The sequence below is a fragment of the Molossus molossus genome, unplaced genomic scaffold (assembly GCF_014108415.1).
Source record: "Molossus molossus isolate mMolMol1 unplaced genomic scaffold, mMolMol1.p scaffold_m16_p_20, whole genome shotgun sequence".
In the NCBI taxonomy this organism is placed as follows: Eukaryota; Metazoa; Chordata; class Mammalia; order Chiroptera; family Molossidae; genus Molossus; species Molossus molossus.
This window is the reverse complement of record NW_023425356.1, coordinates 47,312,346-47,600,703: the sequence shown is the minus strand read 5'-3', so window position 1 is coordinate 47,600,703 and position 288,358 is coordinate 47,312,346. Positions and strand designations below refer to the sequence as shown.

Here is a 288,358-nt window from a genome sequence, read left to right as displayed (position 1 = left end):
ACCTTCCAAAGAGCCCGCTCACCCATCCCTCCCCCTCTTCCCACTGTCACCACCTTTCTTTGGACCTTGCTTTTGCTGAAGCTGGGTGCTCACGAGAACCTCAGTTTGCAAACCCCCACCCTCCCACAGTGCCGGTGGGTCTCACTCCAACTGCAACAGGGAGCTTTTGTTAAACAGCAACGATGAGACCAATGACTGAGACCAATTACGCCGGAATAGCTGGACATGGGGCCAGGCTGCTCGGGCGGTTCTGCTATAAAGCCAGACTGCTTGCCGTGTGCACCCGCCCTCCGTTCACCCCTCCTCTGTCTCCACTTGTCCCTCCCGTGGTAGAAATGCTCCCCATCCCTCTGGACCAATGTCACCTCCTCTATGGAAACTTCCAGAACTAGAGCAGTGTCACATCATACATGGTCCACAGCTGCTCTTCCTTGTGCTGTGGTCTATGGTCTTGTCATCACCTCTCTACCTAACTGTCACCTCCTTGGAGCCAGAAGACCGACATGTGCATTCTGACACCTCACGAATGAAACTGTGGCTGTGGCACTTTGGACGGGTCATTTAAATTCTCCGCTTCTTGTCCTGCAGAAAGGGACTGGCGGCTCCTCTCTGCTTCATGGGAGTGCTGAGACTAATGGGTGTTGGTCTAACAATTTTCCTTCACATTGCTTAACAGTGGCTCGGACCAATTAATTATTGAATAAGTGGATGTGGTGTAAAGGAATAAATACATATGGATTTTTATTATAGACTTTTCTACTCCTCCTAAAAATAATTCCAAATTAGAAAATCAATTCGCTAGCACATGGCACTTCGGGTCACCAGCCCAGCGCCTCCCCCAGGGCAGTCAAGCACGGAGACAGCTGCTTTCCTAACCACCCTTGTCACAGGCCCTTGCTGTGGCATTTCAATCATGTCCTTCCTGTTAGGTGTCAAAGCCAAGAGCATGCATGTCCCAATTGCACTGACTTCCTGCAGGCTGGCCTCACGGATGAGTCCATGCGGCACACATGCGCGTGCACACACACACGTGTGCACACACGCACGCACCCACGGCTACCTGCATGAAGCCCGCTTCCCCAGCAGCACTTCTCAGAGCCAGCATTGCAGGGCAAGGCCTGGACCTACAGCTCCGGGTCTGCACCCTTCTGCAATGTCCGGCACAGGGTGCCACCCCTTAGGTACCGAAGGTTCCTACAGTCAGCGGGTAGCAGCCTGTCCCCTTCTGGGGCAACCACCTAGTGAGTTCATAAAACATATTTTGCAAAAGAGGGGCATACATCTGGGGGAACCCTGAAGCAAAAAAAAAAAAAAAAAAGGAGAAGAGGGAAGTTTGAGGAGCCTGAGGTCAAACAAAATACCACGCCGATCAGGAGGTGTCCGCCAGGCAACCCCAGGCTCTCCCCAGCCCCTCGCCGGTCACCCCCTGACCTGGCTGGCCTTCTCTGGCCTGCGTCCCCCAGGCTCTGCGCTCCTTCGAATGCTCATCTACGTTTCCGGATGAATCATCTCTGAAAGCAACTGGGCTTCAAGTGTCCTTTGGCCTGACTCACAGAACTTGCGCCCCGAGGACACTAAGTAATCAGAAAACATGATCCTACTCATCCCACGAAGCCCAGGAGAGGGAGGCGGGCAGCGTGGCCTGTCACTGGGCAGCCCCCACCTTGAAGAGGGAGCTGGAGGTTGGATGGCGATGAGGTGGCCATGGTCACGGTTAGGCAAAGGCAAGGGGCGGAGTAGGCAGAACCCCGGCGGGACGGCCTTTGGAGACCCCGCATTTACAGACGCAACTGGGGTTAAAGGAGGCGGGCAGCCGGGAGCCTGGTCTGACCGGGTTCGTGTCCCTGTAAGGGAGACCGGAGCCCCCTCTGTCCAGCACATGCGGACACAGCCAGTGCGGCCATCTGCACGCCAGGAAGGGAGTCCTCGCCAGGAGGGAGCACCTGGTCTTGGACTTGCAGCCTCCACACTGTGAGCCGTGATTCCGGTTGTGTAAGTGGCCCAGTCTGTGGCCTTTTGTTATGGGAGCTGACGAATGCACCTCCCTCACCCACAATGTATTCCGTCCTTCAGCCTCTGGAAGGGCGCCGGCCCACGCGTGGCCCTGTGCTGGGCTCCCAGGTTAACAAGGAGTTTACAAGTAAATAAAGGAAGTAGGTGTCCGAATAGGTTAGTCAGCTGGTTAACTACTTGAAACGGCACAATGAGATAGGCGGCCAAGTAGAGGTGTTTTTCATGGGAACAGTAATGGATTTCCGTTTCAGCAAAGCACCCGGTGGCAGCGGGGTTCAGGCCTAGGCTCCCTCTCAGGAAGGTTTCTGCCTGGGGGGGACAGCCGGCCCAGGCTCGGGGGAGCTGATATTCCCGTCTGCTCCAGTAGAGGCGAGAGCGCTACACCATCGGCACTGGCTTCCGGAACCCCGGTGCTTCGGGGCCTTTCTTCCAGGCCCAGGCGGAGCCCCACCTTTCCCAGGGACACTTCTGAGACCACAGGGCAGCCTGAGCTGGATCAGCCTTCAGCTGGTCCAGCCCCTTCCTTTCACCGACTGGGGAAACTGAGGCTGGGTGGTTGCGTGACCTGAAGTTTGAGTTGAGTCCTTGGTTTCCCTGCCTCCCTTGCTCAGCCACTGTCTGAACGCGCGTCCCCCGGAGGCTGGGGACCCCGCTCATGTCAGGGCTCCACTCGACGGCACCTGGTCAGGGTCCTTCCCGACGGCTCTGCTCCGGCGGCTCCCTCTGCCTCCCAGCGGCCCAGTCCGTGTCACACGTTACCGGTCACAGCTTCCCTAGTGCTGCCTGGTACGGAAGACGACTCACGGATTCTTTGTCTGCCTGTCCGTTACCTGTCTCCTTGAGTCAGTGTCTGTGTGCCCAGCCTGGCGCAGAGTAAGTGCTCAGTAAATACTGGGCTTGTGCCCTCAGTTGGTAACCAAGCACGCCCCAGCTGGGTGCACCCACCCCGGTCTCCGAACCGGACAGATCCACCCATGTACCGCCTGGCCGCCTCTTCCATGAAGCCCGGCAGCTGGAGTCTCGTTTCTGATACCCTCGGCCTCTCCTTGGCTCCTGATGCCAGCTTGGCCTTCCTCTCGGCTCTCACGCACAGGGGGCCCCTCCCTTCAGCACAACCCAAATCGCTGCTTTTATTTTCATATTTTTTTTTTTTTTAAAGAGTTGAGGATGATATTCAAGTTTTAGTCTTTTTTTTTTTTTTTTTATCCTCACCCGAGGATATTTTTCCATTTTTTGTACAGATAGAGTGGGAGGGAGAGAGAGAGAGAAACATCGACATGAAGGGACACATCGAGTGGCTGCCACCCGCACGACCAACCAGGGCCGGGGACAAACTGCAACCGAGGTATGTGCCCTTAGCGGGAACCGAACCCGGGTCTCTCCGGACCGCAGGCTGACGCTCTAACCGCTGAGCCAAACTGGCCAGGGCGCTGCTTTTATTTTCAGAACAAGTCTCTCTTTCCTCCCGCACTCCATCCCCCTCCCCCCATGCTCACACACAACCAGGGCAGAGCCATGCTGCCTGCCCAGGAGGGTGACACCCCTCCACCCTGCCCACTGCCCCTCCACCTCCAGGCTGCCACCCAGGCCCAGTCGGATGTGCCTCTTCCCTCCTAGGCAGTCACGGGACAGTGTGACCCGCACTGGGGTTTACTTTTCAGTCGCTCACAGTGCAGGGAGGCCACGGGCTGGCTGGCAGAGGGCAGGAAGCCCCTCGCTGGCCAGGTGTTCTCGCTCACCTGTCGGAGGGACAGGTGCTTCTGCTCTGTCACCCCTGGTCTCGGTGGGTGGCTGTGAAGCGGTCCCTGCTGCCACCCTGAGCAGAGAGCTTCATTCTCCTGGCGTGTGCTTCCTGGCTGTCCCCTCCTCCTCTTCCTCCCTCCCCGGTTTGAACTGTGAATAATTCATGTGTTTCCATGATCCTGCCAGTTTTCCTCCTTCATGAATCAAACCCCTGAGACACAGTTTATTTTCTCACCATCTTCTGGTTTGAGCAGCTGACAGGGACGGGGTTTATTGCCACGGGTCGCGAATGGAGGCCAGTACTGATGTCGGCGTGGGAGACCGTTACCGTTTTCCACCTGGTCGTCCACACTGCCCCATTCGTCTAGTGTATTTCAGCAGGTGTGAGCTCCGACATGGCTGGAGAGACCGATAAATTCATGAGTGGTCACATAAATAGACCCACAGACAGAATTATTCCCCGTAGAGCCTACTCAATCACCTTTCTTCTTTATTTCAAGTTTCTAGGAAGAAGTTCTTCATATGCAGTGGATTCCCGAACCCCCTGTGTGCGGCCCCCGCTTCTGAAAAGCTGTCCTCATCAAGACCCTCGTGATAGCTCAGCTCCGACGTACAGTCCACCTGGGTTCCATCCGTTCTCTCTGTCTCCAAGATTGACGGAGGACTCACTGTGCACCAGGCACTGAGAAGACCCTGGGAAGACAGAGTGAGCGGACAGACCCTACTCCTGATCCTTCGGAACCGACCAGCTATGGAAACTGGCTACTAAGTAACCCTCTGCATATATTATTAGTATGTGCACTGATAAGTGTCATCTGTTTATATGACATTCGATGTTTTTACTCTTAATACCTTGATTAAATTTAATAAAATTTATATTAAATCTATAAACTATAACTATATATGTATTCTAAAGAAAAGTAAAGAAATCATGACCATGGCCCTGGCCGGTTTAGCTCAGTGGTTAGAGCGTCGGCCTGCGGTCCGGAGAGACCCGGGTTCGGTTCCCGCTAAGGGCATGTACCTCGGTTGCAGTTTGTCCCCGGCCCTGGTTGGTCGTGCGGGTGGCAGCCACTTGATGTGTCCCTTTCACGTCGATGTTTCTCTCTCTCTCTCTCTCTTCCTCTCCCTCCCTCCCACTCTATCTGTGCAAAAAATGGAAAAATGTCCTCGGGTGAGGATAAAAAAAAAAAAAAAAAGGAATCATGACCATGAAGTCAGAAAAGTAGTTACATCCAGTGGAGGGAGGGGCTTGTGATCAGAAAGAAATCTACAGGGGTGGCCTTGGAGTCCTGTGACGTTTTACTGCTTGACCTTGGTGGTGGTTACGGGGTACTTGGATCATTATTATTGATTAAATTTTGATGTTTAGGTTTTATAGATGCTTCTAAATATATGTTACATTTCACAACTAAAAATACTTCAATGATAAAGAGAGATTCGCAGAGCTCCATGAGAGCGTGTAACAGGCTGCTGGCCTGTTCTGGGGAACCAGGGAGGGCTTCCTGGAGGAAGAAGCAGATGAACTGGGATTTGTAGGTGAAGATGAGTCAAGCGGAGGGAGGAAGTGGGGGGAGGGGAGGGAGGAAGGAGGCGGAGAAGGACGAACACAGAGCAGAGTCCAGGAGGCCTGGGGACTCGGAGCAACGTCCAGGGTGGCTGGAGCCCGGGGGGGACGGGGAACCGCAGGTGGGAGCTGGACCACACAGAGCCTTGCTAAGGATTTTGTTTGTATCCCAAGATCAGTGGGAAATGCTTGAAGGTCTTAAGCAGGGAGTGACATGATCAGATACACATATTGATGGGATCTCTGACTGAAGTGTAGGAATAGATTAGAAGAGGGACACTATTTGGGCTTCTGCCTAAATTAGCATGTCCCCAGTGGGTATTCTTATTGATCTCAAATAAGTGCTTTTTAGCTTCAAAAAAAAAACGTTAAAAGAAGGCAAGAGGGGATGCGGGGAGGCTAGTGGGAGGCTAGTGCGGGTCTCGTTCTGCAGCTGTAGACGGAAAGGCGACGAACATGCCAGGACGCGCTGGCGGTCAGAGACGGGGAGGAGCGGACACGTGTAAGAGGTAACGGAGAGTCGAGTCCACAGAATGGGGCAGTGGCTTTGCTGCAGGTCCCCCTGGGACGCATGCTTCACGAGCTCGGGTCCTCGCCCGGCGGGGCGTTCCACACCGAGGACTCGCCAGCACGCGCCGTGGACACGGAGGGGCACGATGGAAGACAGCGTCGAAGGCGCCAAGTACATCAAAAATAAACGCAGCGAAGACAAAAATCTTGGTGTTCAGGAACCACCCCGAGGATTCCAGTAATTTTTTTCATAAAATGGGCAAGTAAACGAAGCAGAAAATAGATTATTTAAATGATAGTAAATATGCTGAAGGAAGAAGGGGTGAAGTTACTAGGGCCACTGACTTGGCTAACACAACAATCTCAGCCACATCGCAAAGATCACCCAGGGAGGGATAAACGACAAACACCAGCCAACGGGCCGTTCCCCACAGACGGTCTGGGCATCACTCTCCGTAGCATATTGAAGAGCAGCATTATAACTGGCGGAACCTTTGGAGTTGTGGGATGAAGTCCAGGTTGTCGCTACCTAATACTTTTTTAAGTTTAAAATTCCGATTGGAGAAGTTCTCTAGGGTTTGGGCCTGAACCTCAGCATGAGAGTGAAATTCCATCCCAAATATCCCTCCCCTCTCTCCTGGAGTGTGTGTAACCCAATAAGAGTTAGAGGGGGCTGTTCATATAGTTTGTCCAAGAAAGGCCTCCCCACCCCCGCCGTCTGTGGTCAGAGAACGTCCACACCCAACGCAGAGTGTGCCCCGTGGCTCAGCAAGAACCCTCGTGGTGGAAGGCCATCGGCAGGTGCCTAGGCGAGGTCCGCCGGTGAGGGAAGTCTCTGAAGCCCAAAGTCAGGTCAGCGGCATAGAATACAAGAGAAAAGCAGAAAGAAAAATGTGACCACAAATTACAACGAAGGCTGGGTACTTTTAAAATATTCTCATTTTTCTAAAGTAATTTGTATGATAGCATAATATGAAATCCTTCAAAGTGATGGTTGTTTTTCAGTGAACTTGATCTGATGGACAAAGAACCCTGATTACAGGTGAATCGACAGAGAGGTGGAGGGGGGCAAAGCTGGGGAATTCAGGGTGAAAAAGCCCGGGTGCGGCAGGTACGGAGGGACAGCCGGGGACACGAGGAGGCCTCGGTCATGCCAGACCGGGATGAAACCCCCTCCTGGAATACTCATGGATAACTCCAGGGAAGGGGCAAAGCTGTGACAAGGGACCTGCTTACGGATGACAAGGGAACTCTAATGATGTCATCTACTGTCCAGAAATTTCAGACCCATGAGATCTTTGTTCAAAATTCCAAAACTCTCCACAGGAACTTTCAAGGAGAATTTCCACAACAGAAGTTGAAATCGACCAGGTTAACCTGCTTAACATCACAGCCAAGACAGAACCAAATCCCAGATCTGCGTGTCTACCAAAGTGAAGGCTCTGCCACTCCCAAGCTGAGGTGACACAGTAATGACACACTGGGAGGGCGGTGATCCCCTACGCTCCGGCGGAGAGAACGCTGTGTTGGCGACCGAGAGACCTGGTCCTGGCTTCGCCACTGATTTGCTATGAGAGTTCCCTTCTCTGGCCTGTTTCCTTGTCTGAAGATGAGAGAGTTGCTTCAGGTGTTTCCTAAGATTTCTCTAAATTCTAGGGACCAAGACCGAGGTGCTGAGATTGGCATTTTTGACGAACCAATATGGGTGGAACAGAGTGAATAGTAAGTAGAGAGAGATATAAAACAAAGGTCGAAGACATATGTAGTGTTTTGTTGGTCAGTGTGAGACATTTGAATTTTACTTTCAGTGTGAGGGAAATTTTGGAAGGCTTTTAAGAAAGGAAGCAGTATAATCTGACTTAAAAATTTAATAAATCACATTAGTTTTAGGTATAGACTGGCTCCGGGGAAGGATGAGTCAGGAACCATGGTTGAGGGGTTTTGCAGTGGTCCAAGGGAGAGCCAGGGGCCTCGGGAGTCGAAGGATTTGAAATATTCACGAGAGGGACAGCAACAGTACCTGCTCATGGATTGACGTGAAATGGAGGGAGAGGAGAAAGATGACTCCAAGTCGTTTTCCCTTAAGCAACCAGTAGATGTAGTCGTACTTTGATCAAGAAGAGATAGACCAGCCCTGACCGGTTCGGCTCAGCGGTTAGAGTGTCGGCCTGAGGTCCAGAGAGACCCGGGTTCGGTTCTCACTAAGGGCACGTAGTTTATCCCTGGCCCTGGTTGGGGTCATGTGGGTGACAGCCACTCGATGTGTCCCTTTCACATCGATGTTTCTCTCTCTCTCTTTCTCTCTCCCCCTCCCACTCTATCTGAACAACAACAACAATAACAAAATAGAAAAATGTCCTTGGGTGAGGATAAAAAAAAAGAGAGACAGACCAGAGAAGGAAAACTTTAAGACATCAGTGAATCAAGAATTTTCTTTGGACACAATCAAGTTGGAGGACTTCAACATAGCGATAGTGTTGGGCAGAGTGTTGGGTGCTCTAAGCTGAGTTCCAGAAATATGTCAGAGCTAAAGGCATGGATTTGGTAACCACTCGAGGTGCAAGTGGTATGTGGTCACCCGAGGTGACGGGAGACTCGGGAAGAGAAAGAGGCTCATGGCTGAACCCCAGAGCCCTCTGACTCTTAGAGATCGGGCACAGAAAGAGAAACCAGAAAAGGAGGGACCTTTGAGATAGAAGGAAACCAAAGAAGAGGTCACAGTGCCGAGGGAAGATAATGGTTTAACAGAAGAGTAACTGCCCAACCATGCTGAGAGGTCAAGAAGAAAGTAACAGAGAAATGACCATGAGGTCCGGCAACCTGAAGGGCACGGTGCCCTGAGCAGGCTCTGCGGAGTGTGAGGATGGAAGTCTGGTGGGTGAAGAGAAACGCAGTGGGAATTGGGAACGGTGGCTCTTTGGGTAAGTTTTGCTGGAGGGGAGAGCTGAGAAGTCGGGTGCGAGCCGGGAGGACAGGGAGTAAGGAGAGGCTTCCCTGGTTTTGAAGGTAGAAGATACCAGAGCACATTCATTTGCACACAGGAAAATGAAGTCGCGAGGGAGAAACTGAGGCTTGGAGAGGGGAGAGGTGATAACAGGAACAGGGTCTCAGGAGGCCTGCGGTGACGGGATGCGGAACGCGGGGTCCTTTGCAAAGAGCAGGGACGTGGCACTCGGGGAGGCGGAGGGGAGACTGAGAAGACAGGTGCAGGGACAGCGACAGGTGTGGACGCGGGCAGGACGGTGAGGGAGTGCCTGTCTGTAAAACACCAGCGAAGGTCATCAGCTGGAAAAAAAAAATGTAAAAAGCAGGGTAGGCAGACTTTGGAGAAAGGAAACATAAAGTTGTCATTGTGGAGAGTGGAAAAGTAAACGAAGAAGAAAGGGTCACGGAATTGCCAGGCTGCTTCCAGCATCCACGTAAGGCTTAGGGTTGTAACTGCAAAGCCACAACGGTCCCCACAACCACCTGCTTTCCCCAGCGACACGCTGTGGTTGAGACGCAAGCGTGGCCAGTAGTTGGGTTTCACCAGGTTGGGGTTCTGCCAGGTGAGTCAGGGCAAGAAGCCCAGAGAGGTTTGTGCAAAGGACTCATGGAAACGACAGAAGACGGAGTGAGGCCACGGATGGGGGGAAGTAAGAGGGTCAGGGGCTTGAAGACAGCGATTCAACGTGTAACCGCTGGAGCTGGAGGACTGGGGAGGGGGAAGAGGAAGGACCAGAGCGGGAAGCTGAGATCAGGACCATGCAGAAGATGCTACTAATGCTCATCACGGTCAAGAAAGGGGTCATGGAGTGGCTGAGCCCTCTGACGCTGTCATTCCAGTTTGAGAGACCCATCCCCTGCCCTCCTGACCTGAGTAACCCTTTTCTCACAGACAACCGGGGAGGTGGTTTTCGTGTAGGCGTGATTTGAGGGACCCTGCAAAAGCCCCGCCATTTTATTTTATTTTTTTTTATTTATTTATTTATTTTTTTTTTTTTTTTTTTCCCCCTTTTTTATTTTATTTGAGGTGTTACATGCTGTAAGGTTGACAGGATATTTTTTTTTTTTTTTTTTTTTTTTATTGATTAATTTTTGTTACAAATGATTCTCCTTTTTTCCCCCAGTGGTTCCCCCCTCCCCCTTCCCTCCCCGCCCCTTCCCCCGATTGTTGTCCATGTCCACTGTTCATGCCTATATGCATATAAATTCTGTTGTTCATCCCTCTCTCAGCTCCCCACTCCTTAGGGGATTGTCCTCAAACTGTTATGTTCATTATATTCCAGAAATCAGTGAGATCATATGAAATTTGTCTTTCTCTGCTTGGCTTGTTTCACTCAGGATGATACTTTCCAGGTCCCTCCATGTAGTCTCAAAGGACAAGAGATCTTTCTTTCTTACCGCTGCGTAGTACTCCATTGTGTATATGTACCACAGCTTTTTAATCCATTCGTCTACTGATGGGCACTTGGGCTGTTTCCAGATCTTAGCGATTGTAAATAGTGCTGCTACAAAGATGGGGGTACATATATTCTTTCTGATTGGTGTTTCAGGCTTCTTAGGGTATATTCCTAGAAGTGGGATCACTGGGTCAAATGGGAGTTCAATTTTTAATTTTTTGAGGTGACACCATATTGTTTTCCATAGTGGCTGCACCAGTCTGCATTCCCACCAACAGTGTACTAGAGTCCCCTTTTCTCCACACCCTCGCCAACACTTGTTGTTTGATGATTTGTTGATGGCGGCCATTCTGACCGGTGTGAGGTGATACCTCATTGTTGTTTTGATTTGCATCTCTCTGATGATTAGTGATGATGAACATTTCTTCATATGTCTCTTAGCCATTTGTATGTCCTGTTTGGAGAGGTGTCTATTTAGTTCCTCTGCCCATTTTTTAATTGGATTCTTTGTCTTCCTTTTGTGGAGTTGTGTGAGCACTCTATATGTATTGGAAATTAACCCCTTATCTGATATATCATTGGCAATTATGCTCTCCCATACAGTGGGTAGCCTTTCCGTTTTGATGATTGTATCTTTCGCTATGCAGAAGCTTTTGAGTTTGATGTAGTCCCATGTGTTCAAATACCTCTACAGAGCCCTGTGCCTGGGGCAGACCTCCTGCTCTGACAGCTTTCTCCGAGTCCTTCCTCAGCTTCCCCGGTGCCCCCATCTATGAGTCATTGTCAGCCATTTATACGCAGCTGTGACTTGGTGGCTCAGAACCTTTCAGGGAAGACAGCAGCCAGCTGCCGTCGGGTGTTAAGAGGTCGGAACGGAAGATCCCAGCAGAGAGCAGCAAGGACAACGAGACCTTTGTGGAGCACCTACTGTGTGCTGGGCACTGCCCCGAGAGCTTTGCACGCATGACGCCACTGTTTCCTGGGACTTAGCAACAGGAGGGCTCAGAGGGACGCGTCTGCCGTCTGCCCGAGGCCCACAGCTCAGGAGGGGTGAAGTCAGGGGCTCAGGTCGCAGCTGCAGAGCCTGGGAAGGGGGTTCGGGTGGGAGGCAGGGGAGCTAAAAAGGAGAAATTCCGGCCTTGGCTGGCTTGGCTTAGCGGATGGAGCGTTGGCCTGCGGACCAGAGAGTCCCGGGTTCAGTTCCCGCCAGGGGCACATACCAAAAAAAAAAAAGGAGAAATTCCAGGGCCTGGGCACTTTTGGCAAACCTCACCATCCTGGTCTTCCAGCACTTCCTGGGACCCCGAATTGTGTGTGGCTGTCTTCTTCCTTTCCTTCTGAGGTTGCTCCTTGAGGAGTGTTTTTCTTCCTTTCCGATGTTTTTAAATGAAAATTTACATTTTATTAGGTGCTCAGCCGCAGGATAAATACCCGCACTTGAATTGCTGACACACAAATCAATAGGAAAGCGCTCTGCCGACCGGGACCTGGCCGGGAGCCTCCCAGACACCCTGCTTCCAGCGGAAGGAGCCAGCAGAGGCTCCTTCCACAGCCCCGGCGGAGCCCACAGAATGAGCATTCAGGGGCTCCGGCCTGGGGCGCCCTGGCTCCTGTTCTCACTTGACCATCTCACCCTTAACCTCTGGACGGCCATCGAGCGGTGCCACTGTCACGGGAGGAAGTAGAGAAGGCAGCATGGGTGGCTGAGAACAGCCTCACGCTTTAAAATGACAGCAGAGCAGCGTCCCCCGGTGTTTGGCCTGAGATGACAATTGTGGAGGGTCACAGGTCCCACCCACCCACCTCCAGGTCCCGGCCATGGTTCTCGGCTTGCAGACTGTGCAGTAAAAGACGCAGAACAGTCCGACCGCCGTCAGAGGGGAGGGATCAGCCAAAGAACATGTGTGCGTAACCCAGGGATACAACGACAGTGTGGGGATGGCCAGAGGGAAGGGGTGGGGGCTGGATGGAGGGGCAGAGGGAGGAAATGGGGACATCGGTAATAGTGTCAGCAATCAAAATAAAGCTAAAAAGCAAAAATGAAATGAAATGAAAAGTATAAATGTATGTATACAAACACTGCATATTTACACACACACGCACAAGAACATCTCAGTCGCAAACGCAGGTGCTCAGGCTGTGTCTACGCTTCCCCGACAGAAGACACAGCACGTCTGCGTCCACAGCACAGCTTACGATCTCACAGCTAAAGCACCCACGCGGTTGGTGATTCTCCCCGGGGGCGCCCTGGCGAGAGGCCCAAATGCCAATCTCCTACTGCAGTCTCATCTCTCACCATTGTCTCCACCCCCGCCGTGACCCCGTGATCCGGCGCCCACTCCTCAGAGCCCTCCACCACACCGCTCTGACTTTGAGCCTTTGCACATACTGTTCCTCGTCAAACAGGACGAGTCGCCCAAAGTTGCACACCTGAAATTTATGTTATGAACCAATGTCACCCCAGTAAATTTAATTTTTTAAATTACAAAACAATAAAGAAAACAACACAAATCTATTATCTAAAAAATAAATAAATAACTTAAAGAGCAAATATTTCAAGGAGCAGAAGCCAGGTCTCCTCCCAGGTTTTCACTGTGGCAGAGTTGGGGGTTGTCAGGTGGGATCCCCTGGCCCCTCTGTCAAATGGGGTCAACAGAGGCCCCCAGGACCCTCCCTGGAAAACACAGAATCAATGAAAACATGCTTGTGCAGAGAGAGCCCCAAACTGGTCCCTGTCCCTTGGCTCTGGCCAGAGAGAAGAGGGGTTCTGGGGGCTGGGGGTGAAGCCTCGTGAGGTGGGAGGGAGGACCTTGCCAGGGAAGCCACCACAGACCCTGGTGGCTTCATTCACTGTCCCTCCCAGCCTCCAAGAATGGCTGCCTGAGCCTTTGATTCTCACTAAATTAAGCTGATAAAATACAAATGAAAAGGGGATGGGGTAGGGAGGAGGGCGAGGCTCACTCTTACTTTGCATTTTAATAACTCGGTGCTGTGCCTCAGACCATTCATAATAGGAGACTGGCTGATAGCGGCCTCCTCCCCACCCACTCAGTTCATGTCAGGGGCCAGATCAACCGCACCCTCTCCTCTCTCTCCTCTCTCTCCTCCAGAATTTTCCACTCGGCCCCGTCCCGGGTTGGAGGATGCCAAGCTCTTGGCATGACCGGCTGACCTCTTGAGGGTCAGGTCTGGAAGCACAGCCCTAGTGACCCAAGGACATACTGCTGGGGACCTGTGTCTGGTGAGCAGCCCTGCTGCCCTGGCCTTTCCAGAGAGCCAGTTACGGGGACACAGACGGCCCACCGCAGGGGCAGCTCCTGGAAGACAAGAGCCCTCTCATCTGGTCAGTCAACCGCCCCGAGTGCTGCCCCAAGCTCTGCGGCCCCGAGGCCTTTGCAGGACTGAGGGTACCTAGTGTGGACAAGAAAGGAGGGCAGGGGTCAAGGGCACTGAGGGGTCTCCCAAACGCACTTGCTCCTGCCGGGGTCTCAGGTCATATGGGGCCTCGCGCCCTCCGCAGGGAGAACAGGAGTCAAAGCAACCGTGGGATCTCTGACCTCCGCTCTCGAAATGCCCCTGCTGCCGTGGATGTTTCCGTCAAGAAAGAGCTCTGATTGAACACCTTTGTGTGGTAAGGGCTTGAGGAGCCTGCCTGGGAAGATGGCTTCACAGTTCACCCACAGCCATGCTGAGAGGCGGGAACACTCATGCTATTGTACGGGTGAGGAAACCGGCTCAGAGAAGTCAAGTCACTTCCCCAGAGCCACAGAGCCAGCATGTGGCAGAGCCAGGGTTCAGACCCTTTTTAGGCAGGGTCCCTCCCACCCTGCACTCCTGCCGGCCCAGCCGGGGTAGAGGGTACAAGGCGGGCGACCAGGGGGCTGGGGCGGGTCAGGGCCGCTTCGCAGACCCAGGACCGCCTCCCATCTGGAGCCACGAAGAGCGGAAACCTGTCACCTCCCTGAAACCTATCTAATTTTATTAACCATTGTCACCCCAATAAATTTTTTTTTTAAATTCCAGAGTTCTCACTGATTTGATTCGCAATGATGAGGCCTAAAACGGTTGCTTTCTGCATAAACACAGTGCTTTTGGGATTACTTCTGCATTACTGCTGAGTAGCCCCAGTTTGGAGTGGGTGGAAGGCGCCCCTCCGCCAGCGTACGGATTGACAACGATGTGGCCGGACAGCCTGAACCAGAGTGTGTGGGCTCACCGCTGAAGGAAAGGGGACGCCCCGAACCCCTGCAGCTGCAGAAGCTGACTCCAGGGGTGACGGCGGCCTACTGCCGTGGGACTGCAGCCCCAAAACGGTTCGGATGTTGACTTTTATGTCATGATTATTTTGCCACAATAAAACAAATTACCTTTTTACTTGAATGTACACAGCAAACGGACCCTGTGCAAAGCAAAAAAAAAGCCAGCCTCCTTTGAATGGTTTCATTGACAGCCAGACTCCCCCCTGGAGCCACTTGATGCTCTCTCTCTCTCTCCTCTCTCCTCTCTCTCCCCTCTCTCTCTTCTCTCTCCTCTCTCTCTTCTCTCTCCCCTCTCTCTCTCTCTCTCTCCTCTCTCTTCTCTCTCTCTCTCTCTCCCTCTCTCCTCTCTTCTCTCTTCTCTCTCCTCTCTCTTTCTCTCTCCTCTCTGTCCTCTCTCTCTCTCTCTCTCTCTCTCTGTCCTCTCTCTCTCTCTCTCTCTCTCTCTCCCCCCCTCTCTCCTCGCTGCTCTTAAACGGCCCTCAGCGGTCAGGGGCAGCGCTGTGGCCCCCTCCCAGCCCCACCAGCTCTGGCCCGTGGGCGTGTGCTCCGGTGCTCTGGGCTGCAGGAAGCCCTGAAGTATAGATACAGATGAAGCCTTTTGCTTTTAGAGTGAGTTTCGTTGGCATTAAACTTCATTTATGTCTCTATAAATGCATACTGCGCTGAACGAGAGGTTCTGTGGCTGGGTTTATAAGTCCATCTCCCTGTGCCGCCCACTGGGTCACCCACGGAGAGGAGAAGCCCCCTCACGGACTGCACGGCCTCTGCCCTTTTCTGAATCATCATCTGCACCTGGTACCCAGGGCCTCCCCTTTCCCTCCGCTGCGCTGCTGCCCGCGGCCCCCCACCTCTGGCTCACAGCTGGCCAGCTGCCGGCGCGCTGTCGGGAGGAGGTAGGATCACCGGGCTGTCAGCTGATTTCCCCTCCACACCTGTCCCTTGGCCCGGGCCACTGCTGACCTTGGTATTGACAAGCCCACAGGAGATGGCAGGACAGGCTTGCGGAGCCTGGTTATTATGAACCCGTTTCACGGAAACCCGTTTGGACGAGCAGACCCCACGCGGCGCAGGCGCTCTGTGGCCGAGGGCTCACAATCCCTCCGGGCCGGCACCAGATTAATTCAAGGTAATCTATAGAAACTGAAGCCTTTGAAACTGCGCCGTCGAAAAACTCAAACAATTACTCTCACCCAGCCAGGAGGTGGCTGTTGATGTTCTTCTTATGGAAAACATAATTATTAAGGCAGGGAAAATGTTTCATAAATAAGACGCAGAATAGCAGAGACTCTGGGAGGGGAGGCGAGAGAGGACTCCTGAGGTCCGTGGTCCCCAGCTGTGAGGGGAACCGGCTCAGAAACCTGGCGTCTCCTTTGGGCTCAAGTGAATTTCGGTCTAGTGCAATTTCCAGGTAATTAATTGGCGAGCGGCATCTTTCAGATATTTTAAATATCACCCTGCCAGCCTCTTGGTAATAAGGGAGGAGGAGAAGAAATAGCCAACACATGCTCCTAAAATCAAGGTGATGTAAAGCCAGGGCCAGCTCAGCCCATGGGCACTTACAGAGAACACAGTGCCCAGGTCAGCCAGGTCATGGTTGCTTATTCAAAGCACCCTGGCCCCAGGCACCCGAGTCCCCAGCCACAGGAAATAGCCAGTGCTCTCCACCAAGTGCTGACCTAGGCACTCTGTACTCGTACCCCATTTAATCCGCATGAGAACCCCTTCAAGAAATGGGAGGATCTCTGTAGACTTTTTGAGGGTGGGGAGGGTGATGGAGAGGCTTCTGAGGAGGAACCTCAGATTAAAACAGGGTGAGTCATGGCCCAAGGTCACAAGGTCAGGACATGGCAGGGCAGGAATTTGAAGCCAGATCTGTTTGGTAATAACCCCCAGGTGTTGCTTCTGGCCGCACCTGTGGCCCGGGGTGGGGACAGAGTGGCGAAGAGGAGCAGCGGAGAGGAGGGAAAGAGCCTGGGCTCCGTTTCAAACAGCCTGGGTTCAAACCAGCCCCACACCTGCTGGGCGTCCTGGGGCAGGCCAGCAGCCTCTTCACTGGGGGGCTTGTCTCCCAGCCCATGCATTCTGCCCCCTGTGGTCTTCAAAGGAGAAAGTTGTGGCCAGGGTCTCCCTTTCTCATTTGGCCGCGGGAGGTTTTCATTGGCACCCTCCTCCCGAGGCGGCGCGCGGATTGAATGACAGAAGGTTACGGACAACACCTACCCCAGCACCTTCCACACAGCAACCTCAGAAGATGAGCGACCTGTTCCTGGTGTGTGAGAATCCAGGGCAGTACCGTACTGCACCACCTGGTACAGTGCTATCGGTAACAGCTCTGACTAGTAATGTGTTATTAGACACTGCAAACACGTGTGGGAACGCCTGAGCGGAACCAGCTGCATATTAGAAAGCTTTGATTGGGCCCTACAGTGCGCCAGGTCCTGTGCTGGGCCCTCCCAGACCTCACAGAACAGGTGATCTAGGTGGAGAGCCACCTAGATGTAAGATCAGCAGTAATGCAAGATGTGAAATCCCTCTACAGGTGCCTAGGAGGAGTCACAGTGGAGCCATCAGTAATTGCCAGATGAAGATAGAAGCAACAGAAGAAAGTGGTTGGGACACAGGCTGCGAACCTGGGTTGGAAGTCCTGCTCTGTCAGCTGTTAGCTGTGAAAAGTTGAACAAGCCAGGGAAATCACCATGCCTAAGTTTCCTCGTCTTTAAAATGGGTATATGTCACAATGTTCTAGCCACTAAATAATATAAATTATTCAAAGTGCTTATAAATAGTAGTAACAACAAATGTTTATTAAGGGCGTTCTCTGTGCCTCTTGACTGGAGCCATTGCAAGCACTCAGTCAGTGCTGGCTAGTGTTCTCATTGCCCAATAGAAAGAGCAAAGCTGTCAGGGCCCAGAAGTAGGAATTCTTAGGTGGACTAGGATCGAAGGCCAAATTCCAGCCCAGAGATGTTGCTAAGCTGTTGTCAACTGTTAGCCATTCTGGGTTAATACCGTCCTGGGATCAATGTTCTAGGCTTTCCCCTCTCTGTTTACTTCATACCATGTAGCATGATGAGAAGTCATCTAGATTAAAAGAACCATGGATTTCTCCTGGGGCCTGGTCATAACCTTTTATTGAGTCACCTGCAGCCAGAACATAAAATGTTATTACAGGAGCCAACCGGGGGTGAGCTTGGCGGTGTTGTTCTGCGGACAGAAGTCCCCAGGAGATCAGGGCTAGAACCCTTCAGAAAACTGTGATCACTCTTTTGTTGATTAATTAATTTATTTTTATTGTTGAAAGTATTACAGATGTCCCCCTTTGTCCCCCATTGACCCCCCTCCTTCCTGTTCCCTCCCCCTCCTGCCTTCTCCAGCCTAATGTCCATGTTGATTGGTTGTGCATATATGCATATCAGTTCTGTGGTTTATCTCTTTCCACCACCACCCCCCACCCCCGCTCATCCATCTGAGGTGTCAGTTCGTTCCCTACTTCCATGACTCTGGATCTCTTTTGGTCGACAGCTTATTTTAAATGATGAGTCTTTTGTTCAATTGTCACTGACCCAGGACTCCTCCTCTCGTTGTGGAGTCTCACCTTATGAGGCGTGCACCAGGGAGGACCCAGAGATGTGGCTACCAAGGGGAGGGCTGGCCTCTCTCTGCCTCCTGGCTCCTCTCTATGGTAAGATTAGGGCACATCAGCTGGGGAATAGAGGAGAGTTTAGGGACCCAGCCCACCCAAACTTGTCTGTTGTTCACTCAACAAAGAGGGCCAGGAGCCGGACGCAGCTCATTTGGTTGGGGGAGCGCACAACCTCTTATCACCCTTGATTTGCCTCTAGGAGGCCACCTGCTTCGTCTTCCTAGGGAAAAGGAAGAATTCCAACTCCAATGGGAACCGGGACCAGAGGTGTCCTTTCCCACTTGGGTGGAGAGCAAAGCAGAGGCTATTTTTCATAATTAAAGGAGGAAAAAAGAAGCAATTGATGGGCGAATTAGCAAAATGTGATAAACAAATGCAATGGAATATTACTCAACCTTAAAAAGAAATGAGGAGGAGGGTGTCAATGGGGTTAAAAAAAAAAAGAGAGAGAGAAACATCTGTAACAAAAATAAAATTAAAAAATTAAAAATAAAAAAGAAATGAAATTTTAACACATAACACATGCTGTAACATGGAGGGACCTTGCAGACGTTATGCTACGTGACAGAAGTCAGGCAGAAAAAGAAAAATGCAGTATAATTCCACTGATACGAGGTAGCTAGAGGAGTCACATTCATGAGCGTGGCAAGCAGAATGGTGATTGCCAGGGGCCGGAGGAGGGGCAATGAAGAATCACTGTTTAATGAGGACCCGGTTTCAGTTTCGGAAGAAAGAAGAAACCTCCGGAGATGGATGGTGGTGATGGTTGCCCACAAGGTCAGTGTTCTTAATACCGCTGAAAGGAACACTTAAAATGGTTAAAATGGTAAATGTTATGTTACCTATACTTTATCACCAGAAAACAAAGGAGGGAGAGAGAGGAGGGTCCCTTTGCCAATACAATTAGGTTCCCAAATCAATACAATTCTAGTCCGAAGCCATGTTCCAAGGTAAAGATGGAGTGATTCTTACAGACAGTTGGAAACAGCTTTTAAACACCTCAATTTCCCTTCCCATTGAGATTGCTCTTAGGAGAAACTCCAGTTAAACGGAAATCTCATCTGATCTTTGTTAACATAGCCTATAGTCAAGACCAGGCAAAGATGCCTCTACACTTCTCCCAAACCATCTACGGGTTTTGTAAAGATCATTCAAATGTTGTATTTCTGCACAGACTCCTGCCTAGACGTTAGGGAATCCTCACAGTGGCAGTCTTCTAACTTGCCATGACCTGGTGGCTTAGCAACCCACGCTCCACTCAGGAAGGAGCCAGGAAAGCTGACTCAGGAAGGAGCCTTCCGTAAATGAGCTTGCTTATTCTGAATGAACAGTGCATTCCCTGAGGCAGGCAATCCCAGACAGCCTGCAAGAAGATGCTTAGCAAAGGCTCTGAGTGAGGAGAGGCAGAGGACAGGTTTATCCACCAAGCATGTAAACAGCTCTCTGACCTACTTGATCAAATTTTGAGGTCTACTAAAGATTCTGATTTACCAGTTGCTCTGCCAGAAACTCAGCTTGTTAGCTGAGGACCTCATGCTCGAATTGCGCACAAAAGGCCCCATCTCTGACATCCTCTCAACGTAGAGCATCTACAGATACAGGGTGGGACAGGTATCGGGACTGGTTGTGTAGGCATGTGTGTGTGTGTGTGTGTGTACATGCATTTTCACCAAAATCATCAAAGCTTTTTGATATCTCCATTGCTTCCTCATGATAAAATAGAAGAGAGACTCCCCACCCTGTGGATGGAGCTGAATTTTGTGGCATAAGCACTATCACAATGACCTCTCCTCTTCCTTCCCCGAGCACCTCGCATGGGTACGCTGTCCTCTGGGAGCCCAGATGGGATGACTCATGCCCAGCCACCTGAGTGCTGAATTCTAAGTTTTAAATAGAAAATGTAACAGCCTTTCCGTATACTTCACCATCAAATAACTCAGGTCATCCCAGGCTGGTTTGGCTCAGCGGTTAGAGCTCAGCCCGAGGACCAAAAGGTCGTGGTTCAACTCCTGGTCAAGGACATGTACTTGGGTTGCAGGTTTGATCCCCGGCCCTGGTCGGGCTAAGCAGGAGGCAACCAGTCAATGTGTCTTTCTCACATTGATGTTTCTCTCTCTCTCTCTGTCTCTCCCTCCTCCTCCCTTCAACTCTTTCTAAAAATCAGTGGGAAAGAAAGTATCCTCAGGTGAGGACCAACAACAACAAAAACACCTCAGGTCATCTCAGAGGTAAGGGCCCGCAGGGGTTTCTGTGGTTTCTATTTGGACATGACTATTTGTCCAACACCGTCACTATAAACTTGGACAGATAATGCACCCCTCCCCTGGTAACAGTAACGTCAGAACTCTGAAATACTCTCCTAAAAGTCTAGGAGCTACATGACATGCCTATTAAGTGTCACCTTAAGCAATATATTTCTACTGCAACATGTAGCTGTAGAAGCTATGTTGATAGGAGTCAGAAAGGGATGGGGTGGGGGCGGGAAAGATTGATTAGAAAGAAGCACAAGGGAACTTTTGTATACCTGTTTGGGGTAGTGGTTAAATGGGTGCACACAATTGCCAAAACTTACTCATCTGAATACATAAGATCAGTACATTTTATTATATGCAAAGTATACCTGGATTACAAAAAAAAACAAAAGTAATAGCAGTGCTCTCCAAGTGAAAGATGGCAACTCATGGCTGTGGAGAATAGGGCCGGGTGCTGAGCTTCCCCTTACTCCTCCTTTCCCCACATCTCTCAGTCCTCAGGCCTCAGCGGAGCCAGCAGAGTGTCCCCTGCTCTGTGAATGAGAACACAACTGGCCAGATGGGGAGCAAGGGCTGTCAGGGGAGCAGAGGTTCGCATGTGAGGTGGGCTGTGTCCATCTCCCACTTCTCTACTAGGGTTTCTGTGGGTGCTCAGAGCCCAGCTGTCTCCACTCCTTAGTCATCCTCTCCATGTTCTGAGCCACAGAGGACTCCATGGAGGGGGTTCCCAGAAAATGATCAGAGGAAAGAGACAAGTCATTCAACACCTAGATCCAAGGTGCCCCAGAGGGTGTCTTCAACTGGGAGTTCTGGGACAAGGTGAGTGTGGCAATCAGGTGTGTGACATCAGTTCAGCCTAGAGGCCACCAGCCTGTGGTTCCTTTTTCATAGTCAGTCCAGAGTGCTCTCCACCTGGCTCCTGGCCATCTTCTTGGCTGAGAACCTAAGGTTAGAAACACCTCAAGACTCCTGGTTGATTCTCATTCTTCACCAAAGTAAAGTTACTGCTCTACGCTGAGCTCACTAAAAGGCTTCCGTTGCCGATCTGTCCATTGGAGAGCAATTCATCTCTGCTCTCCCGCACACGAGCCTTTCTGCCTCTCACAGGTGATGAGATAGTAGGAGACCAGAAGTTTTATTTCCACTTTTGCTATGCTCTGGCCGACCACTTCTAATGCCTATGTCTCCCCATTTATTAAATAGGCCCAGTAATGACACTGAGCACTTCTTTCATAGAGAACTTAAGGACATTAATGAGATAATGACTGCTAAGCATGGCGACTTCAATGATAAATGGTAGTTTGGAACAGGGTCCACTGAAAGGGCATTTTTTTTTTAAGCCTTCGGGGCTATGTCATACAGAAAGCCATCCACTCTCTTGTTCAAACTGAGAAGTTGCAAGGGTGGGAGGAGTTGGGGGAGCTGTGTTGTTTTCAGATGCTCTGCGTTCTCTATTCCAATCTTCCTTCCCTGCCATGAAGACCTCCGACGGCACTCTTCCTCGCTGCGTCTGTGGTGCTGAGGTTTCTGCATCGCCAGTGGCGAACACAGTCAAAACAAAAAACAGTGGTGCCATTTCACTCAGAACTATGTCTCTCACCCCTGCCAAAACCAGAGCAGAGAGTATTTTGTTCAGCTCGGAAGAGGGGACCCTGGTGCTGAATTAACAAGAGAGTCTCCAGCCTAGAGTTCATTGGGGTTTGGAAGGCGTGAACCTGCCCCCCATCCTTTCCTCTTAGCAAAAGTGACCAGAACCTCAATATCCCCCTGGGATGCTGGCTCCATGGAGACTGGATGGTGAGAGGAAGTCCCCAACACCACTTGTTGAACTGCCCCACCCAATCAGATGTGGGTAAAACTGAAGGGAAGCAGACAGTGTCTCCAAGGCAAACCCAAGGCAGATGCAGGGATTGATTGAACATATTTCAGAGAGGCAGGAAGCAGAGGAGACGGAGTCGTGCCTTGCAAAAAGAAGTAGCAATGAAATCTAAGTAATGACGAAGCTGTTTGTGGAGCCTCTCTGTGCTGAAGGGTAGAACACTACTTTGAGCCTTCCTGAGTCAGAGCCAGTCTAGGTCCACTTTGGCTTCCCCAGACAGGAGGGGACAAACCTATCTTCTGAGCTGTCTTCCGCAGGCAGCAAGCAGGGCAGAACAGATGTTGTCCTCAACCATACATAGCCAAGGATGACAACAACGTGGAGGGCACTTCCTGCCTCCTTGCAAATGAAGTATGATTTACATCAGCCAACCTCTGCAAAGCTCAAGACACTCCTGCCACCATGAGGTCAGAGGGACCTCAGTCCCCCAAACCGCCCCATCCTGATGCTCACCTGTCGCACCTGTCCACTTGCCATGGATCCACACCGGGAGAGAAAGTAAAAGGTCAAATGGGTCCCTTCCCACAGTGAGAACCCAGAGAATCCTGGGGAAATTGACATTTTAAAAACCACCTCTTCCAACCTCTCTCAGAAGACCATAACTTTTAAGTCTACCTCCACTCCCAACCCCCGACTTCCTTTGCAACACTTTCCCATCGTGAATGGCTTGTCGGGAAAGAGTTAAAGGAGATGCATGACTAATTCCCCAAACCCTCTCTCGCATCTATGTAGAAAAAGAACAGCAGACCCAGAGACCGCAGAAACCAACAGTCAATTTAGCTCAGACCTCACCTGTCTTATGCAACAGCATAAGACACTCACGCACATGCACAGCCTAAGGCCAGAGTCCACATCCCCCTGTAATTCGGTAGACATAGTTTTGTGCCCCCTTTCCCCACGCAGAACCCGGCTCCCCTAGCAGCAGAGAGAGAGATGTAACCTTAGTGCCCAGCGCCTTGCAGGAACACAGGGAGACGCGAACGAAAATGCATCTCGTCGCTCTCCGTGGTGCTGAAATCACACTAGCGAGAAAATCGAAGGCGCGAGTGCGCTGCACTTACCCGGGCTGGGGGTGGGCGGCAGGGGAGCCGAGGAGCTTTCTGCGAAGAGGTTTCTTGCCAGCGGATGCGCTCACCTAGAGAACCCACGTCTCTCCCTTCTCTGCCCTCCCTCCTTTTCTGGGAGGAAGAGAGGAGGCTCCAGGAAAGAAATGAAACCCAAGCTGGCAGGGCTGGCGTGGAAGGAGGAAGAGGAGGTAACCAAAATAAGATTAAAAAGTCAGGCGGCTTTACTCCACTCGTGGTAATTCCTTGGGTCAGGAGGGACCCCCGCTCCCACTCTCTGCGTCCGCGCCTTCCCCGTCTCTGCGTGTCCTGGCAGCCTTCGCAAGTCGTTCCTGCCTCTGACGTGAGGGAGACGAGGAAGCCTGGGACTGCTTTGCTGTCTCTCACGCGCTCTCTCTTTTCCCCTCTTGCTGAAATTTCAGCAGCATGTTTTTTTAAGCCTCCGTTTTTTCCATCCCCCTACAAGCAGCCCCCTAGTGGACAGAAAAGGAACACAACCCAGTCCTTGAACAGTCCAGAATTCAGACACAGGAATGCTCCTGGTACCCAGAAATGGTGGGGGGCTGCTTCTGCACAGACAGGGCCCTGTTCAGCCAGCGTCTTCTTGTGCGGTTCCAAGTATGTTTAGGTCCTGGTTCAGCAGAAAGATACGCTGTAAAGCATCAGGGTCTGCAGCCCGGTGAGATAGGTCTATACCCAGTACAACCCAGGCAGGGAGTGTTTAAGGAGTCAGGGAATGTGGGGGACCAAGGAGAGGGTATCCAACCAGCATCTCATCTAATGCTCTAATATAGCTTTTAAAAAAATTGGTAAGAAAAATATCTGGGAAGCCATGGCCTGAGATCATCTCCGAGATGGAGAGAGACGTGACTTTGCTGAGCAGCCATGGAGAACCGTGGCAGAGAAGGGCCATCAGGGGTCACTGCGCACACGCTCCTATGGGATGTCGCACACTCGTTTTTACCTGGAGTCTCCCAGCCTCCTGGAAAGAGTCCTCGTACTTACTTCTACAAAGTTGTGTTCTAGTTTCAGACTGCCACTTGCTTCCTGGACATCGTGCTTCTTTATGGCTCAATTGTGCAGTTTGTAAAATGTGGATAATGCTGCCCCCTCCCTACTGAATGGGATTGCTGAGTGCTGGGGATGACATGGAGACATAGACGCCCAGGCTTGGCAGGGGATTCAAAAGTGACCACATCCAAACATTTTTCTTTTCTTTTCTTTTCTTTTTTTTTAATCCTCACCTGAGGATATTTTTCCATTTATCTTCAGATAGAGTGGGAGGGAGGGGGGAAGGGAGAGAGAGAGAGAGAGAGAGAGAGAGAGACATTAATGTGAGAAAGACACATCGATTTGTTGCCTCCTGCACGACCCCAACCTGGGCCAGGGGCTGAACCGCAGCTGAGGTACATGTGCCCTTGACTGGAATCAAACCTGTGACTCTTTGGTTTGTGGGCTGATGCTCTAACCTCTAACCACTGAGCAAAATCAGCAGGGCTGAACATTTTTCTTGTTCACTTCACCCCCCAGCAAATCATAAGAGCTAGCATTTTTATAGAGTAGTTATCAGGTGTCACACTGAGCCCTTACATGTATTAGCTCATTTGATCCATACAATAACCCTATCATGCAGATGCTAATGTTACTGTTTGATAGACCAGGAAACTGAGGCACAGAGGGCGTGCAAAGATTTGCCCATGATCACACAGCTGGTGAATAGCAGGGGTGGGGTTTGAACACAGGTCCCCTGACCCTGGAGCTGACTTACTAACCACAATTATACAATACATGTCCACTTCAGAGGCAACAGCATCAGAAATAAACAGAAGATAGCACTGCAGCTATTATTTTTGCTCATGATAAAGTGTGTAGATTGTTGTAATAAATTTATATATGGTTGAGTTTTTAAAATAAACTATTTACAACTATGGGTGCTAAACTGTAGAAAAATTGCTATTACTGATGAGAAAACGAATTCTCTTGGTGGTTTGGGGAATTCCGCACACACGAAACTGGCTGTAAATCTCACGAAGTTGGAAATTATTGGGCTTTAACATCGGGTCAGAAGACACATCACTCGATTTCTATACTCAGAGCAGATTGTTGCCTGATACAGTCCAGGATGGAGCCAGCGACCTAATGAGCTGAATTGTCGCAAAAGGCACTCTGTGAGCTGTTGCCATTGTCTTCAGAATTTCAGAATTATGAATTCCTTACCTAATGAGGCTTATTTTATTTAATTTTACTTTCTTTGGATCAAGTGAATCAAGAAGGATAAATATTGCCTGGCCAGTGTGGCTCAGTGGTTGAGCATCAACCCTGCACCAAGAGGTTGCCGGTTTGATTCCCGGTCAGGGCACATGCCCAGGTTGTGGGCCCGATCCCCAGTGGGGGGCGTGCAGGAGGCAGCCAGTCGATGTTCTCTCTCATCAATGTTTCTCTTTCTCTCTCCCTCTCCCTTCTTCTCTCTCTCTCTAAAATCAATAAAGAAAAAAAATTTTTTTTTTTTAAAAAAAGGACAAAGATGGAATGGGATGGTTAACAAATCAAGGTCCCTGTCCTCATGGGGTTTCTAGTTATTCAAAGTGGGTGGAGGGGCAACAAAGACATTCAATTCAGGGGTAAGTGCCAAGACATGAGCAAATGCAGTCTGATAAGTAAACATGTAAACAAGTCTCCAACCTGATCTTTGAGGATGGGTGGGGTTGGGGGGGGGCTTCCTGGGGAGTGCGGTGGCAAAGGGGGGGGGCAGTTCAGCAGATGGCACAGCACGTGTGGAATTGGAGGCGGGAGAGCTTCCCTGTGAAACTTTCAAGGTAAGCATGACCCCTCTGTTTATAAATGGGGAAACCGAGGCTCAGAAAGGTTAAGTGGCTTGATCATGGTCACATCCCTCTAACTGTAGAATCCGCATCAAATGCTCATCTGTTTGACTCCTCTTTGGGACGCACCACGGGTCTCCACTCATCCCTAGGAAGTGCACACGCGGTTGGTTCTATGGGGCATTTCGATAAAACGCGCACAGTGACGGAATGCTGCGTGGTAACTACAAAGACACTGGAAGTGCACCCCATTACTATTAGATACGAAGGGTGCTGGAAGGCACCCAGCAGGACCCCAACAGGGAGAAATTTGGAATGGCAGAACTGTTTCTGGTCAGTGTGACATTACTAAATGTATTGGGAAGTAGTACAAAGACTTCAGAGACTCGTATTGGAAAGGGGGGAGGGGGGCAGAAAAGGCTGGAAGAGGAGCAGATTAAGTGCTATGAAAGCCCAGAGGAAAGAGAGGTCCTTTGCCTGGGAGGAACCAGGGAGGCTTCGCATGGGAAATATTCACGTGGCTTTTCATCTGGACCTCAAAGAATGGGGGATGGGGGTTCAGGAGACAGGGCCTAGCCCAACCATGCCGAGCTCCAGGGCACCCAGACATTTCATGCACAGAGAACAAGAGATCTGAATTGTCTTGAAGAATAGTCAGCGTAGCAAGTGGAGCCGAAAAGATCGTTGTAGGCAGAAGGATGTCAAACTTTGGAAAATGGACAGGTTTGGGAGAGAGGGAGGGGAAGTGAGCTTGCTGGATGAATTCGGTTTTGGCCACGTCGAGTTTGGGGAGGGTGTATGTACGTATCATAACGGAGATGTGTAGGCAGTGGTTGGAGTACGTCTCTGGAGCTCAGATCAGAGACTCCGGGTTATGATTATGTAAATTGGCACAACTGCATGGGCATGAATGTTGCTGCATGGAGACTATCAATGGGAGAGAAATCTAGGGAGACTGAGGACAGAATCCTAGCTCTATTTCCTTCCTGGATCAAGGTTCATACTTCCTTTCTGTCCTTGGAGCACAAGTGCTTGGTGTCCAGTAGATCTCCACAAAAGGCTTGTTTGATGGGCTTGTAACAACAACTCACATCATGTGTTAGTTGAAGGTGATCTTGGGACTGAGGTCAGTTATTGGTTTCTTAGCGTCTGATAGACTCTTAGAGACAAAGCCCATCTGTCACAGCCTATCTCTTGGAAGCTGGCCATCACTGGCCCTGGTTTCTCTAAGGTGTTAATTCCACATTCCTCCTAGGGGTCTGCCTTCAGCTTGAGTGAGGAGCACGTGGAACAGATAAGTGCTCGGGACAGGGAGCAGGAACAGAAGTGGGGTGAGTCAAGGTGCCACCCCCATGCAGGGAAGAAAGATAAGTGTTTCCCTCTCTGTCAGTCTGCTAGGGCGGGTGTGAGCCCAGGTGAGTGCAGAGAGGAGGCCCAGGGAAATGAACAGCAGCCCCTGCCGTGTGGCATAGAAGATGATAGAATCCAGGAGGCATGGGGTGGGCCCGCCCCAGAGCAGGCATTTGTCCTGAAGCCTAGGTGGCTCTCATGCTGGCATCACGGGGTGCTGCTGCCCTGCGTGCGGAGTGCCCACCTGGGGGAGAATGGCAGTCTCAGGGGCCATGTCGATTGCTGACAAATCTGTTCTTGCCACCCCCGCGGGACACACAGCCTGGAACAAGTCCTCCGCATCCCTCCCCCCGCCCTTGGCTCCCGTCTGGGTGCCGCTGGCTGGGAGGGCAGGGAGGGAGTCCTCCTGGTCTGTGGCTGCCGCCTGAGCTTGCTGGGGCAGGACCTCTGCCCTCCTCCTGCCCGCTGCCTCGGCTGGGCACCGAGGGTGACAGAGCAGCTGCAGCCTGCCTGGGGTGCCGGCGGCCGGGTGACGGAATGCCAGCCCGGGAGGCATGCGGCTGGGCCCCTGGCTCCCCAGCCTGCCCGCCAGCTGGCAGGAACCGTTATCCACACCCGAGCGCGGGGCAGGCTTCCCACACTGAATTAGCAAGAGCAAAGCAGATGTCTCCCTTCAGTGCGGCAAAGGATCAGCCGGCATAGAGGCGGCCTCGCCCCTTCTCTACAGACAAGGGCAAGGTGGGCACCCAGTGTAGGTGCGTTTCCCACTCCGGGACCACCCCGTGGGGGGCAGCCTGGGGTCAAAACCACCCCTGGCCCTCGCTCTTCCCCTTCCCCAATCTGCTCGCCACCCCCTGGCCACCCTGGGCATGGATGTCCTTCCTCGCAAACTGCTTACTCTCACGTGTTCTTGGAGCCCTGGTTCATTCCTTTGGTCTCCAAATAGGAAAGTGGAGGCCTTCTTGTCGGGTCCATCTTCCTGCTGTTGGTCATATTACAAATTTCCAAACCTTGCCTCCCCCCCGCCCCGCCCCCTCGCCTGTGGGAGAGGCCAGGCTTCCTCACTCTCCAGCGCCCTGGCCTTCAGCAGCACCCGGAAGGGGGGCATCCTGGCTGCTCAGTTTTGTGATCCTCTGCCCTCTGGTTCTCAGCGGAGTTGGCAGCTGCTGTCCCCACCCTGCCCTCCTCCGGTGGCCCGTCCCACACTGCCCCCTCAGCCCCACTTCGCGGCAGGCTGGGCACGGTAAGGTTGAGGGGGCCACTCATGCCAGGCCGGCCCGGGTTTGAATCCTTGCTCGGCACCTATGCTCCGCCAGCCTGGGAACTGGGGAGATGACCGCACCTTGGTCTCGGGGAGACCTGCGGCGGAGAGTTAGTTCCCGGGAAGCGCTGGACTGGCACCTGCTGCGGTGAGTGCTGAGCACTCTGCCCACCGCGATCCTTCGCAAACCTTCTGGAATACACGCATGTGAAAAACTTCTCTCTCGCCCTTGACCTTGGCTGGTCCTGGCTTTATGAATAGATATCGTCTCTGGGTTCGGCACCTGTCCCTTGGCTCCTGGGTGGCCGCACGCTGATGGGACTGTGACAGACTCGGGGAGATGGGAGCCTGGACCTGTGATCAGACGGACCCGGGTGAACCTTCTCCTAAGCCACAGAACAGGTGTGGCCTCTGTCTGGTCACTTATCTCTCCACATCTCAATTCCCTCATCAAAAAAGGGGGGGAAATGGGAGGAGGGCATCATGATACCCTCTGCACGGTGTTGTGTCGATCAAACAAAACAGCGCGAACATTTCAGGAGCAGTGTCGGAAACACGGCAGAAACTCGGCAGCTGCTGTTGAGTGTGTCTCATCTGTCTGCACACGTGCGATCCTGCCCCTTGCTGCTGGGCCACCCCTCCGAGGGGCCCCTTTCTCACACCAGCTCGAAGGCCTGGTTTTCCATTGGCTTCCTGTCCCGCCCCCCTGCGCCCGCCCCCTCCCCCAGGGCGGGGCCTCTGCCCCAGTGGTCCGCCCCACACCTAGAACCCGGTCCTTGCAAACCTGTTCAACAAATATTGCCGCTTCGAAGAATATTTTATATCCTAGTCATTTCCAGCTCCCTCATAGCATGTTTTATTGCTGGCAGTAAGGTTCTGAATCAGGCAGAACAGAATTTAAACCTTCCCTTTCTACCTTAAGAAATGCACTCTGAGCACCTGATTTTTCATCTGTAAAATAGAGAGAATAATATTTATACTACAGGGTTACAGTGAAGATTAACAGAGATAATGGCGCCTGGAACAGTGATTGACATGCGGGGAAGCTCGTTAAATCCTCGGTGAACGGTGAAGGAACAGTGAGCCCTGGGCCTGCTCGCCTCCCGCCCCCTGCCCTCCGCTCTTCCCGGCTTCCTCCTCCGGGGGGCCCGCCTGCCGAGACCCCCGCTCATCCTTCAGCCACAGGCTGTCTGTCTTCCGAGCCCCACTGGCCACAGCGAAGTGAACCAGCCTCGGAAGTTATTCCCCTTTAAAGCAAGGGGCGGCCACTAGTTTAGCTGGAGTGCCACAAATCACCAATATGGAACACATCTAGCCAGAGGCACCAGAGTGGCCAAAAGAACATTTTTCCAATTTTCAGAAAGGCGTCACCACCTCCCAGGGGCACTTTTGGCTTCCTGTTTGGTTTTTCTATAAGGCCTTGACCGTCCCCTTCCAGCATCCTTCTCGCCGTCTTCCTGTCACTCCCGAGAGTTGCCACTCCTCAGATGCAAGGCCTCTCCGGCTCTCTCCAGCCCTACTTGTTTTAAACTTCTCCCACCTTCTCCCCCACCCTCCTCTCTCCGGGGCCAGAGCGGGAGGAGACTCCGGGGCGTAGCTGTGGAGGAGGGAACAGGCCAACACCGTGAGACCGTGTCATGAGATACAAGCAGCCCCCTTAGCTGCCCCCCCTCCCAGTTTCAGCTCATCCAAGGAAAAGCATCGTCTACTCATGAGCAGCGGGGAACAGGTACAAAGACGATGCACTCTCTGTGGGGCCCTGGAGGAGGCCACCGGGGGCACTGGGTCCAGGCTGGTTGATGTCGTGGTCTTCCTGCCCCGTCTGGGAGTCAGTCTGCAAACCTGAAAGACACGCCGGCAGCTCACAGAGCACAGCTTCGAACCTCGGTCCGACCCAGAGCCTGCCTCTCTCCCCAGGGTCAGTCCCTCTGCTGTCATCATCTGCGTGTAGCCCCTCACGCTGACATTTCTCTTCTGAGAAATGAGAGCAGTTTCTACTCTGGGATCTGCACCTCCTCTGAGGATCAGAGGTGCGGCTGCCGGGGATGGGTCTGGGCGTCTGGGACGAAGGAGCCTCAGAGACCGTCACAAAAACACGCTGCCTCCCTCCCCGTTAGCACGTGTCAGCGGGGCCCAGACCACCTTCTCCGTGCAGATCGAGGGCAGCTCAGATTCAGAGAAGCAACTCGAGCCCCTTCTGAGATGGACCTGTCGTATTTCCTTACGCCTGGGAACTGTTCACTCAACGGCTCCAAGTGAGATTTCGAGTTTGGGGGCCTCACGGGCAAGCCGCCCCCCTCCTGCACCAGCATCCCAACTCCTCACATCCCGTCCGACCCTTGCGTCCCCAGAAAACGTGCCCCGAGCCTCTGTCACGCTGAGGACAGGCCTTGGCTTGTCAGTGTCCGATATGTGCTGAGCCCCCGAAGGGACAGGCCCACATGCTGTGAACCCGAACGTATGAGCCGCTTTCAGAAGAAATCTTTTTATTGCACAGAGCAAGCGAAGTGGCCCTGAGTTGCAACAAATAAAAAGTTTTTTTTTTAAAGTGACACAGATACTTAGGCTAGAGGAAAAAGTCAAAATAAGACTTATATTAGGAGACTATTTAATAACTAATATACACACACATATATATTACACACACACATTATTATGAGCCAGGCATTGTGCTAAGCACTTCACATACTAGATTTCGCTTATTTAAATGCTTAAGAAGAAAAATGGAGGAGAGAGGCCCCTAAGCAGCTGAGAGCGTACCTTTATCCACGTCAGAGGATGAAGATGGACGAGGAGGCTGGTACGAAAGTAGCTAAAAGGACCCTACACTGGGCCTGGCCTTGGTCCGGGCTGCGGGCCAGAGGCAGCTGGAAGGGAGGAAGTAATGAACTTGTGGGGTGTCAGAGCTGCAAAGAGTCTCAGGACAGACCTTTTCCCACCTGTCTGTCCCCTTCACAGAGGAGGGTGCCCAAGTCCAGAGCAGGGGAGTGGCACCCACCCGGTCCCAGCTCGCTGTACCCAGTGTCCCCTCCCTGGCCAGAGACCTTTCAGGGAAACCTAACAGTGAGTCCCCAGCGCTCCCGCCGCCCCCGCCAGCCACAGTCTCAGGAGCGGAAGGGTCATCTCCTCGAGTAGCGCAGGTATCCTGTTGGTTGTCCGTGGACCTGTGCGTAGGTCATTGCTGATGGCCGTCACCGTGGCTCTGCGCGTGGCGAGCACCCTCACTGACCACGGGGCGGACTGGTCGGCCCTCGGAACGGTGCTCTGCCTGGTGTCCGTGCGGCCGCTGGGGCAGCTGCGTCTGGACTTCAGCCTCAGTGTCAGGGCGGAGGGGGAGCCCGGATCTCAAGAGAGCCGGACTTGGCTTCTGCACCTGCCCGGATCCCAGTGGGCAGAGCCCACGTGTCTTCTGGCTCAACACCATCAGAGAGCAGTCAGGTACCTGCCCAGAGTGACCCCACTCCTGGCAAACCATTGACGCCAGTGTGTCTCCCCACGTCCTAGAGGAAAGTGATAGTCACCGGTACTGGAGATTCCCAGCACTGATGGGCCCCCGGGTGTGTGGGCTCGTGGGTGCGGAGGGCAGAGGGCGCGGGGTGAACGGAGGCCTGGTGGTGGCCGGGAGCTGCATCCACGTGGGCAGCCAGGTGTTCGCCCAGCACACGCCTGCCCGGGGCCTGCCCCGGGACGTGCCCAACCTCTGAGCACGGCCCCACCCCGCTCCTGGACCCCACGGAGATGCAGAGCAGCGACTTTCCACCGCGTTTCCCAGTGCGAGTGTGTAGGCTTCACGATCACACCTAATGATCACAATAACAACATGATAAAAACATACGCTTAATAAACACAATAAATGGTGATGATAGAGTACTGAATGAAACCATGTTTGCACAGCAAGTAAGTGACGGATCCCAAGGGCCTGCGTCTCTAGGGCTGTGTTTCTTACACAATCACAGTCAGGGTAACAAAGACACTATTTAGCATTTACCAGGTACCGGCTACTGTTGTTCATATATCTATATATATGTTTTGGGGGGACAAGGAAAGTGTGTGTGTGTGTGTGTGTGTGTGTGTGTGTGTGTATATATATATATATATTCTCCTTCATTCTTCTTAACGGCCTTATTAAGTTACACATTATCATCCCTATTCCATAGATGAGAACACTGAGGGACAGAGAGGTCTAAACAAGACCCTAGATAAAACCACATTCAAATAGTTATACTGTGTCAGGACATTCATGGGATCTGTTCCCAGCTCACTGCCACCGAACCATCCAGGGTTAAGCAGACTGTTCCCTCATGACCTTCCCTCCGCCCACCCACCTCCACCCCCTCCCCACAGGTGCACTTTCTGAATTCCAAAAAGGAGCTGGACCGAAGCCCAGAAGAGGGTCCTTGAACCTTTTGTTATTTTTCTGAGTCACCCAGGATCTCTAAGCTTAACAGCAGCAGGAGGAACGAAACTTCTGCTTGGCTGAGCTGAATGGGGGCGCAACCTGGGTGCCAGGCTGTGCTGGTGGGGTGCAGAGACGTGGTGTAGGAGTCAGGCCGTGCTGGTGGGGTGCAGAGACGTGGTGTAGGAGTCAGGCCGTGCTGGTGGGGTGCAGAGGCGTGGTGTGGGAGCCAGGCCGTGCTGGTGGGGTGCAGAGATGTGGTGTGGGAGCCAGGCCATGCTGGTGGGGTGCAGAGACGTGGTGTAGGAGTCAGGCTGTGCTGGTGGGGTGCAGAGGCGTGGTGTGGGAGCCAGGCCGTGCTGGTGGGGTGCAGAGACGTGGTGTGGGAGCCAGGCCGTGCTGGTGGGGTGCAGAGGCGTGGTGTGGGAGCCAGGCCGTGCTGGTGGGGTGCAGAGACGTGGTATAGGAGTCAGGCCGTGCTGGTGGGGTGCAGAGACGTGGTGTGGGAGCCAGGCCGTGCTGGTGGGGTGCAGGGGCATGGTGTGGGAGCCAGGCCGGTACTCTGGGTGAACCGTCCCTTCAGGAGCAAGGCTGTGGCCAGGCAGCGCCCAGGGTGCCCCGGGAGGGGCCCGAGGCTCCAGCAGGCGGCCGGCGTGCTCCGTGCTCCGTGTGGTGATAGTGGGAAGGTTTGCTTGCAATCTAGAAAGCAATTTGCTGACATTGTTAAATCCATCTAATGCCCTACAATCAAAAACCAAATGATCTGGTATCAAGAGTAACTGAGCAGATAGGAAGTACAGGCAGAGAAAGGGTGGGCGGTGGCACGAAAAGCCCAGGGCTAAAAGAACAACCTCCACAGGTGAGACAGAGAATGAGCAGAATAAATAGAGGATTTGCCAGAGGGCCCAGGAGAGAAAATGAGATATTTGAACAGAGCTGAGCTGCAGGGTGGGGTGGGAACAGCATTTGCTTCCTTAGCACAGCCTGGTGGGGGTGATGGCCAGCCAGCCGCTGGGGACCGGCCCAGCCTCCCCTCGGGAAGGTCCTGGGATCCGGTCCCACGGGGGAAGAACGGCTGCAGGGCCATGGCACCCTGTCCCTGGAGACATGAGTGTCATCCCGAGCGGGAGATGAAACAGAAGTTGTGGTTTCGAAAAATAAGAAACAAATTCTTTTCATTTCGCTCCATTCCCAGGTCACTAAGTCCAATAATGGAACCGCTCAGTCCTCAGTCACGCTCGACCCCAGGGGTCCGCTCCATCCATAGCTCCGCCGAGTGGAGGGAACATGCCCCCTGAGCTTAGACCACACCCGGCAGGCTTTCCCGTGTCGCTTCCCCAAAGAGCTGACACTGCGGATGGTCTCTGGCCATCTCTTGTTTTGCGAACCGCTCCTGTGGTGTGAGGCCCCAGGGCAGCGAAGAGAGCACCACGCATGTGCCTCGGTCGGGGTCCCAGGCCGAGAACACAGGGGCTCTGGGCTTTATTGAGTGTGTGTGTGTGTGTGTGTGTGTGTGTGTGACCCACAGACAACTGAGAAATACGAAGTGGACACGGGGGGCCAGCCCACAGCCACCATCCATCTCGCTCCAGAGAGGCAGGGTCCTGTGACTGCCTTGCTGAAGGGTCCCCCCAAGGTATCCCTCCACCATGAATTTTTAAAAAGCCTGAAGTGAGGAACCACTGGGGCAAAGAGACCCTCGTGGGCCACTCTGGGTGTGAGGAGAGCCACCGAAAGGGCCATAAGCAAGGAGGGACGTTTGCAAAGACGCTGTCCTGAGGACAAGAGAGGGACAGTGGAGTGGAGGTGCGCCAAGGAGGGGGTCCAGGGAAGGATCGCGCTCCTGGGGGATGTTTGTCCCTCGACTGGGTGGAAAATGACCTCAGTGACAGTTTTCAGTTGTGTCCGTTCTAGGAGGCGACTCCATCTGCATTCGTTTTCCAGGACTGTGCCAACGAGCCGGGCAGCTCCCAGCAACAGAAACGGATCGTCTCACCGGTCTGAGAGCCAAAGTTCAAAATCGGGTTGTTGGCAGGGCCGCACTCCCTGGAGGCTGCAGGGAGACCCTCCTCGCCTGTCCCCGGCTTGCGGAGGTGGCTGGGACCCGGGCTGTTCCTTGGCTTGTAGCTGTTTCCATTCCTCCTCTGCGTCTGTTGTCACGGGAGGGGCTCCCCTCTCTGTCTGTCTGTCTGTCTGCGTCCTCACTTCTCTCTTCTTAGAGGACGTCAGTCATTGGACTAGGGACCACCCTCCTCCAGTGTGACCTCATTCCGATTTCTTGATTATATTTGGACCCTATTTCCAAATAAGGTCACATTCCCGGGTAGCAGGGATTAGGCCTTGAATACACCTTTCTGGTTCAACCCATAACTTCGCCGAGTTACCTTGGCCTCTTGGGAAGCTCACAAGCCTCGAGTTACCCCTGAGGAGAAGGGACGGAGCAGAGTGTCAGCTGCCTCGCTCCTGTCCCTCTGCTGTGGGAGACAGGTGTCCTATTTAAGGCTCCGCGAAGATGCTGAGAACAGTAGCAAGCTCCTCATTTACCCCTTCTCTTCCCTCAGTGTAGTTTAGGGGAGGTGACCCCTGAAAGGTGTGCGTGTGCGTGCGTCGCGCACGTGTGTGCGGCTGACACGGTGCGCCTGTCCTTTCCCTCCTGTACCCCCTAAAAACTGTCACCGGCTGGGTTCACAGGGAGCCAGAACAGCGCCTGCTCAAGTGAGTTTCACACACCCCGGCTCAGGGCTGCCTTACTCAGTAAATATTGGTTGAATTGAACCAAGTAAAACTACACTGAGCAGTGGGAACAAGTCACGCCAATACCCCATGGCCTCGGGAAAACACAGGGAAGGAATTTGTCAAGAGCGCAGCACGGCCGTGGGCAGGGAGAACGAGGCCGCCCGGCGGGCCCAGGGGTCAGAACTGCCACATGTTGCCATCCTTGCAAGGGTCCTGCGACTCCTCGTCCCTCACTAAGGAACACGCCCGGCACCTCTGCTGTTTCAGAAACATCTGCCTTTTTGTTTTTTGTTTTTGTTTTTGTTTTTCAGATAGAGCGGGAGGGAGAGAGAGGAAGAGAGAGAGAGAAACATCGATGTGAAAGGGACACATCGAGTGGCTGCCACCCGCACGACCAACCAGGGCCGGGGACAAACTGCAACCGAGGTACATGCCCTTAGCGGGAACTGAACCCGGGTCTCTCCGGACCGCAGGCTGACACTCCAACTGCTGAGCCAAACCGGCCAGGGCACCTCTGCCTTTTTGAAGTGACGTCCCTGAGACCCTGGCAATCGGCCACGGTGGAGACGAGCCTCTGTCGCTCAGGCTGGGTGTTGGTTGCTGAGCTTTAGGGTGACCCGCAGCCCCCCACCCCAGCCTCCGTGGGGAGCACCGTACCACAGGCATGAATCAGGACTCCACACCCATCCATTCCACGGGAACTCGGGCTCCCTTCACACTCCATCCGCGCGTCACCTGGGTTCCGAGACAGCGGCCGTGAGCACTGGGGCCGATTTTCTCTGCTCTGCATCTGCAACCGTGGTGGTGGCCCTACCACCGGGACAGCCACACCCCTAATGCCCACTTCTGTCACCACACGGCCGCTGGTGTCTCCTGACGACCCCCAGGTGATGCTGCGTCAGTGTCGGCACCAGAAACGAAAGGGCTGCCACCAGCTCTGGGCCCGCACCTCTGCCACGTCACCTCTGCCACGTCACCAACCCAGCAGGCAGGGCCGCCCTGGCCAGGCCGATCTCAAGGCCACCCCCGCTGTCCCCGCACTGCCTCCTGCTCCGACAGAGCCAGCACCACTGTCCGGACCGCCAGCCCCGAGGCTACAGTCAGGGGGGCTCTCGGCGCCCCCCGGAGGACCTAGAGTAACTCTGGGTGTTCACAACGCCTGCCTGGCAACCTGCTCGCCCTGAGGTTCGGCAGGGGGCCTTGGGGCTGAACAAGGCCGTCTCAGGGGAAGACCGCAGCTGATGTCCCCTCCACGCTGAGGGAGGCTCGTTCTCGCCGGGTCGAGTGAGGCTCCCGGGTTCTCTCCGCTCCGCTAGCCCCTGCCCACCTGCCGCAGGCCCTCAGCGCTTGGCGTCCCCGGATGTCCCAGCAGGCCGGAGGCTAGAGCACACACCTTACAACGGGGGCAGTGAGCCCTGACATAGCAACTAAAACTTAATTTTTTGCCCAAAATGTATTTTCCAGATATGAAAATAAAGCATAATTACGGGGCCCCATGGCGGATGGGATGGAGTCAGCCAGCAGGTGTAGCCCTGGAGACACCCAGAGGAACAAACCGCAGTGCACCCTCCACCTGCGTGGGGCAGGTGCTTCCGGTCAGAGCGCGGTGGCCAGTCCGAGGCAGGCCGCCCACCTGTCCCAGAGCAAAGGTGGAGGGGACACTGAGTCATGGCTGAGGACCTGACTCAGAGTCAGAATTTAGAAATGGAATCGTTCTCAAACCTTGCGAGCTGAGAAACCCTGTCTTCAGATGAAATTCCACGCGGGAATACCGAAACAGAACAGGCAAGAGTGTGGTCCACTGGCGGGAGTGGGCGCGGACCCTTGGGCCCGGCTGCCTGGCCTGCCCACCCCCTGGGGGGCCAGAGGCCCTCACCCCAGGACTCCAGTCTGAAAGCGACTGGCCTCATCTGTGTCACAGACGACGGGGCTCCGTGAGTCTACCCACGTCGGTGACTGGAACCCACGCCCCCTCACCCCCAGTGCCGTTCTCGGTCCACAGAGATGGCCATTTTCTGACTCAGTTTATTTGTCTTTAAAATGAAGATAGAACCAAAATATCTGCCCCACCTTCCGGGGGCTCCCTGAGGGTGCAGCTGCCAGGTCCGTACTGCGTGCTACCCATCACGGGCCTCGGCACTCCTGGCTCCTTCCTGCTCCTTCCCCTCCTCGTCCCGTGTGCGCTCAAGGACCAAGGCTGCCCCTAGACAGGGCCCCAACTCCGGCGCAGGGGCGGTGCCTCCCCACGGCGGGACGTGTCCGCTCTCTAGAAGGAGCGGGACGTGTCCGCTCTCTAGAAGGAGCGGGACGTGTCCGCTCTCTAGAAGGAGCGGGATGTGTCCGCTCTCTAGAAGGAGCTCCGTTTCTCAGGAAAGTCTCGGAAGCCCCATCTGCTCCGGTTCGGCTCAGGAGCCGCTCAGCGCCTCGGGGCCGGTGCGAAGAGTTCAGAGCCCCCAGAAAGCTTTACCTTCCTGTTGGCTCTGCCTCCTGGGGTGAGGACCAGCCTGGACCCGCAGCTCCCCGGCTCCCTGAGGGTGACGGTGAGGCACCCCTGGCCGAGGACAGGCAGCCGGGCTGGGGGCGGGCGGAGAGGGAAACCCTGGTTCCGCCTCTTCCCCTGGCCTGAGATGAGGGGCCCGAGGGTCCAGGCGCTTTGCTTGGACACCCCACCTTCAGCTCCGGAGCCTTCCCAGAACGAGGGTCAGAGGGCCCTCGGAGGGTGGGACTGAAAGTGCTCAGATGCTGCCCGGCGCCCACCCAGGTGGCTGACCTCCTGGCCTCTTCCTTCCCGGGGGCATCCCAGACGCACCGGATGCCAGCGAGCACCCCGCAGTGGGAACTGTGAGCCCCTGACAGGCGAGGGAACAGATGCCCACCAGGGACGAGGGTTCAGCCCGCATCAGGTGAGGGGACGTCAGGGGCTTCTGCGCCCCCACGTCGGCCGTCGATCATCTGAGCAGGGCTCTCTCTGGACTCTGAAGGGAGCCTGGGTCTGCACAGGGCTGGGCTGAGGGCCCTGGGAGAGGAGTCCGGGCTCCGAGGGGCCCTAAGACAGGGTTCCCTCGCCAACTACACTTAGCGCATTCTACCCGTTACGTGAACCCGAGACGAGCATCAGACCCAAGGGCACGCAGGGGAGGTGGCCCTGACGGTCTCAGCTCCAGACCTCCCCGAACTCTGAGAGGCTGCGCTGAGCGGGGAGAAGTGGCGGGAGGGGCAGGAGGGGCGGGAGGGACGTGCTCACGAGGGACATGCTCACACCACAGCAGCAGGAAGGATTCATCAGAGTACCCCAGTATCAGGTGAGCTGCCTGAAGAGGTTCAAGAAGTTACCCACCTCCTCAAGCCTGATGAGGTCTCTCAGATACTTCCTTCAGCTGCCCTCTCTTCCCCAAGGGCAAGGACGTAGCATCCTTCACCGGAAGAGCAGGGCTCATTCTATCTGCCTCTGGCCTTGCTCTCTCCCACGCCCCCCCCCCCCCCACAGCAGACAGAGGCCCTGGAGCACCCAGTCTGGCCACCACTCCCTTTGCAGACAAAGGACAGGATGCTTGCCACCGGGCTCTCCCTCCTGTCCCCCATCTTGGCTTTGCTTTCTGCCTCATCCATGCTGTTTTCAGCCCCGTGACTTTGCATGTTCTATTCCCGCCACTGTGCCCTCCCCTCCACTTCATCTTCTTCGTCACCCGGAGACTCGTACTCGCCTTCAAGACTCATTGCAGCCGTCTCCACCTCTGGGAGGCCTGTCCTGGCCACCGTGGGTTCAGCGCCCTCCTCCAGGCTCACTTGGCACCCTGGGCACATCTTCGGCGTTGCCCGGACCGTCCCATGCCATCACGGTCTTTCTCTAGCTCCCTAGCTTAGCAGTTTTCCTTGAGGACAGAACTGAACTTTTTATTCGCAGGGAACGGCCGGGGAAGGGTAGTAAATATTGGCGGAATGATTAGGACTGAAATTGGTTTGGGGCAGCCCGGGGCCTCAGAATAAACTGCCCGGCCTCCAGGGGTCTCTGGTCCTTGGGTTCGGTGTGATCAAACAGCACACGTGTGAGGCTCCAATCTACAGCCCTTAGACCCGGGGGGGGGGGGGGTTCAAACATCCTCGAGAAATCCCAGAAGCTGCGGAAAACCCCCACATCTTATTTAGAATTATAACAATGAGCCCTGGCCCGGTGACTCGGTTGGTTAGAGTGACATCCTGTACACCAAAAGGTTGAGGGTTTGATTCCCAGTCATGGCACGTAGCTAGGTTGTAGGTTTGATCCCAGTCAGGACAGGTATGGGAGGCAACTGATCGATGTTTCTCTCTCACTTCGATGTTTCTCTTTCTCTCTCTCTCCCTTCCTCTCTCTCTAAAATCAATAAACATGTCCTCTGGTGAGGATAAAAAGAAAAAGAGAGAGAATTCTAATAATGATGTGATTCAAAGTAATACTAAGTCCTTTGAAAAGCAAAAGTGATGAGGGGAGGGAGGGGATCTGAGGCAGTTCACTGATCAGAGCGTTGACAGAGGGATCAGCATGTTCAGAGTTGCTGGTGGCCCTCTGTCCCCACTCCGTCCCAGGGCACGTGAGCCTGCCTCAGAAGATCAGCAAGACCACACCGGCCTGGGCTCTGCAGTAACACCCCAAGCTCCCTGCAGCTGGGGGCTCTGGGGTGCTGGGGCAGTGCAGGGCTTTGATGTACAGCAGTAAATGAGGTACCTTGTTCACTGTTTTTTGGCCAAGAGGAGGAGAGCCCCTGCCTCGTGTCTGCTGCAGCGTAGGGCGGGACTCCAGTCGGGCCAGCACCTGCTCTCGCCTCCTCGCGCACATGGGGCCTCATGCTCACTGGCTGCCTTGTCCAAGTCACGATCCAGCCCCCCCCCCCCCGGGTAGCAGCCACAAGAAAGGAGTCCCCAAGGTCCTGTTTGAGAGGGACCCTCTGCCTCAGCCATGTGGGGGACTCGCGCTCCTCAAGAACCTGGGTATGATTTTCGGGTAAAATATCACGGTTTGGTTTGCTTTAGTGAAAAGGCAGAGGACTAAATTTAGCAACCTGTCTAAAACACGTTCCCCAGGGAGTCTCTACCCTTTAGAAAGAACTCAAGAGAAATGTCTCATGAGCAGGAGCAATTCACCCCTGGGCGGTGCGGGCCCCAGACTTCATCCCTCCCTTTCCCAGGGAGGAGCAATCTGCCGGCACAGGGCTTCAAAGAGAAAAGCGGCAGCCGCATCCCCGCTGCTCCTGCTCAAGGACCTGCACTGGCTCCCCACTGCCTTTGATATCAACTCAAATGACTTAGAAGGACCCCCAATGGTCTCCACTGTCTGACTTACCGGGTGCATTTATTCAACAAACAGTCACTGAGCGTCTGCCTGGTGGCTTAATGCCCGAGCGGGAACCGTGGCCTAGCGTTCAGGGAGCTCATGGGTTAGTGGCAGTGATGGCCAGGTTTATGTGCTATACTTGGCTAGGTGACAGTCTCCAGTTGGTCGCTCAACCACTAACCTGGTGTTACTGCAAACGTATTTTGTAAATTTGATGGAGTCCATAATCGCTTGACTTTTGTTGTTGCTGTTCATCCTCACCCAAGGAGAGACTGGAAGGGAGAGATGGAGGGGGAGAGTGAGTGAGAGAGAGAAACATCTGTGTGAGAGAGACATTGATTGGCTGCCTCCTGCATTCTCTGACCTGACCTGGAGATCAAACCTGCAACCCAGGAATGTGCCCTTAACTGGGAATCAAACCCATACCCTTTGGCTTGGGCTGAAGCTCTAACCACTGGGCATACCGGTCAGGGCCATCCTCAGGTGCCTTTACGAAAGGGAGGTCATGCTCAGTCACCTGGTGGACCTGATTCAATCAGTCTAAAGGCCTACAGAGGGCAGCGGGGGCTTCCTCGGCCCTGGCAGGTCAAGGCCTGAGGTGGATTTGACATGGAAGCGTGGATTCCATCAGTCCTGCAGCTGGCCATGGACCCGGCCACCCCTGAATGACACCAGGAAGAGAAGCAGCAGAAGGAGGGGCGTGACCTCAAGGGCCCTGACGTGGGATCACTCTCCAACATCGCAAGAGAAACGAAAACCCTCCTGCCTTTCTGGAGCCATGGGCGGGGGTCTCATGGTCTGTGAGAGCCCGCGGCCGAGCCCGGGTGGAACCCATCCCTCGCACGTCACCTCTCTCACCACGGGACGGAGGGGAGCTGCCCACCCGCTCTCTCGCTGTGGGAGGCCTGTGTCAGAGCCACGGAGGCCGCCGTGCGCCTTGTCGCTGGCGGTTAACCCCTGGCCTTTTCCCTTCTGCCTGCTGTTCCTTCTCTGGTGACAGCCGGGTCATTTGCTGATGAGAGTGAGACCCAGAGAAAACCCACCTGTGAGGTGAGGGAGAAACAGCAAAGGTCTCCAGGAGACAGGACCGGTCAGGTGCAGACACAGACACGGGGTCTTTCCTTCCCCATCTCCACGAGGTGCTTTCTCAACAGCGACAGAGAACAGGCGACAGAGCCCTGAGCCACCAGCCCATGCTCGGTTGCATAGACTCCTCTGATTATTGGAAGCCAGACACAGGACCCTGCGTCTCATCACTGTGCTACTGCGGGATGGTGGGGCCCACCAAGCGCCGAGGCAGGAAAAGAAGTGAGGAGGGGGAGGGGAGACTGTGGAGGGAGGATGGATCCGGAAGCATTCCTCCCCCCCCCCCCCCCACCACGCACACTGCCCAGGATGGCCGGGATGGAGACGCGGACGCAGGAGGGCCTCCTGCATTCAGAGGTCACCGGCTCACGACTTCAGGCTGCCAGGAGGGTGTTCCAGCTGTGTGAGGAACAGCTGTTTTTAAGGCCCCTTAGTCACCTCGAAAGTTCCGTTAGCAGAGTACCTGTGCATTAGCAGGCTGACTACAAACTTCGTCATCTCTTCGTTTTAGGCGGTCCCTTAAGAACCAGTGAGCCTTTGGTCACCTACTCCGAGTGACAGGGTCTCCTTAACAAAAGAATCATCATTTCTCTCTGTACCTGGTCCAGTCCACACTCTCGGTGCAGAACGACGAGACACGAAGGACTCGCTCATTTTCTGTCGCTCGCTTTCCTCTTCCGATACGGTAGGCCCGGGTCCGGAGGCCTCTCCCTTCCTGACCTCCTACTCCTCTGGCTTCAGCCGATGCTCTTGGCAGGCCCGTCCTGGCTTTGGTGGGGAGCCCAGTTCTGGAGGAAGAGAAGCATGAGGCCTTGGACCCCCTCTCCAGAATCCATACACTCCGGCTCTTGGCTGGCTCCCACCGCAGTCCCGTTCTCGGATTTCCTTTCTCTGTCGGTCTCTGTCTTTCCCCCACGCCCATGACCGCGTCCTCGATTCCCCAGCTGTGTGCTGACATCCTCCCCGGCCAGTCTGGGCGTTTCTCCCGCCTCCAGGATTCTGGGTATTCCACGCGTTGTCCACAGACAGCAGCATGAGAATCTCCTGGAGCTAGTTAGGGACCCAGAGCCTCAGGCCTCACCCAGACCAGAGTCCTGATCACAAGTGTGATCCGCAGGCAGTCTCTGCACACGGAAGACCGAGCCGGTCCCCGCCAAATCAGGGACGCGCTGACAGCCCACACTGTGACCGCTTTGTCCCACGGTGTCCTCAGCGCGACCTCTGCCTGGCCCACAGAAGCGCGAGAGAGATTAACTGAGCAGCTGGATTTCTGGGCTCCGCTCTCTGACCTCATGGGCTGTGTCCTCTTCTTCTTTGTCCCCTCTGCGCCACCCTTCCCCGTCCTCCCCACCCCTTTTTCCCTCCTCCTTCGCCTCTGCGTCAGGAGCAGGATCAGATGGGTGTGGGACAGGAGTTGGCTGACTGTGGATCAGAGACCCCAGCAGATGCCACAGGCCCTCAGGTTTGCTCGCCGAGCCGCAGGGAGGAGCCACCCCGAGAGCAGAGAGGTATCACCTTCCGCACGTGTGTTCTTCCTGCATCAGCCAGCAAACCTCGGCCATAACGAGGGCCTCGTGAGTCCCTTGAAGGTGCCCTTCAGAGACGGCCCATGGTTCCAAGCAACAGGAAACGTGAGCTCGTTTGCGTCCGCATTCACCCTTTCACGGATTAACGGCACGTGTCTGAAACAGCCGTAACAGAGGAGGCAGGAGGACGGCTCAGAGAATCGAAGGTGTGCCCTCGAGGGGCCCGCCGAGGCCCAGGCGGAGTCCTGAGGGGCCCCGTGTAACCCTGACCCTAGCCCTGTCCACATTCCCCAGACCAGGGGACTGTCAAAGGGTGACCAAGAGGGGGCGGGGAGAGAAGATAGAGACTAGGCTCAGCCCCGGCGAAGGGGATGAGACGGAGAGAGGCAGAGCCCAGAAGGAGGATGGCCTCGCACCCACACGACGCCCGCACTGACCTCCGCACGCGTGTGTGAAGCCCTCCGCCAGCTGTGAGCTGCGGACTCTGTCCCGATGCCGGTACTCGGCAGGTCGGCGGCTCTGCCTCGCCTCCTGCCCGGGGCTCAGTGGGCACCAATCTTCTCGGCCTTGTCCAGCCACAGGGCACAGGCCGCAAGGATGCGCCCGTGGGGCCCGTCTGCAGACCCCTCTGAGGGGCTCCCTTCCACACGCAGGGTGACTGGCTGACCGTGCCTCCCCATGGAGGGAGAGCAGGAGGCAGCCGCCCTCTGCCCAGCCCATGGGCGTGGCAGGCCTTGCCCAAGTCTCTGAAGCCTGCTGTCCGTCAGGCGGAGACACCGTCAGTGACAGTCTCCCGGGCAGGCCAGGCACCGCACGGTGAGCACACCAAGCCACGCAGGGCTTTCTGGGTGATTCACACACGCCGTGGGTGACCTTCCGACACGCACGCACAGCGCCAGCGATCACGTGACTATTGCCAGCTGAGCTTGTGGATGATCAGTGAGAAGAAGCTGGTTGCTTCATCGCAAGGTAGGAGGCAGCAGACAAGGTCTGGAGTGTCTGCGGGGGTGGGTCCCTGGCGTCCCCTCCATGGCCACCTGCCACGCCCACAGCCCTGCTGCTTCTCCACACAGGCGGCCGGCCAGCCGGCTCCTCCTCCAGCCTGGGGCAGGGAGAGAGGGGAGTGGTTGCCCTGAGTCATGGCACAGAGACAGGGCCTCGGAGCCCAGGGCCTTGGTCGGAGCCCTTGAGCGGCTGGAGCCAGGAAGCTTTCCAGCAAGTTGCTCCAGCATCGTGGCCATCGCTGTGACACGGGACCACAGTCCAGACGTGCTGGGCCACCGACTACTCGGAGCAGAGTACACTCTGAGTTGTAACCGGGCCCGTGGTTACCTTTGGGGATTATCTTACAGCTTAAACAGTCACGGCCTCGAATGAAGAACGCGTGTCATTCTCCTGGGAAGAGTCATCAGGATTGAGTGGCAGTTCCTTCCTAGAAAAGTCACCCAGAGTATCTGGACCACCTGGGTCCATCTGACTCGATGCGTCCAGGGGAGGCCTCGCCACGTTGCATGGAAGCGGCCTGTCTGGGGGTCCGTCCTTGAAGGCCTAGGGGAAGCCAAGCGACCTGCTCATCTCGTGCCGCTCTGAGCCCAGCCCCCCGAACAGAGGAGGCTCTTGGGATTGCGGCTTGGATGCTCACAGCGCCCATCGGCCTCAGAGAATAGCAGCTGGGGGAATTCTCAGCTCAAAACCACCGTTCAGACCTTCATTTTACGTCTTATCCAGAGAATGGGTGCTGAGCGCAATAGCATGGCTAAATCCACCCAGAATAGGTAGTGCCTTGGACTGCAGCACCTGGGAGAAGACAGGGGAGCGCAGGCTGGTCCCACACCCCCAGAAGCAGTTTGCAGAGAGAACGGAGTAACCCTCGGGAGGGAACACGGGGTTGAGTCTCCTCAGGCATAAGGAGGGAAGACAGGCCGCGGAGAGTAATATGGAAATGCAGACGTAGCGAGAATTCCTGTCCCTCCTACATCTAGCTCAAGGTCCCAGGCCTCTGTCCCACTCTGCCACTACCTAACTTCGGGACCAGAGGGAACCTCTCCGTTGTCCCCTCTGTGAATAGGAACATTGTCATCCCTACCATGAGCCATAAACGGCTGCTCCGGCCCCTCTCTCCAGCCACCCCCAACACTCTCGACCTCGGCCATGCAAAGCACCGGCCCTTCCAAGCTTCCCTGCTGTGACCACTCTGCCATTGCTCGTTTCCTTGGCCATCAATCCACGGCTCCGGCTTCAGTGCTCCGCTCAAGCCTCAGCCGTGCCCGGAGACTTCCTTGAACGCCTGGTCTCATTCAAGTGCTTCCTCCTGCACCTGTGACAGCTGCTGCAGCCGCTGTCTTGGCTGTCCCCAAGAGATTCCGAGGAAGGACTGCCTTGCTCATCTGTGTTCCCACCTTTCAGCACAATGCCTGGCACAGGTGCTGAGCAGGTGCTCCAATAATTAAGTCATTAGAAGTCAACCTGATGGCGAAGAAGCTCCCAGGTGAGGGGGGGAGGGCAAGAGGGAGGCTGCACCATTGCCCGGGTTGGTGACGCTCATGTTTGACTGCTGGGCAGAGAGGAAGTGACGCAGCAGGTGCACCGATGGATGTTAACGGCGTGAGCACAGGGCAGCCCTGCTCCGTGGCCCTAATGAGAAAGCCAGTTGGGTTGCATCTCCCCTGGAAAGGTTTTAGAATAAAAACAAACTGCCTTTAGGCAGCTACAGGCAAAAGTCAATCCCAAAACAACAGGGTAGGAAATAAAAAGCTGCACCCAGAAACTTCCTGAAGGGGGATTTGGGCCACAGGATGCTGATGGCGGGGGGTTAGCCCCAGATTTCTTCACCTGTGACTGAGAGGACCTGTTTGCCTCCCTTCCCGGGGAAATGCAAGCAGGCTGGCCTCAGAGAGAGAAAGACCTTGGACATGACATCGGGAAATTGCCTTGGATGCTGAACAATATCCTTGTTCCCCTCTAATAGTTCCCTGGATATAAATTGCCCTAAGAAAACTGTAGGCTATTGAGAAAAGAGCCTGTGTCTTTGAATTAATCGTACCCTCCCAGAAACACACACAATCTCAAATGGGGCCAGTCAGCTACACCAGCCAGTGAACACTCGGTCAGAACAGATGTGAGTCCATCACCGCCCGCCCCTGGGTGTAGGCCGTGGACAGACTCCAGAGTGCTCCCTCCCCGCCCCGCTCTGCGCCAACGGCTCTGTGTGCTACGGCCTGCGACCCACACGACTGGCTTCTGAGGCCGGAATGGTGCTATCCCCATTTCACTGATTAGGACACTGAGGCACAACGACTTTAAGACACGTGCCATTTACCCAGAGCGTCAGCGGGAGAGCCGGGAGCCAGACCCAGGCCCTCTGGCCCGGAGCCCCACGCTGAACCACGACTGCACAGGCGAGTGCGTGCTGCCTGCTCGTCTGTCCCTGCCGCCGCCAGGTGCGTGGACTGAGTGCCATGGCCCCAGCACTTGTATGCTGAGCCCTAAACCCTAATGTGGGTGCATCTGAAGACAGGGCCCCTCAGGGGGTGATTAAGGCTGAACGATGGCGTGAGGGTGGGGCGCTGAGCCGGGAGGCCTGGCGTCCTTATAGGGGAGCAGGGTCCCCTGTGTGCACAGGGGAAAGCCCACAGGAGGCAGTGTCTGCAAGCCAGGAAGAGCTGGCTCACTGGACACCAGCCCGCCTGCCCCTGAACCTGAACGTCTGGCCTCCAGACTGAGAAAAAACAGTGTCTGCTGTTCAAGGCCCCCAGCTGGTGGTCCTTTGCTATGGCAACCTGAGCGGACGGCTACAGCAAGCCACGGTCCAGGTGGGCACTGAGCCAGACAAACGGACGGCGTGACTCAGAGCCCATCTGAGCACAGCCCCCCTCACTCCCTGGGTGCCCCGGCACCGCAGGCTCCAGCAGCAGCACCCCTGCAGCGCCTCGTCCACACACCGCTCACGTCCGCCTGTCCTGCGTCCGCCCTAGTGGAACACAGACTGGCGTTGGTGGGTTTGCGCTTGGCCTTGGCATCTTTCACCCTCGCTGCCCAGCGAAGCCAGTGCCACGGCACCTGCCTGGTGGCTGGGAGGGGGTTCACCGCAATGACTGTGGGCTCACGACAGCCGTCATCGCCTGATCGCGAACAGCCCCAGCTGGAAACTGCTAACGCTGGGACTCCAACCTTGATGCTTCTGCCTCCAAAGGCCAAGGCCTCTGCTTTCCAAGGGGACAACCACCTGACATCCACTGCTGGTGACTTCCTCCGTCATCCATGGAGCGCTGGGACTCTCCAGTTCCCTTCCGCTCCGTTAGAAATAAAAGCACGTATCTATGTGTGTTGTGTGCGTGTGTGCGTACATGTTTTTTTCAGCTAAAAGTCATACCTAGGTCCCCACAAAACCCCACTTGGTGAGCGCATCCAGCTGTGACAGGAGCAGCGGATGCTGGCGGGCCTGGCACTCACAGCTTGTCACACCCATGTTTCTCCCGCCCAGCCCTGACCCTACTTTCTTACAACAAAGCAGGTGTGCCCATGATTCGTGCCAGGCGCAGTACACAGTGGGTTCTTCGAGTATTTTTGCTGCATTGACTTGCTCGGGAGGTAAAGGGAGGCAGGTAGGCAGGGACCAGGACAGGCTGGCAGAGGGCACACCGGGTCCACGTCCCGTGTGCAAAGCCAGCCAGCAGACTGCTCCCTGTGCGTGGCCCAGCTCACATCTCGGACCTACTGATTAAGCACTCAGCAGAAATAGCTGTGTAAGTGCTGGGAGGGGACCAAAATTTTAAGGAGCCATTAAAAACAAGCATAGCTCGTCCTGGCCAGTTTGGCTCAGCGGTTAGAGCGTCAGCCTGCGGTCTGGAGAGACCCGGGTTCGGTTCCCGCTAAGGGCACGTACCTCGGTTGCAGTTTGTCCCCGGGCCTGGTTGGTCGTGCAGGTGGCAGCCACTCGATGTGTCCCTTCACATCGATGTTTCTCTCTCTCTCTCCCTTCCTCTCTCTCCCTCCCACTCTATCTGTACAAAAAATGGAAAAATATCCTCGGGTGAGGATAAAAAAAAAAAAAAAACAAGCATAGCTCATGGCATCACTGTTGTGCAGTGAAGCGGGGTAGGGGGGCGGGGGGAGTGGGCTGCAGGTGGCCGACTGGTCAACCGGAAGGTCACGGAGACAACAGGAGCGAATGCAGCCAGGGCACACACTCCCAGGAGCAGCACCAGCCTGGAGAAGCTTACGCCCACGTGACCAGTGACCCAGCCCTTCCCGTGTCTCCAACTCTGCCCCAAGTCTCCGCCATCTCTCCGTTAAACGGCAGCTAGAATTTTCTTGGCCTCACCATTGGTCTTTCTTTGCTTTATTTCAACGTCTTCCCAGGAGGAGAAGTCAGCACAGCAAGTCTGTCTGGGGTGGGCCTGGGGGCAAAGAGGTATCTTCTCTGCGAAAGACATTTAAGGTCCCGGGGAAAGACTCAAAGTTCTTTCTATGCCAACTCGTGGTCCACGAGGGGTCGCTGTGGTTCAGCCCTTCCCGGCCTCTCGCGGGTAAGGCATCTCACCTGGGTGGCTGGTCCTGCGGTTTCCCGTAGCCTCTTCCACCGAGAAAGAGGCCAAATCACTGAGCTAAACACCTGCCAAGCTCCCCCACCTGCAACGTGCCTATTGTCTGTCCACGCGGTCCTAGCTGCCTGCTCCCACCGGTGTTTCTCTCTCCTTTTCAGAACCACCCACTTTGGAATCTCAACAGTTTTCTCCGTCTCTCTCTCCCAAGACCCCCGCATTGTATCTTAGATGAGCGTCTTTCACGAGCTCCGGTCTCTGACCCTCTTCTTCAAGCGACAGCTCTCCCGGGGAAGTCCTATCCACCGTCACCTATAAACGCAGTGACAATTCAGAAACACAAATCCATTCACATCTGGCTCCCACTTAGAGCCCCTCAGGGGCACTTGAAAACCTGTGAACGTGACACTTCTCAGTAAAGCCTGTTAAATGCTCCGAGATGGGCTCCAGCTCCTCTTCCAGCCTCCCCGCAGCCACTGGCCCCTCCCGCGATGTGCGCGTGAGCGGACCCCCTTCCACGCTCCCGGGTGTGCCATGCGCCCCCTCCCCGCCTTTGCTCGGGCCACCCGGCCTCCACACAGAACCCCGGGTCACAGCTCTCTCTCGGCTACACCCCGCGGACTCGGTTTCATGGGCGTCTTCCCATCTGTCCCCGTCTTTCCTTTGTCACCTCTCACCCTGATGACTACAGCTGCCTCCGTGTGGGTCTTTAACTGGAATGTCTCCTTCTCCCCCACCAACCCTTGTCCCCGCCTTTGCTCAGTTTTCTTTCGAAAACACCAGTGGGACCTTTTTCAGCTCTGTCCTTCCTCTCCACGCACACCCAGCGCGGTCCTCTCGTCTCGTCCGCCACGTCCCGCGGAGGCTCAGTCCGCCTGCGCCCCAAGCCTGCTGCTGGAACCCCTCTGTGAGGAAAACTCCCCTAAAACCCGAACTGAAAAGGAACTGCCCTGGGGACCTGACCAAGGCTCAGTGGGCTGGTCAGCACGCCCCTTCCCCCCATTCTGTTGAATGTGAAGATGCGGGAGTCTGCAATGCAAATAACCACTTTACAGCCCCTTCCAAACCGGCCTCAAAGCCGGCCTTGCACGCTCAGATTATGACTCCCGGAACTCGAGTGCCTTTCCGAGCCGGGTGCTGTGGGGCAGAGGGGCCCTGCTGATGACGTGGGGCGAGGTGACAGTCCACGAACGCGCTCACTCCGCAGAGGCGCGCATGCGGGCGAGGCCGCGAAGGGGACTTGCACGTCCAGAGGAAGGTGGTCTGCGCAGGCGCTGAAGTTCCTCCGAGGAAGTCGGCTCTCGGCCTTACGGGCTGGGAGATCCACCTGCTGTCCGGACAAAGTGGGACACATGGGGGCTGGGGGAAGGCGTCTTGTTAGCGGAGAAGGACGGACAGGGAGGGCAGGGCCGCAGCTCAGACACCCCCACTGAGCTCCCCACTCGGGGGAACAGCCTCCAGGGACAGCCTGGTGGGAAGAAAGCTCCAGAACCCGACCCGTGTGAAGGAAGAGTGGTGGCGGCTCACATCTTCCTGCACCCCCCAAATGTGGGGCTCCACTGCTCTGGTCCTAGAGGCTCCCCACCTGGCAAGTACACAGTGAGCCAGCTTACAGCAGGGAGCAGGGACCTGCGCTGGCCCAGGGCCACCCCGGGCCCGGAGAGGGAACACAGCGTGTGCAGCTGAGGCCTGGGGAGGTGAGGGGACAGGGCAGCGGGCAGCCGGCTGTCCCTGCGCCCTCGGGAGGGCTTCTTTCTCCTGGAAATGGAGGAGGAGGCCGTGGGCACCACAGCCATTTGCTGGGGCGCAGCTGGAGCCTTCTCAGGGGAGATGTCCGGGCCCTTGGTGTCTGCGGGCACCCTCCGTGTTGACAGGTCTCCCCAGGAGGAGCCCAGATAGTAACTGGGTGAGTGGACGTGACTCTGAAAGGCAACAAAACCAATGAATGGAAAAGAGTTCATTTTCGTCCCGTCGATTTCTCTTTCTGCTCATGGAGGACGCAGCCACCCGTCGTCATTAAAGCCACTCTTAGCATTAAACCACTTTTCAGTGAAAGGCTTTCGCTCCCTTTAGGACTGAGTCCTGCATAACCAGTTCCTAAGACAAAGGATTCACAATGCGTCTCATTCTCGGAAGACTGGCTTTTCGGGTGGCCTGCGCCACCGCGGGGCCGTGGATGCGATGTGGGGTTTTTGTTGTTCTTTATGCTTTTGTTTCTCTGTGAACGACAGCTCCTCTCCCTGTCCTCTCCAGCGTCAACGCTCCCAGCCACACCCTCCTCCGTGAGACTCCAGCCCAGCCTGGCTTCCCGGGGCCTTTCTGCTGTTCCCCCTCCAACGCCCTGCTCCCCACTGGGGGTGCGGTGAGCATGGAAACTTGCAAAAGGGCCTGGAGTTTCGTGAGGCCTTCTTTTGGCCGCGTCTGTAAATGGCCTGGCACACAGTGTTTCCTCGGGTAGGAATTTCTACTTAGAGCTGGTGGCACGCAGCCTTCCCCACCTGGAAACGTCCCCGAGGACGCTCCACACTCAGCATCGGCCCTTCCCCTGCGCATGTCACCGGCCACTGCCTCGGGACCCTCCCCTCCGATGTTCCACAGTCAGTCAACTCCCGAAGGCCCCGCTGTGGACTTGGTACTTTCCCTCTGAAATCAGGGCCCCGCAGTGACTTCCCTGTTTGTGGCTAAACCATCACCCACCCCATCAATTAGATGCTACATCATTCTGGCTTCACCTTCGTCTCCTTTAATCCGGCTGCCAAGTGGAGCCAGTTCCTAGTCCTCCCTCCCTCCCTCCCTCCTCCCTCCCTCCTCCTCCCTCCCTCCCTCCCTCCCTCCCTCCCTCCCTCCCTTCCTTCCTTCCTTCCTCGTCCCGTCTCTGCCGGCTTCCCTTCTGTCCCAGCGTGATCTTCTACAGTCCTCCAGGCCTTGTCACCTCGCTCCTGGCTGTGTGACAGGGACCCTAACTCGTGACCTCTCCCTCCCGCAATGTCACCTTAAGCTCCGTGGCCAGGTGGCTCAAATAGCTCTTTGGCAGCGTCACCGCTGTCCCCCACAGACTTTCAGGGCGCTCAGTTACCAACCACATGGGTACCAAACCCCTGAGCCTGAAATGCGGGGTCTTCGGCCACCAGGCCCGGCCTGTCTCCTCGCTCATCTCTGGTCCTCACGGCCCCTAAACACACACCGTGGGCTGTGGTCTCCGGGTGCCCTCCTGCCACCCCGTGCACAGGGAGGCCCCCTTTCCTCTGCTGCCTTTCTATGCCAGCCCTGCTGGGGGGCAGGCTGCCCGCGTCTGCTCTGCCACTCCTGCACCCCCGCTTCAGCTGCCACTGGGTCTGAGGTTCACCCCACGCCCGTCTCTGAGTCACACCCGCCGGTCGCGTGGCTCCTGAATACATTACGCGGAATAAAATGTCACACGTTGGTTCTCCGGGGCTTACAAGATCCCGCCGCACACGTTATCTTGTTTTATCCTGAACACTCAGTGTGGTAGGAGTCATTTCCCACATTTAACCATGAGCCATCTTGGAGGAGTGATGTCAAAGCAGAGGCTCCGAAAAGATTCGGTAGCAGAAAAGGAATAGGAAGCTGCCGCTCCCAGGCCGTGCTCCTCATTCCGGGCTAATTATTCTGGAGTCAAGGGGTAACAGGAGCATCTCCCTTCCCACTCGGAACAGCCCCAAAGGGGAGGAACACCTGGCACCCCGTCTCAGGCCCGGCCCAGCGGGGCACCTGCCTGTGACCCCTGAAACCAAGATGCTCACTCTAAGTTTCCTGATCATAAAATAGGGGGAGTCCCCTGAACTATCTGGAGGCCCGGTCTGGTCTCAGAAGCGCTACAGGGCTGAGGACTCTCTCCGGCTGGAAGCAGAAGGGTTGCAGCCACGGGAAAGGCACAGGGAGTCCGGAGCAAGAAGGGTGTAACCGCCTTTGCCAGCTCTAAGGTGTGGGGCCCGTGTGCGGAGACCCTAGGCGACAGTCAGCCCGGAAATGGGACGCCCTGGTTTGTAACTGTGAGGACCGGATTTGGGCAGCAATCTGAATGAGCCTGGACTGAGATTCCTCCCGGGGCCTTCCGATAAGACCCCGATCTGCCAACACTTTGGCCTTCTGGAAATCAGTCACACCGGCCCAGATATCTGACCTACAGAACAGTGACATAATAAAGTAGTGTTGTTTTAATCCACTAAGCCAGTGGTCATTTGTTACCCAACGGTGACAGAAAACCGATACGCCGCCTTTGGCTGGCTGGTCGCTTTCGGGCCTTTTGAGGGAACAGCAAGCGCACACCCGTGTTGGAACACCGCAGCGTGACAGACGCAAAGAGGGACTGTGATCCGCGAGTCCCTTCTACGCGAGGAGCCAAGTCTGCGCAAGAGAAAAGATCCCCTTGCAGAGAACAGAGCCGGGCCCCATGTGAAGGTTTTGGCTAAGTGACCTGCTTGCCCCCGCTCTGTGCTCAGATCTGCGGAAACGTGAGCACAGTCTTCCTCTCAACAGCACCTGTTGCACCTGGAAAAGCCCATCGATCTGGGGCTGCCGTGTTTAAGTCACCATCTGCCCAATCTTAGAAACTTCTCAAGCCGGGACTTCTGTGCTCTTAGGAACACAGTTCAGCACCGCTGTCGATGGGTGAGCCATAAAATACAAGAATTTCCAGATTTTAGGAGCCTTTATTTCAGACTTGAGATAAAAAGACTTGACGAAGAAAGAAAAAAAGAAAGTTCCGAATCCTCCTTAATGACTCAGATTTGGGGTGTCATGTCAAGTCTCATTTTTTTTGAGTCATCTGAAAAACTCTCCTTCCAAGAGGGGAAATGAATGGGCCAAAAGAAATTCTGGGTGATTTCAGAGACTATTTGAAGGCAGGCAGCATTTTTTTTCGAGATAACAAACCCCCATCTGGCTTGTGAGCTGTAGGGGTTTTGGCCGAAAATCCAATCCTAGTGATTGGGAGCCTCCCAGGGATCAGGAAGCAGCCGAAACATCCCTCTGAAGTTGTTGAAGAGCATCATCTGGTTTCGGCGAAGCCCGCTGAGTCACTGCAAGGAAGATGGGGGGCAAGCGGAGAAAACCGAGTGTAAGGCCAACAGTTGGTTCCCTCGTCTAGTTTAGCCAAATCATGCGCAAATGACAGCCGGATATTAGACTCTTACCAAGGAGGGACTAGGGATACCAAGAGCAGGATGAAAAGGGGCCTGTGGAGGGTTAACAAGTATCTGTTTGTAGATTTTTACACTAGCAGAGAGGAAAGAGAAAACAAAGAACAGTAAATGGGATTTAAGGCATGCTCATCTTTGGCTCCGGACATCTGGATTTTGTTTTGTGGGTTTTGCATGAAAATTTGCGGGAATAAATTACTCCGTTGTCCCCTTGACCCGGGCGTGGGGTAGAGGCGGTCTCCTCCTGTCTGAAGACTGTCAGAATTGTTAGCCCAAGGTCTCCAGCTGGGACAGTCTCCAGTGATCTGAGCTGAGGATTGCCTGGGTCTCTTGATTTGAGAGACGCATATCCAAGGGCCAACCTCACGGAGGGTCACTGCTGGGCTAGATAGTTCCAGACAGTACCCAGTAAGGTTCTCTTGACTGGAGTTTGAAGTCTGCCTGTCTCCGTTGTCTCTTCCCGAAAACCACATCTCCAGGGCTTGGGCCGTGCACCTGCTGGCCTCCTGTGCAAGTCCAGGTCTTTCGGGACATCTCAAGTTTATTCCGACCTGCGTTTTCCATCCGAATGTTTGCATCTGAGTTTCTGTGTCAGAGACTCAGACAAGCAGTTAGATGTGTGTTTACAGTTTAACATGGCAGGGCACAAATTATCAGCGCAGGGGGAAGGTACGCGGGTCCAAGCATAGGGGGAACCAGGCATCTGCTTCTCGGTGCCCCTCCCAGTGGAGCCGCTCGGGCGCCCGGTTACCTCTCCCGGCAATTACGTGAAACAGCCCGTCCGAGGGCTTCACGTCCATGTTTTTATCAGAGGCCGGTTCTCTCCACGCTACTCGGGCTCTAGAGAACATCACCACGTTCTCTGAGCTCCATCTGATGCCAGCTCTTACAACGAACCGCAGAGATTTTGCTCGGTCCTAATGGGGTTCGGCATCCAAAGGCCCCTGAGCCTGGCGGTTTCTCCCCTCTTAGCCGGTGGCCTCCCCGCACACCGAGGCCAGAGCCGGAGAATCACCCTGGATTCCTCTTTGTTCGATCCCCATATCCAGTAAGTGACCAGGAGCTGCTGCATGTCCGCTGCCGGCCTTAATCTGTTCACGGAGGAGTCGGAGGCGGTTGTTGGGGGAAGAGGCGTGTGCTTCTGTGTGTGAAGATAACATAATGAGCAGCTGCCTCACAAGAGGAAGGAAGTCGCATCCTGCCTGGCGCGCGTTTAAAGAGGCATTTATTGATTACCCAAGATTTTTATAAAAATGCGTTTTTATAGAAGTGCCAGTTTCATTGGGTGAAGCTGACTGGTTCACATAGGAGATTTAAGGCTTGGGTGCCTTTTATGTCTCTTTACTGAGGCGTCGTGGGTCCCTATTCATTGATCGTAGCAAAGAAGAGAAATGTTGGCACATTTTCTCATTATGCAAATAAATGAACCAGCCTTTCAATAACTTTCTTGAGATAAATCCTTAATTTTCATTAAAAAGAAAAGACAGAACACCTTTACAGAATAACCTTAGTCCCAAGCTGTTTGCAAAAACAAGTCTTTTATGTTGTCAATGTCTAGAACACACATTTCTTCTGGTAAACAATGCAGAAGGCAGCATTCAAAGGCACATGTAGGTAGGTAGGGAGACAGACAGACAGACAGATGAGCAGAGCCATGATAAAACACCTACAGGCTTTCTTCCCGCTATGGGTGCTAAATTCGGGGGGTTATGGAGTTTCTCTCCATGCAGTTCCTCTGAACAGCTGTGATCGCGAGAACAGCTTCGTGTAGAACAAGCTCAGACTGGTGCTACCACAGCCCACCGCGTTTTCTGCCACCACCACCCCCCAGCTGTCCGGAAACTGTGCCTCCTCACGCTGTGCCTCCTCCCGAGTCCCTCGCAAGGAAGGACAGTCGCTGGTACCCTGCTAAACAATCGGAAGAGGGACAGCAGTTGGGTCAGAACTTGTCAAGTTCCAGCAGAGCAGCACAAATCTCACCAAATAAACTGAGCCCACCCGTCATTCATCTGAGAAGCTCAGAAAAGAACTCCCTCCATGTGGCTTCGGGTCGGCGTGGACTCTAACAAATAGCCCCCGATATACCGGCAGCACTGAACCCTTCCCACCTGCAAGGGCAAAGCCTGGCTGAAGGAGGACGAGAACGCCACCCCCGCCCCTCGGTGGCGCGCCAGCTGTGGCGAGGGAAATCCACAGCGAGGACTCAGGGCCCCCGAATCCCCTCCACAGCTTCTCCTCAGTGGCTCCAACCCTTCTGAAGGCAGGCACAGAGAAAAGATGGCACACTGGGCCACCTGGGAGACACGGAGTGCAGGTCGGGGTGGTTCCAGGACACAGACAGGTGGCCCTGGGACCCTAGGTGCCCCGTGGCCTGAAAGAATCCATGGCTCAGACATCTGTTTGGAAGCTCCGCTCAGGGGCCTCCTCCTGACTCTCTTGGGCGGAAGGGCCCAAACCAAAGACCTCGCCACGGTGGGAAGCGTTTTCTCCTGTGAAATGCAAACACGCCTGGGAGGAGCCACGGGCGGCAGAGGGGCCTCGTGGAGGAGGTGGCCTCATCCGCTTCAGGAGTGGTTTCCAACTGTGCTTCTTGGAACCCAGGGGGACCCTGAGTTGCATGGCACGTTTTGGGTTCCACAAACGTTTTGACTCACATTTATAATGCAATTTCTTGAACCAAATGTGCTCTCTGCTAACTCCGATGTTGAAGCAGCCAACGCGTGGGTTCACTCCGTGCAGCTTCAGCGCCTGGTTGTCATGCAGACCTCGGGGAAAGCCATCGACTGCCAGACCCAGAGATGTCATGGAAAGTCTGGCCAAGGAGTCAGATTATGAAGTTTGCAGCAATGCACTGGTTTTGTTTTTAAATTCAAACATGCACAAGTAAAAAATCAAAAAGTAAAAATAAAGCTGTATATATAATCTAATATTAAATGAGCTATCAGGCAAGGTTGGTTTGCCCATTCATTCAACAAACATTTGTTTTTTGCCTACGAGGTGGTAGGCTCTCCACTGGGCGCTTTATACAGCCATGAACAAGGTTCAGGCACGTGTATTCAGCCCATACTGAGCCCTAATTCATATGCAATGACAAGAAAAGTCAGAACACTTTTCACTGTGTTCCTGCCATAAGACTGATAGGTTTAACATATATAAGTGTCTATTGATTGACTTAAAAAAATTTTTTTTTTCTTTATTGATTTTAGAGAGAGAGGAAGGGAGAGGGAGAGAGAGACAGAAACATCGATGAGAAAGAACATCAATTGGCTGCCTCCTGCATGCCCCCCACTGGGAATTTGGCCCACAACCGGGAACCGAACCAGCGACCTCTTGCATGAGTCGATGCTCAACCACTGAGCCACACCGGCCGAGCTATTGATTGACTTTTATATTCATAAGAAAGAAAGCTAGTTGTTAGATATTGCAGGTGCTTCCACTTTGAAACAAAGTTCTACAAACCCTCTTTAACACTTTTGGATCCATTTGATAGAAGAGAATCTTGAGATGACAAGGTAAGCTGATTATCTGTCTGAAGCAGGATTTTCTTGATGTTGTTTGTCCAAAACAGATTACAGAAATAAACTGGATATACGCCCTGGCCAGTTTGGCTCAGCGGTTAGAGCGTCGGCCTGCGGTCCGGAGACACCCCGGTTCGGTTCCCGCTAAGGGCACGTACTTCGGTTGCAGTTTGTCCCCGGCCCTGGTTGGTCGTGCGGGTGGCAGCCACGCGATGTGTCCCTTCACGTCGATGTTTCTCTCTCTCTCTCCCTTCCTCTCTCTCCCTCCCACTCTGTCTGTATGAAAAATGGAAAAATATCCTCGGGTGAGGATTAAAAAAAAAAAAAAAAGAAAGAAACTGGATATGGAGTCTTATGTACAGTGGCGAATGTCAGCCGCAATCATGACTTCCCGCCTCTGTGTTCAAAGTAGACTCAGTATCTGACTCTGTAGTAACTCGGCAAAGGTATTAGTATGAATTTACTAAATAAACGTATACTTACAAAATGCTGCCTTTGTGTGCTTTATGTATTGGGAGACGGAGTCAAATTTTATCTGTAAAAAAAATTGTGCTCGACATTTTTTAATTGCTGGTCAAAGGCCCCAGCGGACGGAGCGAGAGAGGGTTGATGAGCTCCCTCCTCCTACGGTGGGAGACAGAGCAGGGAACTGTGGGGTCCCAGCTACCAACGCAGGGCAGGAGTCAGAACAGCACGGTGTCCTACGAGAATGCCGTAGGTCCAGAACCTGATTCCCACAGGCGCTTTCTAATACCTCCAACCCCTCTCTTAAGTATTGGCAGTAGGTCCCTTAAAGCAAAAACAGTCTGTAGGTCTAAGGAACCACAGACAAGAGCACAGCTAGGAAGACGATGGCGCACCCTATTCTAGAGATACGACCAGTGCCCAGAGCCCTGTCTGCTGTGCCCACGAATCCCCCCCCCTGCCCCCCAGCCTCACCTGTGCCCTCAGTGTGGGTGAATCTTTGTCCTGATCCCCAGTGCACTTCCTCCTTCTCACGACTTATAGCACATGTTCCAAACATGCCGCGTGCCCCCAGGCTCCCCCCTCCGCCCAGCCTTCCTGGGTGCACACAGGACGAGTGGGCACAGTCGGAGAGGTCATCTGGGTGAAGATTAAGAGCATGTACGCGTGAGTCCGACTGCCCGGCACTGAGTCCCAGCTCTGCCACTCAGTAGCTGTGTGCGCTTAGGTTTTCATCAATTTCTCTTGTACCTTGGTCTCCTCATCTGTAAAATAAAATTAAAATGTGATGGTGAATTTTATGTGTCAACTTGACGGGGCCACGTGATGCCCGGATATTTGGCCGGATCTCATTCCGGTGTTTCTGTGAGGGTGTCTGGATGAGATGAGCATTTGAATGAGGACGTGAGTAAAGCGGTTGCCCTCCTGACGTGGGTGGGTCTCAGCTAATCAGCTGATGGCCCGAGCAGCACAGAGAGGCTGGCCTTCCCCTGAGTGCCCAGCCTCACTGCCTCCCAACGGGAGCATCGCTTTTCCTGCCTTTGGACTCAGCCTAAAACATCGGCTCTTCCTGGGGCTCAGCCTGGGCGTCAGCACCGTCACTCTGCTGGGTCTGCAGCTCGCCAGCCATAGATCTCGGACTGTTCCGTCTCCACAGTCACGTGAGCCGATTCTTGATGATAAATGTCTTCTCTGTTGGTTCTGCTTCTCTGGAGAACTCTCAGGCACAGACCTGACTCCTCCCGCACAGGTAGGTTATGGACCTGATGGCTGGAGGCCCCCGGGAAGGGAGCTGGGCCTGCTGACAGCTCTGAGCGGGAACCGACGGAACACGGAAGACTCTCCTCGTCCACAATCACAGAAGTGACCGGAGAAACATAAAACCTAATCCACAGCAGCTCTGCGAAGTCAGGAGAGGAGCCAGTAGTTCACACTGGGAAGATTTTCTGAAAGGTAAGAGGGAGAAAGTGTTGATGAAAACAAAGAAGCCACAAGTCCAACGGGCGAAAAGGGAAATCTCCAAAGAAAGGGCAGGGGGCATTTCTCACTGGTCCTCCGGAGAACCCTCAGGACCAGCAGCAGGGAAGGAGCCATCACCGTGACGGCTCAGCTATTCGAACGTCCTGCTTCCGGAGCGACCATTCCTGTATTTACCGCAGTGACGTCTTACACGCCGCTTTCTGAAATGAGTTCTAACACGAAAGCTGTAGCCTCCGAGTCAGGGTCAGAGCTGGAGGGTCAGGGTACTGTCCCAGATGACTTAAGGCCACAGTGACATTGGATAGACTGGTCCCGGGAAATAAGCTACATGCATCCCCAAACCCGCGGTTCTCCAGCTTGGCCGCAGGTTGGAACCCGCTGTGGAGCAGGGACCAGTGTGGTCGGAACCCAGCCTCCAGCGGGTCTGATGTCCCTGCTCCGCCGTGCGGCCCGAGCACTGCAGTTTATAAAAGCTCCCCAAGGTGACTCCAGCCACAGGCAGGACCAAGGATGTTCTAACTGGGAGCCGTGGTCAGAAATCCCTCCCAGGGGAAACTCATAGAAATAGAGCGTCTGTGCGGTGGAACTCTATGCAACTGTCCAACACTCAGCCATTTTTTTAGCTGTGAACATGACAATCGTGTGTTTGTTGAGTGTCGGAAATCGGAGGAGAGGGGATCTGTTATGTAGTGACATAACTGAGCAACACTGTCACTTTCAGTAACGTGGAAAATAAGAAAATATCCCCAGTGCGCTGGGTGATCTAGCTGGAGCATTTAAAGGCAGGAGGCTTAAAGTGTTTCCAGGAAATGGAGGGGGAAGTACACTAAGGAAGGCCTGTGGGACTCGAAGGAGCTGGGAATTTATAACCGAAAAGTTCCAGCCTCCCCGGACAGCAAAGGATGTAAAATCAAGACACGGCTTCAGAGCCAAGATCAAGTCCAAGGCGCTACCAGGAAAACACCTTCTAAAAATGAGCTGAGGGTATGGCTGGAATAGTCTTTGGTAAAGCCTCAGAAATAGCGAATTTGATCAAATATCAAATATACCTCAGTATATCATTCCATTTTTTTTTAAAAGATCCTTTGTCCGGCTGGTGTGGCTCAGTGGCTGAGCATTGACCCATGCACTAAGAGGTTGCTGGTTCAATTCCCGGTCAGGGCACAGGCCCAGGTTGTGGGCCAAATCCCCAGTGGGGGGCATGCAGGAGGTGGCTGATCAATGTTCTCTCTCATTGATGTTTCTATTTCTCTCTTCCTCTACCCTCCTCTCTCTCTAAAATCAATAAAGAAAAAAAAATTTGAACAAGATCTTTAAGAATGCCCAGGAAATGCCTCAGTGACCCTCCGAAACCAGGACAAGGGCTTCTAACAAGCTTGCGGGGCTCAATGCATCACTACTCGGAGGAAGGTACACGGGAGAAAGTTCCTAGGACCGGGGTCTGTTCCTACTGCCCAGCCTTCGCAGGGAAGAAAACTACAGTAGCCGTTTTCAATGAAATCATTACCTTTTAGTTACACGTTGTGGCCCAACACTCTGACTCAGTGACCCTGGCACCCAAGAAGCTGACATCACCTCCACGCTTACCAGCAGCCCCGGCCACCTGACAGGTAGAGGTCTCATTTGCGGAGGCACAGGTCTGAACCGCACGTGCTGGGAGCAGCTGTGGAGGTTGAGCAGCAGGAGAGGCACACACCTGCGGTGCTGAGGGGGAGGCACACACCTGCGGTGCTGAGGGGGAGGCACACACCTGCGGTGCCCCGAGGGGGAGGCGCACACCTGCGGTGCTGAGGGGGAGGCACACACCTGCGGTGCCCAGAGGGGGAGGCGCACATCTGCGGTGCCAAGGGGGAGGCGCACACCTGCCGTGCTGAGGGGGAGGCGCACACCTGCGGTGCTGAGGGGGAGGCGCACACCTGCAGTGCCCTGAGGGGGAGGCACACACCTGCGGTGCTGAGGGGGAGGCACACACCTGCGGTGCTGAGGGGGAGGCGCACACCTGCGGTGCGCGGAGCCCACACTCAGAAATAAAACTGAGGGCCAAAGCTCAAGCTCTGTACGCACAATCTAAGGCGAAGGGGGCGGGACCCGTGTCATTCTGGGGGCAGAAAGGAGCGAGGAAACAGGCAGCCCTGTCCTTCAGGGTGGACCTCAGGGAAGGGAGAGCCCACGGGCAGGTGGGAGGCTTAGGTCCTGGAGCTCGGACAAGGAGAAGAGAGCAGGACAAGTGACCAGAGCCCGAGATGGAGACCCAGGGCGGGCTGAGCTTGGCAAGGCCCCGAGGCAGCTTCCAACTGGAACCAAGCCAGAGAGAGGCGCTGACGGCTGCTCTTCCCTGTCCGTGTGAAGATCGTGTCCCTTCTGTTATCCTGAGCAGAAATGACTGAGGGCGCAGCTCGTCGGCCAGGCCCCGCTGGCTGGGAGAGGCCTGCCCGTCAGACACAAGCGGGGTGACACGGACCCTCAGGCTCCTTGCCCAGAAGGGTAATCTCTCAAAACAGCGAGTCTTGTTTGGGCAAAGATGTCAGGCTCCTAAGCTCCACGTATGTGACTTGTTTCTGCTCTGTCTTGTACTCGGGGCAGCTGGATGACTCTTCCCGGTGAATAATAAGCCCATCTTATCTCCTCAGGGGATTCTGCACCTGTGGGGGATACATTATCCTGGAAATCAAATTAAATACCCATTCATATGGAGCATGTCTCGCTTGTCGCCAGGGGCCGGGTTCAGCAGCTATGAGAGAAGATGCTCCCGGGGCCGGTGGGCTGGAAGGAAACAGGTTTAAGCATCTCGTTCAGTCTCAGCTCTTGGAAATCATCCACCTTGAGGAGAAGATGAAATCAGCTCACCTGTTACTGTGCTCCTGGGAAAGGAACAGGCCATTCCCCTGCATCGGATGAAGGGCTGGCGACCCCAGAGGACGCTCCTCGCCCTGCTTCACCTCGGGAGCTACCAGCTCTGAGCAATGGGCGTGAGCGTCACGGAAAAAGGCTCCCTGAATGTGCAGAGTCACGGGTGGGTGGGCTGAGCCAACAGCAAGGTCAGGGAGGCAGGGAACCCCAAACGGCAGTTAATTTTCATTTTAATTGGCCTTGGCATACCCTAGACGACTTCTTGCACAATAAATTCATCTTCCTAATTATTAGCTTAATTAATCTAATCATCAGTTGGGCGAATATTTAAGTTGGTTGGTATTCTCAGTCGCTCACAGTACAGAAGGGCCCAGGTCATGCAGAACCAGGAGGAATGGGGCGGAGTCATCACGCATGGGTAACTGGGAGTTGACGAGAAGTCCTGCTCAGGCGTCAGGCACACTGTGGACCTGGTGTAAACCCTGGTTAACTAGGGTTCTGGGTCAGTCAGGCCCCCAAGCTCTCCAGTCAATCTTCAGGGGTCTTTTTGCTCAATGGTGTTGACTTTACTTGAGGTGCTGAGATGGAGAAGTGGCCCCAAGTCACCATTCGGGTGTTCACCTCCACGCACCCCGCCTGCAGGACCCCGATTCTGAAGCTCCACCAGGCTTTCTCCTCCTCGAACCTGAGCTCTGATCGTTCCCCTGGCCCCTCCTCAGCCGGCTTCCCCGTCACCAGTCACGTGTCCATCACACTCAGCACATCGACGTATGGGGAAAGGCATTCAATACATGTTTGATAAAGAAATGAATCGATTACCCTGTGCTTAGCACGTTTTATTCTCTCTAGTCATTGCCTATTTTCTTATTTATCTCTCCAAGCACTGTGAACCTCCTGAGGACAGGAAACTTGCTTACTTATCTGCATGTCCTCGCTCCCAATAATTCATGGCTCAGAAAGGCACCATTTACCAGCAAGGGGGAAAGAGCCACCTAGCCCTGGCCGGTTTGGCTCAGCAGTTAGAGCGTCTGCCCTCGGACAGAAGGGCTGTGGGTTTGATTCCGGTCAAGGGTATGTACTTGGGTTTTGGGTTCAATCCCTGACCCCTGTCAGGGTTGTGTGGGAGTCAACCAATCGATGTGTGTCTCTCATATCAATGTTTCTCTCTCTCTCTCTCTCTGTCCCCCTCCCTTCCCCCACTTCCACTCTAAAAAAAAATATATAAATATATATATATATATATATATATATATATATGGAAAAATATCCTTGGGTGAAGATTAAAACGAAGGAAGGAAGGAAGGAAGGAAGGAAGGAAGGAAGGAAGGAAGGAAGGAAGGAAGGAAGGAAGGCTACTCCAATCTTGGGAAGTTGGCTTTTTCTGTTTAGAGATTATACTTAAATAAGTAAGTTTTGCATAAATATTTCTGACTTATAAAATACTTTTATATGTTTATCCTCATGGGCGTTGGGAGGGAGAACCTGAGAATTAGATACTAGTATTCTTCCCATTATACAGATGAGAAAGCTAAGGCTCGTGCGGTCACATGGCCTGCCCGGGACACACAGGTTACAGCCGGAGCAAGAGCCCAAGCTGAGCTCCCTGACTCTGAACCTATGCTCAGTTCTTTTCTAATCAACAGCAGAAGTTTGTTCTCATCTCTTACCCAGGAGCACCCTCCTCTCGGCTGGTGAACCCACGTCCATCAGGGGCTCGCTTGCTGCAGTTTCAAGGTTAGGAAACACGTACAGGGCCTTTGCCTTTTAAGATGATGCTCCTGAAACTGGTGTCTGGAACAGAATACTCGTCACATGCAAGAAGTTCAGGCGCCAGGCCAGGCGAGGGGAAGGTGGGGACTAACTGGCAAGAAGCTGGCTGACCCAGGTTATGTTCCAAACAAGCAGACTTTGGGTGAGATAGTAAATCAAAGAGCCAAAAACGCAGCTAGCGCCTCTACCTGAGGAAGATGAGTGGTCAAGATCACACAGTGGGGTTCTGGAAGAGCTCGGGAGAGACAGAGCGCACAGAGCCACTGGCGTCGACGTTCACCACGGTCTCCAGTCCGATGTTCGACCTTCTCTCCAGATGAACTTACACCCCAGAGATGCACCATTGGGACTGAGGGAAGAAAATGTGCACCGCTGACCTCACGCTCGAGTTCCTGCCGTACAAGTGTCTCCGGTGCAGGACGGCGGGGCTGGATACTTTTCTAGATGTTGGTGGCCGTTAAAACATATTGCAGTGCATTTTTTTCTGTAAAGAGTTGTAATTTATAAAATGTAAACATTTAAGATATTTCATTTTAATGCCTTCTTTTAATACACAAGGAGCCTCAAGAAAATGAAGTGGCCCAGGTGCCTCAACACCTGAGAGGTTCTGCTCAGGGCTCCTCGGGGTCTTGTTCTCCTCAGAAACAGCACCGGGGTCGAGTAAGGGACCACTCAGGTCCTTCCAGGTCTGGCCACGCCTTCGGGAGCTGGAGCCACAGTGGTCACAGCCTGTGGCCCTGAGCGCTCCTTCAGCGAGGAGGAGGAGGAGGAGGAGGAGGAAGAGGAGGAAGGCAAGGGTCAAGGTCAAGTTCTCACCACCCACGATGCTCTCTCCCTCCTGGAGAAAGTGAGTGAAGTGGGCCATGAGGAAGGTGGGAGAAAAGCATGGCCGTCATTTCTGCAGATTTTCCCCCTTATCCATCGAGTCACCTGGAGACTGGCTGTGGTTTGACATAAAAGGGAGCCCGGAACATCTGCTGGGAGCTCACCTCTCCACCCCAGCCTGTCCCGGGAGCAGGGCCCTCACCCAGGGCTGACCTGCTCCGGAAGGGCCCTGTATAAACGCCCTATGTTGGGAACTGGGCCCCAGAGGGCGGCAGTTTGCTTTTGTTGGCTTCTTATCCCCACTAGAATCTCCAAGGGTAGTGATTGCAGCCGAGGGCCAGGAGGCGGCGCTGCTGCGGTGCGGGAGGCGGGTGATTGGGGGTCCATGGCGGTCAGGCCACCACTGAGGCTGCTGGTGCTAAAACACACCTGCATCTTTGCAACTGGCAAGTAGACTTCCTTGGACTGGGGAGGGGGAGGTGGCCAGGTGAACGATTGAGAGAAGGAACCCCTCCTTACCTCCTGACTTTGAACAAGGCCAGTAGCCTTACCTAGGTTTATTTAGGACCCTCTTCCTCTTCCTCCTCCCATCCAATGAGCCCCCACGGATCAGATGTCCCTGTTCCCTGAACCTTTGTTCTCCTTACTCCTGGCACTCAGCAAAGCCCCCTTCTGGGTACCATATACCCAGGGGTTACAAGCATCTCCCCAAACTTCCCATTGTGCCCGAAGAGACCAGCCCCTGAGAATGAGAAGGGGGCAGAGTGTGAACTCAGCTCTTGCAAAGATCACCCAACGCCACTGCAGCCGGAGAGCCTTTGTCCTGGGTGACTGGCCTCCAACCCCAGCGTGCCCAGGTCTGCCCCCGCTGTCCCTCCAATTTCCCTGAAAAGCGTCTGTGTAGAAAGGGAGAACCCGGACTTCCGGTCAAGGTGGCGGGTAGGTAAACGCGGTATCTGTCCTCCCACAACCACATCAAAGTTACAACTAAACTACAGAACAACCATCATTCAGAACCGCCTGACACCGAGCTGAATGGAAGTCCTACAACTACGGAATTAAAGCAGCACCCACATCCAGACTGGTAGGAGGGCAGAGGGGCTGGTCCCACACCCACGTGGATAAAAATCAGGAGGACACCTCGGCTGGGAAGGTCCTCCCTGAGGACTGAGGGGTCCCAGTCCCACACCAGATGCCCCGCTCAGGGTCCCAGTGCCAGGAAGAGAATCCCCATCACTTCTGGCTGGAAAATCAGCGGGAACTGAGGCTCAGGGAGGCTGAGGCGGCTGGAGCCCCAGGCAGCTCCTTAAAGGGCCCACACATGGACTTATCGGACTCTCTCCCTCTAAGCTTGGAGGGGAGGCAGCTCGAGGGGCACCAGAGACACACAGGGAAGAACTGAGCTGTTTGGCACTGGAGCGAGGGCTGGAGAGGGGGCTTTCTCGGGGACAAATGTGCTGTCAGAGGCCTTTGTTCCTTTGGTGAGCCCTTCCCTGGGGCGGCAGACAGCCGCCACATCTGGGACTCCAGCGACCTGGCTCACACTGGTAGCCCCGCCCTGCTGACTCCCTGAGGCCCCGCCCCACCCAACTTTCAGGCCCACCCAAGCTGTTGCCACTTGCTTAACCATAGGATTGGCGGGTCTTGGATCCTGCTTCAGGTTTTTCCTAAATTCTTTCAAACGAGCAGCATCTGGTCTCAGCAAGCCCCATGCCTCTCATTAAGTAATACACAGAAACAAACACAGGGAGGCAGCCAAAATGAGGAGACCAAGAAACAGGTCCCAAATGAAAGAACAGAACAAAACCCCAATAAAAGAACTAAGTGAAATGTAGATAAGCAACCTAACAGATACTGAGTTCAAAATACTGCTTATAAGAATGCTCAATGAACTCAGTGAGAACCTCAGTGAACTTAGTGAGGGCCTCAAGAGCATAAAAAAGGACCAGTTAGAAATCATGGATACACAGTTAGAATTGAAGGAGGCATTAACTGAAATAAAGAATAATTTACACAGCTTCAATAATAGAGTACGTAAATCCAAGGAGCAAACCATCGATTTGGAATATAAGGAAGCAACAAATGCCCAATCAGAACAGCAAAAAGAAAACAGAATCCAAAAAAATGAGGATAGTGTAAGGAGCCTCTGGGACAACTTCAAGCGTGCCAACATTTGCATCTTGGGGGTGCCAGAAGGAGAAGAGTGAGAACAAGAAATCGAAAACCTGTTTGAAACAATAATGGCAGAAAACTTTCCTAACTTGGTGAAGGAAACAGACACACAAGTCCAGGAAGCACAGAGAGTCCCAAACAAGATGAACCCCAAGAGGCCCACACCAAGACACATCATCATCAAAATGCAAAAGGTTCAAGACAAAGAGAGAATCTTAAAAGCAGCAAGAGAAAGGCAGCTAGTTACCTACAAGGGAGTTCCCATTAGGCTGTCAGCTGATTTCTCAAAAGAAACTTTGCAGGCCAGAAGGGAGTGGCAAGAAATATTCAGAGTGATGAAAAGCAAGAACCTACAACCAAGATTACTCTATCCTGCAAAGCTGTCATTTAGAATCGATGGCCATATAAAAACTTTCCCAGACAAGAAAAAGTTAAAGGAGTTCATCACTACCAAACCATTATTATATGAAATGATGAAGGGTCTTTTTGAAGAAAAAGATAAAATGTATGAACAAACAAAATGGCAATGAATACATATCTATCAACAATGGAATCTACAAACAAAATGAACAGGCAGAACAGAAACATTCTCATAGATACAGAGAACATTTTGTTGGTTGCCAGTTGGGAAGGGGGTTGGGGGAATGGGTGAAAAAGGTGAAGGGATTAAGAAGCACAAATTCATTGCTAGACTGACAAACCTCAAAGGGAAAGGGGTTGGGGGGGTGGGAAGAAATAAACCAAAGAACTTATATGCATAACCAATGGACACAGACAATAGAGTGGGAAAAGGTGGGAGCGGGGCGGGAGTGGGGAAGAGGGGGTCAATGGGGGGAAAATGTGGAACATCTGTAATACATTTTACATCCAACAATAAAGATTTTTTAAAAAAAAAGAAAGAAAGAAAGGGAGAACCCCTGGCTCCCAGGGATGGAGCTGCTTCCTTGTGGAAGATCCACTGACGTGATGCATCAGAAACCAGCCAGAGGGTGGGCTCCGTGAACTCGGTAACGTTGTTATGATTGGGGGAAAATAACAAACCGAACCTGCTGTTGAGGACCCTAAGAAGACATGCACTCATTGTCTACAGTCACAGAAAAGCTTCCACAGAGAGGGATTAGGTCACGCATTAATCTCAAAGGAAGGGCTAGGACCACTGTGGGAGGTTCGGGGGAGGTAGATTCCAGCCTAGTGTAGTCCATTATCCTGCCTCGAGAGGTGGTGAGCTCCCCGTCACTGGGAGCATTCAAGAAACAAGCTGTCAAAATGTCAAATAAATTTCAAAATAAATTTCAGGAGACTCCGAATCCACCTGAGACTTTTTTTTAAAGTGAAGAAACACCTGTAGGAACAAAGGAGACGTGAGCACAGGGGTCTCCTGTTCTCTTCTCAGACGCCCAAGTCTCCGTCCTGTGGTTCTTCAGAAAGCAGGGCCCCCAGGGGAAGACAGCACACCCACCGCAGGGTGAAACCTGGCCCCTCAACTAAGTATCTGTGACTGTCAAGAAGGAAAAAAACCACCCAGGAGATAAGGAAAATACTCCAAGTCATCCCCAGACTGAATATTTAAGAGAATTAGGTTTTGATTTTTCTTTAATAAGGCATCCATGGCTCTTTTGAAGCAACAAAGAGACGGTTTTATGCAAATTTCCCCTCAGGGTCTTTATTAAGATGTTAATGTCTCTCTTGTCACAATATCTACCTTATTACAATGAGTCACAGCCCTTCCCTCTGTGTTGAGACAGCTTTCCACAATGAAGCTCTGGGCTGAGAGCAGCGTCTAACGTGTTTGCTGAGTGAAAACCCTTCTAGAAAGTTCTGAGGAAACAGTGGGGAAACAGACGATTACAAGCACCTCTAGCTGGCGCAGCGGGTGGGCCTGGAAACATTCCTGAGAGAGAAAGTGGGCTCCTGTTCTGAGGGTTACGGCTCCACTCCCCTGGACCGAGTTCATGCCTCCAGTTCGGGGAACATGCTGGGGCATCTGTGCGACCAGGGGACACCAGCCAAGCCCTTTGAAGACAGACAGCCCCGGCCTCCCCATCCAGCCCGAGCGGCACCTCTGGGCCATGGAGAAGTCTGGCCACTGATCCTGGTTTTCCTGTGCAGGGGCTCAGTCCTGGAACGGAACCGGTGGTCACGGGAAACAAGCACCGCATACGATGCCATGGGCATGGGGTGAGGTCCCGTATGGAACAGGAGAGGAGGGGGGCAGGCCGTTAGTTCCCCAAGCAGACCTGACCAAGGAGCCGCGGGAGGGGGTCGGGGAGCAGGGGAGCGGGGTGCCCTCTGAGGAGGACTCCCCAAGACTTTAGCAGAGATCCTCTCCCCACCCTCTCCCCCCTCACCGCACCACCACCACTTCCCACTCCACACCCCACCCCCCCTTCGCACCCCCACCCCTATTCCCCCTTCCCCCCAGCCAGTCTTTCCAGAGGGCCTCCCCCCAACTCATCAAAACCAGGCAGCTGGGGCTGCTCTAACAGAACATTCGGAGAGCATGTGGAATGTGGTCTCAGGAAATAACTGAGGGATTAGGCAGTACATCAGCTCGGACTCTAGAGTTCGGATCCCAGCTTCGCAATTTACTCGCCGCGTGGGCTCGGGCCAGCTGCTTACCGGGCGTGAATCAGTCTTCTGGGGAGCTCATGCCCACTGCACACGATGTCTGATTAAATGAGATGATCTTCGAAAAGGACGTAGCACAAAGCAGGGTGAAAATAAGGGGTCAGTGAAAGCTGGCCTTGGTCTTTGTTAGTATAAGCAAACTCCCATGAGCATCCGTTCACAAATGGAATTTAATCTACAGACAGCATCTCATGGACTCTCTCAGCAGGGGAAACACGGGCAGGAAGTATGGAGTCGTGCAGGGGATCCTTGGCCCCCTGGAGCGTGAACGTTGACCCCGGTGGCCGGAGACAGTGCCTGTCTGTGGAGAACGGCACAGGCACCGGCTTTACCACTTGCGCTGGTTTTTGCCAATAGACGCGCTGCTGGGAGGTGTGAGCCACAGGTCTGGGTTTTCTCTACGCTGCTTCTAGTGGGCCCAGCGAAACATGCCACTATGTTTCCCTGGGGTTCCTGCTACTTCACTGGTCACGTATTTTTAAAAGATTCCTTCTTCAGCACATATTTCTGGAATATCTAGTCTCTCCCAATGACCTACATTCGGTTTTTAAGCAAGTACCATAGCATCTTTTTTTTTTTTTTTTTAACTTTTATATTGAATTTACTGAGGTGGCAATATACAGCATCTTGATAGTTGTCACAGTAAAACAACACACCTGCCTGGTCTCAGCAAACCACCCAGATTTCACTGTCCTGGAGATGTTTTGTTGCTGTTGATCCTCACCCAAGGATATTTTCCACTGATTTTTAGATAGAGTGGAAGGGATGGAGGAAGAGAGGGAGAGAGACAGAAACATCCATGTGTGAGAGACACATTGATTAGCTGCCTTCCTGCACGACCCGACCGGGACTGGGGCCAGGGATCAAACCTGCACCCAAGCAAGCACCCTTGAATCAAACCCCGGACCCCTTGGTCCGCAGGCCAATGCTCCAACCGCTGCGCCAAACGGCCAGGGCTCCCGAAGGCTTTTGTGCGCTCTACCCAAACCCCTCGCTTTGGCTGCTCAGGCTGCAAGATCCCAGCTACTCTATTCTCCTCTTTCTATTCCCTTCATGTTTGTTCTTGGCCTTTAAAGCGTCCCAACGAGCACTTTCTGATGATCTCCTTTTGGTGATTAGTCCTAAAAGGGACTCTGAACAGATTAGATTTTCTATGGAAAAAATAAACAAAAAAGAGCTGGAAAACTTTCTACGGTTCTGTCCTTATCTACTATTTCCATCTTTTTTCAACCTCCGGCTCCTACTGCTCGCAGGGCGGTTTTCCCTGTCGCTGGTCCGCTCTGGTTTCGTGCTTCGCGGCTCTGTTCAGCCCGCCCGCCTCCGTGCGGGTTCGGCTCCCGGCTCCAGCTCCCGGCTCCCGCTCCCGGCTCCAGCTCCCGGCTCCCGGCTCCTTTCACCCCCCACCCCCGCGAGTTCCCGAGGCCAGTCTCCTACTTTGTTTTTCTAACAATATTTGATCTTTTTACATGCTATACATTATGCAACTGGAGAACTGGAGTCTCAAACTATTATTATAATTATTACTACATAATTTTCTTTCTTTTTTCCCCAGGCATATTTTCTCTATTTCCTGAACCCTGGCTTGGGACTATATTTATCTCACTTCCTGTCACTGTTCATGTTTTTCCTGTTTCTTTACCACTTCTTTGTTCCTCTTGCACAATGTGTAGTAATACATTTGGGTTACGCCCTGGCCGGTTCGGCTCAGCGGTTAGAGCGTCGGCCTGCGGTCCAGAGAGACCCAGGTTCGGTTCCCGCTAAGGGCTCGTACCTCGGTTGCAGTTTGTCCCCAGCCCTGGTTGGGTTGTGCGGGTGGCAGCCACTCGATGTGTCCCTTTCACATCGATGTTTTTCTCTCTCTCTCCCTCCCACTCTATCTGAACAAAAAATGGAAAAATGTCCTTGGGTGAGGATAAAAAAAAAATTAAAAAAAAAAAAAAAATGTGGGTTACTTTAGGAAGGAGGGGTCACAGGGCCCTTTGAACAGTGTTGAAATGTGCTGATGCCTGGCTGAGGAGAGGGTCACCTCTGAGGCGAAGGGTTCAGTGACCTGGAGATTCCTGAGGAGAGGAAGCCAGAGGACAGCGCCAGTGAGTTGCTGGGGGAGGGGAGGCCCGCGCACCCGGGTGGGCAAGGCGGGGGGGGCAGACTCACGCTCTGCGTGGCAGCTCAGGCGGTCTCAGGCATCCGATAGATCTGCAAGGCAAACAGGAAGATAATTGGCTTCCCAGGAAGAGGCAGACATGGGAGAAGTTTCTGGAGAACTGATGAGCAAGATTTATGGTGCTATGTAAACATGAAAGCATAATGGGAAGAGCTTAGTAAGAGGTCATGAGGGCACCGGGCCTTCCCGCCAATTAAAAGCGAGGAACCGGCCCTGGCCAGTTTGGCTCAGCGGTTAGAGTGTCGGCCTGCGGTCCGGAGAGACCCGGGTTCGGTTCCCGCTAAGGGCACGTACTTCGGTTGCAGTTTGTCCCCGGCCCTGGTTGGTCGTGCGGGTGGCAGCCACTCGATGTGTCCCTTCACGTCGATGTTTCTCTCTCTCTCTCCCTTCCCCTCTCTTCCTCCCACTCTATCTGTACAAAAAATGGAAAAATATCCTCGGGTGAGGATTAAAAAAAAAAAAAAAAAAAAAAAAAAAAAAAAGCGAGGAACGGGCCTAGCTGCTGCTCGTGTGTGAGCCGATAAACCGGGTAATGAGGCTGCGCGTATAGTGTTAGAGGGCGGACAATGCTCAGAGCGACACTGGCCCCCTCCTCATCCGCACTAGGAGGGAGTGAGCAAGCTGTTCACAGGAGCAAACAAGTCCTGGTGGATCGTTATGTTCCTCGCAGAGCGCAGGAAATGGGAGATGCTGTGCGTGGGATCTAGAAGCCCAGGGCTTGGAGAGGGAGATATCAGCGAGTTTCCTGCGTTCACCAGATGAAAAGCGTCCTCCCCTGAGTGGCTCAGCCAGCGGGCAGGTGGAGGTGACTCACCCACCCTCCCCAGTCTCCCATAGTCCATGCTTGACAGACAGCTGAGCTGGGCTGCCCGTCCGTCTCCCGAGCCGCTTTGCCTCTGGGATGAGCGCTCACTGAGCACCAGGAGCTGCCCAGTCCGCTGTGTGCCGTTTCCACGTTGTTCTTGCGACTTCCCAGAGTAGAACTAAGCGGGTCAGAACCTGCTGGAGACTGGTTCGGGAGCAGTGTGGGGAAATCCTGCCAGGACAGAGTAGGATCCCAGGAGGTGGTGAGTTCCCTGTGTCCAGGTGCGGGACACCTCTTCGGTGGGAAGGCTGCACACGCCATCGTCTGAATGGCTGGACGAGGCCACCTGGAGGACCACCTCCCAGGTCTTCAAATGGCGCGAGAGGCAGCGCTCGTAAGCGGTGAGCAGAATTCCCAGGACAAAGTCAGAGTGAAGCCACATCTCGGTTCTGTCAACCCTCACAGGTAACATGGCCTGAGATAGATCCTTTAAGTTCCTCTAGGCCGTAAGATAACGAGTTGACAGATGTTTATAATGTAACCCCAATCCGTTAGTCCTACTGACCGTACCTCCAAAACCTCTTTTCCCTCCATACCGGTCCCCTCAGCCTCTGGTCATTCTCAGCCAGGTTATCACAGGAGTTTTCCAACGAGGTGCCTGCTGTCCTTGGCATCTCACCCCCAACCCATCTTTCTAAAATGCAAATCGGAGGATGTCACGCCCCTGCTTAAACGGTTCCGAGGCTCCCCAGCACCTTCGTGAGCAAGGTCGGACGTCCTCAGATGCGCCCAGCAGACTCCCAGCCTGCCAGCTGCAGACACAGGAGAGTGGGACCCAGCTCATGCCAGCATCCCCGGACCGAGCGCCATGCCTGGCACACAGAATTCTAAGGATGTTAGCTGTGAAGTGAAGGGATAGACATTGTCCGCCAGCCCCCACTTTACCCCCACGTCAGCCCCACATGATGGACGGTGCCCCGCACAGCATTCTGAAGCGCCCTCCTAACCTCCGCAGCCCGGCCGGTGCCGTCTCCCCAACCCCGTCCTGCCTTTTCGAGGGGTTCAGAACAGAAGTTGTATCCTTTTGAGAACTGAGCATGGCTTTTGAAGTACACCTGACTTGGATGGCGCCTGCAAATAGCCTCAGGATGCCCCAAGGAGACAAAGGCCTCTGCCCTGATATGAAGCAATGAATGGCCTCTCGCTCCCCGGGGCTCCTGGGGTCCAGGCCTCCGGGCAACCGCCAGAGTTTTCTTAGGAGGGGGGACCAGAGCCTTCCAAGCCGCACGCTCCTCCTGCACTCCGATCAAAGAGAAATAAATGGGGATGAAATGGGGCTGAAGGGGCCCAAGGTCAGCTCCGAGGGCCGGCTCTGCTTTCTGGGGAGAGGACACCCCAGCCAGGCAGCGAGCGGCTGGTAATTTATCTAACGTATCGGGAGGCAGGAGAGCTGCTGAATTTGACACTGGTCAGGGGAAGATGTCAATCTGACATCTGCTCCCGACTCCTCAGCAATTCGCGATTCCGTGGGCACTGCGTGGGGGCGGGGTGCACGGGCCCAGGGGCGGCTGCGTCCTGTCAGGACGGCCGAGTCTGACGGGTGACAGCAGTCAGTGAACACGCGGGCGCAGCACCGAGACAAGGACACCAGCCGCCCGCCTGCCGTGGGCTCCGCTGGCCTCGGTGTCCGGCCAGGCAGGTGCAGGGCAGGCGTGGGAAAGGCTGAGCCCCAGGAAGGCGGCCTGTCATTCTCGGGGTCTTTCTCTCTCGGTGGGCCCCTTATTCCATCGCCGCTGCCAGTGTCGTGCTCCCTCAGCCCACGTCTTGTTCTCATAATCTGTGATGACTGGAAGGACCAAGAACATAAAAAAAAGATTTTGTGTTGCTTTTTAGTGAGAGAGGAAGGGAGAGGGGGGGAGAGAGAAACAGAGATGTGAGAGCAAACCCTCCGTCCGCTGCCTCCCCACTGGGGACCCAGCGACCAGAAATCGAACCTGGAACTATTCGGTGACAGGACAACACCCGGCAGACGGAGCCACCCCGTCAGGGCCCAAGGACATTCTTTTTCCCAGGCTTATACTATTGTCTCCTGTTGGATTGAACTGAGGCAAAGAGGTACGTTTCTTTGGGAAGCTCATTCTGCACCCTTTCCCCCTTCGAAGGTCCCCTCCCGCCTCTCTCCACACCCCTTACCACCTTGGGGAACATCTGGCCCGTTTTTCACACACTGTTATCAACTGAATCTTTTTTCATATCTTTTCCCCCAGACTGGCCAAGGGTCTTTTCTATAAACCTGATGCCTAGACAGAGTCCAGGACAAGTTGGAGGGAGAGAGGGAGGGAGCGAGGGAGGGATGATGTTCGCAGGAATAAAAGAATAGCACTACGTCACCCCTCAGGACTCCATGGAAAAGACAATGCTGAATTCAAAAATGCTAACTGGGGCAGGGACGTGAAGATCGTACCTGCATCCTTGGAGCTGTCCGACCCAGAGGGAACAGTCAAAAAGCCCTGGAAAGATGGAAAGGGGGACACAGTGACCCCCAGTCTAAGCAGGAACATGTCAAAATGACCTTCATTGCAATGGTCAGTCTCGAGTGCTCTGGCTGGGGGGGGGGGAGGGCCAGGTGCGGCCACGGTGCAAAGGGCCATGTCTCCAGACTCCAGAGTCAGGCTTTGCTGGGGGCCTGGCCAATGCCATCAACTCTCCGAGACAGTTTCCTTGTCTACAGAGGGGATAGGGGAACCTCCCTCCGAGGTCCCATGTCAATAGGAAAACGGGGCTCCCTCCCTCTGCATTCCAAGACACACATCGGACCAGATCACTCCTGCTGAAACGTCACAACCCCCACGGCCCTCAGCAGAGCCGGGGTCCTCCCCAAGGCTCACAAAGCTGCCCCTGTGGCCTGTGCATCTCCCGGAGACACCACCCTCCTCATCTACCCACACCTCCTCTGACAGAGGCCTCCAACTAGCCACTGCCCACCAAGCCTGCTCATTCACGTGCTGGAATATTCCACCTTCCATCTTCACCAAGTTACCCTGCTCAGCCTGCAGATCCCAGAGCAAATGTTCCTGCCTCAAGAAAGGCTGCCCTGAGCTCCCTGACAGGCCAGACCTTCTAATGACAGAGGACATCCCACAGCCCACACCCTGTCACCTCCGCCACCACCAACCACCTGGTCCAGCCCTCCGGGCTCCTGCTGACCTCGTTCCCACCACTGCTGCGTGCCTACAGTCTGTTTCCACTCACGGCCAAGGTCCTCCCGGCCTCAGGACCTTTGCACATGCTACTCTCTCAGTCTGGAACAATCTCTCCCCAGATCTTCTCTCAGCTCTTCCCATTCCCTGCTCAAGAGTCATCCCCTCCAAGGGGCCTGCCTGTACACTGGCCAGACCGTCACACTCTGACCACTTGCCTGCTTTAATTTTATCCTCGCACTTGTTAATACCTGAAGTTACATTTGCTGTTTATTTTGAAAGTATCTGTTAGCGTTGTGTCTCCTGGGCTAGGTCCTAAGCATCACGAGGGCAGGATTTTGCCCCGTTCACTGCTGTACTCCCAGCTCCTCGGACAGTCCCCGATGGGTAGACTAGATGGCCAGAATACCAGGCGCTCTTGTTGGTAGTCATTTCACAGTGGTTTCTGATTGATCACTACCTGCCTCTCCCCCGACTACAAGCTCCATCAGGGCGAGGACAGTCCTAGTGTGTACTCATCACTGTATCCCAGGCCTTGGTAACCTGCCTGATACCAAGTGGACACTCCATAAACACTTCCTGAATAGATGCATGGATAAGAGAGCGAATGCGTGGCCATGGCGAATGATAAAGGAAACAGACACACAGTTCTGTCGTGAAGGGAGATTAGAGCCCGTCGTATCTCCGATTATACTTGCTAACACAGGGAAGCAGTCGTGTGGATAATTTAAAGTCTGCGCTCTCCGGGCTTCATTCTCTCTCTTGCTTTTCTCAAGGTATTTTGGAGGGAGGAGCAGGCTCGTGGGAACACATTCTTCTGCCTCTCCAATTTCTTCTACACTGTCAGTTCAGGCCCACAAACTCGGTTGTTAGCGAGGAATTCCAACATGTTTGCAGCACAATGAACCGTTCCCTCAATCTGTGCTCAGAGTAACGTCCCATAAATGTTGCCGCTGTCTGCATTAGCGGCACGGTGAGTCCCATCCACCCCAGGCAGCCTGCAAGCTGAACTCCTAGCAAGGATATCCCAGCTCGTGTCCCCAGGTCACGCGGAAGAGGCAGAGGAGGCAGCAGGCGGGGAGCCGTGCCTGCCACAGGTGCAATGCCGTAACCTTCACCGCCAGCACTGCAGGACACAGAGCGAAGTTACTGCCGTCTCTGCCACTGCGAGGACAGCACCCAGCTCTCTCGGAGAAGAGCAACCCACGCTCCGAGGACATTCATCTGACTGCAGCCATAGCTGGGCCCTAGCAGCACTGAGTGTGGCGATTCAAATGGTGGTAAGCCCTCCAGATTAGCCTGAGGCTCAAAGGAGTCCGTGAGCAGACATCCAAACGAACTAACAGACACATCGACGGCCGCGGTTCTGAACCCCTTGCCTTTCCTTTCGATCCGGTCCAGGTCTCTCTAGCAAAGTGTAGGAAAAACTCGTGGAAGTGGTTGCAGGCTAGTCCTTTTAGAAAACAATTGCTGTCCTGGCCGGTTTGGCTCAGCGGTTAGATCGGCCTGCGGACCAGAGAGTCCGGGTTCGGTTCCCGCTAAGGGCACGTACCTCGGTTGCAGTTTGTCCTTGACTCTGGTTGGGGTCGTGTGGGTGGCAACCAGTAGATGTGTCCCTCTCACATCGATGTTTCTCTCTCTTCCTCCCTCTCTCCCTCCCACTCTGAAGATGAATGCGAAAGTGTCCTTGGTTAAGGATTAAAAACAAAAACAATTGCTGTGTGTTTTTCCAACCTTGCATGTTACGGCATTAAAATGGGACCATGATTATTGGACTTCGCGTCCCAACCTCTCCCAGCATTAACTAACTAGCACGGACCCCTGGGAGTGTGGAACAGGAGTGGTGTTCGAAGAACTGTTTATTAATCATGCGACACAGGGCAAGATGTTTGATCGTTCTGGGCCTCAAGTTCCTCCTCTATAAGATGAGGATGATAAACCACGCCTCCTAGAACTGTACGAGAATTGAGAGAGTCATCGAGGGGCTTACATTAGATGATCAGTAAAGACTGGTTTCCTTTTCTGGGACTCCACCTCAGTTCCCTACCGAGCTCGGTATCAGCCTCGGGCTCGTGGGTTGGCGCGGACGCTTCCTTTCGGTTTGAAAATTTCCTTCCATTTTTTTTTTCTTGTGTCTGTTGCAACTTCCGAAGAGATGATAGGCTCTTTGGAAGCGGGAGCTGGCTCTTCTCTCTCTTTTGTAAATCACGACATCACCACCTCTACGATCTGGGGGACCCAGCCTGGTGCGCTCGCTGACACGAGGGAAGGTGCTGTCCTGAGGCCGCGGGAGAGCTGGGGAAGGCCCGTGCCTTTAGTATGTGCGGAGCAAAAAGCGAAGCCACGACTTTCCTATTGAAAAAAAAAAGAAATCATTGACCAAGAACTAGGCAGCAATAAGAATAAGAAAGAGAAACCACTGAAAAGCTTAGAAATGAAAGGAAAACATCACTGATTTTTACAAATTTAGTAGTGAATGAAGACAGGACACTGTTAAAAACATGTTTATAATCCGGAACATGGAGCTAAGAGATTCACCCAGAACTGCCCCCCCGCCCCCCCAGGACACATGTGCAGTAGTTAAGAGAGAGGAGGGAGTGACCGAGAGAGCATGTGACATCCATCTAATCCCAGAGGCAAGGCAAAGACTGGCAGAAAGTCAATATTTGAAGAGATCATTGCTGAAATCTTTCCAAAATTGGATCAAGACATGAGTCGTTAAATGGAAAATACATTCTAGGCACCTGACAAAATAAATAAATAAATAAATCCACTCACAGACACATTAAGGAATGAGAAAGCGCACAGGGAGGATTTAAACGTGCCGACTAAGAAAGCAGTTAGATGAACAGCAGACCCCTCGTCCACCACACGAGTTGCCAAGGACAATAGAACATCACCCTCAGAGGGTGAAAGAAAAATAAATGTCAACCTGGACTTGAACTCTGCTATTAGCATCCAAGACCCAAGAACAAAGACAGAAACACATTAAATGAGGGGCCCCTCCTCTCCCTTCGGGGGGTAAGGACACCGCAGCTCGGGGGTCGGGTGGGGCCTCACAGGGCCAGAGGGTCCCGCTCCCCTTGCTTCTGCTCTACTCCCTTAGCTGTGGCTTCTCCTCGTGGTCTCATGAAGGCTCCTGTGTCCCGGGCAAGAAGGACAAGGGCAAAATTGTGCCCTTCTCTGCCAAGTCGGCCCCTTTTAGGGAGAGTCCTCCCCCTCTGTGTTTTGTGCTGACATCTCATTGGCCACTTGTGGCTACGAGACTCTCGAAAACGTAGTCTTTCTGCTGAGCACACAGCTGCCCTAAATAAAGCCCGTGTTCCAGTTCTGTGTCTGAGGGGGGAGGAGGAGGAGGACGTGGGCTGGGCAGTCCCTGCTGCAGCTATTGTTTAGGGTGCAAGCAAAATAAAGACACGTTTAGCCGTAGAACACACTGGAAGAACTGAACGTGCACAGCTCTCGCTGAAAGCACCGCCGAGGAAGCACTTCGATCAGAAATGGAGTGAGCCCAGAGGGCAGACGCGGCCACAGGGGGTGACAGTCAGCGCAGAGTGACCTAAAGGACGTCAGCGGCGCACTTGTAACTTACTGGGAAAAATAAACATTAGTTTTGTTTTTTCAAAAGAAAACTAAAACCCCAAATAAAAATTAAAAGATGGTGGGAATATTCAAAAGCGGGAAAATGTTAAGGTTTTATCAAGCTAGTGGTGAGTATATAGATGATCTATTATTCTTTATATTTGTCTAAACGTCTGGAACATTTGATCATTTGAAAATTCAGGAGAGGCGATGCTTACATACAAATTTAAAACATATATCCATCAAAAGACATCATAAAGTTTAAAAAAACAACAAAGGAAATGAACATTTCCCTCTGGTCTTCCTTTCTTGTTTTTAATTGCACTAGAAAAAAAAAATCAACATCAACAGAGCGTTACTACACATCAATACAGGAAATCCAAAACCCAGTGGAAGAAGACAGGGAGAATATGAATGAGACTTTGTAGAAGAAATACAAATAGCTAATACATTAAAAAGATACTCACTCAACCTTGTAATCAGAGAAATTCCATGTAAAACAACAAGGTGTTATTTTTCACCCACTAGCGGAATAAAAATTTAGAAAATTGGGGATACCCAACATTGGCAAGAGAGTAGAGACTGTTGCTGAACATGTCATTTGGCAAAATTTGGGTAACAATTTGGTGGGACTTGAAAATGTTAAATCCCGTGTAATTAGACGCGTAGTTATCCACTCCTAGAAATCGTTCCCACAGCAACCTTCAAGCACGTGCAGTAAACTGCGTGAAGGGGTAACCATGGCAGCATTGCTGTAACCTGTCAGGGAGGAAGCAGGTGGCAGCAGACACTGGGCAGGTAGTCCCTGCTGTGAAACCTCAGAAGGCTGCTCAAGAATTCCAGGACATGGTGCGTGTGAACAAGCACTCTGTGAGCTCGACAGGGCTTGGTGTCCGTCCCCATCCCCTCTCAGTGGTCTCAGTGGAGACAGAGAGGCAGGAAGCATCCAAGGTCGGCCGCCACACAGCAGCAGGGCTGGGAGTCCAGCGGGCGCCTCTCCGTGACTTTCCTGGCCCTCCCCATCCAAGGGAGCGAGGCCGAAGGGAAGGCTGCTCTGAGGTCGGCTGTGAGCCTGTGGAGGGAGGCTGGCGGTCAAGGGCACGTGACCGACTTCCCACCTTGCTGGGTCTAGATATTGGGGGTGGGACTCTCCTAGGAACTGAGAGCCCGGGCTGCTGTGCACTGAGTGTGGGACCCGGGAACCCCCGTTACCTTCAGCTCAGTGAGCTCTGACCCTGCTGTCCTGTATGAGATTATAGATGCTTTTAATCTTGCCTTTACCAAGGGCCTTGAGACCAGAGGCCTTCAGGCATGAGCGCCTGTAGCTTGCATCCTATTACGTTAATAATTACCGTGTTGTCTGGAGTCAGCTCACTCAGGGCTTTGGCAAGTGATGCTGAGGAACAGAAATCTTTCTACTCCCTTCCTCCCTGTCCCTCCCCAGCTCAGGGGAGAAGGGGGGATCCGACACGGAAGTGGGCTCTACTCTTTGAAAGAACCTCCAGGGACCCAGAGGCCCTGCCCTGTGGGTGTGGGGAGCCACGTGAAGAATGAGGGCCGAGTTAACCCACAGGAAACAGAATGATAGAAACAGGCACCCCGGGGGTCTGAAACCTAGAAGGTGGGGAGGGGCCAGGAGGAGCTGACCAGGCTGCAGTGTGGAGGCAGCTGACAGGAGAGGTAGTGTGAGGACGGAGGGCCTGCTGTATGGACTTGTGAAGGCTGCTTCCTGTTGAAGAGCACGTGACTCTCACCCACTCATCTTTTCTGACCGGTTGTAAGACAGTGGGAGACGGACAGGGCGACATGCGGGGTTTGTCTGGGGTGCAGGCAGGCAGGACCTGGGTTCCTCCAGAAGCAGACAAGGAGCCCTCTGGGCTGGACAGTAAACCCTGGAGGGCTAAGGAGGGAGAGGGTGGGCCCACTGGGAGTCATCAACCCTGCACAGCTGCCGTTGGCTGGGAGTCTAAGGCCTGTTCCCAAGACTCCCTCCACCTAGTGTCTTCCTGCTTTCCGAGAGGTGCCCGAAGAGCACTTCGCTTCCGCCTCCAGAAGACCAGCGCGAGAGTGAGTGGCAGCCCGGGGAACTGCTCTGCAGAAGGAAGCCCCTCTTTGCTTCTTGAAGTCTTGCCCTGCCCCTGTCCCCTCTCCCATGTCCCTGTCCCCTGTCCTGCCACCCCTCTACTCCCGTGCATGGAACCTCTAACTGGTACAGGGCTCCTCTGGCGTGAGGGCAGCCTGGTTGGTTTCTCTCGGGCTTTTACAATATTCCAGGACAACAGAGGTGGGGCTGCCTGTGGGTGGCACATTTGTAAGGAGCTGTGAGCTTCCTGAGTTGCAGGTGACAGGTGGTGGAAGTGTGCCCTGTCTGTCTCCCACTGTCTTACAACCGGTCAGACAAGATGAGTGAGAGCCACGCGCTCTTCAACAGGAAGCAGACACATGGCTTCCCCCTGCAGCATCTGGAGAGCGGGCAAAGCCCTCCCTGCAGACCTGCTGTAGGTTTAGTCATGTCCAGAGAACCTTCGCACAGTGCTGATGCAGAATAGCTGCTTCCCAGATGTGCACCCTGCATGACTGCTTTTGCATGCTCCCAGGCCCACTCACGTACAGCCATGCAGGGTATGCTCTGCCCAGCTCCCAGAGCCCTTATCCCCATAGATACCATGTGCATGACACTGCTTGATCTGAGCCCCCTCCCCATTCCCATAAACACCAGGTGCCTGACCCTCCTGGATGTGAGTGCCCCCCATTCCCATAGACACCAGGTGCATGGCCCTCCTGGATGTGAGCCCCTCCCCTATTCCCATACACCAGGTGATTGGCCCTCCTGGATGTGAGTGCCCCCCATTCCCATAGACACCAGGTGCATGGCTTTCCTGGATGTGAGCCCCTCCCCCATTCCCATAGACACCAGGTGCATGGCCCTCCTGGATGTGAGTGCCCCCCATTCCCATAGACACCAGTGATTGGCCCTCCTGGATGTGAGTGCCCCCCATTCCCATAGACACCAGGTGATTGGCCCTCCTGGATGTGAGTGCCCCCCATTCCCATAGACACCAGGTGCATGGCCCTCCTGGATGTGAGCCCCTCCCCCATTCCCATACACCAGGTGATTGGCCCTCCTGGATGTGAGTGCCCCCAGTTCCCATAGACACCAGGTGCATGGCCCTGCTGTATCTGAGCCATGCAGCCCCTGCACCACCACACAGTAGGCTGCTGAGGACCACTCCAGGACGTTGACCCTCAGCTGACCTTCCTATTTTTTTACCTGCTCTTCCCTGCCTCAAATCTCCCCATTGCTGGAGAGCACTAAGAGGTAGAGCCAGCCAGGAAGGTAGCATGGGCCAAACTAAGGGCAGTCAGCGTGCTTCCTTCCCTCCCTCTCTCCAGGTTGACCTAAATCTTTAGTCTCTTCCCATGTTTTAGGGCCAGTGGCTGAGTTTTGAGACAAATCATGCTGCCTGCCCGGCCTGGGCTCTCCGGCCTGAGTGCTTGGGGGCCTGGTTGGGCTACAGTGGCCACGGGGTAGAGAAAGGATGCTGGGGGACCGTGGTATTTTATTCTCTGCAAAGCTGGAGCAAGAAATCTTGGAGGCAGCGGCTGTTGCTATTTCTACTTAAGTGTCGTTGAGTCACAATCCCCGAGTCACTGATCGGGTGAGCCTGCGGGGCAGGGACAGAGCTGGCTCTCAAGGCCCACCCAGTTCCCAATGCACTAATGACACCTGACAACACCAAATCCTTGTGATTTCCAAGCAAAACTTTGATGCTCCAATCCCAGAGCTCTCGGGAAACACTCCATCCCTGATCCAGGCTTCGCTCAGCTGTCCTCACTGAGTGCCAACAATCCCCTGCTGGGCATGGTCCCTGCCCTCCAGCCCCTCCCCCCCCTCCCTGCCCGCTGTCCCTGCTTCAGCTGGGAGGCTGAGAGGCTGGCCAGGCAGTGCACAGGGCGTGGTTTATGCGGCTTAAAATAACATCACCTGTTCGCAAGAGCGTCCTCCAGCGGCTGAAGCGATGCCCTGGTGACGGGGACAGGCTGTGCACACCACCATCGCCATGTCACCAAGTCCGGGGCTTCTTCAGACCCTGGGCCGAGTAGCCAAAGAGAGCAGCTTTTCGCTCAAAAGGGCGCGACCCAGACACACGATGCAGCAGACTCACAACCGATTTGAATCCTCGTGGCTCCAGTTCTCGTTCTCAAAACAGAGGGTGTGGGTCCTTTAGGTTGATTATAGCTATGGAATCATTCAGACTTTCCGAGCAGCCACATAGCTATCACCCAAGTTAAGAAAGGAAGCATCCAATGTGCTGAGAAGCCCCAGCATAAGCCCACCTGAGTCCCGTCTCCACCCAGCTGCTACCACCACTCTTAGTTGGGTCTTGACTATCCCCCGTGCCTCTTTCATAAAAGTTTTTATCTTGAGACAGATGCAGGTTCCCACGCAGTGGTAAGAAATAACAGAGCGAGCTTGAATACCCTTCAGCCAGTTTCCTCCACTGGCAACATGTGACCGAATGGTAACGCAGTATCACAAGCAGAAAAGTGGCGCTGATACAACCCACTGGCCTTAAGCATCCAGGTTTGCATGCACTCGTGTGTGTGTGTGTGTGTGTGTGTGTGTGTGTGTGTGTGTAATTCTGTGCAAGTGTACCTCATGTGAAGATTCAGGGAACCACACCCCTGTCAGACACAGGACAGTTAGTTCCATAGAAGGACCCCTCTCCCAGCCCCTGGCAACCACGAATCGGTTCTCCATTTCTATTATTTTGCCATTTCAAGTTATATAAGTGGAATCTTATGGCATGTAACCATTAAAGATAGGCTTTTTTTATTTCTCCCTAAATAGAACGCCCTTGAAATGCATCCAGGCTGTCGCATCTATCAATAGTCTGTTCCTCGTTACTGCTGACTAGTATTCCAGGGTACGGAGGTACCACGGTGTCTAACTGAAGGACACCTGGGATGCTTCCAGTTTGGGGCTGCTACAAATAAAGCCGATCTGAACATGTGTGTAGCAACTTTTGTGTAAACATAAGTTTCTGTTCTGCGGTGAATGGCTAAGACTGCAATCTCCGAGTTGTGTGGTAAGCACACACCATTATGTTTATAACATGGTACTGATCCTTTTAAACACATAATGGTATCGCACTGTGTATATTCTTCTGCATCTCACTCTCTCTCAACATGTTCTCTCAGCCTTACCCACGGTGACATATGGAGCATTAGCTCAGGGATGCTCAGGCCGTGCGCCACAAGAATTTAAAGCATGCAATACCTGACTATTTAGTCAGGGCACTGACTTCTTTGCCCTTAGATTGTCAGATTAAAAAATGACAGCAGTCAACATAACAATAGCCCTGTCTTGAACCATAAATCTACAAGTCATATAGTTGAGTTGCATCTTATTGGCCACATCCTATAATAAGATTGCATCTGATTGATTAATCCTTGGTACCAGAAATCCTCATATACAAGTATAGGTACCTGATTCTTATTTATTTAAAGAACTGTTTTTTTCCTTTATTGATTTTAGAAAGAGAAGTGAGAGGGAGAGAGAGAGAGAAACATGGATGAGAGAGAACATTGATTGGCTGCCTCCTGCATGCCCCTCATTGGGGATCGGGCCCACAACCTGCACGTGTCCTGACCGGGAATCGAACCAGTGACCTCTTGGTGCCTGGGTCAATGCTCAACCACTGAGCCACACCGGCTGGACTAGGTACCTGATTTTTTAAAATATCATTTTGGAGCAAAAATAGTAGGTAACTACTATTACTATTATTATTATTATGTTGTAAATAAATCAAAATTATACCTGTTATTTTGTCAGATTGGCAAGGTGTGCCGCAGGGCTGCAGTAATCAGTTTGTGTGCCATGAGACAGAAAGGGCTGAGAATCGGCTCCAGCTCGTCGATTTGTATGGACATGCAGTATTCTACTGCGTGAATATCCTACAGTGTGTCCATCCATCTGACTGCAGTTCTGCACGGCCTCAATTCTTTACAAGGGCACGGATTTGGTAGGTAAGGGCGTAATTTATCTCCCTGGTTTTAGACCGGGGTAATATGGAACAAGCCTTAACTAGAAGAGGAGCGGGGTGATTTGGTCCTGGTTCTGTCCACTAGGTTACCTTGGTGAAGTCACATAAGCCTTCTGAACTCAGCTCTCCCATCTATCAAATGGAGTCTCAATAATAATAACACTTGCCTTAATACTTACAGAAATTAAATGGAAATATAGTGTGTAAATTAAACTAAAACATGACAATTACATTTATTAGTTAATACTTATAATTAAATACCTATTTTCACCAATGACCAACCCAACGTTGCATTCTGGATGTTTCATGGAAAACCTGATTTCAGAAGATGCCATCAGTGCACAAGGTCAGGTAACCATGGAGGTCCCCATCCTGATCCCCCTGTAAGGTGGTGACAGTTACGCTGCTTTGGAGGTGGGGAAACTGAGCCTCAGATGTTGAGTCACTGGCCCAGGACCACACAAGAATTGGACGGCATGGCCTGTGGTCTGGATCCAGTGACCACCTGCTCCAACTTCCTCGCTGCAGTAAAAGGGCCTCCAGAACCCTGGGCTGCCACAGTCAGTGCCCAGGCTGAGGGAGTGAAGGGCATGGGCTCCGGTCCCACTCAGAGCGGGCGAGGGGCTCTTCCCTGTGCCCCGCTCCCTGTGCACCGACCTCCTACGCGCACCCTTACCCCAGGCTCCTGCAGGGGAGACGGAGAGGAGCTGGGCAGAGGATCACAGGCGGGAGGGAGCGGGAGCGGGGAAGTCTTTAAATACACACGCTGGATTGCTAAGCAACGACCAGAGTGACAACAGTCTCCAAATATTTAGAACATGCGGGTCCTCAGGATGGAGGATGTTTTTAGCCTGGAGAGAGGAGGGAGGCGCTGGTGAGGAGCAAGCCTATAGCATCCAGCAGGAGGAAGAACCTGGCTACTTTCCCTCACTCTGCCTCAGTTTACCCCCCTGTAAAGTGTGTGGGGGGAGGGGGAGTGGACTGAATATTCTCTCTAAGGTCAGCCCAATTCCGACTGTTCTTGGGGAAAAAAAACAAGAAACTTTTACATTAGACAGCAAGGTGCTGTCTGTCCCTCATCTGCAAGCGGACCAGGCACTGGGGTATCACACCCACGCCATGCGACCGCCTGTCCCCCTGGCTCCCCTGCCTCTGTCCGCTGTAGATGGTGTCCCGGGAGGCAGGTGAGGAGGCTCAGCCTGGAGGGGGAGGGGTGGGATGCAGGGGCAGAGGGCTCCCGGGCAGGACCAAGCCCGGTTCTGGAAAGGGCACTGCGGCGCCGTTTCCCAGAGTGGGGTCCCCTGAGCCCTGGTCGCAGCCCCAGACGTCTGAGGGCCTGGGCTATGCTGTCCTCGAGGCCCCACTCGGGGGACGGCCCCCTCACACCCGAGAGGCCAAGAAGAGGCTGCAGCAGCCCTGGGCGCCCCAACCCAAAGCCGTGCACCCTTTCCGCATCCCGGCCCCCAGCAGCCCCGCCTGGACCCCTTCTCTACAACCAGTCTGCGTCCCCAGGGAAGACCGTGCACGCGGCCGGTCCGTAAATCCAGTGTCCAAGGGGAAATGTCTCACTCGAAACTCATCACCATTCCTGGAAAAACAAAAAGGAACTCCCGCCCCCTGCCCAGTCCTTCGGCTGAGCGGCGGTCCACACCTCATGCCCGCCCTCATCCACTCCCCCCAAGCTCCTGTTCCGGCTCTGACCAGACCTCCTCCCAACGCCGGGCCGCGCCCTTCTGCCCCGCGGGGCCCTCACACACACGCTGGCCCGCACGGCGCAGGCCCTTACCCTGAACCCGGGCCGGCGTGCTCCAGAACTCAGAGGGTTTCAGATTTTCGGGAGGCGACATGCCGCCCTTCCCTCTGGTGTGTGACATCCCTGCAAGGTCTGGGCCAGCTCGCTCCACCAGGCACAGTGATACTTCTCCAGGGACAGCATGAATATTCTCGCAAAGTGGGATAAATAAAAGGCTATAAATAGCCTCAGCTGGGGAAGGTTTTGCCTCCAAATGAGCCACCTAGACTCTGCTTTCCGGTTTCCGGGGAGAAGCGTGAGGGCCTGACTCAGACAGTGCTGGCCCCGCGCCCACTGTGGCCAGTCTCCCCGCGGCCTCTGCTCCCAGACCCCACTGCGCTTTGAAGGCCGGACCTGCCCCCCCCCCCCCGTCCCCCCCGGGCCTCCCGGGCCCAGCAGAGGGCCTCTCGGGTCACAGGCTCCGCTGAGCGGGGAGCTGGGGTCGTCTTCCTGTGACAGGAGGGGGTGTACCTTAGTGGACAATAAGGGGCTTTATGGAAAGTAACCTCTCGGTGCTCTGATCATAAGGTCCTCACTGGGTCAGGGCGGGTGGTCATGCCCAGACCTACACCTCGAGTGAAAGGTCACCTTTGCCGTAAACAAGCTCTGCCCGTTGTTTCTGTGCATCTAGGTTAACGCCTCTTTGCAATGCCCCCTTCCAGATCCCTCCTCTAGGGTGACAGCCCCCCAGAGAGCACAGAATCTTAACCACCCTGTAATCCAAACCCCTTGCCTTCTCCACCACCTTCAGGGACTCTTCCCTAGGCTCCCTAAATCCCAAGTGCGCAACAGAAACTTCTAAGTCTGTTGAGATCCTGCTTCCAGGCATAGCCTCTGTTTCACTCAAATTTTTGTGCAAGTTCTTTACGGTTCTGGGCATTCTTAGTCAACACGTTGGAGGGGGGGTCAGGTGTGGGTGGGTGTTGGTTGAGAGGGAGGAATCCTGACAGAGATGGAGGAAGATGCTCCGCACACCAGGGCGGTCGGGTTCACCCGTGCGGCCTGCGCGGTGGACAAGGGTGTGCACCTGTCACTGGAGAACAGGCAGGGCTCCTTTGGGGACTAGGACACCATGTGCAAACTAGAATGGTGATGAGGACAGGGCCAAGCCTATCCTTATAATGCTGTTGTGACACTTATAGAAATCTTCTCTCTCCAGGCGAGCATGATCCAGCCCATCCACTGGTCAGCACCCCTGTGAAATCTCAGCACCTGTGAGCAGTCTCAGTGTTGTATGCAAAACCAGTGTCATGTGCAGAGCCAGTGCTGTGTGCAGCGCCAGAGCCGTGTGCAGAGCCAGGGCCGTGTGCAGCGCCAGAGCCGTGTGCAGCGTCAGGGCCGCGTGCAGCGCCAGAGCCGTGTGCAGACTCGGGGCCGTGTGCAGAGCCAGTGCCGTGTGCAGACTTGGGGCCGTGTGCAGCGTCAGAGTCGTGTGCAGACTTGGGGCCGTGTGCAGCGTCAGAGCCGTGTGCGGACTTGGGGCCGTGTGCAGAGCCGGGGCCGTGTGCAGATGCGGGCCGTGTGCAGAACCAGTGCCGTGTGCAGCACCAGAGCCGTGTGCAGAGCCGGGGCCGTGTGCAGATGCGGGGCCGTGTGCAGAGCCAGTGTCGTGTGCAGAGCCAGTGCCGTGTGCAGACTCGGGGCCGTGTGCAGACTCGGGGCCGTGTGCAGATGCGGGCCGTGTGCAGACTCGGGGCCGTGTGCAGAGCCGGTGTCGTGTGCAGAGCCAGGGTCGTGTGCAGACTCGGGGCCGTGTGCAGGCTCAGGGCCGTGTGCAGGCTACAAGATGCACACTCTTGCCGTGGCCCAAAGAAGGCATCTTCAGGACTTCCATGGGGAACACGGAGGGCTCTGGGAGGTGGGCTGAGCGCATGGCCCCCTGGGGTTTGCAGTTCCAGGGGAACCAGTATCAGGAAGGACAGTAGGGAAGGTCACCCTTAAATGGTTTTGAGGAGCTGAAAACCACTGGGGATCCTGGGGAATGATGGTGAGCTTGCCAGACTCTCCCCTGAAGGACTGGCTTGTGTTTTGCAGGGAGTTGTCATATGATGTTATGCAGATGAGGGGCACCACCCAGACCAGTGAACTGAATGGTCATCCCTGAAGGCCCACAGGCAGACAGGAGGACAGGAGACCTGGGCTCACAGCCCCTTGACGCCAGGCAGGCTAAGCCTAGTTCTCTAGAATGCCCTGCCCTTCTTGCTTTCTCCCCTCCCCCCTCTCCCACTCTGCAATGCCCCTTCCCAGCCCCGGAACCCCAGGCGCGCCAAGGAAGTCCTGTGGGCAGGGAGCAGAGGAAGCCAGACAAAGATCATTAGGCAAATAAATAAATAAAAGGATTGCAAATGAAGAGGCACAAACTTCAGCTCACCTTCCCACCCACCCCAACTTTCCCTAGATCAAATTAGGACTTGAAATCACTGGATACATATTTTATTATGTGGATAATTTAAAGGATTAGAGTGAGACAAAGAATTCATAAGCTGAAGTCACATTACAAGACAAATTGTTTCCATTAATCGCTGAAGGGAGGAAGGAGAGAATGAGAAAATGTACGGGGCAAGAGAAAGGGTACTTGGGAGGGGGCTGGACACAGTGACACTTTCTTTGCTCCCCATCAGACACGCACCCCCCACCCCCAAACCAGCTGAGGCTCAGCTCAAACTCCGGCTGATTTGCATTGCAGATTTATCGCAGCTGCTTTTTTGTTTCAGTCTCCAACCAGAGATGGTTTAAATAACATGTATTGTTCTGCGTGATTCCTTATGCAAATGTTTCTGGCTTGTTTGTTATTCCTGAATAATTTCCAGTGCCTGCTGTCTGGGCAGAAAAGGCAGCTCACTCTGCCAGCTGTGCCAGCAGTCACCTGCTGGAGGCAGGGACACCGGACAGGGTTCTAGTGGCCATTCCGGGTGTCCCAGAGAGCCGGTGGGCAAGCCCACCCCCTAGCCTGGAGAATGTCCTAACTGGAGGCCATAGTGTAAAGGCAGGATTTTATATGGAGAGAAGTGTCCCCTCTGAGCCAGGACCTGCCCCACCCTGTTTCTCCCTGTGGAGGAGGATGAGGGGCAGGAGGAGGAGAGGGAGGAGGCAGGAGAGGGAGAAGTGAAGGAGGAGGTAGCGAGTGTTGGCAGTTAGAACCCTCCACCTACAAAAGCAGACTGAAAATGAATGACCTCAGATTTAATGAGTGAGTTTTGTGAACATCTACTGAACACCCACTTTCTCCAGGAATGGGGTTTAGAAGGCGAGAACACGGAACAGGCCCTGCTTGCAGAAAGCTCACGGACCACCACAGCCCAGGGTCCGGCACTTACCTGAAGCAACACCACCTTCAAGGTGTGCCTCCCTCAGTCCCGCCGGCTCACAGCCCAGATGCTCTGCACACTCACAGCAGAGCAGGCTGCTTCCCATTCCTAGCCAGTGCCCTCCTTCCTAGCAGCCTGCGGACAGGGGAAGTGCCCTCCCCTGTGCCTGGGCTGGGGGTGGGGGCTCACATGGCCCTGGGGGCAGCCCAGCTCAGTCAGCACCCTTTCCTGAGAGCCCCTGCTTCTCCAGCCTAGCGCGGGGTGAAGGGGGAGGGCAAGAGGCGCGGTCTGGGCCTGGGGACCTGACGGTCTCCTGGGGACCTGAGACTGCCACCTGGAACACACCCGGAATGAACAGGCAAGGATCGCAGTGGAAGGACGGAGTGTGGGTTTGGACCTGCTGCAAGTTACTCCTGCAGGGCCTTGGGCCCCATTCACGTGAGGGAGGATGGGAACCCCTGGCCTGAGGGCTGTATGCAGAAGCGGGCAGAGGCCTCCACCACCCCCTGCCCACTCCCACACCCGGTCCGGTTCCTCTCACACCGGCTTCTCCTCCCTGGAAGGCCAGGACGCGTGTCCCCTACCAATGTTGCCAGGACGCGTGTCCCCTACCAATGTTGCCAGACGCGTGTCCCCTACCAATGTTGCCAGGACGCGTGTCCCCTACCAATGTTGCCAGGACGCGTGTCCCCTACCAATGTTGCCAGGACGCGGGTCCCCTACCAATGTAGCCAGGACGCGGGTCCCCTACCAATGTTGCCAGGACGCGGGTCCCCTACCAATGTAGCCAGGACGCGGGTCCCCTACCAATGTTGCCAGGACGCGTGTCCCCTACCAATGTTGCCAGGACGCGGGTCCCCTACCAATGTTGCCAGGACGCGGGTCCCCTACCAATGTAGCCAGGACGTGTGTCCCCTACCAATGTTGCCAGGCTTCGCAAGGCGTTCATTTAGGTGGAGGCCCGAGGGTGGGGGGTAGAGGGAAGGACACACACTCTCAGGCCCCAGCCTCTAACACAGCGGTTCTCAAGCTGTGGGTCGCAACCCCTTTGGGGGTCGAACGACCCTTTCATAGGGCTGGCCTAAGACCATCGGAAAATACATGTTTCCCATGGTGATTCATAACAGTAGCAAAATTAGAGTTATGAAGTAGCAACGAAAATAATGTCCTGGCTGGCGGTCACCACAACACGAGGACCTGTCTTCAAGGGTCGCGGCATCAGGAAGGTTGAGAACCCCTGCTCCGACACCAAGCTTCCAGCCCCGCAGGTTGACTCCATCAGCAAGAAAAGGGCTTTTCAAACTGCGCTTGGATAGTTGGCGCATTCCTAAGGTTGATGAGACCTGGTCGCGCTTTTCATGCACAGGAGCTGGTCTGAGCGGTCTGCTAGGTGCCACTAGACCCTCGGACACAGCTGCGCCCAGGGCACATGCCGAGAGCCTCCAAAGGCAGCCTCAGGCCCGTGTTTCTTGGGTTTTCCTGAGGTTCTCCTGGTCTTGCGTGGGAAAGACGAGGCCTGGAGGGCCCCTGAGAGCTCTCTCCACAGGCCTGGAGGCTGCCACGGGCCACGTCCAGAGGGCAGGTCTCGGACGGCAGTCACCAGAGGCCTCGTCCGTCCGCTGGGACTGAGGGATGTTCGCGTGCTAGGTGCTGAGTCACTCAGTGCTGAGTCATCAGGGCACGGCTGCCTGTCCGAATGGGGGCTGCGGAGGGACAGCGCAGGGGCGGGGGCGGGGCTGCATGATGGCCAGGAGTCTGGACCGTGCTCCGGGGAGCTCACGACTTCGAGTTCCAGGACCCGTAGCGCACACAGCACGCGCCCAGGAGAGGCCTCCGACAGGCCCTTCAGGATGAGCGGAGTTTGGGTTGTCAGAAAGGAGACGGGAACCTTCTCAGAGAGCACTGTTCCCCTTCTTGCGGGCTGGTCCTGCCACCCTGGCCTCCTGCTCGGACTTCCCGGGAGAGGTGCAGGCCTGGGGAGGGGCAGGCCCCGAGCCCACCCAGCACCTGGCCACCCAGCTCCTACAATAGGCTGGAAGGCTCCCCGTGCCCGGGGGAGGGACAGATGGGCTTGGCTGAGCCGGGTCACCTTCGCCATCAAATCGATCACCCACTGCACGGGCCGTGCTGTCAGATCTGGGCCGGTCGATGAGAGTGGCAGAATCAGGCCCGAGCAGGCAGAGTCTCATCACCGCGCCCTCAGGCTCCAGGGCCAGGACGTCAATGCCACGAACCCGGGCGCACGGCCCAGAGGTGGTCAGCTGGGCCTCTCACCATCTGTGGGGCAGCGAGCGAGCTCCTCAGCCTCACACAGGGGGGTAGAGCAGAAGGAACGACGTGTCTCCTAAGGAGACGGAGACGGCGTCCAGCACACAGCAGGCCGCCCACACACACGCACCCATTCTCGCTGTCCCCAGGGTGACGGACAGGCCGTGGGTGGGGGCACGTCAGAGCGTACCTGAAAGGGGCCCCACATTTGGGACCTTCCAGTGGAGGCTCTGTTACCCCCTGGACGCTGTGTCTGACCAGGCTCGGTTTGCAGAAACTGTTCTCATTTCAGGACCGAAGACGAGGGAAGGAGCCAGCACCAAGCACAGCCTCAGTGCCCACTAGCTTTGGGGGCACAAGTGCTTAGAAATCTGCACTGAGACGAGGGCCACCTTCTCCCACCTTCCTCCCCGGTGTCCCCTCAGTTAAGGGCATTTTAGCCAAGTCCTTGAGCCTTAGTTTCTTCATCTGTAAAATGGGCATTCTAACCCCTGCAGAGATGGTGCAAGGAAGGGTTAGAGGCCACCATGCAGATGTCACCGTGCTCATGAGTGACAAGAAGTGTGAGCTGCCTTCCCCTTCTTCCCGGGCTGATGCTAGCCCTCGATGGGCGCAGTCGCCACCTGGCAAGCGGCTCACCTGCTCCCTCAGTTTCCCCGCCGGTGGGCCATCATCCACCGGTGAGCGAGACCAGCGGCAGGACGGAGGGGGTGGGAGGGAGAGGAGGCAGTCGGGCTGAGACAGGTCAGCGCGTGCTAGGAGAAATTCTCGGCGGATTTGGAAGGAATTGGCGCACGCCGTCTCAGACCAGATGCCACACTGCTCTCTCTTCAGAAGCCTCGAGCCGAGGGCAGGTGGCCTGGCGTGTACACGCCTGCTCTCCAGGCCGACTATACATACTGCCCGTGGCCGCAGCAGCTCCCCCTGTCCCGGCCTCTCGGCAGTCCTGGCCGTGCACGGGCTCCAGCCCCCAGCAGCGCCGGACAACGCAGGGCCACCGCCTGTCCGCTTCCCGCCGTGTCCCCCAAGGCCAGGAGCCAGCAGCACCTCAACACTTCCTGTGAGCAGGAAGGAGGGGCAAGAGGCAGAGACAGAAAATAACCAGTGTCCCTGAGCAGGTGCAGGGAAGCGGGGACACGGGGCGGGGAAGGCAGAGGGCACAGCACGGTGCAGGGCTGGGTGGTCACCCTCCCCTTGACTGTTCTCTGACGGAGTGAGACACAGGGCCTGCCTGCAGGAGCTGAGCCTGCTCAGCGGACGGAGACGAGGGCCACGCGGGAGTCTTCCCCTCCAGTGAGGGGCCACAGCTGAGCACCGTGGTCTGGGGTCGGGAGCCTGAGGGAGGGAGCAGGAGCCTCCGGGAAGGGAAAGCAGCCCATGCAGTCCTCGGTCCCTGTCCCCTGTCCCCTGTCCCTGTCCCCCGCACGGCGTCTCTGCATCAGTGTGGGCTGGAGTGTCTACCACTTGAAGGACGCGTCAGAGGCACCAGGGGAGCTGAGGGCTGGAGGTAACGGGGTGAGCCTGACTGTGACAGAGCTAACTGTGCCCCTTACACGCACACGCACACACTTGAACGCTCACCACACTTTAACAGCTTTAACAGCCTGAAAGTTTCTGTGCAAGCTTCCAGAAGCTGATGGCCGGGGCCAGCCCTCGTCGAAGGAGCCCCTGTTCCCACTCATCCGGAGTCTCCTTCCCCTGGGAGCTGCTGTCAGGAGCGCCTGGGTGACCCTCCCCTCCCCACCTCCTCTGCCACCCTGGCGTTGGCCCAGGCAGGGCAGCATCTGATGCAGAGTTGAGGGGGCGGGAGAGGAGGGACAGGGAGGATTAGGGGAAAACCTGAGGACTCGGGGGAGACAGGAGAAGAGGAGGGGAGCAATGGTCCTCACTTCCTTCCCTCTCGGGCCCATTTCCTCAGTCCCTCCCCTCACACCCCACCTCCAGCTCCCATCCCGGACCCTGCTCAGCACCACAGGTATAGGGACCAGCACGTGCGCCGCACCCCGGCGCCTTGCTCTCGGTCTAGCCCCAGGGCCCGTGACAGGGCTACAGAGCCGTGTGGCCTGGCCACGACCCTCGGCCTCCGCACCTGGGACCAGCCACACAGCTTGCGCAGCCTCGGGAATGAAGTTCCTAAATGACGGAGCGACCGTCCCAGAAGGCAGTAGGCCGGTGCACAGGACTATCTTGAAGACTGTGGGTTCAACATGGGCCTGGGAACATGGTCTCCCTGCGAAAGGCTTCCGAGTGCCCGGCGCCCGGCTCGCTGGAGAGCTGAGTGCGATTCCCGCAGGTGCCACGGGACCCTCCCTCGACGCCTCTCTCCCCCTCGGGTAACTTCGGGGTGCGTCCTGTGACATGGCCCCGCTTCCCTGAGGCGGGGTTCGGAGAGCTGGCTGGTTTGCTTTAAAACCCCGCTGCCACATGGAGGAAATCAGAGGCTGGCTCCTGAGTGGCCGCCAGCAGAATTAAACAGTCAGCAAGACTGCAGGGTTAAAAGTCAAGAAAGCAATTTTTAAAAAAATTGACCTCAACTCATTCTGAAGTGTTTCCTATTTACATTGAAGAAATGTCAGTTCTTGACTTTCGGTCTCACAAGAGACCAAGGATTTAAAGACACGGAGGAGACAGTATAAACTCTGGGTGAGACAATCACTGCAGAGAGACCCCGGCTATGTTAAGTGGGGGAGACGCGGGCTCGGCTCTCCCCAGCCCCGGCCGACGGCTCGGTCTAGTGCAGCGGGTGGCCGTGTGCGGCCGACACCGTGTCTGCGCCCGTGGTCCACGGTAGGACAGAGCAGTCAGACCTCGCAGACCGTGGAGCTGGATGGAACGCAGACTTCGCTGGCGAGCGCACTGTAACGCATACAGAGGTCGAATCCTGATGCTGTACACGGGAACCTATACGGTGTTATTCACCAGTGTCACCCCGGTTTTAAAGATTTTTAAAGAAAAGGATGTGATAGTCAAAAAGGAAAGTGCCAACTCTCCACTGATGTGCTTGGGACCCCAAAGCTGAAATGTTCGCATTTGGCCTAACCGCTTGGGGTGCCGGTGGAGCCATGGTCAGGAGAGAAAGAGAGACCTTCTGGGGAGACCTCTGGGAAGGCGGGAAGGGGCTCCAACAATCAGCGCACAGCCTCACCCACCTCGGAGCCCCGCGGGTCTGTGGCCCATCGTGCTCCCTGTCTGTCAATAACCCGCGATCATTGCTCTGGAGCCGAGCGCTCCGAGGCCAGCTCCCATTTGCCCGGAGGAGAATGATGATTGTTGATTAGTTGGAAGGAAATGTCCAGGCACAAATCTGCTTTTGGGTCAAAGCCGGGTCTCATCGAGCCCTGCCTGGCCCGGTCCCTGCCTGCTGGAACTCGGTGCTGGCGTGTCTGGAGGCCGGAGTCTGTCACCAGCAGGTGGCTCAGGCCTGCAGGGACCTCCACCCAGCCAAGTACACACTGGCTACCTTGACATAGTCCATGGCGGTGCAAGGGTGCGGGGGCACCCAGGCTGGTCTGGCCATGCCTTGAGCCCTTCGGGATGAACTTCAGGGGCTCCGGCTGGGAACTGCTGGCGAAGAGCTCACACAGCCGTTCTGAGTCGGCGCTGCTGGGGCCCCGGTGGCCTGGGCTGGGTGACCATGTCCTGCTCTTGCTGCTCCCATTCTCTGCGGACCACTTTCCCTTGGCGGGATCTTCAGCCTCACACTGACCCAGGGTCACGTCTCAGCCCTGCATCTATCAGCCGTGAGATCTCAGCAATTCGCCTCACTTCCCTGAGCCCCAGGTAAGACGCAATAAAGGGGGTCTTCTCCCAGAAGCCCACACTCTGGTAAATCCTTAGACTCATGGGGGGGTGGGGTGGGTGAGCAATCCCTAGCTCCCATCATCCTTGCTGTCCTCTAAATCAAATAACTTGTCTTGCCCGGCCGGTGTGGCTCAGTGGTTGAGCATCGACCGACCCACCAAGAGGTCGCTGGTTCGATTCCCGGTCAGGGTACATGCCTGGGTCGTGGGCCTGATCCCCAGTGGGGGGCGTGCAGGAGGCGGCCAGTCGATGTTCGTTCTCATCAATGTTTCTAGCTCTCTCCCTCTCCTTTCCCCTCTCTCTCAAATCAATAAAGAAAGAAATATTTGTTTTTAAAAAAAGACTTGTCTTTTTCTTTGGATTGTCCTAAACAAGCATGAAGAGTCTGTCCTACTCTGAAAATACTTTCCTGTTAGAAGCAAAAGAAATGTCTTCCGACACCCTCATACGTCCCCTCCCGCATCGATTTCCCTGCTCTTTCCTGATGTGGTTTGCTGATTTCTAAGCCTCTTCCCACGGTGCCCCGTTGTTCCCGGGGTGTCGGCCCCTCGCTGTCCCCAGTGCGCTGTCGGCCCCGCGCTTTTGGACACCCGATTCTGGAAGGTCACCGGGACTTCGGGCAGCTCCATGAGCCATCTGCATCTCAGGGGAACTCCTGGGCACGACCCTCCCCTCCACGGCCCCCAAGTTCACCCCGGGATCAGAATGAGTCCGTCCCCAGGGTGTGTCCTCCTCTCTTCCGGGCAGCACTGCATCCGCACCCTCTGATGCTAAGCCCAGCAGTGGTGACAAGTGGCCCCAATGTTAGCGGCCCAAGCAGCCAAGCTCCTGCCTGCTCACACGCACGTGCATGGTCTGCGGAGATCACTCCCCCCCCCCCCACTCCAGGGCCACCGGCTGAGGAAGACGCAGCCGCGGGACCATGCGCTGGCCCTTCGGCTCCCCTGGGACCGGCACACAGCCCTCCCACTCCCGCTTCCCTGGCCAAGGCTAGTGCCCGCCGAGCCCGCCTCGGGGATGGAGCGTTACCTTCTCTCGGGAGTGGACGGTGGACACCCTGACAAGAACACAATCCGCCCCACAATCCACCTTACAGCCGGGCTCGGCGAGGCCACCGGCTCATTTCACAGGCGTGGGGAAGAAAGCCCAGAGACAGGGGGCAATTTGCCTGAGGTCACACAGCAGTCAGTGGACCAGGGAGGCTCGAGTTCAAGTGTGTTGATGATCTTCCAGTTCAGATGTGGGGGCAGGGCCAAGAAGGGGCAGATCTGAATGGAATCCTAGCTCCGTGATTCTGGGCAAATGATTCGACAGGGAGCCTGGAACTCCCGTGCTGGAATATGGAGTAAGGGTGCCGAGCTCCTGCAGGGAGGCTGGGAGGGATGGAGGAGATTTCATCCAGTACCGGGCTCAGTGCCTGACACCAAGGAACCTCTTCACACACACTTGTCTCGGGGTCTTCATCCCCGTTAACTGCCCCAGACTTCTTCCTCTTGTTCCCATCGGCTTTCTCTTTACCTGACCCCAAGCCGACCTCTTTTTTTTTTTTTTTAAATAAGCAAGTTGGAAAGATGGAAGTTTTAAAGAAGAGAATAGCAGTGATCCGAGGGGAATGTGGCCCAGGTCCAAAAGCGTAAAGAAAAGGATCCTCAAAGCAGAGCCTCGCCAAGGAGCTGACTCCCATCATCCGTCATCTCCGCGGCCTCACCACAGCCCGTCCAGTGGCTGCTATTGCTCCCGTCACACAGGCAAGAAGACTGAGGCCCCAAGTGTGTAGGATGAGCTCACCAGCCCTTCAGCTCCACGCTTCTGTGTTCTCCTGCGACACCGAGGCTGGGCCTGTCCCCAGGGTCACCTTCCCTTCCTTATTCTTCCCACACCATGTGATGAAGAGAAGGCCTCCTAGCTCTGGAAGAGCCAGGGTGTCTCTGGGGAAGAGGGAACGAAGCTGGTGGGAGGGTAAAAGGAGGAGAAAACAGGGAGGGAGGGGGTATAAGGAGGAGAAAGCGGGGGAGGGAGGGGGTATAAGGAGGAGAAAGCAGGGGAGGGAGGGGGTATAATGAGGAGAAAGCAGGGGAGGGAGGGGGTATAATGAGGAGAAAACGGGGGAGGGAGGGGGTCTAAGGAGGAGAAAACGGGGAAGGAGGGGGTATAATGAGGAGAAAACGGGGGAGGGAGGGGGTCTAAGGAGGAGAAAACGGGGAGGGAGGGGGTATAAGGAGGAGAAAACGGGGAAGGAGGGGGTATAAGGAGGAGAAAGCGGGGGAGGGAGGGGGTATAAGGAGGAGAAAACGGGGGAGGGAGGGGGTCTAAGGAGGAGAAAACGGGGGAGGGAGGGGGTCTAAGGAGGAGAAAACGGGGAAGGAGGGGGTCTAAGGAGGAGAAAACGGGGGAGGGAGGGGGTATAAGGAGGAGAAAGCGGGGGAGGGAGGGGGTATAAGGAGGAGAAAGCGGGGGAGGGAGGGGGCATAAGGAGGAGAAAAGCGGGGAGGGAGGGGGCATAAGGAGGAGAAAGCGGGGGGGGGAGGGGGTCTAAGGAGGAGAAAGCGGGGGAGGGAGGGGGTATAAGGAGGAGAAAACGGGGAAGGAGGGGGTCTAAGGAGGAGAAAACGGGGGAGGGAGGGGGATAAGGAGGAGAAAGGGGGGAGGGAGGGGGTATAAGGAGGAGGAAAGCGGGGGAGGGAGGGGGTATAAGGAGGAGGGAAAGGGGGAGGGAGGGGGTCTAAGGAGGAGAAAACGGGGGAGGGAGGGGGGTCTAAGGAGGAGAAAGCGGGGGAGGGAGGGGGTATAAGGAGGAGAAAGCGGGGGAGGGAGGGGGTATAAGGAGGAGAAAGCGGGGGAGGGAGGGGGTATAAGGAGGAGAAAGCGGGGGAGGGAGGGGGTCTAAGGAGGAGAAAACGGGGGAGGGAGGGGGTCTAAGGAGGAGAAAGCGGGGGAGGGAGGGGGTATAAGGAGGAGAAAGCGGGGGGGGGGGGGGGGGCATAAGGAGGAGAAAGGGGGGGTGGGAGGGGGCATAAGGAGGAGAAAGCGGGGGAGGGAGGGGGTATAAGGAGGAGAAAGCGGGGGAGGGAGGGGGCAGAAGGAGGAGAAAGCGGGGGAGGGAGGGGGTATAAGGAGGAGAAAGCGGGGGAGGGAGGGGGTATAAGGAGGAGAAAACGGGGAAGGGAGGGGGTATAAGGAGGAGAAAACGGGGGAGGGAGGGGGTATAAGGAGGAGAAAGCGGGGGGAGGGAGGGGGTCTAAGGAGGAGAAAACGGGGAAGGAGGGGGTATAAGGAGGAGAAAGCGGGGGAGGGAGGGGGCATAAGGAGGAGAAAGCGGGGGAGGGAGGGGGTATAAGGAGGAGAAAGCGGGGGAGGGAGGGGGTATAAGGAGGAGAAAACGGGGGAGGGAGGGGGTATAGGAGGAGAAAGCGGGGGAGGGAGGGGGGCATAAGGAGGAGAAAACGGGGGAGGGAGGGGGTATAAGGAGGAGAAAGCGGGGGAGGGAGGGGGCATAAGGAGGAGAAAACGGGGGAGGGAGGGGGTCTAAGGAGGAGAAAACGGGGGAGGGAGGTGGTCTAAGGAGGAGAAAACGGGGAAGGAGGGGGTCTAAGGAGGAGAAAACGGGGGAGGGAGGGGGTAAGGGAGGAGAAACGGGGGGGGGGGCGGGGCATAAGGAGGAGAAAACGGGGGAGGGAGGGGGTATAAGGAGGAGAAAGCGGGGGGAGGGAGGGGGCATAAGGAGGAGAAAACGGGGGAGGGAGGGGGTATAAGGAGGAGAAAGCGGGGGAGGGAGGGGGTCTAAGGAGGAGAAAACGGGGGAGGGAGGGGGTATAAGGAGGAGAAAACGGGGGAGGGAGGGGGTATAAGGAGGAGAAAACGGGGGAGGGAGGGGGGTATAAGGAGGAGAAAGCGGGGGAGGGAGGGGGTATAAGGAGGAGAAAACAGGGAAGGGAGGGGGCATAAGGAGGAGAAAGCGGGGGAGGGAGGGGGAATAAGGAGGAGAAAACGGGGGAGGGAGGGGGTATAAGGAGGAGAAAGCGGGGGAGGGAGGGGGTCTAAGGAGGAGAAAGCGGGGGAGGGAGGGGGTATAAGGAGGAGAAAGCGGGGGAGGGAGGGGGCATAAGGAGGAGAAAGCGGGGGAGGGAGGGGGTCTAAGGAGGAGAAAGCGGGGGAGGGAGGGGGCATAAGGAGGAGAAAAGCGGGGGAGGGAGGGGCATAAGGAGGAGAAATCGGGGGAGGAGGGGGTACGGAGGAGGAAGCGGGAGGAGGGGGCATAAGGAGGAGAAAGCGGGGGAGGGAGGGGGCATACGGAGGAGAAAGCGGGGGAGGGAGGGGGCATAAGGAGGAGGAAAGCGGGGAGGGAGGGGGCATAAGGAGGAGAAAGCGGGGGAGGGAGGGGGCATAAGGAGGAGAAAGCGGGGGAGGGAGGGGGCATAAGGAGGAGAAAGCGGGGGAGGGAGGGGGCATAAGGAGGAGAAAGCGGGGGAGGGAGGGGGGCAGAAGGAGGAGAAAAGCGGGGGAGGGCGGGGGCATAAGGAGGAGAAAGCGGGGGAGGGAGGGGGCATAAGGAGGAGAAAGCGGGGAGGGAGGGGGAATAAGGAGGAGAAAGCGGGGAGGGAGGGGGAATAAGGAGGAGAAAGCGGGGAGGGAGGGGGATAAGGAGGAGAAAGCGGGGGAGGGAGGGGGCATAAGGAGGAGAAAGCGGGGGGAGGGAGGGGGCATAAGGAGGAGAAAGCGGGGGAGGGAGGGGGCATAAGGAGGAGAAAGCGGGGGAGGGAGGGGGCATAAGGAGGAGAAAGCGGGGGAGGGAGGGGGCCCATAAGGAGGAGAAAGGATGGGAGGGAGGGGCATAAGGAGAGAAGCGGGGGCATGGAGGGGGGAATAAGGAGGAGAAAGCGGGGGAGGGGGGAGGCCTAAGGAGGGGAAAGAAAGCGGGGGAGGTAGGGTGGCATTAAGGAGGAGGAAGCGGGGGCGGGAGGGGGTATAATGAGGAGGAAAGCGGGGGAGTGAGGGGGTATAAGGAGGAGAAAGCGGGGGAGGGAGGGGGCATAAGGAGGAGAAAGCGGGGGAGGGAGGGGGAATAAGGAGGAGAAAGCGGGGGAGGTAGGGGTGGATAAGGAGGAGAAGAAAGCGGGGGAGCGAGGGTGCATAAGGAGGAGAAAGCGGGGAGGGAGGGGTATAAGGAGGAGAAAGCGGGGGAGGGAGGGGTCCTAAGGAGGAGAAAAGGGGGAGGGAGGGGATAAGGAGGAGAAAGCGGGGAGGGATGGGGCTAAGGCGGAGAAAAGGGGAGGGAGGGGGTATAAGGAGGAGAAAGCCGGGGAGGGAGGGGGTCTAAGGAGGAGAAAGCGGGGGAGGGAGGGGTCATAAGGAGGAGAAAGCGGGGGAGGGAGGGGGCATAAGGAGGAGAAAGCGGGGGAGGGAGGGGGTATAAGGAGGAGAAAGCGGGGGAGGGAGGGGGTATAAGGAGGAGAAAGCGGGGGAGGGAGGGGGTCTAAGGAGGAGAAAGCGGGGGAGGGAGGGGGTATAAGGAGGAGAAAGCGGGGGAGGGAGGGGGCATAAGGAGGAGAAAGCGGGGAGGGAGGGGGAATAAGGAGGAGAAAGCGGGGAGGGAGGGGGAATAAGGAGGAGAAAGCGGGGGAGGGAGGGGGTCTAAGGAGGAGAAAGCGGGGGAGGGAGGGGGTATAAGGAGGAGAAAGCGGGGGAGGGAGGGGGTCTAAGGAGGAGAAAACGGGGGAGGGAGGGGGCATAAGGAGGAGAAAGCGGGGGAGGGAGGGGGTCTAAGGAGGAGAAAGCGGGGGAGGGAGGGGGTATAAGGAGGAGGAAAGCGGGGGAGGGAGGGGGTCTAAGGAGGAGAAAGCGGGGGAGGGAGGGGGCATACGGAGGAGAAAGCGGGGGAGGGAGGGGGCATAAGGAGGAGAAAGCGGGGGAGGGAGGGGGTCTAAGGAGGAGAAAGCGGGGGAGGGAGGGGGCATAAGGAGGAGAAAGCGGGGGAGGGAGGGGGTCTAAGGAGGAGAAAGCGGGGGAGGGAGGGGGTATAAGGAGGAGAAAACGGGGGAGGGAGGGGGTCTAAGGAGGAGAAAAACGGGGGAGGGAGGGGGCATAAGGAGGAGAACGGGGGGGTGGGAGGGGGTCTAAGGAGGAGAAAACGGGGGAGGGAGGGGGTATAAGGAGGAGAAAGCGGGGGAGGGAGGGGGTCTAAGGAGGAGAAAACGGGGGAGGGAGGGGGCATAAGGAGGAGAAAGCGGGGGAGGGAGGGGGTATAAGGAGGAGAAAGCGGGGGAGGGAGGGGGTATAAGGAGGAGAAAGCGGGGGGGGGGTCTAAGGAGGAGAAAGCGGGGGAGGGAGGGGGTCTAAGGAGGAGAAAGCGGGGGAGGGAGGGGGAATAAGGAGGAGAAAGCGGGGGAGGGAGGGGGTCTAAGGAGGAGAAAGCGGGGGAGGGAGGGGGCATAAGGAGGAGAAAGCGGGGGAGGGAGGGGGTATAAGGAGGAGAAAACGGGGAAGGAGGGGGTCTAAGGAGGAGAAAGCAGGGGAGGGGGGGCATGAAGAAGAGACAACAGGAGAGGGACATCAAGGACAATTGTCACCAGCTCTGTTTGGCTTTATCTTATAAAAATTCTCAACACTCGTGCGCTGAAGGCCCGCAGGAGTCTGCTCCAGCAGAGCCACTTCCTGAGCGGTGGGTGACAGGAGCGGTTCAGGACGTGATGTGTACTCTGACGCCCCTCCCCCGAGGGCGGCTCTGGACCCGGCTGGAATACACACGTGTTCAGGATTCCATGAGGTGTGCGTGCGGTTGCCGGCTGCTGTTTGTTTTCTTCTCTCTCCTCCCTTTGAAGGGCTGTTCTCTTTGCGCCGGGGATCTGGCTCTACTTAGAATGTCTAACAACGGCACAGATGGTCCCCATTTACTGCCACCTCTCCTGTCTGGGGAGCCATCTCCATGTGCCTGTGTCCCATCTCCCCACCTGTCTCCCAGCCATCCTGGGAGGCCCTCCTGCAGCTGGCCTCCCTCGCCAGTCACCCTGTCTGCAGCCCTCCCCTCGGACCTAGCAGCTCAGGTCTCCCTGCTGGAGGGCAGACACCCTGCGCTCCAACCGAAACAGGAAAATCTCCCTGGTCCCGGAGGGCAGACACCCTGCACTCCAACCGAAACAGGAAAATCTCCCTGGTCCCGGAGGGCAGACACCCTGCACTCCAACCGAAACAGGAAAATCTCCCTGGTCCCATAGGCCTCCAGCCTCCACCAGGGTGCGGACCCTCCAACCTGGAGGGAAAGCCAGCCTCGCCCATGCGCTCAGGCAGCGGCTCTGGCGGACAGCGAGAGAGACACTGTCTTACTGACTGAACCGACGAACTGGGAGGGCAGGGACGCGTCTTCATGGTACAGAAGGCGAGGGAAGGAAGGCCTCAGGGTTTCAGCAGCGGCGAGCTGGGTTCTTTGGGCAGCTGGCCGCCCTCCCTCCCAGGACTGTGGTGCCTTCGCTCACCCCAGCCCGGCTGGGTGCTGAGGGCGGCTCGGGCCTCACTCCCTGTCCATTCATTCATCAAGCCAGACAGGGTTCCAAGAACCAGGGCTGCGGCAGGAATAGGGAAGAAATGAGTTACAGAATAAATGAAAAGTGTTCCGTGTACTGAAGAGAAACAATATGGACCAGATAGGGAGTCCTGGGGTGGGGGATGGTGGAGAAAGGTTAAATAGGATGTGGAGAAGGTGAAAACTCAGGCCATGCGGGTGTCTGGGGCACAGCCATCCAGAAGTGAGCTGACAGGCAAGTGGGAAGGCCTGAGGGGGTGCCCGGTGCCTGAGGAGCAGGGCGAGGCCAGGGTGCCGAGGCTGAGTGAGCCACAGTGCGGGGAGCGGGAGGGGAGGCCGGAGAGGTGATGGGAGGCCAGACCCTGCAGGCTCCCGGGCTGCGTAACTGCTGGCTATTCCTCTGAGCGCAAAGGGGCCACTGGGTGGTTCCAGGAAGTCCAAGATCTGATGCGTGTTTTAAATACACGAGCTGAACGTAGTGTCAATGCGAGGAGGCTACGCCAGAAACCCGGGGAAGGGCAGGTGGCAGGCGGTCCTGGATGTGTTTTGAAGGTAGGAGCCAATAGGGTTTGCTGGCGGCTCAGATATGGGGGTGCATAAGCCGAGAGTCCATGGTACTTCTGTGAATGAGCAACTGCAAGGTGACGCAGGTCTGCAGGGGGAATGACGTACCCAGGCCTACAGCTAGGAAGTGGCAGAGCAAGGCTCAGTCCGGGACTCTCCAGTCCCGGAGTTGGCCACATCCCGTTAAGAAGCCTCAGCGGAGACAGAGCAAATGGTCCCTGCCCACAGGAAATGCAGCGCAGTCACAGACCGTGCAAACGTATGGAAAATTCCGGAGACTGTTTGCATCCAGGGCTGTTTCATTCCCAGCGAATCCGGAGGAAAAGGCCCTGAGGAGTGTCTCGGGCTGTCTGCCTCTCCGAGAAGCTGTTGTCAGAAGGCTTCCTAGCTCTGCTCCCACCTCTGCAGTGAGGACCCCTGGCCACCCCCACCCCCGCGTGGGCCTCAAACTTCTCCTCCTGGTTTGATTGACTGCCGGGGAAATAAACAACAAAAACCCATCTAGATTAGCAAGGCAGCATCTGCTGCTCCTGGGAAGTTAAACAATTGCACTTCTAAATTACAGCTCGACACGGAATAGAAGAGATGTCACGAGGCAGGGTATGATTAATTGCCAAATGAATTATTGAAGCTATAATTGCTGAGGAGTTCAGAGGAGCGCGTGATTGCCTTGGTGGGCATGGTCAGGAGAGGCTGGGGAGGAGGGCGGCTGGGGCTGGGCACAGCCTGGGCTGCGGGTAATTCCTGAAGACCGTGCAGAGGTGGGGTGGTCGGGTTCCGATGCCAGCAGCTCGCGGGAGCTGAACTGCGGACGGATCTGCCCACTGTGGGCACCTCCCCTCTGATGGCCCCATTCTCACTGTGGCCTTCTACCTGCTCTCCGTAAGGTCTGAGTTCCCTCCTCCACCCTTCTCTGGCCCAGTGACTCCCTGTGTCTGGGCCTCAGCTGCTCACTGGGCTGAGACGAAATGTCTTTCCGCCATAGGAGAGAAACAGCGAGTCTCTCGGCCTGGAGCGGAGAAGTACGAAATCATCCGAGTTTGCTGCAGCTCGATTAAAACGAGGCTCATGTTCACAAGGGCGTGACGCGCAGGGAGCCAGGTCAGGCTCCTGACGTGCAGGCCGGCATGCGCCCAGGCTTAGGAGTTCCACAGACCTGAGCCCCGCTCCCTGCTTGGTCTGTCCGGCTGCGTGATCTTGGACAGCGCGCCGAAGCCCTCGGAGCCTCACTGTCCCCTCTGCGATGCGGAGCTGCCTGAGACAACGGACACCGCATGCACCGCCCCGGGCGGGCGTCGAGCCGAGCGCCACACACGGTGGTGGCTATTGGCGAGGGGTGGTCCAACAGGTAACACCTGAAATAGCTGCTCTCGGGGTCCCCATGGCCAGTGCCCCAGAGGGTGTGACATCCTGTCACTGCCCCAAGTGGCAGGGAGGCAGCATGGTGAGGGCAGGCGCCGGAGGGTAAACGAAGAAGGTGTGTGTAAGGGGCTGGCACAGCGGAACACGCCGGCTAATGGCGCGGAGCAGTGGCCTGCCACGGGCACCCACAGCTGGCAGAAGCTGGGGACTGGCACCCAGGCCGCAGGATGCCCAGCTGTGTGCTCCTTACAGTGATAATTAGGAAGCCTATGCAAAGATGTAAAAAAAAAAATGGTGCTTTATGGAAATGGCAGAATATAAAGCAGTACACACACTGATTGCAACCGAATAAACGTGTGAAGGTAATTACAACACAAAGAGCCACTGCAATTGTGGGATTCGGCTCACGTGAGGGTGAGCGAGGACTGCTCTGCGTTTACCGTGTCTTGAGGCTTTTCCCCTACGTAGCCTCTCCCAGGGCAGACCTGTTGGAGGGGAGGCTCGGGTCTGGCTGGGGAGAGTGTGGGGCGTCAACCAGCGCGTCCGGCAAACAGGCACCAGGGCGTCCTCTCTGGGAGTCCCGTGTGGGCGGCGGTGGCCGGCACTGGTCCTGGCAGGGGAGGCAGTACTGGGCAAGGCGGTGCGGCCTGGCCCTGGAGAGGGGACGGGTCAGAAGTGGCCGTGGGAGGCCAGCCGGTGGCTCTGCGTAGGGGACAACATGTGCCGGCACAAGGCTGTGAAGCGGCGAGCTCCCTGGACGGGTTCGCCTGAGGCTGGATGAGCGGCAGTCAGGGGCTGGGGCGGGGAGGGACAGGGAGGAAGCCTGAACTGGTAGAAGGGGGACTTGGATCCGTGGCTCCCAAGCCTATCACTTGTCGGAATCTTCGGGGGTGCTTTCCAAAATACAGGCTCCCGGAGTTCCTCCCAGACCCACTGAGTCAGAACCACCAGCGTGGCAGAGTCCGTGTGTTTGGAAAAGCTCCTTGGGACTCTGAGGCGGCACATAGGCTGGCCTGCCGGGGCCCACAGGCTGACAGCGCCCCTCGTGGCCTGGGAGACGCTGTGCTCCGAGCCCTCGGGGAGGCGCAGCTCTGGGCGCTGGGCTCCTACTTGTCTGCACATAGAAGCTGTGCCCTCTCCCAAGCCCTGGAGCTCTGATGGCGACAAGGGCTAAGTGCAGTGCCCCCTCCTCCAGCCTTGGCCTGGGAGGGTGGAGAACGCCCCTCCCGGCCCCGGCCCCAGCCAGGTCAGGCCAAGGCAAAACGGAGCCCAAAGAATGAGTGTCCATAAGGAATGGGTGTGGGGAGTTTGAATTCCAGCTGACAAACCATTTCTTTTGCTTTTGCTTTAAAATGACTCAAATTCTCCCTGGCCAGTTTGGCTCAGCGGTTGGAGTGTCAGCCTGTGGACCACAGAATCCTGGGTTCGGTTCCTGCTAGGGGCACGTAACAAAAATAAATGAGTAAGTAAGTAAGTATATAAAATAAAATGACTCAAATTCAAGACCAAGGCTCTACCACCTCCGGCCTGAATGAGGGTGCCCTCGGTCGCTGTAAAAGCCTCTTCTCCCCGCAGGATCGCACACAACAGGCTTCAGAGAAAACCCCCTGCAGTTCCTGAGCTCCGCGGTCCGGCCTCTGCGTTCTCGTGGGAAGTGAGGTAGCTCCTCTAAGGGTGCGGGACACTGCCACGCATGGCGCACTCAGTCACTACCGGTTGTTGTTGATCTGTCTGTACTGTTTACTACTGAGATGCCCATGGTTCCTGCAGGCTCTCATCAGCCTTAGTTCCCAGGAACTTTCAGGAAGAAGCCAGAAATCTCCTCCAATCTCCTGCTCTCTTCCCAATTTGCTTTCACCAAATAGTTCTGGCACCTCACTCTTCCCTGGACCATGCTGAGGGAACCCCTCTCTCACCCTTCTCTTGGTCCCCTAATGGCACACGCTCGTCATGTGTTTAGTCTTGTACCAAGGCAGGCAGAACAGTTGCTATGAGTAACTTCCGAGTCTGCCAGGTGACACGGGAGATGGAGAAATATAGGGAGAATAATCATCTATGTCAGTGCGTGGAGCTGGGACTCACATCCAAGAACCTGGAGCCCCCAGCACCCCCACCCAGCCACACCCCTACGCTGCCTGCGTCCAGGGCCACTCCGCAGGGCCACTCCACTTAGAAGGCCCCGGGGACGAAGGCTCGGAGGATTGGTGGTGAATGTGCAGACCTCCAGGGAAACCTGAGCTACAGATGCTGAGGAGAGCCTTCCAAGGCCGTCAGTCACACCCCACAAGCCACAGGCCCACCACAGCTCCATTCAGTCAGTCAGTTGTCATGCCTGCTCTGTGTCAGGTGACGCTGGGCTCCGGGGAGACACAGGGGAGAGTCCCGGCTAAGGCCCGAGGCCACGAGGGCCCGACTTAGAGACTGGAGCTGGGCACTAGGTTTTACATCCTGGCTCCTGTCTGTCCCTCCACCAGGGCCAGCTACAGGCTACCACGACAGATGGCAATGCCCTGAAAAACCCTGCCAGCATGGTGCTTTTTTAGTATAATACACATTTTAGTGTAAATATGCCCCAAATGCTGCATGGGACATACTATACTAAAACATCAGCTGCCACTGACCTGAAGTTAAAATCGAATGTCCTGTACTCTTCAGTTGCTACATCTGTTACCCTTACCCCCAGGGGGTATCCGTCCCCAATCCCTGGCCCCGGACACCACCAGCTGGCATTCCCCACATCCTAGAAAGCGTTTGCACAGGAGCAGAGCTGGGCGCTGGCCCAGATCACAGAGAGAAAAAGTTCGGTGCCTACCAGGTCTTCATGGGCCAGGCCCTAAGGGCTGACCTGCGTCACCCGCATTAACGCACTGGATGCTCACAACAACCCCATAAGGTACATGCTATTCCTACCCCCGCCCTGCAGGTGACAGGCCTGAGCTACAGAGAACTGAGACCGCGCAGCTACAAAGGACAAAGCCAGGCAGACCTGGGACATGAAAACAGTCCCCCAGCCTGTGACATGGACTTAATTCTTGGTAGAAATGGGTCCTGGACCTACACTGAAAAGAAGGTGGCACCGTGCGTCTGCTGGTACTGCAGCTGCCAGATGGCACTGCCACCAGGCTATTCCCCCTCTCCAGCGTCGTATCTAACTGCTGAATGGTATATTTATTCACACAAACACAGATACATCTACATTCCAAGCACTGACGGAGCATTAGCCAGCTGCGGCGCTGGTGTCCCAGGGATGTTCGGTGCGCTGCCACCTGCTGGCGGCCTCGCACAGCCGAGCGGATGTCACTCTGGGAACAGTCACCCTCCCTCACTGGGATTCCTCCTCCGCACTCCAGGCCCGTGTAAAACCCTCACCACTTCTGACACGTTACACGTTGTATTTCTAACACGTGTTTGCAGCTTGTCTCTCCCAATAGAAGGTGAGCCCCTGAAGGCAGACAGCGTGCCTTCCGTTAATTCACTTAACAAATGGTTTTTGAGTGCTTACTATGGGCCAGGCACAGGGCTAGGGACTAAGATTAAGTGCCCCCAGAGAGGAACTGACAAGAGGCAGACAGTGGAGGAACGCAGCTTCAGACACTACGATGAGCCCTAGGAGGAGTCCTGGGTACGGGGGAGGCGGTGGGGTCAGGTCAGGAGGAGCTTCCCCGAGGCTGTGAGGCTGGGGTTGGGGGGCGAGCCTGCGAGGGGCCTTCAGGATGCGGTCATGCTGCCCACTGCTGCCCTTGGCCAGGCGTCCTCCCCAGCAGGCACGGGAGCAGAGGTGGGGGAGGACGCAGAAGCACAGGGTGGGCACACATTTGCAAGACGAGAAAGGGAAACAGAGAAGAGGCTACAGTGGGGCGGATTTGGTTATTGCTGCTGCTTTTCTGGGTGATGGACACTTGAGAATAATTAACTCCAGGGTTAGGATTCTGTACAGATGCAGAGGTTGAGGGTGCAGGAGAATGTGGGTGGTGGTGATGGGAGTGGTGGGGGTGGTAGAGGTGGTGGAGGTAATGAAGGTGGTGGTGGTGATGGGAGTGGTGGGGGTGGTAGAGGTGGGTGTGGGGGTGCTGCTGCTGGAGGAGGTGGTGGTGGTAATGAAGGTGGTGCTGGGAGTGGTGGGGGTGGTAGGGGTGGTGGTGCTGGAGGAGGTGGTGGTGGTAATGAAGGTGGTGGTGGTGATGGGAGTGGTGGGGGTGGTAGAGGTGGGTGTGGGGGTGCTGCTGCTGGAGGAGGTGGTGGTGGTAATGAAGGTGGTGGTGGGGGTGGTGCTGGAGGAGGTGGTGGTGCTGGAGGAGGTGGTGGAGCTGGAGGTGGCTGCCGCGGCGGGGCCAGGGTAGGGACGGTGTGCTGTGAAATGCAGGTTTGCACAGTGAACGGGCATCATCCTGGCAGAGGGCTTAGCTGTGAGTGGGCGGGGCAATGGGAAAGTCAAGGAAGTTCTAGGGTGGGCGTCTGTCTATTTAGCCAACAGGTGCCTGGTTGCCTGTTACATGCCAGGGCTGGGTGCCAGAAGCTCAAATGTCAGGGCGAGGGGCAAAAGTGAAACCAGGCAGAAAGGTAGAGTTTGCCCATTTGATGAGAACTTTGAACACCAAGCTGAGAAAGCAAGTATCTTTGAACAAACGGGGAGAGATGGGACGAAAAGCCGCCAGGGAGGGGGTGACTACAGGTCATGTCCCTTTCCTCCAAAGGTCCTTGTCCGATCCTTGGAAGAAAGTCCTTCAAAGAGGAAAGGAAAGAACACGCATGCAGGCAGAATTTCATTTCCGAAGGAGCCATTCTCCTTCAGCAGAAATCCGATTTGGCAAGAGGTAAAGGGGACCAGGCTGTGGAAGGCGGAGGCATGGGGAGTCTGCCCTCAGTCAACGCTTCGGGCTCCAGAAGCTTCGGGGACCTGAGCCTACCACCTGACAGACAAAGGACCTCACACCTCAGGTTGGCAGGAGCTGGAGGAGTCTCCGTGGTGAATGCGAACGCAATCTGGATACACAAACAGAGAGGTAAGAAAACCACCACCCACAGCACTCTCCTCAAAGCTGGCTGAGGACCCGGCTCTAAAGTTGGCTGTGGGCTGGGCAGGGCTGGGACTGGTGGCCACTGAACCCCGAGACGCTGGTGCATCTCCTCTTTCCGCACCACCGTACGGCTGTTCGGAGTGGGACTCAAACCTTTCCACAGGAACATGTAGGAATATACTGATGCCGCAGGAGGGAAACCGAATTAATATAGTGATATCATGTAATTAAAAACAAGATCCCCCTGTGCCAGAAATCCTCCCCACAAAGGTAGCAGAGAAAGAAAACTTTTGTTCCCGAAGAAGCATCAAACCAGAACGGGGTGTGCACCACGGGCCGTCTGCCAAGAGACTGCAGAGACAGAAAAGAATGTCCCCGCGTCTAGCCCAGCAGAAACAGCCCGGCACACGCACACGCACACGCACACGCACACGCCCAAGGGATCAGTCAGCAGTCCTCAACCAGGGGACAGCATGCCGGCACACACAGCTCGTCCTCACTTGACCTTAGTAACGGGGGGACGACTCGTGTTGCTTTTCTCCAGAGGAGAAGCAAGCTCCTCTTATTTTTGGGACAGAAGGCAGTGTTGCAAACTGGAGCGAGGCGCCCACAGAAGTTAGGCTCCCGCCGTCCTGTGGAAATGGGGAGAGTGGAGCTAGTTCCCTGGATGTTTGTTTCAAAAAAATAAAAGGCTTTAAGGTCCTGAAGGTAACTTACGTTCCTGAGTTGAGAGACTGACAGAGGCTTGTTTGGCCATCATAAAGATTTGTATATACTTGAAAGGAAGAGAAAGCAGCTTGGAAAGAAAGGGAGATGTCTTTTCCCGTATTCTCAACATGGGGCGTAAAGCCTCTTGCGGGAGTGTCCCCTTACCCAGGACCCGTGGTCCCCAGGGGACGCTGAAACCTCGGGGAGTACAAACCCCATATGTACACTGCATTTTTCCTATTCACACGTACCTACGATAAAGTTTAAATTATGAATTAGACACAGTCAGAGATTAACTAATAATAAAATAGAACAATTATAACATCATATTGTGTTAAAGGTTACGTGAATGTGGTCTCTCTCTCTCTCTAAATACATCGTACTGAACTCGCCCTTCTTCTTGTGACGATGCCCGATGGTAAGAGGCTGGGCCTGTTTCAGAGAATGTGTAACCTCCCTCGCCTGCAGTAAATGGCTTGGTGTCACACGTTTCAGGGGACCCCTTGCTAAGTCTTTGTGCAGCTCAATGCTTTCTGGTCAACACAGTGCTGTCGATGGGAACGTGTTTTCGGTCCATGTCTCCCACCCACAAATGTAATGCCTTTCCCGTGTTAACTAGGCGCTTGTCACGTGACTCAGCACGTGACCGTAACTCTTGCAGTTTGGGGTGCCACAGCAAAACTAGCACGAATACTTTTTCTTCTTCACAATTTCACGGATAGAAGATTCATTCTTACCATAGATCTTAGGCCCTCAACATAGGAGTTTTTTCTTTCCTTATTCTATCAAGAATGTTCACCTTGGCACTTAGATCAAGTGCAATTTAAAACTTATGAATTATTGCCCTGGCTGGAGTGGCTCAGTGGTTAGAGTGTTGGCCCCGTGGACTGCAGGGCCTCTGGTTTGATTCCTGGTCAAGGGCATGTACCTGGGTTTGATCCCCGGCCCCAGTCAGAGGACGCGCAGGAGGCAACCCATCTATGTGTTTCTCTCACATCAGTGTTTTTCTCTCTCTCTCTTTCCCCTCCCTCCCTTCCTTCTAGTCTTTCTAAAAAAAAAAAAAATCAATGGAAAAAATATCCTCAGGTGAGGATTAACAAAGAACAAAAAATAAATAAAAAATGGATGAATTGTTTATTTTTGGAATTTTCCATCTAACATTTTCAGGCTGTGGTTGACTGTGTATAACTCGAACTGCAGAAAACAAAACCATGGATAAGGGGGGGACTACTGTATTTTAAATTTGTATTTGTCCTTACGGTTTCTTCCAAGTTACTATAAAATAACATTATAAACCTCTAGTTATTTGCATTGTGGTTTCTACCTTTCTATGGGCAACTTGCAGTTGCCTAAAATCCCAGCAAGTCCATAGTTAAAGGCAAACAAATCAATGACCAGAATTATAATTTAATGTAAGGATGCATTTAAAATCCAGTGCAGTATTTGCCTTGGGGGAATTACCTTTAAATACAGCAGACATTCACCCTTGTTTATCCAGCCATACTGGGACTGGAGAAGACTTAAATCCCAACGTTAACCTGGGGACATTAGACCAGTCTCTTGTAGTTCGTCTATTAATTAGATGTTTTTCTTTTCTATATCGTCCTTCTAATCAAACCAGTTAATATTTTTTTGCATGTCAAATAATGAGGCTGGGTACCTGGGAGCATATTAATTACTTTCACTTTGTTATTATAAAAAATCACTAGTGTAGATGGTGCCACTCATACCCAACTAATGACCGGACCACTGGACTTGCCCAGACCACATTCATACTGAAAGCACAATTTAGAACTGACCAGAAATATGGTTGTGGGGACCATTACTGTAAGTGCAGAAAGAGAGTAGTGTAATGAATGAACGTTGTTTGTTTTCTAACAAATGTGATTTTCAAGGTAAGTAGCATAACCGTCTGAGTAGGCCAGCCAGGCAGCCTATGAGAACAGTAATAGATTTCCTAGAATACTTCTGTTCGGGCGAGGTCAGTGTCCATCACTTACTCTTGGGAAGGTCAAGCTTTAGGTCCTTTGAGGGGGCCCCAGACTGCTGCTCCCGTGCTGTGGGCGTTCGGGGAAGCGCGGATCCCGCTGCACTATCTTCCACTCCGGTAGCCTGACGGGTGATCGGCGGCACCTGGAAGTGTCTCCCAACTCGGAGACGGCCTGTCTTTCCTCTGGGACACAGTGTTGACAGCGGATCGGGGTGGCAGACTTCCCCGGCAGGTCTTTCCAAATCTTCATGGCTTTGCCTCATGGCCCCAGGGGAAGAAAAGGGGTCCCTTTAAGAATTGAATATGATTACAAGAGGATTCAGTTAAGCTGGACCCAGGACATGACCTCAGACTCAAATTCATAGGCTTGACAGACTTCGGGTGGAAAAGGGACCTTCCACACTTGTTCGCAGGGTCATTCTAACTTTTAGTGAGGCTAGCGCTACAGCTCTAGGAACTTCGACCTGGCAGATTGCTGACTCTTACTCGGAGTATTGATTTGACTTCAGAGTCTGACTCGCCTGCTGTCCCCACCCAGAGCACTGGGACGTACAGGGACCTGCAGGCACGTGCACATTCCTGGACAAGAGCAGGAAGCGGGTGACTTCCTCTGATTCAGTGTAGGAAGAGGCCTCTGCCCCTGCCTGCGTGCCCGCTTGTGCGAAAGGAAAGACTTCCATCATCCAGACCACACAGGCTGACCACATCTCCTTCCTTCTTCAGGCACTAATCCCACGGACTACGGCCACCACCGGGCTCCTGGTAGAGCGCTCAGGGAGAACTCCTGCGCTGACCTTGGGGGTGGATGGCTGGGAAAGAACTCTGTTGATGAATACACATCTGTTTTGTAATGTTTTGAATAATTTTACCTCTTGGTAGGTGTGATAGGAGTTTAGTGTTGTTACGAACCCCCTTTTATTCAGGTGATTTGGTTGATGACTAACTACAGGTATCTGAGCAGGCAGCTGTAAAGCCCCTAACTAATGAGCTATCAATTTGACAGATTTTTAAAATATGTTTTTATTGACTTTTAGAGAGAGAGGGAGAGGGAGAGATACCAAAATCGACGAGAGAGAGAGAGAGAGAGAGAGAGAGAGAGAGAGAGAGATATGAATGGCCGCCTCCTGCACGCCCCCTACTGGGGATTAAGGCCGCAACGCTGACATGTGCCCTGACCAGGAATCCATCCTGCAACCTCTTGGTCCATGAGACAATATTCAACCACTGGCTGGGTGACACAAAATTTCTTTATTGTCATTGATAGCCAAAGTTCTGTTCTTTAAAAAATTTATCTTTTGCATGACATATTTATACATATATATGACTATCATTCATCTATCTATCATCTTCACTTGAAGTCCAGCACCAAGCATTGCACCTCCAGTAGCAGCTATTAACTCAGCTGCTTGCACGGATTTCATTCCAGACAGAACGTAAGCCTCCAAACTTTCATGGGAGGTCACCACAGCACAGGAAGCCTTGACTAGACCATTCTTCCGGGTAAATGATCTATCAGCAAACATGATCAAACCTGAGTTTGAAACTGGGATGTGATAAATCACGTCAGGACCTAGTATCTTATTCCATTACACTTCCTGTCCAGCTATAATCATCTATTTGATGAGGATCCCGTAGGAAGGTAGCTGGGTTTGGCTGTACTTCTTCCAAGCACACAATTAGAACTGAATAATGCTTGGTCATAGTTCGGTGGCACACTGACAAATGCTGGGTTTTATGCACTTGTAAGACTGCTATCCTAGCATATGGGACATGCAGATAAGTGACCCAAGGTATCCATTCTCTTCCATCACAAAGATTTGTTACAATGCAATTAAGACAACCAGAGGATGGGTGGATGCTGGAAGAACAGAACACTTCCTGGGGAATGAAACGCTGGGAAAACATCTTTGGCCTCCACGGAGGTGACTGCTCCCGACAACCAATCTTTGCTCTTGCCTGTCGTCACAGTTCCCTCTCCCTGTCCTTTGGCTGCCTGGGAGAGAAACAAGATTAACAAGACTCCTGTGGAGGAGATGCAGCTTTTCAGCCCATGGTCACCTAACTCCTACTAAAAATCTTTTCTAGGGAGAGAACGTACTGGGTATGTGATAGGAAGATGGAGATTTCAGAAACTTCACCTTGAGCATTCCCCAAGCCAGCTTCTCATGGCCATTGTGACGGTGGCTAGCGGCTGGCCACCGCACAGGCAGATGCTATGTTCCCAGAACACAAGCAGTAATGTCATTTATGGACCCAGTGAAACCTCTGGAATAGCTAATCTAACCTATCAACTTCCCATTCTTTTGTTTCAAATTTTTATTTTATACGTTATTATTCATAGTGGAAAGTGACGAAAATTTTAATATGCATATGCTAATGCTGCCCTGTGTTCATGGAGTGCTTTTTAATTTCCAAGAGTGCCAGAGGCCTCTCCGGAGAAGGTATGTCATTGACACCGCACTGCAAAGCCTTGCGATTCAGCAGCACCGGAAGCCCACACCGTGAGGCGTCTCTCCTGGAAGTGGGCGAGCACTGTGGGGGGTGGGAGTGCGGACTCTTTCTTGTGGTATAAACACTGGCCAGAGGTTGGTCTTTAAACATGAAAAATATTGTAAAAATATAAAGTGCTTATTCATTGGGCTAGTTTTAACAGTGGTTAATTTAGAAAAAAAAGTAATTTTGTTGCATCTTTCAAAATTTAACCCCTCAAAATTAGCCAGAGTTCAAACATTAGCCATAGCGGATGTATGCTCACCTGTAAGAGACACAGTCATTCCAAGAAAACATCTTCAGGTAAGTGCTGTGAGCTGCGAAGCTTTTTATATTCAGAAAGGACATTTCAATAGCTCAGGATGAAAGAACCAGAAGGGGGGAAAAAGCCAACCTTGCAAAATACCCTCTGCTTTCCCACACTCAACAGGCTACCTTAAGTACTAACCTTTCAGAGCATTGTAGAGATCTTTAAATTCCACTCAAAAAATGTTCAAAGTGTTCCCTTGTTTACTGAGCTTTAACAGAGTGTCCCCTGCTTCTCTGAAAATGCACATGCCAAGCTACATCAACACTGCTGTGTGCACGCCTGTGGAAACTGCCATGCGACTCAACCAAAAAAGCTCTTAGTTGTGTGCCCTCCAAAATGGCCTGCCAGGTACCTGTGCTAGACACACGCCATTATGGAAAGAGAACACCATTGTTGCAAAAATACTTTCGTCACTAGAATGGAAGTTCAGGAGAGACTGAATTTTTCTTTTTTCCCTGCTACATGGCGAGCATCTAAAACAGAGGTCAGCAAACAATGGCCTGCAAGTCAAGTCCAGTTGGTGAACTTTTTTTAATAGCTCATCAGCAAAGAATGTTTACATTTTTAAATGCTTAAAAAATAATTTAAACACATATTGTGACACATGACAGGCTTCAGTGTCCACTCATAGTCTCAACCCAGCCACACTCATTTGTTTATATTTGGCGTCGGCTGTTTCCACACAATGCAACGGCAGTTACATAGTTGTGACAGGGACTGTATGGACCACTAAGCCTAAAATATTTACATCTGGCCCTTTACAAAGTCTCCTGACCCCTAGCCTGAATAGACCACCTTATAACAGGCACTCCAACTTTGTTGAACACAGAGCCAACATGTGCCAGCAGCTGTAGGACTTTCATTCATTCCTTTTGAGCAATGGCTCATATCTATCAGAGACCACTAGCTGAGATGCCAACCATAGGAGTAACAGTTGTTTGTTTTTTTTTAATCCTCACCCGAGGACATTTTTCCAGTTTTTGTTCAGATAGAGTGGGAGGGGAGATAGAATGGGAGGGGGTGGGGGGGGGGGAGAGAGAGAGAGAGAAACATCGATGTGAAAGGGACACATCGAGTGGCTGCCACCTGCATGACCAACGAGGGCCGGGGACAAACCACAACCAAGGTACATACCCTTAGTGGGAACCGAACCCAGGTCTCCTCTGGACCGCAGGCCTACGCTCCAACCGCTGAGCCAAACCGGCCAGGGCTGAACTGAGTTATTACTAGGCTGCTATTCCACTGAAGCTTACTCACAAAAACATTTCTGGGATAGAATATCCTTTCAGGTGTATAGAATAAAAGACTAATCTTTAAGTTTTGAGTACATAAATACATAATTAGTTATTTTTGCCTTGGTTCTCTCCCTTGAAAATCCTGAAGACTATTTTTTTATGTGGTTCTTCCAAAGGATCCTAAACCGCTGGTCACGGACTAGCACTGACAGTAGGGCAAGAGCAGGGCATATAGGGAAACCCATCAACTCATCCACAGAAACACGGCAAATACTCTACCCAGTAGTTGGTTAACCTGGACTGTTAGCATCTTTGGAAACTTAGAATTCCTGAGTCTTTACCTGCTTCCAACCCAAGATCTCCTTAACTTGGGCACGAGGGAGTTTGGTTCTGAAACTGATGAAGGGCAAATAACTCACAAAGAAGCAAGAACAAATTAAACCATATGCAAATGAACAGATGTCTTGATTTTCATATTAGACAGCTGCAATGACCTCAAATAAAAAGAAACAAACAATTGCGGGCGCTCACATTCTGAGTGACTAAATCACAAGCATGACTATGGACTTTGTATAACCTTATTCGTTAAGACGAGAGCATCATTCTCAGTCAGAATTGAGAGAAATATGGAGTACAGGGGTTTACTATCTTCCGACTCTACACCTCCTCCAAACTCCTTGTCTGCCTCTTTGAAGTGATAGCTGGAACAGATGGTTTATTCTGTGTACTTCTCCAGCTTCGACTTGCACCACTGGCTTGCACTTTGTTTAGTATATGCTGAAGCTACCCTCATGCCTTTCATTTATTTTTCGCAAAATTTTTAGTTTTTAAAAATATTTATAGAAAAACTGCTAAGAAATCAAGAGTTCCCATACCTCCTATACCCTATTTCCCCTATTATTAACATCTTACATTAGTATATGTTTGTTACAATTAATGAATCAATACTAATACATTAATATAAAAAATCTGTACTTTATTCAGATTTTAGTTTTCATGTCATGTCCTTTTCTGTCATCCAGGACATGACATTACATGCAGTCATGTCACCCTAGACTCCTGGTGGCTGATAGTTTTTCACTTTCCTTGTTTTGATGACCTTGACAGTGTTGAAGAGGACTGGTCAGCTGTTTAGAAGGAGGCCCCTCAGTAGGAACTTACCTGATATTTTTCTCATTTAGCCTGGGGGTTATGAATTTTGGGGAGGAAGACCCCAGAGTTCAAGTGCCATTTTCATTACATCCTATCAACAGTACATACTAGCATCAATGTGACTTAAACTTGTCATGTTCACCCTGATCACCTGGTCCTAGTAATGTTTGTCAGGTTTCTATTACGGTATTCGTTTTTTTCTTTTTCCTTCATACTGGACTCTGTGGAAGGAAGTCACTGTGCACAGCCCATATGCAGAAGTGTGGAATTATGTTCCATAAAAAATTTCTCTCCTTTCCATTTATTTATTCAATCATAGCATTCATTCTGTTGCTCACATCGGTCTACCTTTGGTCGGTAGGAGCTACTCATGCCTTCTTCTTTGCTCCCCTGGGTCTTGAATGTTCCCTTGCTTTTCAGGTTTCAGCTAAGATGTTACCTCCAAGAAAAATATTCCTGCAAACCACCCCTACTCCCAGCCCTTTATCTCCTACACCCTAGGTAATATGCTTTCTCCTATGTACATCCAAAATTTACATCGATTGTGGTATTTATACACTGTATACGTATCCATCTTTCCCACTCGACAATAAGCTTTTTGAGGATAGGGATCATATCTTATTTTATATGCCTAATATGTATGTAGCACACAGTCTCTTGCTTGCACAAAGCAGGCGCTCAACAAGTATTTCCAGAGTAATCTTTATGGTTTTCTCTTTAGTTAAAAGTCCAGGAGTGCCTGTTAACCAGAAGCCATACAGAAGCTGGTAACTGAATGCTCTGGGGCGAACTACAAGGCACTACTATTGTGTTAATCAGTCATGTAGCACAATAGGCTCAGGACTTGTTAACACTTCCTCCGTCTCACTTCTAGGTAAACCTGGCTATTAACCCGTTCCATCGGGGTATATTAACCCGTTCCATCGGGGTAATTATGTTAAGGGCAGTGACAAATTACCTTTCTGTTTAGAACCGAGGGCTAGGTTGCTTCCAGCACTTCTTCCCCTAGAGAAGTGATATCCCTAAAATAGCACACATTTTGGTCATGAGGTTCTCAAGTGACTTACTGCTGGTTGAGAATTGCATAGCTACTGAAGAAAGAAATTTGGTTAGTTGTATTGTCTGTTGTCACAACTTATTATGAGAAAATGACTTTAAAAATTAATTGACCTCTTTCAAGATCCAGGAACTGAGACTGTGGTAAACTACGCGGAGGCAGTTTTCAGGAGGGAGCATGCAGCCATCCTCGTCCAGTCACCATGAACTCTGGATTGATCACCTTCCTAACTGTACTCCTGCCCCATCTATGTGCAGTCACTAAAAATGACATCATGTTGCTCCACTTAACCCTTCTTTTGAACTGTTTTTATAACAAAATTCAAATTCTCGACCATGAGCCACATCTAGTGGGCTCCTCTGCCTTTTCAGACTCACCCCATGCTTGGCTCTTCCTTGCCCATTAATATCAGCCATGCTCATGTTTCTGAAGCTGTGACTCAGATCCAAACATTTTTTGATGTCTAGTAATTCCATCTTCTTATAAGAACTTTACAAAAGTTCTTTAATCTTTCTTATCCATGTGTTGTGTGTCTGGGAACAAAGGCAACTTTGTCTAAGAAATCCCCTACAAATCTGCTGAAATAGAAATTAGATTGAAACATGAAAACCCAAATTATTCTTGAGTTAGAGGGTTGTTTTTTTTTAGTGTTAAAATGTATATTATCTTTAACCTTTACTTAACTGTTATTTTATTTTTCTAAGAAATAGTAATATCAGTTTGATGTTGATATCCTACAAAGACTACCACAAATTTAAAAATCATTTGTCACTATGTACAAGGAGTTAAAACACAAATTTAAATAAAGCATCGCCTTCTTAAAATACTAATTTATTAAAAATTTAAGTCCCTTTGATAACTAAAGGTACCTTATTGCATCCTTCTAAACATATAAGTAACATGACCATGCAATGTTGACAACTTATATAAAAAAAATAAGACTAAATAAAATACATAATAATCTGCTTCTACTTAAACACCTTCAAAGAGGCATCAACTCTCTGCTTCCTGTTTGGATTTTCTGGACATATCTGCCTTAAGTGAAGTTCTTCAAGTGAAGAATCTACACTTGAATATTCCTTCTGCAAAAGGTCATTCATTAATCTTGGAAACAAAGGTCAACTAACATTGTTCTGGTTGATGACAGGCATAACTTTTGAATGACAGAGAGTGACCTTTCCCCTCAGAATTGAGTACAAAAATTCATCAGGTTCTTAACTCCCAGAAGTTAGTAAGATATAATTGTGAAGCTGAAACTAAAAAATGTCACCTAAGTTTGAGATAAACTCACTGGATGGTAAAAATTGATCTGGCCCTGGCTGAGTGGTACAGTAGGTTGGAGCGTCATCCTGTGCACAAAAAGGTTGTGAGTTTGATTACCGGACAGGGTGCATACCTAAGTTGTGAGTTTGATTTCGGTCAGGGTGCATAAAGTAGTCAACCAACTGATGTTTCTCATATCAATGTTTCTCTCTCTAAAAAAAAAAAAAAAAAAAAAAAAATCAAAAACATATCTTCGGATGAGAAAAAAATCTGAATTGATGCAAGACTATCTTTAGCCTTTATTAATCCCATATAAGGTGAACATTCATACATTTTGCTGAGGAATATTAATGTGCTTGAGAATAGCATATTTATTTTTCCAGACTCTGTTGGAGGGTGTTACAAAATATGTATCACTCATAGTTATTCACACCAAGCTTCTCCAAGTGTCTATTTTCATAAAATAAGTGGAGTTAACTGTTTATATCTTTTTCTAAAAAGCATTCAGACTTTTAAAGTAGTGCAAACAGAAAGCTTCACATTACTTTTGCTTGACCTGCCACTTAACTAATGTCTTTCTTCTTACAAACTGAAAACTATTTAGAAAATTAACTAGACAGTCTGAGATTAAATAGCTTGGAAATTTGGGTAACAGGACTTCAAATTTTTTTCCTCTGTCAAAGGCAAACGATGGTCCAACCCTCCACCTGTTTCACAGACATGCCCGCTTATTTACATACTGTCGGTGGCCACTTTCCTGCTACAAAGAGTTGCAGAGTTTCGACACAAACCTTACGACCTACAAAGCCTAAAATACCTATTGTATGGCTCTTTACAGAAAGTTTGCTGACCGCTGCTCTAAGTCTACATTCCATCCAGATGGTACTAATAGCTATGACTATGTGATAGCTATGATTTTATAAAATAAATTGGTTTGCCTGCATTCAAGGCTTAAGGTATGTATGTGTGACACTTCAAAGGCAAAGACAGAGATAGATACCTGTCACAGACTAACATTCTCTTTCTATTTGAATGTGATCTTAATGAGTCAAAATTTTAGATCCTTGGTCAGATCCAGAGGGATTGATGACTACAGTACTTGCTGATGATAGAAATCTGGTCAGAGAATGAAGAAAGGAATTCATAAGGTAAAGCTGTTAATCTTCCCACCTACTGTAAACATTAAATTCGCTGAAAGAAATCCGTGTACAGTCGTCCCTCGTTTATCGCGGTGAATCTGTTCCAGACTCTAGCGGTTGCACCTGGCGTTGAAGGATTCCTGGGGTGCTCGAATACACAGGCCTACAGTCCATACGTACAGTAATTTTAATTTTAATTGTAATACAGGGGCGTATAATTGACTCAGACAACTGAGCGCGCGCTGTATCATTTTCACTGTCTCGATAACTTTTTAATGAGTATATTTGAAAAAACCGCAAATGAAGCTGCGAAAGTCGAAGTGCAAAGTGGCGAGGGACGGATATACGTTGACACACAAAATTCCAAAGAGATCGGGAAATATGGACCTTAAAAATCACTCACTGGTATATTATAGCTCATGTGTGCTACTTCTTGAGATTACCACTTCTTGCCACAACTGACAAAAACTTTCCCAGCTCAACTGTGGCTCAATAAACTTTTATTATTTTTTGTTATTTATTTTTATTCAAAAGAATTTGTTTCCCTATCACAAAAATTAGATAACCAGACCACCAACAGCAGCAAAGTTCATAGAGTTACATTGATGGTGGCAAGTTCACTGGGTATTCCCAATGTCCCAACGGGCATAAAGGAGAAAAAAAAGTAAAAGAAAAATACTCAAAACAAATCCAAAACCCATGATGACATTGAGGAGAGACTTGACGTGACAGTTTCTGTCTTCTCTCATTGTCAGTTGCAGATGTATTTCAGTAGAATCAAGTACAATTTAACTTGAGTAAACCATTCATACCAACTCCAGCACCTAATTAGGGGGGGAAAAGGGATAAGTTTAATAAAAAGTTTTAAAATATAGAGTTTAATGAATCTCACTATATTATAAATGTAGAACTAAATCAGGAAAACTTTTCCTAACTGCTAAAATGCCAAAGAATTTGAAGGAATTAGATACACATTAATCCTTTCAGATTAGTCACTTGTACCGTTAACTAGAAAACCTTCAAGATAAACTACATAACATGTGGGCAAAGAAACTGGCCGATGCATTGCACGAATATTACATTTTTGGAATAGATATGTATGTTGATATCTTTTCATATTCTTAAGAAAATGTTAAGTACTGCTGTTTAGGGTTTTAATCTATTTATTTCTCCCTGATAAACAATTTATAGTGATCAAGGTATACAGGACCTACAATCTTGCCTTTGGCTATTGCTTCATATATTTTCTAGTTAATCATCTGTTGTCAAGGTGTTTTGTAAGTTATTAAAGTAGTATCTTGTTATACAAGAAAGGTGTGAAATTGCTGAAATTAAAAATAAGCAATAGAAGCAGTAATAATCAGTTATAAAAATAGAAGAAATGGCTAAAGAACACAGAACATGAGGAAAATTACAAGCCACTGTGAAAAAGAATAATGTAAGATGGAGACTGCAATTCTAGGTGACAGAGAATTAAAGAAGCAACTTTCCCTTTTTGTTAGTACTAAGGCTTAACTTATACTTGTGCTTCCAGAATGGTTTGTGTCTTTATCGTTAGCAATCAAACTACTTAACATAATGCAATTGAACAAAATCTTAGACTTGTCACTAAGATTCTGTAAGTACATCTATAATTCTGAGCTTCTGCAGCTACTTTAGCAACCCCAACTGTCTCAAAGGCCAAAGTCACAGAAGAATGAGGTGCACCTTCTCAACGACTGGCCATGAGAGTAAGATAAAGGGGGACTGAGAGACCAGAGAGCCACTTAAAACAGATTCCAAGACCTTCTACCATTTTGCTTGCGGCTTCCAGAACGTAACACTGATCAGATCAAAAGCCAGGTTTTCACGCAAGCTCTCCAGGGAGGCTCCCCAAACAGAGAAACTAGCTGCATGGAAGGGAGTACACCGTGTCAATTAGTTTGACCAGCTAACAGTACAGTCTGCTTCGAGTTGGCTCCCTTCATCTGTAGGACAGGGTTTAGGCTCAGATCTGCTCTTTTGGTTGCTAGGTCATTCCCCACTCAGGATGAGAAGGCAGCCATGGTAAAACTAAGTGGCAGGGGAAATAGATAAATATTAAAAAAAATAAATAAACAACTTCCTGATATGTCTATATTAGCAGAGAGTATGTGGAAAGAACTGGTATCCACATAATAAGTGCTGGTCAAACCCCTATACTAAAAACCTCTTCCAAAATGGTATTTTGTTTAAAAAGTTCACTGCTTAGCTCAGGATTTATTTGTCCAATATATTGTGCCCAAGTGCTAAATATCTAATGGTATAATTAGATCCAGTTTTCACTTCTGTAAGCTCCTAACTACAAAAAAAAAAAAAAGTCAGGGGAAAACTATACATGAATTAGACACAGACTGTGTGCCCAGACATTTAAATTTCAGATGACACTAATGGCAAGATCACGTGATCAACCAATTTTCAAAAGAACACTAAAATACCCTTTTTTCCCTTGGCAACTGAGAAAAATTCTACTTGTCAGGGAAGAGATACATGAAGAAGAGAGCAAGATATTTTTAAATCTGGTGAATGTCTAAGTGTCTCCAGCTACATCTTGGACCTTGTCCACTGAATGTCCTCAGGCGTCATTGCACTGGCTAACAGAAGCTGAACAGTGCTTGGCCCAAAGCGAATGCTTAACGGTCTTTGCCTGTTTTCCATTCTGACCACTGATCAATCCATTCAGCATTCATGTAACCTCTAACAAGTACTATCATCTTCTCCATAGTTGCTACTTATTCTTTTCCCCTTCAATCAAAACCATGTCCAGGCAGACAGAGACCCATGATTTGGAAATACCTCTATGACTTAGTACAACTCAGTATTTCCATGGTACAGTTATAGTCTAAAAATGGAACTGAGTTTAAAACAGAGATGTATAAAATAAACAGCTTACCTTAATTGTACCCTGACTGTTAGCAGCAATCAGCACATTGGACTCCTAGAAAAGAAAAAGAACTTTTAAAGTATAGAGAAGGATTCTCTGGAGGACAGAGAGATATTTCCTCTTCAGCCTTCTTTCTTCCCTTCACCCTAAAACACCAATAGAATCTGAAGTGGAGCACCAACTCTAAAATATTTACAACTACAAACTTTAAATACAAAATTCCATATTTTGAAGATTAAGTTTTAATAAAAATAATAAAGTTGGAAGCAAAGTAGGAAACTTTCCAATGTAAAGAGAAATAGATCAGTACTAGAAGGAAAGCCAAGAGAAACAAGGACAGGAATAAAACACCAATAAAAATAACTTGAGAGAAACAAAGTGCACAATCCTTTCCATAGAACACTTCCCCTTCATTCATTTTCTTCTCATAAAACACCAGGAACTGATGTAAATGCTGCCAACATCTCTGGCATAAATCTCTATGGACAGCTATTTGGTTATTAGGAAAACAAACAAATGTGAATATTCATCAGAGAGAAGGAAGGCTATATTTCTTTTTGATTATTCTATCACTTAGCATATGCATTTTAAATAACTTTGGTAATTACTTGAAATAGAATGTATGTAGTAACATATTTTTATATTCAAAGATTTAGGGAAAAAAATTTCTCTGGCAAACAGGATGAATAGGAAAGAAAGGGACAGACTTCGTTTAGCAGAGGGAACCAGGAAGCAGGAAGAGCTGGATCAGGTCTTCTGCTGGAAACCAAGAGTCAGGACCTCTGGAGCGTGGAAGTGTATACAAGTCTTTACTTTTCAGAGCAGGCAGCTAAAAGGAGGTAAAGAGACTCAAAACTGTCATGGAGGCCACATGACTGATGGAATGACCAAGTCCAAACAACAGCTATGAGGAACAGATAAAGTGGTCAAACCTCAATGAAGAGTAGGATCTGCCTGAATATCCTACAGGCTTCATGACAAAGTGATTGTCGAAGAAAGAAAACTCTTGATCTGTATATTGGGAAGTTACTTTAGCTAATCTGAGTTAAACTTCAGTTACCTGCCATAAGAAATCCGCACTCTACAAACTTATACATTGCTATTTTTTCACTTCCCTTTGATTCCTAGTCAAGTTCCTTTTGCAAAATGCTCATATTTCTGCTACAGGTGTAAGAGGAAATAATTTTTCCATCATCCCTCACATTTTTGGTAACAGAATATTCCTTGGTTGTAGTTGGTGGTGATAAAATCCATGGTCCTAGTTCTATAAAGAAGGAATAAAGAAATGTTTTTTCTGGGGTGGACATGGGAACTACTCACGATGGGGCTTCAGACACACAACCTTGAAATATGGCACCTCGGCATATTGCATACTTTAAGCTAAAGGAGTCTGAGAAAACAGTAGAAGCAGGAAGGTCACTCTGACCACCCTCCACACACCTGAGACAGGCCATAAAACCCTCGTATGAGCAGTGCCCACCCTATATGCAAAGAAAGGAACGGCCTTATCTCCAAAGACAAAGGGATGCCAAGAAGAATCTGAACGAACAGGCCCTGTGCTTCATAACCTACCACATTTCTACACGACTGCCACTCTTCATCACACAGACCTGTTTCTTTGGGTCTTCCTTATGAAATTTCCTGTGTCACACAAAACTTAAATAAAATAAATCTGTATGCTTTTCTCCTGTGAGGTTAAGGAAAACTTCTCCCTCCTCTGCACCAGCATTTCCCTGGCTGAGGTTTTCCCTTAAATGTATTCTTAAAAATAGTAACACAGGTAATACAGTATTTGTTATTAGAATTAGTTTTAATATCCAGGTTAAACCCAGATATGATTATTCTCTGAACACCTTCCAGAAATGAAGCCACAAGTAGCAATGACTAATCTAGTTTCTGTTTCAGGAAAGACTCCAGTCTCCTAGGAAGCCACAGCCACCCGAAATTGCCCCCTCTGCTATGGGAACACACAATGATGGGATGGTGAGAATTTTATAGCCCCAAGTTCTATCTCTTTTTGCCATTTTAATTCTAGTCACCTTTTAATATCAAGGATGAAGGCAGCAAAACCGGGTCGAGATGAGGGGCACCCTGCCAGTTACACAGATTATAAATTACATAATTCAAACTTCTGTTTCTTAGTGGAAGTGCTTGGAAAAGTATGGTATATTATCATACAGTATCATACAGATTAGGCTCAATTAAATAATACATCACCACATAAGAGGAGTTTGAAGTCTGTACAATTAACATACTAAACCCAAGGAGAAAGAAACTTATAACTATCCAACAGTAAGAGACAATGTCTTGTGACCTCAGGACTATGATGGCATTAACAGAGGGTACTATATTAGATGCTACCAGAGGGTTAACACTGAACATCCATTCCTGTGGAGACAGATACATATTTCATTTACAATAAGTCAACACACGAAGTGAGCGCCTTCTTTTAGGACTAACATATAGGTGACAGGGTGTCCTAAGAATTCGTAGAAACATTCAAAACTATTTATATTAACAAATAATGAAAGAAAAATAATAGTTTCACATTTCAGTATGCCCCCTTCTTGCAAGACCACAAACTTATAAAAATGGGATTAAACTATCTTTAAACAGTCAGGTATTGGCTGAAGAAAAATTAATTTTTGCACGCAACAGATATTATTAACCAACGTCAACCCAATAAATTCAATAAAAAAAGAATGGTTGCTAAAAGGTGCCCATAAAACCAATAAAATAAAACCAGCTATTGCACTTCAGCATACAGGTAGGAAAGTGGTAAGAACAAGGTTATTACTGTAGGTTTTGAGTGATATTTGTTTGTATTTTGAATGACTGGTAATTCTTAGCTGTAGCTGTAGTCTGCCAGAGCCTGAATGTAAATAAGTTCTGGCTCAGTGAGTTGTTTTTACTTGCAAGGGGAAACAGAAGTGCTAGCCAGTAATTCTCATTTTCTCCTTCTTTCTTGGAAACTGACAGTTTTGCTATAAACTCTCCTCAAGGTTAAGCTAACACTGCACCTAATATTTTCTTCTTAATATAAAGAGATTAAGAAAAGATAATGCAAAAATTAGCAGCAAGTGTTTTATAAAAATAGAAGACACATACACAAACACCAACTTGCTTACAGAGCGAGTGATACTATGCTCACACTGAAACAAAACTAGCCTCCACTGGGAGTTTTCTCTTTGCTAGACTGCCTATAAAAGTGCCATCATGGCTAATATATTAAAATCCTAAGCAAGTTGAGAAATAACAATTATTCACCTAGTTTGCAAGTGGAGGACTTATTCCCAGAGATAAACATAATTGATTTTAAAAGTAAATTAATTTTATTATAGATTTAAAAATGTAAAAAACCCAAACAACTTCCATTTCGGTCATGGCAGAGTAAGTGGAACAAATCTGCTCTCTCACCAGCTAGAAAATTAAACAAAATATATATGACAACAATGGACAAGTAGTGCAGGACTGTGATTCTTATGAGAAGGGAAAGAGATGCGGTGAGTCCTATACCTGCCTAGGCTTTCGGATTGGAAGCAATTTCTGGACCACATAGTAAAAAAGGGGAATCTAAATAGAGCCAAGAGGAGTCTAAGAACATAGGAAACAAAGAAGTAAGCTCAGGGTATCTGTAGGGTAGCTGGAATTTGTACAGCGAAGTATCACAGACTATCCTATTTCCTCCCTGCACCCAACTTAATGGCCCGTGGGCCAGACGTTCCCCACTCCCGAGGGCCATCAAAGCAGTTACAGTCTGGCCAGTGTGGCTCAGTGGCTGAGTGTTGACCCACACACCAAGAGGTTGCTGGTTCTATTCCCAGTCAGGACACATGCCCAGATTGTGGGCCCGATCCCCAGTGGGGGGCATGCAGGAGGCGGCCAACTGATGTTCTCTCTCATCGATGTTTCTATCTCTCCCTCTCACTTCCTCTCTCTCTAAAAATCAATAAAGGGGGGGAAAAAGCAGTTACAGTTCCATCCAATTTTTAAATACAACAGTCAAGACATAGCAAATATCCATCTTCAATGGGATTAAAATTTATATAATGAGGATCAAAGTTTGAGCTTTCATAAAACCTCAAAAAGCAAAGAAAGATGTGTAACTGATGGTGTTGGTACAGTATACAAAATACTCACCTGCCTTTACATTCAAATAAGCCTATTTTTAATTAAAATCATCAGCTTTGATTTGCTATAAATGAGGATCACTGGATTCCTATATTCACATATCTGGTTTGAGTAGAAGCCTGCTGTCATCTACTAGATTTACTGGATTCTGTGCTAAGAAAATCTTAAGGGACATATATGATATTGCAGAAAATGGTGAGGGCACACACATAGCTACATGGAAGAATATGGCAGCAAGTAGACTAAAAAAGACAGGGGCACTGCAAAGAACTGAAGAACACGGGGACATTTCCTGGCCTTGGCCGAGACACCCAGAGGATAATGAGGAGTGGTGACAAACACCTTTCAAGTACACTGGACACACACGTTGAGATAGTTGCAGTCATAAGGCTTTCTATTCCCTCGTGTTCAGGAGTTTTAGCTGGAGGGCATTTCAGTGAAGAGTTGAGACTCTAGATTTGAATTTATCAAGCAAAGAAACAGAGCAAAAATAATACAAGTAAAAAAAATCTTAAAATGGTCCATTAAAATGAAGACGAGAGTAGACTAAGGACGTCTCAAGAACCTAGAAAAATAAGGCTAGTTATTCAACAACTGTCTGATGCAATAACTGCTGAGTAAAAAATATGGGGTTTTCAGAACCACAAACAGGATTCTCACACAATCAGTTATAAATAAAGGCACAGCTGTAGCTGGCTCATCAGCACACCTTGGTGTAAATATCACACCTCACTCAGTGCAGTAGAAACGCCACTGCCACCCACCCCACACCGACGGCAGAACACACTCCAGGAAAAACTGAGATTTCAAATTTACTACTAGGAATTTAATACTTAATAGCCAGCTCCCCACCCCTACCCCGCCCCGGAAATAGTCATTTCTGAAATTTGGTTACAGTAAAAGATTATATATATTGTATTTTGGAAAAAGCATCTTCCTAATGGCAAATCAATTCTTAATGAGAAAAACTTCACAAAAGCCACCTATGATTAGCTCCTTCACATCTAAAATACTGATTGACCTTTACTGATGACCCTGGATTAGTGAAGCCAATGTGGTCCCTCAGAAAAATAATATTTCTATATTCATTCCACTTCCTGTCTGTAGCTTCCTGAAACAAACAAACAATACTTATTTTCAAAAAACATAAGATTCCTCAAAAACCAGTTAAGATGGAGAAGTAAGCTCACTTGTTGGTCTATTAATAACCCAGTACACTGTTTGGGAGGAAGAAGAGGGTAAAGGGGGGATAAATGATGACAGAAGATTTGACTTCGAATATACAGATGATATATGATAGAACTGTACACCTGAAAACTACATAATTTTATTAACCAATGTCACCCCCATATTAAAGAAAATCCAATATACTTAATCAGCAGAGGTATTAAGAAAATGGCAAGGGAAGCGATCCCTGGAGTGAGGTTCTGAAGCTTGTGTGGAGGGGAACGATCAGACTTAGCCAGCTGTGCTAAGGCAGACAGAGGCCTCCATGTTTATGTAGGATCACTGCAATTTGTAGACAAAGCATTTTTCATTTGTCCACATGTTTGGTACCTGCAGGTTCCATTTTTGGTGTGCATCATTACTAAGAAATGTTTTGCTATCCAGTCTTTTCTATACCAACTTCCTGACTGCATCAGATTCTCATTTAAACACACCTGAATGCATTCAAACAAGTTATGGAAGATAAACGGGATTCAAGAACCATCAAAAAGACATACTACAACATACAGACCCAAAGTGATCTTTACTCAGGGAGAAAAGAGCATGTACAAGGGAAAAAGGACTGAGATACACAGAAGTATCCCCACATTCACCGCCCTTCCTTCATCCCTAATGCTTTCTTTCCAAAGTCTCCCCCTTCTGACCAAGAGGCCCTGTCGACTTAGCTTCCCTGACCACAGAGCACTCAAATACTACCTGCAGACACCTACCGCTTCCTTCACATGCCAATACCTCCAGGTCTTGGATGCTCTTCTGAATGAAGCTGGAGAGCCATGTGCTGGCAATGGCACGTCCGACAGGGAAAAACCTCCTGTACCGAGCAGGGCCTCTGGGAGTGGAACTGTGACTATCTACTAACGTATTTGCAAAATTCCACCAGAATTGCCCCGTCCCGTGGGGCTCAGTTTGTTAAGCATCATCCCATGTACTGAGAGGTTGCCAGTTCAATTCCTGTTGGGGCACATGCTTGATCCCCAGTAGGGGATGTGCAGGAGGCAATCGATGTTTCTCTCCCTCCCTTTTTAATAGAGACATATTAAAAAGAATCCCTCCGGAATACTCTGGTAACACTGTTTCAAGACTTCTGTACTATTTCAGCTATACCATGTAACAGAGAAAGAAAGAGCAATGGACTTAAGACAGGGAAACCTTGACCTGCATTTTGGTTCTGTCACAGTATTTCTTAACCCTCTTCGAGACTTAATTTCTTCAACTATAAAACAGCTAATCATAGGTACTTCATAGAATTTTTATAACTTACAAGAATGATAAAGCCAAAGGGAAACAAGGATGTTAATCTGTCAGAGGCTGAAAGGAAAAAATCAAAGGAATAGCATTTCAGAATAAATTTCTTTTAGTTGTACAGAAAAAATCCCCAAAGAGCTCACTGCCTGATTCAAATTTCCTTCACTTATTCTGTGGCCAGTTAGGGTCTTTGAAAATTTAATTAAGTAAAATTTATTTGTTAATTCAACAAATTTCTTATAAAGCAAATATAAAAATAGAAAGGGCTCAAAACCTGATTATGTGATAGCACTTTATATTATGTATGAGTCCCATGGACATGTGAAAATGGAAGTTCTGGAACTTCTGAGTTGGTGAACACACTGAAGAGATGGAAATGGAAACATGACTTGCCCAGAGAAGGTACAGAAGCCCCAGGCCACACCACCCCCGCCAATACCTCTTCCTATGTACATTTTCCATTTGGCTGTTCCTGAGCTATAGCCTTTATAATAAATTGGTAAATGTTTGGTCAAATTTGGCTGATTAAACATCTAGACGTGCTGCCTTCTGGGAGACAGATCTTTGACTCCAGCTTTAAGACCCTGATTTAGTATAAGCATTACAATGACTAGCTCTTCTTTTTACCAGTGAGGAGATCACAAAGAACCCCAGCCTATCACTACCCAATGGTGCCCTTAGAGTTAGTCTTTACAAATCTTTCCAAAGTGACCAACTTCCAAGGAAAGTCTCCTTAGGTGGCTCCTGGAAGGGTCTGAGACAGTGCCTGTCACCCCTGTGAAGACCGGGCTGTGGTCGTTACCGCTGGAAACTTTCTTCCCCGTCTCACACGGTAACAGCGTGGATCTCTACAAATGTCCACAATGGGATCAAGACTGGATGTGTCAGGGATGAGAGCTTTGCTTCTTTCTCCCATGTAATTCTATTTAATAAAATAAGAGATTGATGTATCTCAAAAAAAACAACAACAAATTGAAGGTTCCTGGGTTTCACCCTCAGAAACTCTGACTTATGAATAAGTCAAGGGTTCAGAAATCTGCTTTTTAAATACATATTTCAGGTGCTTAATAATTCTTAAGTAGATATTAGAAGACCATACTTTGAAAAAGACTAGCATAGATATTGAAACTGTCTATAAATGTTGGACTCGGAGAAAGAAGAGTTCGGCATTTCTCTGTTTGGGTCAGGGGCTGGCGAGGAGGGAAGTGAGGAGGAAAGATGTACTTATTATCATCACTTTCATTTTGAGTGCTTCTCTACCAGATCCCACGCAAGGACAAGAGAAAACCAAGATCAACAGGACAAGAGTTTTTAACATGAGGAAGCTTTTAAGTGTAGTGAGAATACTTATATGTGTAAAATTTTATTTGTAACTTTCACAAATCTATATAAATTTGTTTGGATAAGAAGGAGATATTCAGTATCTGAATCTGCATTCCATGAACGGCTCACAGAAATCCAGCACAGACGCTACCGTCACAATGGAGATCTGTGGAGACTCACAGTGAGTAAGGTGGACGGGAGCCGAAAGCTGGGCTGTCGCTGCACTAGCACAGCTCGCATGCTGCTGAACGTCCTCCCTTCCGTCCCCTCATTCTCATGCTGCGAACTAGTCGTGACGAAGTGAGATGCATGGAGTCAGCACAACTTCATAAAATGCAGTTCTGAACTTTTTGTTTACTTTACCAAGTGACATGGGACCCTCCAAGGATTCAAGTAAAACTGGGTAGAGTGGCTAGCACAGTGAGAATTAATCCAGAAAACTGGGTAGCGTGGTTAGCACAGTGAGAATTAATCCAGAAAACTGGGTAGCGTGGCTAGCACAATGAGAATTAATCCAGACATCGCTGCCTTTTACTGCAGGTGGAAGCACAAGTTCTTGCACAGTTCATGAGGTGATGGAAGACGAAATGAGAGCTATTTTTATGAGACAGTTTTGTAGACTTAGAGTTATGGAAAACTACAATGGGCTTAGTTGTGAAGCAGGAGATCCCTGTCATCAGAAGTATTCAGAAAGTTTGAAGGATACCTCACTAGAAATAGAAATCATTTCTACAATGGAAAAAAAGGTACGGCTAGATCAATTCAATGGTAGTCATCCACCAATGAACATTCTACTACTTCTGTGGCTACAAAACTCAACACTCTACTTGAAGGGACTCCAGTCCAATGGCGGTGTAGTAGGTATCGAACAGAAGTGCAGGAAAGGAAACCTGGCACACAGCGAGCAGCAAGGGCAAAGGCATAAAGGTAACAAAACCAAACCCCTCACAGGACGCTTGAGGCTCTGTAAGTAGTTCAGTGTTGCTGGGTGTTAAATGTGTCTATGCAAGTGGTGATGACATTGCTGGGGAGGTAGGGAGGGACCTGATGAAAGAGGGTATTAGATGTCACATAAGGAAGCTTAGATTTTACTCTGTAACCAGTAACCGTGGTTTTCCATATATATACTTCAGCATATAAAACCAATTCAGGTAGTATTTATTAAAATATTCAAAATCAAGAAAATGATATTCAATATTCACTCTCTTTCCTTCTACTACTAATATGAAAATTTGTAGGAACTATCAAAACATAAACATTTAGAAACCAAAGTCAAATCCTTTCCCATCTCAAAATATTTTGGACATTTTTAAGCAAGGTGGAGTAATAATAAAATTTCAGGTTAACAGTATAATTCAGAATGCATTCTCTAATATATTTCTCATTTCTTGTAAAAAAAAGTAAAAAACAAAACAAAACAAAAAAATAGATCTGTGTCAATTCTAGGCTTCAAAATTGGCATACTTCAGAAGGACAAACACTAATTAAAAAAAATGAGAAAAAAATTGTAAGAACCATTTTAATAGAGGTCAAATTCCATTACAGTACATATAAAAAATGACAATAGTGAAATATTTAAAATGTCAACTAGCAGACCCATTAAATCATATTTTGTTTTCCTTATAATATTCACCATAAAATATCTAATGCAACAGACGTTTTCACAGAGGCTGTCCATATATTACTGGACATTAAGGTTAAGGAATATTTACACTTAATGTAATTTACTTAACGAAGAAATAAATTCCAGGTTTGCTTCAGTTTTCCACCACCTGCTTGCCGCTTCTCTTTTCTACCCCACCTCACTCTAGCATGGACACCAGGGAAAGTGGGGCACTCAGGAGGAGATGGAAGCCAGTCTTCCTGGAAGTCAGGGCCCACGCGCAGATCTGCTCTCCTGCGCCCAAGGCAGACAGGAATTCATTCAGATTGGCCTTCTTCCAATCAGGAAAATTTCCTACAGTGTTATAAACCATCCACTAGAGGAAAGAAAAATGGAAAGGAAAGATAAAAGGAAAATGGGAAACCAAAATGAAGAAAGGAAAGAAGAAAGAAAAAGATTCTTGCATGTTGTCTTCTCAGTGTTCACTGAAGAATTTAGGATGAGAAACAGCTTATGAGTGTGGAAGTTAATATATACTAAACGTAGCTTTTTTTAAAATTAAAGGATAAAGACCACATCTTATTTTTTTTGTTTATGTTTCTTCTAGAAGGTGTGAGAGAACAGTAAAATCTAACAGATGTTAGGTATTCATAATTACAATTATTCCCTCTTCAGCAGATGCTCAAGAGCCATTTATGCCTCTTGGTTACAATGTATAACAGATCTCTTTCTGGTGGTAATATGAATCATGTTTCCAAACTTGACTGTTCACATAATTTTCCAAGGAGACCTGAGGAACTTTTCAAAATATAAATCTTTACCCACCCTGTTTCCTCCCCCAACATATGGGTTCATAGGTCTACGAGCAGAATTGCTTTGTTATTTTGGAAGGAGGGGAAGAGGAGAAGACCCCAAGGTGATTCTGATAATCACTCAGGTTTGAAAATCATTGATATAAATACATTTTATTATAGATGTATTCTACACTTTAATGGAAGTAGACTGACTTTTCACATGTGCGTTAACTTACCTAGTATTTAGTGAAATCTGATGCTTTATACACAGCATTTACTAAGTCAGAGAGGGATGCCTATCTCTTAGATAAAAACTTATAAAAATTGGAAAAACAATTATGTTAAGTCTCTTTGAGACAAGACTGAACTGTGAAATAGCGCTAACGAAATGAAGAGAAGAAACAGTATATAAAGCTAACTAAAAGATTAAGCCAATAATACATTCCACTAAAGCTGCACACACTTTAAAATTTTCATTGCTTTTGAAAATAGGCAGCAAAAGCCTAGATGTTCTATCCCAAGGGACAAATGCTAATTATGAAAAAAACTATATAGGTACCAATGAATGCTTATATCAGTGTTTTGTTTTATTTTTATTTATCCTCACTCAAGGACATTTTTGCATTTATCTTCAGATAGAACAGGAGGGAGAAAGGGAGGAAGAGAGAAACATCAATGTGAGAGAGACACATCGAGTGGTTGCCACCCACACGACCCCAACCAGGGCCGGGGACAAACTGCAACCAAGGTACATGCCCTTAGCGGGAACCGAAACCGGGACTCTCTGGTCTGTGGGCCAACACTCTAACCGCTGAGCCAAACCGGCCAGGCAACGTCAGTGTTTTCTTAAGCTGCTATAGTCCTGATGAGTTTTAAGTGACTCTATTAGATCTTAGAAGTATCTCCCACCACTACTGCAGCATTTCTTTGGTTTCAAAAATTACTAATTAATAATACAAAAAAAACAAGATAAAGGCCAAGCCTGAAGGATTATATCATTTATTGCAAGAATCATACATTAGCTACACATTATGTATAAACAATTTGTTTGGTGCCAGAAGTAATTAAAAAACGAATGATGTTAATAGCAAATACTTACAAAGCTCTTATTATATGCCAGAAACTATTCTAAACCCTTTATGTACATTACTTAACTAAACTGCATAAAAACCCTAAGAGGCAGGTTACTATTACCATCAGCATTTTATAGACAGGAAACTAAAGCACAGTGCAGTTAGAAAATTCAGCAAGCTAACAGATGCAGTAAGCGGGCAATCTGATTTCAACCTAGGCAGCCTGGCTCTATAGTTTGTGCTCTTTCTTAATACACTATAATGTTTTTTACCAATGAGTTTGCAGGTTAAGAAATCTGTGACATGAACACAAATAATAGTAGAAGGCACTATATTAATTCATGCAGCAAATATTTTTAATGGATAGAAATCCTGAGAGATTTAGGTAAAGAAAAGATCTGTTTAAGAACACAAAGTTTTAGTTAAAAACAGTTTAGAATAAGTGTTTCATTATATACAATTTTGTTAGAAATAAGAACAGAAAGAATATATTTCGGAACAAATATACTTATGATTGAAAAAGATGTTTTCACCTAATATGGTTATAATTTGTTATAGTACGAGTGATAACATAATTGACTTCTAAGTCAACTTCTTTCCCCCCGCCAAAATCCTCCCCCGAAGACATGCTGAGACAGAGAGAAAAAGAGAGAGAGAGAGAGAGAGAGAGAGAGAGAGAGATCAACATCAGTGTGAGAGAAACACTGATCGGTTGCCTTCTCTGTGTGTCTGGACTGGGGATTGAACCTGCAACCTTTTTTCGGTGCACAGGACAATGCTCAACCAACTAAGTCACTCTAGCTGGACTTGATTTCACGGAGGGAAATTATGGAAATCATTATTCTGACATCCTTCACTCTATAGTTACAGAAACATTTAATGTGATTCCTGGTGTTTCAAGTCACACAAAAAATACCTACTGTTAGAAACCAATGTTTTTCCTGAGGATACAGTACACATTTTTTTGATCACTTTTGAAGAGCTAAGGGAGTCTTAAGGGTCCTTTATAAATATTGCCTTTTACCATTAGCTCTCCAGTTAGAATTGGTGGCCCAAAACTAGATAACTATGTATGACGTGATTCAGTGCTCCTAAAACAAAGATGAGGGTACCTGTGGCCTCAGCAGGGGGCACCATGGTCTCAGGATCCTCCTGCAACAAAAATATTGTCCCTTTATGCCCTAGCTGGGTAGCTCAGTTGATTGGAGCATCATTTTATGTACCAAAAGGTTGCAGGTTCAATTCCTGGTCAGGGTACGTATCTAGGTTGCAGATTTGATTCACAGCCATGGCATGTATGGGAGGCAACTGAATGATGTTTCTCTCTCATAGATGTTTTTTTCCTTTCTCTCTCTCTCTCAAATCAATAAAAACAGCCCTGGCCAGTTTGGCTTGGTGGTTAGAGCGGCAGCCTGAGGACCCAAGGGTCGAGGGTTTGATTCCCAGTCAATGACATGTACCTGGGTTGCAGGTTCCATCCTGGCTGTGGGAGGCAACCAATCGATAGGTCTCTCTCACACTGATGTTTCTTTCTCTCTCTCTCTCTCCTTGCCATTCTGTCTATAAAAATCTATGGAGAAATATCCTTGGGTGAGGATTAAAAAGAAAAAAGTGTTCTTTTCTTTATACAGGCACGATCTTGTAAGAACAGAAATAATCACCTGCATTCTTAAATCAATGTATTATATTTCATTCTAATATTTTCAAATAAGAGTTATGTCACAGAAGGATCCAGATACAGAACATATATAATTTCCTTTATCCAACTCCAGTATCTGAATAAAGCAGTGATGATAAAAAAGATATTACAGAAATAAAGAATAAAGAGTATTATCTGAAATTCACCTTAGCTTTGTAGCATTATTTCAAGGTGAATGTGGGGTGTGGGAGGTAGAATATATATAATATGAATTACTAATACCAAGTTGCCAAAAAACTATGGTTATAAAACATCTCAGTTGCATGGCATTTCCTTTTCAAGCAAAATTGTCTTAAAAAAGATAATTATCAGTATGTACGTATAATTTGTGAAAAATCATTACTTTTATTTTATGGTATTTTTGAACTGGCAAAGACACTGGCATTATATTCCATGTTTTCTGAGTATGGTGAATCTGAAACCTCTTTACCTTCTTGTGGAAGAGCAAATAGAAATAAACTTTTCAGGAAGGCAAACTAGCCATTAAAAAAGATTTTGATCCTCACTTGAAGAAAAACAAAAGAGGCAAAGGACAAAGTACTGTCTCAGATTAAAAGAAACAGTAGAAAATTTCTGTCTTTAAAAGGCAGTAAAAAATTATAAGCCTTAAAGCAAACAGACAGATACAGGACACGTGTGAAGGCTGGAGACGCGTGCTGTTCACGTCCACAGCACTGTGAAATGAGGGAGGACAGAGCAACAGATGCCACGAAGACACTGACCACGTCTTAAAGGGCAGTGAATAACATTCTTTCTAGTTTACATGCAGGGTGATAGAAATAAAAAGAATAGAAATTATACATGATGTTGGCTGTTCAAAACAGGGCTTGAGATTACTGGTTCATTTTTAGTCAGAAGTGGGCAGAAAGAAATATATGTATCTAGGATATAGGAAAAAGCAAGTCTAGACAAAAATTCATCTGAAGAAAATATCCTACATTTTTAAAGACCAAGATACTGTCCTAAGAGAATGTATCTATTTGTATTTGTGCCTCCCCCTCTATCACACACTCATGATTTCTCATTCCACCCCTAAGACTAAATCATTACCATAAATGGTAACATAAAGGCATATGCTATTTTATGTTATTAAATAATTTTCTGCTAATTCATACAGTAAACTGTTAAACCACCTGTATTTGTCCAAAAACTAACAAAACTTTCAAAGTTAAGGTATTTCACAAGTGTTTTTGTGATCAAAATTAGGTAGGACAGAAATAAAGCTGAGAAAGACAATGAAATGTTTGGCCTTTCTAGAGACAGCTATTGATTTCATATCTTAAAAAAGTAATCAAGATGAGATTAAACGTGGTATTATTTTATTACTCCCCAAAAAAGTTATCTGTACTTCTCATCTCCAATTTCTCCCTTCCCCTTCTTTCCTTCTAAAAATTTTTTTTTCTTTATTGGTTTTTTTGTTTGTTCAGATATGGTGGGAGGGAGAGCGAGGAAGAGAGAGAGAGAGAGAGAGAGAGAGAGACAGAGAGAAACATTGATGTGAAAGGGACACATTGAGTGGTTGCCACCCGCACTACCCAACCAGGGCCGGGGACAAACTGCAGCCAAGGTACGTGCCCTTAGCAGGAACCAAACCCGGGTCTCTCTGGACCGCAGGCCAACGTTCTAACCGCTGAGCCAAACCAGCCAGGGCCCCTTCTTTCTTAAAACCACTTCAATCATGTTGTTGTCGCCTCGCTCCTTCCTCTTTTTCTCACATCTTATCTGCCTTAGTCGCACAAAACTAATCAATCCCTCATTCTTGGAAAACGTCCTCCACTTGGTTTCCCAGATCCTAGTTTTCCTACTATTGAAAACCATTTCTGGTCAGATTTTTGTTGATTCCCTTCATTGGCTCAATCACTGAACACTGAAGTGCCCTCAAAAAAAGTACTCATACCACATCTAATTTCTAATTACACTCCCTTGAAGAGATCCTATCCAGTATCTTGGTTACATCATATTTATATCTCTGGCCCCACAATCTGCTGTGAACTCCAAACTTTGTATGTCCACTTAGACAGCAAATAATATCTCAAACTTTAATCAGTTCACAAGTCTCCTGTGTATTCCAAACTTGACAGCTCCACTTCGTATTTTTAGTAACTCTCAAACTTAGCCAGTCTAAAAGTCAACTCCTGGTCTTCTCCCCTAAGACAGTTCCTCTAGTAGTCTTCTCCATTATAATTGATGGCAACTCCACTCTTTAAAACTGTTTGGGGAAAAACCTTGGTGTCACCTAGACTTTTCTCTTTCACTCTCCATGAACTTTTCCCTCTTTCAAAATATGAACAGTATCTGACTACTTTTCACTGGTATACCACTATTTTATCCTACTGGGATTATTACAACAGCCTTCCTGCTTCCACTCTTGACACTTTATAGTCTGTTCTCTATAAAACAATCAAACTGGTTTTTTGAAATTTTAAATGAGATTATATCACTACCTTACTCAAAACCTTACAATGGCTCCCAACTCACTCCCAGTAAAAGCCAAAGTCCTGACAGTGGTAAAATATGTTCTACTGAAAAGGCTCTTCACCACTCTGAAATATCTACTACTCTCCACCTAGCTCACTGTAGTGCAACACTGCCTTCTTTCTGTTCTGGAACACTGATCACATTCTTACTTCATGTATGAACTGTTTGCTTCACCTGGAATACTCTTCTCCTACATTTACACATGGATTATGCCTTCAATTCCTTCTAGTCTTTGTTCTGAGTCAGCTGTTCAGTGGGCATTCCGTCACCACCAATTGAAAAATACAGCTCCCTACTCCAGCACCCCCTCTCCCACTCTCCAGCTTTGTTTTTCTCCAGAGTACTTGCTCCTTCTAACATAACAACGTATTTGTTTTGTCTCCTCTGGCACATAACTTTGTAAGTCTCCTATGAGGGCCAGAGCTTTTTTAATAGTTTTATTCACAGTTTATCCCTAGTATCTAGAACTGTCACTGCACATAATAGATATTTGTTGAATAAATGAATAAAAGAGTCCTTCACACCTTCTGCCTCATTTAAAACAAAAGGAAGTTATTTTTGTGGCTAATGAAAGTGACAGTTATATAAAAATCATATTTAAAACAAATCTGGAATAGTAATGAAATGAGTTACAGAACTTTTATTTTAATCATTTATTGTGAAATAAAGCAAGTTCCTGGGTGATACTGATATACACAGCACATGTTAAGAACTCTAACAACCTATTTTAGAGTTTATCCTATAAACTACAATATGCATCCTTTGTTGTCTAACATGAATTAGTTTTTAACCTCCTTCCTTGACAAGAACTTGAGGACATTTTAATTACATTTACTCTTCTGACATTTGTCATAATCAAGCACTTAATTCTATGTATTTATTAAATTCAACAAAGCATCATTGCTTTATATAGTCAATATGCATTAAGACTTACTGCACATTCACCATTTCTATTGCTTTCCATGCCTTTCTGTATCTGACCTTCCATCTTCATTTCTTCCTTCTGCCTTAAAAATATCCTTCACTGTTTTCTTTAGTGTAGGCCTGCTGGTGGCAATTCATATTTAGCTGAAAATGTCTATTTGCTTTTGTCTTGAGAGATCTTCAATGGAAACAGAATTTTAGATTGGCAGGTATTTTCCTCCAAACACTGCCAATCTGATTCCACTCTCTTCTGGTTTCCATTACTTCATTTAGAAGTTGGCCATCAGTCTAAGTGCTGGTCCTTTGAAGACTACGTTTTCTCTGCCTTCTTTTTTTTTTTTTTTTTTTATCCTCACCCTAGGACATTTTTCCATTTTTTGTTCAGGTAGAGTGGGAGGGGGAGAGAGGAACAGAGAGAGAGAGAGAGAGAGAAACATCGATGTGAAAGGAACACATCGAGTGGCTGCCACCCGCACAACCGACCAGGGCCGGGGACAAACTGCAACCGAAGTACGTGCCCTTAGCAGGAACCGAACCCGGGTCTCTCAGTACCGCAGGCCGACGCTCTAACCGCTGAGCCAAACCGGCCAGGGCTCTGCCTTCTTTTAAGAATCCCTATTTGTATTTTATTTTTAGCAGTTTATGCGTCAAGGTATGACTGTTCCACCACCAGGAGGGGCCACAGGGGTCACAACTAGCTTTATTATTATTTTTTTATCCTCACCCGAGGACATTTTTCCATTTTTTGTTCAGGTAGAGTGGGAGGGAGAGAGAGGAACAGAGAGAGAGAGTGAGAAACATCGATGTGAAAGGAACACATCGAGTGGCTGCCACCTGCACAAATGACCAGGGCCGGACACAAACTGCAACCGAGGTACGTGCCCTTAGCGGGAACCAAACCCGGGTCTCTCAGGACCACAGGCCGACGCTCTAACCGCTAAGCCAAACCGGCCAGGGCACAACTAGCTTTAATCTAGCACTAAGTTACTTAGCTTTATAGAGGGATATAGGATAGGAAATTCAGCATGCTCAGCACCTTCAAACCCATCAAGGGGCCAAGCAACTATTTACATTCAGTTTCTTCTCTCCCAAACTCACACAAAGAATACACCAAATTGCCAAGGACAGTTAAGGTGCAAGTGGTTCACCCTCATACAGAGAGGTACCTTGTTTTCCTGCCAGTCTTACACTGTTCACTGTGAACAGATGTAAGGCCATTATGCCAACTCATAGTTCTATCACTCCAGAAGAAATACCACAGATGAGGTTTCACAGAAAATTTAAGATAACTAGCTCCTGGCACATAACATTCCATATTTGTCTAATGTCAGTTTATTTCCATAAAAGAGTGCTATGAGAAGGCAGGCTCAAGGTCAGATTTTCAGGCAGGCCTAGGTCTGCTCAAGGTCCAGGTTAAATATTAAATCTATACTCACATTGTAGATTGCAAGTCATTTATTCTCTGGGATACAAAGGCTTACTGAATCTCTGCCTTGATGTCTTCCATCAATTTTGTCAAGTTCTTAACAACAATCTTTTCTAATATTTACTTTAGCAGCATTATTTCCTCATCTCTCCTTTTAGGTATCCTACTAAATATATTAAACTTTCTTCATTCTCTATTTCCTTTCTGTATTTTTTTTCACCACTTTTTCTCTCCATGTTTACTTCTGTATATTTTCTTCTAACTTACCTATAAGTTCATTAATTCTCTTTTCAACTGTCTTATCTTCCATTCCACCCATCCTGACTTCTTAATTTTTGTCAATTACATATTTTCAGTTCTAAAATTTTCCTTTTAAAAATAGCTTTTAGTTGCTAGTTAAAATTTTCAAGTGTCTTTAACCTCATCAGCATGGATACTTTTAAAGCTATGTCTGATAATTCCGATATCCAGAGATGCTATGATTTTGTTTCTATTGTTCATTGCTTCTCCTGGATTTATTCATGCTGCCTTGCTTTTTCCTATGTCTATTTTTCATTGTGCCCTAGTTATTGCATTAGCAATTTTGCAAATAATAAATGAGATCTTCAGATGATCTTCTTTAGAAGATCTTTCAGAAAGGATTTAATTTTGCATCCTGTGGACTCTAGCAACCCAGGATCACCTCACTTTAATTTCAGGATTGATACAATTTGAAGTTGATTTGCAATCCCTGTGAGGGCTTATCTTCTACCGGTACCTTAGACTACACCCTCTAGGAACTTAAACCAATAGAGTTAACCAGTGGTAAGCACTAAACACCAACACCTGTGCCCCTTTCAAGCTACCATAGTGCTTTCAGCCACTCCACCAAAATTGGCAAATGATCCCAGGCAAAAAGTATACTGAAAAGCCAGGCTCACATTTCTAGGCTGGTAATTCTTTTCTATCTTATTTACTTTCTTATGCCTTCAAACAGGTTTTTGTTTTTAAAATACATATACTTGGTCCAGCTTGCTTAAGTCTGCCATTACCAACTGGAAACTGAGTAAGAGAACTTTAAACAATATAGCAGTGGAATATAACTAATTAAAGTTAAACTGTACTGGGAACTCAGATATCTTAATATACCCATCAATAAGAATTTTTTGTGTCAAAAATAAAATCAACCAAGTTAGCACCTAAAAAGTTATTTTTTGAAAAGATGACATTGAATAATAAGCAATGTTTACAAAAAAAATTCAGATAAATTATTTCTCATATACTTTATTAGAAAGCGTGTACTTTAAAATATAACCAAAGAGCCTACATGCATATATGCATAGCCCATGGACACAGACAATAGTGTGGTGAAGGCCTAAGGTGGGTGGGAGCCCAGTGAAGGGAAGCAATATGGTAAAAATGGGGGACATCTATAATACTCTCAACAATAAAGATAAATTTTAAAAAAAGAATACAGCATTAAATATTCAGATAATGTGATTAAAATTTGAGAGACATGCGATAAAAAAAGTATGAATAAATGACAAGTTGAAGAAAACTTTTTTTCAACCTGGAAGTGCAACTTTCTTATGAAATTAAAGGTGTTTAAATATTCTTGTATAAATGTATTTTGTAGAAAGTAATTCTGCATTGAAATACTTTTTAATTAGTTGTAATATATAGATTACTCCTCTTTATCTACATCAAACTTTTTTCTTTTTAATATAATACCAGCTTCAGCTAAATGTTTCCTGAGTATATACTGCATGTGAAAAATAAGATACAGTATATACTCTGGAGAAATTTCCAGTTTTATAGAAGAGATATAATGAGACAATGTGATAATGGCTGTAACAGAGGCATACACAAAATGCTGTGGGTACACAGGAGAAACATCATGTCAGCATTACACTGTTTCATTAGTGACGTTTCAATTACTACCTAAATGCTAGTTTCCTATAGTGATGCAAGGCTAAGCAAAAAAGAAAATGCGTATCCCATACCAATTTATATTCTAAACATTAAGAAACTCACCTGTGTATGCACAAACATAAAGCATTATATAGGACACCAAGGTGAAAAGAGAATGATATGAAAACTTACCCCATCTGGCAGTGCCCTCCAGCACACAGCACTAACAAATTCATTTGTATCATCTTCTTTTCGATCTTTGTCAAGAACACTTTTAACTGTATCAAACTTAAAAGTTAGCAAAGTCTTAGAAAGTCCTTTATAGTATAGGTAAAGAGAGTTGTTCTCGCTTCCTAAAAAAAATTTAAAAAATAAATGAATTTTTAGAATGGGATAACTCAGAATTAGGACAGTACATTCATAAGATAATTTATCACTAAGTTTAAACTCAAAGACCAATGATCTCTTAAGATTTAAATATGAAAGACCAGAACACAGGATTTCTTGGGAATCATGTCAGAAAAGAATTCATAGAAAAAAGCTGCACTTTACTAATCTAAAGAAATGATCACTGTTAAATGATACAACACTTGAAATTCTAAGGCTGAAATTACCATGTAAAAATAATTTCTAGGACAGGTCTCGAGAAAAATCAGAAATTTGTTATCGGATGAATCTTTAATTATATCTAGAACAATTTAATCTAGAGAGTAAAAGGAAAGTTATTGCACCTATAAAAACAAATTGTAATAACCTACAAATTTTATTTCCCATTCCCCAATAAAGGCATTACTCTATTAGGTGAGTGGTCTAGAAACCTATATTTTTGAGCAGTCCATCAGAAGTTAGATAATTATGCAGAGACTTGCTTTGGCAGGGTTTAAGTTTATATACACGTGGAGAGAGTCCGTTTTACTCAATAAAGGCCAAGTCATTTGAAGGTACTGATCACAGTTCATATATTTAAGCATGAGATATATTAGAGCATTTGACCAATACTAAATTTGATTTTTCTATTTCTGATTTAAATATGTAAAAATTACCTACAATAAAAGCCCAAGAAGAGATCAAGACTATCCAAATAGATCACTTAATGAGGAAAACATTTTACAGGGGAAAATGAGTATCAAGCTCAAAAACACAAATAATGTCTACAAAATTAGGATAGTAGCAGCATTTAATATTTTCTATCTTTTATATAATATAGACATTCTGTTATAATGGAGAACAACTAAAAAACATACTTAAAAATCTTATGCTATTTCCTGTGGTCAGGATTTGTTAGTGTTCACTAGAGAAGGAAAGGACTAATGCAGTACAATATGAGGAAAATTCAATATGCTACCTCTTGAGTATAAAGATTATTCCCTGACTTGGTATGTACTATAATTCCACTGACTGCAATTTTAGTGACAGATACCTGTTAAAAAAAGTCTAGGAAAAGATGATTTCACTTACCACAAGCTATGTAATCTCCATTGGAAGCGAGGCCTACAAAGTTTTTTTCATTGATATGACCCTTGAAGGAACGTAGACAGTATGGTTTCCCTACATTCCACAGCTTTAACTGGCTATCCGTTGAGCTAAAGGAAATACAGAAAGTTAGAACACATTTAAGATTTCATGGCATGAAACGCATCACTACAAATTAGAGGCAATCTAGTTTGGTGGTTAAGAATGTGGAATCTGAAACCAGACTGAGTTAGAATACTCAGTATGCCATTCATTTGTTTTTGACCTTAAGAAAGTTATACAACCTCTCTGGCCTATGTTTTTTTCATCAGTTAAATGTGACATAAGATGTTTCTTACCTTACAGAATTAGATGAATCTTATAAAATATTTTGTTAAATTAATTCATTTAAAATGTGCAATAATCCCTGGGCATTAGTAAACATTAATCATTGGTAATACCATACCACCACTATCAAATGAGAAAGCTCTATTGGGAGTTGTGCCAATTCATGGACACAAATGTCCCACTTGTTTGATTTACTTTTCAACTCTTGAATTGTATGGTATACTGAATATAAACTATATTCACAGCTTAGTTGTAACTGCAAGGGTGGAATACTATAAATGGTTGAATGGTCTATATCAAGTAGTTTATCCTACTGAAATAATATGCAAATGCAGTTCTTTACCAAAAAATAATTGAATATAGAAATCACTGGTAATTCTATCATATAGACAGACAGTTTTGGGACTTAAATAAAACTATGTGTTTTGTTTTTCTCTTTTTGTTAAAATAAATTGAATCATATCACATGTATTGTTAATTGCTTCTCCTTCATTCGTGTTACATTTTTTTTCTGTAAAGTAACTCATTTCTGTATCTTTATTAATGACTACATGATAAATCATCTTTTTTCTTACTCTAACATTCACAGAATAGGGCACAATGACAAGTGTTTTACATACATTATTTTATTTAAAGATTCACAATCGATTAGTACTATTATTAGCTCCCTTTATAGACGAGCACACTGAGATTCATAAAGTTGAGGACATTGTTTCAAGGTACCACATCTAGTAAATATTAGAACCAGGACTGAATCTTCATTTCAGAAGCCAAACCCCAAACTCCTGAAATACTTCTCTATTGCTACTTGTCATTTTTTCAACATAACATCTATTCTTAGGTATTTATGATGTTTTAAATTTGTTCTTTGCTCAACAGTGTTGCACTGAATATCCCTTTATGTGTATATATATTTTTTAATTGGCCAAGAATTCAAAGGTTGCAGCAACGTGTGTATTTTAATCTTACTTTTTAATATTTCCAAGTATACTTATGAATGAATTTGTTCTAAATACTCTTAAACTCCAATATGTCCAAGAGAAAAAATCACCTTGATTTACAAAAACTATGAATAAAAAATTAGTAAAACTACAAATTTTTCATTCACAGTTTTTGTAAATCAAGATGATTTTGTCCAAGAGAAATGTGGATACATTAATAAGGTCAACTAAGATTTCCAGTATATACAATTAAGTATACATATACTTTAACAGGTTGAAACAAACTGATTCAACATTCATAAATCTGAAATTAAAGAAAAACATTTTTGCCCTATTTAAATCTGAATAAAATTTCAATTATTTACTGCCCATATTAGTCCTACTGATAGGATACTTTTTGACTGGTTACTACTTAATTTAGATTTGTGAATCAATGACCTATACTACTTCCCCTTGTCAAGCTCAGTTCTCACTTTCTTTTTTTCCCTTTTTTGTAACTCAATTCAAATTACCAAATTCTTATCTAGGGCAACCAGCATGAAGGTAGATGTGATGGGAAATATCAAGTATAAGTCCCTGGCATTAATAATCTAAGAGACATTAAAAACTAAGTGAAAAGAAAAAAAAGAAAAAAAAAAAAAACACAATATATCATTTAGCTTGAGAAAAAATAATGGATATGAAAAAGAGAGAAATTAAGAATAGGTATTTACTAAAGTAATCCCAAACAAAAACTATGAAATAGATCACAGAAAGAAGAGACTGCCTCTATTAGCAGAAGAGTTTTGTCAACAATATTCTGGCAATTGAAATTTATTTATCTAGTTGGATCTTGTTATCTTCAAACAAAATAAAAGACAACTAAAAGCTGTATTATGACTCCCTACGTCAGAAGCTTCTAAAAGGATGTTTGTCGGGAAAAGCATTCATAGTTGGAAGTTCTCTTCAAAAAAACACGTAAAACTCACCATGAAATCTCAGGGAGATCAAGTGATATAGAATCATAAAAGTCAACCAGCTATTACTTAAAACCAAAAATAATACTATAGTACTGCAATGTAGATACATATAGAATAACATTAGTGGACTTATATAAAACACTTCTCATTCTATTCCCTCAACTACGTTATTTTTCTTAAGGTAAAGCAGTGGCTGAAATGCATTCTTAAATTCAAATATTTAAGAGGGTGACATTAAAAATTAGTATAATCAGGATTTTATTCACAAATAACATATTAAAGTGAATAATACAGATAAGAATATGCATGTATTTTAATTAGACAAGTTATAAAAATCTACTATTTAAGAAAAAGTGCACATACCACAATGTTACTCTTTACATATATTCAAGGTGACATTACAAAATGGTAAAGGGTGACAGAGAGCTGAAAAGAGTAATACTCACGCAGAGACAATTTCCTCACCACTCACAAACTTTGCGTAAGAAACTGCTTTTCGGTGTCCTTTGAATACCATAATTGGCTGTTTAGTGTTACGAAGATCATAGTAGTGGACACAGTGATCTAAAACAAAACAAAACAGAGAATAATTTAGTAAATGAGGAAATGGAAAGCAAAGCTAATTTTAACTGGTTTTGATATTTTTTATCAAATGTTTCACGAACAATGTCAACCTCTGTAAATAGCCAGAAAACTAATGGCTATGACTCATTTCAAAGATAAGGAAAATATAATGGGTTTTCTTTTTTGAATCTAGGAAAATATGGTTGCATTAAAAAAACGTAAACATGCACATATGCCAATGTCAGTCAGAGAGCTGCATTGACAGTTCCTATAGTCCTGGCACTAGGAACAGAGTATTAAGGGTTCAAAGTAACTGGAATTTAAAAATGAATCTCTTTCTTTTAAACTAAAGAACTTATATGCATAACCAATGGACACAGATAACAATATTGGGGTGGGGGGCCGGGATCAGGAGAAGGGTGTCAATGGGGGAAAAAGGAGAAACATCTGCAACAAAAATAAATTGATTTAAAAAAAAAAAAATCTCTAAATTGTGATAGCTTTATTTTAAAAAGGTAATATAAATATTTTGGGCTTCTGGCTAAACATACTGCTACATACTTTTATTTCCTACATTTGCTTTTTAAAAAACACTTTCTTGAGAGACGTTGTACAAATAATAAATTATTTAAATAGAATCATCATAATGCGTGGCTCCCCTGTAGGGTTTCTCATACCTCACATAATGTTTCTGAAGTTCATCCATGTTTTAACACGTGTCAGCAGTTCTATCAATTTTATTGCTGCAGAGTATCCCACTGTATGGATATACCAATTTTGTCTATGCACTATCCACTTACGAGCAGATGAATATTTGTTTCCTTTTTTTTTTTTCCCTTTGGTTATCATTAATAATGCTGCTATGAATAATCACATTCAAGTGTTTTTGTGGACATGTATTCAGGCCTTGGGGAGATACCTATAAAAGTGTAATTACTGGGAAATGCAATAATTCAAACTGTTGACTGCACCATTTTACATTCCCATCAGCAATACATGATGGTTTGGGGTTTATTTCTGGGCTCCCAATTTGTTCCACTGGGCAGACTGTACATGGAGTAGCAAGGCTGTATTTATCATTTTCTTTCTTTTTATAAAAATCCTCACCCAAAGATAATTTTTTTTCCATTTAACTTTAGATAGAGTGAGGGTGGAAGGGAGGAAGGGAGAGAAAGGAGGAGGGAAGGAGAGGGAGAGAGAGAGAGAGAAACATCAATGTGAGAGAGACACATCGATTGGTTACCTCCTGAATGACCCCAACCAGGGCTAGGAACCGAACCACAATTGAGCTGTGCCCTTGACCGGAATCGAACCCAAGACTCTTCAGTCTACGGGCTGACACTAACCACTGAGCCAAACCTGCTAGGGCTATCATTTTCTTATTTACTTGAAAGAGTTCTTCATGTATTCTAAATATCTCACCCCAATTAATAACTTTTTTAAAATTATTTTTTCAGGTATTATTTGATGGACAAAAGTCTTAAATTTTGTAACAGTCCAATTTATCTACTTTTCATTTAAAGTTTACAGTTCTTGCATCTTAAGGCATTCCCTGCTACCATATTATGAAGATATTTTCTCTTATATTATCTTATAGTTTATAGTTTTGCCACTAACATTTAGGTCATTAGATCACCTGGAATTGGTTTTGTGTATTTAGTGAAGTAGAATTACAGCCTCTTTTCCCCATACCAATTGCCCCCAAATCCATATTTTCCAAACTCCTATGCAATATAATTTTTGTCATGTATCTACTCCTGTGCCAAAATAAAACTGTTTTCTTTTCCTTATCCTTCTTATAAAGAGTCTAGTATTAAATTTTGAACATTTTAACTAGTCTGTTAATCCCTGCCTTTTATTTGGACCCAGTTTCATTTACCATAATTATGTATATCTGAATTTCTATCAGTGAGCTTATTTTGTTTTTTAATTATCTCAAGTTTTCTATGCTTCCTCCACCTTCCCTTTCTTGCTTGCTCTTAGATTAGCCAAATATTTTACTCTTCTCCACTTATCCTAATAATAGTTTGGATTTTACTTTGGTTCTATTATTTTAATGGTTTCCCTTGAAATCATATTAGGTATTTCATACTTCCCAAGTGTTTGCAGTGATTACTCAGTATTAGTAACAGATGAATAAAAGATGTCTGCCTTTAAAATATCTCTCCATTTAATATAAAATTTCTTGTGAAGCTCATCTTTTAAAAGATCTAGCTAGAGTGCTAATTACAGGCTGGAAGGCAAGACAGACATAAATAGAAGAAAGATTTACTGGGTTTCTCAAAGTTGTTTTTAGATTCTAGCTCTCTAAAATACAGATTTCATTTATGACAAAGTAATCGAATAATTTCATTAATACTGGCTTTATGGCTACTACTTCCATTTCAGTATACTCAAATTTGTGAAAACTTGAAAATCAAGTGTCCTTGATAGTCACTTCCTGCTATTATCTGTGTAGTATAGATAACTGAAACACATGTTCATGAATGTTGTGACATTAATCACATTAAGATTTACTAAACAATTCTTCAGGCATTCGATTTATTTAAATTTGAAGGAAAAGACATCATCCCCACTGGCAACTGATGTATAAAGACAAGGCAGATTTATAAACTTAGCAAACCTAAAATGTTTCGCATTACTTAGATCAGACAGGAAAATATAGTAAAATGCCGAATCACAACTAGAAAGCACTGAAAATGGGAGAATAGTGTTTATGTTTGTGAACTGATTAGTTTACTGAGAACACTTCACAGTAACCAAAACTGAACGTGTTTATTGATAACACAGTTAAATAGAATATTTCAGAATTCCTGTCTGTTCTAGGAACATTATTTCTTCCTAGTGAATATGTTATTAGCATAAATGCCACTCCTGAACCAGAGTAATACTAATTTTATCTTTGACTTTTAATCATTAATTTCGGGGGAAGGGACTATTATTAATTTTAAGAGAACACCTTAAAAGTACCCATATTTCCTTTCTGTTATACTAATTACAATTTTAAAAACTGCAAGATGCTTCAAGCTAGCATGCAAGCATCTCTAATATTTTGTTAAAACCAGAGATTGCTTGCTTGGAATTCTATTTACTTTAGTCTTACAATGCTCTCCGAAATTAACTTTAGAGAAGATAAACTAGAAAAAACTGGTTTTCTACCTTTTTCTACACAATAAGAATATTACTCTCTCTTTTGGTAAAAGCATGTTTCCAATAATTTCAGGGTTTAGAAAGAGATTTTAAATGGTTTACAGAGCCTTTTTCTCAATATTAATCACAAAAAGGTAGTTTAAAATTCCTAATCTATTATTTTCAAGGGGACCGTGACTTGGGATTTTATATTTTAACAGAAATATTTTTAGTCCATCTTGAGAAACTTCTCATGGTGTAAGCTTCAGTAAAAAAATAAAACACCTCTCCCCACAAAATGACAAACAACAAAGATCAACTAGACTTCATTTTACATAATGATAAAAGATGAAAGAGCAAAATAATGAAGTAAAAGCACAGAGAGAAATGAATTCATAATACAAAATGGAAATATAAGATCTAAATTCGGTAAGGGAAGCTTAGAATTAGCATGATGCATTAGTACTCAAGAAAGATTCACAGTGTCCTTGCAATAGGAAGTCAACTCATATACTAATTATTTACTTCTTATAACTCCATAAGTAATGTTTAACAATGTACAGAGCATTCCTAATGTCAAATTCATCATTACAATTGGCATTTAATAAGCAACCGTACGAATATGTCTCTGTGTACTGTTCTCAGTGGTAAAATAAATGGTACAGGTAGAGAGAGTGATGTTTTATAGTTTAAAAGGAAACAGATAATAGTCTACATTTTAAAAAATGTTTCAATTCTAAATTAAGATGATTCAATAACAGTCATTGTTTTCTGGTGGTAAAGATTTTTCTTATGATTAAAGGCATGTTTCACTTAGTGAAAGGTACAATAATAGGAAGTGAATTAAGTGAGAAAAAGAGAAGACACAAATGAGCAGTCAGAAATACAAGAAGGGACATTATTAACTGACACTATGGAAATTAAAAGGATTATAAGAGAATGTTATAAACAACTTTATGTCAATAAATTAAAAAATTAAATTTACAAATTCCTAGAAAGGCAATCACTATCAAAACCAACTTCAAGAATAAAGAAAAAATCTAAATAGACTTACATAAAATAAATAAATTAAATTAGAAATTTAAAATCTCCCTACAAAGTAAAGTCCAAGTCCAGATGGTTTCACTGATATAGTCTGTAAAGGTGAAATAATACCTATCCTTTACAAACTCATTCAGTAAACACAGAAGAAACACTTCCCAACTCATTCTATGAGGCCATTAGTACTGTGCTATCAAAACCAGAGAACAGCATATGAAAAGAAGGTTACAGTAAATCAAATCCAATAAAATATAAATAGGATCTTAGACCTTAGCCAAAATTTTTTTCCAGAAATTGAAGGGTGGTTTAATGTGGAAAAAAACAAATGAAAAGAAATATCTCATATTATTACAATAAAGAACATAAACCACAAGATCATCTTAATAGAGGCAGAAAAAGCATTTGATAAAATCCAACACTCATTCATAATAAATACTCTTGGCAAAGTAGGAATAAGTTGTAACTTATTCAAGCTGATAAAAGGCATCTACAAAAAAAACCTATAGCTAATATCACACTTAGCTGTGAAGAACAGAATGCTTTCTCCTTAAGATAAGGAAATCCCTTCTGCTACTTCATTCAACATTGCACATAAGTTTTTAGCTCATGCAATAAAGCAAAAAGAATAACATAGTAAAGGAAGAAATAAAAGTGTTTTAATTCACAGATATTACCCTAAAAGTAGACAATTCAAAATAAATAATACATAATACATAATAAAGCTATGAGAAAAAACACACAAGAGTTATCAAGATTGTAGGATGCAATATCAATGTACAAAATTGACTGTATTTCTGTACACTTTAGCAACAAACAATCAAAAAAAAAAAAAATTAAGAAAACAATCCCATTCACTAAAAACTAAAAATACTAAAATACTTAGAAATAAATTTAACAAGAGACATTCAAGACTTGTATACTGAAAACGGTAAAATACTGATATTAAAAATGGTTAAGAGAATTAGAGATCAATTTATTGATACAGATGTAAAAATATCAGCAATAAACTGTATTAATTTACCAAAAGAATTCCACATTAAGCTCAAGGCCAAGATTTAATCTAGAAACAAATAGAATTCAATATAAGAAAATGTATAAGCATAATTCATTATGTCAACAAATTAAACCATATGATTACAAGTACGCTGAAAAGGCACTTGATAAAATACCAAAGTTGCTTCTAAGAAACAGTAAAATAATTTGAATTTAGTAAGACTATTTTCCAAATTAGATACCCAATGCCTGGCCGGTGTGGCTCAGTGATTGAGTGTTGACCCTGCACCAAGAGGTTACCGGTTTGATTCCCAGTCAGGGCACATGTCCAGGTTGTGGGCCAGGTCCCTAGTAGGGGGTATGCAGGAGGCGGCCAACTGATGCACTGTGTCATCTCTCTCTCTCCCTCTCCCTTACTTTCTCTCTAAAAAAAAAAAAAAAAACCCAATAAAGAAAAAAAAAAAGAGTAATTCAAAATTAGATATCCAAAATAGTAAAAGACTGAAGTGCACTCAACTAAATAAAACAGATGGGGGAAGCAATTATTACCAGTACAACATCACTGCCTTATTAGAGGAGAATGCAAGATATTAGAAAGGAAATAAGAAATAGAACCATCACTTTTGGCAGCTATCAAATATAAACAGATAATTGAAAAGACTCTACTAAGAACCTACTAGATTTAATAAGATAAATATATAAATGCCTAGAATTATACAAATATCAAAATACTAACAGTTTTTGTGTATTCTTCGCAAACAGTACCTAAAATAAGGAATGAAAATTATTTTATTTAAAATAATAACAAAAATTATAACATACATAGGGAGAAAGCAGAGAGACCTGGGGCCTAAGTGAAATAAACTATAAAATTTCACTGAAAGACAGGATATAATACAGACAAAAAAAAAAAAATACCTCATATAAACGTGTGGGAAGATATACTACCTTAATAATGTCAATGTTTTCAAAATCAACATATAAATAGAATGTAATTCAGATGAGAATCCAAAAAGAATTTATGTAGAGTTGAAAAAAATATAAATTATAAAGCTTACATGGAGCAGTAAATGCAAAAATTAACTGAAATATATAAAAAAATTTAAAACAGAGAGGATAAAACTGCGTGCTAGATAGATAGGGAAGCATTTTAAAAGTAGGTTTCCCTTTTTTAGGAAGAAGAAATTTTGAAGATGCTCACATCTGATATTTGTACATATTTAATACTGATAATTACTTTTATTCTTAAATGATGGTCAATGGTTAGTATGTTTATAAAGGAGAACATTAAAACTCAATAAACTATTTTAATTAAATATTAATAATAAAAATAACTAAACAATTATCGAGTACCATATTATTAGAGCTTTACACGTAACTTCTTTCTTTCATAATCCTCATAACAGCCCCAAAAGGCTATCTCTATTTTAAAGATAAGGAACTTGGGGAGAGAAGTTAATCAACTTGCCCAAGGTCACACTTCTAGTCAGTAACAAAACAGAAATTTAAAAAAGGGAAAAGTTCAAATGAAAAGAATAGCATTTAATCATGAAAAAATATCCTATATGCTAAAAAAAGAGAATTCTACCCACATATACATGTTAGTCCATACCCTCTTTGAATTTAACTATGAAATTATGTCAGTATTCAAGAGAAATAAATAACAAGAAGTCTAACAACAAATTAAGATTTAAATTGTGCTTTTCTCTTTGTAACTCCTCACCTGAGGATATTTTTCCATTTATCTTTAGATAAAGTGGGAGGGAGGGTGGGAGGGAAAAAGAAAGAGAGAGAGAAACCTTGACGTGAGAGTGACACAATGATTGGCTGCCTCCCACAAGACCCCAACCAGGGCCAGGGACTGAACCGCAACTGAGGTTCATGCCCTTGACCAGAATCAAACCTGCGACTCTGTGGTCCACAGGCCTATTCTCTAACTGCTGAGCCAAACCAGCCAGGGCAGTGCTAGCTCATCGTTAAAAAAAACCAGTAAGTGAGATTATCAATAAAAAAAACAAAAACAAGGAGCCCTGGCTCAGTGGTTAGAGCAGCAACCCATTCACCGAAGCATCGCTGGTTTGATTCCTCGTCCCAGTTGGGGTCATGTGTAGAAGGCAACCAATTGATATGTCTCTCTCACATTGATGTTTATTTCTTTCTCCCTCTCCCTTTACCCCGCCTCACCTCTCCCACCCTCCCTTCCACTCTCTCAAAAAATAAATAATAAATAAAATAAAATCAATGGAAAAATATCCTGGGATGAAGCTTAACAAAAAAATAACCAAGACCCTGGCCAGTTTGGCTCAGCAGTTAAAGCATCGGCCTGCGGTCCTGAGAGACCCGGGTTCAGTTCCCGATAAGGGCATGTACCTTGGCTGCAGTTTGTCCCCGGCCCTGGTTGGGTCGTGTGGGTGGCAGCCACTCAATGTGTCCCTTTCACGTCGATATTTCTCTCTCTCTCTCCCTCCCGCTCTGTCTGAACAAAAATGGAAACATGTCCTCGGGTGAGGATTAAAAAAAAAAATAACCAAGCATATTTCACAATGCAGAAGTTAAACTTCAGGTGTCTACTCTTTTAGTAAACAGTCAAGGGGAGAAAACAGATATAGAAGACAAAGTAATTAAGAGTAGAGTGACCCCTATGATTGATCTGCCAACCCCGTAATACTTCTGACAATGAAAGAAGGTACTAATAGCAATAGTAATTATATTGGTACAAGTATGAACTTACACTCCCCGAGCAAACCCGGACATTTGGTCACCCTAGCTTAAAAAAACTTTAGCAAATAATCCTTTGCTATTATTATAATAGCAAATATTTTTATTAGTACTTACTATGTTGGCAAGCACTCCATGATACAAGACTAAGTGTTTTATTCACTGTCCCTAGATAGGTAATTTGTGCATAGTAGGCACTCAATAAATAACTGTTGAAGTAATTAATTGGTTTCCTTTAATAAAAAAAAATTCCTGTGTCTATATTTAAATGGTTTAATCATCATTATGACCTAAGTTTGTGAATAAGTAATCATTAGTTCACATATAGAAAGATTTAGTGGAACCATGACAAAAATAATCAACAAATCCATCTCTATATATTAAACATTAGTTTGCCCAGCTGGTGTGGCTCAGTAGTTGAGCATCAACCCATGAACCAAGAGGTCACAGGTTCGACTCTCGGTAGGGGCATATGCCCAGGTTGTGAGCCAAATCCCCAGTGGGGGGCATGCAGGAGGCAGCCAATCGATGTTCTCTCTCATCGATGTTTCTATCTATATCTCCCTCTCACTTCCTCTCTCTCTAAAATCAATAAAGAAGAAAAATTTTTAAACATTAGTAACAATATACGGAAATAAAGGCACAGCAACAAATGAGTAATGATGGCACACTGCATACTTCTAATTTAGAGTCTAATAATAAAAACACAATTTAAATCTTCAAAGACAATTATTCTTTTTTAAAATGCCCTTTTATCTTTGACACAGCACTCAACCAACATCAAAAGAAGACAAATCTGATTGTATTATTTACCTGCACAGCCGAAAGCCAAATGATATCTAGAAGAGGGGCTGAATTTAACACAGCATACATTAGCCTTCGCCTCAATGCTTGCCACCGAGTTGTCTAGGTTGGTAGACCACAGCTTCACTAAGAATAAAATAAAATAAAATAAAATAAAATAAAAATAAATAAATAATAGATTAGCAAATGCTCTATAACCTAGAAAGTCTACTTATTGCTAAAGCTGTGTTTTTGAGCTAATCTATAACATTCTGGTTTACTAGAACCAAAATTTTAAAACTGAACAACTGACTAACAGAACAGCTTAGTTTTTTGTTTTTTTTTAACTTTTTTTTTCTTTATTGATTTTTACAGAGAGAGGAAATGAGAGGGAGAGAGATAGAGACATTGATGAGAGAGAACATTGATTGGTCCCCTCCTGCATGCCCCCCACTGGGGATCGGGTCCACAACCTGGGCATGTGTCCTGACCAGGAATCGAACCGGTGACCTCTTGGTGCATGGGTCAATGCTCAACCACTGAGCCATACCAGCCGGACCAGAACAGCTTAGTTTTAAAGTCAGAAAACAAATAGATATTCAGTGTAAAGTAAGACGTAGCATGATCCCATGACTAAGTCCATCCCAGTGACACATACTAAGATTGGTAATGATCAGCAAGAAGAAAACTGACTGAGCAGTTCAGATCTGAAAGCACAAGTAGAAAGGTGGCTGTTGTCCTGTGAGGTGCCAGAGCAACCAGCATGTCATTTTTAAACAAAAATGTCTCAGTAGAACTAGAATACACATAAAATTTATTTTCAGAATATAGGTCAGAATCCTGGTTGCATAATAAAATAACAAACATTAACAACAACAAAAACCTTCCCGTCCATCTTTTGATTGATCCCAATGTCCCATCCAGGACAATACCCAGATGATGCAGGTCCAAGTATTAGTGTTTTTCTTTAAAGCTCTCTAGGTGATTCTAATGTGCACTTGGGGTTGACAACTATTATTAAGGATGGAGGCATAGTGAAATTTTAGAATCTTTTAAGGAATACTGATACAGTAATTTGTAGAGAGAAGTGGGAAAAAAAGTAAAAATGCTCCCAACAACTACCACTTCTGAAGTTACATGCAGAAAAGAAGGAAAACACACAAACAAAGAAATTAAGGCTACTAACTCTAAGATAAAATAACTATTAATAAGACTTTATAAATGTAATGGAGAGAAGAACTAGAACAAACAAGACAGTAAGGATAACAAAAAAGAATAAACAATAAAGATAAATATACAAGAAGAAATAGAAGAGAGAGGTCAATTAAATTGGTAGAAAGAGATACAGAATTTTTGCCTTTAAACATGATTAACTTTATTCAAAAATTTTAATATACACTGGAAATTAAATATAGTTCAGAATGCAAAAATGTCTAAATTTTTTTGGGGGGAAAAGTTCATTCAATGGTATATATTAAGAAATTGGTTACAAAAATTTTACCATGTGGCATGAATCCAGAAAATATTATAATGTATATGCAGTATATTCATTTATCTTTCATTCCAAAAGAGATATAGATTTTTAGGCTTAGGTTACTTTTGGAAAAACCAGTAATCACAAAGGATTGCTATAAGTTTCAATAAATATCTGTATCTCTGACAGTAAAAGGAATACTGGGGGAAAAGGAGAAGAGATCCAAATGGTACCTTTTGCATCATCAGAACCTGAAGCCAAAAGTTTAGGATCCATCAAATTAAAGTCAACACTCCAACACCTCTTCTCATGCTCCTGGATGTAGAAGGAAGACAAAGTAGTCTCAGACAGAATACAGATCGTAAAATAAACAAAGCAAAAACAACAACAATAATAAACCAACTTGATACCAATTTATTGCTATGGTGGGAGGGAGAGAGAACAAGAGAGGCTATGAAAACAAGAGAGATACAAAGTAGTTCCCAAACTCTTTATATATATTTACATTTACTAAAGTGTGATACATTCGACAAGTGCAAAAGTCTGAGAGGATGCTTCAGAAAGTAATATTTAGTATTACAAAGGTAAAAAAAAAAAAAAGAAAGCTAATAGTGACTTTCACATTTTAATTATGAAGCATATAAAACTTTATTAAGAAAGTAAAAATCTGATTCTCAAAACAAATAACTAGTATCATTATTTACCTGATAGACCTTTGACCTCTGTCCTGTGAATCCATCCCATAGGATGACGGTGCCTTCATAATCACTGCTTGCTAATAGGTTCTTATGGTAACTACTCCAACTGATACAGCTGAAAGAAATACATGTAAGCCTTACTTTCCGTAAAAATAATGATAGATAAAAAGGGTTTTGATGTGTCCAGAAAGATTAGAAACCCTTTGAAATGTACTATATAAGTTCACAATCATTTTTCTGCTCATAACACATCTGGAAAGAAACATATCAAACAATTCCCAGATTTTTCTACTGTAACTACCAATTAATGACCCATACCACTTTTCACTCTGATCACTAGCTGAAAAATGAATATGAGCCTAAGGCTGCCAATGGCCATCTTTGATACATGAGGAAAGTATGTCCAGGGGTGAAGATAATAGAAGCCAACGGCAAAATGACAAGAAACCTAATCAAATTGTTTAGGCCCTAGAATCCAGTTGTGCCAAATCATAAAGGCCAACAAACTAGTTTAAACTGAGTTTCAGTTTACATTTAAAAAAAAATCTTAACAAACAGTATCTTATAACTGTAATTCCAATTAAAAGCATTTAACAGTGAGAATTAAACTTTTAACATTTACGGTTTTTTTATTCTCAAAAGCTCCAAAATTGAAAAGGCAACATCTAAAAATATATGTTTTTGGTGAGACACAGATGTGACTATAGTAAAGCACAAAGTATATTAAGGAAAAAGCCACTTTGAAAGCAATTAACCTAGATGACTTTCAAGCATATACAATCTTTTATTCTCTACTATGGCTGCATTCGTGCTTAACTTCAGAGACTTGAAGAATTAATTTGCATGTTAAAATATACTTACTTGAATTTCTGGGTGAAATTACATGGAATAGTTAAGAGCTAAATGGATTCAGATGGACCGGAGTTCAAATTCCAGATCTGCACTGACGATCTGTGGCTTTGAGTTATTTACCTTACTTTCACTACTGCTGTGCTCAATAATGGTTTTAAGGCATACTTACATATTGCCTCTTTCAGTCCCAGGCCCATAGGGTCCTTTCTTGAAAAGCATCCTCTACATACTCCAGAAAGGGAAAACTCTCTAACCCACATTTTCAATTTACTAATATTTACTATGAATTTTGATATGGGCCAAGTATTGTGCTGAGTGCATTATGTGGATTTATTTAAAGTACAATCTTATAAAACAGGTAGGTGGATGAAAAGCGACATACTAACCTGACAAGCTCAGGTAAGGCCTGCATGGCAGCCTTGCAAACTTAAAGACCTAAAGTAACCACAAAGGATGATCTGAAATTAAAACTTTTTTAAAAAATTAATTTTTGTTACAGATGTTTCTCCTTTTTCCCCCATTGACACCCTCATCCCAATCCCCAAGCCTAACGTTGTTGTCCATGTCCATTGGTTACACATACATGCATATTAATGCTGTGGTTTATCTCTTCCCTCCCCAAACCACAACCCACTCTTCTGAGGTTTGTCAATCTGTAACCTACTTCTATGTCTCTGGATCTATTTTGTTCATCACCTTATTTTGTTCATTATATTCCACAAATAAGTGAGATCATGTGATATTCGTCTTTCTCAGATAGGCTTGTTTCGCTTAGCAGAATACTCTCCAGGTCCCTCCATGTTGTCTGAAAGGGTAAGAGATCTCTCTCTCTTACAGCTGCATAGTATTCCATTGTGTATATGTATCACAGCTTTTTTTTATCCACTTATCTATTGATGGACACTTGGGCTGTTTCCAGATCTTAGCAATTGTAAATACTGCTGCTATGAACATAAGAGTACATATATTCTTTCTGATTGGTGTTTTGGGCTTCTTAGGGTATATTCCTAGAAGTGGGAGCACTGGGTCAAATGACAGTTCAATTTTTAATTTTCTGAGGTAACACCATAGTGTTTTCCATTGTGGCTGCACCAGTCTCATTCCCACCAGCAGTGCACTAGAGTCCCCTTTTCTCCACACTCTCGCCAGCACTTGTTTGATGATTTGTTGATGGCAGCCACTTTGGCAGGTGTAAGGTGATATATCATAGTCATTTTAATTTGCAACTCTAATGATTAGTGAGTGACGCTGAACGTTTTTTCATAGGTCTCTTGGCCATTTGTCAGGTCTTGTTTGGAGAGGTGTCTATTTAGGTCCTCTGTCATTTTTTAATTAGATTGTCTTCTGTTTGCTGAGTTGTATGAGCACTCTATATATTTTGGAAATTAACTCCCTATCTGATGTATTGTTGGCAATTATGCTCTCCCATATAGTGGGTTCTCTTTCCATTTTGATGGTTGTTTCTTTTGCTCTGCAGAAGCTTTTTAGTTTGATGGAGTCTCGTGTATTTTTTCCTTTGTTTCTCTTGCCCTAGGTGTTGTATCAATGAAAATCTGCTCCATGTTATGTCTGAAATTTTGTTGCTTACATTTTTTCTAGGATTTTTATTGATTCACGAGTCACATTAAAGTCTTTTATCCATTTTGAGTTTATTCCTGTGTATGGTATAAGTTGATGGTCTAGCTTCATTTTTTTATGTAGCTGTCCAATTTTCCCAACACCATTTATTAAAGAGGCTGTCTTTACTCTACCGTGTGCTCTTGCCACCTTTGTCAAATATTAAGTGAGCATACTGTCTTGGGTCAATTTCTGGGTTCTCTGTTCTGTTCCATTGATCTATATGCCTGTTCTTGGGCCAGTAGCAGACTGTTTTGAATTGTATAACCTGATATCTGGTATTGTGATCCCTCCTATTTTTTTCTTCTCTTTCAAGATTGCTGTGGCTATCTGGGGTCTTTTTTGGTTCTATATAAACTTTTGGAGTGTTTGTTCTAGTTCTATGAAATATGTCATTAGTACTTTTATGGGGATTAGCTTGAACCATTAGATTGCTTCAGGTAGTATGGACATTTTAATGATGTTAAATCTTCCAATCCATGGACAAGGTATATGCTTCTACTTTTTTATATCTTCCTTTATTTCTTTTTTCAATGTTGTAGTTTTCTGAGAACAGGTCCTCTGCTTCTTTGGTTAAGTTTATTTCAAAATACCTTAGTTTGTTTGTTGCAATGGTAAGTGGGATTTTTTTTAGTTTCTCTTTCTGTTAGTTCATTATTGGTATATAAAAATGCCAAGGATTTCTGAATGTTGATTTTGTATTTGCCACTTTGCCAAATTCGTTTATTAGCTCTAGATTTTTGATGGAATCTTTAAAGTTTTCTATGCACATGTCATCTGCAAAAGACAGTTTCACTTCTTCCTTTCCAATTTGCATCTCTTTTATTTTTCCTCCTTGTCTAATTGCTGTGGCTAAGATTTCTAGTACTATGTTAAATAAGAGTGGCAAAAGTGGGTACCCCTGTATTGTTCCTGTTCTTAAGGGAAATGCTTTTAGTTTTTGCCCAATGAGTATGATGTTGGCTGTAGTTTTTTTTATACATGGCGTTTTTTATGTTGACATATGATCCCTCTACCCCTACACTGCTGAGCTTTTTTGTCAGAAATGGGTGCTAGATTTTGTCAAATGCTTTTTCAGTGTCTATTGATATGCTCATATGTTTTTCATCTTTCATTTTATGTGGTGTATCACATTTATTGATTTGCGAATATTGTACCAGCCTTGTATCCCTGAGATGAATCCCACTTGGTCATGTTGAATAATTTTTTAAAAATGTATTGCTAGATCCAATCTGCTAATATTTTGTTCAGAATTTTGACATCTATGTTCATCACGGATATAGGCCTGTAGCTTTCTTTCTTTGTAGTGTCTTTATCTGGTTTTGGAATTAGAATTATGCTGGCCTCATAAAATGAGTTTGGAAGCCTTCCTTCTTGGATTTTTTGCAATAGTTTGAGGAGAATGGGTGTTAGATCTCTGAATGTTCGGTAAAACTCCCCAGTGAAGCTATCCAGGCCTAGGCTTTTGTTTGTTGGGAGTTTCTTGATTACATCTTCAATTCCCTTAGTTGTTATTGGTCTGTTTAAGTTTTCTCTTTCGTCCATGTTCAGTTTTGGGAGACTGTGTTTCTAGAAATTTGTCCATTTTGCCTAGATTGTCCAATTTGTTGGCATACAGTTGTTCATAGTATTTTTTAATGATCCTTTGTACTTCTGTGGTGTCAGCTATTACTTCTCCTCCTTAGTTTCTGATTTTGTTTATCTGGGTCCTCTCTTTTTGTTTCTTGGTGAGTCTGGCTAAGAGTCCATTGATTTTGTTTATCTATTCAAAGAACCAGCTCTTTGTTTCACTGATCTTTTGAGTTGTGTTTTAGTTTCTATATCGCTAATTTCTGCTCTGACCTTTACTATTTCTTTCCTTCTACTTGCTCTGGGGTTTTCTTTTTGCTTACTTTCTAGTTCTTTAAGTTGTAGGGTTAGAAAGTCAATTAGAAATTTTTTTTGTTTCTTGAGGTAGGCCTGTAGTACTATGAACTTCCCTCTCAGGACTGCTTTCGCTGCGTCCCACAGATTTTGTGTTGTTGTGTGTTCATTTTCATCAGTTTCCAGGAAATTTTAAATTTATTCCTTGAGCTCCCTGGTAAGCCATTCATTGTCTAATAACATGCTATTTAGCCACCATGTGTCTGATTGTTTTTGAGAGTTGTTATTGTAACTGATTTCTAGTTTCATGCCATTGTGATCTGAGAAGATACTTAATATAATTTCAATCTTCTTGAACTTGTAGAGACTCAGTTTGTGTCCTAACACGTAGTCTATCTTTGAGAATGTCCCATGTACACTTGAGAAGAATGTGAATTCTGCAGTTTTTGGGTGTAATTCTCTGTAGATATCTATTAAATGCATTTGATCTAGTGCATCATTTGGAGACTCTGTTTATTTGTTAATTTTTTGTACCCAGTGATGTCAGCAGGGTGAGTACCCTGCTATGATTGTATTGCTATCAATTTCTCCTTTGAGATCCTCTAGGAGTTTCTGAATGTATTTTGGTACTCCTATACTGGGTGTATATATGTTTACCAAGGTTATAGCCTCCTGTTGAATGGACCCTTTCAATATTATGTAGTGGCCTTCTTTGTCTCTAGTTATGGCCTTCATTTTGAAGTCTATTTTATTAGATATGAGTATTGCTACCCCAGCTTTTTTTCCCCTTTCCATTTGCTTGGACAATTTTTTCCCATCCCTTCACTTTCAACCTATGTGAGTCTTTCATTATGAAGTGGGTCTCTTTTAAACTATATATGTGTGTGTGTGTGTGTGTGTGTGTGTGTGTGTGAGATAATTTCTTATCCAGTCAGCTACTGTGTCTTTTGATTGGAGCGTTTAACCCATTTTTATTTAAGGTTATAATTGATATGTACTTATTTATTGCCACTTTGTTTATTATGGTTGTTTTTCTTCCTATTTCTTCTGCTTATTATAGCAGTCCTTCTAACATTTCTTGCAGTGCTGGTTTGGTACTAATTAATTCCCTTCACCTTTTTTTGTCTGGAAAGTTGTTTATTTCACCTTCTATTTTGAATTATAACCTTGCTGGACAGAGTAGTCTTGGGTTCAGATCCTTGTTTTTCTTACCTTGATTACTTCATGCTATTCCCTTCTGGCCTGCAGTATAGCTATTTAGAAGTCAGCTGATAGCCTTATGGGGGTTCCTTTGTAGGTAACCTGTTGTCTATTTCTTCCTGCCTTTAGGATTCTATGTTTTTAATTTTAGGCATTTTAATTATTATGTGTGTCTTCGCTTGGGCCTCTTTGAGTTCTTCTTACTTGGGGCTCTCTCTGCTTCTTGAACTTGTGTGGCTTTTTCCCTTCCCCAAACTAGGGAAATTTTCTGTCACTATTTCTTCAAATATATTCTCTAACCTTTGTTCATTTTATTCTTCTTCTGCCACTCCTATGATGCAGATGTTGTTACATTTCATGTTGTCCCACAGTTCTTTTAGGCTGTCTTCCTGTTTTGTTTTTTTTAATTCTCATCCGAGGACATTTTTGCATTCATCTTCAGATAGAGCGGGAGGGAGAGAGAGAGGAAGAGAGAGAGAGAAACATCGATGTGAGAGAGACACATCGAGTGGTCGTCACCCAACACAACCCCACCTGGGGCCAGGGACAAACTGCATCCAAGGTACATGCCCTTAGCGGGAACCGAACCCAAAACTCTCTGGTCCACGGGCCAACGCTCTAACCACTGAGCAAAACCAGACAGAGCTGTCTTCCTGTTTTTTAATTGTTTTTTCTTTCTGCTTCTCTAACTGGGTGATTTTTTCCTACCCTGTCTAATTCACTGATCAGGTCCTCAGCTTCCTTTACTCTGCTGGTTCTTTCCAATGTGTACTTTATTTCTGTTATGCCATTCTTCATTTCCAATTGGTTGGTTTTCAATGCTTCTATGTCTTTACTCATGCTGCTGAGCTTCCTCATGATTATTACTCTGAACTCTCCCTCTGATATCTTACTCAATTCCATTTCATTTATTTCTTCTGTCAAATTATCTTGTTCTTTCATTTGGGATTTCTTTTTTGTTTTACCATTTTGGCTGTCTCAGTGGGTTTTGAAGCCTGCCAAATTTTCCCTGTGGGTGTTGGTGTTCCACTGGTTGAAGCTCCCTCTACTGGGTTTGGATGAGTGTGGAAGGACTCATTTTAAACACCACTGTCAAGTCTTACTTTCCTGGGTAGATTTGCAAGCCAAGGAAAGGTTCGGTTATCCTCTAGCTTTTTGCCTGGAGGCTTTTAGTCTCGGTTACTTGGTGAGCCTCCATTTGTAGCCCTCAACTGAATGAAAAATCCCTCAGCTATAAGAGGATTTCCAGCAGATGGGGCACTTGCTCGTTTTCAGACTTTAGATATTCATGAGTCTCAATTTGCATTTCTCTGGCCTGGGCTGGTATTGTTGTTTGGAAGGGGTCATTGCTTCTCCCCAGAACTCTGAGAAGGGGCTCTTTGAGTAAGATGGCTACTGTCCTATGAGGGAGATATTCAGTACAGAACTTCCCACGTCCAACCCTCCAGCTCTCTCCCAAGCCAGGAGCCCTGGATTCTCTCCACACAGTTCCAGTCTAGTCCGCCCTTCCTCTGCCAGAGACCAAGGTGAGTGGCTGTAGCAGATTTGGTGCTTTTAAAAACACCCCCGCTTTCTTAGCAGGAAGCACACATAACTAATACAGCCTGTGAGCTCCCAGCCCGCCCCCACGCACCTCCACAGTTCCTACAAGGCTCGATTTAATGTCCTCTCTCTGTCCCTGGTTGTACTGGCTCTCTCCAGCTGCTCTTCAGTTGCTTTTTCTTGATGATTTGTCTTAATTTTAGTTGTAATTCCAGTTTGGCCCCAGGAGACGGTCTGTGTAGCTTCCATTCATTCTGCTGCCATTTCCATTTCCCAAAATTAAAACTTTTTAACTTAAAGCACTTTATGGCAGGTAGTCATGTCCTAGGCTGGCCTCTTCCCTGACAAAGGTCAACCTGTATCTTCACTGAGCCTGTCTATTTTCTTTTGGCATCTATGATAACATATTTTTGGAATGCCAAAGAAATTTTCCTTTTTCCAGACCCCTCTAAGCACAGGCCCAGCTCTGTGGTGACCACAAATCCCCTCATTGTTATTGAGCTAATTGTTGACTGTTAACTATTCTGTATCCACCTACGTAAAAGTAGTGTTTATCATTTTACTTTTCATCTAATCCCAGAGGTTTCCCTGCTTTGCTTTCTCCCACCTCCCTATTCTATCACCAGTGGATTTCATGTAATCCACTTATATCTTCTCTTTTGATTGTATGTATAAAATAAGATGCAAAACTGTCATTCTCTGGAGCATTATCTCAATCCGTTGAAGTTTTGCTACCTGGCTATTGTGGACAGTTGTGGCTCAAATAAACTCACAAAAATTATGCACAGGTTTGATTGTTTCTTATGTTGACAGATACTACTCTTATGTTCTTCATTTTATAAATGAGGAGCATGAAATGGTTAAGAACACACACTCTAGAATCAAACTACCTATTTGAATCCTGGAGCCTCCAGAGACTAGGTGTATAATCTGAAGCAAGTTCATGAACTCTTCTGTGCTTCAGCTTCCTTTGTATAAAATAGTGCAATAAAGGCAACTATCTCATAGGTATGCTTAAGACAAAGTACTTAGGACAATGCCTGCCACATTAGAAATAAAATTATGTCTTACTCATGTTGCACTCTTTCCACTTAGGACAAAAACTATAACAGATTCTCAATGATAAGTGCCACTGGTAAGTAAGCATACTATGAGTCTACCATTTTTATGAATAAATTAGAAAACAAAAGAAAAGCTATAACAAATTATATAAAGACTGTAGTACTTGCTATATAATTAACATTATTAGACACACATACTATATATGTCATTCATTCAAATTAAAAAGGTACAAGGATGACTGAGAAATGTTCAAAGTTCTAAATAATTTATTATTAGATGATTTCTTTATATCATTCTCTTTGAAGCCAGTGCCCATGCAGCCAGCTTAGGAAGCTTATTTTAAAAATACAGATTCTATTCTCCGAAGAGGAAGACCCTCAGGATCTACATCCTTTAGAAAAAAGTTGTACATATAAGTAACCTTTGTTATTTTAGTTTATAAATAAAAAATTTTATATTCACGGTAAATAAATAAATAAATAAAAATAAAGATTCTAGGATTCCTCTAAGAGTTTGGGTTGCAAATAAGGAACAGAACCCAGTTCCTGAATTTTTAACAGTATCCTAGGTTTGAATATAGTATTTTACTGTACTCATTATGAACTCTAACTCTTAGTACATGAAAATGAAATACTATGCCCTCAATGAAAAGAAACAGCATGTTCTTATGAAAAGAATTCTTAAAACTATAAACAATTATAATATTTAGAGATGTGCAGTGCATGCCAGGGAAATAATTCCCGACTTTCAGACACTATTCATAGCCTACAGTAATCCTTATTCAACACTTCATGAAAGGCCATCTACCTTTATTTAAGTGAAAGAAAAATAGCTTTCATTTGACAAACTATAAAAAATACTAACTACAGAAGAAAAGCAACCAATATCTCTAAGAAAAATATTCTGATGTATCCTCTGTAGGCAAGTAGTGTTCACCATGAATAAGTAAGGAGTTTCATAGGCAAGTAAAATAACAAACTCATATTAATTATACATACCAGTTGTTATACACACACTGCATTATGCCAAGAAAATAATGTAGGTACCTGATTTTGGAATTGCAGGTCATTTCATTTTCAGGGTAATGAATATCTACCGCATCCTGAATGACTGTGCCATATTCATAGACTTTAATCTTCTTTGTAACTCCAGCAATTGCAAAATAGTCACAATCCCGGTCAAATTCAATACTAAGAAAAAAAAGTATATACTCGGTCAGTAAGACTATTTACCTATACTTGTGAGTTTACAATGACAACTATTCAGAATTTTTTTTCCTATTTTTGAAGTGATTCTGTCTACAATGAAAGGCCCTCAAATTGTACTAAGCCCTATGTCTAGATTAAGTCATGGTCAAGACATTTCAAATTACAAGTGGTGGCGAAATGTACATAGCTACACAACTGGGCTTACAGATGATTATTTTGTTCCTAGAAACTTGGCATATTTTTCATTTCAGTTTTAGTAACCATATTACAATTTACCCAACTGTCAAGGCTAACAAGTTATACTGTAAAAATGAGGAAATGTAATGTTTTGCAATATTAAAAATAAGTGAAAAGAGAATTATTAATTAATCATTTCATAAATTCTAGCTATTCCCCTTCCTACCATTTTGTGAGAACAACATAATTTCATAGTATTTTATGTCATTTTAATAAATAAATTAGTATAAAAGAGGAATTATTGAAGCAATTAAGGGAGAGATGGTGACAAAGGGATAAAACACACATAAAAATGGAATCATTAAATTATAATTATGTTTCCCCAATTCCATTTCTAATCTCCCAAACATACATGATCTGACTTATGAACCTGCAATATAGGTTCCTTATACCACAAACAAACAAGGGGGAAACCAACAATCTCCCTTCTTTTAGAGCTACTCAGGAATGCACCCCTCTTGACTTTTATAAAGTTCTTAAATAAGCTACTTCAAAGCAAAGACCTCATTCACCTTCATAGAACTTAACTTGTAGCCTCAACAAAATTGTTATATAACCAGAAAGAAACCTAAGTGCCCTAAAGGAATTAAGAATAATACGGATTATCACATACATTAGTCAACCAGTTCAGCTTAGCCATAAGGTTAGAGAATATATAAGAATTCTCACTTTCCAGCTGGTGTGGCTCAGTGGTTTGAGAGTTGTACCATGGACTGAGAGGTCCCAGTTAGTGTCCTGGTTAGGGCACATGCCTGGTTGCCCACCTGATCCCCAGTAGGGGGTGTGCAGGAAGCAGCCGATCGATGCTTTTCTCTCACAGGGATGTTTCTATCTCTCTCTCTCTCTCTCAAAAAGAAAAAGATTTCCCACTGATCTACAATTAATTACATGATAATAGCTAAGATTCACTGACCACTCACTAACTATAACCACTGCATGCATGAACTCATTTAATTCCCATAATAACCCTATGAGATAGGTACTGTTTTTATTCCCCTTTACACATGAGAAAACTGAGGATTAGAGGTGAAGTAATTTGCCTAAAGGTAGCTGGCTTATAAGTGGCTAAGGTGATATGTGAGTAGTACTCTGCACATATCGATCATTCATTAAGTGCACACAAATACCTACATAACATACTTTTACTTATGGATTACCTGTGATATTCTTTCACAGAACAGTTAACGGTTAGTTAATAATTTAGTAAGAAACTTTGTTGAGCTGCTGCTGATGAATAAGGAAAATAAGTACACATTGAAAATATTTTCCATAGCCCTGGCCGGTCTGGCTCAGTGGTTAGAGCATCAGCCCGAGGTCCGGAGACACCTGGGTCTCCCTCCAATAAAATAGGATTATTTAGTGATGTACAACATCAACTGAAATGCTATGTCAGCTATTGTACAACCTCAACTGAAATGCTATGTCAGCTATTGTCCTATGGATTCTAATGCAATATAACTATATTGATACCAACTCTTCAACTATCCTAACTATATCTATAACCTCATGCCACTGAAGGAAAAATGTTACTGTGTCTGGCAAAGGACAGAGTTATTGGAGTTAAACCCTATACTTAACTTAGGAGGTTTTGGTGTAGCTGAGCTTCATGGGAGAACAAATTATATTACCCCTAAAGACTTTTCCTCCACCTACAAACATGGCATTCCAATGTAGTGCCAGTAGAAGTTAACATGCCCTTTCCAAACTATAGTTCTTAAAATATAAAAAAAGATTAAACACTAATTTATCAAAACAATAGTCCAAAGACACTGCAGGGAGAAAACTAACAAATAAAAATGCTACCTGTCAAAAGAATTGATTTGATGATGTAAGTCTCTTATTTTTTCTGTTGCTATCTTATTACACAAGACAGCTCTTTCTTTTTTCGACAAAGATTAATTATCTACATTTGCTCATTCTTTTTCCTCATACTAAAAAATTAACTTTTTCTTCTGACTTCATTGCTATTATTTTCTTACATTCTGATTATATTTTGTTCTTAATATACTGAGCTATGAAGAACCTGTACAGTGTTCTTTTTTTTTTTTTTAAATCCTCACCTGAGGACACTTCTACATTTATCTTCAGATAGAGCAGGAAGGAGAGAGGAAGGGAAAGAGAGAGAGAAACATTGATGTGAAAGAGACACATAGAGTGGCTGCCACCCACACGACCCCAACCGGGGCCAGGGACAAACTGCAACCGAGGTACATGCTCTTAGCAGGAACCCAACCTGGGACTCTCCGGGCCAACAGGCCGATGCTCTAACTGCTGAGCCAAACCGGCCAGGGCTGTACAATATCCTTTTTATATTCTGGGATACTGAGATTCTGTATAGATTAAAAATGAGATTTTAAGAGAAATACTGGACAAAAAGTATAAAGAACAATATTATTTCTAGTAAATTTTGATTAAAAGGGAAAGAAAGACAAACAGCTGCCTTTTTAAAATATGCTAGTACTTCCACATAACTGAGACTCGGAATTTAAGTACTTTTAAACACTGAGTTATTTATTCCCAATCTTGGACAGATTTAATCATATCTGTTCCCAAACATAAATATAATTAGGATCTAGAACAGATCATGAAATAACTCAAGTGAACAATGTAGTTTTCAGAGCTTATCCAAAATAGATCTCTTATTTCACAATACAATATTTCACCTGCTTTAATTACAAAATGTAAGCAAAAATAATAAACAATGACCAGCTTGGCTAAAACAAAAAAAAGTAAAAGGTAAACAAATTAATGAAACATATCTGCTTGTGCAATTAAATTCAAAAGAGAATTGTAAGAAACCTTGCTTATAATATAAAATTAATTTCTGCTATCTACTATCACCAGTAATTCTTAAAGCAAGTGGTTTATGAAAGTGTATTCCAATGATAAATTCAGTTGCATAAAATTTTTTAAATTTGAAAATACACAAACATATTTCCCTTGAAAAATAATATTAATGAAGATTATTTTAAACATGGAAATAAACTGCATTTTTCTTTCACACTTGATATGTGTCAACTGTTTTTTAAAAAAGCGATGTATTATTTAAACAGCTGTAAAACGTAATTCAGATATAGGTAACTGGCTAAATTCTTTCTTTGTCAAATCGGCCATCAGTCAAGTGATTAAGAATCAAGGCAACAGATCACACAAGACAGCTGATTAATGCACACGTCTAGTACAGTGTGGCACATAGCAATGCAAAGACATCAATATCCCACTATCATATTTTTTTTTCCAATTATAAAACAGGTATGGACAAACAAGGCAGATTAATATCCCTGAACACTAGAATCCAATTTATTAAAAGAAAATGTAAAGTGAACACAGTTGCTAAAAGTCTAATTTATTACCATGATAGCATGCCTCAAGAGACAGTGGCAACTATAATTTCAAGGAAACCCATGCAGATGTGGAGAGAACATGCAAGCTCCGCAGAGGCAAGTGGCTCTAGCTAGAATCATTTTTTTCTCATCAATGTTATAATGAAGCAATGTTGAATGAAACAATGTTATTTGAGGACCTGCTGAGCATTCATAGCACTTACAACACTTTATTCTATAGATGGGCTCATAGGTTTGTCTCTTTACTAATCTGTACACCACTCTAATTTGTACTCAGCAATTACAGTATTTGGTCCGAAGAGGTATAATTTTAAAAAATCAAAACAAAAATAAATATTGTGAACAAATACAGGTGAATATATAACTGAACTCAGGATTACAGAAAAATTTTTTAGGTACAAAAATCCAAAGCTTAGTTTTAAAAAGTCGTAAGAGCATATGGCAACTGCCCCGCGCTAAAGCGTATTCCACTTCTATGCACTGCTGTTAGGATCTTCCTTATGTTAACCTTAAATTGTGGCTTCCAGTCATTACTCCTTTTTTTTTTTTTTTTTAATCTCTTGGATAACAAACAGACCCATTCTAATTGCTCTTCTACTCTGATTATCTGAAGAGTGTCATTAGGCTAGGAAATGCTACTCTTTTCCAGGCAAGTAATTTTATCATGAATAAAAGGCAACATTCTAGTTCTAAACCTTTGTCACAGGCATCTTTTTTATGCTCTGATTAGTGACAAACCTTTACTAGGCTACTAAAATCTAAAATGCTAACCTAATTAATGCTCTCTTTGTGGTAAAAAGTATACAATGATTTAAGTTTGTGGTTTCACTCTGGACTAATGACAAGCCTCAGACTAAGTGAGCAAAGGTAAATAAACAGGAAAAATAAGAGGAATTAAAATGAGAACAGGAAAATTTCAGGGTAGAGGCTATATGGGAGAAGAAGATGGAGCACCTTTAAAAGCTTAAGCTTAACTGTGTTTCACCTTTAATCTACATCTTGAAGTGTTATAGAAGTAGAAAACTCATCAACATCTGCTGACAATCTTGGACTTCTGTTATGTCACTGGTGATTTACAAACTTTTCTTTTAACCTAGGAATACTCCCTACCCCCCAACCCCCATTATTGATTTTAAAGAGAAAGGAAGGAACAGGGAGAGAGAGACAGAAACATCGATGAGAGAGAACATCGATTGGCCGCCTCCTGCATGACCCCCCACTGGGGATTTGACCCACACCTGGGCTTGTGCCCTGACTGGGAATCGAACTGGCAACCTCTTGGTGCATGGGTCAATGCTCAACCACTGAGCCACATGGGCCGGGCTAGGGGTACTTTCTTGAAAGGAATACTTACCAGCAAGCAAATATGTAACAGCATATTAAGGTGGACAACTGCTAGAGCCCTACTGCTCCAGACTCTTCCAAAGCAGGCAAGAGTTTTCCATTCACTCATGCATTCATTCAACAACTATTTACTATTGAGCACCTACCACGTGCCAGATGTGGGGATGAAGCAGGAAATGAGACAGATAAGACCCCTTCCCTGGTGAAGCTTCAAGCCTAGAACAGTTTCTTAAATTACTACTTTAAAAGACTGTTCCTGAGCAAAATTCTGAGAGGTAATCCTTTCCTCTGTACTTCTATTTCTCATATTTCTCACTAACCCCAGATGGCCCAATAACTTAAGACAATAACATAATATCTGACTGAAAGAGAAAGTACATTAGCAATTCTAAAACTCACTTATTCCTTAGAAAACAAGTCAGTAGTTACCTAGAGACCTGTTTTTAAGTACAAATGAAAAACTTCCAGCATTCTGTAATAAAGAATGTATTAAAAGTTACTCTAAATCTGGATCAGCACTGCCTATCATTATAAAATAAAATTTAGTAAAAAAACCAATCCTTATAACTGGCTACAACAACAACAAAAAGTTTAATTTGAGTAGTTTCAAACTATGGCAAAAAAATAAATAAAAAAGGCATCTGAATGTAGTATTTACATGAAATGAAAACCCAAAACCATGTTCACTATTGAAACCAAGTTAGACAAGACAATATAGGGGTACAAAGTATCAGAAACTCAAAAGAATTAATTCCTTTTATTCTTTTGGGTAGCTCAAAAGTGAAGTGTTTTCTGAAACTTATTCAAAGGTTTCAAAAGATCCTGAAAGGACTCATAGAACAGAACTCAGGAGCCAGAATATCTTAGTTCAAATCTTAGTTTTGTCATTTACTAGCATGGTGTTGATCATAGGCAAGTTAGAAAATTTCTCTTCACCTCAATTCTTAATCTGAAGAATGGGATTCAAAGCAATGCCTTAGTCCAAAGGTTTATATAAAGATTAAATGAGTCAGTGAAATACAGTGTCATGGACTGACGTCTAAGAAATCAACCACCACACCTCCAGTGTAGTGACGGATCGAGCAGCAATGAATGCTTCCATATATAACCATTTTCTTCTCATGATTTACTAATGTCTGATGTAATTCAATGTAAAAAATTTGAGAAAACATGAGCAAAAATGTTATCTCTAAACTACAAATGGAGTATACAGTAATTTTAAACATAAGAATCTAGGTATGTAAAATTCAAACCAAGAATTTAAGAAATAGCATTGCTACTAAGTAGTCAAAGTTTAAACTATATGTTAAAACCACTCCTCTCTGGTAGCTACTGAATGCCTAATTTATGAAAAAGTACAAAAGTGATATTATGTTATGTGTAAGACAAGCTCTCTATGAACTTCAATATAAGCACTAATTTTCATAAATGTCAATTATCTGATTAGCTGAGATACTGTTAAAGTAAACAAATGCTGCCCCCTTGTGGATTTATAAGTATGGTATTAAATAGCTCAAAATTACCCATAAGTAAAGGAGGAAATTTTTAAAAGTAAAGTTTCTGGTTCAGCCTTTTCTTTTTTTTGGTACGTGCCCCTAGCGGGAACCAAACCCGGCACTCTCCGGTCCACAGGCCAATGCTCAACTGCTGAGCCAAACTGGCCAGGGCTGGTTCAGCCTTTTCTATCAGTGAGATTCTCACTGCAGTAAGTGACTAAGAGTAGATATATTTCTTGCAATTTCACAGTAAGAATAATTTCTTCTACAATATAATGAAATAATGCACCAAATTCAACATTATTTTTAATCTCTAACATGTCTTATCCCTCTTCCCAAAATAAAATGTTGTCTTTGAAATCCTCACCGGAGGATATGTTTTTATTGATTTTGAGAGAGAGGAAAACCAGTGTGAAAGAAACATCAATCTGTTGCCTCCTGCATGTCCCCTACCCGGGCATGTGCCCTGATTGGGAATTGAACCCGTGACCTCTTGGTGCATGGGACACCAACCAACTGAGCCACACTGGCCGGACATGAGAAGTTATTTTTTAAACGAGGACTGACTGTCAGTTTTACAAGATGACAAGTATTAAGGAGATGGATAGCGGTGACAGTAGCACAACATCAGGAATATATTTAGTAGCAATGAATAGCAACTTGTTAAGAAGGTAAATGTTTATTTTACCACAATAAAAAATTCTGGAGAAAAGAAATGACAACACCTCAAAATCTGTAGGATGCAGCTAATTTAGTGCTAGGAAGAAAATTTGTAACACACATTATCTACAATAGAGAAGAAAGATTTCAACTCAGTTTCTATCTTAAGAAACTAAAAAGATAAGGAAAATTAAACCTAAAGAAAGCAAAAAAGGCAATAAAGGTAAGAGTAGAAATCAATGAAACAGAAAACAGAAAAATAGAGAGTAATCAATAAACTAAGAGCTGGCTCTTTAGAAAAAATAAATAAAATTAATAAACTTCTGAGCCAGACTACTAAGGAGGGGGGGATAGGAACATCATTACAAAATTTAAAGATAGTAAAAGGATAATAAACGAGTATTATAAAAACTTGTATGCAAATAAATTCAACAACCTAAGTTAAATGGACAAATTCCCTGAAAGCCAAACTAAAAATAATGCTCGCTCAAGAAGAAATGGATACCTAGTTAGCCCTACATATATTAAAAATTAAATTCGTATTTAAAACTCTTCCTTCATAGAAAATCCAAGGCCAAGATTGCTTCATTGAAGAATTCTCCAAAATACAAGGAAGAAATAATACCACTTCTTTATAAACACATTAAAAAAACTAAAGAAGAGGAAGCACTTATGAGGACAGCATACCTTGACACCAAACCAGTCAAAGACATTACAAGAACACAACTTTGACCCTATGAGATGGATGCTATTAATCATTCCACTCTAGAGATGAAGAGACTAAGGGCTAAAGAGACTTAAAACTGGCCTAAGAACATAGAACTAAAAATTGGCAGGCAACCTGACTTCAGGACACAGACTCTTAATCATAACACCATAACTGCTTCTCAAATTCATTTAAATTCTAGATACTCTTGCAAAAGAAAATAGTAAAGAGTGCTACCCAGTACTTACCTAGAGACTATGCTGGAACCATTATAGAGATCACTAGCATATGACAGGGTAGCCAAAGGTCGTACTGAATTATATCGAGTAAACTTGGACAAGCATTCCTGAAACTCATCCAACTGGCTTGCTGTCCGACTGTCGTCTATATGAAGAAAATAAAATAAAACAAATGAACTGCAATGTTAAAGAGCAATATCCAAAGACTAGGATTATTCTAAATACAAACAACAGCCCTGGCAGGTTAGGCTTAGAGGTTAGAGCATTGGCCCGTGGATCGAAGGGTCGAGGGTTCGATTCCAGTCAAAGGAACATACCTGGGTTGCAAGTTCAATCCCTGGCTCCAGTCAGGGTCGTGCAGGAGGCCAATCAATGTCTGTCTGTCTGCCCCCCCCCCGCCCCCCCAGCTCCCTTCCTCCCTCCCACTCTCTCTAAAAGTCAATAGAAAAATATACTCAGGTGAGGATTAACAACCAAAAAAAAATACAGACAACAATTCTTAAACAGTATTTTTAAGACATATGATCAAATTAATTAGCTGACCTTTCAACTTTAATAACAATATCTTAGTGATTCTTTGAAAGACAGTGTCTCAATACCAAAGAAAATATAATATATACTATTATTTTTAAGCAATAATTCCTTGAAAAAAACAAAAAAAAAATAGTACCCTCTAATCAAGAGAAGATAACTCATTTATAATAAAACAAATATCCAATAATGGAGACAGTGAGGGTGACGAGAGCACAGATACTGGATAGGGAGGGTATTTGTTAGTTTGAAATAACATGTTTACAGGGACACATCTTTATGCCCATGCTTATTTACTCTCAAGACACAATTTATAATAACATCATTTAGGCAAAACAATTAATTTTTAAGTTTTAAAAAGTGAAATATTTATTCACATAACACTTTGAAGTGTTTCAAATCCAATTACAGGAAGAGAATAGAAAACTGCAATGTATAAATTATTAATTTATACATAAAAACAATGTAGTTTCACTCAGATGTCTGGGTGGAATATAGAAAACAATAATTCCATACAACCCTGTACAAATACTTTGAATAATGTCCATTTCAGTAAATTATTCATAACTAAATTATGTGGAATTTAAATCACTAAATCAAATTATGAAGGACTTGAGAATAGTCTTCAAAAAAAGGCCTACAGTAACAGCATGAATCATTTTTAAAAAAATCAACGTTTTCAAAACCGCTTAAATACTGGATTTGTATTTTATTTGAAAAATAAAACACACAATCACTTTAGCTTCTTAGATTGAAATTTGAAGCCTGTTACAATACTGTGTTTTCATACTTTCTTCCTTATTCTAAGGTCATAAACATATATACACACATAACTTTTCAAGTTAACTTGCATGATTTCCCTTGTTAAATGTCCTCTGAAAATAACAGATAGCAAGCATAATGAAATTAAGATATATATATGAATCATTGTCAAAAGAGTTACTATACTTTATAATACATAGAAAAATATTTATTTTACCTGGAGATAATTATTTTGAAGATGATTGTTGACATAAAGAAATTTAACTAAATTATTGTACAAGGTGGAAAAGTAGGCTTACAGCTGTTTATATAGAAAATAATACATTTACTAAATAATACGAGAATAAATTTCGTGCTTTTTGTACTCACAACTATAAATCTACTTTGCCCCACACCCTGTAAAGAAACACAAATACTTGAAGAAACTAAGCTCTCCCTCATATTTTACCCTTTAAAGGATTAAATACTAACTTAGCACATTCGTTAACAATCTATATTAAAAGGGTCCAATTTTTAGTGTTTCTATTCTAAAAATAGCAGAAGGAACAGATCAGCATGCAATATTATAATGTTAATGAGATAAAGTTACTGCTGCACAAAAATTCTTAGGAATTTTAACAAATTAAGTAAAATATTAAGTAAAATTATAAGTAAAAATGCTATTGCAAAAAAAAATCAACTGTATTACAAAAGTGGTTTCGATATAACAGTTAATTGGTGCTCAAAAAAATCAACTATCACAAAGTGGCTTGGATGTAACAGTTAATTAGTCCTTTTTATATAATCCTATTATTGTGAGTGATGTAATATAATAAATACTGCAAAGGCAGTTACTTTAGATATTAATTCAGAAATTGTTTTAATGCTGATCTATTCTTTCTCATTTTGACATCAATCCCTAAGTACATAAAATTCACGAGCATTCAAGAATATGTATTCTGTTAAGGACCATAATCCTTTACTAGGGCAGCTGAACTTCTGGCCGTCATACCGCCATTTATTACATCAACACCTGTTTCAACAGAAGTTATAAAGAAAGCACTAAAAATAGTTATTTCTGTATCTGAAAATATAAGAATTAGAATTCACTTATCTGATTATAAAAAGGTAGGATTTTATTTGCTCGGCTGGTTTATGTACATCCATACATATCTGTTGCCATATCCCCTCTCCTGTCCTAGCTATATATTAGTTTGCAAAAGTGTATCTATTTAGTGTCTCTTTTCTCTCTTCTAATGCTTTGTAATTTACCTCCTCTTTCAATTACAATTGAGAGCCAAGGCATTAATTTCTTAATTTCATCTTTCATTTTCATAGCTGAAAATAAAAGTTTGGACAATGGGGTATGGAGCAGATTCTCATTTGAAAATACTCAAAAGAACAATCAAATTTATAGGTACCATAGGAAGGAACTTCATATTCAGCAATATGATTTAGTATAGTCAATATGCACATTTGATAAGCTTGAGATTCCTAAAAACTAAAGACAACATGTATTAAGCATAATAAAGCCATGCCCATAATAGTAAATATCCAATCTTCCTCCAGGTCTTTACATATTCTATTTTCCCATAAAGCTACATCCCCAAAATAAATTAAATTGTTTTGTGATTACCTTTACTATTCCATAGCAAGCCTATGCTGCTGGTTAAAAATTAATAATAATAATAGCCTACCCTAATCTCTCCAATTTCTTTTTTTAATGTCAGCCACTTGCCTGTGGTTGTATTTGAATATCTTAAGAACATATGATATCTCAAAGGGCTAACATGAACCTTCCTACTGTCAATCGGAATGTAAATCTCAGACCACTTTCAATTCAAAAGCTTCCTACTGCAATGTACAGACTATTTACAGAGGCTCGATAAGGGACTCGATTCCCAGGCAAGAAAATAAAAGCTTTGCATCTGTATATTAATTGTTGATTGTTAATTTCAAACACACTTATCAACAAAGCTTGGCTTCCTCCTATTCTTTATAGAGGAAGAGGAAGGGAGAGGGAGAGAGAGAGAGAGATTTTGATGAGAGAGAACATCGATTGGCCACCACCTGCATGCCCCCCACTGGGGACTGGACCCACAACCGGGCATGTGCCCTGACAAGGAATCAAACTGGCAACCTCTTGGTGCATGGGTCAATGCTCAATCACTGAGCCACACCTGGGCACAAAGGCCAAATTTTTAACAATAAACTATCAGACAATTGTTTCCTTGGTGACCCTCATTTTGAGCAGGTGTATACTAATGACATCAATTAACTGAGCACCCAACTTATACCAATCATTGTAAATTATATGCATCACCTAAAAAACAAACAAAACCCTGTAGTGTTGGTATTAATGTCCTGGTGAGCAAAGATGCCAAGAAAAGCTAAATACAGAGAGCTAACAAAAAGCAATAAGAATATCCTATATCATATCCATTTCTTTGAGTAAGTGATTTCCTCTGCTTTGAACATGTTTCAATTTAACTGTTTTTACTTAATACTAGACTAAATAGAACTCTTCAGAAATCTCTAAAGTGATTATTCCTTCTTACATTTTCCCATTTTCCACTTGGCCTCACCCTTTCACTCTCAGTTTTAATAGTTGATGTTCTTCTCTATTAGCATAATTCCCTTTACATTTTTAATGTAACATATAGTATCACATAAAATTATTTACCTGTTGCATTCTTCCACTAAGTTTATACTACTCCTTGACAACAAAAACCAGTTCTTACATCTTTTTACTCTTAGCATAGAAGAAAGTGCTTAGAATTTAATAAATGTTGAATAACAGGAAGCAACCAAATGGAACTTATTTTTGCTAGCTATATATTCATGGTTGATTATTTTTTAACTTTATATAGCTCACTATATAAAGATTAAAAATTGCAAACACAGGCCCTGACCAGTTTAGCTCAGTGGTAGAGCATCGGCCCGCAGACCAGAGTCTCAGGTTCATTCTGGTCAAGGGCACATACCTCAGTTGCAGTTCATCCCCAGCCCTGGTCGGGGTCATGTGAGGGGCAACCAGTCGATGTGTCCCTCTCACATCAATGTTCTCTCTCTTTCCCTTTCTCTCCCTCTCTTTCCTTCCCACTCTATCTGAAGATAAATAGGAAAAAAAAAAAATCCTCGGGTGAGGATTTAAAAGAAATTGCAAACACAGAAAGAGAACAAAACTAGCTATGGGAAAGCAATGTTCTCAACCTCTATAACGCTTTGGTAGACTATGTAAAAAATACACACTTTTGCTTTATAAATAGGACTTTCCATAAATCCAACACAGAAAGCTAGAAATGAATCTGAAATATAAGTTTGAAATATTCTAAGTCCTGAATGTGTACCTGAGATACGAGACATCCTTGTAGAAAAGTAACATTGCTCTAAATCTTCAAAATGAGCGGTGAGTCGTTTCCGTCTTGAAGCTAATGTGCTGTTATACCAAGGCTGTTTCTTTGTCTAAGGTGATAACAAGAAAAGACATTTATAACCCAGAAAAAACACTTTTTCTGCACAGAATAACTAATTTCAAAAGTTCATCACATTAAAATAATTACAAATGGTAAAAACCCGTAGTTCTTACACCACATTTTCTAACTTTTAATTTAAAGTGAAAATAGGCTCTTAAAGTCAATTTTATAAAGAGATGAGAAGCTTCTTTCAATCCTCCAAATTAAATAAGCATAAAATACATTACAACTGCCCTTCTAAAATTTAGAATGTTAAGATTTTTAATATGCAGAAATTGTTAGAAAACAATTAATTATCAAAACTACTTTTTCATCATCTCTATATTGTAACCTTGTACCCCTTGAATAACAGCAACAGTGGCTTGACTGTATAGATATATATTTAAGTTAAAATTGAATATTAGATTAAGGGGTAATAATATGTATGAACTAAATAGTTTGACATATTTAGAAAATAAAAAATAACTAAATTACACACACACACACACACACACACACACACAGACAACAACTTTGAAATGTATTGGGATATAACTACTATAAAAAACAAAATACAGTTGACCCTCACACGTTTGAACTGCAGAAGTCCACTTCTACATAGATTTTTTTCAATATATACTGTAAATGTATTTTCTTTCCTTATGATTTTCTTAAGAACATTTCCTTTTCTCTAGCTTACTTTATTGTTAGAATATAATACATAACACATATAATAATATACAAACACATATAATAATATACAAACTCTGCGTTGTTCAATGGTCAACTGCATATAGTATTACCTACACCATGTTAACTGAAAAGATAAGACAATTCTTCCACAAATGGTTATTACTGATTATGCTTGAGGCACAGAAACAGATACTGAGATAATATACATAATGAGACCTTGGAAGATGACACAAGTTCATCGATAACTATGCCACAACTGCTAACGTATTAAGTAAGAAATATTAAGGAATTATTATGAACAAAACACTAAAGTGAACCTCTGCCAAAACTAGATGGTAGGCATTAATCATATTTTAAGGCAGTGCTTAAATCACAAGAAAGTAAGACAATTTCCAAAGACATACAGATAAACAACTACAGAGGAAGCTGAACTCAGAGAGGTGATGGTAAACAAAATACATGTAAGGGTGCAGAGAGGGGAAAGAGAAAGAGAATAATACCTACTTGGTGCCAAATATCTACAAAAGGACAAGTACTAGAACTGAGATTTGGAGAAGGAAAAAAGAGTTTACAAACTGGAATATAAATCTGAAAGAATTACCAAAAATAAAGGATAAAAGTCAAGAAGATAGAAAATTTAAAAGAGCAGGTAAGACACACAAAAGACAGATTTAAATACCCAGAGACTCAGAAAAATAACGGTCTGAAGAATACTTAAAGAATTGATGTTGACAATTTTCCAGAACTGAATACAGACAAAGGAATTTTGAGGAGCATAACCCATAAGCAACACATAAGGAATAAATTATTAGTATCCTGAATACATTTTTAAAAGACTCCTACAAGTAAATAAGAAAAAGACTGATACAAAGGAAAAGACGTGAAATGCCATTTCACAAAAGAAAAACCATAAATGGTCATTAAAAAAAAAAAAGAAGCAGGTTTTACAGTGGCAGAAAAACGCAAAGTAAAAGCACTACTAAGTTCTATTATTACCTACTAAAGCAGCAACCATACACACACACACACACACACAGAGTAAAACTTACTAAAAGTAAACAACACACTGATAAACACAAATATCAGAAAAGTGATTACCTCTGGACATGAGGCAGGGTGATAGAATTTGTTAGGAGCATATGGGTCACTTGAATGGTACTATTACTGTTCTAGTAATGCAGGAGCTTGGTTCATAAATTTTTTTTGCTATTATTATGCTTCTGATTTACATATTCATAACACATTCCTTTTATATACCAATATATTTTTTGTAATTTTTAAGAGAAAAACTCTAGATTTTTTTCTTTTTTCTTTTATCCTCACCCGAGGACATTTTTCCATTTTTTGTTCAGGTAGAGTGGAAGGGAGAGAGAGGAACAGAGAGAGAGAGAAACATCGATGTGAAAGGAACACATCGAGTGGCTGCCACCCGCACAACCGACCAGGGCCGGGGACAAACTGCAACCGAGGTACGCGTCCTTAGCGGGAACCGAACCTGGGTCTCTCAGGACCGCAGGCCGACGCTCTAACCGCTGAGCCAAACCGGCCAGGGCGAAAAATTCTAGATTTTTAAAACAGTGATCAGCTCCATGGAGAAACAGAAAACACTTCATAGCATGAAACATGAGAACGATTACAGGAAGTAACAAAAATCAGGAAGATGACATATAAAACAAACAAGAAGAACTCAACAAACACCATTTGGTTTGGCTTCCAGTTTTTATAGCATATTTACCTTCACAATTATTTTGCTAATATTTAGTCTAAGCTTTTCTTGAATTTATTTATTCAGTGCAATTCCTTTTTAATCCATCCAAAACTAGCTTGCCTCACAACTGTTGGTAAATATGAATCGCTTGGTTCAGTGTACACATTTAATTATTAAGTTCACAAATAACATTAATATAAATCAACAGAAAAGTGCCGTGAGGGGATAAATGTTTTGAGACTGTCACAAACTGGTTACAGACAATCCAGAAGACCAATCACAAACTGAACATAAACTCAGGATAAGTTCTATAACCTTAAAGTAGGATATAAACATTGCTAGAAATCAAAAGGAAATGTTCATTATTTGCATTTATCTAGATTAGTGCTAAAGAAAATGGTAATGTTTATCAAACTTAATAATAATTAAACTTCACCACAGCAAAAACAGAAGCATGTAAATATCATATTTGGTCAATGATAAAGTAAAAAACTCATATAATGCTAAAAAGTTAACAGGCATACAATAAAGACAACAGAACAAATTAAGCTTGATGACTACACAAAATTATTATTTAGTGTGGTCTGTAAATTATGAAAACTCTTTATAAAATTAACAAAAAATTGATTCCCAATGAATAAAATTAAAAACTAAAAAAGAGCCAAACCCAGGTCTCTCTGGACCACAAGCCAACACTCTAACCACTGAGCCAAACCGGCCAGGGATTATATGCTGTTTTCATTGTCCTTATATATGTAGCTGTGATGCAAAAGCAAAGTTCAGTATACAACTGTTGGGCTCTAGCACAAATCAAGGAACTGGCACCAAGACCAATGCTAAACATTATATTCTTAACTACACACATACACATATTTTATAAGAGCTTCCCTCAAGAATACTGCTTTTTGTTACTTTAAAAAAAAAAAAAAAATATATATATATATATATATATAAGTATAATTGATATATAACTTTAAATTAGTTTCAGGTGTATAACATGATTCATTATTTGTATATATTGTGAAATGAGGAACAAAGTAACTCTAGTAAAAATCCATCACCACACACAGCTTTAAAATTTTTTTCTTGTGATAAATCTTTTAAGATCTACTCTTTCAGCAACTTTAAAATATGCAAGAGTATTATTCACTATAGTCACCATGCTGCACATTATATCCCCATGACTTCTTTATTTTATAACTATATGTTTGCACCTTCTGAACCCCTTCACCTTCTACCCATCCCGCAATCCATACCTCTGGCAGCTATCAATCTATTATCTGTATCTATGGGCTGGGTTTTGTTTTTTAAGATTCCACACATGCCTGACAGGTGTGACTCAGTGGATTGAGCATCATCCCATGGATTGAAAGGTCCCAGTTCGATTCACGTTCTCGAGGCACATTCCCGGATTGGAGGCTTGATCCCCAGGAGGGGGTGTGCAAGAGGCAGCCGATTAAAGTTTCTCTTGCACAACGATGTTTATATCTCTCTCTCTCTCTTTAAAAAATTAATAAAAACATTTTTTAATTAAAAAAAAAAAGATCCCACATATAAGTGAGATCATAGAGTATTTGTCTTTCTTTGTCCAATTTATTTCACTTAGCATAATGACATCAAGGCTCATCCATGTTGTCATAAATGCCAACATTTTTTATGGCTAAGTATGTCAGTGTGTGTAAATATATCATGCTTTATCCACTTGCTTTTAGTGTCAAAGCCAAAAGAATCATCATGAAGACCAATGTCAAGGAGCTCAATTCCTGTATTTTCTTCTAGGAGTTTCATGGTTTCAGGTCATAAGTTCAAGTCTTTAATCCATTTTGAGTTAATTTTTGTGTATGGTGTAATATAATAATCCAGTTTCATTTTTATACATGTGGCCAGTTTTCCCACAACCATTTACTGAATTGCCCTTCCCTCACTGCATTTTCTTAGATCCTGTGTCATAAATTAATCGACTATATATGTGTGGGTTCATTTCTGTACTCTATTCTGTTTTATTGATCTATGCGTCTACTTTTATGCTATTGTCACACTGTTCTAATTACTGTAGCTTTGTAATATAGTTTGAAATCAGAAGTGTGACGCATCCAGCTTTGTTCTTTTTTTCTCAAGATTGCTTTGGCAATTTTGTTTTACCCCATTTGGAACTGTCATCCAAAATATAAAATTGATATAGAAACTTTTTAAAATTTTGAAGCAATTAAACTAAAATTTTGAAGCAATTAAACCAATTACCTATCATACCTACGATATCTTTCCCAGCTTGGTTTTAAAATTTTATTTATGGTACTTTCTTACATATAGGCTTCTTTCTTAATTTCTATAGTTCTATTATTATCTATTACTATAAGTAACCTCTCCAACTAGAATGGAAGCCTGGTTACTCCAGAAATTTTTGTCTGTTTTGGCTTTGTTCAATAACACTTCCCCAGAACCTAAAATAGTGCCTGGTAAACAGCAGGTACTCAAAAAAAAAAAAAAAAAAATCTGTTTGTTGGATAAATGAGTATTTGAAAACATAGGCTCTGAAGCCATAATGCCTTAGTTAAAATCTCAGGTCTCTCCCCTTACTAGCTATATAACCTTAGATAACCTCCTTAACTTCTCTATGGCCCAATTTCCTCCTCAATAAAATAGGAAATAATAGAAATAGTACTTATAGAAAGTTCTGAGAATTAGTTAGCATATGTAAAATCAAGTACTTGAGCAGTGTCCATGTAACAGCAAGTACAAAATAAACATTACTTAGCTTCTATTATTACTACTTTAATTACTTCTTGAGCTATATTTTTAAATCTCCCATCCATGTTTAAGTCTCGATCAATTTTTTTAAATGTCTAACAATTTTCCTTTAATAAATTCCAATGCTTATACCCAAATCTGGTGTTTTCATGACTGCTCAGAAATAGATACAAACCAATCTATGAACTTACTGGAAACAAAAATAGGCCAAATACATGCATGCATATGAAGAAAACATAAGTGCAGAGTGGTTATACAAACTAATAATAAAAGTAATAGAGATAGTCATCTAAGTAGTAGAAAAAGAAAAACACAAACAAAAGCTCTATGATCCAAAACATTTTCTTTTCACTATGATAAAAAAATAGCTGCATTACCACATAAAGTGAATATACAAACGAACATGATTAGTAACACCTCATTTGTCCTTTTACTATAAAGGATAATATTAGGACCATTTTAAAAATCTGAATAAGATATAGAAGTTAGATAATAACACTATATCAATGTCAACTTCTTGAATTTTAAAATTATATTGTGATTGTATAAGACAATATCCTTGATTTGAAGGAAATACATACTGAAGGATTTAGAGGCAAAGGAATATTATGTCTGTACCTTATCCAAACAATTCAGACACAAAAAATTATATGTGAATGCAATAAAAGAGAGACAGAACAAGAATGATAAAGCAAATATAACCAAATGTTAACATTTAGATAAGCTATATAAAAAATATAAAGAAATTCTTTTGATCACACTTGTAACTTTTCTCGCAGTCTGAAATTATCGCAACACAGAAAGTTATTTTTTAAGAAGGTCTAGCCTTGCCCTGGCTGGTGTTGCTCAGTGGTTAGAGCATCAGCCCGTGCACCGAAGGGTCTCAGGGTTCAATTCCCAGTCAACAGCATGTACCTGGACTTGCAGTTTGTTCTCCTGCCCCAGTCGGGACATGTTCGGGAGGCAACCAATCAATGTGTCTCTCTCAGATTGAGGTGTCCCCCTTTCTCTCCCATCCACCCTCTCTCCCACTCTCTCTCTCTAAAAAATAAAAAAATAAAAAATAAATAAATAAGGAAAATATCCTCGGATTAACAACAACAACAAAAGGTCTAGCCTCAAAATCAGACTGGACAAGTATCAGCATTCACAAGTCACAGATGAAGAGAGTAAAAGTTAAAATAATCATACAATAAGAAAAGAGGTGAACTAGAGTCTATTTTACTCAAACTTGCAATTATGCAGCTATTTTTATCAAACATAATGAGTAATTCAACAACAGATTATTACTTCCTCATCCCTGAGAGAAATAACACCCTGATTATTCATGATTTCCTCTTACAGTATTTCCTTCTTCTCAAGGTCTATTGTTACTATTACAGTATGTTTAAAAAAAAATTTTTAACTCATCACTGATGAGCAAATAAATAGCTGATTATGCATCAGAGCTACTCCAGTCAATGCAATGCCCCAGCATTCAAAACAGCAGTCTTTATGGCAGGACATTACAGTAAACCAATCTGACTTTACAACTCAGATGATTATATTCATGATACCACTAAGACACATGAACTATATAATTTACCTGAGAAGTGCCACTGAAACCTGGAGGTTGGCTGTATTCTGTGGAATCAATAATACTACTGCAAAATGAAGAGAGAAAAATGTGATTGCAGTGCTAATATTATTTTAGCAAGAGAAAAAGTAAAATTAAAAGATATGAATCTAATATTTCTCATTTCTAAGCAAAGAAAATATTCACTGCCAATAATTTAATTAGACATCAAATAAATGCATAATCCTTAAACGAATAAACAAAATCAGCAAATATTTAAACAATTTACCTTCCACCCCACCACCTTAAACAAGCACACCATGAAAGAATATCAATAGAAAACAATCACAGGACAGGTGTATACATAGATGTATTTACTTTAATTTGGTTTTCAGATGGGTTAATAAGTTGTCTGGAACACTATTTCAGGAAGAGTAATGGAAAATGAGCACAAACGTGCAATCAAAAGCAATGGGTAACAGATACTGCTATGTGCCCTTGGACAAGTACCTTAAAACCACTCAGTTTCCTATCTGCAAAGTGAGGTGAGTGGGGACTAACTTATCTCTAGAATATCTAGAGTCTCTTCCAGGTCGAAAATGTTATGATAATCATCTCAAATGAAAGCAAACTATAAAAAAGAATTTAAAAATGGTAAAATACCAATAATCTTTCTTTCATAACCCAAACCTGTGTAGCCAGTTTACTCTGCTCTAGTCAAACATCATTTGCTTTCTGCATTGGTTCTTCACATTTAGTTATATATCTGTGCATTTTCCTTTTAACCCTAGAAAAACCTCTGTAAGTCCAGACTGTCTTTTTATTCCTATTCTTTCTTGCCATTTCTATCTTATCACTTTATTACTCTTATTACCTTACTATCTTTAAAGAAGATAAATTAGCCTAAGAAGACTATTAACATCTGAAAATGGCTTAACAATTATACCACTCATGATAAACTTATTTACATTAAAAACTCTTCTTCCTTATTTCTACTATAAAAATATTTATATTCTTGTCTACCCTAATAAATTTAAGAAATTGAGGGTATTAAAATAGTTCTCTGTACACGAATATAATCATTATTTTACATTAGTACTCAAAGGTTATAGAGCACAAAGTGCATTTGAATTTCATCCCTTAGCAGCTAAATGACTCTGGGTAAGTTACTAATATTAATTTGGTCTCTAGTTTCTCCATCCATTAAATAAGAAAAGCACTTTAGAGAGATATGAAATTTAAATAAGTGTAAGTTCTAAGTACAATGTCAAAAAAATGGCAAAAATTCAATAAATTTTACCCTCCAGTAATAAAATTAGTCAATAACATTCAACTTCACATTTTCAAAAATATAATAAAGCTGGAACTGTCTTCACAGTAGTCTTTCTAAAAAATAACATATATTAATACTCTTAATTCATTGTGTTAACTCTTTCAATAGTAAGACTCAATTATAAAACAAAGAGCCTTCTGCCCTGGCCGGTTTGGCTCAGCGGTTAGAGCGTCGGCCTGCGGTACAGAGAGACCCGGGTTCGGTTCCCGCTAGGGGCATGTACCTCGGTTGCGGTTTGTCCCCGGCCCTGGTTGGTCGTGCGGGTGGCAGCCACTCGATGTGTCACTTCACATCGATGTTTCTCTCTCTCTCTCTTCCTCTCTCTCCCTCACGCTCTATCTGAACAAAGAATGGAAAAATGTCCTCGGGTGAGGATAAAAAAAAAATAAAAATAAAAAAATAAAATAAAATAAAACAAAGAGCCTTCTAAGCACTTACACTAAACATTAAAGAACTAACACATAATGAGTTATCTCATAATGATTTTCTTTTGATGAAATATGACCAACGCTCACCTTCCTTGCACAGAGTATGACAAGATCACATGCTATTCTCAGTATACTCCATCCAGGGACTAATAGGGCTAAAAATGAGGAGATGGCATGCATTTAAAAATCTCTGTTACTTTTACTAATAAAACCCAATCCCCTAGCATGTGTATAAACATAAAAAAAAGTATGAGGCTGTGTATCTAGAGGTCAACAGAACAGAGCAATTTCTAGATATGATTTATTATGATGTTATAATTCAGATTTCTTTGACTACAAGTCTGAACAATGATACTAATATATTAGTGTGTATAGTGAAATAACGACATTTCAAATTCATGTTAAAAAATACTCATCAGATACAGACAACAGTATGGTGATTACCAGAGGGAATGGGAGGAGGGTGAAGGAAAGTAGAAGAGGGTAAAGGGGGGATAAATGGTGATGGAAGGAGACTTGACTTGGGGTGGTGAACACACAATACAATATACAGATGATGTATTATTGTATACCTAAAACCTGTATAATTTTATTAACCATGTTACCCCAATAAATTCAATTAAAAATACTCATCAATTTGTTGCAGTTATTGAAATTACAAGTTTTAAGTGGCATTTTAGTAATATATCTGCAGTTTGAAATTTATTTTATTTCAGGTTTAAATTTTATCACTGAGACAGTAGAAATCTGAAAAATAAATCCCTATAATTCTACCATTTTTGTTTTTTATTCTCACCCAAGGATGTGTTTACTAATTTCAGAGAGAGAGAAAAACATTGATGTGAGAAATATCAACTGGTTGCCTCCTATACATACCCTGACTGAGGATCACTCCCGCAACCTTTTTTGGTGAATGGTACGTGCTCCAACCAAATGAGCCACCCAGCCAGGACTAATTCTCCTTTTAAGTGGATAGGTGTGGGTGTGTAGTTGTCAAGTAACATGATTAAAAGAGAATATTAGAAAGCACTGACTGGGCTGGGTCCTCCTGATTCTAGTACTATATTAACTTCTTAACTCTGAGTTAGCCACAATCACCAGATGGTAATAACAACAATAACAATAGTAATTGCTACCATTTATTGATACTATGCACTAGGCACTGACCTAAATAATTTTTTTTTTTTTTTTAATCCTCACCCGAGGACATTTTTCCATTTTTTGCAAAGATAGAGTGGGAGGGAGAGAGAGGAAGAGAGAGAAACATCGACGTGAAAGAGACACATCGAGTGGCGGCCACCTGCACGACCAACCAGGCCGGGGACAAACTGCAACCGAGGTACATGCCCTTAGCGGAAACCGAACCCGGGTCTTTCCGGACCGCAGGCCGATACTCTAACCGCTGAGCCAAGCCGGCCAGGGCTGACCTAAATAATTTAAACCTCATAACTCTAAGGTAGATACTACTTTCATTCCAATTTCTCAAGTGAGGAAACTCAGGCACTGAGAGAGAATATATTTGGCCCAAGGTAACCAAGTTAGCAAACAGGAGTGTTAGGATTCAACCCAGGCAGTCAGGTTCCAGAGTCTACACTGAACCACCATGCTAGGCAAAAAGGAAAAAAACAGCAACCTATAAATATAAAATAGAATCATCAATTATTTCAAATAAATGTCAATAAAGTTATAAAAATTTAATAAAGACATTTCAAAAATCGTAAGAGCAAGAAGACAATTTCAGGGTAGTAACTAAAACCGAGTTAGGAATAATATACTTTAATCAAGATGGAAAAAATAAGATGATAAAAAAGTTCCTAATATTCTGACTGTTGACAAAGAGAAGCTTAGCTAAAAAACAAATGAAGCCCGGCTGGTGTGGCTCAGTGGTTGAGCACTGACCCATGGACCAAGAGGTCACCAGATCAATTCCTAGTCAGGGCACATGCCCAGGTTGTGGGCCTGATCCCCAGTGGGGGCCATGAAGGAGGCAGCCAACCAGTGTTCTCTCCATCAATGTTTCTATTACTCGCTCCCTCTCCCTTCCTCTCTCTCTAAAATCAATACAGAAAAAAACAACAATAAATGAAAATTATGCAGCTGATAACCAAGAGGGAACAGTAGTTCATTCTTGGTAAAAGTAATAGGTGACTAGTTTTAGACTGGGCTTTTATTTGAAAATGGATGCCTCGGCTAAATTATTAACAGACACAACATTAGCTAATTAAATTATAGAGAATTTTTAAGCTGTTAGCAAAAGAGGTCATTTAAAACTGAACATAAAGAAAATACATAAGGTTTTTAAATAAATAAGGGAATTAAATGAATCAAAAGAAAAATGCTGTGTACACAAGAAATTAAACTAGCTGCTATCATGGCTTGTTTTTTCATTAGTATAAACTTAAGATGGAAAATAAACTTTACATTTAAAAACTATATGGGGCTACAACCAAACCTATTCCTTTCCAGTATTCTACATGAAATTATTAAACCAGTTCCCCCAAAACAAAACATACTAAGCAACATTAACCTGAGAATGATCTGATTTATAAATTTTAGTGATGACTAATTAAAACCAAATATGTTTTTAAATTTTTAAAACAGTAGTTTGTCACTATTTTATTCCCTTTCCTCCAAGGTAATAATCCTTCGTGTGTGTGTGTGTGTGTGTGTGTGTGTGTGTGTGTGTGTGTATAATTTTTTTTTTTTAATCTTTACCCAAGGACATTTTTCCATTTTGTTCAGATAGAGTGGGAGGGAGAGAGAGGAAGAGAGAAACATCGACATGAAAGGGACACATCGAGTGGCTGCCTCCTGCACAACCTAACCAGGGTCGGGGACAAACTACAACCGAGGTACATGCCCTTAGTGGGAACCGAACCCGGGTCTCTATGGACCACAGGCCAACGCTCTAACCACTGAGCCAAACTGGCCAGGGCTAATCCTTCATATGACAAGCAGATGAGATCTAAGTGACTTTTTTCTCAAAATAATGCTTTTTTGTCCATTTCTTAACATAAAGGTTCTTCTCTGCTACAACAGAGTGTATGTATTATGTCCTTTACATAAGAACTGAAGCACAGAAGTTCAAATTAATGGTAAATCCCATTTACTACACAACCCAAGTTTTTGTGGCTCCAATTTTGCAGACACCTCAAGAGATGCTAGAAATCCGTCTTCTTATTGGTCTTTTCCTTTCTAATTCCACTTACCTTTTAACATTTGACACAACTATTCAAACAAATCATCCAAAATCAATGTGACTCATCTATCTACTAAGGACAACGAAGGCAGCAACTAACATCCACTGAGTACACTTTATGTGCCAGGCATAATTTTCGTTTCTTTAAATGTACTATCGTGTTTTATCAGTCAAAGAGGTGTTATTATCCTTACTTTACAAATGAGAAAACTGAGGTGTACAGAAGTTAATAAACTTGTCTACAGTCAAACTGCTAGTGAGTTGGGATTTAAACCGAGGCAGTATAATTCCAGAATTCTTATGTAAGACTGCCAGAGTGATACACATTTTTTCGTCTTGAAGAATCACTGCCCTGCCATTTTTTAACTGAAAATTTCTATTCATCTTCTTGTCGATGTTTTATTTTTAACTCTGTGATGATTTCCAAAAGTTTCTCGCCTCTCAAGGCTCTAGTAGAGTAAGCATGCCTGCATTAGAATACTAGTATGATGCTGGGCAGATTACTTCATCTCTATGACTCAATTCCTCTTCTGTAAAATGAAAAGGATAAAAAAAAAAAAAAAAAAACCCTATTACACAGCATTTGTTCTGAGGGTTAAATGAGATAACGTGTAAATTACAAATACCACCTAATACACAGATGCCATATTACTCTGATGGTTGTGACTTTTGCAAATCAACAGTCCTCCTCTAGACTTAATTTTAACCTTTCTGGTTCTCCCAAGCTCAGGAACTTGCTTTGAGGCATGTTTAAGACATTAAAAAAATACATACACCTTTACAGAGCAGAGTAAAACAATTAGAAATCTCTACTCCATCCTCCCCGAAAGATGAAATAAGCTAAAGATAGCTATAAAACTTTAGTGTTGACTATTTGAGCTTTCTTTTATGGAAGACAGAATCAGTACATCTGATTTAAAGATTTAAAAACATGTCAGTTTTACAGACATTCTCACCATCTACCAAAGCAGTGTCTGCATATTTTTAAAATATGACCCCCTACCACAACAAGCCTGCATGCATTTGAATTTGTAGAATCCACCCTTAGACCTAATGATTACATTTGGGGGTACAGTTCAAAAATCTGCATTTCAAACAAGAGTCTTGACAGATACTCATGCACACTGAAATCCGGCCTATTCACACCTCAGAATTCAGAATTGGAAGGAATTGTCAATAGTTTCATCAAGCGTGAAAATTACAGTTCAAACAAGAACCTAAAGGCATTTTTTTAATCCTGAAATGCCTACTCATCAAATATGATTACTAAAGTTTTAAAGTTAAAGTTTCGATTACTTTAACTCTTTAAGTTGAAAGTCTATTTACAACATATTTTAAGCAGAATAACTGATTTGCCAGCATAACTTATTTTCCATCCTAAGGCTGTGGAACTATGATAGCAGGGTTCTAGGGTTTGTCACATTCACAACTGTATTCCCAAGTACCTAAAACAGTGTTTTTATACATGCCTGATACACACACCCCAAAACTGGCTGAGTGACTAAGAATAAATTCTTCTAATATTCTAAATTAAGGAAATTGTAGTGTTTCAAAAATGGGTTTCATAACTTGCTACATTTCTATTACCTATCAATTTAATGAGAAATTACAGATCTAGAAAGAGTATCTCCTCTACTATCACCAAGGAAGTTTGATTTGTGTTTTGTGTTTCTTTTTATTTTAGTTCAAGTTAAAAATTCTGTAAAATTCTTCAATCGTCCTCCATTGTATATGACATCACATCAAGTTCAACTCCTTTGCATGGTATAGGGTCAGATTTAAGTCAAGATCCCTATGTACTCCCAGTCAAGTGGTATTACTACTTCTGCCACACAATAGATAAATTTCATCAAAATATCAAAACATCATTTATGCTCAAACACCCTCCATGCAGTTGTAGCAGAGATTTCTTAAGATATGTTTGTAATCACCTAACCCTGAGGAGAAGCTATTTAAGAGATGGATCCAGGAAGTTCCTAGGCAAAAGGAACATATGCATAAAGGTACCTTAGCATCCTGTTTTGGGAGTTAAATTAAATTCTAATACCCAAAAATAGTAGGTAGGGTACAGGTGAGTGTGAAAGATCATGCAAAAGAGCTGGATCTAAACCAATTTACAATGGAAAGGCACTGAAGGACTTAAAGCAGCAAAGAAACATGATCAGACTTCTGGCAATATGCTGTAGGATAGTTACCATATGATATTGAGTCTAAACAAGACAGCAGAGAGAAAACTGACAGGGTATGGTAATTATAACTAAGCATGGTATATAGAAGAAAAATCCTAGCAGGGAGTGGGGGGAAGTCCATTATTTGTCTTTCTCTCTTTTCATTTAAGTACATAATCTGATCATAAACCCAGAATCTGTACTATAAGGAATTCAATGGCCTGACATATGAAGAAGGTCCTCATTATAGAAATAAATGAATCTACAGACAGGCTTTTAAAATACTAAACCTGCTTAAAAGAGAAATCAAAACATTATGGTGAAGAATAAAAACAAAAACTGCCTAGCACTTAAATAAATAACTATGGGTAAAAGTTATTATAATTGAAACTACACACTATTTGTTTAAAAAAAAAAATCAAATATTGATAGTAGACCTGACATTCTTCTCAACATGTTCAATTTCACATCCCAAACTTAAGGGCCATTTTCCAAAAGCATTTAAGAGCAACATCATTTTCCTCAAGTTTCTCTCTCAAACTCAGGAATATTCAAACTACTTGTTTTAATAAAATGTCAAAACCCTCCTTTGAAGAAAATATCATGTTTGTCTAGTTTCCTTCTTCAACTGTTCTCCAGTCCAAATCTGCCAGAATCTCATTTGCTGATAGCTTTGCATAGTATTTTAGCAACTCTCCAACAATGTTTTCATAGATTTCATGAAATCCTGTATCTTTTACAAGACATGCTACTTTATTTTACAATACAACCACTTCTCATCTCTTCCACCAATAAAATCCTAATCCAAGCCATCATCTCTCCTCTGGACCATTGAAATGCTTCCTAACTTTCTTCCTGGCTTCCAATGGCAGGGAATTGAAAAGGACACAACTCTTATCTATCCTCCACATGGAAACCCCAGTACACATTTTAAAATCTAAATCACATCCTGCTCAAAACTCTGCCATAACTTTCAATCATATTTATACTTCATTCATGTGTCACCTTAAATACTAGCTCTTTGGAGAAGTCTGACTAGCCAAACTAAAACAGAACCCCCTGCAAACCTCTAGTATGTCTAATTTGACCTCCTGAGGTACTACTTATATGTTATCTACTACTCCTACATTATAAATCTGCTTATTTAGTATCTTCTCCAACCTCCACGCATATACTCCCCCAAAAGGTAAATACCATAAGGGTAGGGGCTTTGCCAACTAGATTCAATATCTAACAGTGTCGAGCACATCAGGGCACTGAATAAATAGAGCCAGTTACATGAATATAATACTACCTTGTCACACGTAAATAAAACCCATCAGTGAGAGACTGAATAACAAAGACCTGGACACAACAGATACACGACATGCTACTTTAGACAGACAGGGATATGATAATGGGAACTGTCAGTTTATTAGTGAATATTTTTGATATGACAACTTTTGCTTGCCTGTATGTACTCACTCCCATGTATATTAGAAAGTGAAAGCTAAGCTTAAAAATAACAATATACCAGAAACTGAGTCATTTCCAAGTGTTCCAATCAAGCTTGTAGAATTACATAGCTAAAGTGACCCCAACATCAACTAGAATTCACAACGATCTCCATAAAATGGTTAATGAAAAAAATAGCAAACATCCCAGGAATGTTCTTTAACTAGAACATTCCCAGGTCCCTTTCCCCACATATGGTACCAAACTAGACCCACAACAGCATACCTGAACTAACAAGTTCTGAACGCTCGTATAACCTCTTATATTGGCATTAGACTGCATAACCCACATGTTACTCTATAATTATTTGTCTAAAAAGTTTCCATTGGACCATTAGCCTATATGGATTAGCAAGTTAAAAACATGTAAAACTGCTCTTTAAATATTTCAAGCAAAAAATTTAAAAATTTAGGTAGTACTTATTTCATCAAAATAGAATTTTAGAAGGAACCACAGACTTCACTGTATCTCACAAATACTGAACGAGGCCAGTCACTAGTAATTTTCTAAACCTTAGGGAAACAGTCTCAAGCTAGGCAAATAATAGTCCCTGCTGTAATAGAGTATAGAGAAAAGAAGACTTAATTAATAACAGGGAGTTATGAGATCTATCTAATGCGAAAATTCAATTAGTTATGTTTGGAAAAGCTCAAGGTTTTACTTTATTACATTTCCTATAACATTACCATTTTATGTTTTCAAATTATAGATTTTTAATGTCATATGATTTTTTTCAATTCACAAGATATTTAAAGCTACCATTATATCAAGAAATTTCAAAAAATCTACCAAACCTTTAATCCAACAGTGAATTCATAATATGACAATATTCTACTCAGTGACTGTCTCTGGCTTAAAAATTCAAAGCATTAAAGAAATAGATGGGTAATCTGAATCTCGTTTCTAGATCATAACCAAAAGTAGTTTCTCCAGGGTTTTGTACATCACAAGGAAAAGGCTCCCAAGGACTAGTACCATATGGGGTTGCACTTTGTACATAAATCCTACGCAATCACAAGTTTCAAGTTCTGTACCTGTGTGATGGAGAAGGAGCTTCAAATTGAGGCACTGTGCTATCCTCACTGACAGGAGAATATAAGCCACTCATTTCCTGAAAGCATAAATATTTGAGTTATAGTAGGTACTCCAAACAAAAGATGTATAAATCAAAACAAGATGATACTATATTCTTTTCCAATCCCAGGTTTTTAGCATTCCTTTTTGTATCAACATCCAACTTCCTCTCTCTCTTTCTCTCTCTCCCTCCCACTCTGTTCGAAGATGAATGGAAAAGTAGCCAGGAACTGAACCAACACTGAGATACGTGCGCTTTATCAAAATTGAACCCACAACTCTGTGGTCCTTGGGCTGATGCTCTAACCACTGAACCAAACCAGGCAGGGCCCTACTGATAAGTATTAAGATAAATATGACAGTATGTCAACTGGATCATTTGGTTCAATTCTCTGCAGTACAGAAGAACAGTCTCTACTTTAAAAATATCCTCTGTAAACATTTTAAAAAACTAACACTTCTCTCGATTCAAATATTCACTTTGTTTGATAAAGACTTAAACTCTAGGTTTTGATCATTAACCCAGAGGAAAAGGACTCCTAAATCAAGTATTATTGCATAAATTATGTGTCTGAATCATACCTACAACCTGGTTTCCTTTTTTATGTTCAATATTTTGATTAGTGAAAAAATAGCAAATTTTAAAATGCCACTAAGGGTCCATAGTCAAGCAGAATTATTTCCAATTGATCCAAAATCAGTTCAATCATATAGCCAAGCAAGGGATATCAATATAGGTTAGGAATGCTGCATGGGTAATGAACTTCCACCAATAGTAAACCCAACATCAATGAACATATATCAGCAAAAGAAAAGTACAACACATTTGAATAATTAAAAACATACAGCTAAAGAAAATAACCTCACATCATAATAGCCTATGAGCCTCTCAAAGATACTCCATGGATTTCTATAAGTAAACTATATCATACTATAAGTTCTTACATTATTGGTAACGTATTCCCATATCTTCTTTTAATTAATGTTAGCACCTAATAATGAATAGTATATATGTAAAAAAGTTTACTTAATAAAAGAATGGAATTGTGACATATTTTAATATTAATAATTGAGGGTTTTATGGAGTTGATTTAAGTTAATGATGGCACACACACAAAAAATAATTTTTTTCCACTTTCCCCAAAATAATTATGGCAATAAAACACAGTGATAACAAATTTAGAACACACTTTATCATCAAGAAAGTGATGCTTTTTCTATAAAATGCAATCTCAATTAAAAATAAAGTAACATCTGTTACTTTCTATATAATGAAGCCCAATCCCATAATTTAATGCAGCAATTTAAAGGAAAAGTGACAATTTCATGAAATTGAAAAATTGCTAAAAAGGTGATAAATTCTTGATATCTTACTTCCACTCTTTTAATATCCTCTTCCAAAACACTTAGCTCCTTCTGGATCTGTTCCAGTTGCTGCAGATAAAAGAGAAAAAGAAAAAGCCTAAACCAAACCATACTAACACCATCAAGATTAGAAAATAATTATGTATTTGAAAAATTATTTCTAGAAAATTAGGCACTAATGATAAATTACAGGGATGAAACTTAAATACAAAAATATCTGGAAGTCCTATGTTAAAATGTAAATGAAGAGATTTGATATTTAAGAGAACAAAATGTACTTTTTTAATGCAAGAAGAATCGACTTTATAATAAAAGGTAAACAATAACGACAATGTGACTTACTAAAAAATACAAGGCATCCAAAGAACCTCATTTAATTGTCAGCAATTAATGACAGCATGTCAGTTGTTAATCCCATTTTATTTTTAAAATATGTTTTTATTGATCTTTTTAGAGAGAAATAAAAACATCAATTGGCTACCTCCCACATGCCCCCGATCGAGCCCACAACCTGGGCATATGCCTTGACCAGGAACCAAACTGGGACCTCTCAGTCCATAGGACAATGCTCAATCCACTGAGCCACACCGGCCAGGCATGAACCCCATTTTAAAAATAAAAATTAGCCTCATAGAGGTCATATTCCACCATCCAAAAGCAGTCACAAGTTAGCATCTTAACATGTCCTTAAGCATTTTAAAAACATATTTAAGATAATGTTTTATCTTTGATATCCTACCCACTGCATCATAAACTTTTCCTATGCTACTTATTTTTTTTAATCCTCACCTGAGGACATTTTTGCATTCATCTTCAGATAGAACAGGAGGGAGAGAGGGGAGAAGCGAGAGAGAGAGAGAGAAACATCGATGCGAGAGAGACACATCGATTGGTTGCCACCCACATGACCCCAACCGGGGCCAGGAATGAACCGCAACCGAGATACGCGCCCTTAGCAGGAACTGAACCCAGGACTCTCCAGTCTGCGAGCCGACGCTCCAACCGCTGAGCCAAACCGGCCAGGGCTTCCCATGCCATTAAATGCAAACATTTTAATTTTTTTTTTTTTTTTTTTTTTGATTCTCACCCGAGGGCATTTTTCCATTTTTTGTTCAGATGGGGGGGGGGGGGGAGGAAGAGAGAGAGAGAGAAACATCGATGTGAAGGGACACATCCAGTGGCTGCCACCCACACGACCAACCAGGGCCGGGGACAAACTGCAACCGAGGTACGTGCCCTTAGCGGGAACCGAACCGGGTCTCTCTGTACTGCAGGCCGACGCTCCAACCGCTGAGCCCAAACGGCCAGGGCAAACATTTTAATTGTTAAATCACATTCAATACAATTAACCATTCCCCTCTCACCAGATTTTTGTTTGCAAACTACCATAAGTAATTCTGAATCTTGAGTCTGAATTTCAAATTTTATTAAGAAATTATTAAAAGTAAAGTTATTAGAAAAGAAATAAAGAGTTAGCAAATCTTCACTGTATAAAACAAAACTGCTTTCCAGAAATATGATACCAGTTTAAAATCCTATCACTAGTATATATAAGTTGCTGTTTTATTCTTGATTCAGCAAGTGGCAGAAATGGAGTTCAAATCAAGACAGCCTTCTTGCTCCAGAATTCATGCTGTTAACCACTATACTACACTACTTGAAAGCAGTACCTTATTATTTAACTTCCACTTCTTTAGTGCCTGGTAAGGTTAAACAGACTTTTAAGGTTTATTAACATTAGGACCTTCTCTCCTGTGGCAATACACACATGGTTGATAATATAATTGATAACTTATTAATTCAAATATTTGCCAGTCCTAAGCATTTTGCTATGCCCTGGGAAGAACAAGAATTACAAAACAATAGCCCTGTCCTCATGGAACTCAGTCTAGGGGAGAGAGCTAACAAGAAAACCAATAGTTATCACAGTAAGCATGAGGAGGATCACATGCACACAGAATTCAGGGAACACAGATTGCTCCTAACCTAGATGGAAAACTCGGACAGGGGAGCGGGTAACTGGATACCTGAAATTAAATGAAAGGCCAAGCCTTGAAAAACTAATAGAATTTTTCCAGGTAGAAAACAGTGAAGAAATACAGAATAAGCAGGGTAAATAATAATAATAGATATAAAGAAATAAAAACTATGACAAATAAATCTGAAGTTATGACAATGAACAAAATCACCCAGTGTCAACCAGCATAGACAGATGAGAACAAGAAGTGGACAGAAGAGAACACCAATGTTTAAGAGATGGGTAAAGGAAGGAGAGACCCCGCATTAACTACCAAGGGCAAAGCAGTAGCCACAAAACGAGAAGAAAAGACGGCATCCTAGAAACTTGGGATGGAGTGTAAAATCCGTAATTAGCACTGTCAAATGTTTTCAACTCTTTCATCGAATAAACTTTCCTCCACCCTGAGTTTTTTTACAACACTCCAAACTATTTCAATCAGATGGCATTAAAAACTGAAGAAAAGAATACTGGTACACTTTCAGAAAAAAGCTGGTTTTAAAAAAGAGTAACAAAACTTTATAAAAACAAGAAAACCACTGCACACCTATTAGAGCATCCTAAATCCAGAACACTGACAACACGAAATGCTGACGAAGATGTGGAGCAACAGAAACTCTCATTTGTTGGTGGGAATGCAAAATGATACAGCCACTTTAAAACACTCAGCAGTTCAGCAGTTTCTTAAAAAAAAATAAAAGCAAACATACTCTTATCATATGACCTAGTAATTCCTCTACTCCTTGGTATCTACCCAAAGGAACTGAACATATAACCACACAAAAACATGTTTATAGCAGCTTTATTCATAATTGCCAACCAAGACGTCTTTCAGTAGGTGAATGAATACAGTGTTACATCCAGAGAAGGGAGTATTATTCAATGCTAAGAAATAAGAAATGAGCTTTCAAGCCTGAGAAGACATGGAGGAAACTTAAATGTGTATCACTACATAACAAAAGCCAATCTAAAATGCTATAAACTAAAAAAAATAAATTAGATAAAAAGCTATAAACTGTCCAGCCAGTGTGGCTCAGTGGTTGAGCGTCAACCCATGCACCAAGAGGTCACCGGTTCGATTCCCAGTCAGGACACATGCCCAGGTTGTGGGTCTGATCCCCAGTGGGGGGCATGCAGGAGGCGGCTAGTTAATGTTCTCCCTCATCAATGTTTCTACCCCTCTCTCTCTCTCACTTCTTCTCTCTTTAAAATCAATAAAGGGGGGGGGGGAGGCTATAAACTATATGATTCCAACTCTAAGACATTTTGGAAGAGGCAAAACTATGGAGATAGTAAAAATCAGTGGTTGCCAGGGTTTGGGGGTATGGGAAGTGATGAACAGATGGAGCATAGAGAAATTTTAGGGCAGTGAAAATACTCTGTATGATACTATAATGATAGACACATGTAATTATATACTTCTCCGAACCCACATTATGTATAAAACCAAGAATAAACCCTAAAATAAACTATGGAATTTGGGTGACTATGATGAGTAAGTGTATATTCATGAACTGTAACAAATGTACCCTATGGTGAGGGATGTTGATGATGGAGGAAGCTATGCATATGTGAGGGCAGGGGGTATATGGGACATCTCTGTACCTTCCTCTCAATTTGCTGTGAACCTAAAACTGCTCTATAAAAAAAACAAAGGTTTTAAACAGACACACACACAAATTCTGAGAGCTACCACCAAAAGCAAAGCAAATTTAGCCATATGAAGTGCAAACTAACGTCTTGCCATCCATACCACATACATACACATATTTAATACCTATGTCCTGTAATAGCAGGCTTGAATCAGCCCTTCCCCAGAAACTTTTTCTTTAGGTTGAGAAGAAAACATAGAAGAAGCACGAACTCCCAACCCCAAAATTTGGACTATAGGGAGCATATTAAGATGGCTTATTTAAAAGAAAATGTAAATAGATGTCAATACCAATAGACTGTGATAAGTTTGAATGTATAATGTACTACCTAGAGGAAATCCTATACAAAAAGATATATTCAAAAACATTATAAATAAATCAAAATGAGAGCTCTAAAAACATCCAAGTAACCCATTAGGAGGAAAAGATATGAAAAATAAACAACAAAAATACAGAAAAAAGAAACAAGTCTGGAAGAGTAAACAAAAACCTCTTCTGTATAAGAAACTCTCCTCAAATATAATGATTCAGTAATTGATGTTAACAAGAAAACAAAGAATCAATAAGAATGCAGAAAATTATCACCATATATTTAACAAACTTTACATTGCACAACGTAATCGTAAAACACATGTTCTTTTCAAGCAGAAACATTTCTAAATGTAATTGACTACTAGGTGATAGTGCAAATATGATATTCAAATGAATAAAAGACAAAGTATTTTTTGATAATCAATTATAACAGAAACCCATAACAAAAAGACAAGAAAATCCCCATGTCCAAGTAATAAGTAATTTATCCCTAAATAAACCACTGCCTTAAGAAAAACTGTAATAAAAATTAGAAACTATTTAAAACTAAGGAATAACAAACAAAATGGCATAAGAAAATCATTAGATTCAGCTTTAAAAAAATATTTGGCCTTAAATGCTGTATTTAAAAAAAATCTGCATATGTACAACCAAGTTAACAAATTAGAAGAGGAAACAACAAAACAAAAACAAAGTAGAAGGATGAAAATTACAAACAGCATAAGTTTATAAAATAAAAAACAAAACTATAGTAGAGAACATAAAGTCAAAAGTTGTTTCTTAGATAAGACTCAAAATTGTTACATCCCTGGCAAGAATTGATCAAGAAAAAAAGAGGAACAAGCACGGCACTAATCAGCAGAATCAGGAATGGAGAAAATCACTAAAAACTCTGGAGACATTAAAGTTTAATATTGAGACAAATCTTATACCAAAGAATTAGAAAATGTAGATGAAAGAGACAACTCCTAGGAAGACTATAATATATCAAAAGTGATATCTAAAACAAAAACTTTAATAGGCATATAACTGTTGATGCAATTGAATCAACAGTTTAAAACTCTACCAACAACCAACAGGTCCAGATAGCTTCTCCAGTAAAACCTTTAAACACTCAGCCAAGATATCCTTCCTAGACTACACGAATTCTTCCAGAAAACAGTAAAGAGGGTACATTCTCCAACTCATTTGATAAAACAATTTTTATAGCAAAATTGGGCAAGATCAGTATAAAAAAATTATAGGACAATCGCACTAATGAATACAGGATACAAAAATCCTAAATAAAATAATGGCAAATCAAACAACCCAGGAGAGGATGTGCATCATGACTAAGTTTGGTTTACATAAGGGATGCAAGTAAAGTGAACAACCATCCTGGTGAGGTTTCCTAGAATGCAGAACATTCTGTAATAAAACTAGGATAACTCCTGGGCAAATCAGGATGATTGGTCACCTTAGGTGCAAAGCTGATTTACTTTTCAATGTAATTATTCACATTAACAGAATACAAAAAAATTCATATCATCTCAGATGCACAAAAATTTTGGAGAATACTCAAACCCCCACTAATGATTAAAGAAAAAAAACCTCTTTGGAAACTAGGAATAGGAATTTACTTCCCTGAATGATAAAAAGTACCTAGGAAAAACCTACAGAAAACATCATACCTAATGGTGACACGCCGAAAGCTTTCACTTTGAGATCAGCACCAAGACTAGGATGCCCCGCTATCACCACTTCTATTCATCATTGTACCGGATGTCCTAGCCAGCAGAGTAAGACAAGAAAAATAAATAAAAGATGTAAGAATCATAAAGAAAGAAACTAAACTGTTATTTGCAGATGATGATGTGTACACAGAAAACAAAGAATCTACACACAAATTATTAGAATTAATGAGAGTTTAATGAGGTTGCTGGATACAAAAACATGCACGGATAAAAATCAACTATTTCTATATACCAGCAACAAATAGTAAGAAACTGAAATTAAAGACACAGACTTCATTTACAATAGGAAAAAAAAAAAAAAAGATTAAAAGAACTAAGAACAAATCTAAAAGATGTATGAGACTAATACCCTGAAATATATAAAAATTCTGTAGGACATTCTTAAGCACCCAACTATATGGAGAGAAATACCATGTTTATGGGTTAGAAAACTCAATATTATAAAGATATAGTCTTCCAAACTGATGTACAGAGTAATCCTGACAAAAATCACAGGTTTATCACAAAAATATATCGGCTGATTCTAAAAATTATGTAGAAATAGAAAGAGCCACGAACAGCTGAGACATTCCTAAAGAACAGTAGCTTACTTTAAAGTTCCAGTATTTAATACAATGTGGTATTGCCCCCCGCAAAATAGACAAATAGACCAATGGAGCAAGCCTAAAAACAGACCTACATATATATGGACACACGATATATGACAAAGATGGTATGTACTTCAGACCAATGGGAAAAGAATGAACTTTTTAATTAAGGATGCTCAGACAACTGGTTATCCATATGAAAAGTTCCCTATCCTTCACATTATACACAATAAATTCCCAAGTAAATTACAGATCTGAATATGAAAAATAAAGAATTAAAGCTTCAACTAGATAATATAGCAAAAATGTCTTCATAACCTCCAGTGGAGAATTATTCTTTACCTGATACAAAAGGCACTATTTATAACAGAAAAGACTAATAAATTTGACTCTAGCAAAGACAGAAACTTCTCACCAAATGACATCAACTAAAACAATGAAAAAAGCAGCCCAATGAGAGGGGGTAAATATTTGCGATGGATGGATGGATGGATAAATAGAATTTTTATCTAGAATATATAAACAACAAATCATTAAGAAATTAAACTAAACAGAAAAGATGCAAAAAGCCTTAAAAAAGTATATTTCACACATATACAAAAATTTAAATGGCCAATAAACGCAGTACCAGGTGCTCAACCTAATTAGTCATCAGAAAAATGCAAATTAAAACCATAAATAGATGGCAATATATACCCCAAAGACCAGCTAAACTAAAAAGTCTATTGATACAAAGTATTGGCTCGAGTTCAGTACAATAGGAACACTCATACAACGCCTGTAAGAAGTGTAACTAGGTAATACAAGCTTAGGAAAATGGTTTGTACATATTCTATGACTCATCAATTTCACTTCTACAAACATCCCATACAGACATATATGGTAATATACATCTGGATACATATTTAAGATAGTAGCCTTCTGTGAATAGCCATAAGCTGAAAATAACTCAATAGTCTATGGGCAACAAAAATGAGATATATTCATTCAATGGAATAAAACAAAAATAAATAAACTACAGCCGTATACAACAATATGGATGAATCTTAACATTGAGCCAAGGAAGACAATAACAAAATATTACTACAGAAGTGTATTTATGTAAGTTAAAAAAAGAGAGACATACTTAAGCATCAAAACAATAAAGAAAAATAGGAGGTGATTACCATAAATATCAGAATATTAACTACCTAACAGGCGAGGAGGTAGGATATAATCTGGAGAGGGTTCAGGAAGCTTCAGGGTTCCCAGCAATGATCTATTGTTTAATCAAGATGATGGTATATGGATGGTCACTCTACTATGATTCTTTAACCAGTGGTTCTCAACCTGTGGGTCACGACCCCTTTGTGGGGGGGGCAAACGACCCTTTCACAGGGGTTGCCTATGACATAACAGGAGCAAAATTACAGTTATGAAGTAGCGACAAAAATAATTTTATGGTTGGGGGTCACCACAACATGAGGAACTGTATTAAAGGATCGAGGCATTAAGAAGGTTGAGAACCACTGCTTTAAACTATAAATTTGCTTAATAAACTTTTGTTTTATTTCATATAAAAACATTAAAAATTCAATTCATTAAAATTCCAAACAAAACCAAAAGGAAACAGGGACTCATCAAAACTGTCCTGTTACAGTAAATAAAACAGGTACCAAAAGCATATTTTCAAATGAAATCAAATGAAATATAAAGCAATCGTTCAAATGCTAGTACAAATTTACAGATGAGACTGGCTTTTACATGGAAACCAAAGCCTGACTGCTCAATCTGAACGTGAAGAATAACATGCTCAGTTATACACATGTGCTGATTAGATGCTGTGGTAGGCAGGCCCTAAGAAAGCCTCCAAAGATCCCCACCTCTTAGCATTCACACCTTTCTCCAACTGCCTCTCTTTGTGTGGGCTGGACCTAATAATTTGCTTGTAACAAACAGAAAACAATACACATGTTGGATGTCACTTCCAAGATTCAGTTACAAAAAGTATGTAACTGCTGTTTTTAAAACCTTCTCTTGCTTTCTCAGGTGCTTCCTGAGGGAAGCCAGCTGTCATGTAGTAAGCTATCCTACGGAGAATCCTACTGGCAAGAAATTGGCATTTCTTCCCAAGAGTCAATGAGGTGAGCTTGGAATGGTTCCTATCCCAATGGGACTTTGAGATAATTACTGGCCTGATCAACAGCTTGATTGTGGCTTAGTAAGAAACCCTGAGCCAAGGCACTCAGTTACACTGCACCAATATTCCTGACCCAAGACATTAAATTTTTAAATTTGAGAGTAACTTGTTACACAGCAATAGATAATTCAGAACCCTAATAAGGGCATATTCCCTCTCTTAATATTTAAAAGTGTCAGTAGGATAAAATAAGTCAAAAATAAAAATTAAATATAGGATTCTAATAGCCCTAAAACACTAGTGAGATATGACATTGGAATAAATATGTTAAATCTGAAAAGTAGATTTAACTTGTTTTTGGTATATATCAAGGTCCAAAACAAGACTCATCATAACCCCAACTAAAAGTTAAGTATGGCCCTGGCCAGGTGGCTCAGTTTGTTGGAGTGTCATGCCGTACACCAAAAGGGTTTGATTCCTGGTCAGAATACACACCTAGGTTGCGGATTCTATCTCCAGGTCAGGGTACATAGGAGAGGCAAATGACCAATGTTTCTCTCCCACATCAGTGTTTCTTTCTTTCTCTCTCTCTCTCTCTCTCTCTCTCATGTTTTTAAGGATTAAACATGAATACATACTTTATAATATATGCAAAAAATATAACTCATTTTATTCCATCTGCACTAAATCTTGAGATATTAATCGACCATATTTTCTAAAGTTTATTATGATTACAAATCACTACTGTAACCGAATCCCATCATGAAGAAATGTATGAAAGATAATTTTTTTAAAAATATGCATTTATTGCCTTTTTAGAGAGAGAAGGGAGATACAGATAGAAACATAGATGTGAGAAACACTGATGGGCTGCCTCCTGCATGACCCCCACCAGGGATCGAGCCCGCAGCCTGGGAATATCCCCTAAACGGGAATCGAACTGGCACCTCTCAGTCCATAAATGACAATCAATCCACTGAGCCACACTGGCTGGGCCAAAAAGGTAATGTTTTAAAATTTTTTAATTTTTTAAAATTGTTTTGAGAGAGAGAGAGAGAGAGGGGCAGTGTGAGGGAGAGAGAAACACTGATGAGAAAGAAACATTGATTAGATGCCCACCCAGGTGCCTCCTACTGGGCAAATGCCCCAACTGGGAACTGAACCATCGACCACTCTGTGCACTGGATGATGCTCAGCCAACTGAACCACACCAGCCAGGGCAGTGATAGGTGAATTTTAAAAGTCTGTTAACATGGGTCCAAATTTTCAAATGTTTACAACTTTGTTAATCTAGCTCCTCAAAGTCCCTTGTGTGATTAAACCTAAAATACTCGAAAATCATAATGATGGACACAATGAACACAGGAAAACCAAAATGTATTATTGACAATACAATCAGTACACAGAAGAGGCACCAGTATTCAGAAGTACTTGGTAGTATGTTTCTTGGTTGAACTGTTTACTATGATAAAATATGGACCAAGGGAAAAAAAAATGAATCATTCACAAGATCACATTACTTTGAACTAAACTTAAGCTGAAAAATTCTACAGCACAATTACGCCAGACATTTAATAATAAAAATACAGAAACACTGATACTAAAAGCTATGTGATCAAAGGCAATATCATAGAAGGCATTGTTGGAGGCCACCAACCACCAAATCAGAGGAAGGACAAATTAGGACCACAGGAGTTACATTTCTGCTCATCTTGTGGTAGCTTTTGTTCTAAATTATCTTTTCAATCATGTATAAAGAATGCCCTGGTGCCTTGGCCTGTATGGCTCAGTGGTTGGAGCGTTGGCCTGTGGACCAGAGAGTCCTGGGTTCGGTTCCCGCTAGGGGCACATACTAAAAAATAAATAAATTTAAAAAAAAGAAAAGGAACAACCTGGCAAGTCAGAAACAGTGCCTTCTTCCAGGAAAGAGGGCAGATTTATTTTCTGATGAATATAATAAAAATAGCCCTGGCCAGTTTGGCTCAGCGGTTGAACGTCAGCCTATGGACCAGAGAGTCCCGGGTTTGGTTCCTGCTAGGGGGACGTACCACAAAAAATAAAATAAAATAATAAAAATAGTGTGTCCCTGCAGGCAGACTTGACAGGTTTGCTAGAAGACCCCTTTAAAAGACTGGGGTTTCCTAAGCTCAGGGTTCCTTAGTTGTAATATAAATCCACTGTATGGGCAGTGTCAACTTGGATCCATCTCTACATTGCCCCTGTAGAACTTGGGGGTCACGAGCAACAGATGCAAACATGAGGCTGATGCTACCAGATGTGATGTAATAAAGTCCTTTATCTCTAACCCAGGAGTCCCATGTCTTCTGCCAGTATCTATAAACTGTGGCAGGCTAATTTGTTAGTTTGCTAGTAGGATAAAATTCTCAGAACCTTTACAACTTTTTAACAGTCATATGCTATATCCTTATTGCCTGAAGGAATTTCAAATCTATCAATTTATTGCAAGCATTAACAGACCCCTAGAGAAGCATTATCAAACCTCAGGGGCTAATGAAAACCTTAAATAACTCAGGACACAATGACCAGTCACTTCATTTAACCTCCAGATACTTAAGCAATTCATTTAATCATTCATTATCAGGCAATTTTCTATGTACTGAATCTTACTCTCTGGACCGCAGGCCGATGCTCTAACCGCTGAGCCAAATGGTCAGGGCCTAAATCTTACTCTCAATGAGTTCAAAGTCTAAGGCAAGAAGAACATATACAACTACTGCAAAACAATTTTACATTCTGTTTTAAAAGGGGGGTGAGGGGACTGAGCCCTGGCCAGTGTGTTTCAGTGGTTAGAGCATCAGCCCTTGGACCACAGGGTCTTGGGTTTAATTCCCAGTCAAGGGCACATGCCTGGGTTGCAGATTTGACCCTTGGTCCTGGTTGGGGCACGTGTGGGAGGCAACCAATCGATGTGTCTCTTTCACATCGATGTTTCTCTCTCTCTTTCTCTCTCCTCCTCTCTTCCACTCTCTCTAAAAATCAGTGGGAAAAAATATCCTTAGGTGAGGATTAAAAAAATAAAAGGGGGTCTGGAGGGTACCATATGGAATATAAAAAAATTATCACTCTTCAAAAAATTTTCTATAGCAAAATTGTTGAGTGTATATATTTAATTAATAATTTTATTTCCATATATTATAACATTTTTAACTTTGCTATTCAAAGTGTGGTCAAGTACCAACAGCATCATCACTTGAGCTTGCCAGAAATGGAGATTATCAGATTCCAACACACACACCCTTAATCAGAACTTGGATTCTAACAAGATCCTCAGGTGATTCTCACACATATTAAAGTTTAAAAAGTATCCATACACACAAAAAAAGGAACAAATAAATCTTAAGTTTATAATGACAATAGTATTTTGCTAACAGACATTAAAATCAAAATTGTTAACAAAAGTTAAGGATAAGAAAAATACAGTCATAAGCCATGTAAAGAATAATTAGCTATAAACACTAGTATTATATAAAAAAATTTTATCTCGAACAAGAACAGTAAAATGTATCCTAATTAGACACCTCAAACTAAAAAATATATGAGATTTGAGATAGGAATTTAAATATAAAATAGAGCCCTAGCCGGCTTGGCTCAGCGGTTAGAGCGTCGGCCTGCGGTACAGAGAGACCCGGGTTCGGTTCCCGCTAAGGGCACGTACTTCCGTTGCAGTTTGTCCCCGGCCCTGGTTGGTCGTGCGGGTGGCAGCCACTCGATGTGTCCCTTCACGTCGATGTTTCTCTCTCTCTCTCTCCCTTCCTCTCTCTCCCTCCCACTCTATCTGTACAAAAAAAAAATGGAAAAATGTCCTCGGGTGAGGATAAAAAAAAAAAACAAAACAAAACAAAACAAAAAAAAAAAAAAAAAAAAAAGAAAGGTATTTTAGCATGCTACCCAGGGCATAGGAGCTTGTCTTTGATTTTTCCATACTTAGTTCAAGTGTGATACGACCAAGAAATTTTATAAATGTTAAATTAGAATATTTCAGTTAAAAAAATTGTTAATAAAAAATTATCTTCTAGCTATACTGCATGACTTACATCTTCCAAACTCTAAACAGGTAGCTATGTTTTTACCCCGTCATGCACTTTTACCATTAGAGAAATTGTAACCCTTTCTACCTAAAGTTCTATTATCTAAATTTTCCTAAATTTCCTTTCATGGTAAAGCGCAGGCTATCATTTGATAATTCTATTTTATAATCTTTATAGCTTTGAGGTAAGTCATTGCATTCAATCCCACAGAAGACTTTCTCAGCACATCTCCAAAAAACGAATTTTTAAAGAAGCAAGTTGTAAAGGTAATAGAAGTCAAAATAACAAAGCTTAAGAAAAACTCAAATATTTTTTAAATGTTAGATTTTTTTAAAGCCTGATATGCCTTTACAAAAATAGGGGGAAGATGGGAATAGTCAACAACAGTAAATAAAACATTATGTAAAATACACAAAATAATATACCTCTCTCTTATTTCTTCTTGCAACCTTGAGGAATTCCATAAGGATCTGTAGTTGGGCTGCATGTGATTCCTATAATAGAAAATTATAATTGTGCTTTTAAAAATATAACTATGAATTCAAAGTTTTCTTTTAACACCACAATATAATCAGTATGAAGTAACTTAATGCATCCATTCAAGTCAGCCTATCACTTCTCTTTACTCAGTTCTCCCATTTGCCAATTGGAATTTTAAACAGCAAGCCATTCTCCCCAAAACTAACTAACTAAAACTAATTTTAAGAAACAAGTATCTTAAATCACATTCGTCATTCACCTTGCTGAAAAACTACTTGTGGGAAGTGGCAATTCTGTTACCTGTTCTACTTTTTTATTCCCCAATCATACTAATACAGCATCAAGACAAAAATCATGGTGGAACCAAAAGAGTAGAGTTTCTAGACATTAACATCACTTTCCCTGTAAGAATTTCATTTGCAGAAAAGAAGCATGATAAGTGAAAAGAAATTTATAGCCTTCAAAAGTCAAATTTACTATTTCTGGTTATTACATACTCACAGATGTGACAATTAACATAGTTCTATAGAAGATTTCAGTCAAAAATCAAACACTTAAAAACAAAAATTTTAATATAATCATTGAAGAGAGGGGTAAATAACCCCAATTGGTAACAAATAAAAATATAACAGATAAATAATAATTATAAGCCTGACATTTACTGGGTATCAAAAATACAATTACAGGAAATAGCTTTTAATGTTAAAATTCACATAAAGAAAAAAGGAACTACAAGTGACTCAATAAATGTGTTTAAAAAAAGGTAACAAATGGAATAGCAATGAGATAGTTTATGAACAAATATAATTCCAATTTTTTAAATATATATTTGAAAATTAGAATAAAAATGCCAGTGGAGTATTTCCAAAGCAAACAAAAATAAATGAGAGATTAATAAAACTCATTTACCTGGCTATGCAACAGAATTATAGGAGCCAATTGTTAAAATAAACAATGGAACAAATTTTATCTGATTCAGTTACTCTAGAAAAGATTCCAGTAATCTGTAGAGTTAAGTCCTCAGATCATAAAAATAAGTCCATCAATATCTGAAGAATCACTAAGATATTATTACATATGCTATGAAAGAGCATGGCCACCTCATCTCTACTCCCAGAGTATATCCCTTCTGGGTAGAGGGAGGAAATCTTTGCACTTTAAAGAATAAGAGGCTAAATAGATCAATGAAATGTTTAAGTCAAGACAAATAAAGCACAAAAGAGGACAAATATGAACTGACAATCACATCAGGATATTCCAGCTAACAAACACAAGTGAATTAATATATCACAACTAAATAGGCACCTTCTCCGTCTTAGGAGCACACCCACACCTTATTCCTTGCTCCTCCTCTTCCCGCATAGGTATACATCTTCTAAATGCTAAGGGACCCAAGAAGATTTGCAACCAGGGTAACAATGGGCAGCAACAACTTGTCTTGAGCTAACCCCCTGAACCAGTCCCCAAAGCTCCCTTTTCTCTAACTCTCCAATGAGCAGACAGCAACCCCACCCGCCTTGGCCCACTTCTTTCCCACAATGTTTCTAGAGAGCCAAAGCAGCTCCGCCTAAACTATCCTGTTGCTTCTTCTGTCCTAAGCCCTTCCTTGTTGCAGTGTTCCCAGCTTTAATAAATGTACTCTCAAAATCAAAATAAATAAGTAAATACATTTGTAGAACATGGAGTGATGAGAGATTTAAAAGTGAAGTTTATTTCTTGCATAATAAACTGGCATTTACTGAACCTAAGACACATTCCTGAGAAGTTAAACTATCACAAAGAACAAACTCACAAGAACTCTGTGTCCCAACAATGATGACAATGTATCCCAGGATCCTCTGCATCTTTCTTGGGACTCTTCGCACTGACTATTCATAACTGTCTACAGGTTATTAATGGCTAGAGTGCCAAAACCACATCTTTATACAAAAAGGAACATGCACAACTAAGACTGCCAATAAATAACATAATCCATTTGCAAAGGAAGTGTACAAACTATTTTCAAAATAGTATATTTGAACACTTCATTCCTGTCTATCAAGTAGGACATGTAAATAGGTTAAGAATGCTATTGATTTGTAGAAAGTGGGGAGAGCCCCACCAAAGCTGCATGGTTAAAAAAAACACAGTTTTCCTTTGATCTTATATTGTTTGACTTTGTAAATTAGGTACTATTTATTACTTTAAGGGAAGGAAAGAGGAAAGAAAAACAAGAAGGAGAGGAGGTGGAGTAGACAGAAGATAAGACAAAACAAGGCAAGACTTGACTTTCCAGGTATAACAGAAAGTCAAAGTTTTAGGATTCTAACTTAAAAACCTTTTAAAACTTTATGAGTACTTCCTCTACTAGGCTTCAGAGTCACTAGCTATAAAATAAGCAAGTAACATGTCCCAAATGAGAGTCATTTTGCCATATTCTTTTTTTTTTTAATTAATTGATTTATTTTTGTTACAGATGTTTCTCCTTTTCCCCCCACTGATTCCCCCTTCCCCCCTGCCCTATCCCCAGCTTTGTTGTCCATGTCCATTGGTTATGCATACATGCATATAAGTTCTGTGGTTTATCTCCACCCCACACCCACTCTTCTGGGGATAGTCAGTCTGTACCCCACTTGCATGTCTCTGGGACTACCCCATTCCTCAGACTGTTATATTCATTATATTCCACAAATAAGTGAGATCATATGATACTTGTCTTTCTCTGTTTGGCTTGTTTCGTTTAGGATAATACTTTCCAGGTCCCTCCATATGTTATGTAATGGTTACTATGATTTAGGTGGTAATTTTCTCTATATCAATACATTCTTTTCCTTAAATCTGTCAAAAAAATTCTAAAGGATGTACACTTCTGGCAGCATGACTGACTACAACAGCCTTCAGAACAAGGAATATTTCAAGTGATAACCATATACAATTCATAATGATAAAGAGAATGATTCACCCAGAAGATATAACAATCCTGGACACGGATGTACCGAGCTTCAAAATACATGAAGCAAAAATCACAGATAACAATAAAAAATGGACAATTTATATTTTTAACACATCCCTATCAGTAACTGAGCTAGGAGGAATAAAAGATCTGAATAATATTAACAAACTACATAATCAACATTTATAAAAACATTACAACAAAGAGCATGCTGTTTTCAAATGCAAGTTATCATTTAACACAATAGGCCATATACAACATAATGAAAATCACAATAAATTTCAATGGAACAAAAGCATACAAACTGAACTTCTACATCTGGCTAAAATGCAGTGAGAAATACAGAATTCATACCCCTCCTTAAACAACAAAACAAAACAGCAGGCCAGTTATGAAACAATGGCTTTCAGACAACCAGAAATACTGTATTTTTCCAGGCGCTAGAGTGGAAAAATCTTGAAACACGCAGGCATCAGGTAGAATACTCAAAAAGGTTGCCTCAAGTTGTGGGGCAAATTAGCCTGGACAAAAATCTGCTCTGGTCCCACCTAACAAAGTTTAAAAACAAGCTTCAAGAGAATCAAACTTTTTCCAAGTAACCTAACTACATGCCAAAACAAAGTACAGGAATGCATAAAAGAATATAAAAATATCCAGCATTGAACAAGGTAAAATGTACAATTTCTGGCATACAATCAAAAAATTAAAAAGCATGCAAAAAGGGAAAATACTTCAGTAATAAGGGGGGAGGGGTCAGCAATAAAAAGGAATATAGAAATGACACAATAATTATTAAAAACATTAAAATAATTATTATAACTACATATATGTTCTAGAAGTTAGAGGAAGCATAAGCATGCATGTTGAGACACATGAAAAATAAAAATGATTAGTGAATTTGACAACAGAAATAGAAACTATCCAAAATGAACTAGACAAAGGAAAAAGATAAAACATAAATGAAGAGAGCTGTTTATCAATGAGCTGTGGAATAACTTCAACCAGCCTAATAGTTGTGTAACTGAAGTTCCCAAAGTGGAAGGAAGGGACAGAAAAATATTTGAAAAATTAAGGACTGAAAAATTTCCAAATCTCATAGAAACTATAAATCCACAGATCCAAGATTTTCAAAGAACCTCAGAAATAAGAAACATGGGGAGTGGGGGTAGGATGGGGGTAGAGGATGGGGACTATACCAAGGCATATCAAAATCAAAATGCTTAAAACCATATAAAGAACATCTTACACTCAGAGAAATATATTCCATCCTGAATACTAGAGCTAAGAAAACTATGTTTAAAACCATAGGAGAGTCTTGGCAACAAAATAAAAAATAAACAAGTGGGACTACATGAAACTAAAAAGCTTCTGCACAGCAAAAGAAATGATCAACAAAATGAAGGCAACCTACAGAATGGTGTTTGTATACACACATACACACACGAAATACTATTGTATTCAGCCATAAAAATAACAATCTCATCATTTGCAACAACATGGATGGACCTTGACAACATTATGTTAAGTGAAATAAGTCAAATACTGTATGATCTCACTTATTTGTGGAATCTGAACAAACAAACAAAAAAACTCAATAGAAAAAGAGATCAGATTTGTGGTTGCCAAAGGGGAAAGAGAATTGAAAAAAGGTGCCAAGAGGCAGAAACTTCCAGTTATAAGATAAATAAGGTTCTGAGGATGCAATAAAGTGCAACACGATAACTATAGTTATTAACACTCTTGTATTTAAAAATTACTAAATTAAATCCCAAAGTTCTTATCACAAGGAAAAAAACACTACAATTATATAATGCTGTATGTCAACTATATCTCAAAATAAAATTAAAATAAATAAATAAATAAGTCTCCTCTTTAAAAAAACAATAACCATAGGACAAACCTGCACCTCCTCTAGCACCCCCCCCCAAAAAACACAGCATGGGAGACTCATTTTTGTCATCTCAACCTCACCTACTCCTTTCTCCCACTAAAATATTCCCATTCTATGAGGTGGGATCCAGATCAAGCTATGTTAATCAGAATCTATCCACAGAATTTTTAAAACTAAAATTGGAAGGGAAAGCCCTTTTTCTTCAATCAAAAAACATAAATATAAACAAGGAAGTACAAGTGAACCCATTATCCACCATGTTATAAAAATCTAAGAGAATCATACCTGTCTCTCCCTCTCCCTCTCCCTCTCCCTCTCCCTCTCCCTCTTTCTCTCTCTCTCTCTCTCTCTCTCTCTCTCTCTCTCTCTCTCACTCACACACACACACACACACACACACACACACACACACACACACACGAAGTGCCTGATCTCATTTCCCTCTAGTCCCTAGAGAAGCCTTGACTCCAATCTTTCTAACATTTGGTTGTTAAGCTCTTCCTTTTGTGTGTGTGAGCTACCTACCCACTCCCTTATTCTATCAATAAATACCCCCTGCTTCTTATTTAAGCTAGGTCAGGGTGGGTGTTTGTTTATGCTAAGGTGTGTATTGCTTATGATGGATCATAGTCAATTCCTAATACATTCAAATTCACATTTTACATTTTTACAGAAAATAAATGCAATTTTACATTTGTATACATTTCATTACATGAAATGGGATATATTCAGTTCCAGTTCCCACCTTTCTAAATACACTTCGTTAAGCAACAGAACACTGTGCTGCCAATGGACACCTGCTGGGAGGATTTTATGTAGATAAAAATAATCTCTATTTTCTCCTTCATATCTTGCATGAAAGAAGGGACAATATCGCTAAGAAGATATTCATCAGAAGAAAAACAACCAAGCCCTGGCCAGTTTGGCTCAGCGGTTAGTGTCAGCCAATGGACCAAAGGGTCAAGGGTTCAATTCCCAGTCAAGGGCACATACCTGGGTTGCAGGTTTGATCCCCGGCCCCCATCTGAGTCTTGTGGGAGGCAACAATGTGTCTCTCTCATATTGATGTTGCCCTCTCTCTTTCTCCCTCCCTCCTTTCCACTTTGTCTAAAAGTCAATGAAAAAACACCCTCAGGTGAGGATTAACAAAACAAAACAAAAACAGTAAGATGAAAAACCAACAATATTGTGGCTTAATAACAACCACTTGCTCCTTATTAAAATGAAATTGTACTTTCTCATAATCTTAACACAGCTTTTATTAATACAAACGAGACACTCTAAGTTATATTATAAGCAATTTTTTCTTTCTTTTATTTGAAAAAGGGGAATCTGCTAGAAGTGATACCTTGAAGATGTTTCTTGCTGAACAAAACTGAATGGATTAAGTGATACTACCTATTATTTACAAACATTTCTAGATCTTTTTCAATACAATGAAGAGTACCATTTAAATCAATTTTTAAAAAGTTCAGCTGCCACTTACTGCTTCCAGTTGTTTCTTCTTCTGCACTAGTAATTCTAACATGAGGTTGACATTGGCCAAATCAAGGTTATCTTGGTCAGTTCCCAGTAAATCCTGAAAGATTTGCCACCTGTGGCCATTCTAAAAATGAAAAGAAGAAACACAATAACTTTTTAAGATGATTGTTTTAGAGTCTAAAACAAATGTTTAATTGCTACTTTCTAATATGTTTATTACACAGATGTTAAAAATACACTATAATGTTCCAAACTACTCCTTCACAGCTAGTGGATGGATGCCTACTGCCTTCTAATTATTATTTAAACACTATTTTTCCCTTAAATGAATCTTGGTAACAGATATGAAAGGCATATTCAAGACAAATGTTAAGTCGGCATCTCTAAAGGTATAATCCCCTTCAAAATAAGTGCCTGGATCTTAATTATATTTCTAGCCATTTTTTCAGCTTTGTATTTGGTTATAAGGTATTAATTTAAGCTCACTTGCCTCAATAATCCTCAAAAATTAAGAATCTTTCAACAGTTTTTCCAAATTACCACACAGTTTCACCTTGCCATATAATCCTTCAAATGTCACATGTTACAAGCCAACTTTCTCAATGTGACCCACCAGTCCTTTCAAAAGATGGGCACTAGAGTAAATTTTGAACAATGCAGTTAAGAAACTTCTTTACTGAACAAAACAATTTTATATCTCCTTTAAGAAATATCAATTTATTAAACTTAAATATTTAATATTAAACTAATAAAAAACAATGAATTAAAATGTATCAAAAATAGTAATAAGAGTTGAAACATACGGTGCTACTCACTGAGTGGTCCAATTTGAACCTCTTTTCCTCAAACCTTTGCTTCTGTTTGAGAATGAGTTCATTCACTGAAAATAAAAACAAAACAAGAAACACACATAATTTGTATTTTGTTAAAGATATCATCTAATAGTTCTGTTTAGATGAATTATATTTTAACTTCAGAAAGACCCAAATTAAAAAGATGCTAAACAGAAATTTCAAGTCAGAAACAGTTTTGTCACAGGTTACTACCGCTAACACTATTACTATTACTATGGAAGAAGAATTCTTCAGAATATGTACCTACTCTTCCATGTTTCAAGGATGACATTACTGGCACTTGGAGAGACACAATTAGACTGTTCCATGCTCTCCATGGCAACTGGTTGATTTTATGAGGCAGCACTAAAGATTCATATTTTTTCTTTTTGTTTGTTTGCCTCTTATGTAACTATCATGGCAGACAATGTCAGTTACCTATCCAAAAACCATCCCACCTTTTATTTAAATAGCAGAATGATTTTTTCCAAGTGTCAGATTACCACATACTTTCATAGGCTAGACCCATCCCCAGAGCCATAGGATGATTCTTGACTAAGCTAAGCCAATCTAGTCATTTATGTTCTTGCCAGTGATTGACATGGGGCTAAGTATGTGACCTAGTTTTGGCCAGTGAGGTACAGTATGATGTCTTTCAGAAAGAGGAGAGGAGAAAAACGAGTTATTTCCCTGCCATCATAAATGATGATTATCTGGAACTGCTTAGAACCATTTTGCAATCTTGAGGGGATCTAGCCAAAGACCAACACACATGCTGGGGATGAAGGAACAGAAAGATAGAAAGAACTTGATAATATTACAGAACCACAGAATTAACTAGTTCTAGATTATTTTTATGAGAATCAATACATTTTCCTTAATGTTTAAGCCACTTTAAATTAGTTCTGTTTTTAACAACCAGCTGATTAAAAAATGATAAAGGGACACTAGCACTAGGCTAGGTAAGCACTTTAATTTACAGACATTATCCCATTGATTGTTCTTCCCATTTAGAGATGAGGCAATATTAGAGAGAGCATAAAGACCTTTACCGTGGTGACATATAGTACAAGACAGAGATAGGATACAAACCCAAATAATATTTCCGCTATACTACAATCCAACTGTATTTTTTAACAAATAACAGAGGTACCAACTCCACTCTAGAGATCCAATCTTTGAAGATGAGTAAAACTAAGTCTAAGCAAGATTCAATCCAAACTCAAAGCAGCTCAGAGTAGAAAGAGAAATATATGATGCAGTGGTTATAATAAAATGTGAAAATCAGTACTGTCATTGAAACAGATTTACAGAAAAGGAAAAAAATCAAAATTTAAAAAGCAGGCTTCCAACAGAAGGTGACATTAGAATTGGGCCAAAACAGGAACATAGAAATTCACTGAAAAGAAAAAGGCACGGAAAACAATTCGGGGGGGGGGGGGGGGGGGGCGCAAGGGGCAAAGTCATAAAACAGCAGGAAATAAAATGATTTAAAATCAATAAGGCTGGCCTGGCTGGTGTGGCTCAGGCAGTTGAGTGTTGACCCATGTACCAAGAGGTCACTGGTTCAATTTCCGGTCAGGGCACATGCCCAGGCTGTGGGCCAAATCCCCAGTGTGGGGTGTGCAGGAGGCGGCCAATCAATGTTCTCTTTCATGGATGCTTCCATCCCTCTCTCCCTCTCCTTTCCTCTCTCTCTAAAATCAATAAAGAAAAAATAATAATAAATAAAAACTAAAAATAAAATCAATATGGCTGAAACACAGGGTCACAGTGATTCTGTTAATGATTAACAGGGGCTAAGAGCTAAGACTGGAAATGTAAATAGATTAGAGCCTGATTCTGAAGATCCCTGATATGTATCTCACAAGCAGTTGTCATTATACTCCAGGGAAGATAAAGAAGAGAGTTTGAATAATGTAGTACTGGAAATAAAGAAGAGTATATAAGAGTTCAATGTTTCAGTTACAGAATTAACCATTTAAATAAAAACTGTGACTTAAATAATTGTAATACTTTACATGTATATACTACATTGCATTTTACCATGAAATTTCATATACCCCTGAAACTGAAGGATCGTTTATATTCATAATTATAATTCTATGGACTCTTATAATAGCCATAGCACTAAGAACAAACAATGCATTTCTACTGCTAAATTTTCCATTTTAGCAACTGTCTTTTTAGATGCAGAATCGTTTAGTGAAAGCAGACTCTTAAGCCATACTACTTTGGACCAAATACCAATTTTGCCACTTAACTGGCTGTGTAACTTTTACGCAGGTACTTAAACTCTGTGCCTTAGTTTCCTTACCCAAGGAATAAAGATGACAACATTGCCTATCTTACTGAGATATTAAATGAGAACTGAGAATTAAATGAGTTAACATACATAAAGCACGTAGGAAGGTGTCTGGCAGTAGTAAGGATATCATATGCATTAGCTATCTTTTTAAAAAAAAAACAGGGATTTTGCCCTGGCCAGTTTGGCTCAGCGGTTAGAGCATCGGCCTGTGGTCCAGAGAGACCTGGGTTCGGTTCCCACTAAGGGCGTGTACCTTGGCTGCAGTTTGTCCCTGGCCCTGGTTGGTCATACGGGTGGCAGCCACTCGATGTGTCCCTTTCACATCGATGTTTCTCTCTCTCTCTGTCTCTCCCCCTCCCACTCTATCTGAACAAAAAAATGGAAAAATGTCCTCGGGTGAAGACCAAAAAAAAACAGGGATTTTAAACTTTGCATTCACGTTGTCCTTTACATTAAAAAGGTCACTGCCAGGCTGGTGTGGCTCAATGGTTGAGCATGACCCATTAACCAAGAGGTTACTGGTTTGTTTCCCCATCAAGGCACAAGCCTGAGTTGTGTGATCAATCCCTAGTAGAGGGCATACAAGAGGAGGCTGATTGTTGTTTCTCTCACGTTGATTTTCTATCTCTCTTTCCCTTTCCCTTCCTCTCTCTCTAAAAAATCAATAAAAGTTATATTTAAAAAATAAATAAAAAGAGTCATTCATTAGGAAGATTTAGGAATTAAGTTACAAATGTTATATATAGGCAGAGGATACTATAGGGGATAGAGGAGAAGAGAGAGAGAAAGAGGGGAGGGAGGAATGGAATGAGGGAGAGGCAGCTAGAGAGAGATCTTGACCCAGGAAGGAAAAGGGAGATTAGTGAGCAAGCCTTAGCAGGAGTGGAGGACAGCAAATGCAGGATAAAGTTTTATTGTTTACTGCAGAAGTGGGAGGGTGAAGGAGACTTTGCCATCCACCCCACCCCGCACCTGGAATGAGCCTTCAGGATCAGGAGAGAGCTCTGAGACCTCTCAAGACACAGGAGGATGGAAAAGAGAAGAAGTGTGTGTGCCACTGGGAAGGTGAGAAGGAGTCAGAGGGAAGAAGTAGTGGGGAATTAGGAGAATGCCGTGGAAGGTAGAGGAAGGGGGGAGGTGTCATAAGAAGGAAGAACTGTAGTGCAGTATTTTAGGCAAGAAAGGAAAATGCAGAATATCTGTCTTGACAAAAAGTATATGACTCTAATGACCAGAAAACCAAATCCATCTAGTTTTTGGCTTCCAATTCTTTGCTTTCATTAAAATAGAAGAAAGAACTTAACTTGTTAACTAATAGGGCATTAACAAATTCTTTAACAATAAACCATTAATTGCTCTGGTTTTAGCACGTTATTCAGAAGGGTCAAAGAACTGAGTGGCATTTCTGTAACAAAATTCATGCAATCCCCACCAATTTATTATGTAAAGCAAACTTTCTCAAGATGTATACTTTTAAAAGGAAAAAGGGAAAAAAATCTTAAACTTACACACTGTTATGTCAATTTAAAAAACTGATGATCCTGAATAAATAAATATTAAAAAGAACATAAATGAAACAGAATCCTTGTGCTAGTAATAACCGGCAATGGCACTAGTACTGATTAAGAAGGATACTGTCAAACATTACATAGTACATTTTCAATAAAGTTTTATTGTTTAATACTTTATAAAATTTGCAAGTATTTGTTTGATCAATTGCATACTACTAATTACAATAACAACCCCACCAAACATTTAAGTTTAATACTTAATAGAAAATTATGTTAAAAAGAAACTTTTGAGTCCATAATTTTTTATTTATATTCATTTCTGTTACAGAAAAGTATTACAGGTAGAGATATATAAATTTCCAGCATGAAAATAACATTAATATACAGGATAAAATTATGTGAACAATACACAATTTGGCTATTCTGCTTAATTCAAACAGAAAAGGAATGAATGAAAATTCTCACTGATAAATAAAAGTGTCTAGTTTCAAATCAATGATAAGTATCAAACTACTTATTTAGATTTCACAGAAAACATTTAAAAAAGAAATGAAAGTTGTATTTTTAGATAACTGTATTTATAAAATTACATGCTTTACATCCACCTAAACTTACAAAGAAAAACTGTATATGCTATTTAAAATGTAACATCAACCCTGGCCGGTTTGGCTCAGCGGTTAGAGCGTCGGCCTGCGGTCCTGAGAGACCCGGGTTCGGTTCCCGCTAAGGGTGCGTACCTCGGTTGCAGTTTGTCCCCGGCCCTGGTCGGTTGTGCGGGTGGCAGCCACTCGATGTGTTCCTTTCACATCGATGTTTCTCTCTCTCTGTTCCTCTCCCTCCCTCCCACTCTACCTGAACAAAAAATGGAAAAATGTCCTCGGGTGAGGATAAAAAAATAAATAAATAAATAAATAAAATAAATAAATAAAATGTAACATCAATGTGTGAGGAAGTACATTAATTTTTCAGAATTTTTATATGGGTAATCCAAGCAAAAAGGTTTGAAGACAACTGCTATAGAAAATGTGTAGCCCAGCCCCCTACCCATGACTCAGGTGTACAGCATTAAAAGTGAAGGGTCCAAAACCAATTTTAAAAAGGTGCAAGGCTACGTAGAATACCTCAGAATGATATAACACATACTTACTTTACCATGCTCAAGAGGGAATCTGAAATTAAAAGGCTCAGGGTCTTCTTACCCCAACCAAGAAGTGCAGGCACCATACAAATCATGTAACCTCAAGCTAAAGCAATGGAAATAAATAACTTAGAAGAGTTTTTCAGTACAGAGAAAAAAAAAAAGTGGTATTCCAATTTAGAAACAGATCTCAGTGGTATCCTGAGTACACAAGAAATATAATCTCTATTTACGTACTGTGAGGAAACCTAAGGATTTGACCATCACTATACAAAGGTCAAGACTGAAGATGGGCAGAAAAACAGAAATAGACATATTAGGATGAAATGTTATTTCCAAGGCTGACAATATAAACTTTCATTGGAAGCTGCTGTATAATGAAAAGACTTAAAAAATACTTATACTCCAATTATCCAAAACCAAAAATTTTTATCCATAAAAAGAGGTTAAAAACTCTATCATCGAAAATTCCCAACAATATGGCAGCATAGATAAATGCGGTACTGACTTCTTCCCACAACCACGTCAAAATTCCAGCTAAACTACAGAACAACCATCATTCAGAACCACCAGAAATTGAGCTGAATGGAAGTCCTACAACTACGAAATTTAAAAAGTCACATCGAGCCCTGGCCAGTTTGGCTCAGCAGTTAGAGCGTTGGCCTGCGGTCCGGAGAGACCCGGGTTCGGTTCCTGCTAAGGGCACGTACCTCGGTTGCAGTTTGTCCCTGGCCCTGGCCGGTCGTGCAGGTGGCAGCCACTCGATGTGTCCCTTTCACATCCATGTTTCTCTCTCTCTCTCTCTCTCTCCCCCTCCCACTCTAACTGAACAAAATATCGAAAAATGTCCTCGGGTAAGGATTAAAAAAAAAAAAGCCACATTGAGACTGGTAGAAGGGGCAGAAGCTCAAACAGGCTGATCCCACACCCATGTGTGGAGGATAAAAATCAGGAGAGCTACTTCGGCAGGGAAAGTCCTCCCTGAGGAACAAGGGGTCCCCATCCCACATCAGGCACCCCAACTCAGGGTTCATGTGCCAGGAAGAGAAGTTCCCATAACTTCTGGCTTTAAAAACCAGTGGGAATTGAGGCTGAGGCTAGAGTCCCAGTCAGTTCCTCTTTAAGGGCCTGCACACGGACTTACTCCGACAGCTCCCTCCAGGCTCCAGAGTGGAGGAGGCAGCATGAAAGGCACCAGAGACATACCAGGAAGAACTGAGTTGCTCGGCATTGGGTAGAGAGCTGGAGAGGCAGCTTTCTCCCTGACAGATGTGCTGGTGCAGGCCGTTGTTCCTTTGGTGAGTCCTTCCCCCACAGGGCAGGCAGACAGGCACCACATCTGGGACTCCAGCAACCTGGTTCACACTGGTTGCCCTGGTTGCCCCACCTTGGTGATTCCCTGAGGGTCTGCCCCCACCCAACTTTCAGGCCCACCCAAGCTGTTTCCAGTGGCTTTACCATAGGATTGGCTTGTCTTGGCTCTTGCTTCAGATTCTTTCAAACAAATAGTACCTGGACTCAGTGAGCCCCATACCTCTAGCTAAGTAGCCTCAGGCCTGGCACTAGAAACAGCCAGCCTTGGTTCAGTTTGGCTTTGCCTGGCCACCTCCAAGACTAGCACATGAAGCAGCCATCTGTAGATCACTTTGTAGCTTATGCCTGGTTGTTTTAGGTAGGACACAGGCAGAGGCTGACCCTGCCCCAGACCCAGCACACCCAGTGGGCAGCTTCAGACCATGTCGAAGCATCACCACCCAACCAACTCCACAAGTGACTCACTCCAAGAGTGGATTCAGTGGGTACCAGAGCCCTGCTGAAGTAAGTCTTGCTCTGTGAGGTGGGCCCCTGCACCACTGATCCTGCAAGGTAGTCAGAGGTCAGTGGTCACTGGGCACAGCCAGTCCTTGCAGCTGATCTGCCTGAGTAAAGCCCTCCCATGGACGTGTCAACAGCAATCAAGACTCAATTACAACAGAAGGGTGGACAGTCCACATGAGGGGTGCACCTCAAGGTCCCAGCTAAAGTGACCAGGGAGGCTGTGTCCCTGGACCCTACAAGACACCTACTACAATAGGCCACCCTAGGAAACCTAGGAGACATAGCAACTCTACCTAATACATAGAAACAAATACAGGGAGGCAGCCAAAATGAGGAGACAAAGAAACATGTCCCAAATGAAAGAACAGAACAAAACTCCAGGAAAAGAACTAAACAAAATGGAGATAAACCATCTAACAGATGTAGAGTTCAAAACATTGGTAATAAGGATGCTCACTGAACTTAGTGAGAACCCCAAGAGCATAAAAAAGGACCAGTCAGAAATGAAGGAGGCACTAACTGAAATAAAGAATAATTTACAGGGAATCAATAGTAGAGAAGGAGAAGCTAAGAAGCAAACCATCCATTTGGAATATAAGGAAGCAAAAAACACCCAATCAGAACAAAGAATCCAAAAAAATGAGGATAGTGTAAGGAGCCTCTGGGACAACTTCAGGCGTACCAACATTCGCATCATGGGGATGCCAGAAGGAGAAGAGAGCAAGAGATCGAAAACCTGTTTGAAACTGACAGAAAATTTCCCTAACTTGGTGAAGAAACCTGATATACAAGTCTGCACAGAGTTCCAAACAAGAGGAACCCAAAGAGGTCCACACCAAGACACATCATCATCAAAATGCAAAAGGTTCAAGACAAAGAGAGAATCTTAAAGGCAGCAAGAGAAAGCAGTTAGTTACCTACAAGGGAGTTCCCATAGGACTGTCAGCTGATTTCTCAACAGAAACTTTGCAGGCCAGAAGGGAGTGGCAAAAAATATTCAAAGTGATGAAAAGCAACAACCTACAACCAAGACTACTCTATCCTGCAAAGCTATCATTTAGAATCAATGGACATACAATCGACCCTTGTTTATCGTGGTTCATCAGTTCCAGACTCTACCACGATAAATTAATTTCTGTGAAGTAGGATTCTTTATTTATAGACAGTCATCCCTCGCCACTTTGCACTTCGACTTTTGCAGCTTCACTCTATTGCGGCTTTTTCAAATACTATACTACACTATATTTGAAAAAACTGCAATAGAGTGAAGTCGTGGAAGTCGAAGTATGAAGTCACAAGGGAAGACTGTATAATGAGTTTCCCAAACAAGAGAAAGCTAAAGGAATTCATCACCACCAAACTAGTATCATATGAAATGTTGATGGGTCTTCTTGAAGAAGAAAAGCAAAAATATAAACAATAAAATGGCAATAAATGTCCAGCTAGTGTGGCTCACTGATTAAGCATAGACCCATGCATCAAGAGGTCGCTGGTTTAATTCCCAGTCAGGGCACATGCCCAGGTTGTGGGCCAAATCCTCAGTGGGGGGCGTGCAGAAGGTGGCTAATCAATGTTCTCTCTCATGGATGTTTCTATCTCTCCCTCTCCCTTCCTTTCTCTCTAAAATCAATAAAGGTTAAAAAAAATTGTATTTTAATATTTAAAAAAAATAAATGGCAATAAATACATATCTATGAACAATTGAATCTGCAAACAAAATGAGCGAGCAGAATAGAAACAGACTCACAGATACAGAGAACTTTTTGTTGGTTGCCAGATGGGAGGGGGTTTGGGGGATGGGTGAAAAAGGTGAAGGAATGAATAAGTACAAATTGGTTGTTAGACTGATAAATCTCAAAGGGAACGGGGGGGGGGGAGTGGGAAGAGATAAATCGAAGAACTTATATGCATATATGCATAACCAATGGACACAGACAATAGAGTGCGGAAGGCAGGAGGGAAGCAGGAGTGGAGAGGAGTAAGTGGAGGGAAATGGGGGGTGGGGGACATTTGTAGTACATTTAACAATAAAGGTAAGTTTAAAAAACAAACTCTATCATCACCAAGGTAATCTCTAGCTTAGAAAATTAGTAATTGTGACTTCACTATTCATTACATAGTGAATATACACACACACACACAAACACACTAATATACAGCTTGAAATTAATTTCCAACATTTCTATATTCCTTCTATGCTAGTATATATTTCTTTCTCTTTCTCTCTCTCTCACCATTTAGAAATTCACATAACAAAATTTCAAACCTGTGGGCTCATTAAGGAACACTGCTTGAAAAATTAGTAAATATCAAGATTTTGAGAACATTAGATTCCTTTCTGTATTTAAACATTTCAAAAGAAGCAGTTTTCCAAAATTATGCAAGTGATAGAAAAGTGATTCTAAAGCCCACACAGCAGTATCAATTCAAGTTCAGGAACAAAGGATTCTGCTTTGAAGCATTTTGTTTTCCCTTTTACCTAACCTAGCCCATTAAGTCCAGTCCTGCAGAATATCAAACCATTCAGTATATTCTCATTTCCTAAGTTCCTTCTCCAAGTTTATCACAAAACTATCTATGTAGAACTATGTACTCCCACAGAAAAGCTTTACGACATTTCCTCCAAGGTTCCTTTCTACTGTGCAATCATCCAGTGAATGAAAAAATACTGAATTATAGTAAATAATGAAAAAATAAAAAAATACTGAATTATAGTGAAAAGTAAAAGAGAAAAAAAGGATTGTAACCAATGCAATTTTACAGCAGAGTTGAAAACAAAACCATAGCTAAAAAGATTCAAATTCATAATTTATTATAAACCAGCATTTAAACTGAGAAAGTCAAACTGCAACTGAAGGATGGCAGGTCAGAATCTAACATACAAGTAAACATTATACCCTAACCCTGAGTACGTTACTCTTTAGAATAAAGAATTAACTTTTTTGATAAACGTACCCAATAGTATCCTACTTCATGCCTACCTATATTTGATAATTAATCTTTGGAAAATTAATCTTCATTCCCAAAAACTCAACCTAATGATTTCCAACGATATCCTAGGCTTTTCAACGTGTAGAAGTTTTAAATATTCACAACTGGTCTCTGACTAGATATTATTCTCAACCACTGACAATTTACCATTTGCCCTAAGGGTTCCATGTTATGTCTCTTGTCTCTAGCTACCATTTCTCTCTCAAAAGGTCTATATCCTTGTCTTCCTTCCCTAGTTCTTAGTTTTTGATTGCCTCCCAGATCAGACTCTCTGCCCCATGGAGGAATACTCATAACCAAATTTTTTTTCTTTTGCCCTTCCCCCTCTACATCAACCCTTTCTTCCACTGCTTCTCACTTCTGCCTCTGAAGAAGAAACAGCAGGAATGCACTGCCCTATATAAAGAGACACCTATTCTGGATATCTGGCATTCTCCTTTAGCCTCACGTTCTGTCCAGCCATCTATACAAGAATCTGAGTTTTGTCAATCAAACTTTTTTTTAAAAGAAACTTAAAAATAATGTGTGTCAATCAAACTTTTTTTAAAAGAAACTTAAAAATAATATGATATGGTATGGAATCTGTCATAACCCAGGTTAAGATTAGGGAAAGCACCTGGTGAGTAGGAAAGAGAGGCTTGCTTACTCTAAGCTATGTTTTCTGAATAAATTAGTGCTGGCATACACTTTGGGGAAAAGAATATTTAAAAAAATAAAAAATCATTCCAAAGACTCACCCAAGAAATTAGGATACAGATGGTCAATATTATCCACAACATAGTTACACTTGGGACATCTATTATTATCCTCCAAACTCTGATGAATACACTTGTAGCTATTAGCAGAGAAAAAATAAAATAGATTTAAGTCAGTGATAGATTAATAAACTGTTCACAAAATAATGCCTATTAGTCTTCATTCCTCATTTTCAACGTAAGTAATCAGTTATCATATTTATTTCAGCTTATATTTTTACATCACAAAGAAGATAAATAGGAGCATTTATTACACAATAGTATACAAAAGTTATTGAAAAATAAACTAACAAATCTACTGAGTATGAAATTTAATAAGATGTACTAACTTTTAAATTTATGCAATTTAAACAGCATGTAACAGTACCATGGAAAGTAAATGCCTGACCATGGTTTAATTAAGCAGACAAACTATTTGTATTCTTGCAGTGCTGATATCTTAATATAAATTCACTAGGATGAAAAACTGATCTTATATATGTTTTTACCAATTACAATGGAAAAATAAAGAAAATACTGTCAGAGTTAAAGAGTACATGTGGATATGAACAATCTCATCTACTGTTGCAGGAAATGTAACTGCCATTTTTCAGAAGGCAAGTAACATGGAAAACCCTAAGACTGTATCCCCTTTGATGGAGTTATTTTACTTCTAGGAATTTATCCTAAGGAAATAAGCAGAGATACATATGTAGAAATGTGTTCAACTCAAGGTTATATGTAAATAACAAAATTAATTAGAAGCAATCAAAACACTAGGAAATTGACTAAATAAGTGTGTAGCTATCAATCCAATATAATGTATACAGCCAATAAAAACCATATTGTAATACATAAGAATAGTCACAAAAAAATAATCAATACCTATTACTAGTTATACCTGAAGAAATGTGATTACAAGAAATTTTTCCTTTCTTAACTTATAAATTTCTATAATGTTAAGTTTTTTATAATTGTGTATTATCTTATAAATTAAATATCACCCAACCAAACCTGAGAAATTTTCAATAGCTACTCGCACTGCAACTTTTAAAAAATATATAAATATATTTTTATTGATTTCTAGAGAGAGAGAAAGGGAGAGGGAGAGAAAGAGAAACATTAATTTGAGAAATGAACATCGATCAGCTGCCTCCTACACATTCCCTACCGGGGATGAAGTCCACAACCTGCGCATGTGCCTGATCGGGAATCAAACTATCAACCTTCTGGTGCACAGGACAATGCCCAGCCAATTGAGCCACACTGCAACTCTTTTTTATCCTCACCCGAGGACATTTTTCCATTTTTTGTTCAGATAGAGTGGGAGGGAGAGAGAGAGAGAGAAACACTGACGTGAAAGGGACACATCGAGTGGCTGCCACCCACACGACCAACCAGGGCCGGGGATGAACTGCAACCGAGGTACGCGCCCCTAGCAGGAACTAAACCCGGGTCTCTCCGGACCGCAGGCCGATGCTCCAACCGCTGAGCCAAACTGGCCAGGGCCACACTGCAACTCTTAAAAACATGATTCCGTACCACAGTGTGCCTGTGTCATCTGTTAAGTGTATATCTAACACAGAATAAATAATTTCTCTATAGCTACATATGGTTGTCATTTCTTCTATCATGTCCACTTGCAAAATATGAATATTTTTTCTGTCTGTGTATACAGGGATAAATAGATATAGAAAATTGAGACTAATCAGAAAATTCTAGAACAGTGGCTCTCAACCTTCCTAATGCCACGGCCCTTTAATACAGCTCCTCATACTGTGGTAACCACCCCAACCACCCCAACCATAAAATTATTTTTGTTGCTACTTCATAACTGTAATTTTGCTACTGTTATGTCTTAGGCAACCCCTGTGAAAGGGTCGTTTGACCCCCAAAGGGGTTGCAACCCACAGGTTGAGAACCGCTATTCTAGAAAAAAGGACTATAACAAGAACAGCAAAAACAAATCAGAAACAGTGGTCATATATAATAACCAGGTATAAAGAAAGACTAACAGCAAGGTACAAGATGATGAATTAGTCAAAAGTCCCGAAAGGCAAGCTGGCATCCAGGTTTGATCGGATATGCTAGGAGATGACAACATGGAGGAACCTGTGAGTTACAATTAATTTGTAATGAAGCAAAATAGTAAAGAGGACTTGGTAGACATAAGGTCTGAGAAGCAAGGTGCAAGGGACAAGCCAGAGGCAGCAAAGAACAAAGAGAAAGAGCAATCCTTATCTCTATATCATATTATTGAGTGTCAGTTAGGCAACAGCTAGTCGCAGGTTCACTATCAAGTGGGAATGAATAAAGTGAAAGAAGTTCCTATTACACTGTCTGTAACCTATCAGTAGCAAAGAATTATCATCATTTATAAGTGAGACAAGGGATAAATATAGTTAATGTAGTCCATTTTTATTTAGTGTTAATAATTCGGTTGGAGCCGTGAAGTGGTATACTGCTTGGCTCCAGATTATGAGCCAGGGTTCAAATTAGCAAAGAGTTGATACAATAGGCTACTGTTAATGACTGAAATTCCCTGGGCCTCACATATTAAGGTATCGTAAATAATTACGAAGTTTTGCTTTAAACAAAGTGCAAAAATGTTTCCCAGTTTAGCAAGTCTGACAAAGGGAGTGCCAATCTCCAGGTTTATTAGCTCCTGCCAAGTTGTGGTCTCTATCCAACCAAAGCCTGCTCTCTGGTAGATACTTTAAAACACAATCACATTAGGGTGTAACATAATTTGAATTGTAATAAGGATCAAGCTTAAAATATTTTTTATTTGAAGGGGAAAACAGATATTTAAGAAACCAATGACTAAACTTATGGGGGGAAATCACTTCATAAATTATATGAATGTCTAATCACTATGCTGTACACCTGAAACTAATAAAAAATAATATTGAATGTAAATTATTAATTGAAAACACACACACACAAAATGAAGCCTTCCAATGATGACACAGACACACCATGAAGATTATAGGACTCACTGAAAAGGCCAGGCCTATCTACTTATAAAGTCAATCAGTAATTGATACAACTTCACACATAGTCAAGCAAGACGATTGAACTGACTCAGCAAACACTTCAGTACCTTTTTTAAATGCCACAGTGAATACAGAAGTTAGAGGAGGGCAGTTAGGAAAAATTAAAATTTCACAACAATATTTCACACTTCAACACCTTCAAATCTGTAAAAGAAGAGGTTGAAGAATTAGGAAGAGGATGGGGGAAGGGGGTGCTGAGCAGCAGCAGAAGAGAGAGGTTGAATGACTTGACAAAGGTAAGGTAAGCTTTAAAGCCAGAACTAGAACCCCAGTTGACCAACTTCAAGAGCTTGCTCTTTTAGCTCTATATCAGTATTTCTCAACTGAGGGCAATTTTGTCCCCTAAGGGATATCTAGCCATGTCTGGAGACATTTTTGGTTATCATATCTGGGGGTATAGAGGTTGCTACTGGGTAAAGGCCAGGGATACTGCTAAGCAATCTACAATGCCCAGCGTAGTCACCCACAACAAAGAATTATCTGATTTAATACATCAATACTACCAAGGTTGAGAAAGCCTGTTCTATCTAAATCACCTAATTTTCTAGAATGATAAAAATCCAAAGTCTCTTAAGAAAAGTACATGGTTTCCTATGGAATGCTAAAGGGCTGGATCAATTCATGGACCAAAGAGAACACTGCTGCTAAATCATCAGCCTGAAAAAACCAAGACCATACATGTAACAGCCTGGAAGCAAGATCCACATGACCAGAATATCAATAGCAATATAAAGCAGAAAGTGAATCATGAAACATAATAATGTCAGCTAAGAAAGCGATTTTTATTCTAACCTTCTTTTTAAATGACTAGCAGACTGGATATACCAATCAATAAAGCCTCAGGCTTCAGATCAAACTAAAGGACTTACAGACTAGTGAGAACATTCAATACTCTTCTTGACTAATGGATAACAACCCACCAGATATCATATTCAACTCAGTATAAAATCATGGCTCTAACTTCAACATGAACTAGAATATAATGACATTTAGAACACAGCAGAAAAATACTAAGACTAAAATAATATACCAAAAGTGTAAATAACTTATGGAGATGATTGATAGCAAGCAGAATATACCATCCCCAAACAAAAAAATAGGAATTAAACATACACCCATTAGGATGGCTACTATTTTTATTTTTTAAAAGGCAGAAAACAACAAGTGTTGGCAAGGATGTGGAAAAATTTGAACCCTTGTGCAGTACTGGTGGGAATGTAAAATGGTACTGCAGCTATAAAAAACAGTATGGCTGTTCCTCAAAAACAGTGAATCATAGTATTACCTATTGAATCTATAACCAAAAAAACTGAAGGTAGGGTCTCAAGGGGATATCTATAACCAATGTTCAGCATAATTAACAATAGTTAAGAGGTAAAAGCAACCCAAGTGTCCACTGACAGATGAATAGACAAACAAAAGATAATATATACATGCAACTGAATATCATGCCTTCAAAAAGACACACGATATAATATGGATGAAACTTGAGGACGTAATGCTAAGTAAAATACACCAGTCACAAGAAAGACAAATACTATTTGATTCCAACTATATGAAGTCTAGAAAAGTCAAATTTACAGAAACAGAAAGTTAAATGGTGATTGACAGAAGCTAGGAGAAGGGGAAATGAGTTATTATTTAATGGGTACAGAGTTCCTGTTATGCATGAAAAAATTCTGGAGACTGAACAACAATGTGTACATGATTAATCAACATTACTCGACTTTAAAAATGGTTAAGATAATAAATTTTATTATGTGTATTTACCAGACCTAAATTTTGTTTTTAATACACATATTGATACTGAGCAAAGTGTTAGGAAGAGAACACAGAACTTTTTAATCCTCAATATCCTTTTCCAATCTCCTTCTAGCCTGCTACTGGGCCTTATACCTATCCCCACAAGTGAGTTAAAGGTGCTTTGTCCTGATTACTCAGCCACCCCCCCACCCAATTTTCTAAAAGAGCAGTCAAAGCTCTTTAACAACTAATAAACCCAAAAGTTTTAAAATCCATCCATAAGGCCTATTGTAAATCTAAGTATCTCACAGATATTATGCAACCATATGCTTACTGCCTTTAGCTGCAGAACCTGTAAAAATATATCAGGCAAAGAAATAATATGATTATAAGATAACTAAAATTAGTTTAAAAAAACATAACCTCTTACGGACTACATTTATATGTAAGTTTAAGACTGCCAAAAGACAATTTCGCTAAATAAAATCATCTTACCAAAAGCTGTGGCCACATTTCGTCATGTATGCTTCCTCGATCATGTCAAAGCAGATAGGGCTAAAAAGAAAGTAGAAAAATAATTGATACATTTTTTTTTTAAAGTAGAGTTATTTCAAATTGGAAAAGGACAGTAACAATACAACAAAGTCCTATTTCTATACATAGCTAAGTCTCCAAACATCCTATCAATGACAGATGAAATTTCTATTGAGTTGAACAAACTTCAGGGGATTGCAGGTAAAATGACAATTTGTTCAAGATGGCCCTAAGGGCCATCAAGCTCTAAAATGAACTAAATAAGTATATTAAAATGACCCCAATACTTTAACTCGCCTATAATTTTTAACAGTGCAATGCAATCACAAGAGTCCTGAAGAAAGTTCTATCATCTTTTTTGATCATCCTTGTACACAAAAATACCTAACCAGACCCTACCAATCCAAATGCTTTTATTTCCCATCTCAAAGAAAACTAATTCCCTGAGTGATAAATATACAATTGCAATTTCAATAACTCTTCTTGGTAGTGAAGATGGCAATGATAGCTAATACTTAAAATAGCACAAATTATATCCATTAAAACAGTGACATATATTAACTCATTTAATCCTTTCAAGAATACAGTGTTGGTAGGTACCTATTACTAGACCCATTTTATAGATGAGAAAATTGAGGTAGAGATGTTCAAACTTAGGTCCATGCTCTTAATCATAATTTTATGTTATTTCCAGACACTATGAGTTAAATACCAAGTCCTACCAACCTTGACGTAGTTCTGGCCAATGAAGGATACTTATTAATCTCAGAAAGGGCACTGTCTACCAGAAAAAAATGCAAAGCCTCATTTAAAAAAAATGTATCTGCCCTGGCCAGTGTGGCTCAGTTGGTTGGAGCACTATCATGTACACAGAAAGGTGGCACGTTAGATTCCTGGTGGGGGTGCATACAGAAGGCAACCATCTGATGTCTCTCTCTCTCTCTCTCTCTCTCTCTCTCTCTCTCCCTCCCTCTCCCCCCCTCCCTCCCTTCCTCTCTCTTCCCCTTCCTCTTTAAACAGTTAAAAAAAAAAACTGTTAAAAAAAACTCTGGTGAAATGTTGAGAGCTACAACAGCCATCTTGTGAGCGTGAAGATAATAATCGAAAACTAGAAGACAGGATATTGGTTCCTAAATGACATTCACAGCAGTTGCATCAACCATGGCTGCCTACATGGCTGCCTACCTCTGGACTTCATATCACATGAGAAACATAAATCCTCACTTGCTTAAGCCAGTGTTTATCAAGTTTTCTGTCACTGGCATACAAATCCAACCCTTACTGATGATACATGACACTCAACTATAAATGAAAATTCATCCACTCCTTCAAGAAAAATTTCCTAGGCATAAATACTATCTTAGACTATGAGGCTATAAAAAGTTATAAAATCTCAATGCTGCCCAAACTCAGAGTTTAACCATGTATATATAGTGTGCTGGCTTACACTGCACTGGTTTTGTCGGCTTTACCTGCTAGACTGAGAAGAAAGAGAAGTCTCCTAAAGGTGGGACTCAATATTTTTCTTTTGAGACAAAGTTCATCTTGCTCCTGCTTGATGGAGGTTATAAGTGGGTTGGGGACCCTCCTGACAATGTGTGGATGAGTGTGCAGGCTGCTCTGTGATCCAATTTGTGGCTGAAGGATGCTGAAGAGCAGAGCTGGGATGAACATTTTACTTCACAGGTACAAGTTGGTCACTGCTTGATGCTCAACATAGTTTTCTTAAGGCTCAAAACCCAGAGTGAAGGCAACATTCATTTCCCACCCCCTACCACCACTTTTTTAAAGAACTCTATTTCTGTGGGGGAGCTTTTAGTTTATAACAAAATTGAGTGGGGGAAAAAGGAGGACTACAATACATGTCATATAATGTGTTGCACTAACAATTGCATGCAGTACCTAAAGATTAGCGTCAGATCAGTTTAGAACAGCAGCTTCTAAAGAATGGCTTCTGAATAACATTTGAAGAAAAAAGTCTCCATTCTTTTCACCAAAGCTAGCTTTTCACCCACATTAAAAGTCAAGACTTCTAGCAAAAATGGAATTCGACTAAAATTAATCCTAGGTATGCCACCTACAGCATTCTGACCTTGGGAAAATAGTTTAATCTTTCTGTTTTCTCCATTTGTGTAACTGATAGTTACATCATAGAGTCACTGAACTGATTAATAAAATATCTATAATTAATACAATTTCTAGTATATAATATTCAATAAATGGTAGAATATACAAAAAGAATATCAAAGAGTCTGTATCAGTGATAAAGGAAGATAAGAACTGACTTACCACTCCCCTTCCCAAGGAAGAACTAAAATAATAAAGAAAATATAGAAACATAAAAAAATCCTAGCAAAACACCACTAACTCTTCCCAATTTTGAAGGGCAAGAACATACCCAGTGTAGGTTCTACAAAAAATCGTGAACAATCCATTTAGTACCCATTCCACTCTGCCAATCAATTAGCATTCAAGAAGACCTAAGCACAAATACAAGCATAGCTAGTATATAAATTGGCAGCCAGGCCAAACATTATACAAATACCTGAAATTTCATACAACCCAAAAAAACTTTATATAGACCCCCAGAAAAGTGTATGTACCTATCAAAAGGGAGGAAGAAATCACAAAGGAAGTAAAACCCCTGCCAGGGAGGGCCCTGGCTTGGTAGCTTAGTTGGTTAGTGTCATCTCAATACACCAAGTTTGCGGGTTCAATTCCCCGTCAAGGCACATATAGGAGTCAACCACTAAATGTATAAAGAAGTGGAACAAAAAATCAATCGCTTTCTCTCTCTCTCTCTCTCTCAAAAAACAACAACAAACAAATCTAAATAAACGTCCTGTGGGGACCGTTCATGTCTCCTGTACCACCGTAACACAAGCAATTCTTGTACATCAACATGTAAGAGAAAACCCAATAGGAAAAAAATGGAGGGAAATGTGAATTTCTAATTCATAAAAGGGGAAAGAAAACACACTGCCTTTTAGGATATGGACAGATGCTCCAACTCACTAGTAATCAAAAAATGCAAATTAAAACAATAAAATAACACTTTATCCCCATTCAATAGAAAATCGGAACACCAAGTATGTTAGGCAGCTTATGGAAAAACAAGAACCTTCATGCAGACACATTCTAGCAACCAACCTGCAGTGAACAGTCATATTCTCATGATCATGTAATCCTACTCTTAAGATATTTAAATACAGATATATACAACTACATATCCCTGAGTATATGTATGCATATAGTATGTGTGCATACATGTTAACGTATACATAGGTGCATATGTATTTATGTACATATATGTGGCTGTGTGTGTGCATACATGTATATGTATGTGTACAGCCAAAAAAATATCCACATCTGTCGATGGAATGTGTACGAAGATACTTACAAGCCAGGTACTTATTGTGACAGCGAATTAGAAGCAGGCTTATGCTCATAATTACTAGAATAGAGAAGTAAAATGTTCTCGGATATATACTATAAACATCATCACACAGCAGTCATAAGAAATGAACCAAAAGTACCTAGAAGTAACATAGCCAGATGTTTTGTCAAGTGAAAATAAAAATGAAAATGGGATCTGTGGCACAACACAATTTATATAAATTTAAAACACACACAAAATATATATTCGACAGGGATACATACATTCAAAGACATACATAAATCACAACAGAATAGAAAACCAAAAGATCAGGAGGATAAAAATGAAGTGGGGGGAGGAATACAATCCCTTATTCAACAGGATCTAAAAATGCCATCAATAATATGATGTACCATTATATACTACTAAAAAATAAACAACTCTACTAATTATCCTATGATAATACTTTGTTATTAGCTAGAAATTTTATTTTATGCTTCTCTTAAAAGCTCTTTTAGACTTGTTTTGTTTATTTTTTAATTGATTTTTTTTTAGAGAAAGAGGAAGGGAGAGAAAGAAACATCAATGTGAGAGAGATACATCGATCAGCTGCCTCGTGCACATCCACTACTGAGGATTGAGCCAGAAATCCAGGCATGTGCCATGACCAGGAATCAAACCAGGACCTCTCAGTCCATGGGACAATGCTCAGTCCACTGAGCCACACCTGCCAGGATAAACTTAGACTTAAGTTTTATCATTTATCACTGTTGTGAGAAAAAAAGAATGTATATGTATACACACACACATAATTAAAGTTTTCCTACAAATTCTCATTCTTCAATGTCTAATTTTTCTAAATCAGTATTTGACTAACTCACTGATATCTAGATTTCCCCACACAATATTTTTCATTACTTTGGTGAGACAGCATCTATTGAAAGAATATATAATAGAACTAAAGAACATTGGTATTGGGATCTTAAGCCAGGTTTACATTCAGCCAACTAACCTACATCTGACTCCAGCTTTAGGAATGTTGCTAAACATGTCTAATTCACCACATCCCAGAACCTCCTCCACCCCTCACTCCCACATACAAATACTTAGTTCATAGGGAATAAAACAGTAATTCACAATTGTCTCAGAGACTTTCTTCCAATCTGCTGAAACCTACATTCAAGTTTTGAAGCAGGCATTTTCTACATTCACACACCTGCATGAAAATGATGGCTACTATATCCAATGGCCAGTTAGCCAATAGGAATTTTTTAATTCCATCATCTGTAACACATAACCCAGTTTTCAGAGGTGCCAAAGTATAAAAGAAGAAAAAAATGTTCAATTCAGAATAAAAGAAATATAACAAAGTAAAACAAAGCAAGAGATGAGCCTTGGATGGGCAATGGACAAAGTGGAAACAATTAGCTCACTGTATATTTGAAGTCAAAATCTTACTGCATACACTTAGAAAACTGGAGAGGGGCAAATAAAACAATTGCTTTCAGAGCAACACAGTACTGATATTTTTGAGGGAAGATGAACAAATAAGTGAGCACTATCACAGACCCAGTTTTCTGTTTTCACAGAAAGATTCACAGGCCCAAGGAAAGAGAACATAAGCATAGTACAACAATCTCACTGAGTCCAGGAAAGACAAAGAGGAAAGAATTTACAAGACAGGACTTCACAGAAGAAGGAGCTACAAACAGAAAGAATTCTACAAATCTATATAGGGTTCTCGTCAAGTCCATTGCTGAATATTACTCATACGTGTCCAGAGTAAAACTCCACAAGATCAGTTAAAAAGTAACCGGGAGCTTAAAAAAAAACAAAAAAACACACAGGGCATTTATCACTAGTAGAGCTAAACTAACTCTAGAAAAATAGTTCCTGATAATCTACTCTAAAAATTTTTTTAATTCAAAAATTTTTAATCCTCAAAAGGATCAAAGTGATATACAAAGTAACTTAACTGCATGCCAGAACAAAATCCATCACTCTATAATGGAAAAAAATAAAATCGATCACCCAATAATAAAAAGTTTAAAACGTCCACTATCCAATACATAGATTACTAGACATGTGAAATAGTAGCAAATGTGACCCGTAAATGAGAAAAACAAGTTAATAGAAACAAAGAAATAAATAATAGATTTAGCAGAAAAGGACTTCGAAACATATTACAAATATGCTCAAAGTCTTAACAGAACACATGAATATAATTAAGAGGAAAGTGGAAGATATACAAAGAACTAACTGGAACTCTAGAGCTGAAAAATACAGTACCTGAAAGCATAGCAAAAGACATGGGAACTATGAGAAAGTACAATGCAATTGCTAGAAGTTTAAAAATAATGCAACCTCAGAAACACAGGATTATTTCATCAATGCATGAAACACAAATTAAGGCAAGAAGCAGTTAATCTGAAGATAAGTTAACAGACATTATGTAAGTTATTATACATACTTTCAATCCTTTGTATGAAAGAAATATTAAAGTGATAAATATAAATCTCTAAAATGTTCATCAATTCTACACCTGACATGAGTCAACCCTTTCTCCTATGTATCCACGCTGTATACACTTAGTAGCCATTACAGTTATCAAATCAGTTATCAGAGAGACCACAGTCGCATGGCTTTAGTACAGTATATTATCTAATTGATCTATTTTATTAGTTTTTGTTGTTAATCTCTTACTGCTCCTAAGTTACAAACTTTATCATAGGTATGAATGTACAGGAAAAAACATAGTATATACAGGGATCAGCAAAAGTAGGTTTACAGTTATGAGTATGTGAAATAGTTTATTCTTGTATTATTTATTAATTATTGTATTATTTTCCATACAAACAACTGTAAACCTACTTCTGCCCATCCCTGTACATAGGGTTCAGTACTATCTGCGGTTTCAAGTATCTACTGGGAATCTTGGAACATAACCCCCTCAGACAAAGGGGAACTACTGTATTAACACTAGACTAAATAGATTTCAGAACAACTATTACCAGGAATAAAGAGGGACATTTCAAATGATAAGGGGATCAATTCACCAACTCTAAATGTGTGTACTCTACTAACAAAGCTTCTAAATTACATGAAGAAAAAGAGGATAGAATTAAAACAAGAGATAACCCAATCCACAATTATGTAACATTCCTCTTTCCGTAATTAACAAAACAAGTATACAGAAAATCAACTGGGGTAGATAGAATTTAAACAACATATCAAACAACTTGATTGTTTGATATTTATAGAATACAGCAGCATACCCTTTTTTTTTCAAGTGCATATGGAACATTAGCCAAGATGTGGACCAAGAAATAATTCTCAATACATTTAAAAGGACTAAATTCATACAAATCATGTTCTCTGAACAAAGCTGAATATATCAGAAATCAGAATGATATCCAGAAAATTCTCATTTAGAAATTAAGCAACATATTTCTAAATAATCTATGGTTCAAATAAGAAACCACCATGTTAGAAACCAATTTCTGAGATAGGACAAAGAGTCATAAGCCATAAAAGAAACAAACGATAGAGTGGACTTAAAATGTAAAACTTTTGTACTTCAAAAGACACTCAAGAAAATTACAAGGTAAGCAACAGACTGAAAGAAAACATCATAATACATAGGACCGACAAAAGATTTGTATCCAGAATCTATAAAGAACCCTTACAACTCAAGATAAACAACTGAAGAGAAAAATGGGCAAATGATTAGAATAGATACTTTATAAAAGATATGCAAAAAGGCCCAGCCGGTGTGGCTAGGTGTATTGAGCATTGTCACATGGACTGAGAGGTCAAGCTGTGTCGTGGGCTGATCCCCAGTAAGGAATGTGCAGGAGGCAGCCAACTGATAACACTCTATCACATCAATGTTTCTACCTCTCTCTCTTAAAAAAAAAAAAAAAAATCAATAAAAACATATTTTTTAAAAAGATATGCAAATGAAAAATAAAAACATGAAAACAGGTCCCAAATGAAAGAACATAACAAAACTCCAGAAAAAGAACTAAGTGAAATGGAGATAAGCAACCTAACAGATGCTGAGTTCAAAATACTGCTTATAAGGATGCTCAATGAACTTAGTGAGAACCTCAGAGAACTTAGTGAGGGCCTCAAGAGCATAAAAAAGGACCAGTCAGAAATGAAGGATGCAGTCAGAAATGAAGGAGGCACTAACTGAAATAAAGAATAGTTTACACAGGTTCAATAGTAAGTAGGGTAGGTAAAACCAAGAAGCAAACCATCAATTTGGGATATAAGGAAGCAAACATACCCAATAAGAACAGCAAAAAGAAAAAAGAATCCAAAAAAATGAGGATGGTGTAAGGAGCCTCTGCGACAACTTCAAGCATGCCAACATTTGCGTCTTGGGGGTGCCAGAAGGAGAAGAGAGAACAAGAAATCGAAAACCTATTTGAAACAATAATGGCAGAAAATCTCCCTAATTTGGTGAAGGAAACAGACATACAAGTCCAGGAAACACAGAGAGTCCCAAACAAGATGAACCCCAAGAGGCCCACACCAAGACACATCATCATCAAAATGCCAAAGGTTCAAGACAAAGAGAATCTTAAAAGCAGCAAGAGAAAAGCAGTTAGTCACCTACAAGGGAGTTCCCATAAGACTGTCAGCTGATTTCTCAAAAGAAACTTTGCAGGCCAGAAGGGAGTGGCAAGAAATATTCAGAGTGATGAAAAGCAAGAATCTACAACCAAGATTACTCTATCCTGCAAAGGTATCATTTAGAATTGATGGCCATATAAAGAGTTTCCCAGACAAGAAAAAGTTAAAGGAGTTCATCACCACCAAACCGTTGTTATATGAAATGATGAAGGGTCTTTTTTGAAGAAAAAGATAAAATATATGAACAAACAAAATGAACAGGCAGAACAGAAACATTCTCATAGATACAGAGAATATTTTGTTGGTTGTCAGACGGGGGGGGGGGGGTATATGGGTGAAAAGGGTGAAAGGACTAAGAGGTACAAATTGGTTGCTAGACTAACAAACCTCAAAGGGAAGGGGGTAGGGCGGTGGGAAGAAATAAACCAAAGAACTTATATGCATAACCAATGGACACAGACAACAGTGTGGGAAAAGGCGGGAGGGGGGCAGGAGTGGGGAGGAGGGGGTCAATGGGGAAAAAAATGAGGAACAGCTGTAATACATTCAACAATAAAGATAAAAGAAAAAAAAAAGATGGTAGGGACCTATACAAATAGAACGTACATACAGAGGGCAAAGAACAAGCAAAGTGAAAGGCAAAGATGAAGAGACTGCATGTTATAAACAAGTCAAGAATTTAAGAATCATTATAATTTTGTATAAGACAAACAGGAAAGAGAAGAATAACTGTCAAAGCCTTCCTCCCAAGCTACAGAAGCTTTGAGGGAAAAGGGTTGCAGGCTAAACTTATTTAAAACAGAAAGAAATCACCATCAAGAACAACATGCTCATGCAAGGAGAAAAAATGAGCAACACGGTTTAAGGTTGCAGTTATTTTAATAATTCTTAGATGGAATATGGTCAAAAAAGGAATGTTGGTTCATTAAAAAGAAAGGTTTGTAAGGGAAAATGTAGCCTCCAATCAGCATATTCTTTGGTAATAAACTATTACTGTACGAATACCTCCCTCTCAATTTATAGACCAGAATTCAAATTGATAGTCTTTTATATCCTCATTCATAATCATCTTTCATTTTCTCTGCCATTGGATTCACCTAAATCTTCTACTGACACTGATGCTAACAGAAGGACCACAATGAACTGCTATGATTTGACATCATCTTCTGCAGAGTACCTTTTACCACCATTGTCATCCAAACAGCACATGTACAATAAAGCAAAAGAAGCAGGTATTTTTTTAATGAACAAAAAAACTGGCCAACAAATAAGTCCAGGGACATGGAAATATGGAGCAGACTGACAGATTTCGCAGAGAAGGAGGGGAGGGAGATTAACCAAAGAACTTACACACATATATGCATAGCCCATGGACACTGACAATAGTGAGGTGTGGAGGCAGGCAAAGAGGAGAAAGGATGGGGAACATCTATAATACCCTCAACAATAAAAACAATGTTTTTTGATTTTAAACAGAAAAAGGGAGAGAGGGGTGAGAGAGAGAGAGAAATATCAATGTGAGAGAGAAACCTAGATCAGCTGCCTCCGACTCGCACCCCTGCCAGGGATCAAACCACCAACGTGGGCATGTGTCCTGGCTGGGAATCGAACCCACAACCTTTTGGTTTAGGTACAATGCTCCAACCAAAGGAGCCATATCAGCCAGGGCCAAGTTTTGTTTTGCAGATTCAAGAAAGTGATTGACTGATGTTGCTACAAATAACAATGTAATGAATTCTAGTTAATTTCAGTAATTCAATATGCTTTTAACAATTCTTCAAAACACTTTTTAATAGTTTGGAAAACATAGTAGCAAGAATGATAATGGCTGCCTAGGGTGCAATGCAGTGAGACAACATCTGAATTCAGAAGAGTATTTAACATCTAAGTGAAGCAATGATGACAGGATACAACACAATTATGTGATTAAAGTCTCTCCTTGCATTAAAGAGTGAGCTCCTTCAGGATAGTCTATTACTAATAGTTTGACACCAGAGGTAGGGACATATTTAATAAATGGTAGATCTAATTAATTTAGAGCCTACTTAGTTTTATCAGATGATTAGAGTTAACCTTCCCACACGAGGCTTACTGTCTACTTGGAAACACTTATTTCTGCTGCAACTGGGCCTTGCAGAGGTAGAAAAGAGCACTTCAGATCGCTGAAAGGCTGATGCAGAGGCAGTAATAATGTGATAGAACAAAATAAGTCATCTTTCAAAAACAGGCTAGACTCAAATAACTTTAGTTAAATGGATCATGTAAGAAAATTTTGAAAAATCAAAGTAACAAAGACTTCCTTTGAATGTCAAAGATTTTTTCAATTTCAGGCTAAATACTACTCTCTCTCGTAATACAGATTCTCTATAAATCACTGTTAGAACTACCTGCAATTTGATAATATGTACTTTTGTCCTTTGTATGAAAGAAATATTAAAGTGAAAACTATAAGTCCCTAAAATGTTCATCAATTCTGCAATCAAATATAAACAGTTTCAAATACAATATAATTCAACAAAGGTGTTACTGAAAATTGAGCATTTGACTTTAAATCAACTGTTCTCAAGAAGAGGGCATGTCACTGTCATGAGGGAAGCTTTTGCAAACTATATTGCTCACTCCAGCCTCTAATTCTGGTATGTCCTCTCAGGAGGTGAGCAGGCAGACAAGCAGGGGAAGGGAGAGGTTATGGATTTAAGAACATTTATTTCTTGTGATTATGAAACAGTTGTTTCCTTCCAGTCTACCACATTTAAAAACCACTAGCCTTGCCCGGGCCGGTGTGGCTGGGTTGAGCATCATCCCATGCACCAAAAGGTCCAGGTCAGGGCACATGCCCAGGTTGTGGGCTCAATCCCCAGTAGGAAGTGTGCAGGAGGCAGCACATGGATGTTTCTGTTTCTCTCTTTCTCTCAAAACATTTTTTTTTTAAAATTCTCTAGGCTAAACACATGTACTCAAACCTTTGGATCTGGAGTTTTCTAATTCCATACAAAGAAAGCACTAAATTGAGAACTGGAAGATCTGAGTTCTCTGATTTTTGTCCCTTAAGAGCTGTCCAATTTGAAACAAAGTAACTTCTTTTTACCTCAACAAAAATATAATTATATTAGTATTATATTAAAATTTCACAAAACTGCTCTATGGATAAAATGCAATGTGACATATAAACATCTTTAAAATGTAATGAATAAGGAATGATGAGCATTATTCAAACTTCAGCCTCATTTAGATGTAAAAGCACGGAGTGATTGGGATTGGTTCAATCTGACCTTGAAGCATACAAGATTAACCACACCCAGAGCCAATTAGAAATGAAAAGGACTCCTTGAGCCTTGTCTAATCCATATCTTCCTACTCCAAAAGACTGGCCAAATGAAATCCAGCTTGAGAACCAGGATACTAGATTCCCATCAATGAATTCTTCTGAGTAGCCAACTTCACCAGAAAAACAATGGACTAATGAGACTCTTAAAGCAAAATATTTGGAATTTTTAACTGAAGACTCTTACTGGACACTTCCACATTAAGAATATTAAAATAGAGTCATCTAATCAACCTGGTTAGGACTCAGATTATATTAAAACATTTTTTAAAACTAAGTGGTTGACTAATACAAAGTTAAATAACCTCACTCCTTAAAAAAAAAAAAAGCCAGTTGCTTATACTCCCCCATTCCTCTCCAATTTCCTATAAAATAGCCTATAGTAAGTACAATGAAACTCATTTGGTGCCTGGCAAACAGTGAGTGCCAAACACCTGCTAAATGAAAGCCTGATTACCTTATTTATCACACCTTTTACACAATTTTAGTGTACTGATATGGATGCTGGCATGTTTTTTAGCCTACTGAAAACTGAAATGCAAATGGTTGCTAAAAAGACAACTGGTTCAATCCCTGGTCAAGGCACATATGGGAATCAACCAGTGAGTGCATGGATAAATGGAGCAACGAATTGATGTCTGCCAGTCTGTCTGTCCCTCTAAAATCATCCAATCAACCCATCAATCAATAAAACAACTGAATCTTGCAAATCCTCATTTTGTTTCATTAGCCTCTACTTTATCACGTGGCCCTCTCTACTGAGTATGAGCACAAACACCTCTTTAGACCCAATCATAGCTACTTAAGTTATGTATAAGTAACAATCACAGTTATAGCCCAGCTTCAAGTAAAAATTAATTCTGAATCAAGATTAACTTAAAAACAAAAACATAAAATATGTGTGACTATATTGTATTAACTGCAAACTAGAAACTGCAAGACTAATAACAACTTCTTATATTTACAGCTGGCCCTTGAACAACACAGGGGCTAGGGACACCGATCCCCCCACGCAGTTGAAAATCCACGTATAACTTTTGACTCTACAGCTGGCCCTTCATATGGTGGATTCAACCAATTGGGGATGGGAAACAGTATGTTCTATCCGAGGTTAGGTATGGGAAATACTGTTCTTGTTCAGCGTGGGTTGAATCCATAGATGAAAAACCATGTATACAAGGGCCGACTGTATTTGCGGGGGGGGGGGGGGTGGGGGGGGGCACCAAAACAAACCAAAAACCAGTATAAATGGCCCCAGGCGCTTCAACACCCTGTTGTGCAAGGGTCAACTGCAATGACACCACTCGGCCCATCTCCGGCCCTCACGCTATCAGCCCTCCCCCCCCCCCCCGCGTGCAAGCCCACTTCCTGCGTCACCCGCAGGCCAAGTCTACGAGCATCTTCCTCCGGGGAAGGGCACCAAGTCCTCCAGGTCTCGCTCGGCTAGGAGCAATCCCTCCCTCGCCATTCTTCCGTGCGGATACGAAGCCAGCGGGAGCCCCAAACACTCCGACCAGACACGCACCTCCTCTGTGCCAAACGCCCGTGCGGCGCCCCAGGGCCACCCAGGAGGCCCGCGCGTCCGCGTCCGCGTCCGCGTCCACGGCCCGGCCGGCCGCTCAAACCCGAGTTCGCACCCGCGACGGCATCCCCACGTGGGACGACCCCTGGCACCCGAGGCGGCGGGCGAGACCTTCCGCTGGGAAGCGAGCATGTGGGCGCACAGCCCTCCTCGACTGCAGGGGCCCCGCCAGCAGGCAGAAGGGGCCCGCCCTGGGCGCAGGAGACACACACCCCGCGGGTCTCGACGCGAAACACTGTGCTCTCCACCCGCACGGGGCTCGGAGCACCGTCCACCAGCCAGCCAGCCGAGCCGGGGAGCTGCCGGCCCTTCCCGAGGGGACGCCCTGCGACCGGCACCCGGGCTGCCAGGACGCCGGGCCAGCGGGCCCCCAGAAAACGCCCCGCGCCGCCCTGCATCTGACGGGCCGTCTCGCCCCTACTTCTCCTTCCCAAGTCCCGTCCCGTCCCCGCCGCGCCGGGCCCGGCCCCCACGGCCCCCGCGGCCCCCGCGGCCCCCTCGCGCGGACCCGCAGCCCGCGCGGCCGCTCGGCCCGGGGCGACGCAGGGCTGCGCCCGCACCCACCAGACGAAGTCGTTGCTTTTGTCCTCGTAGGAGTTGAGCAGCCCGTTGCAGAGCGGGGCGAGCAGAGGCCGCTTCCTGCTGCCGCTGGCGAGGCTGGAGCTGCTGCCTCCTCCGCCGGCGCTGGGCCGGGCCGCGCAGCTGAGCCGCGACAGGCCGGCCGACACCACCCCGCCGCCGCCGCCGCTGCCGGACACCGCGGCCGCCACCAGCACAGGCCGCGCCGGGCCCCCGAGGCCGCCGGAGCCCGCGGCCTGGGCCGCCCCGCCGGACACCAGCGCCGCCGCCGAAGCCGCCGCCGAAGGGGGCGACGGGGAAGAGGACAAGGACGAGGAGGCGGAAGTCACCGAGGAGGCCGCCGAGGAGCCGGGGCTGGTCCCGGCGGAGCCCGACCCGGCCTGGCGGCTCCCGGACATCGTGACTCCCTCCCCTCCGGCCGGGCTCTCGGAGGAGAGGGACCGCGACCGCCGCCGCCGGCCCTGCCCTCCGCCTCAGTGCATCCTGAGGCCGCGCCGCGCCGGGAGGTGGGGCCGAGGAACAATAAAGTAGGTTCTGTCAGGCCCCGCACGGCCGCCCGACGGGAGGGGGCGGAGGAAACCCACAACGCGCAGTGGAAACCACTGCCGCTCTCGAGGCCGCCGCCGCGTCCCCGCCGCAGCCAACCCGGGCGCGCCGAGGGCCGGCCGTGCGCGTGCGCCAGAGGCGGAAGGGGCGGGAGCGGCGGGGGAGACGACTTCGGACGCGGCCCGGGCGGTGCTCGGACACGTCCGGCGCGCCCGCGGCGGCGGCCTGGTAACAACCACAGCCCTCGACGAGCGCTGTTTTCGTTCGTGACGTGCCGGAGGGCAGGCCTGCTTAAAGGGCGGCAAGGCGGAGGAGAGCGGAATGAATGGTCGGGGTGGCGGAGTGACTGGAGGGGCTTAAAGAGCGACTGCGCACGCGCGCTCTGGGTTACCCAGGGTCCCCGCTCCTGGCCGAGAAGAGCGGCGCAGGCGCGGAGTCGCCGAGCTGCGCATGCGTGCGGGAGAGCCGCATTCCTGAACGTGAAGAGGGAGCGGTCGCTGTCGTCTCAGAGGCGGGTGGTGTGACCCAGTGGCTGGAGCACGACAGGTGCTTCCGAATAGGGACTCGAAGGCCCTGTAGACTGGGACACACAGAAAGGACCCAGAGGCTCCGAGCCGTTGAAAGCGCTGGCGTTGGAGCAGGGCCTCCAGGCCGTGCGGTCCGAAGCCCTGCCACAGTATCGCGAGGACTAGATTAGACGAAGTCAGTCTGCAGCGCTTTGTAAGTGGAAAACGTGGGAACGAGTGTTACCAGTGTCAGGGGTTCGACCACGAGCTCACGCTAGCAGTGTGAAGAGTTCTTTACGAAAGGAAGCCTATCAATCAGGGGAAAACAAGTGATCCGTAATTAGAACACAGCTCCGTCAGAACGCCGGTGTCATGTGATCTTACGTAATTCTAGCACAAAACAAGTAAACCTGGCATTTGAAACCTCCAGAAAGAATGTGCGATTTCTGCTAGGCTCTTTGGAATATTAAGAATTGGCCACCGATTTACATTCGCCTTTCTGAGAATCCCTACGATTCTCAGAGATGTGATTAGAAACAGCTGACCTGGGTGAGTTTGGGTATTCTTTCTAACTATATCATTCAATGATTCTTACTGGGGAAGAGCCCAGACCGAATTTTCCCGAGGTGTGAAGACTGTAGGAGCCACGAGGCTCTTTCCCTAGGAGTCTCTGCCCCTGCTGAGGAGCAGGGTCTGGGGAGGGCCTAGATGAAGGCCCAGCCACTCACCTGCGCAGCCAGCCCTCGCAAGCCGCCATCCTCAACTCTGCCTTAGTCGCTCACACTCTGTTCCCAGCTCAGGTTTCCACTCAGAATAATAACATGGGAATGGCCTTATCGGATTTCCGAGAACCACTCTCCTTATATGAACATTGCATTGTACGAACCTTGTTTATATTCATTTGCAAGACCCACCTGAAAATACAAAACAATAAATAAAGACACCACACACACACAAAGAACAGCAAAAAACACAAAAAAGACCCACCTGAAATGTGAAGCCTTACTAACTCCTTAGCAGAGATAGTTTCACCTTCATTTGTGCTCCTAGGATATTTTGTTTGCACTCACAACATTGCGTTTTAGTGGTTTATATATGACTCTCCACCACCACTTGCCTATCAGCTTCAACTTTGTATTCTCAGTATGTAACACAATATCTGGCCTATGATAGGTGCTTATCAAATATTTCTTGACTAACAAATGAATAAAACAGTTGATCTCATTTTAATTATTTGCTGAAAGTGTGCCTTTTCAACCCATTTGTAAGTTATATGAAAGGCTGGACCGTTCGCAGTAGCCATTCAATTTTTTGATGAAGGAATGCATAAATAAATGAATGTAAAAATTTGGTGAGCCCAGCCGGTGTGGCTCAGTGGATTGAGTCATCCCATGGACTGAGAGGTCCTGGTTTCACTTGCTGCTCAGGGCACATGCCCTGTTTGTGGGCTTGATCCCCAGTAGGGGGCGTGCCGGAGGCAGCTTATGAATGTTTCTCACCTGGATATTTCTCTCCCTTCCTCTCTCTCTCAAAAATCAATAAACACTTTTTTTTATTTATTTTGGTGAATATTTGTTGAACATTTACTACTACCTGTAGGCCTGGACTAGGCAAGGAAGAAATGAAGAAATTTATAAAACATTGCTCCTTCATTCCGGAAGTTTATAAAATAATTGAAGAATTAGAAAAATATGTAAAAAGGATAAGTAATGTCACCAAGGAGCACCTGCGAAAGGCTTAATAAGGAAAGCGGAGACTCGCCGAGGAGCTAAAGCAAGAACAAGTGCTGAGAGCCAGCCATGGTTTGGGGTTAAAAGTTAGGCCTTAAGAGAGAGAAATGTCCCCTAGCCGGTTTGGCTCAGCGGTTAGAGTGTCGACCTGCGGTCCAGAGAGACCCGGGTTCGGTTCCCGCTAAGGGCATGTACCTTGGTTGCAGTTTGTCCCTGGCCCTTGTAGGGTTGTGCAGGTGGCAGCCACTCGATGTGTCCCTTTCACGTCGATGTTTTTTTTCTCTCTCTCTCTCCTGTCTCTCCCTCCCACTCTATCTGAACAAAAAATGGAAAAATGTCCTCAGGTGAGGATTTTAAAAAAAAAGAGAGAGAGAAATGTGGTTTGGTCCATCAGAAAGTGTAATTAAAGTCATGAGTTCAGAAAATAAGTAAAAATACTTAACATCAAATTCTGATACCTATTTGATAAGGGTAAAGAGTTTATTCAGGAAAAATTCATTTGAGGGGCAGATTGTAAACAGCTTTGAATCCACTTTAGAAAATAGTCTGTAAGCCACTGGGAACAATGAAGACGTTAAATGGAGGTAAACTATATTCAAAGTGTTGTTTTGAAGATTACATTTTCATCAGATTAATCTTTCAGATTAAGGAGCAAAGAGACTAATTAGGAAAAAATTATAGTGGTCCAAGCATAAGATTCTAGATTAGGGTGCTGGCAAGGAAAGAGGGAATACTGAGCAAAACACAAAAGAATCTATAGAAGTAAGTTCCTCTGAAAGAATCTTTACAATCCTTGAGGACATGACCCGTGTCTCTTCACCACTGCCTTTCCCAGTGCTTGTCACAAAGGCCAAACTGATTAAGTAAAAAGGATGGAATGTAAAGAGGAGTGATTCCAAAGATAATTCCAGGGATAACAGCATAAGGACAATTGAAAACAGCCAGTGGATGGTTTAGTTTTGGGTGTGTGGTGTGAGTGTGGCATGAAAATGTATTCAAGTTAGCATATCCAGGCAGTGATTGAAAATTCAGGCCAAGGCCCATGAAAAAGTTCAGCACACGAGAGAAATAAAACTGCAGCATCCTGAGTTCAGCCTGCAGATTCAGACTACAACTCCGGTCAGGCCTATGATTATGCGTTCTCACCAGCACCCAGGTGAATCCAGTGCAGATGACTAACCCTTTGAGCGACACTGTGGTCGATGTAAGTAATGTAAGAGAAATATATAAAATAGTGTCTTCTAGGTAGCTTATTCAGGGGACAGAACAAGTATGACCCCAGCTTGGAAGTCTCCGAGGAAAACATCATCAGTACTTAGTATTAACACTTTGGGAACACTTTGGTAAATACCAGATAAATGTATAAAGACTATTCTGAAAGTACACTGTCCTTGTCAGTTTTTACTGTCAACGATTTCCTGGGGGAAGCAGAAGAGAAAAGAGGAAGCATGGCCAAATGCAAAAAGGAAGTCAGACACTCAGGAGAAGCTGCAAATAGGAGAAGGGAAGAAAGCATTAATGAAAAATGGAAGTAAAATAAAAACTAAGTCCTAATAATTAAAAGAATTCCATCATATTGTTCAAGACATCAATCCTTTTCAATGACAAAAATGACAAAAGCCAAAGTCCTCCACAAAAACTGCTACTGAAGTAAAATCTACTGGAAATAAGATGAAATGGAACTACCTAGGGAATTGAACTTCCCAGACATGTTTCTAAGGTGTCTCATACAAATATAATATTTGAGGGAAATGAGGCTGCTAGTTTTCATGTCCAGCTACCCCTGCCATTTGGTAACCAATCTCCCAAAAGGATCCTCCCGAAAAAGCTGTATTTACCTGACTCACCTGAAGAGTTTTGCTACCTGTTAGCCCTGTTTGCTGTTTAAGCAAATCTCAGTGAATAATAGCTTCCTGTTTAGTTTTTAAAAATTTAATGTGGTTGCTTTGTTAAAAAAAAAAAAAAGTGACGGGGGCTTGAGGAATGTGAAATAAACATGGTATTGAGAGCTAAATAGAGAAGAAAAAGGAGAAAAAGTTTTCCTGTCTGTGAATCGACAAGAAAGAAATAGAAAAGTTTCTGTAACCTGGTAGCATAATAAGGCATCTAGCAGAAAATTATCCATAATCTGGTAAAATGAAAAGCTCTAGTTTACGCATTAAAGCCCAAGGTAGACACTTACCTTTGGAGAACTGTAATTTCTTACAGTTATTTGAGGACAGTCTCTTTCCAAAAATGTCTGTCACACTGTTTTCATTGTTAGAATTGCCTCATTCGTTTTTATTCCTCTCCCAGTCTTTCTATATAAAATGACAAGCACTTTTTAGAGAAGGTAAATTAAAAGCTCTAATACCTTGGTAAGTTGGTCATCATAATAAAAGATGTTAATTTCCTTTATTAAAGCACATTTTCTGCAAGCTACTGCTAAGCAATTTTAGCCAAAGTAGTTGTAAAATATGGTCTAAGCCAATCAAAGTATTGTAACAATGAAGGATTGTATAGGTGGAGTTGTATATATGTGAATGCACGTTACTAAATAGGGTTAGCTTTAAAAAAGAAAGAAAGAAGGGAGCATTTGAGATCTTGTTTCCCAATATACATATCCTCAGTTTGGCTCAAATAAACTCATAGAAATTTACTACAAAACAAAACAAGATTGGTAAAAACCAACATTGACTAGAAAAACATTTACTTGTATTATACAGTGAATGTATACATATTTTACGACTACGTGGGTAGGGGTAGATCCACTTGAAGATCATAAGCCAAAACAAAGTGGGGTCTAATGAATTTTGCAAAAAGCAGACCAATTGAGGTCATCATAAGATTAAGGCCAGATAATATTAAAGGGCAGGAAAAAACCCCACTTCACCTTGAAATTGAAGCAGATACCATTGCAAGTCTTTTGCTCCATGGGCTTGGCCACCCATGCATGTAATGTGGCATAAATAAGTTGTCTGGGAAAGTGTGTACAGCTAGAACCAAGAAATGCTTAAAACAATCCATTGTCCATTGTAGCGTGCATCAAGTCTCCTCCCTAGATTGTGAGTGATATTTTTTTTTGCCTACTACCCTGGGTATTCAGAGATAATTGCTGGCAAATCATTCTGTGATATCACCTCCAATACCCACTCCTCTCATCCACTGAATTCTGTAAGAAACTTGGAATGCTAAAGTAGCACTAAATTGTGAGCTTGTCTAAACAACTTAGAATGAAGGTTGAATAGTATTTGGATATAATAATTATAATTAGATTTATATTAAATTGGAACAGAAGTTAGTTTGGAAGCCTTTTCTTAACCTTTGAAGGTGATGTCCAGTAAAATAAGTATTCCTTCTGACAATGTTTTCTCTTATTCTCTGAGTCTGTATAGTAATTCTTATATTCCAAATTTGCGATATTCAGATATAGCACGTATTTCTTTTCTCACCCCATCGAGTCCTCCCACACAGAGCCTTGGGCATCTACTATTAAACCAGTTCATCAACTGCATGTGCACTCACCTATTTATTGTGGGATAATAGAAACTCGTATTATCTAATCTTCATTTTGGAGAATTTAGGTCAAAGCAGTCAGCTGCTGGCCAAATCCTGACTCTCCACTTCCATTCAGCACTGAGGGCTGCTGAATCTGAGTGATCTGTTTGACAATAATTCAACTGATACCAGAGCACATATTAGTTTTGAGTCAGTTAAACCAAAGTCACAAATAAAAATTGAGTATCATACACTATTCTTCATTCTTCCTTTGCTGTATGATACTACATCACTTTCTAATGTTTGGTTTGTACCAAGATGTTAATACCTCTGAAGACGTTACAAGCTGAATTCCATACTGAAGGTCTAACTCAGTATTGGTATTCACTGCAGTGCCAATAGCAGTGTGTTACTTTTCTGTTGCCGTCCTAGCAAATTAGCACAAATTTAGCAGCTTAAAACAACAGAATTTAGGCTCGCTGTTTTCCCAGCCTGAGACTCACAAGACAAATTAAGTTGTCAGCAAGGCTGCTGCACTTTCTGGAGGCTCTGGGGGACAGATAATCTGCCTTCAGGCTCATTCTGGTTTTGGCACAGTTGAATTCCTGGTGGTCCTAGGTCTGATGCTCCTATGTCCTTACTGGCTGTCACCTCAGGGAGAGACCACTGCATTCCGTGTCCCAGGGCCCCCTTCTTCCATCACCAGCAACAGGGGGGCAAGTTCTCACACTGCATCTGTCTGACTGACTCGTCTACCTTCCTCCTCGACTTTTTAAGAACTTATGTGAGCCCTGGCCGGTGCAGCTCAGTTGGTTGGGCATCATCCTGTGTCAGTTTGATGCCTGGTCAGGACACATGCCCAGGTTGTGGGCTCAGTCCCTGGTGGTGGGTGTGGATTGATGTTTCACTCTCACATCAGTGTTTCTGTCTCTCCCTTTCCCTCTCACTTAAAAACATTTTAAAAAAGAAATGAGTTTGTGAATACATTGGACCCACCCAAATAATCCAGGATAATCTCCTGGATTTTAAAGTCAGCAAATTAGCCTGCCAGGTGTGGCTCATGCACCAAGATGGTCACCAGTTCGATTCCTGGTCAGGGCACATGCCCAGGTTGTGGGCCCGATCCCCAGTGCAGGGCATGCAGGAGGCGGTCAATTGATGTTCTCTCTCATAGACGTTTCTCTCTCTCTCTCCCTCTTACTTTCTCTCTCTCTCTCAAATTAATAAAGGAGAAAGTAAATAAATAAATAAAGTCGGCAAATTACATCTGCAAAATCTCTTTTGCCTTGTAACATTCACATATTGACAGGTGCCTAGGATTAGGGCTTGGACATCTTTGGTGGGACTTTAATTTGCCTTCCACATGCAGCATACAATACACATTTCTCAACGGATACTGGTTGGTTGATTAGGTGATATGAAGTACTTCCCAGACTATCCACAGGGACAAAATTTGTTTTTTTCAAAGAACCACTTAATAAGATAATGATCCTTATGGATGGTCACTGTAGAGAAACAATGTAGTATTGAGAAAATGTATTTCTTTTCTTGTACGAATCATTTCACCCTCTGACATGAAGGTGGATCAGTTGCCCTCCTTTCAAAACATTTATTAAACACTGAGTAATTCAATAACATCAACACATATTTATATTGACAGCTAAATTTAGGTACCCATCTCTGAATGTCATTACTAAGCATGTCTTTGTATATCATGGGAGAACAATTCTCCTGCTTCCTTAATGGAAGTTTTCTTCCCATCATTTTTTTTTTTTACACTTAATGTACTTTTATACTGCAAGAGATTCTTTTATTTGAGTAATGAGACAAAAAATATGGGGAACTTTGGAGCTCTGGTTTGTTGAGCTAGCATGTCATTTATCCCTCCTGTTATTCTCTGTAAATGAATTCAGAACTAGAACTCATGAAGAAATGAAAAAATCCGTTGTGATTCCTAGTTCAAGATGATAGACTGAGATCACATATTAACCTCTTCTCTTTCTGAAAATGCCTTGAAAAGTAAAGGAATAATATCTTTAAATGAATTCATCCAGCCCTGGCTCAGGTAGCTCAGTAGGTTAGAGCATCATCCTGATACTCCAAGGTTGTGGATTTGATTCCTGATCAGGGCACATACAAGAATCAACCGATCAATGCATCAATAAGTAGAACAACAAATCAGTCTCTTTCTCTCTCTCTCTCAAATAAAATTTAGAAAAAGAATACATCCATTAAAAAATATATCCATAACAGCACCATAAAACATAGTGGAAGACCAATAGAGAACAAGAAGTGTGGGAGTTTCTCACATATACATGGTATGTATAATGTAGAGTATATATAATACATAGTAATATAAAATATATTACTATGCTTTTATATATATATGATAGTATATATTTTAGTATGCTAGTATATATAATTTTATAAATATAATACGATATAGAGCAGATTGTAATAAACTAATGAAGAATCTAGCGTACATGAGGCCATAGACCAAAATATATTAAGGAGAAACATAGTGGAGAACAATAGAGCCCAAAGCATGATGAAGCCTTCAAACATTAATTATGCTAATTTATGAAAAGATTATCTATAGAACAGCTGGTATAGTGAAACTGTGAATCACGCACTAAATCACGGTGCCTTCGGTCACTCGCTCCTCCCCTACTTGGATAACTGTGGTAATTCTAGATTATACATGCTAATCTAGATTATACAGCTCATACATGCTGACAGTGGACCCCAACCCACCTCTAGCAGGTGATGCTTGCACTTACCAGATCAAAACCTGGGCCTCTGTGATTAAGCCCCTTTCCCATTCAGATACATCTCAGGTTAGCAGTACTAGCATCTGCCCCTAAGCAGAAGAGCTGTCTGAAGAATGTGAATACCTGGATGAGCAGAGCTCTAATATCGATAGGGGATATGTAGAAAGAGAGGTGCAATAATCCCTGAGAAAGGGAAAGAAATGAGGTGAGGTCTACAACTGCCCCAGTTTACTGCCTGAAGAACATCTTCAGGTGCTGGCCGGTTTGGCTCAGTGGTTGGAGCATTGGCCTGCGGACCAAAGAGTCCCGGGTTCGGTTCCCGCGAGGGGCACGTACCAAAAAACAAAACAAAACAAAACAAAAACCCATCTTCAGGCCACACCAAAGAGAGGAGGCACCCAGGCAGTGCCAGATGGTCTCTCAGTTGAGGAAACGGAAGTGGAAGTCTGAGAAGTTGCTGAGGTCAGAAAGGTAGTGTTATAGGTTAATTGTATCTCCTAAATTCATATGTTGAAGCCCTAACCTCTAGTCCCTCAGAATGTGACTACATTTGGAGACAGGGTCTTCAAAGTGGTGATTATGTAAAATAAGGCCTTTAGGGTAGGTCTAATCCAATCTGACTGGAGTACTTCTAAGAAGAGGAAATTTGGACACAGAGATATCAGGAAAATGGAAATATACAGAGAAAAGACCATGTGAGGACACAGCAAGGACGAGGACATGTACAAGAAAAGGGGCCTCGGGAGAAACCAACCCTATTGATACCTGGATCTCAGACTTTTAGATTCCAGAACTGTGAGAAAATAAATGTCTGATTGTTTAAGCCCCCAGTCTGTGGTGTTTTGTTATAGCAGCCTAGCAAACTCATAGAGGTAACCAGGAGCCTTGAACAGTAAACTGTTACAGTTTAAACAAAGGGTTTATTCATAGAAACTGTACACAATTATATGTTCCACTTATCGTAATGGTGTATTTGGTGGGATTTTCTTGAGAATAATAAGACTCACAGTTTATTTCCATTTTTTTCCCATTAAAAAAGAAAGCATAATCAATGGTGTGATGAGAATTATGAGAAATTTCACTGAAGTTCCTGAAATAATCACTGAGAAAAAGATGGACATATATAACAACCAGAACAATAGAAATTTAACTCCCACATATCAGAAGACAAATGTCAACATCAAAAGACAAACCATAAACTATGGGTAAATTTTTGCAGTAAGAATGACAAATCCTACGTCCTCTGTTATTCACAGTAATTGTGCTTTGAATACTATCATTTATTTGGGTTCTACTTCTGGTTACATTTGGGGTTCTTACCCTTTCTCATTTTCAGTTCATGTGGTTCTGGAGAGAGCTCAAACCCCAGAATTCCAGCAAGTTCAACATATAATCCAGGCTTAACTGATTAATGAGTCACGTTCTTAGTGCCTCCCCACCTCTCCAACCAGAACAATTGATTCAGAATTAAACGAGTTACTCAAGAAGAAGAGGTTTTGCTGGGCCACCTCGGAAGGAGAATTTGTTTTCTTCTCTTTGGATCTGAAGCCAAAGAGGTCACAGGGACTAAAACTGTTGCCACCATTTTGGTATCATCTTGCTACTGTGAAGAACCAAAAACATGAGACGAATACAGAGGAAAGCAGAATTAATAAATGGAGAGAAATGAAATTCTGACCACATCATTTCAGCCCTGAATCCAGCCATACCCGATACCAGCATTAACCCAAAATATTTAGTTACGCAGGCAATAAATTTCTTACCGCTGTTATTACACTTAGCATTGTAATTTTCAATTCTTTCAACTAGACTGTCAGATTCTTGATTGCAATGACTATTTCTTTTCTGGTCTATTCCTAGCATCTGGCAAAGTACCTGATATATAGAAGGCAAGGCTCATATATTTTGCTAAATCAATGTTGAATGATGATCCTCTCATGTTTTAAAGATGCCTGAAAGACCCATTCAATTCTCCTGTGTGATTTTGACTTTTCACAACATCATAAAGATATTGTCTAGTCTGGGGTGAATGTGTGACTCACAGAGAACTGATTAATTTTTTTTTAATATCATGACTCCATATTTTTGGTGGGTGATACATTTGACACACTTCCAAACACCCCATAGCAACTGAAGTTTCAAAAATAAACTAAAAAGTCTTATTTTCATCCTTGTCAGCTCATAAACTATACATAGCATCTCAGAACAGAAGCCCCAGTAGCAATTTGCTTTGGAACTGCTTGTCTGCCTTCTTCCTTCTTGCGATGAAACACAATCCCAGGTTGACGTTATTTATTTGTTTGTTCATTCCTTCATTTGTGGATAAAAACAGGGCCACATACTAAACCTGGCAAGATCAGGGGAAGCCAGCATGGCAGGCCCTACAAACTCAGAGACTGAAAGTAAACACCTAGGATGGTCTGAACATAAAAATTCCTACCTAAAAGTGGATCATGGCAGGCAGTCACATCCTAGGCCTATAACTTCTTTGACAAAGGTCAGTCTTCACCTTAAATAAACCTGTCTAGTGTCTCTTTGCACCTAAGATAACATACCTTTAGAATGTCAGAATAATCTTTTTCCAGACCCCTCAGGGTACACCCATTGCACCAGAGGACAAGACCACAGAATCCCTCATTGTTATATTTTCCCCTGAGTACCACCATCTGTATGTGCTGTAAATGTTAATGTAAAAGAAGTATGTGTCTCTGTTTTGCTCTTTATCCAATCTCAGAGATTCCCCTGAATTGCTTTCTGCCGCCTCCCTAATCTACCACCAACGAATTTAATGTAACTCCTTTTATATCTCCTCCTTTGATTCTAATGTATAAAATAAGCTATAAAACTGCCATTCTTCAGAGCATTTTCTCAGTCCATTGAGATTTTGCTTCCTGGCAATTGTCATCAGTTTGACTCAAATGAACTCATAAAAATTCTCTACAGGTTTGGATGTTTCTTATACCAACACATTCATGTGCTCTACCAATGTATTATTAATCCATTTTCTGCATAACAAATACCCATAAACTTAGAGGCTTAAAACAACACCATTTATTGAATTCATGACTCTATAGGCAGGCAATTTCTACTGAGCTCCACCAGGGGAAGTTCTTCGGGTCTTTCTTGGGTTCTCAATGGAACTGCTGGGGTCGCTGGAGAATATGATGACCTCAGCTGAGACAGCAACAACCTGCTCCATGTAGAGTCTCATTATTTTATCCTGAGCATTATTCATTCAAGATTAACGGTACAACATGAAACCCTTATGTCTGGATGTCACAGGGTAGGTGATACCAAGAAGAATGAAAAGACTGAAATAAAAGTCAAATCTGGATTTAGTGAAGGAGAGACTGTATTCAAATGTATTATTGCAAGAGAGGGAACAGGGCTATTGCAAATGGGGAAACGGCAGGGGTGGGGGGAAGGAGATCATTGCAATAGGGAGGATGCTTTGACCACAAGAACTCAAGAGTTAGGCAAAAAGAGAAGAGTAAACAAAGCTAGAAAGAACTAAGTGTGGACAAGTGGGGTGAATGGGTGGCACATTCAGGTAGTAGCTCAGAGCATACTTCACTTTATCGTGATGCCTGTTTATTCTCTGGAGGAATGTATACTGGCTCAGGTTGAGGGTGGGCCAAAGTTTGGGGGCTTGGAGTAAAGCGACAGATCAACAGGAGAGGGAAAAAAAACACTATTTTAGTTATGCACTGTTAAAAAAGAGAGAATAGGCCCAAAATGGAGTCGCTTGTGCTAAGACCCACTAAGACTTAATACCTAACTTAAATTGCAGTTCCAGCATCTCTTGGGAGTGAATTTTAAGGCAATCAGTCTGGAGTTTTCCGATCAACACTAGTGAGGTATACTAATAAGAGCTCTGCTACCCTTCTCGTTCTGCCCAGTTTCTGCCTGTAAAAAGCTTCCTTTCAGTTCACTTCTCAGAGCACCTCTCTGTTTACTAGATGGATTCTGCCCAATCCATGAATCATTCAGTAGAATCAATTCGATCTTTAAATTTATTTAGTTGATTTTTTGTTCTTATGGGAGCCCCTAAAGATATAAGACTCAACAAAGGTTTGAGGCTTACATATCATATCATGAGCTAAGGAAAGGGTTAGGGTGAGGAGCTTCAAAGAGGGGAAGGCAATTCAGGGGAAGTGAGAGGCGGAACTGTTTGGTAAACAAAGGTTGCCCTGCCATGCAGATAATCTTCTCAGGTAAAAAAATTTCCTGGAGACTTAGGTGTCTTCATGGTACAAGTCCCCTTTCTAATGTAAATTTCCTTTACAAATGTAGATTTCTCTTCTGGAAGGGCAATTTCTACTGTTTCAGCATTTCTCTGTGTCTATAGTTTTTTAAAATAATTACTTTAAAATACTCCTTACGCCAAAGAGGCATATTTTGAGGTGGCATAGTCTGCTACCCTTCAAAATGTTAAATTGTTTTTATGGTAATAGGCCTCAGAAAGTCCTATATTTTTAGGCATGAAAGAGTATAATAAAGCATAGGAGGAAGGTGATCCGTCTTTGTGATAAGAAAAAGCCTTGTGTGTCAGTGAAGATATGATTATTTCATACTTTCCAACTTACGGTAAGTGAACGGAATAATTTTTGGTTGTTAGGAGAGAATAATTTATAAATATGTACATCGTAATGGCAGTAGGCAGAAAGAGAATGTTCTATTAATGTCAAAAGAACGTGTGTGGGTGTCGGTGGTACTGCTGTGCCAGTGACGTATTAATGACCTAAATGACTGCTAACTTGGGAAGCAGGGACTACTGTGTGAATCCAGAACAATCCAGGGCCTTGGTCACAGCGCACCGAGAAGATGGGGGCCCACAGTCCACAGTGGGAGAGCCGTTGTTCTTTGCCAGGAGAGGCCAGCTGAGGGGGGTCTCGCTGAGCTCCTGTAGCAGGGGGTCACTCGGAGAGGAGCTTGCCACTGTGCCCACCCTGTGCCCACCCTGCTTCCAGAGCTCTGGCAAAGGAAGCTCTACCTTCTGAAGAAGCAATCTGAGAAGTTTAACCCTGCGTGTATAGCGATGAGGGCAGGGGAGAGACTAGATTTCACTAAAATAAGCCAGCCAATCTCTAAACAAATGGAAAAAGAGGCACTTGCTAGACGAGTGTTGCTGTAGCAACTTGATGCCCTTCCAAAGGTGGAAAAGTTTGGGTAAAGTAAATGACCAATTGAGGGGAGAAATAATAGCTGTGTGTGAAGAAATGGATGAGGGTTACTCAATAACAGAAATCCAACATTGTACTAATACCTCAAGAGCTCAGAGCAAGAGAGTAGCATGATCCTTGATTACTATTTTCCAGCTACATCCACTGCAAAGGGCATCATGTGGGAAAGAACTTCCAAGAGTCGCTTCCTACGGGGACTTTAAACTGTGTGGTATGTGGCTCCTAGCACACTGATTGCTGGGTAACTAGAAGCCCTGATGATCAGATGCTCAGCAAGGTCCCTGGTTACAATAGTCAACATAGAATGACAGCATGCCCAGTGTGCCACAGTGTGTTCTGCACGCATGCGGTCACCCTTGTTGTTGTGGATGGAAAGCTATGAAGCAGGAAGAAGGAAGCAATGGGCTCCTGATGAGACTGAAGCATGAGTGTTGTAGATCTGAGGTCTTAGAGGGACAGCCCGCCTCAGATGGGAGGAAGGCTGTGGGAAGCCTTATGGCATACTCAAGCTAAATTAAATATGGCTCGACTACCACTCATTTAATCCTAGTTGGGGTACCCAACTTTTTGGGGGTACAAAATATGTATCAAAAGGGGACCCAGGCCATTAGTACATGATGGCAACAGCAACATGCGTGGTGGATTAAACAGCAATGACCTGCAAGTCAGAAAGGGGCCTTGGGAGACAGATGCCAACCTAGGTACCCTGGGACAAGCAGGGTTTGCTTTTTATGACAAAGAGCATTTAGAAGAAAAGGATTTACTCACCAGAAAAGACAGATCCGAGGGAGTTCTCTTCCCAGAGGAGGGCAGAGGATGGGAGTCAGCCTGAAGAGAGAATGAAGCATCAGCAAAGTGGGCCAAGTAGATGAGACCATAATGCTGGATACTGTTAGAACCCAGCTCTGAGAAGGGACCTGGGCCCTGGCCCTCACCTATTTTAACACAGATGAAGGCGGACGTGGCCATGGGGCAATAGCCCTCTACAGCCTACCCCCTGGGGTTCCGACGGCATACCTGTGAGAACCTTATGGCCTCCAAGCTTATGGAAGACCTCTAGAGGCACCTGTATCTACACTGATGTACCATGACTGCTCTTGCCCCAGAATAGGTTGAAATAAAACATATCCTACACTATAGTGAATAGGGATAGGAACTGTTCTAAATAGAACTCATAATTTCCCTGTTGGAAGGAGGAACTTGAATATAGATTGATAAACTTCCTGTAAATACTTGTTAGTTCCATCCAAAACATCTCGATAGATTGTTATTCTTTAGTTTCAAATATTTATTAATTTTTTTCTTTTTTTTTTAATCCTCACTCGAGGATATTTTTCCATTTATTTTCAGATAGAGGGGGAGGGAGAGGGAGAAAGAGAAAGAGAGAGGGAGAGAAACATCAGTGTGAGAGAGACACATTGATTGATTGCCTCCTGTACGACCCCAACCAGAGCCAGGGACCAAACCGCAACCAAGGTACGTGCCCTTGACCGGAATCGAACCCAAGACTCTTTGGTCTGCTAGCCGACACTCTAACTGCTGAACCAAACTGGCCAGGGCTATTAATTTTTCTTATACTTTCTTCTCTGACCAGTTATTTAGAAGTTTTTATAATTTACAAATATTTGAGGCTTTTCTAAATATATAATTATTATTTTAATATCTAATTGTTATTGATTTCTTATTTAATTTTGTAGTGTTTAGAGAACATATTCTGTAAAATTTCAAACTCACAATGTACTGAGACTTGTTTTATGTCCCAGCATAGGGTCTATCTTGGTTAATGCTCTATGTGCACATGGAAAAAATGTGAATTTTGCAGTTATTGGATAAATTGTTCTATAAAGGTCAGTTACGATAGAGTGGTTAATAATTATTTTTAGATCTTCCACATCCTTTTGGATTTTTATCTAGCTATTAAAGAGGAAATTAACATTTCTACTTCTGAGTGTAGATTTCTCTATTTGTCTCTTTAGTTCAGTCAGCTTTTGCTTCATCTATTTTTAAGCTCAGTTATTAGCCACCTAAATTTTAGATTTGCTATGTCTTCCCCATGGATAGATCTATTTATCATTATAAATGTCCCTGTCTCTGATAATTCTTCTTGTCTTCAGGCTTGTTAAGTCTGATATTAATAAAACTCTTACATACCATTTACATGGTATATCTTTTTCATTTAAACCTATTTTTTAACATTTAATGAGATTATTGATACAGTCTGATTTGGATTTGTCCTTTCTGTTACTTACTTTTGATGTGCCAATTCTATTATTTTATTTTTCTCTTTGTCCTCTCCTGACTTCTTTTGGGTTAATAGGATATTATTGTAGTGTTCTAGTGTAATCACTCTGTTGCCTTTTCAGCTCTACTTCTTCACATTACATTACGGGGCTGCTATCAGGATTGCAATATGCATACTAATCACAGCTCACTTAGCGTTCATACTGCATACACGTCGTCTAACATGCATGACCCTGTAAAGCGTGGTTCCGCTGACCACTCCTGTGCTTTGTGCTCTCAGTATTCATAGACATGCATATATCTATCACAGTGCTGCACTGTGGATGATAGGTTGTTGGGAGGCTGGATTATTACTTCTCCACTATAATGAATATTACACTTTGCTCTTGCAGTCAGTTGAACTACCGGTAGATCCTTTTGGTCTCGTCAGGCTTCAGTTATGAGCTTAGTCCTAGGATGTGCTTTTACTCTGGAGCATGGTTCTTTCTTAAGACATGGACTTTCTGAAGTTCCAAGGATGTTTCTGAGATGGTCAGTGAGACCTCTCAGCTCTGGCTGGGCCAGGGCTTCGATATGTGATCACAATGTGGCTCTCATCTCTGTTGTAGGTAATCCCTGCCAGGCCTTGAGCACTCTAGTCCTGTGCTTGTGTGGCCCAGCCCATGGCCTTGACCCCATGGCGAGTTCCACACAGACGTCTGGGCTTCTGGTCACCGGCAGCTCCCTGCTCTCAGGTACCCTGCTTCACCAATCCCCGCTGCTTCTGAAGTCTCAGACCCTTCAGCCCAACAAGTGCACTGTGCCACCAGGCCTCTGCTCCCTTCGCCTCCTGCTCAAGGGGCTCCGGACAAACATCTGGGGTGACCATGGGCTCCCTTTGAGTGTGTCTGTTTTTTCAGTCCTCATTCATTTGCTGACTGCTGTTCATCGCCTGAACGCATTAGTTTGTCCATAGTTGCATTTGATGGTCTGGTTTTCATTCCTCAGCCACGGCTAGAAGCAGAAGATCCTGTGTGAGTATTTTAGAAATAGAATAGACTAAATGCAATGTGCTAACCTGGATTGGATCGTGGAACAGAAAAAAAGGCATTAATTTAAAAACTGCAAAATCCCAATACAGTTTGGATTTAACTTAATAAATGTACCAATGTTAATCTTTTAGTTTTGGTAAATATATCATGGTTATATTGATAGTAACTTTAGGGAGAACTGGGTGAAGGGTACATGGGAACTATTATTTTTGCATATCTAAAATTATTTTAAAATAAATTTTTTATTAAAAATGTAAAGTTGGAAGCTATAGTCATTAACAACGGTAGTTAACACCTAGCAATATTATATGATACACATTGTTTTAAGTTCTTCACATATATTGACTAACTCTGTCCTCACCAGAAAAACAGCCCAGTATGGTAGGTGTTCTGAACATCCATGTTCCACAGAGGAGGAAAGCTCAGCACAGAGGTGAAGTTAGTAAGCGGCAGAACTGGAGTTTTCATCCAGGCTACGTGGCTCCAGCATGCAGGCTTTTAAATCACCGTGTAATACGTCCTCTGTTCCCTAATACCAGGGCCAGGCAGAACAATTATGTTTCAGTAGATGCCAGTGTATATTGAAGGATGTGATGTGACAAGAGAATTACACAGAAACAAGAGGCCAAAGTACCAAAGGAAGTTACCTGGACCAAACATTTCTGTCTAATAACAGACATCACATAAGTTACCCAGAAATTTCATCCTCTATTATCAAGGCTAAACAGGAAGAGGAGAAGGAAACACTAAGTATTTATTCTCAAAGAACCTGAGTTAGTTGAGAAGTAATTAAGTTGGTTTTTTTTTTTTTTTTTTTGAGTGACTGTTCCCCTTAAAACTGTGTCTTTATCTTTGCTACTAAGAGGAAGTGAGGACTTGTAGGCCAGTTGTGTTATAGAAAATGAGGTTGTATTTTTGCACATGTCATCATGTGTACATTTCAAACCTGCTGCAATGGCAAATCATGTCATGTCACTTCCTTGCTGAAAACGAGTGCCCCCCTTAGGTCAAGTTCAAAATCTTCCTACAGCCTGAAGGCCTCTTCCTAGCTCTCTAGCCTCATCTACTGTCTCTCCTTTGCTCTTCTGCTCCAGTCATTAAAAAAAAATTTTAATGTGAAGTTTTTATTGAACTTATAGCAATTTCATAAAAGAAACATCCCCTTCCAGTAGGGTGCTAATGGTGGGGTTGGGGGTGGCACTGTGTGAGTCTACCCCTAGAGAGGGGGAAGTTGTGTGTGTGCATTTTTAATAAGTTTTATTTTATAGCATAGTTTTAGATTTACAGAAAAATTATGAAGTAAATAGAGAACTCCCACATACTCCACACCCAGCTTCCTGTGTTATTAACATCTGACATTAGAATGGTACTTTTATTACAAGTGATGGACAATATTGATATGTTATTATTAATTGAAGTCCACACATTTAGATTTCCTTCATTTTTACCTCATGTACTTCTGTTTCAGGATCCTATCCAGGGTACATTACACTTAGTCATTATGTCTCCTTGGGCTCTTCTTGGGGTGTGTGTGTGTGTGTGTGTGTGTGTTTTAAATAACTGTGATTGTTTTGAGGACTCCTGGTCAGGTATTGTGTAGAATGTTCCTCAATTGGGACTTGTCTGAATTTTTTTCTCATGAGTTTATGGGTTTGGGGGAGCAAGATCACAAGATAAATTACCTTTTTCATTACATTATATCAAAAATACTTTCTAGCAATGTGATCACCACATGATCGCCTGGTGTTTGTCAGGTTTTCTTACTGTAAGGTTTTTTCCCCCATCACCCCTCTTCCCATACTCTAGTTTTTGGAAAGAAGTCACTGTGCACCGTTCATTGTCAAGGACAGGGAGTTTTGTTCCAAGTCCGTGGAGCAAAATATGTACATACAGTATTTATAGGTCTTTTACATGGGGGATTTGTCTCTTCTTCACCATTTACTTATTTATTCAGTCAATCATTTTTTATACCATATAGACCCATGAATATAATCAAGTAGAAGAATCAAAGAACATGGCTATTTGGGGTTCTGGTTTTGGTTGATATAGTTGAGCAGTGATCTGTTTTGCTGGTTATTATATTCCTTGTATCACAGAGTTAGAAATACATAGTGAAGGAGAAGCAATGCCCTTTTTTCTCTTTTGGGGGGTTTTCTATGATATTGAATTTAGATTGTGGAAAATGTGATTTACAGTCCAAGAATGTTTCTTAATCCACATTGATTGACAATGCAGTTAATGGAAGTTCCACTCAAACATGACATATGGTCTTCTCGTTTTAGCTTACAGTGCTAGAGGCATTTTTTGCCAGTCTGTATATTGTCATGGGTTCTTAGTGTTCAATTGGGTGTGAGTTGAGTTTTATCTGGCAATGCTGGCATGTTGCTCCACCAAGAAACAGCTTGAGATGTGCAGAGTAACATATAAAGTTTGTATTGAAATTTAGTTTGGTTTACTCTAGTGTCCAGGGTTCCGGCATCACAGTGAAGTTTAAGAAAGTTGAATACAAATGAGGGAATGAAAGTGTTATAGAGGAAACTCAGATTTTATAAATGTGGAGGTGAAGCAATATTATATAATAAGACCCAAAATGTGGCCATGCGATTTGTAACTGCAATGAAGCATTAGTAGATGTCATTGGAAGTTCTGTAGCCAGGGAGCTAGGTGTTAAGTCATTAAGAATGGGAATGGATCGGGTAGGGCATCAGATGAATAGAAACACGAGTTCGTGGATTAAACCTATCAGGAATGCTGTTGTGACCTGTAAGTAGTGGTAACGAGTGATAAAAAGCTGCTGTGAGTTGTTGACGGAGTAGTTTGGAGCAAGACCATTCAGAGCTGTATCTCCTCTTGCCCAGTGAATGACAAGGACTGGGGGAACGCATGGCTTCCAGAGGTGAGAAAGGTTCATGAGGTAGTTGCATTATCATAGCAAAGCCATATTTCAGTCGAGGCCACATTTGTGGACAATTCTGAGACTTCAGAATAGACTCCTACAGTCTGAGTAATCCCCGAGGCCTCTTTGGTCCCTGTATGAGTGTACCTTTTAAGCTTCAGGTCAAAACAGTTTCCACGTCAATGAAATCCTGCATCCAATTCCTACCCTCTGGTGATTTCATGTCCTTTCCATCCCTCAGTATTATAAAACTTACTCAGATCCCATGAATTCCTCTATTTTTGTACCACGTGTCCTGTTTTTCCCCAGCAAGCCGACTTTTCTGAATCCCTTGAACCTCTCTTATTTTTTTTCTTGGGAGCAATATTCCCCAGGTTTTGATTCTTTTGGAATTAACATAGCATAAAACAAATCCATCTGCAAAGCCATTTACAGATGGATATTGCAGACTGGGAATATTTACAATATTCAAAGTGGAGAAAGTGTTTTCTCCAATTGCAAAATGGAATCACATCATCCCTATTTACTAAAATGGGGATATATTCAATTAAGGTTTAACCACCCCCCCCCCCCCTTGCTGTCCTCCTTCCAGGAAAGAAAAGGGGAGAATAATCTCCATCTGTTTTGCTTTCTAATATGTTGAGGATTCGTATAGTTATGCATTTTGAAACTATTTTCCCAGCTTTATTTATGAGTATGTCCTTTGAGACCAGGATTAAAGTCTTTCTTCTTCCCTTTCCATCAATAACGGCTGGCAGCCTGTCACGGAATGATATTACATAGGCCTGACGGATTTATCCTTCCCAAACTCCCGCTTCCCAGTCACTGGCACCCTGTGATCTTCTAGTATTTTAGAAAGGAGATGATTGACGAGTGAAGATGACCAGGCTATAATTTTTAGGGTTATTGCTTTATTTTCTTCTTCAGAGGTAGGTCCTACCCGTGTCCTTTCTCTGTTTCTAGGCTTCATAGCTGCCCACCATGTGTTCAGAAAGACTGTTTCTGTGATAAGTCCAGGGCAGGTCTTAAATATTCTTGGATCTATGCTACTGAGGCATGCTGATCTGCTATCATCTACTCCATTTCATCTGACTCATTTTTCTCCTATTCTGGTTGAACTTTGTGTCTGATAGAAAAGGTGGTAGAAACTTTGTTTATTTGACCGCAGTTGAACCTTTTTACAGGCTTTACACTCAAATTCAGCTTCAGTGAAAAAGGAAAACAATTTACTCACCTGGGAGCTCTGTGGTTCACAGGTCACACACTCCCTATCCTGAATCAGATGATAGCAATTATGAGAAGTATTTGGAAATTTTGATAAAGATAACCAATCGTGGGCTATCTGATATTATTATTATTATTATTATTATTATTAATCTCTAGTCTTCTATTGATATAGAGTACTTAGAAATTGATTAAGGAGGCTTTGTTTAGCTTCACTTTTAAATATCAAAAGAGTCCATAGTAATATCAGCCTGTGTTCCCATTAAGTCTAACCCAGAAATTTTCCTAACTGTGAATTTCTTCCTACTCTTGACAACTAAACTTATTTAATTGGTTATTAAATGAGCTGCACCTTTATTCTCCTTCACTCATATTTTTGGATGAGTTATTTCCAGCCCCTGGGATAGAATCTCAGCCAGGTCCCAAGGTTTTTCTCTCACTCAGTAATTAAAAGTGCAGTACAGATGAATATCAAAAGCCCCAAATCTCCTTCTCCCCCAGTTTAAGTCTGCCTCAGGCTTAGGGATTGAAAAAAGCTGGGGTAGGGAGAGGTTTCAATCTGATGTTTTTCTTTTCTTGCTTCACTGCATTCTCCACTTAAAAGCTGCTGTTTCGGGGCCCTTTTATATTAGAACAGAGGAGGGAGAAGTAAGGGGCAGAAAAAGTCCTTCTGAACTGGTAAAGTTATAAAGGGGTGATCATACCAACTGAGCAGGAGGGGAAGCAAGACTCATCCTTTCCCTGTGGGGTGCTCTTTCCCTGAAACCTGCACTTCCATGGGGCCAACGTCATCCCTGAACTCCACTTCTGCATCCATGGGACACCGTCGTCTTCTGGCTATTGAAGCTGCCTCAGTCTTGTCAGGAGGTTTTGGTCCAACTCATGGGCAGCTAATAGGTTTGACTGTCCATCATCCCACAGGGTCTGTATGTGTTCTGTGGAAAACATACCCCTCTGCCCAGCTCTCAATGAATGTGTAGCTCACTACTGACACACACTTTTCTTCTGTATGTAGCTCTAGCTACATACATTGCTTTTTGGTTCGTCATAGATCAAGTAACTTGCCTCTATGTCCCTCAAGTTCCAGAAAATATAGATTAGCTTTTCAAATGGTTCTTTTGAATCCACTTACCAGCCTCTTCACCATCCCAGTGGGTTCTGAGCCAGCTCTTAGAGTACCCAGAGCAGGCAGAAGAACTGGTTCTAGGGTCTTTGATGTCTACTGGAATATAGGCAGCGATAAAGCATTTTTTTCTGTTTTGTTTATTGATGTGTCATTGGTTTTAGAAGAGTACCTGACACATAGTAGGCACTTGATAGATGTATGTTGAACAGATGAATGAATGGATAAATAAAGAAGTGGTCAAGCACCTTGTTCTGCGATGTATGTATGGCATCTGTTGTATAACAAAAGAGAAAACAAAATATCAAGAAATATCAAATTTACTAGTCTATTAAACTTGCCTTATTTTAAAATCATCTTTACAAAGGGAATAATTGCAATGTTTTCTTTAATTATCATTCAATGGTGATATCTGAAATATATGTATTTTTATCAGAGAGCAAAAGCTATAAATCCAAACCTAGTCGTTTAATTATTCTTAGGCCGTCTAAAGTAAATAGGAAATTTGGTTTATTTTGGTAATCTGTTCCATCCATTTGCAGATTATAAATTCTCGCTGAAACTTTGATAGCCTACGCAGAGTGGTGAAGGTGGAATTTACTAGACTCTGGCTCACAGATGAAGGGACACTTAGGGTTAGCATCTGGTAATGCTCACCTCTCAAATTGCTTTACTACGTGTCTGTGCCTTTAAGTTGGAGGTTTTGAAACTTGCTCTGACAGTGGATCATAATGGAAGTCAAGACTATGAATCAAGTTGGACTTTTGGGAACCCAAACATCAGCAAAGATGGTCCACCAGTGATGTCACTGGAAAAACCTCCCTAAGATTAACTGGACAAATGGCGTTGTTTGAAGTTACAAAGGAGGGATTTCACAAGTGAGTGATTTATTGATACAAGAATCACAAATGTAGACACAGAATGGAAAATGATTATCTTGTCCCATGCAGACTTTCATTGGTCAGTAGTGGCACCTGGAAAGCTAAGTTGAGAAGGGTTTTGAGACTAAATCTGGACCCAGTGCTACGTGGCTGATCAGAGGCAGCACAGGGCACCTGCTCTTCTGCGGGACTGGGGACACCGGAGCAGGGAGCTGTGTGCTCCAATTCCTATTGTGTTCAACTACAGTTAGAACATTTGATGTGTCGGTGATGGTTCAAATAGCTAATTATAAGGAAATTGTGGTTAAAAACTCCCCTCTCATCTTCGAAATAATGAAAAGCAACACAATGGTTAAAAAACAAAGAATAGAAAACATCTTCGTTAATGGAAATAACAATCACTCCCAACCCTAATGATAGAGGGTAACTGACAAATAAGTAAAATCAGACTTGAGGGAACACGTGAAAGGGATGTATGTCTCTATATGTTTGAGCAGTGTTCAGGATTCCCCAAAACAGATCAGACTTGAAGAGTGCAAACAACAATCGTTTCATTGGGATGGCAAAGTCTTGGATGTAGACATGCTTAAGAAGAAACGCTGAACTTTAGTCTCCCCTCACAAAGGGGCAGGGGAGGCAGATAAGGAACTTGAAAACAAAGCCATCATTTCATGGAGAAGAATGTTGCTATGGCCCTGGCCAGTTTGGCTCAGTGGTGAGGGCGTCGGCAGCTGGGGGACAGAGTCACGGGTTTGATTCCCAGTCAAGAGCGCATACCTTGGTTGCAAGTTAGGTCGGGGTTGTGCGGGAGGCAACCGATCCATGTGTCTCTCTCACATTGATGTTTCTCTCTGTCTTTCTCCCTCCCTCCCTCCTGCTCTATTTAAATACTCAATGGAAAAATATCCTCTGGTGAGGATTAAAAAAGAAGAATGTTGCTGTGACAGTGTGAAGCAGAGAAAATAAGTGACAATTCGGTGCCTGTTGATCACTGAGCTAAATTAGTAAATGATGTTATCATATAAATTGTTGATATATAATTAACATAACCATACAATTCATCCATTTAAAGTATACAATTCAGTGTGTTTTAAATATATACAGGGTTGTGCCATCATTACTACAATCGAATTTTAGACCTCTTTTGTCCCCTACCCCACAAAAACCTATATCCACCCCCAGTTGTTCCCTATTTCTTCCTTCTGCCAAGCACCCCCAAACCCTAGGCAACTAGGAATCTATTCTCTGTTTCTATAGATTTGCATATTCTGCACATTTCTTATGAATGGGATCATGCAATATGTGGCCTTTTGTGTTTGGCTTCTCAGTTGGCATAATGTTTTCAAGGTTCATGCATGTTATAGCATGTATTGGTAACCCAGTCTGTTTTAGGCCTGAGTAATGTTCTATTGTATGTATTTACCACATTTTATTTCTCCACTCATCATTTGATGGATATCTGAGTTGTTTCTACTTTTTGGCTATTTTGAAAAAATGCTACTATGAACAGTTGGGTATAAGTCTTTTTTTATGTGTGTAGACCCATTTTCATTCTCTTGTGTATATACCTAGAAGTGGAGTTGCTGGGTCAATGGTATATTTTGAGAAACTTCAAAACTGTTTTTCAAAGCAGCTGTACCATTTAGCATTCCCACCAGCAATGCATGAAGGTTACAATTTCTCCACATTCTCGCCAACACTTGTTATTGTCCACTTTTTTGAAGATAGACATCCTAACGAATGCAAAGTCGTATCTCATTGTGGTTTTGACTTGCACTTTTCTGATAACTAATGATGATAAACATATTTCCATTGACTTGTTGGCCATTTGTATATCTTCTTTGGGGAAATGTCTATTCAGATCCTTTCCCTATTTTTAAATTGGGTTGTCTTTTTATTACTATTAAGTTGTAAGAGCAGCAGCTATTTAAGTAGCTACGTGGACAGTAAATTTCTAAAATATAATATATAATATAATATAATATAATATAATATATAATTATTATTTTGATGCTTTCAGGTCAATCAGAAGAGGCATAGGCACTGCATTTTTATTAATATGAAGGCACGATAATTAATTAGTGTTAACATTTCATTATAAATATGTTTAGCCCTAAGTCTTATTAAATCTTAAATGCTAACATTTTCAATTTAACAAACTTTGGACCAAGTAGAATCAGATGGTCTCTATCTTTTCTGGGCTTGAATAGGATCATTTGACTATCACTGTCATTGCCCCTGAATGTTAATTGTCTTTATTTTCTGCTTTCGCATTAATTAATGAAACAAACTTATCAAGGCCCATAGTCTCTAACTTCCAAGAAAGGCTAGTTAGGGTATGACCTTCACCTTCCCTGAGAGTCAGAAATCACTAGAGTAAAACATTCATTTATTCCAAATACTTGAAGTTGCTCATCAGCTACTTCCCATAGCAGTGCTACAGGTTTAAGCCTCTGTTCTCTAGAGGTAATCCAGAACAGAGATTACTTCTTCCCTTGAACTAGGGTAATGACAGTGGAGAGGCAGGATGTGGACAGATTTGAGACCCAGAGGAGGTAGCTAGGACAAGATTTGGTGATTAATCATAGAAGGAAAGGGTGAAGGTGAGAGTCAAGTGAAGGATGATCCAGGTTTATGAAATGGGTGACTACATGGGGGTCATGCTGCCTTAATTAGCACAGGGAACAAGAGAATGTAGGCTAGGTAGGAAGGAAGTGCCAGTTCCTGTTGGGACATGATCCATTTGAATTGTCTGGGAAATTTATATGGTGCTCTTGAATCGATAGTTGTGTACCTGGATCTTAACCTTGAGAGGTAGCTGTAAGCTACACTGCACGTGTGGGCATGGGAGAGACCGATAGCACCAGGAAAGAATGCAGAGTGAGGAGAAAGGTATGCTTAGTTCGGAACCCCGGGGACCATCAATATTAGAAAGAAAAAGACAGGCAGGCCCTGGCCGGTTTGGCTCAGCGGTTAGAGCGTCGGCCTGCGGTCCGGAGAGACCCGGGTTCGGTTCCCGCTAAGGGCATGTACCTTGGTTGCAGTTTGTCCCTGGCCCTGGTTGGGTCGTGCGGGTGGCAGCCACTCGATGTGTCGCTTTCACGTCGATGTTTCTCTCTCTCTCTCTCTCTCTCTCCCTCCCACTCTATCTAAACAAAATACCGAAAAATGTCCTCGGGTGAGGATAAAAAAAAAAAAAAAAAAAAAGACAGGCAGAGTCTGCAAAGGTGACTGACAAGGAGCAGCCAAATACATAAAAAGAAAACACAATTTCTGGGAAGAAAAGAAAAGAAAAAAGAGTTGTCATCTGCATCAAATGATTTGGAGCAGTCCAATAACAAGAACTGGAATGTGTGTATTAGATTAAACCAAAGGAAGGGTTTAGGTGCTTTTAATGAGAGTAGTCTCAGTGATACACTTACATAGCTAACTAATTGCAGACCTGAGATTTGAAGGCAAGTCCATCTAACCTCAAAGCCACATGTATAGTGCCTGAGCGGGATCTCTCTCAAATTCAGGTACTGGACTTTTTAAATTCACTCAGCAAATGTCATCAGACCTCCAAGAGATTTTTTTTAAAAGTAGTATTCTTTAATATTAAGATGAAAATAGTTTCCAAACCAGTGGATGTCATTATGTCTGGAAATAGAATCTTGATTGATGTATAAGAATGAGTAATGCCAGTTGGCTTCAGGATCCACATTCTGAGGACAGCTTAATGCTGAGTCCATTACACATGCATTTCTTTGTTATTTCAAGCAGAATGGTTCAGAGCAGAACCCCGTAACAGCCTATTGCAGCAGGGAAGAGTGGAGAGTGACAGAGGAGTATACTGCCAGAGGAGATGATATGTGAGCGAAGTCCTGAGTGCAGGGAGGAACAAAGCCATGGATGTATTCAGGGTAATGCATTCCTGGCACAAAGAACACAAGTGTAATGCCCCTTAAGTGGGAAGGGATTTATCAAGTGGAAGGTACAACAAGGACGCTTAGAGCCTTATGGCATAATTCTACAGTGGAACAATCCAAAAGTCTCAAAGGGTGCAATTTCTAGACTATTTTATTTTATTTATTTTAATCCTCACCCGAGGACATTTTTTGATATTTTGTTCAGGTAGAGGGGCAGGGAGAGAGAAAGAGAGAAACATCGACGTGAAAGGGACACATCGAGTGGTTGCCACCCACATGACCCAACCAGGGCCGGGGACATCTCTCTCTCTTCTCTCTCTCTCTCTTTTTAAAAATTTGAAAAAGAAATCTGACACAGAAAAGGTTCCAGTACAGCACTGTAATTTTCTTTCCTTTGAAACATTTGGGAGTAACTTGTTGATGTGGTCCATTGTCCCCCCCATTTTAAAATGTGAATTTTCTGTAAATAAAAATTGGTCCCCAGGACAACATTTTGAGAAAATCATATGGGATTTTCTCAAGAGTTTCATCATTAAATTTATTAAATGTATCTAAGAAGAACAATGTTTAATTGAACTTCACAATAGATGATATGAATAAAAATATAATAAATTAGTATACTAATATTTATCAAAAGTTGGTAGGTAGTACAACATATACTCTACCATTTTATAAGTACTCAATAATTATTTGTTGAACCACTGAAATACATTTATTTCCCCAGGGAGATTTTATATCATAACATTTTTTAGTTCAGGCAGTTTAATCTGGGTGTCATGCCCTGACGTCTTAATTATAATAGCACGTAATTCAGCATTATTACTACTTTTCAGTTATTTTTATTAAAAATATATGAGAGAATGATGGTGTATTGTTTTAGTGGACTTTATTTTTTATTTTTTTAGAGAGGAAGGGGAAGAGAGAGAGAGAAAGAGTGAAACATCAATGAGAGAGTGTCTTAGTGGATTAATAATAATAAAATATTTGTTGTTTTTATAATTTCATTAGTTAACATAATCATTGGCATGAGCAAGAGAGGAAATGCTGAAACACCATGTTGCTAAAGCTTTAAGTCCATGAATTTATTAAAAATCATAAAGGCTTAATGGAATTTTTATTAGCAACACATTTGCCATTGACAAAGGGGTTATTTGAAAATATGTTTAAATGTTCTGCATACTTCAAAGTGTCTTACTGTTGCTTGTAGATGGTTAAATATGTTTATATCATTTATTTTCCATTTGTTGGTATAATTCAATTTCAATTTTGTATTTTATTTTCTAAAAATAAATCAATATTAATGAAATATTTGTAGTTTCTATGTGCAAAATAGAATTTTTAGGTAAGACTATATAATTGTTCAAGTGATCTACTAAGTAATTGAATAGATTAGAAATGCTGTATTTCATATGATCATCTCACTGATTATAATATCAAACCTGTATCTCATAAAGCAAGCAGTTCTGTTCATTTATTACCTTGGTTGCTAACATGGGCATCTGGGTATTATTATTCTCAGTGAGACGTATATTGATAGCTGTAACATTTGTTGCTGAAATAGTAGAATTTAATTTATTTAATAATGCCTATAATTTTGAATCTCTATCAGGATCAACGCATTGAATTTTTAAGTCACGATCCTCTAGAGCTGGTTTTTTAAAGTAATTTCTGTAAATCTGGGTTGCTTCTACCCAGTTGACAACAATAGATGGTAGGATTTACCAATCCGGGCATTTCTAGGTGCCTCATCTGGGCAGGCCTGGTTCAGATGGACTTCTTGTCTTGTAAAACTGTTTATCGTTGCTGCACACCTTGATGCTATAAAGAGAAAGAAGAAAGAGTGAATAAATAGGAAATGATGACATAAGTAAAAAATAATGAAAACAATTAACTAGTACTAATGGAGCTCTAATTTGTTCTTTGCTGATTACAGCTCCTCGCACTATCTAAAGTTTTTGTGTTGACCAAGGATATAGTACATTAAAAGATAAATGAATTCGAAGGAGTCATGATGTTTCTTCAAAACACCTCCAGTGCCTTCTTGATCATTGTGACATTAGGTTAATGACGCCTCATTGCAATACTTGATATTTGCTGGTTTCCTTTCGTGCATACCTGTTTGCAGCTGTCTTGCCAAGAAGAGTATGTCTAATGTCCCCTTAAGTATAACTGAGGAAAATCCATCATTGAAGTATTTACCATGTTTCTTTCTTTTTAAAAAATACGTTTTTATTGATTTTTTAGAGAGAGAGGAAGGGAAAGAGCGATAGAAACATCCATGTGTGAGAGAAGCATCAATTAGCTGCCTCCTGCACACCCCCACTGGGGATCGAGCCTGAAACCTGGGCATGTACCCTGACCGGGAATTGAATCAGGACCTCTCAGTCCATGGGACAACGCTCAATCCACTGAGCTCACACTGGCCAGGCTTACCATGTTTCTTAGCAATTGGATTTGTCTACAACAAATACATGATATTTTTCTGGATGGTTTTTAATAGTCTTCTCTTTTGCAATTGTGGAGTATCTTCCTGTAGTGGCTATGCAGGTAGTGTGTGTACCCATCTTGTTAACTCCAGTCTGTACTGATCTAGATCAGTCTGCTGCCTCTCTGAGGTTATTTGCAGTGATGCATTCCCTTGGATTGGCATCACTTTTGTTATTCTTGTGCAATGCTTCTTGAATATTCTGTAACCAGATATCTTTCACTAGATATCTAGCCATACTTTGTACCCATTAAGCAGGTAGCACAGCAGTTCACAGTATGGGTTCTGGAGCCATAAATCCCCAGCTTTGAAACCTAGCTCTGCTCCCCAATGGCTGTACAATTTAGGGCAAGTTGCCTATTCTCTTTGTGTCTTAGTTTCTTCACTTATAAAATGTCAAAAATAGCAACAGTAGCCTACCTCCTACTATCCTAAGGACCAATGTGTTAAAGGACATTGAACAATTCCTGGCACAGAGTAAGTACTAAATTAACACTAGGTAATAAATTCTACATACTCTTAAGTAAATTAGTATCAAATTTTATTTGTGTTGAGTGCACTGGTAAGGAGTGAAATACTTTTCAGCGCTAAGCATGGTGAGTTGAGACTGAGGCTGCACAATGAACCCTTCCTTATCGCCCCCTCTTCTTTCTTATTCACATCCAGATTTGTAGTGGGTATTTTATTATTTTATTTTTATTTTAAATCAAGTTTGAGTGTTGTCCCATGCGCCCAAAGGTTGCCAGTTTGATTCCTGGTCAGGCACATGCCCTGGTGGCAGCTGGGTACTTGGTGGGGGGCGTGCAGTAGTAAGCCAACGGATATTTCTCTCTCTCTCTAAAAAAAAATCAATGAAAACATTTTTTTTTAAAGAACCCCTGATATCATTTAAAAATAAACCAGTCCATCAAGTTTAAAGGCTGTCTTGTGAGTAAGCCATGTCTGATTCTCACCAGCATCAGTGGAATGGATTACGGTCAATGAATATGCATCTCCCTGTCTTGACCACCGCGTAACTCTTGCATGTCTTCTATTGTCAGCAAGTCACCCCAAGTCTGGAACTTAACACTTGGAACACTTGGTGCAAATAACTCCTAATAGTTGTCTCTGTAACCCTCTCACACACGTCAGGTTTCTAATTCCAAGGGCTTATAGAATAGTTTAAAACACAATGGCTTTAAATGCAGGAAACACGAGTTCATTTATTATCATCACACAACATCTAAACGTTGTGGTAACTGAACAGTATTTACGAAATGGACTAGGTCAGTCTCTGGGAACAACAGTTCTAACCTGTTTGGAGAAGCAACAACTTTTGTTATGTTTTGTGTCAAGGAAATTCTACTGCCCCATATTTATTTCAGACATTTAAAATGAACCTACATTAATTTAGTTTTAAGAATTTTATACTACCTTTTGGGGTGTCACAATCTGGGTATCACAAAATGGACTTCGGGGTTCGTTGGCCAATTTGTAACTCTTTGTTTACACTTGTCAAAAAAATAAATAAATAAACGCACCAACTGTGCTAGCATCCACAGATTTCATTCACTTCCAGACCCAGCCAGAGATATTACAAAGCAACTTGAAATAAAAAGGACACACTTCTGTGTTGTAAGGCAAAAACTGAGTATAGAAGTAGAGAAAAAGAATGAGATTAAACATTGATACTTTTTATAGTCAGAGAACTCACTGTCATTACCAGTCATGAGAATTCTCGTTTAGAGTTGAAATAATTTATTACTGAATGAGCTGTTAGAGACTGAATGCCCGGAGGGAGAGGGAGAGAGCAGAGGGAATGGATAGTTGGAAAAATGAGGGTGACTAGCATGACTGACCTGGTGCTGAGACCCTTCAGTGCAGGGACGGACAAAAGCATTTCTCCTTCTGCCTGCATAAATCACAGCTGACCTGTTCAGGTCAGATTCTCCAACTAGAGCAGAGCAGAGGTCAGCTTGACATAAACCGATGGACAGGAGGCCCCTGGAGATTTATGGAGGGTTGGGAAGAATCTGTTTTTTCTCCTTTCCTTCTCCTTTTATCCAAATCCCCGTGTCGGAATGCCATAGGGAGCCCTGGCTATGTCCCAGGGTCCAGGCAGGAAATAACTGACCTTAACATGACAAAATTAAATCCAGGTTTATGAACTGAATTTACATCAGAATTTTGCCACTCCGGCTGCTTCCGTGTGGGTTGAACACACGTAATTGATATATTTATCCTGCTATTTCACAGCACTAACCAGATAATAGATTCACTTTTCTTGTTGAATGTTTAGCGAAGGTGAATGGTACATTAGTTCATTTAGTAATGTGATACATGTTTACTGAGTGTGTCTGTGTGTGTGCACACTCATGTGATTGTGTATCTGTGTGTGTGAACAGAAACCATCAAAGGCTGATCTTCCACTCTGAAGGGAGCTGATGCTTGCACATTGGCAATTCTGACATAAGCCAGGATGCTATACAATTTCAATTGGACCGTGAAGGTGTATAGAGGAAGGAGAGCACAGGCAATCTGGGTGGAGGAAGCTGTATATACAAGGCACAGAGCAATTAAGTTCGTATGTTTATGGGAACTATGTTCATTCATTCGTTCCATCACTTTTTAAAAGATGTTCTACTGAATTTTTACAGAAAGGAAGGGAGAGATAGGAACATGGATGAGAGAAGCATCCACATGGCCCAGCTGCCTCCTGCCTGCCCCCTACTGGGGATGGATCCTGAAGCCCAGGGATGTGCCCAGTGACCTTTTGGTGCATAGGTCGATGCTCAGCCACTGAGCCACACCAGCTGGACATTCCATAAATATTTATAGAGTACCTACTATGTGACACACATCGTCCTAGACTTTGGAGATCCAGCACTAAACAAGCAAACATCTTTACTCTCATGAGACTTACATTCTGAGAGGTAAGGGACAGACAGTAAACACATCAATTCAATAATTTCAGATAGTGTGAGGTTTTTTTTTTTTTAAGGAAACAATGCAGAGTAATCTAGAGCATGAGTGGTCAGGGCGGAGTTTACTTTGACTGTAGAGTAAGGGCTGTGATGGGATTGTGGAATTGAAAAGTACAAAGGTTTGGGGAGTCCGTGAAACATCTTGAATGTTAGACCTGGTAATCTCTTTTTGGGCATTTCTAGAAAACATGAAGTACTTTAATTCTTAAATTAGTGAGATCTGGTGCCAGTGGTGTTTTCCAGAACCGTGTATAGAGGCACCCTTGTGTCCATGATTGACAGCTAAGTGGACCTGGTCATTCTATATAATGGGCACTGTTACATTTTGAGTCATTTAACTTGATTCAGTTTTTAAAGGCCCAGGAGACTAATCTTGACAAGCTCATCTAGGAGATTTTTGAGAATTTTACTTAGTTACTCATAAAGTGTTTTCAATTACAAATAAGTTTATTTATTATTTTTTCTGGGTTTCACTAATATTACCGCTCATTGAAGTCTATCCACACAGGAATCTACAAAGTTCAACCACTTTTCAGATGTTTTTTTTTTTCGTATTAAAAATAACCAAATAGAATTTAAAATAAATAAATGTGCCATTTCTTTACTTCTACACCTAAAAAAGAAAAGTCAAAATGGACTTATCTCTAGGGGAATAATTTTTCATGCAATGCAAATAAAGAATATTTTAGCTCACTGGGGAAATTTTTAGAAGAAAGTTTTAAGCATGTATGCTGTAGTGGAAATGCTTGTCAGCTGAATCAGTGCTCTCTTTCTCTTGACATAAAAACTATTAAACACTATTAGCCCTATTATAGCTCTAAACATCTATACTTCTCTTAGACTGTCTTATAGTTCATAAGCCTTACAGGATAGCTATCTGGAGTATATCTTATGAGAACGTAATTTTCGCAAATTAAAGTGAATGACAGCAAAGACCTCTGCAATATTGACTGAGATCATTTGCTGATAATGTATCAGGAGGGAAAGGCCTGAGAACGAAGGAGTGGGACTGGGTGGTGATCATATTAAGGGAAAAAGAGAAAAGCATGAAAAATTAGCAATGGGACGGGAAGGGATTGTTCTGAACACACTGTCCCATGAAATCAAGTCACAGTTGCACCCTTGTTAAGTTTGCCAGTCTTACAGAAACATCCCTCATAACATTGAACACTGAAGTATAACGAGGAAAAAAAGTCACCGTTGTTTTTTATAAAATGAGAGAGTGCACTTTCAAAAAGCAGTCGACTAGGTTAATTTTAAGGTTGCAAGCACAGACTGAAGGCAGCCCCCAGATTATTGTGCTGAGTTATTACCCTTCTTCGTTTCGTTTGGCTTATGGAATATTTTTGACAGTCTTTGTGGATAGTGAGGGACGGAACACAGCAGCGTTTCTGGTGACTGGAGCCTAGGGGCTGGTTGCCAGGTAAGCAGTAAAGAGACCGATAAAAAGAGAAGACAAGAACCGTATATGTAATAGTCAGCTTGGGCTGCCACAACAAAATATTGTAGACGGGGTGGTTTAAACAACAAAATTTTATTTTCTCCTAGTTTTGGAGGCCAGAAGTCCAGGATCAAGATTCAAGACGATCTGGTTTCCGGTGAGAGTTCTCTTCCTGGCTGCCTTCTTGTCCTGTCCTCACATGGCCCTTCCCTTGGTGCATCTGCAGGGAGGAGAGAGGGAAGGAGGGGAGGGAAACCGAGTACCAGCTCTCTGGTCTCTTCCTGTAAGAACACTAATCCCACTGGATCAGGGAATCATCCTTGTGACCTCCTTTAACCTTAATTACTTCCCCGGAGACCCCCTTCTCCAAAGACACCACACTGGGAATTAGGGCTTCAGTATATAAATTTGGGGGTGGGGGGGGATCTGGGGGAGGGTGTCAATGGGGGAAAAAGGAGAAACATCTGTAACAAAAATAAATTAATTCATAAAAATATGAATTTTGAGGGGCACAAACATTTCATAAAATATAGAAAAAGGAAAAAAAATTCTAATAGAAGCAGAAATCATACAAGTTTTACTACAATTGAACAGTAAATTCTCGAGCTTCCTGGCACAGAGGCAAAAAGGTAGATATAATTTGTAGTGGGAGTTTAAGTCAGTGGGTAATCTCTTGGACATCTTAAGCCTTATTTTCTCTCACGGTGAGTTTCTGTTTGTTAAAGTAGTTTCAGACATTGACCAGTAAGGGTGGGGGTCAGGGAGAAATGTATTTCGGGGGCTAGAAAGTCTGTTGTGCTTCATAGCACGTTCTGTGTATGTCTGTCTTTTTTCTACATAGAATGCCAATTTCAAACACTGCTTTTATTCCTCGGAGCCTGGGTGGAAAATGCCAGGATGTGCATGTTCTGGACTAGAGCTGGGTTTGTTGCCACTAGAATTAAAGAGTGGGCTGTTTGAACTGTCCATGCAAATGCAGGATTTTTTTTTTTTTTTTTAAGTGGAAAAGTCACAGATCCTGCAAGTAAATTGTTTCAAATCTGAGGGGGGATTGTAAACCCTATTGCTGATTCAAGTTAGTAACATACCACTTCTGTTAATTATTTTGTATTTAAATAAGTTCAAGATGATTTTATCCTGAAATTTACTGACATCTACGGGCTAACTGCAGGTGGCTTATTGGTCACAAACTATGGTTGGCATTTTTATTTTAGTTGCTTTGGGTTGGTCAATATAATGGACATAGTGCAAAGGGTCAGGAAATTATTTGAACGATGACTGCATAATGTTTAGTTCTTAAATCATTTGTGCTATTTTTCAATTATTTTTGTTTGTTTTATGTTTTAAAACCTTTACCCAAGGATTTGCGATTTGTTTATTGATTTTTAAAGAGAGAGGAAGGGAGACAGAGTGAGAGAGAGAAACATTGATCAATTGCTCTCTGGACTTGCCCCGATTGGGGATTGAACCTGGAAAACCTAGGTTTGTGCCCTAACTGGAAATTGAACCCGTAACCTTTTGGTACGTGGGGTGATGCTCCGACCAACTGAACCACCTGGCCAGGTCTTTTTAAAAAAATTATGCTATATTGTCTTTTTTTTTTTAGTCCTCACCCGAGAACATTTCTTGATATTTTGTTCAGATAGAGTGGGAGGGAGAGAGAGAGAGAGGAACATCGACGTGAAAGGGACACATCGAGTGACTGCCACCCGCACGACCAACCAGGGCCGGGGACAAACTGCAACCGAGGTACGTGCCCTTAGCGGGAACCGAACCCGGGTCTCTCCGGACCGCAGGCCCACGCTCCAACCGCTGAGCCAAACTGGCCAGGGCTACATTGTCTTTAATTAAGTGCAAAGACCCTAACAATCATGTCACCTAAAGATCATTGCACCGACCCACTCTGTTTGGCTGTCAGTCTTTGTCTCCTTTTCAGCAATGGAGAGCTGGATCCCCTTTCCCCCAGGAAGAGAAATCGATAGCTCCTTGCCTTTGCCAATAACAAAGATGTTGAGAGCTGGGTGGCAAAGCTGTCGCCTTTGCCATCTTTCCGTGAACCCATTGAAAGAACCAGGATGTCTCTCTCTGTTGGTGATCATGCCAATTCTTCCCAGGTTAGCACCTCCAGTATCCACATACAGGTTCCCAGTGGAATCAGTAACTTGCCAGTTTGCAAATCAATCTGGATGATGTCATTCACCTTGAGGAGGGGGCCAGGGTAGTAGTTGGTGTGAGCATCACAGGTCACCAGATGAGGGATTCCTCTTAATGTCCTTAAAGACCCTTCTCACTTTGCATAACTTGTACTTGGCTTCCTTGGGTGTAAGGCGGTGGAAAGCAAAGCAACCTTTGGTGTCATAGAAAAGACTAAAGTTCTCTTTGGTCCTGTCAATGCTAATGACATCTGTTAAACCAGTAGGTTATGTCATTCGGACCCTGCCATAAATCTTAATGAACTGCTGCAGACAGATCTTTACCTCACCCCGTGTCAGAGCATACGTGAGTCTGTTTAGACAACGATGACAAGGAGACATTCTCCCAGCTTGTGGGGCTGAGATGGACGAGAAGCAAACACAAGGGTCGGTTGCCAGCATTCAATGGGCTGCTGATGCCTGTGGGCCCATGAGCCACGGCCGTGCTGGCCACAAAAAGACCATCGCAATCCTTTTTAGCTTCTCTAAACTTTCTCTGTGTTCACTTGGTTCTTAAATCTATTTGCTTCCTCAAAATGGTAGAAAGGGATAAAAATAATTCCCGAGCCTGGCTGGTATGGCTCAGTGGTTGGGCACTGAGAGGTCTCTGGTTCGATTCTCGGTCAGGACACATGCCTGGGTCGTGGGCTCAATTCCCAGTGGGGGGCGTGCAGGAGGGAGCCAATCAATGTTTCTCTCTCAATGACGTTTTTCTCTCTCTCTCTCTCTCTCGATCCCTTCCTTTCTCTCTAAAAATCAATAAAAACATTTAAAAAAATTCCCGAGATCCTTTCCAAATGGTAAATTCAAGAAGATCAGTGTCTACAAATAAAACCACAAAAGCAAGTACAATGTAAACATATACATTTGATTCCTTCATTCCTCTTATTGCTCATTTATAACTTGATCAATTTTTATTGCATTCCTTCTGCATACCAGAGTATTTGTTAGGTTTTGGATAACATCTGGTTTCTTGGAACTTCCATGCTATTAAAATGCAGTGCTGCCCGGTCGGTGTGGCTCAGTGGTTGGGGTTGACCCATGCACCCAGAGGTCACCGGTTTGATTCCCAGTCAGGGCACATGCCCAGGTTGTGGGCCTGATCCCCAGTGGGGGCATGCAGGAGGGGGCCAATCGATGTCCTCTCTCATCGATGTTTCTATCTCTCTCTCCTTCTCCTTTCCTCTCTCTAAAATCAATAAAGAAAAAAAAAATGCAGTGCTATGTGATATAGCTGTCATCCTACAGATATGCCCAAGGTTACTGGGACACTTACGGGGGTCACCTTTTCTAGATGTGAAGCTTTGGGCCAGAACGGTACAGGGGCTGAAAGGTGAATAGGAGCAAGCCCTGGAAAGGGCAGGGAGTTCCAGAGGTGACATTCTATGCATGGGAACAGCTGGTTTTAAGGCAAAGTAGCACGACTGAGCGATAACTTACAGTGTGACACAGGGCACTGTGCAATACAGAGTGAAAGTGTGAGGCAAGAGGCGGGGCTAGGAGAGAAGTGTGCATGTCATACTCATTTGACACTTTCTCCTAAAAGCTTTGAAGGATTTTAACTATTGGATTGGGAGAATCCTATCTGTTTTTTGAATGATGGCACTAGCAGGAAGGAGTGTGGCAAATGGATTGAGGGTGGGGTACAAAAATCATGGTCTAGGATCAAGTTAGAAACTA

The 288,358-nt window shown here is 44.3% G+C and overlaps 1 protein-coding gene, 1 non-coding gene and 1 pseudogene across 12 annotated transcripts; all 3 read right to left on the bottom strand.

Moving 5' to 3' along the window:
- Nucleotides 1-123,463: 123,463 nt before the first annotated feature.
- Nucleotides 123,464-251,904, bottom strand: COP1 (COP1 E3 ubiquitin ligase). 11 transcript variants are annotated; one of them, XM_036273099.1, is made up of 22 exons: nucleotides 238,050-238,272; nucleotides 236,539-236,598; nucleotides 234,348-234,444; nucleotides 231,248-231,345; nucleotides 225,711-225,807; nucleotides 220,727-220,791; nucleotides 219,916-220,035; nucleotides 213,552-213,620; nucleotides 200,667-200,726; nucleotides 199,253-199,329; nucleotides 189,627-189,684; nucleotides 182,788-182,902; nucleotides 178,175-178,310; nucleotides 169,978-170,121; nucleotides 160,802-160,910; nucleotides 160,331-160,412; nucleotides 158,654-158,770; nucleotides 149,842-149,959; nucleotides 147,154-147,278; nucleotides 145,888-146,048; nucleotides 125,892-125,936; nucleotides 123,520-123,804 (listed from the first exon to the last, which is right to left on the bottom strand). In XM_036273099.1, coding segments are annotated over exons 5-22 (1,620 nt in total). In that variant the 5' UTR covers nucleotides 225,712-225,807; nucleotides 231,248-231,345; nucleotides 234,348-234,444; nucleotides 236,539-236,598; nucleotides 238,050-238,272; the 3' UTR covers nucleotides 123,520-123,786. The 11 variants fall into 11 exon arrangements, with proteins under 11 accessions (XP_036128983.1, XP_036128994.1, XP_036128993.1 ...); XM_036273097.1 differs by having other exon boundaries at nucleotides 123,535-123,804; nucleotides 220,715-220,791; nucleotides 238,050-238,263; XM_036273098.1 differs by lacking the exon at nucleotides 234,348-234,444 and having other exon boundaries at nucleotides 123,535-123,804; nucleotides 220,715-220,791; nucleotides 238,050-238,263.
- On the bottom strand, nucleotides 131,447-131,584 carry LOC118638066. Its single transcript, XR_004961031.1, has one exon.
- Nucleotides 251,905-286,360: 34,456 nt separating the features above from the next.
- The window catches only part of LOC118637002, a 4,877-nt pseudogene continuing 2,879 nt past the window's right edge, over nucleotides 286,361-288,358 (bottom strand).

Coding starts and splice junctions, on each gene's coding strand:
- COP1 (XM_036273090.1), bottom strand. CDS start 250,478: ATGTCCGGGAGCCGCCAGGCCGGGTCGGGCTCCGCCGGGACCAGCCCC. Junction 200,727..213,551: donor CAAGAAGAAATAAGAGAGAG/GTATATTATTTT, acceptor TTTTATCTGCAG/CAACTGGAACAGATCCAGAA. Junction 125,937..145,887: donor GGAGGGCACTGCCAGATGGG/GTAAGTTTTCAT, acceptor TTTCTTTTCTAG/GAGTCCAATGTGCTGATTGC.